Genomic DNA, 266,321 nt, shown 5'->3' on the forward strand with positions numbered 1-266,321 from the left:
GTCACTATTTCTATTCGTTCTTCCAAATTCAGCAGTACTTTTTTACATTTTAATCATCAACTTCCAACAATAGACCTATATAATACTTTATGGTTTTCTTTGATGTAAGTTTCACAGATACCTAACCACCAGCTTTACTAGTTTTGTAGCTGAACTATCAATTTCTATTAGGTCATCAGTTCGTTGTCTTGTATTTCACTAATGCAAATATTTCAACAGAGTTGCTTTTGATTTTTAAATCTCACTATTATGGCGGGATCCACTTAAACCTGAAAGCTAAATCTACGGGGTAAGTGGGACCCCTCCGCTTAAACACTTAATGATAATATTTTATGCAAAAATTCTTGTTGCAATATGTGTTGAAAGTTACACTATACACGAAAGTTTAATGATCATAAAAAATAATAAAAACTAACTTCTTTGAAAAATGTTGCTTGAACTCACAAAAAATATTTATCGGATTTTTTTTTTTTTTTGACTAAGTTCTATGATCGAGGAAAAAATTCCACGAAACCCTAATATATGCAAAACCAATCACTGATGAAAAATGAAATGATCAGTGTAAAAAAGTATAAAAACCGTATCCATATTTCAGTTTTCGAAATTGTGACCCACTTCCCCCAACCAACGCTATAAAAATTTACAGACATTTGCTTCAAGATTTGGAAATGAAATGCAGTCTTTAAGACAGTAATATAACCACCACACGATTTATGTTTTCAAATGAATAGCCAAAGGAGAATTGTAGCATAAGGTAGCCTGTAAGTCAAGTGAGTTGTCTTTGAGCAATTTGAACTTTTAAGAAATCAATGTTGTCTTTGATATCAGTACCTCCATCCAGGTTCGTCATTTCAAACTTTTCCAGGGGGGAAGGGAGGTGTATGCTCAATGTATTTTATAGGAAAAAAACCATTAAGATACATTTAAAAATGTTTTTTAAAATCCTGTGCTATTCTTTTGTTCATCAGTGGGGTCAGTTGACCATGGCTCCTGATCACCCGAATGACGGGCCTGCCTCTATCACATTCTGTACCTCTCCCGTGAGAATATAGGGAATAAAATCGTCCTTTCTACACATAATTTAAACATAATGAAGGGTGTGTTTTGAACTTTAATGCATGGTAATGGAGAAATGTACAGAATATGATTCTTCAATTTTGCCAACGCCTTCAGTGTTATAGAACTACTGCATGAAACTCACCAGAATGTAAATAGTTGATTCATTCATGTTTATAACACCAAACATCTTGTCAAAACAACTGCTAATAAGTAGGTACTATTAATTTGCTATGCTTCGATTAGCAGTGAAACTTCACGAAAGTACTATTGCGTATGCGTGAAAAAACCATTACCCATAGGCGCAGTTTAAGCAAAATCATTATAATAGAATGTAATGATTGGTAATAACCACAGTCGAAATAAAGAGTACATTTCAGAATAGGTGTGATCAGAGGAGAGATAATGATTTATACCCTTAATTACCCGCAGAAGTTAAAGCTTCATGACCACATAATGAACAATAATAACCTGTAAGCTGAGTAAATGCATCCATATAGTGTATCGATATAAATTTATAATTCATGTAATATTTTTCATCAGATGTACGACTTTTTTAGCCATGGTTCTTTTGAATTTGAGAGCAACTGGTTGTTGAATAATTCGCTCAGACCTTTAGTTTTTAGAAACATGCCCTTCAGAAAGTAAATAATATGTTTCAACTTCTTAATTTCTTACTAAATTAGTAGTTTTTATCTGAATAAATGGTTTTCACAGTTGACCGAATAATTTTCAGTTTTATATAGAGTCAGGTGGGGTGGAATGGGTATGTGGGGTGGAATGGGTAGTTTATTAATCTTTCGAATTACCGAAAAAAACCCCAAATAAAAAATAAATAAATAAAAACACTCATGTTATTTACAATAGTTTGGCTTTATTTTATTTCAAGAAAAAAAAACTGAATGGAAACAGTCAGTTTAGTGGCTTTTTGAAAGTTACACTGTAAAAATCAAAACTAACTGATATCTTCGAAACTTCGTTTTCAGGATTTTGTTTGAATTTAGATAGCATTCTATTACTGTTATTTTCATTTAAGGAAGTCTTCTTTGTCAACTGAAAAAATCAGAAAAGAAAAATTCCATTTTGTGAAATATGCTGAAAAAATTTTAGTGGGGTGGAATGGATATAATATTAGTCTTAATGACGTAGGCTGTGGAATCAACATTTTTCTCTCATTAAAAGTTTTTCCCTGAAGTAAGTTGTTCACTTATCGAAAGTTTATATTCTGAAATCCTTATGTTATGGAGTTGCACTAAATCTGGTTGGACGGAAGACACCATCTTTGGAGAATGGTTCAAACTTTTCGTAAGGCATCTGAAAAGACATGCAAACCATCTGACATATGAAACTGTAAAGCATGCTATCGATAATGAAATTATCATTTGCCTAACGCCTAATAGGAGCTATGGCCTGCAACCACTAGACAAAGCCATAAATTGAAATCCAATCTGATCAAACTTCCACGCCTATGTACAAGTACAATATCTGCAGGAGATTGGGTGCTAGTCGAATACATTGCTAAGAAATTTTAAAAGTATTTTATTGCTCAAAATCTAGAATCTTTAGATACTCGTGCTTATGTTCTAAAACTTAAGAAGTCTTTAATGGGAAAGTTTTTACTTTTCCCAATAATGTGAAAATGGAGATTGAAGAACAGATCATCAAAAAACTAAATCAGCAAGTCCTCAATAATCGTGGATATTATACCTTTAATTGCAGTGAAATTACAGACTATTTGTTCAATAGATTTTTACCCTTATGCTATTAATAACTTTTTGTGAAAAAATAATAAATGAATTCATCTTCTCACACTGAAATTTAATTAAAAAAAAACATTACCTATTTCACCCCACCCAATGGAGTGGAATGGGTATAAGAACAGACTTTGAAGTAATAGCTTTTTCACTAAACAATAAAATTATTTCAGCAATAATTACTATGGATATGTGAAGTGTATAGTTGAAATGTAAAAACTCAGTTATGGTTTTTTAATTGTATTATACCAAATTTGAATACTTTGATAATCATTTTAAAAATACCTGTTTTTATACCCATTCCACCTCACCTGATCCTATCTCAATTGTTACAAATTATCATACATCGTGAGACCTGCTACTCCTTTTTACTTCCTTTTCCTTTACTACTTCCTTGCGAAAAAAAATTTCACTCAAAAATCGACCTTAATTTCCATTTTGCTCACCCTCGAATGAATGTTGATTTTTTATTTTTTTCCGACCCGACCACACGTGGATATATGCCTAAGAGCGTATAGACACCTGAAGTATCCATTTTGACGATCCCCGAGTTAATTACAACGAGTTTTCTCGTGGCGTTCGTATGTACGTATGTATGTGCGTATGTGTGTTTTGTACGTATGTATCTTGCATAACTCATAAACGGTATGTCCTAGAAAGTTGAAATTTGGTACGTAGACTCCTAGTGGGGTCTAATCGGGCACCTCCTTTTTTGGTTGCATTCAGATGTTCCAAAGGGGGTCTTTTACACCTTTTTGGGGTAAAACCATTGTTAATTTCAATGCAAACTCAAGTGGTGTTATAATTTGGCAAACACTTGGCAATATATCGTCAAGCTTTTGGTCGCCAAGTTTGTCGCCAACTTGGCGACAAATCTGGTGTTTTTTTTAAATATGGTTTTAATTTGGCCACTGTTAGTGATATTTTGAATCACATTAAACTTGCCAAAAATGGAGAAATAACATTAAATTGGCTTAAAAGGAAGTCATGTGATGCACACACCAGCTCGTTTTTATTTTAAACTGTGGCCGGACTCGGTACATTGAAATTCACATACACACGTACATACTAGCGCATCCAGAACTTTCTCCAGATGGGCGGAGGCATAATGAACTAGAACTTTCCTCTCGGTTTTGTTTTTGATCAAACAGCACATAATTGTATACCATAAAACGAGGTTAATGTAGCAATGGTTTTCAATACTTTGCACAGTATCACTTTTAATAATGTGAATATTTTAAATATTACTTCTCTAAACCAAAGCTTGAAATTCATTTTGGGAAAAGGTGGAACATGTGATCATGGTATGTTTTACTGGTATAATGTCAAGGAAAAAATATTATGAAATTCCCAAGTAATGGCAGTACCAGTACTACTACTTGACCAAACTTCTGGAGCAATGCGCCAGTTTATGTTTCTGTGGTGACAACTTATTTGTTAAGAGGTGCTGCATGAATTTTATCGTTGTCTTTTTCTCGTGAAAACAAATTTTAAACTAACTGATAAGCTTAACAATAATTGCAATCCACTATATAAACATTAAATTAAATTCATGACCATGTATATTTTTTATGAAATTAAACTTTTTTTTTTTCAAGTTAGTTCTAAGGTAGAAAATGGACCACGTGTGAACCCAACATCTAGGAGTAAATGTGAACAGTTCCGATGTCCTCTCCGTAGTATTAATAGCACTGTAAAATATTATAAGTGTTAAAAAATGCGTAAATATTTGTAAGTATGATTTTTCTACACAAAATCAGTTTGTAAATTTATTGTTAATTACGTTTTTTTTTAAAAATATTTATTTATTTATTTATATATATATATATTTTTTTTTTTTTTTGTTTTCTTAAATTTATTTGTTACTGAATAGTTGATTAACAGTTTAGTGTTACATACTACCTACCTTAAACAAAAAGACAAAATAGTTTCATTTAAATAAAAACTAAAGTTTGAAAATAAATTTAAATTTCTGCTTTTACGCAATGTATAATAAAAGAATAATCTTTACGTAATAACATCTTCTTTGTATTATGTAACGTTATAAGTTTTCTCTTGTCTCTACAGGGATCAGAACACGCTACGAAGCTTTCAAATTTCACAGTGAGCTGAGTTACAGGTACCTATATAGTTCGAAAAAAAAATTTCCTTCAATGATGTAGTTACGGCGCAATTTAAACTGGCACAGTATACTGCCGTGGGCAGGTAAACTGCACATTAACTGCAATTTTTTTTTCTTTTCATTTTCCACTTTTCCGCATTTTTACTTCCTTTTACTAAAAAGGAAGTATTGTATTCGCGGGAAAAAATTTCACTGAGAAATCGACCTAAATTTCCATTTTGCTATCCCCCAAATGAATATTGAGCTTTTTTTCGACCCGACCACACGTGGTTATATGCCTAAGAACGTATAGACACCCGAAGTATCCATTTTTACGATCCCCGAGTTAATTACAACGAGTTTTCTCTTGACGTCCGCATGTACGTATGTATGTGCGTATGTGTGTATGTACGTATGTATCTTGCATAACTCAAAAACGGTATGTCCTAGAAAGTTGAAATTTGGTACGTAGACTCCTAGAGGTGTCTAGTTGTGCACCTTCCCTTTTGGTTGCATTCAGATGTTCCAAAGGGGATCTTTTAGACCTTTTTGGGGTAAAATCAATGCTAATTTCAATGCAAACTCATGTGCTGTTATAATTGGGCAAACTATTGGCAATATATCGCCAAGCTTTTGGTCGCCAAGTTTTGTCGCAAACTTGGTGACATTTTTTTTAAAAATCTGGTTTCCATTTGGCTTTTTTTTTTTGGGGGGGGGGGGAGTTAACCGTTGAATCACATTAAAACTGCCAATATTGGGAAGATTGATCTGTATAAAACGTTATCTTTGCTTCGATTCGCAGCAAACTTGGGGTGAAAACATTTAAAATGTTTCTTTGCTTACTCCGAGGCACTATTATCATTAAATTGAAGTAAAAGAAAGTCATGTGATGTTCAGCTCGTTTTCTTCTATTGTACGTTAGCTTTACTATACAAACTAACTTATTTGGTTTTGCTTAATTATTATATTATATTATTAAGCGAGAGTAATTGGTGATCGGCCGTAATTAACCGCTTTGCCTATTCGTATTTTGCCCCGTTAATATTCGGAGAAAATATTTAAAAAATACTTCTCAACATTTTTTTAATTTTTAAGTATTCTTCGGAAAATAAACCAAGATAAATAAATTTACTAACAGAAAATTAATGTACGTTTCTGAAGCATAGGTATAACATGTAGCATGAAAGTGTACTGCCTAAAACATAGACAAACAATACAAAATTTGCTTTAAAAAATATTGAAATTCTTCCTCACAGCTGACGTTCACGTTACACTAATTAAGAATTAAATCCGAGTACTTTTACATTGTAACGCAAAAACTTGAATATTTGAGTATTTCAGGATTTCCAGAACGTAACAATTTCTTGCTGATTCATTATGTACTTCCTCCTGCGTTAAACTGTTTAAAAATATTGAAATTCTTCCTCACAGCTGACGTTCACGTTACACTAATTAAGAATTAAATCCGAGTACTTTTACATTGTAACGCAAAAACTTGAATATTTGAGTATTTCAGGATTTCCAGAACGTAACAATTTCTTGCTGATTCATTATGTACTTCCTCCTGCATTAAACTGTCCTTCACTTTATTTCATTAGTTTACTTATCATTTGATTTTTAAAAGTTTCATGTACATATTTTAAGTTTTTTTTAATAACAAAAATTGATGTTTTGAAAGAATATTACTTTTGTTGATTTAATTTTTATGTTTTGAATAAATATGCGCATTTTCAATGTTGCAGTATGCTTCATGTGTCAATGAATTTATCTACTTTTAATTCCTTGCTGAAGATTAACTTTTTTTCCCATAAAGAATATAAGTTTTGAATAAAGTATTTACAAATAGCACAAAAAGTAGCTACTGTGTTAAAAGCGTCTGCTGAATGTAGGCAACTAACAAAATGTTTGATTTTTCATGTCTAGTTAGTATAATGTAACTTTATTAACAATAATATGAAGATTTTATATATATATTTTATAAAATGTTGAAACATTATTTTGAGAGAAAAAAAACGGTAAGAGAGAAATCGTAGTATTAAAAATCATCACGATGATCAATCGGTCCTGAAGATTATTGACTACTTATTTTTTTTTTAAGTTCAAATTTGAGCAAAGAAAAAAGGTATTCAAACTAAAAAGTGAGATGTCCTGGCCTAGATCTTTTGTACAAATCTTGTTTCGTCAAAATCGGAACGTTTTATCAAATTAAACTTTCTTGGGAACGGGGATGTCTTTTCATGATTCTACTTCCAATTTTTTAATTTTCAAATGTATTGCAATGTTAGCAAGTTTTTCTATGGGGGGGGGGGGAGGAGACCACTGAAGAAAACTCATGCTTTTTGGTCTGGCAAAAAAAATTTTTTTTCCAGTTTTTGCCAAAGTGGCAAAAATGGAATATGCACGGATCACTTATGTAATTTTTTTGTTTTACAATGTTTTCCTCAGCAAATTTATTCGAAACATTAAACATGCTTTGATGAAATTCTTATTTTAGCTTTTTTTGCTTTCTTGCTTTTTTTTAAGCTAGTTAAATGTTAATGTAACATTTAACTTGCTTAAAAGAATAAATATTAAAAAAATTGTTTTCATTTTTTAAACTTTAAAATTAAATTAAAAATTTGTATTTAAGACAGGAAAGTAATTGTTAACTTATAATGTAAAGATGATTGTCTTGATTGTCTTATATAGCTGGAGATAAACAGGTAGTTTTTCTGCGTTTCACAATTACTTTCTTCAGCTATCCATTTACCCAATTAAAGGGAAAAAATATCAAATTTCTTCAGAGGAAAAAAAGTCTTAATAATTTTCTATATTATTCAACCATTTTTTGTTAATCTTAAATAGCTTGAAAATCTAAATGAAAACGGAAAAAATAAATCTTATCAATTAAAATTTTTGACAGGGTTGGTCGTTTTGCCGGCAAGATGTCATTTTTGTAAGGATAGTGTCAAAAACTGGAGAAAACCTACAAAAACTGAGAAACTGGCTGTGAGGTTATAAAAATGTACAAAAGAACAATATGAATTTGTACATAGTGTAATTAAAACTTAAATCAAAACAAACAATCGATATTTAATTAGGTTTTTGACCAATATTAATTTATAATTAAAATGATTTAAATTAATGCTCGTAGAAATAGGCAATATTTTAAAGCTTGCGTATTGCAATGCAATATTTAAAAAGAAACATAAAAATAAGTCCTGATGTTTTGAATTTAATTGAATTCAAATGAACTGGGACTATTGTATGAGTAATTCTCAATTATAAAAATGTAATTTAATATGTCTCATGCTTTCATTTTTCATACTTATAACTCATACCAGTTGTAGTTTACCTCTTCAAATTTTTATTACTCCGATAGCATTACGAAATTCACATTACCTCTCTTCTAAAAATTAACTAAAAAATAAGAATTTATTTGATAGTTATGACAATTTAATAGTTTTCTGTCTGCATACATTTTATTAATTCGAAAAGCATTTTATTCAAACGGTGCAAACCCAACAGGTGGATTACTGTTTTACTGATAGAATCGAATATTTTAAGTACAAAACATTAAAATTGTTAGAATACAGATAAAATTACTATAATATTAAACTAGCTACACACAATGTCCATAAATAAAGCATACTATTTGCCACTTTGGCAAATATTGGCAAAAATATTTTTGCCAGGGTAGTCCCCGCCCCCTCCCTGGGCAAAAACATGCCAACTCTAATTTTTAATAAATTTACTTATCTCAAAAATTTTATTATTAAAATAATTAAACTTTCAAGCATATTTGCTATGTTATATTGCCACATGTTGTAGGGGAGATTTAAAACGATTGCTCTTACTACTATTTACTTATACAAAATTTTTCAATTTATTAAATTAATATAATTCATAATAAAATAATTTACTTTCAGTGTAGTATGCATATCATTCCCATACCTTAATTAACAGAATTCTATTTCAATTTTCTTTGTAATTCCTTACTCCTTTTTTTTTGGAGCAATCACGATTGCTTATTGTTCTCACTTGACTGTTTTGAATTCCTATCATTTTATTTTCCCACCAGCACCCTCTGCCAGCACCACCGTCGCGTCGCGTCGCGTCGGCCGGCCTCACGATGCTGCTCCTCTTGCGAAAACCGTCTCCAGGTTGCGTCCATATTCTACACACACACGCGCATACACACACACGCCTACACCCACTCATGCCTGCGCATAGACACAAACATGCCTGAATGCCTGCACACATATGTCTACATACACACACGAACGCCTACACACACACGCGCGTACACACACGAACTGCATACACAGCACGCACACACATACATACACACACACGCACCCACACACATGCGCCTACACAAACACACAAGCGCATTCATACACACACACGCTCGTGATTGCGAAAAACATAATTTGAATTCAAGATGCCAAAAATTCAAATTATTATTATTTTTTTTTTTTTTCATTTTTCCGTTATTTTTTTCCATTTATGCCATGGTTTTTTCCACTGGCCTGGCAAAAATATCTTTTAGCCTGAAAATTGTCCGACTCTGGTTTATTGTATTAATTTCCTTTTATTACTCTGTTTAGAGCTATTTTGACAAGATATTAAAAGCTCATTTCACTTATTGTTGTTGTTTTAATTGTAAGGGAAACTAGGCTAAAATAAAACCAACGTAAAAAATGTGTCAAAACTAAATTTTAACTATCAATGCATATTTGTGCAATGCTGCAGTTATTCGCATTCAATGAAAATCGTTTTTGGAAAGCTTTTTTATTTATTTTACTTTAATTATAGAGAATTTTGTTCAGAAAGCGTCTTTGTATTCTTATTCCTGACGTTTGTGACTACGATGGCAATTAAGTTTCATCCATTGTCTGCTTATTTTTGTTTAATTCAAAATGTTCTATTTTTTGATACAATACGTATGTAATATCAATTTTTATTGAAACTAGGACTTTTTTTAAAAATAAATTCGAGTCCACCAAACGAAGTTTTGCTGATCTTTGTAGCTTTCAAATTTTTCCAACAATCGGAAAGCTTCGTGAAGATAGCACATTTTAAATAATCTCGCATTGATTATACAGAGTTACTCCACTCAAACCCATAGCAGCAACATTGAAAAGTGAAAACTCAGGACACTTATGAGAAAACTCGGAATACTTTGCATCAATAAACTTAGCGAAAAAAGTTTGAGTAAAATTGATTTTTGAAATTAAAGTAAGGATTTATTAAATTGAGTCAATACAGGATCCGCAGTTTAGAAATTGATGCAACTTTTTAAAATTTTCCTTGCAGCAGGTAAAAGTTGAGGTAATTCAGAGAAAAATCTGTAGTACCAAATTTTGGGGGGAAAAAATCCGAAAAAAAACTATAGTTCTATTGGTAATTTGTCTTAAGACAAAGTACTCATAGAATATTTTACAAATGTACTTTAAGATGTTCAGATTCCAACTTCAACGGTGTGTATAAAAAAATTCATGCACACCTCAGTCACAAAATATAATGTAAGTGTAGGAGACACTCGAGGATCGCCAGTTAATGTTATTTTACACTATTTAAAAAAAAAAAAATTGCCCTTAATTGTCTTTAGATTAAGCACCTAAAGAATTTTTTTTACTACTGTACGTTATAAATTATTAATGTGCCAGCAAAGTTCGAAAGACACTGGCAAAGATTATTGGACGAAGAGCCAAAATGGCCGTGGAGGTTCTTGACAATTTCGGGATATTCATATTCCAATGGCTGGTTGATAAACCTCTAGAGTATGGGTAGTTTAGTCCGGATATGCACTATCAAAAAGCATCAGCAGACAGCTGGTCGCTCGGCGCTTATTTTAGTCACGTGGTGCTGTCTATTAAAACACCTTCTTATCCAAAATAGCCCATTTGTCGTTTGGAAGTCATTTTTATTCCAGCGTAGTCGAGCATTTAAAGAATGCTTACGCTAAAACTCGATTAGATCTTGACAACAGCCTGAGTTTGGACTGCCAAGATTTTGGAAATAAATACCCGAAAGAAGAGAGATCAACTTCTAGAGGAATGTGGTAGTATTCTCTGTGATAGACCGAAAAGTGTTCGGAAAAAAAGCGAGATTCCATGCTTGAGCGACAGTTCCAGGATCTAATCACAAATTCGGAATGCATGGTTAAACAATCTGCTGAAGATCGCACGATTAGATTTGAAAATAATAAATTGAAGTGTGTGGAAGATAGTAAAGATCTAATTTTCGTGTTTGAGGGAACAACTTGTTGAATTTAAACTGCATGACAATTTTTTTCAAATTCTGTTGAAGTTGCATATTATTAAGTGCATTGCATTTCAAATTTGTGCACACTTTTGTGAGATTCAAATCATATTCAATTTTGTCGCGTTGTCTGCTTATCACTTTGCATGTGTTATTCCGTCCCATGTTGACAGAAGTCTGAATTTAATATGTGAGATCGGTGATTTTATCTGAAAAAAAATATAATCAGTGGGTGAAATCGTAATCATTAAGATTATTCAGTTTAAAAGAACAAAAAAAAAGTAAGTTCTGACATTATTTATTTGCATTATTAACTGTGCAATTTGGAAATTTTGAAATGTATTTGCTTTTAAAAACTTCGCGCTTTTAAGTAGGTACATTTTTTGTAATAAAAAAAATAAAGCTAAATCATAAAAATAATCGATTTTTTTATGAGATAATTAGAATTCAAAAGAAAAAAATAATATAGTTAATGTCCTTAATTTTAAAAAAAAGTCTGTTTTTTTTCTAAGACGTTTGCTTTGTTCTTATATTCTTATAATGATATCAATAATAGTCAAATAAAGATGTCACCGTTTTGAACTTCGAAACTTAGCAAAATATTTATTTTACTTGATACTCTTAAAGTTTTATCTTAAAAAAAAGTCGGAAAAAAGACTAATACTTTCACAGAATTAAATATTTAAGTTTACGTTTGCACCGGAATTTTTGACAAGCAAATGTTATAGATTTATTTTAAAAAATTACAAAGCAAAGCATTCTTTAAACATTTTCTTCAAGAATAAAGTACTCTTTTAACTTTGTGTAAGTACAATTATTATTATAACTTGTCTGTTTTTGATACTTCTTGAAGGTAGAACTTAAAATTTTATTCTATGCATTCTAAAATTATGTTCTCTACTTTTGTTATTTTATCTTACATTTTTAATGCTGTAAATAAAGCTTGCTTCATAAATTTAAATTGTAGACGAGATCAGGTGTGAAATAGTTAGATTTGAAGTAAATAAACTAATGTTTTCTCATTTACTTGCAATTTAGCAATCATTGAAAAATTTATTTCTTCTTGTAAATTTTTGCTAGTACTGATTTTTAAACTTACTTTGGTTCAATTAATCGAGTCCACTTAAATTTAGAACTTATACCTCACGGAAGAGCTTGTGTCCAATTAGTATGTATATTATCTATTAAGTAAATTACTGCAGCTATAACTCAAATGGAATGAAATTTAATTATGCGCAAATGAAAGATTTAATTTTAGTTTTATAACAGAAATATGAGTTGTACGACAGAACTAATCCATCAAATATTAAAGTAATTTAATTTATTTCTAGCAAATAATTCTTCAGGAAAAAAAAAAGCAGAAACATCGTAACGTTTTAAAATTTGAAAAATATCGGTATTGATATAATTCATCTGTTTTGGCGTTTCTTAAAGTTGGGAATGCAAATTATTTTCTTTTCGCTCTAAAATTATATACTAATTATTTAAGTGTAAAATAAGGTACTATTAATTATATTTCCTACTGATTTTATTGAATAACAGCCTTTATATGAAAGCGCTCAAAAACAGCTCATGTAATCGACGTATTCTTATAATGGAAAGATAGTCGGGAATTTCAAACGGAAAAATGCAATGGCATTTTAAATCTAAATTTAATACAATGAAATATAAAAATGTGTAATAATGACTGAACTAAGTTATAAAACAAGATCCAAAATTTCATACAATAAAACATAAAATTATGCAATAAAAATTTCAGTTGGTGATTTGTTTCTTGATTTTTTATTGGATTGCTAAACGAAAAAAAAAAAAAAAACATTTTAAGTTGCTTTTCTTTCCACGCACCATTTTTAAAACAAAAAGTTATTTAACCAATTTCCTTATAAGACTGTACTGTACCTCTCCCTTTTACTCTGTGTTGTATTATATAGTAAATTATTTCAATGTCTGAACTGTATTGTCTTAAAAAGAAATTCTCTGCGGATTTTATTGAAAATGCTTACAAGCAATTAAAGTAAAAATTATTCTAAAATAATTAACTTTCTCAAAGGATTTTACAAAGGAAAAAATTATGGAAGTATTAATTTCTACTATATGAAATGTGAAGAAGTTCAAGGTAATTTTCGGAAAATAGTCGATTTTTCAGCTGACTTTGAGTTTAATTTTAAAATTAGAAAAATACACATTAATAAATCAATAAAATCTTATTTTAGTTCAAAAATAAGTATTATTGGTTTAAAAAATATTTTGACTAAAAATTAAAATTATCTAAAGTAAATTGCAAAAACACTGCATAAAAAAATGAAGGGGTAAAGATAAGTATTAAAGTACGTAAATAAATAATGAATATGTTTAATTGAATAAAAATGTAAAATAAAAATGTAAAATTGTTTCTTAGTAATTTTATTAGTTTAAGACAAATTAGTTGAAAAAATTTTTACATTCTATTAAATTTGTATAAAAGAAGTGTATCTGAAAGATTATAAAATCGAGTACTAATACAAAACCGTGTAGTGGTAACTCTGTATGATTCGTTTTATTTTTATTTATTTTTTCAAAATAAACACGCATAAAGGAAGCAAAATGCTTTTTCTCCTCTAGTAGTTAAAAAAAAAAAAACTTGTGTGATTTTTTTCCCACACACCAAAAACAAATATTATAATTAAAATACTGTCGGGAAATAATATGATACGGTCTCATGAAATGAAGTATTGCGTTTCTCAACTTCCTTATTATTCAATAGTGAGAAAACACAAATGTTTATTCTAATGACAAAAGTACGAAGACAAGTTCAGTGCTTAGAACTTTTGCAGAAATGCCGCAAGAATATTTAAGATACCCAAACAATTCATATTCAGCCTTGTGTGAAATGCCAAACGACATTTACATAATTTGTGCACGCAACACTGAGGACGAAAGGAAATTCCTATGAAGAAAAAAAATTGCCTGGAAAAATTAAACGACGATGGACTCAATTCCGGAAATAATAGTTTTAAAAATAGATCTACGAAAGTTCTATACCAAACGATTAAATTCCTCAAAAAAAAATCTGTCTCGTGGATGGAGAAATATTTCCGACTTAATGTCTCCTTCATTTAAGGAGTGTTCTTTCAATTATTTTTTTCACAATTTCCCACTTTTTTCAATGTCGTTCCTTCTCTGTCCCTCACACTTTTTTGTGAGCAGGAAGATTTGCTCACTAGTAGCCACATAAGATAGCAACGGAGGAAACGCGGCGGAATTTCCTGTGACTTGATAAATAAAAAAAGAAATTTGGAGTTGTTCTTATTTTTTGCCTCTCTTCAATTCCCCTTTCGGTCTTTCTCTCGCTTTTTTCTTCTTTGTTATTTTGTCATCGAGAAAATGTCACGTCGTGGGATTCATGTCATTGGCCAAAGCGGAACGTGACGTCAGTGGTCATCGCCCAATGGAAACAGAAGAGCTGCAGTTTGCTCTTGCGAATCCATGATGCTATACAGCAGACAACGTGATAAGCGGCGTTTCGACCTGTTGCATTCTCTACGGCTGTAGAGAGTTATTTATATTTGTTTATAAACTGCTGCATTGAATTGGAATTGCACGAACTTAAATATTCCTCTGAATTTGAAATGATAATATCAAGAAAATTTCTCTGATTAAAAATACTTTGATTGCACAGAAGTGTGTTGAAAATAGAAACAGCATGTGAAATTGTGCGAGAGAAATAATTGTTGCAAAATCAACATTGATTTTTGAAGATGTATGGTAATGTTAAGTGATATTCAGCATTGAAATTTTATTAGTTTGTATCGATGGATTTACCATTGATATCTTGTTAAGTAATTTTGACTGATCATCAAAATAGTCGTATTTAAATAACTTATCAATTCATTTTCATATATTAAAAAAAAAACGTAATCGTGACATAAGATTATGTTTTATGTTACCAAAAAAAAAAGTTAAATACAGACAGCATCTGCGATGCATTCTGGAGTAACTAAACAGTGATCAATAATCCAACCCAAGGTCTTTGGGATGTTCGAAAAATGATAAGCTATTAACCTGTTGTCGCATCCAAACACAAAAGGGACTAATATTGACTGTCCACATTTCGAACAAAAGAACCAGGGCCTCCACCTGTTTGCATTCCTTTCAAAGATGTATGGTCTGATCTTGGAGAACCTTAGTCAATACATCATTAGTGTTTATGGTGAAGAGAAGTGGGAGGAGATTCGGAAGCTGGCGAACGTGACCAAAGGCGGTTTCACGACTCGACAGGTGTACAACGATTCTATGATCCCCAAGCTCACCGGTTCAGCCTGCCAGGTGAGTGGAGTTTCAGTTTCAGTTTCGATTTTCTTTCTTAAACGCATGGGCACATTTTCGCCCTTAACGAAAAAGGAGCAGGGGGTGCTTCCTGTTAAAAAGGCACTTTCTAAAAAGAATTTCGTAATAGCGTAGGTGTTTTTTAACTTTGTTTTTATTTATTTATTTCAATTATTATTATTTATTTACTTTATTTATTTTTTGTGTATATAACGTATACAAAATCAAAGTACTTTTCAATACTCAGTATTTCTTTACGAAATATGTGTTTCGGACTCAGAAAAGGTATTTCCTGATAGAAGGGCACTTAAGTTCAATTAAAAAGACATTTGCGAATACGAAATTCGTAGTAGAAAGGGTGCTTTTCAACATTTTTATTTTATTTATTTATTTTTTTTTAAAATTTGATAAGTATTCTTTATTCATGTTTTTGTATACCCCGTGCATACAAAAATATTTATTTGAATACTTATGAAAGAAAAAAATAAATTTTAACATTTGTATTTATTTATTTATTTATTTATTTGATAAGTATTTATGTTTTTGTATACCCCATGTATACAAAATACAAGTACGTTTTAATGTTCAGTGCTTCAGTAAAAGATAAGTATTTCGTAGTAATCGAAAATGGAGCATGGTGCTTCCTGATAAAAAGCACTTCAGTTCAATTTAAAGGGCACCTGCCAAAAAAAGTTTTGCAGTAGAGAAGGTACTTTTTAACTTACTTTTTATTTATTTATTTATTTTTACTTTATTTATTTTTTAATTTATTTAATTTTATTTTATTTATTTATTTATTATTACTTTTTTTTGCGTTTCAATGCCATGCTTTCGTGTAGTTTAGTCTTTCAAAAAATATTTGCTTTTGTGATCACTTTTTCTTTAAATTTCCAAGGGGCAAGGAGGGGGCATTGAGAAAAAGGGAAAGGCGTATCGAGGGTTGCTTTGAAAGGAGAAGGGCACAGCGCCCTCCTAAAAATTCCTGAGGCACACTACGTTTTCATTACATCTTCTGCGTCATAGCTGATGGAAATGTTTGAAATATTCTGTGATTGTTTTATTTTGTTTGAAACTTAGATTTTTTTTTAAATCAAAACAGTACAAACACATTTTAGAAAATTGCTTTTTTTGTGAAAGCTGATTATATTTCTCACTTGTTACGTCTTGCTCTTTTTTTTTATATTTATTGATGAACAATTAGTTAAATACAATAAAATTATGATGCGATATTGAACGATATTGTTTTATATTGATGCTATAATTACAAGATTTAGAATCTCTAATTATGTCTTTGTGGGTTGGCAAACCTGGAGTTTGATCATAATTGTCACTTATTACGTCTTGCATTTTTTTATTATTGATTTTGATGAATGTATTAATAATTAAAATAAAATTAGAATACAGTTTTACACGATATTGTTTTACGTTGATACTATAAATCCAGAACATAGAATTCCTAACTATATGCATTTGAAGGTTGGCAAAACTTGAGTTTGCTCACATTTGTCACTTATTACGTCTTGAAGGGTTTTTTTCCCTCTTGATTTTGATAAATAAATAAACTAATAAAATAAAATTATGGTTCAATATTACACGATATTGATTTACATTGACGCAATAATTACAGGATTTAGAATCCCTAACTATGTATTTGTATGTTGGAAAAACAGGAGTTTGCCCACATCTGTCTCTCCTTACGTCTTATACTTTTTTCTTTCTCTTTTTTCTAAATCACCGTATTTTTCAGTTATCTTTTTTTGATATTGTGTTTTTCTAAAATTTATACACTTAATACATGCTGCTATAAAGTGTTTTTTTTAATTTAATGGTCATTGTAAATGATAATTTTATGTTATACGTTTTTACTTTTTCTTTTTCTTACAAAAAGGAAGACAAAAATATACAGTGGAAACTACTTTTTTCACCATTTTTACCAGTTCGTGATGATGAAAAAAAGTTTGAGAAAGCTTTGGTCTAGTTCAAAAAGAACCATTTTATTCCTACTTCATTGATTAAAGTGTTCTTAGTGTAGTAAATAATTTTACTTATCTAAGCAATGTTATTTTTCCAGTATAGTTAATTAAGTCCAGTTTTAAATTACTTACAATATTTTAAACAATTTTTTTTACGATCTGTCATTCTTATTAAATATACAGCAATTAAATGACAACAAATATAAAATAGGTTTTGTGATGTAAATTTTGACCATCTATGCTACGCTATTTTAAGTGCCAGTTTAATTTTTGTTTAATTTAAATAACGAAAAACTAACTCTTAAAAAATATTATTTATAATATTATTAGTTAAGAATATTTGTTCATTTTAATCTATGTGCTTTTCAAATCATGCCCAGCTTTTTCTGCTTTGTTTAATAAACGAAAATTATATTATATTATAATAATCAAAAATTTATCATGAATTGATTCCAGAAATGAAATTGATTAATTATTTTAAATACAAGTTTAAAAAGAGTTAAAAACCAATGGATGAAAAATTCCTTTTTTTTTTTCTTTAACATTGCTAAAAATAATTAAAAATATTATTCTTCCTTTTAATTATTGTATGCTTAGATTCAAGTTAATTATTTTTACTAACTGACAATTACAACAATTGCAATTTCTTTGTGAAAAGTAAAATCTACAGTAATTGATTTTTTAATCCTTAATTTGACTATCGCTGCTATAAATTTAAAAACCAAATTAAAAATTTGCAAATAGGACATTTTTCAAGCAAAATAATTAAATTTTTTAATTGATTTTTAGTTTTACGATTTTTTTTACAATAACTACAATAGTAACCAAGGCTGATTTCCAATTCAACATGGCCACTGGAAAATTCGATGATAAAAACTAATGCTAAACTTTGTAAATGTAAATAAATGAAATTAGTTTAATTTAATTACACAAAAATATTTTGATTCGTTAATTATCAGGTTACAGTTTGTCCGCACTCCTGATTTCGTTAACAATAACTGAGGATTCGAGAGAAAAAAGTGATTAAAAAGCCTTCAGAACACTAAAAGGCAAAAAATGTATTATTTAATTTTTTGTAATATTATTGTTATTATCATCATTATCATTATTGTAATTATAGTTATTTTCATTAAATTATTAATACAATCCTTAATAATACTTATTGGTATTGGATTAGTAATAAGAGTAATGAAAATAAAAAAAATATTAGAAATGCAAATAAAACAACCGCTACTACTATTATGATCATCATCATTTTTATGATTATAATGATGATATTTTAATATTGTATCAATTATTATTTATCGCATTTTTTTTTTCCTTTTTGTAAAGTTTTATAAAAGCTGTTTGAATCAAGCAATACTCACGCGTTATACTGTTAATATTACAGACTGTAGTTGTGATTCCTGTTAAAAAATAAAATAGAAACTTGTTTCGCTATTTTAATAAATGAGTTTCTATGAATGATTTGTTAAATAAATTATTGTAAACATTTTAAAAGTGGTTAGTTAATTTGATAACTTTTGTAATAACAACATTAATTGATTTATATAAAAAATGGTTGAAAGAAATACACTACGTAACAAAAAGTATGCCGAGTTGTCGTTAAAAAGAACATTTCAATTGTTTGGTAAAAAGAAGAATAAAATTTAACTTATTGCTTATCAAATCGTTACTGTAACTGATGGTTATTCTTCCGTGCTTAGCACAAAAATCGTATCTGCACTTTTTATCAAAATTGAGTTACGGCCACCAAGTAATTCTTTGTCTCATATTTTAGCTAAATACAATGTTTTTGGGTCATTTGCGAATAGGAAATATGTTTTTAAAAAATCTGAAAAAGTTGCATCTGTATCAAATACATGGATACGCACAACTTTTAACAGCAATTTCACATTTTGAACTCAGATGCAGATACGACTTCTGCGCTTTGCACGGCAATATTTTCTACTCTAAAACAGAATTATAAAAAAAATTTATCTTATATCAGACCTAAACGTTATTAGAAAACAATAGTTTCATTAAATTATATTTTTAAAAAAAAACTGATTTTTCAATAATCATTCTTCATAGAAGTAATGACTTTTATGATGTTAATTTCTATTCAAAATGCATTAGAAAATTTTGATAGCATTTAAATAATTATTTTTTTCTTAAGGTTTAAAATAGCATTTTATTCATTTGTGTACTACAATGATGATAGTAAAAATTTAAGAACCGATTCGAAAACAAAATAACAATCGCAAATAGCAAGCTATTTTTTTTTTTTTTTTTGTTGTCCTTGTTGTCGTGTGCCAGCTAGGCTGGAAATTTGGGGTGCGCTTCTTCACTTCTCCAACTGTACCGGAATTTGTTGTGAAGTCCGACTTCCGCAGTACACACATGCCATAAGGACCCGTTTATAGGGTAGGCAACCATTCACAGCATAACAACACATTCATATAAAACGAGTTGATGTGCGCCTCACATGACTTCCTTTTACTCCAATTAATGCCTTTTTACCATTATTGGTAATTTTAAAGTGATTCAATCATAGACTAATAATAAGAGTAGACCGAGCTATGGCAACCCTTTTGCTGCTCATAAACCAAACCATGTGACTGGTGGATATCCCAGCAACAGCGGGCGTTAATCGTAGCAGACGATCAACGCCACCGCGAAATAAAATAAATAGAATTGATGGAACACGGAAGAATGATCTTTTATGGAGTCCGATTTGTAAATTTGTTATTCCAAGTTGTAAATATTTTGTTAATATAGTGAGTTTTTCGTTTAGATAGTATTGTGCATTTTCTTTAGTCAATTTCAATAACTCTCTAAGCAATAAAAGATGCAAGCGACCAATAGGAATCAGCAAACAATAAGATTTTTACCTACAGTTTCAATTTAAGATACCGATTAGTACATTTTTGCGTTAACGCAAAACGTTTACGCCATTTCGTTCACGCCAACGCTGACAGCTCCAAATGAAATAAAAGTTACCGAAAACTGATCAAAAACTATTACTAATGTCAAAATAATGCATAACTAAAAGAAAAACAGTTCAATCTCTGCACCTGGAAGTTTTTTTTAAATGAAAACACATAGTCTTAAAATACATGTCGAGTGCCAATCTATAGATAATGCTGCCATCTAGCAACCATGGTGCCAAAGTCTTCGCCAAGCCCTTCCACTAGTCACATGATACATCTATGAACCAATTTTCTTTATCAGCAAGAATGAGAAAGCTCGGTCTACTCTTATTATTAGTCTATGGATTCAATAGTTTACTCTCTAAATATCACCAGCAGTGGCCAAATTAAAACCAGATTGAAAAAAAATCCCCAAATTTGTAGCCAAATTGGTGACAAAACTTGGCAACCAAAAGACTTGCGATATATCGCCAAGTGTCCGACAAATTATAACACAACTTGAGTTAACATCGAAATTAACAATGATTCCCCCCCCAAAGGGGCAAAAGACCCCCTTAGAAACACCCGAATGCAACCAAAAGGGGAGGTGCACAACTAACCCCACTAGGAGTCTACGTACCAAATTTCAACTTTCTAGGACATACCGTTCTTGAGTTATGCGTCATACATACGCACATCCGCACATATATGCACATACATATATACGTACATACAGACGTCACGAAAAAACTCGTTGTAACTAACTCGGGAATCGTCAAAATGGATATCTCGCGTGTCTATACGCTCTTAGGCACTTATCCACGTGTAGTCGAGTCTAAAAAAAACTCAACATTCATGGGGGGGTGAGCAAAATGGAAATTAAGGTCGATTTTTGAGTGAAATTTTTTTTCGCGAATACAATACTTCCTTTTTTGTAAAGGAAAGTAAAAGGACAGGAGAGAGAAAGTATGCCTATGCCGGGATTCGAACCAGGACATCCCTGTGGCAGTCAGATTTCTCTGACCAATAGACAAGGCAGGCGGCAGCAAACTCTTTTTATTAACATAGAAAAAAATTAATATTTTTGATGAATTTTAGTTTTTTAGATTTTTTCTTAATTATACAACTAATTACTAGTTTAATAAATATTTTTCATGAAGGTTTAAAACAGCATTTTATATATTAATGTACTACAATGACGATGGTAAAAAATTTGAACACGAAGAATCGATTGAAAAACTAAATAAATCGCAAATAGGAAATTTTTTTTGTTAACATTGAAAAAAAATCACATTTTTGTTGATTTTAGGTTTTAAAGTTTTTTCTAAATTATACAACTAATTAATATTAATTATTACAGTGCAATAGTGCTTAAAAATGATTGTTTTTCAATTGTTGCACAATAAATGTTTTGCAGAATTGTTCGTAGGTAATAAATGCATTCATTCATAAAAATATTTTGATTATTTTTAATTACAAGTTTAAGCAGTGATGATCTCAGCGATGCGGAGTTGATGAGATATTGAAAGAAAGATAAATCTGGATAATAAGGGGAGAAGTATCGTAAAAATATAATTTCGCAGTAAAGATGTCTACTGCTATTATCATTAATTTATAGATTATTTCGGTGGAATCTTTTATGCTATTACGCTGTCAAGCAATTACGATTCATGGGCTAATAATTGCGGAGTTGGGAGGAGGTTAATAAATTTTGCACCAAGACAAAAAAAAAAGTAAATAAACAAATACTTAGTTTGTTAGATTAACGGGCAATTATCCTCGATTTCAAAGTTCTGTTATCGATCATTTCAAACTTATAATGAAGTTTTAATAAATATAAATGATGGTAGCTGTAGACGAAAAAACTTTGTAGCAAGAAATGTTTAACGGTTTTTTAAATAATAATATTACTCATTAATGTGACTATTGACTTTTAAGTAGTAATTTCAATTATACATAATCTGATGTTGACACCATATCAATTCTTTGTACGTCCGTTAAATGATTGATAGTTTTAATGGCTGGAATACGATATCGTTGAAATTAGAAAACTGAAATATTTCGTGACAAAATGTTTTTTAACGGTATACAGCAAAGCAATAAAAAGCTATTGGAAAATCTTTGTCATGATAAAATGTACTACTTTTTTCTTTTCTTTTTCTAAGAAAATCTCGAAAGTAATAATTTTTAGGAATTTCTTACAATTTTCCAAAATATATTTTTTTTTCTTTTTCTTTTTCATTCAAAGGAAATATTTTAAAACTTTTATTATTTATTTTTTCTGAATATGTATTAAAAGTAATTTTACTAACGTGAAATTTTTTCGAATATTTAAGGAATCTATGATTTAATTTTAAATTCTAAGTTTCAATTTAAAAAGGGGTTTTATGTTAAAAATATATTGCTATTCCAAAAAGTGGAAATTAATTCGCTACGATGTCAATAGAGCTCTTTTTAAAACTAAATTCATAACATCACAAGCTTTCTACAATTTATTATATTACTTAGATTTTTACAATGCGGAACGAAAGCTTTTAATGACTTTAAATCATCATCTAGAGTATTTTCCACACAACAATAACATAATTACTGATCTGTACGTTTAGCTGTACACAGCGCTTTCAAATTATTTTGAAAAAAAAAGTAGAAAAAACAGTTTATAACTTTTTCAGTAGAGTGCAGCTTTTAACTTTCTGCAGTTTCTTTTGAATTCAGATATGTTAAACATTTAAAGAGGTTCAAAGTTGTCACGCATGGTACTTAGTTACTATAAATGACTGTATATACAGGGTGTTCCGTTTTAAGCTGCAAGACCTTTATTTTCGCAACCGTTTTTCCTAGATGTATTCATCCGATTGCAAAAATGTTCAAAATCAGATGCAGAGTTAGAATATTGAACGTTTGAAGCAAAATTAAAATGAGTCAAAAATTCAAAATTTAACTTTTTATACCGGCCCTAGGTGCCCTAACTAATACATCGAGAAATAATCTCCATTGAAAAATATTACTCACACAAAAAACTCCACTTTTGTACAAAACTCAAGGAGATATTCCATTTCAAAGTTTTAAGGGGTTATACAGAAGATGAGATTGGAACTTATCGTCCTTTCAGAAGAATGACAGGTCGTCAATGTAAGAAAAACAAGGTATTTATATTTTTCATTGCTATTCAAAAATAAATGCAAATGTTATGCCGTGATACGCAAAAACACACTACAAACCTCGAACAATTTGAAAAACTACACTCCTGCACACATATAATTTTAAACACTTGTTAACCGCTATATTTCCCCCCAAAAGTGTTATTGACGGCGAGTGAAAGGTGGTTTAAGTCACAAAGCGCTGCGCTTCATATCTTGATGAATATTGGTCATACTAATTTCAAACTTTTTTGTGTTGGAATTATTTTTCAATGGAGATTATTTCCCTAAATATAAATTAGGGGCCCTGGGGCCTGTATAAAAATTTTACTAAGATAACTTCAAACAAAAAATCTTGAGCAATTCTCAAGTAATGGTAGTACCAATCCTACCTCTTGGCCAAACTTTCGGAGCAATGAGCCAGTTTGTATTTCTGTAGTGACAACTTTTTGTTTTAGCAGTTGTATTATATAATTTTGTCTTCTTTACGTGGAAACATATTTTAAACTAACTTATATGCTAAACTTAATGATTTTAAACCATAATATGAGTATTTAAGTAAATTTATGTCACTGTTTCCACTCCTTTACTAAAGGAGGAATTTTTATATTTGCAAGTTAGTTTTAAGGTAGATGATGAGACACTTGTGAACACAACATCTAGGGCACATGTGAACGCTTCCCATACCCTCTTCGTAATAATAATACTAGTGTAGGATATTATAAGCGTCAACAAAAATGTGTGAATATTTAAAGTTCTTTTTTTTTCTGTTATAAGTTTGTAAATTGAATCTTAAATACTATCATTGTTATTAAACATCTATTTATTTTTATTATATACTAGTCCCGACCTAGTTCGAGTTAAAAAACTATCTATCTTAAATGAATATTATAAAGGTACTATTTAATTTGAAAATTTATAGTCAGAAATAATTTTTTCTTTCACTTTTATGAGGTTTGAAACAAATTGATCCCTCATTTCCAGATCAAAAGAGACCAACATATTATTCCCACTGAACAATACAATCTTCCCGTATGTAACGTTGGCCTACGTATCGTATAAATGTACGTTTACCGATGGTAATAGCATACGAAATTTTCATTGGATATTGTAATCACTTAAATTCGAAAAGAAAATATACGGGGACCATGGGGATGCAAGGATTATGAGCCAACTGATACGCTGCTGGTGCTGTAAGAGCAATACTCGAAATCCTATTATTCCGTAGTTAATTTCATTGGGATTGAATTCCATTGAACAGAATAGACAAATTAAATTTACGCAATAAAATTATCAGGATATCGCCTTTAATTTTAGAAGCATGAAGAGAAGTCCAGAGGAGTACCCTATTAAAGAAATTCTCCCAATTGCTCGTTTTCTTGTTAAAAATATGGATTCTTTCTGGAGGAGATATTCAAAGTAGTTTAAATGTGAAATGGTCAGTTTTTGTACCTCTAATTAAAGTCCCCGCAGTTCCGTAAAAAAACATCACAGAAGCCTGTTGGTTGATTTTTGATAGTGTTGAATTTATTTATTTATTCCAGTTCCACCGGGTATACCGATCAACATTAATGTACGTTCCTAGTTTTCATGTACCAATCATGTTTTAATACGCAGAATTTTTTTGTTGATTCACTGCGGCGTTGGCAAACAAAAGTCCCCTGTTGAGTGTCCGCTTCATTCACAAATTTTGCGTTTAATTTTTATATCGCTTGACATTGAACGACAATCAACGTACTTCTGCTGACGCTCTCCTTGCAATATGTCGTCGAAGAGATCTTTTTTAAATGTTTGCCATACAGCAATAGTGTTTAAAAGTTGACATAAAAGTTAAAATAGTTGTAAACAAACTAAATGTACTTTTTGAATGCTTGCAAAATTACGACTTTCAAAAACACGGATTATTATCACCTATCTACGCTAATAGAATTCAAAAACTAATTTTCCCGAAGCGAATCGCAGATATATTTCATTTAATTAAATTTGATGCGCAATATTATGTCACTCTAAACGGTTTTCAATATCCTAGGCTAATAGAATGCTACAAACCCGATCTTCTGCAGCCTCAAATACATTAAAAAGTTTTGTGGTTCTTCTGCTGGCATCGTGATATATGCAGAGCAATCGGGTTTTAATTTTACGTGTATAAGAACAAAACAGTACGATACATAAACTGGTAGCGAAGAGAACTTATTAGTTTTAAAAAATAGTATAAAGACATATATGCATAATTTATAGCCTATGTGACTCAGTACGATTGCACCTTTCACACAGTGAAGGAATTTTTCAAATAGGTTCAGTGGTTCCGAAGATTACCTCGAACATATAAACACAGAAAAATCCGCTCGCTCTCTCTCTTTATAATATTAGTATAGATTTATTATTATTATTTTTTGTTATTAAATAGTTGGTCAACAATTTACATTATACTTACAGCATAAAAAGGCTCAAAATATTTTAACTTAATTGGAAACTGAAGTTTAAAATTATTTAAAAATTCATTCCCACTCTCTGTATAAAGCTTTGAAGTAATATATAATAAGATTAATCTTTATATAGCAAAATATTCTTTGTACCATGCAGTCTTATAAGTTCTTTTCGTATCTATTCAGTGATTAGAACAAGATGCGAGACTTTGAAATTTGACAATGAGCAGAGTTATATATTTGTGAAAAAATATTTTCTTGATGGCTACTGTCCAATTTAAACTGACACGATATAGGTTACGAATCCTTCAATGTAAATTTATAGACGTAAATGTTTCTCATTCAAGAGTTTTTCTTTGAAATATGATGCTTTTTTACTCGTGTTCATATGAGGCAGTGAGAAGCAATGGGATGTAAGTGGCAAAATTAAAAATTTGGAGATAACCAGTACACATGGTAGGTGAACCTCCTCTGTCTTGGGGCAAGAGGTGGTACTAGTAGCCCTAGTTGTTGCTACACAGCATGATTTAGAAAAAAAATCAATGAAAGCTTACCTAGGCTGTCATCTTTAAACGCGCTTTACGCAAAACTTGAAAATGTCCACTTACATCTCTCACTGTAAAAAAATTCCGAAACGTTACTGGTTATTTCCGTGGAACGTTTCGTGATTTCAGAGGTTTTCACCTATTTCCCCAAAAAATCAAGTATCTTTGCAAAAAAAATTTCCTGAATTCCTGAAAGATGCACGAATGCAGACCTTGCACTGGTGTGAAAAATATTTTTTGCTACCAGTTTAAATATTGACGGAGCGTGTTTATTAAGTGTATCGGCTTTAGAATGTATATGGCCCGTCCGGATTGACTAAGCTTCCAATGGGAGCAAATAAGTCACTGGATAGCTACAGTTTGCGAGCAGGTATTGCAGGCAAGGAATATGCTTGGTTCTTGCTTGCAATTTTCGCGTAGCTTGGCCGGGGTTGCTCGAATATTTCTGGAGCCTTCTTGGTAAATCAGGAAGGTTCTAATCAATTAAGTTAAACCTATTTAATTTTTCTAGAAAGTTCAGGACTGGTTTTAATAGGGGAGATTTCTTAATATTTCAGAAAGGTTACTGACTTTTATCAGAAAACGTTCCTGGGTTTTGTGAGACATGTTACTGACTGAAATTGGGCACATCAGCTGCCTATTATTTTCCAGGAACGTTTCTGAATCGTTTTTACAGTGCTTTACTTCTCAGTGTCTCATATGTGACCCAGGCTTATTCACATACGCCCACATGTAAGGGCACATGTGAACAATTGAACGCATTTTTTAAAAATAAATTAGATAAAAAATATATATATAACTTAAAAAATCTTTCAAAAAATTGAATGACACAAAGAAAATACTATTCAATCATGGCGACATTTTTGCGCTTTGAAATCGGTACTATTTTTTGCAAAATAAAGAATGAAAAAACATGTTTGTACCGGCAACCGATTTGAATGGGCTGTCCAAATATTCCCTTTTAACCGATTAATTTTTGTGACCGAATGCCTTCTCTTTTTATAGATTTTGAATCCTAAATGAATACAAAATGAAAAACTCTTGAGCATCTGATAAAGATTTCCACTGTCACCAACGAATTTGATAAAACCTCGGCGAACACTTTCCAGAATGTCACGGAACATCACGCTCAGAGAATAATCAGTCGGAAACTGCTGATATGATTAAAGGATGCATTTATTTCTGCGAAGAGATGTTGGTTCACTGCTTTGAAGGATCTTCGATTCATAGATTCGATAATTGCGACTTCTTCTGTTACTTCATTTTATCGTAGCAGACAAATTAAGTTCACGATTAACTGGATGATACTCACGATAACTAACTAACAAGTGGGGCGTACCCCCTCCCCCCCCCCCTTTATTTTCAACTTCATGTTAGCTGTGTTTGAATGTTTACTATGCACCGTTAAAATAAAATCCTGAAATTTTACGGTAAAATTTGATGGCATCCATGTTGCCAATAACTTTTACTGTAAAAACCTATTTTACTGTAAATAAACGAGAGTTGAAAAAATGCAACATGCGGGCAGCAGGTTTGATCTTGGGACCTTCGTATTGACATGCGGCCTTGCTGACCACCATACCAACTGAGAGACATCGAGTTAGGGGAAATACTCGTATGCTGTTATATGGGTCGCATTGTAAGTCACGTGGTGCATCAAGTGGCGCTGCAATCGTTTATTTTTTACGGTACAATTCACTGTAATTTTTTCTGTACTGTAAACACTCACTTTTACAGTAATATTTACCATAAAAATTTCTTGAATTTTAACAGTGTGCACAGTTACTTTGAAGTCTTAAGAGTCACAAACCCCATCCGGCAAAACACCATCTATAACTTAACACAGCTGAATTTTGTGCCATATTCTCACAGATGTTTAGCAGCAAAACATCTCCGAATCCCCGAAACTTCGCCAGAAATTACCTTCTTCGGGGGATTATTTTTTCTTTTTGGAAATATAGATATCCTTATATGCATATAAACTCACCCTTTTTTGGCATATAAACTTTTGTGGAGTTTAGTTGTGAAGCAAGGAGGGAGGTTTTGAAAGTCAGACCCCCCCCCCTCCCTCTTTCAGAACTCTTGGTTTGACACATATTGCAAATCTCACAAAGTAGTTTATATGCATATAAGGGTCGTTTTGGTTTAAAAAAAAACTCCACCCAGAAAGTAATTTCAGGCTGCTCTACACCGTAAAAATGATTCAGAAACGTTCCTGGAAAATAATAGGCAGCTGATGTGCCCAAACTCTGCTAGTAACATAACTCGCAAAAACCAGGAACGTTTTCCGTTAAAATTCAGTAACCTTCCTCAGATTATCCTGAAAAATCCAGAAATCTTCCCGTATAAAGCTAGTCGTGTCCCTGGAATTTCAGAGTAATCTTAGGGAGGGAAAACATAACATCTCCAAAAGCTAAATTGCAAACACGGCCAAAGCTTAGTCAGAATTGCAAGAAGGGGCGTCAAGCATCTCAAAGTCATCATTGCAATTCCAGCAAGCTACGCAGTTCAAAGACTTATTCGCTTCGTTTGGGAGCTTAAATCAGTCTGGACGAGCCGCGATCGAGTTACAGCTTATACACGTTATAAATACTGTCAGTTAATCTTTAAACTGGGAGCTAAAAATATTTTTTATAACAGTAAGAAGTCTCTATTCATGCAACTTGTAGCAATTCAGGAAACCTTTTGACAATGATACTTGATATTTCCAGGAAGTGCATAAAAACTATTGAAATCCCAAGACGTTACATGAAAATACTCAGTAACGTTTCGGAATTTTTTCACAGTGTATTGGTGGAGTTTCGGAGATTTGGACATGTTTTGCGCATAGGGTTGGGGACCCCTGGTGTTATTAAAGAAAGCGAAAATTAATGTATAGCGTAACTAAATACATTATACATTAATACGCACAAGAAAATAAGCGAATTATCAAAAGCCAAACTTGAATAGTATCTATAAAAAAAACCAGTTACAGTTCTCTTTCAGTTATTCGATTTAATGCATAGCGCAACCAAACACATTGTACATTAATGCACACAAGAAAATAAGCGAAATATAGAAAGTCAAAAACTTTAATAGTATACATAAAATAGCTCATTTACAGTTCTCTTTCAGTCATTCGAATTTTTGTGTGACGTAACAAAACACATTGCACATTCATTTGTAAAAGGAAAAAAAATTATAGAAAGCCATAAAAGATCCGCATTATTGTTCAATCTCAGTCATGGAAATTAATGTGCAATAAGATTGGACATTAATTTCCATGTTAAAGAAGTTCCAAATAAGTGTAAAAGGTAACCAAAAACGTTATACATTACGTCGTACAGGTAAATAAATTATAAAGTCAAAGACTTTAATAGCATCTGTCAAAGATTCCAATTACTGTTCAGTCTCAGTTATTAAAATAACATCTAATGTAACCAAATAAACTAAATTGCTAACAATGCGACGACATGCATCATACACTGATTTACATAAGGATATAAATTATAGAAAGTCAAAAGATTTAAATATTACGCATAAAAGATTCTAAGAAATTCCAAACAAATCAATGATTAGCGTTTAACGCTCATGTTTAATAGCGGAAGATGTCAAAACAGTTTAATTAATCTCTGCGTTACGGAAATGAACAGATATAATTAATGCATTAACAGAATATAATTATTGCTTGCTTCCAGTTTCGCTCATTCGCTGTGCATTCAGTCATTTAAATACATGACGCGTAAAGAATGCAAACGCAATAATTTATTGCTACATTTCACTACGTTTTTCTTTTGGCTACATTTTTATAGTTTTTTTTATGCCATACATATGCATTAAATCAAGACCAAGTTGTGAAAACTGAATATGCATATTTTTATTATGAATTATACATTGCAACAGTGATAATTATTATTATTACTAAAAACACCTTCCACCTACTTGAGATCACGTTCGCCAATCCATGAGATTCACGCTTAGATTATTTAGCTAAGCAGTTCGTCAGGTAATTGATTTAGCCCTGTTGACTTTAGTTTTGAAGTGCCATAACATAAATTTGGCATTTAACAACGTGTAATTTGATGCTTATCTATGCAGATTGGAATTGGCAGGATAATGTAGGCTTAGTTTCATTATGTTTGAGATTTTTCTTTTTCTCTTGCCCTTGTCTTTAATAGTTCCCTAAGGAGATTTCGTGTCATTGCTGTTGTTAGCAAAAGAACGAATGGTCTTTAATTGTGTCAGTGTAATTGTGGTTCCATTTTTTGTGCAAACAAAGCGCAGACACATGCAGTGACGCAGCAATAAATATATTTCGGAGGGGACATGATTACATTTCGGAAGCGGTTATGATCAGTTTCAGTCCTTTTCTGTGGTCAAAAAAGTTACATTTCTTAGTTGGGGAGGGGCAAGGGCGTACATAGGGGGGGGGGAGAAGGGAAATCTGTTGGCCCGGGCCCGAGCCTGAAGGGAGTCCGAGTGTTTAAAATGAGGGGTGAAATATATGTAGAGACGTAGGGGGTAAACAATATGGAGGGGGCCATAAAAGTCATTTTTGACTGATAATGCCAATAATACTGATAAATTGCACGAATAATAAGAATAATGAAAATAAAATTATATTAAAAATAAAACAACATCAACGATTATTATGATTATTATTATTGCTATTATTATTTTTATTTTAGTGTTGCATCTATTATTATTCTAAATATTGCTATTATCTGCATTTGGTTTTCTTAATTTATTAGTATTAAGATTAATATTCTTACTCTCATTGTTATATATATTTTTCACCTTTAGTATGATAATAAAAGCGGAAAGAAAGAAAAAAAAATGTGAACCATTTTTTTTTCAAGAGACGCCGTTTATCACCGTGTTTTTTAAAAAACTTTTAGAAAAAAATCTTTTTGTAATCTTTTTCTAAAAACGTCAATTAACAATATTTACAAAACTGGTATTAAGATTATGTACTAATCAAAAAGTTAGGTAGTATTTGTCGCCAAATATTTGAACATAAGATGCAGGACACGTACCCTTAAATCACGCAAACATTCATTAATCAGTTGTAAAAATATCAAAAAACTTCTAACAACTGCAAAATTAAACATTTAATTTAAGCTTTTGAATTTGTTGGATGTCTTTCTTCCACTGCTATTAAAATTTGAGTATTGTATTGTTTTGCTATCAGGCTATTAAACCAAAAGCACGGATTAAAAAAAAACTTTTCCCTCAAAAACAAAAATGCATTTATCATGTTCAAAAGAGGCTAAGAAAGAAAATATCAGTTTAAACACCTTACAAACATGAAAATAAAACTATTTCCGTCCTTGTTGAATTCACTGGATAATGATTTCCCCCCTTTCATCTGTCCTATTGTGGGTTTGAAAAAGTAAATGTTAACAAATGTGTAAAAACATGTTTCAAAACCATTTCCATTCTTTCTTACGAGAACTCTTACCCAACTATTTTGTTATGCGAAAAGCAATGTCACTTTTAAAGCCATGCACAGAATTTTAATCAATTGCTAATATCTTTCAAAAGTCTTCCTTAAAAAAGAAATGTTTCAGCCATCCATGAAGTTACGTTGTCTTTGTCTGTGAAGGAAATAAAATAAAATTAAAAACTTAATTTTGTTCGTGCTTAAATTTATAAAATAAATGAAACATATTAATAAATCAAATAGGAAAGGTACCTACAAAAAATTTAGAAGTAAATATATCATAGAAATGAACACTGAATCTTAGGTGGTTGGTTTACCAAAAAAGTGGGGGGTTAAAAGAGGTATGAAGGGTTCGGGGGTGGAGTCTCGAAGGCTTTTTCTTTCTGTAAATGTAGGATATATTGCTGAATTTTTTCATAACTGACAAAATAATTTCTAAAAAATGTGGAATATGGCCTCTAAATTTGAGACGGAGAGCCACCAATAGACTGTCCCATTCACATTCAAAGTTGAATACTTGTCTGCGAAAACATTGTATTAAAAGTAAAAAAATCTATTACAATAATCCAAGTCGACGCAGAGCCCTGGGCAGCTACCCGGATTGCCCCGACCCTGGAGTCACCCCTGTCTTTCCCTCCGCTCTAAACCCAATTTAAAAGTTTCAAATTTATTTTGGGTAAGTTAATAGAAGCATGCTTTTGATACTTCAATTTAAAAATTTATTAGTTAGAATTATCTTGAAAATTTATTCCATTATTTTGAAATCGTGTAAAATATTCACGAATTTTTCAAACTTAGTCAAATTTTTGAAAAATGAACTTAAGCACTAAATTGACGAAATCATCGTAAACGGTTTAAAAACATTCTCTAAAGCTTGAAAGCATCATTCGAATTCAAAAAAAAAATTTGCTTGAAAAGTTGAAATAGTGTCAGTTTTTACAAAATAGAGTAGTCAAAATCTTCGTCCGACGTCTGAAAAATATCGAAATTGAAAGACACCGTCTGACGTCTTCAAAAATCACTCCAAATTCAATGTATCATTTGGCCTCCTAAGGCAATTTTCATACTGTGAAACTATCATCTGAGATGCAATTGACTTGGTTAAGAAAGTCCATTTCATTGGAGTTTTGAAAAATAAGTACAGACTTTTAATTAACTGTGGAAAATTTTATTATGACTTTCATAAGACATATCCAAACATTCAAATTTTCTTCAAAGTAAAAAAAAAATATTAATTGTCACCAAATTCCAACTTATCCCATTACGAAATCTGATAAAAACTCTCATCCTGATAAAGGAATATGTATCATTCTTGTAAATATGCATCAAAACACATTTGCATGTGCATAATGACTTCTATGATCTTTTAACGCTATTAAAATAATTGCAAAATTTTCTTTTTAACTGCAACCTACGAGAAAGTATGAGGGATTATTTTCGAGAAAACATTAACATATGTTTTAATGGACCTAATAAAGAAATAAAAACTTAATAGTTCGTATAGCTACAAGCAAATGGTGCTGAATGAAAAATGCCAGCGTAACAAAATAGATGAATATCAAAGTAATAATAATAATGTATTAACTAAATTAAATAAATGCAAAAAAATAGCTGCAATAACGAATTATTTGAAATGGCATAGTACATTTTTCATAATCAAATGACACAATTAATACTAACACAGCATAAAAGTCTAGCAATTAGTAACTAAGAAAAGGTACGTAAAGAAGATCTCGAGTGTTATTACAGTAAACTCCCGATTATCCGCGGATTAGGGTGGCACGGTAACCGCGGATAAGCGAAACCGCGGATAATCCGAATAATAGGTAAAAAGCGATACTTAGTGTATGCAATAGATGAAAAATATTAATGACACTCACACATTCATTCAAATTATAACTAAAAACATTGCTACATTGCATCTACTAACATTGAATATAAAAAATACACTGTAAAAACGATTCAGAAACGTTCCTGGAAAATAATAGGCAGCTGATGTGCCCAATTTCTTCCAGTAACATAACTTGGAAAAATCAGGAACGTTTTCCGCTAAAAGTCAGTAACCTTTCTGAAATTAACCTTGAAACTTTCTGAAGAAGTGTGAAATCTCCCCTGTTGAAGCCATTCATGTCCCTAGAAACTTCTAGAACAAATAAGTAGGTTTAGTGTTATTGATTAGAACCTTCCTGATTTACCAAGAAGACTCCATAAAAATCAGAGCGACCACGGCCAAAGCTATGCAAGAAGTAACCAAACATAGGAGCAGGCAGAAGGAACCTCTTGCCTGCAATTCCTGCCGTGCAAAGCTGTTGCTATCCATTGACTTTTTCGCTCTCATTGGGAGCTTAGTCAATCTGGACAAGCCATAAGCAACCTTAGGCCGATACACTTAATAAACACGTTCACTCAATCTTGAAACTGGTTGCTAAAAATATTTTCCACAACAGTGAAAAATCTGCACGCGTGCAACTTGTAGCGATCCAGGAAACTTTTTTGTGAAGATGCTTGTTTTCACGGGGAAATAGGTGAAAACGTGTGAAATCCCGAGACGTTCCACGAAAATAACCAGTAACGTTTCGGATTTTTTTTACAGTGTATATGTAAAATCTAAAAGCGAACAACACAATCACAAGTTTCAAAAAAAAAAAAAAAAAAAAAAAATTGAAAGCACCCGCGGATAGTCCGAGCCGAGAATAATCCGACCGCCGACAATCGAGAGTTATAATAATAGAAGAAATAGCATTGAAGCCATTAATAAACCTACGCGTCGCAACTAATTTCTGAAACTATGATCAATCAATTTCATTTCATTGATCTTGTTTTCTAGACGTCTAAACGTGTCACCGAACATAACAATTACTAGTAAAATTAACTGCTTCTGATAATATTGCGAACAGTTAATGTAATTGTGAGTGATTTTAATTCTTAGCTGCTCTTGTAAGCATTTACGGCGTCAGAAAATGAAATACAGATTTAATTTATTTAGTAGTCGAATAGTCAGACCATTAAATGAGCATTTAAGCATAGTTCCACTTTCAGAAATACGTAATGCCCTTTAGATCTTTAGCATTTGGTACATCAAAATAAAAACGTTTTAATTAATTAATATAATCATTTTGAAAAACTGAGAAATCGTATGATTCTGATCCAATGTTTTTTGGGCTTTTTAAAAAAAGTATTGCAGCAACCCAGAAAATGAACGCGTGTAAATGGTAGTCAAACACAAAGAAATTCTGTTTCAATATAAAATAAATATTTCAAATTTTGCGTTTCATCTCATAACAAAGTTAAGTCTTGAAAGGAAAAAACATTGCTTTTTAATGTATTTTTTTCCCCTTAGTATGTGCAAAAGAAATTGCATAGAACGTATTCTGCGTGCATTAAACGTAATTGCGTGTTAGAAAAAAATTTTTCAATCCGCAGATTAGTTTACAAATCCTATAGAGAACTCCTTAAAAATTATTTAATGGAAATAATTCTGAATATTTCTCTGAGAAGCTCTAATTTGGAAACGTAGTTTGTAAAGACATGCTATTTTAATTGCATTTGATTGAATTGAATATTCAATCATTTACAGTAAATTTTAACCACCATTTTTCTGTTTTTAACTGCCCCACTCGTATTTTTATAGCTTTACTACATCCATTGTGTAAAAGAAAAAAACTACTAGAGTAAAAACACAAAACAATCCTAACTTTAAAAACATTTAAAGGGAATTAATTGACCTGGTTTATAATTATCTTGCCACTTGATGTAAACTATTTTAATAAAAGCAGTACAACTTTGAACCAGAAAAATAAAATTTTTAAATGTTTAAACCATTTTTATTTCTTAACATATGAAATATTTGACGGTAAGATGAGAGATTTCAGTGACTTTAAACCAGCATTCGAGAATAGCTCCTAAATAGTAATAATAGATTTACTTTTAGTATAATTAGCTGCATACAGGAACATTATTTATCCCTCCCCCTGCAATAAGAAATCGGTGTATTTGTTCATATGTGGGAGTGTTTTCTGTTGTTTTTCAATATAGTATGTATTGAGTATACAACGTCTGCCCGTTTACCCGCAAAACCTCTATTTTCGCAACCGTTAATCCTAGGTGCATACTTCCAATTGCAAAAATGCTTCAAAATAAGGTGCAGAGTTAAGATATTGAAAGTTTGAAGCGAAAAAGAAAATTAACAAAAAATAGAAAATCGAACTTTTCTACGGACCCTAGATCCTCTAACTTGGGTTAAGGGAAACAATCTCCGTTGAAAAATAATTCAAATAATTTAAACATTTGCGACCAAAAATCAAGTAGATATTGAAGTTCAAAATTTAAGGGATCGTGCAGAAGATGAGATTGGAACTTATCAGCCTTTCAGAAGCCTGACAGGTTGTCAAAGTTAAAAAACGAAGCATTTTTCTATTTCTTTGCTATTGAAAAATAAATGCAAATGGTATGATATGATATGCAAAAACACACTACAAAAGCTCGAAAATTTTCAAAAAACATCCTGTATACACTCAAATAATTTTAGATCCTTTTTAACCGCTATATTTCTCCCGAAAAGTTTTATTGACTGCTAGTGTAAAATGTTGTAAATCACAAACGAAGTGTTTCATATCTTGGTGAATATTTGTCGTACTAATGTCTCTTTGTGCTTGAATTATTTTTCAATGGATATAATTTTCCCAGAATATTAATTAAAGGACTTAAGTGGAAATATATGCATGAAAGTGTCAAACCCGTGCAAATGAATTGAGCGATACAAATATATATATATATATATATATATATATATATATATATATATATATATATATATATATATATATATATATATATATATATATATATATATATATATATATATATATATATATATATATATATATAAAGTGATGCGAAGTGCGAAGTTACTCTTAATGAATTTGATATTGTTCAATAACAGTTTATATTACGAACCAGACAATAAACAAAAAAAATGTATCTGCTTTGAAAGACTAAATGTTTTTACCAATTATTTAAAGACTACTAAAGATGCTGGAGAAAAATATTTCTTTCTCTGTTTGTTTCGTTCAAAACTTGTAAAATGTTCATGAAATTTCGTTCTTGGTAAAGAGGAAATGGGTAAATAATTTCAACCAAGTGATAGCTGCGTCCATTAGTTCTACTTAAAAGTAAAACTTTTGGTAATCACATCTGATAAAACAAACAGCAAAGTCACGTACTTCGGAGAAGAAAGAAAAAGTCGTTAATTTCATTTTATTACACCTCATTTCATTTGATGCAATTCAGCAGCCAGAAATCATCAAATTCCTAATTAATATTCTGTGGTTGACTTATGTGCAAATCACTTTGGTCGCTTGAGTGCAAAGACGACAGTTTTACACTTCAGCAGCTTTGGGTTCGATACCTGCTTTTCAGTTTTGGGACAACCTCCAGACAAAAATGATGAGCCACACATGAAAAATCAGCATAATACCAAAATCTCAGAAGATCAACTTTAGTGGAGCAAAATCAAAAAGAAATCATGCATGGGTTAATGAAAGTATAGAGGTTGTTTTAATTGAGGAGTTGAGATGCAAATGGATTTGATTTATGTTTTGTATGAAAAATCATACGAAGTTCAATTCTTCGGTAGGCTTTCTTGAAAACATTCCTTAAGTCAGGTTACATGCCATACAGCCAGTGGCGTAGCAGCAGTTTCTGCCGCCCGAGATGGTTCCTCTATTTGCCGCCCTTTCATTGAGACAAATCTAATACATTAAACCGTCGAAAATTATTTAACAAATTGGAAACTTCATTTAAGGAAGACAAGGGAAACTAATTTAATCCGTATTCTTCCTACAAAGAAAAAGGGGGGGGGGGGAGGTGTTAGGCGCCTATCTCGAAGAAATATTCTAAATTTACATTAAAAATCGCAATTAAGAGTAACGTTTAGGGGGATTTAGTTCTCTGCCGAATCTTCATCAAAACTGAAGTCAGCTTTAGCTTTTGGTGACGTTAGGAATTCAGGGTCTTTTCTCGAATATTTTCCGAAATTTACGTTTTAAAAACACAATTTAAGTCTGTCTTAGTGGACGTTAAAGGAATGATGAAGGTTCAGGGGCTCACTACGGAAATATTTCGACTTTGAAAACTGATAATCGCAGTTGTAGTCACCACAAAATCTTACATTTCGAAGAGGGTTTTTTTTCTTTGCCTTCAGTAATAGATTTAAAGTATGATTCCCTTATTTAGATTTTTTCCCACATCAAAGGTGCTGAATCGCCCCTCCCCCTAAAAATATGGCGCCCGGCATACCCCCCCCCCCACCCTAGCTACGCCATGTCCCTCACGTGACACCTCATGTGTTTCGTTAAAAATGATAATTTAAAAGTTAATGAACAAAATTTTGTTGCTTATGAAATCGCAAACGTATGTATTTTTCCCTAAGTAAAACATTTCGTTCATTATCTTACTTCAGCGTTTCTTACATTGTGTTCCGCGGGACCCAAGGGTTCCATGGAGATCACTCTAGGGTTCCACAAAACTTTTTTTTTTTTTCTTTTTCTTTTTTTTTTTTTTTTTACAAAACAGTCAAATTAGTCTCTTAAAAATTAGGTTTGAGCTAAGTGTCTAATGAGTATTTTCCGCTGAGAAAATATCAATTGTGGATTAAAAAGCCATTTTACTTTTTGCAACTAAATTTATGATTTCAACTTATCTGTCAACCAAAAACTAAATATCACCGCAGACATAATGGTGAACCTAATCTGAGAATGCAACTTGTTTCCTTTAAATAAAAACTTTTTCAGAAACAAGTTGTAGATAGTATTCAGAAGAAAATTCGAGTTAATTTTTAAAGTAGTGTTTTAAGTCGAAAAAGATTTTTTTTTAACAAAAAACCCGCAATTATTGAAAATAAACCATTTCTGGATTGCTCTCGCAAACTATTCTATTAAGAATAACACAGGGGTTCCACGAAAAAAGTGGACTCTCAAAAGGATTCCACTTATCAAACAAATTAAGAAACGCTGTCTTACTTTTCATTATTTTTTTTTATTTTATGAAAAATACAAGCTGCCTCGTGCGGGGCAAAATGGCGACTTTTTCGTGGAATGACCTATAATGCAGTACTTGGCAGGACCTATCTCTTGCCCCAAAACATGAATTTCTTCTACCATTTGAACTGATTGTTTATAAATTTTAAATTTTGCCTTTTGCACCCATTTACTTCCAGTTGCCTCAAATAATATCTCTTAAGGTTATCCTAAAAAGCAAAAGTTGAAGGAAAATGATTTCTGAAATTTTTATGTATTATTATTATTATTTTTATTTTTTTTTTTTTTTTGAAAAAGCCGTGTGGCCCGTGATGGCCCTTATAATTCTCTATGTCTCTTAAAAAAACGAAAAGATATTAAAGATCAAAATATTCTCTCTGAGCAATAAGATACATAACATTGCAAATTAACGTAGAATTTAAAGAAGTCAAACGTGATAATTGTTTAGTAATTAGAGTAGACAAATTAGAGACTTTTTTTGTTACTTTATCATCATTTTTTAATTATGAATTACTTATGCCATCATCCACTCAAATCTAGCTTCTAATCTTTAAATAATGAGAAGTGCCTTTAAGCTGACACCCAAAAATCAGTTCCTAAAGCCAACAGCTTAAAAAAAATGTTTAATTTAAAGCCACCAATTTGTAAAATAATTAAGAATTGTCATTTTCTTCTTGATAAAAAGAAAAACTCATTCTCAACTATTTTTAAAATGTAGTAAGACTTTAAAGATTTGTTTTACATAAAGATGCCCGCTTCGGGGGCTGTTTTGGGGGGGTTCAACATTAGGACACTTTACATGCAAACTTTTCAGACTATTTTACACTAAAAAATTAATAACTATATACATAAAAAATCTAATCTTAGACAAAAATCTCAGCCTTTTCCATTACAAAAGTTAAACATTTGAAAAATAAATAAAGATGTAACACGTTGATTTTTCTTGTTGGCTACTAATTTCTTACAAGGATATCATTACAAACAGGAAAGCATAAAAAAGCTAAATAGTTTTAAGTACGTTTCTGGTAGAGTCTGAAGAGCTGGTGCAGCTATCTGCATAACTTCTTATGCAACTTTCATTCGTGTTAAGTTTGGATTTCCAATTCTTTTTTGCGCTTGTGCCTCTGATTTCAGCCAGAAAAATTAATATCTCAACTAAGTGCCAACCCTTTTCATCACTTGGTTGAAGCACAGTTGCCCTAAAGAGTTTTGTTCCTTTTGAAGTTTCTTCGAACAGTTACCGTGTATAAAATACTAATTTTCGGCCAATTTTTCCGATTAAAAATAGTAAAAAGCAATTAAAAGAACTAAACGTTGGCTTTATTTTCCGTTGGGCTAGTTTCTCAAAAGGATATCGCCAAAACTAAGACTATTTGTATGCTTGTTAAACACTTTAATAAACTCTTTATTTACAGCAGCAAAACAAGGCTTCAAGTTCTTAAGCCATTGGAGAAGTCAATAAAATTAAGAAAAACGCATTCCTTTCAGCGTTGATGTCTTCGTTTCTGCTGTCTTGCAACGTAGTAATCACCTCATTCACTACAATGTTGTTTGAATCCATCGGAGGGTCTCTTCAGGGTCAACTTTTGCTACAAATTTACCACTCTTATAAATTACTAAGATTTTATCACAGACCACCAGAGACAGTCATCCTTAATTGGAAGTAATAAAAAACGTCCTTATAAAATGCCATTAAGATGTCTACTAATGGAAACAAAATTATCGAGCATGCAGGTAGCTGTATCTAAATTGAGAATCTAAATTGAGACCCCCAGGGAATAGATAACACTCCGAACGTCACCCAGATATCGTTCTGGAGTGAACTCATAGGAGTAGTACTCGAAGCAGTTATACTGAAAAGAATTTGGCTTGTTATTTGACAGTCATGGTTTGATTTCATAGCAGTGTCTCTGTACTGCAATAACTACGACGAATTTCCCAATACTGTTATTCAGCGAATGTCTTCTCGTGTAGAACTTTACTGCAAAGAAATTGCTGGAAAATTTGACAAGATAGCTGTGATATTTAAATTCTCTCTTTTCGCTCTCTGCTTTCTGGGGTTACATACTCTTTGAAAAAAAAATCACAAACCATGGTTGAGTGGTTAGTACTTTCACCAACAGTGGTGTTTTGATAGTAAACCATATTAGATTTTAACTCTTTAGTGACAGAAGATTTCCGACAGCTTGCTGATGGTCACATTAAGAAATTCTGTTTCAAAAGTGACAATGAAACTTTTCGCCACATGCATCAAAAGAAGAGATCACCAGGCTTACGTTTAAACTCGTTTTGAGTTGCTTAGGCCTCTGCGAGAAGGATATTTAGTGCACTACGCTATTTGAGTTTGTTTTAATTAGAGTCAAAAGTATTTTATATGATACACATATGCCCCATTGAATTCCTCCTCATCCCTCAAAAAGTCCCTCTAAGAAAGAAAGCTGGATACCTTGAAAGGGTAAAAAGTTGATAGCAGAATAAATATTAAAATAAGACTTTCTTTTGTGAAATCGTGGTTTAAGATGTATCCTTTTGGTATGTTTCAGCCGGGCTCATATATCCAAGCGGTATTGAAACAAAGACTGAAAATACAATTAAATGTTAAGTTATTTTTAATCAGATCTCTCCATCGAGTTTTGAAACTACCAGTGGGACATAATGTCTCGGTGGTGGTGAAAAGGTTAAATCGATATGAATTAAGAACAATGTATTTGTGTTTGTATGTTTGTACGTATGTTCCTCATGCAAATCTACAGTAGGAAAACTAATATGGAATAGCAGGAGGTAAAGCTCTAGACTAGGAATTTTGAATAGTAGCTACTGACTTCTAAAGTCACAAAAAATGGTAGTCACTTTTGCACTTTCGGTAGCCATTTTTTAAAAAAAGTATGTACAAAGCGGCGCTGCGGCAGCGTAGAAAGTAAGTAACCTATTAGCTATTAACAACAAATTAACAACAAATTAAAAGATTATGATATTCTACATCAACAACAAACAAAACTTCACTGGATATATTTTTTCCAAATTACGTTGGCTAGGTGGGGTCGACTGATGCGCTTAATGAGAGGGATTAACACCAAGGATAGAATTGGAAGTGTGTTGTCGTAGCGGAATATTATTTTTAACAAATAAAAAAATACATCGTCGCAACTTTTGGCGACTGGTATTAGATGTTATCTGTATGAGGTCGGATCTACGCCAACTTGGATATTGAAGTTCTTTAATGTCCCGGATTTCACATAAACTTTTATTTTTCAACATTTGTTTGGGAAAACACACTAAATCCTTTTTCCAACGCACACTGAATTTAAACTTAGAGTCAAAAAATAATATAAAACTGCTCTTGTTGCGAACAAGTTCCCGTATAGTTTTAAATTTTTAAATCGATAATGTTTGAAAATAAAAAAAGCATTAGGCAAAGTTTCGTGGAAGCCTGAATAATACAAATTCCTAATATATCAAGATCCGACAAAAAAATTTCTACCCGCATCCTTTTCTTTTAAAACAAAACAAAATTTTAATTATGATCAGAAAAATGTTTCTGCGGGGTTACTTAGCAAAATATGGCTACAGGAAGGGGGAGTTAACACCGCCATTTTGTGAATTTAGGTTCGCATTTTCAGATTTCGTTTCTTATCTAAATAATGATTTACTTGCAAGAAAAATCATCAGTTGAAAATTAAGGCACGTAAAATTACCTTCAAAAATGCGTTTTCATTATTATTGTAGCTGTAAAAGGTACGGACATATATTTAATTTCAAAGTTCATAGCTTTCTGAAAAAATGACTTATTTTCTTCTTTTGTTTTATTTTTCGGGTTATGCGAAAGGCATACAATTCACTTTTTAGCTCTGACTCTGGCTTAAAATTTAGAAAGTTTATTACTCGTTGAGTTGTTGCTGCAGACTAGAAACGTGTCGTTCATGAACGAACGGGTGAAAAAAAAAACTCCTTCCTAAAATGAACGGCACAGTACAATCTCCTAAAAAGTGAACTTCCGTTCTTTTGAGCGGAAAACGGTTTTGAACATTGCAATTAAGTACATTTGTTTCAGTTCGTTCTTTTGTTCATTTCACAAGTAAACATATAGTTCTGTTTCTCTTCTCAATAATACTTATACTGAAGCATTTTTATAGCCTACTTTCCAAGTTTTAAAAATATTTATAATTTTAATTAATTTATGAATTAATTAATTTATAATTTAATTAATTTATAATTTGATTAATTTTAATTTGATTGATTTATAATTTAAATAATTTATAATTTGATTAATTTTTAATTTAATTAATTTATAATTTTTAATAATTTATATTTGATAATTTTTGATTAACTTTTTAAAAACTTTGAATAACTTTTTTAAATAAACGAGTTCAATGAACGGGTAAAAGCAATGAACCATTCTCTAACGAACAAATCAGTAAAAAGAGCGACATTGCCCGTGCCAACTGCAGACTCGGAACTACTCCGTCAATTTTTTCCGTCTCATATATCTTCCATGTCAGGAAAAGAAGGATTCGATCCGAAGTTCGTATTTTCACAACCTTAAGATCAATAACAAACCCTTCTCACGAGGTTAAATTTTACTACATGAAACACAAACCGCTAAAACCTTTTTTATCACTCTCGGTTTCTCTCTTTAAGTGTGGTTCATTTTTATTGCTAGTATCAGCCCTGAATTTTATGTGGTGAAGGACTGCTCAGCAATTGGTTTATTTTTCAAACGATTTTCAATTTGTATATTCTATGACTTCTGCTTCGCAGCCTTCGTAGATCAAGTATTTCAATTGATTGGGGGCGTTTTTCTGTTTAACATTTTCCATAAAATTTTTAACGGCGGTCTGAATTAGTTGTGGAGATTATAGGTGTTTGCCTGCTTCACAGCTCTGAAATTATTCTATGGTCTGTATCCTAAACTTGAGAAACTGATGTTAAGACATTTTCTTTTCCACTTTTCTCTGCTTTGTTTCAGCTAGAAGAAGACTAATCGTTTTTTAAAACTTTTAAAGTTAAAATAAAATAATACTAGTTGATGTACGTTGCATTTGTTGCAAAACAATCTATGTAACAAATTATGTAAAATATGGAATAGGAAAACAGCTGCAATATAATTTTTTAGTTTTATCTATGGACATTGGACATGCATCGTTGTACGTATAAACATTCATCAATGATTGCATTAATAAATAATTTTCGTTACTTACAGGTAAAACTCTAAGGTATTATGTTTCCAGCTTTTATTTTCTTAATGATTAGCTCTCCAACGGTTGATATTTCTTTAGTAGTTTCCGTCAATTTTTGTCAGAGAAAAAAAAAACATTTTTCGAGCTTTAAACATTGAAAACCCTCCTCAGTGCTGTTGTACTATTTATTTTCTCAGAAAACAGTTTGCTTGCGATTAAATTCTCTAACTAGTTTCCATTGTGTGTAAAAAAAATAACACTTTTCTCCATTCCACTTTACACCAAAGTCGCCTGCAACAAAGTAGTTTCAAATCCTGAGAAAATAAATATCTCTGCTTCATTTAATGTCTATCTAATAACGGAAAATGGATATAGATTACTGTGCTGCCAGGCAAAGTTTGAAAAAAAAATCCTGTTTATATCAGTGCCGCCATCAACAGAGTAGTTTCGAATCCTGTCGAAATAAATACAACAACTTCATCCAATGTCTATCTTCTCACGGGAAATGGATATAGATTACAGTGCCGATAGACAAAGTTTGAAAAAAAAAAAATCCAGTTTATACCAGTTCCATCTTCAACGAACTAATTTCGAATCCCGGTGAAATAAATACCACAACTTCATCCAATGTCTATCTACTAACGGAAAATGATTATTAATTACAGTGCCTCCCAACAAAGTTTGAAAAAAAATAATAATAATTTTAGGAGTTTATAAATATTAATGCTTAAAACCTTCAAATCATCAACACAAACTTCAACAGAAAAATAACACAAAATATGCATTATATTTGTGTTCATTTTTAAAAACTGATAAATATTTAAATATATTTTTAAAACCAGTGCTTAATTGTCTTGAAAAATTTAAATTACAAATCTGCTGTAGCGTATTAAATGATGTTTTTGACTTTCATTTTATAAAATAGTTTATGTCTCTTAAAAAAAAAAAAAAAAAAAAAAAAAAAAAAACTGGCTGTAATAAATTTAAAGTGGTCATATTTTGAGAAATGCGATATGCTAATTAATTAGGTGTGTCCACTTAAATATTCTACTTATTTAATTTTTTATTTCATATGTTTTTCATTTCAAATTTTTATTGCATGACTAAACTTTAACCTGAATATCTAATGAATTTTGTCTGTGTATAAATGTTTTTTTATGTAAATAGCTGTAATTAGCTATATTATTTTCCCGTTTTACTGAAAGAATTTTCCCTTATTATTCCATTGGATAATTTCAAAATGAATATTTAGGTAATTTAAGTGTTTAACTACCTTTCACACATACTTACATTTTTATATCTTTGCATATTCTTTGTTCTCCGCAAGAATTCGGGAGAACAATTTGACATTGAATTCAAGGTTGTAAAAATTCGAATTCTAGAGTTGAAATAAAAGACAAAATTAGTGGTTGCTCCGGCTTCGGGGCTATTAATACCAAAAGTAGGATTAAAAATTCATTTTTAATCACCAACTCCCAAAATAAATTAATTACCCCTTGAGTTTACGAAAGGCGATGAATATATTGGTAAAATTTTTTCCAATAAAATTAAGATTCACCCTATATTAGGGATGTGCCGATTAATCGGTGGAAAACATATTTATCTAAGTAATTTTTTTAAGCATACCTTCGTCAAAATACTTTTATGAATACATTTGAGTAATTTTCTGCAATAATTACGAAAACATGTACTATGGTGTGAAAGTGTACAAAGTAAAAACAAAACACATAGTTTGGAAAGTGCGTAAAACTGAATGAAATAGTAAGTAAAGGAAAATTTCCTAAGTTTATGTTAAGGATATCTTCACCCTTGCTTTTGATGACACAACATCTGTTTTCAATTATTTTGTTCCTTCTAACTATACGTATGATTACATCATACATTTTATAACTTACTCTTTAAATTATTAATTTTTAATTCAAAAAAAAAAAAAAACTATTTACTATCAAATATCATTTTATTTCATTTTATTTATTTATTTTTTTTTTTTTTGTACATACTGATAGTTGAAATAATGTTGTTTTATTCATTTCTGAATAAGTATACGCATGTATACAACGTTGCAACCTTTTTCAGTGTCGATACTTTTCTCTTTTAACATAGTGCTTTTAGATAACCTTGTAATTTTTGCAAAGAACAAAAGTCATAAATTAAATGGCTACTAATAATCCAAAAATAAATTTAAGTTAAAAGATATCCTAGGTTAGAATGCTGACCAAAGGCTACACCTAATATTTTGAAATTTTCATATCTAGTTAGTTAGCATAATGTAATTTTATCGACAATAATGTGAAAATTGGTTCAAATTAGACGAAATTTTGAAATTATTTAGGGAAAATTAGGAGAGAAAACTAAATTGTCTCTCAGAAATAAACAATAAACTATTTAACTAAATTCTAAATTATTCGAGAAAAAATATGATGGGGAAATAAGTAGAATAAAAACAATTATTATGACTATTAATCGGCTTTGCCGATTAATCAACCGATTAGCAACAGCCGATTAATCGGTAATTGCTCAATTTGTTTATCGGCGCATCCCTACCCTTTATGAACACTTTTTTTACTGTTTGCATAACTAATATATTTAGAATTATTAGTTTCAACAATTTGACCGGTCCTCAGAGATTTTTGCACGTCCACGGAAAAAAAATTTCTTTCTCAATAAAAGAGAAAATACCATGATCGTAAAAAAAAAAAACAAATATCCTTTTTGACGTCCTTAACTTACATTTTGTGATTAATGTTCCTATACTTTTCTATAACTTTTAGAATCTACTATATATTAAAATCTGTTCGCGTCCGTCCGTCCGTCTGTCTGTCTGTCTGTCTGAAGATCGATCATCTCGAGAACCGCTGCGAATCGAGAGTTGAACGAGATACCGATCAATTCGAAATTTTCCAAAGAAAACAATAGGACCAATCTCGTAATTGTGCGACTTTAATTAGCGGAGATATTAATTAAAACGGTAATTAACATAACGCTATTCAGGAATTTTTATTTCTTTATTGTTGCCATTTTGCATATGCGTGAGCAAGTAAAATTCTAATAATTGTTTTAAAAGAGATTTCTTTGGCTGCTGTCCAAATCTTAGAACAACGTTTCCATCTAGAATTTCATTTTAAATTAGTTTAAAATTGGTTGCCCTATTCGGACATAGCCTTCATTTTATCGTCTGTCTTTTTTTTATTTTTTACATTCAACGTTCTTTACTCTTTTCAGCATATGAAAGTTGTTTCTTTAGCTATGTTTATTGATTGTAGTGTAAGTTTATTATTCAACGACCTCATATTTTGGTACACTTCGGATGAGCGACTAATTATGTTTATTTTGTTGGACTTTTTCCCGTCACATGGGTGAGTTTTCAAATTGTAATAACTCTCTTTTTCCTTCCTGTTTCTATTTTTGAAATACAGTTTATATCGTTAAAAGAACATGTTAAATTAAGATTGTTTGGATTTCTTTGTGAAACAGAGTTGAACAAAAAAGATTGTTTTTAAGGATTTTAACTAAAGCTAAATTGGAATGACTTGATATTAAATTAATGCTTATTGGTAGTTATTTAGTCTTGGTGCTTTAGTTTCACGTAATCAACCAAAAAGCATGTGTCATTCTATGTAAAAAGCTGATTGTAATTTTACATACATAGTTCAGATATAGTCTATCAGATGTAATTCATTTTAACGTGAGCACGGATTATAGTTGATAATGCATATATTTTCATCTTTCGTGCTAATTAAAAATACTCATAACTTGTATCATTGATAACTATGATTAACGTTAAAGAGATTTTTGACAAAAATATGCTCTACTGGTGTTTTGCAAACCTTGCATTACGCGTATTTATTTACTCCTTAGTGCTTTAGAAACTGATGTCCAATTGATGTTTTTGTATTACTCTGACATCTCTTTCTTTTTTTAAGTAGCCCGTGCAACGCCGGGCACACAGCTAGTCCACTATAATATTAAAATCTGTTCGCGTCCGTCTGTCTGTCTGTCTGAAGATCGATCTTCTCGAGAACCGCTGCGAATCGAGAGCCAAACGAGATACCGATCGATTCGAAATTTTCCAAAGAAAACAATAGGACCAATCTCGTAATTGTGCGACTTTAATTAGCGGAGATATTAATTAAAACGTTAAATAACATAACGTTATTCAGGAATTTTTATTTCTTTCCTGTTGCCATTTTGCATATGGGTGAGCAAGTAAAATTCTAACAATTGTTTTAAAAGAGATTTTTTGGCTGCTGTCCAAATCTTAAAACAACGTTTCCCTCTAGAATTTCATTTTAAATTAGTTTACAAATTGGTTGCTCTATTCGGACAGCCTTTATCTTATCGTCTGTCCTTTTTTATTTTTTACATTCAACGTTCTTAACTCTTGATTGTAGTGTAAGTTTATCATTCACCGGCCTCATATTTTGGTACATTTAGAATGTGCGACTAATTATGTTTATTTTGTTGGATTTTTCCCGTCATATGGGTGAGTTTTCAAATTGTAATAACTCTCTTTTTCCTTCCTGTTTCTATTTTATAAATACAGTTTGTATCGTTAAAAGCACATGTTAAATTAAGATTGTTTGGATTTCTTTAAGTGAAACTGAGTTGAACAAAAGAGTGTTTTTAAGGATTTTAACTAAAGCTAAATTGGAATCTGATGACTTGGTATTAAATTAATGCTTATTGGTATTTATTAATACTTGGTGCTTTAGTTTCACGTAATCAAATACAGAGTATGTGTCATTTTATGTAAAAAGCTGATTGTAATTGTACATAAATATTTCAGATATAGTCTATCAGATGTAATTCATTTTAACATAAGCACAGATTATAGTTGATAATGCATATATTTTCATCTTTTGTGCTAATTGAAAATACTCATAACTTGTATCATTGATAATTATGATTAACGTTAAAGAGATTTTTGCCAAAAATATGCTCTAGGTGTTTTGCAACCCTTGCATTACGCGTATTTATTTGCTCCTTAGCGCTTTAGAAACTGATGTCAGAGTAATACAAAAACATCAATTGGACATCTCTTTCATTGTTTAGGTAGCCCGTGCAACGCCGGGCACGCAGCTAGTGCTATATCAACATCATACATTTGAATTACTAATTTGTCATGTATACAGTAGCCCTTCGTTATATCACGCCTGTCGAGAGACAATTGAAAAATATCCGAAAACAGGATATCATCGAGATTGTTAAAACTAGATTGAACTAACATTCAATGTGCCTCTACAACAAATACAGTTGGCTCTCTATTTAACGACTTTCGAGGGATCACAAAAAATCATCCTTAAGTAAAATGCGTCCTGAAACAAAATGCTTCTAAAACTACAGTGAAGCATTCAGGACCGTGAAAAGTCGTCTTTAAATAGAGAAAGTCGTTAAATAGAGCGTCGTTAAACATAAAGCCAACTGTATAACTTATTCTTTTTTTTTTTTTTGATAAACTTTTCAACAAAAGTAACAAAATAACATATTGCTTTTTTTAATAGTATAAAAAACAATTTGAAATATTCCAATGGTTTTTCAGTGAAATAAGGATTTGAACCATTAATAACTAAGGATGTAGCGAAGTCAGAAGAATGAAATACATCATTATTTTATTTATACGCGAAAATGATAAGAATGGAATTTCCTGAGAAACACAATGTACACTCACATACTATTTAAGTGATCTCAAATTTAGAGCGAAGGTTGAATTTTTCAGGGGCAGAGGATTCGGTATGTAAACTCGATATATCCGAATGAATGATATAATGAGGCGCGATATAACGAGCAGTTACTGCACTTAAAAAGATAAATAGTATTAACGTATCATTTTAGGAGCGAAACTTATCTTATTTCTCATTCCAACGTTATTGGGCGGTAAATTTCCAAATAAAACTGTTAACAGAGACACTTCGATGTATGAAATATTTTTGTAAGTCGCGAAGACAGACTATTTTACCTTTAAGTAGTCTCAAAGTTTCAGCGATGTGTCCTATACATAATCCACTCATACAAAAGTGGAGACACTATTTCCCAATTTCTGAGAAGGAAACTTCAGCATCCGTAAAAAAGTTCACATGTTTTCCGGTCTGCAGTGCAGGGGGGGGGGGGGGGGGCTGGAGGGGGAGGAAAAAAGAAAGTATAAGAAAAGATGAAGAAAAAAAATCATCTGTCCACGATTTTTTTTTCAAAAGCTCTTACTCGTCCGCGGGTCATAAAAGATTGGGAAACGCTGACATAGGTGACCGCGCCATCTCATTTTGTTTAGTTTCAAAAAATTTTTAAATATCAGCATATTTAAAGCGCTTTTAAAATTCGGAGTTGGTTGCAAGAAATTTAAAAAATATAATTTTCATGTAAGGTAAGAAATTAATTAGTTAGCTATAACTTAGAACGCGCTTTTTTACTTGACCGATTTTTAATCTTAAATTCCTACAGTGTGTCAAACTGAATGGCAGCACCAAAGGAGAGTGACGTAATGTCGCACGTGAGAAAAAGCTGTCTTCTCTACTTGTTCCTTGTTAGGCAAGGACGAAGGTCATCGGACAAGTCAAGAGAATCGAAATCCGATCTTGAACTCATCCTCCCCAAACAGCTGCCGTGTGAACGCCGCGGTGAGATGAGAGGGGAAAAAATTAGCAGACGATCTGCAAAAATAGCGAAGAGATTTTAATAACGAAACAGGGGAAACGTAATGAGCATGTGCTTTTTTTTTTTTTTTTTTTTGCCTTTTTGAGGTTTTATGCATACATACATATATATATATTTTAAATAATTTTTATGTGCTTGAACAAGTATCTCTTAGTCTAATATCTCATATTAAATACTATAAGGACTTCTTTCTCTACAAATTTTTAAAATCCCACCAAAGGCTTAAAGAAAATTATTCGTGTGGTAAAAACCTTAAGGTCTACGTATATACTTGGAGTTTTTTTTTCCTTTTAATTCTGTTGTTCTGAGCCAGTCTAATGTAAGCCAAAAATAGCAATTTTCAGGAAGTGATTGCATTATATATAAAATCTTATTCCGTTTTGAGCCATAACAATGTGATTCTGCAAACAAAAAAATATATTTTACAATTATTCAAGAGTGTTATAAGAGCACAAGTCTCAACATTTGTATGCACCAGACAAGCGTTTTTTACGTTCTTCTGCAGCGTAGTGATTATGTGATTTACGTTTACTTTGTCTTGAACGTACATAGTTTAAAAGTTAAAAATATAATTTTTTCTACATCAGGCTATTATTTGAAAATACGTTTGAGTGTGAAAAAAATCCTTTTGAACTAAAAGTTACTTCAGCTAAAATTTAATGACTTAGTTGCATGATTTTTCAAACATGATATTTCGTATAAAAATATAATTTGTTCAGACGCAGTTCTCGTTCGAAATTATTAACAATATCATTTTTCATGATTCTTGCCTCAATCAAAATACTACAGACAATTGTTTTTCGGTGTACCCTTACTCCGTAATACTTTTCTTTAAAACTAGCATCTTCTGTAAATATCAATAACAATTGAGGGAGTGAGAAGCAAAGACATGTAAGTGGGCATTTTCAAGTTTTGAGTAAAACGCGTTTAAAGATAACACCCTAGATAGGCTTTCATTGAATTTTTTTTTAAATCATGCTGTGTAGCACCTACCAGGGCTACTAGTACCATCTCTTGCCCCAAGACAGAGGAGAGGTTCACCTACCATGTGTACTGGTTATCTCCAAATTTTTAATTTTGCCACTTACATCCCTTTGCCCCTCTCTCTCTCTCACTGCCTCAATTCTCTAGTTCCATCCTGCCACACGAACCAATCTCATCTTCGTTTCTCCTATTCCTTTAAATGTAGCACTTTTCAATTTGATTTACCTATGAGCAAAGCATTCAGTTATGAAATATAAGCATTCTAAAAAACTAATTATTGTCGCGGCAGACGATTTAAAAAAGCTAGAGAGCTTCAAAGCCTTTTATCCTTCTTTTTTTGCGCTCTTATGAAGTCGTTATTTAATAATGATACTTGTATTTGGATGTTCTGAATCGGGAATTTTGAAAATGCAGCGAAATGAAATGGCTAAAATGTGAAACGTATTTTTAAATAATCTGATTACATTTTGAATTGTGTTTCATTTTAATTTTTATATGTTTACTTTTGTTTTTCTCTTTCTTAAATATATTCTTCTGTTTCATGCCTTTTTACCGTTCTGTTTTTAGCCTTCTTTCTCGTAAAAGTAAAAGAGAAAAAAGGGAATGTTTACTTTCGATACAAGATCCATTAAAGGCGACTTAACGTTTTAAAAAAATATTGAAATGAACAAAAATAAATCAAAAATAAATAACATAATTAAATATTGAAATATTAAAAAATGGAAAGTTGGGCTTTGAGATGGGGAAAATATGTGTGTCTCGGTCTGTCTGTGCACATTTAATACTTTTTGAGGGAGTAATCCGATTAGTACAAATTTTTTTTGCTCGAAACATACTGGCGAGAGCACCTCATTCTCGCATTTAACTTTTTAATTTGAACAATTATTCGTTCTAATTTGAGAAATTAAAAAAAAAAAACTTAACATATTAGCACCAACGAGGAAATTTAAAACAAATGCAGATCCCGACTTCAAAGGAGGATTTGCTTGAAGCAAAGTTTGTTTGAAAAAAGTCTTGAGGAAGAACATGTTCAAAAACGAACGTTAAAAATGAACAGTTTTTAAAAATTTAACATAAGCAGTTTTAAAAATTTAGACCAAACGTAGATCTTAAACTTAAAGGCAGATTTGATTACAACAAACTTTGCTGGAAAAAAAAGGTTCATGACGAAGAACATGTTCAAAAATAAACTTTTAAAATGAACAATTCAAAAAATTTTAACGTTAAAACCTACGAGGAAATTTAAGGCAGATCTAGAGCCCGAACCTTAAGACGGATTTGCTTGAAATATACTTTGCTGGGAAAAGCTTTTGACGAAGGATATGTACAAAAACAAACGTTCAAAGTGAACAAATAAATTTTTTTTAAACATTAACACCCTGCGAAGGAATTTATATTCTTATTTTTGGCAAAAGAAAATCAAAGTGCTTTATTATTTATTTGAAAGAACAAGTTGCAGTCGATTTTATTTCTGATAAAAAAAATGGTTTATGTATGTGCACATTTATTAATATCATTTATATTTAAAAAATAATATTTCTAAATAATTTTTTTCTAGTTTCGGCAACAAAAAACAATTCGAGGTGATGAATTTGTTTATCCTAAAAAAAGGGAAGAAAGCGATTTCTCCTTGGATAAAAATTATTTTTTTAAAGCATTTTTATTTTTTCCACATCTAATTTGTAAACGACGGAAAGGTTTTTCAATAGAAATGCTAATGTACTTATTCGTTGCATTTTTATTGCTGCTATTACTTTATTTGTACATTAATTAATTTTTTACATATTCAGATTCTAAGTTATATGTTGGGAGAGATTTTTTTTTTTTTTTTTTGTATTTCTAATCTTATATTTACCTCTCGTAAAATTCTGCGCTTAAATGTTAGACAAAATAGCTTAATGTAAAGCATTTCTATTGGAAAATCCTCACTCTAAAAACAACTATTTCAAAAATGACGAAAAAGTACTCAAATTTGAACATATCGCGAGTCAAAATGGCTCCGACTACGTGCTATTCAAATTTGAAGCATTGAAATACTCATCAAATGCTCAAATCAACATGTGTGCTCATTTTTGAGTTATTTGTGCTCATTTTTGAATATGTAATAATTTCAAAACTGAGTATTATGTACTTATTTTTGAGTATGAAATAATTCAGCACACTATTTGAAAACATGGGTACTCATTTTCGAAACAAAAGGTTTCAAGAAAATTCGAAAGCATGAATGTACTTATTTTTGAAAACTTCATTTTTCTCAGTGCTTTAACAGTTGAAATTTACTGAAGAATGAATCCTAACAGTTGAGAAACTGAATTTGGTACTACATATTATTTATCATTTTTGCATATGAGATGCATATTTTGTTGTTTGAAATTAATTTTCAATGTTAAAAGTGTAAGTTTGAATTTAAATATAGTTTCTATTTATAATTTGGTTTTTCCAACGTCTTGCTAATCCGAAATCTTCCACGCGTTGCTTTGCAATACTTAAACTGGAGATATTTCAAAATTCTTTAAATTTCAATACACAAAGAACAAAGTTCAGCGACATGAGAGAATAGAAAACATGCATTAACTAAGGCTTAAAATCACTTTCAACGAAAAAAAAATTGAAATTTCGAAATAACGAATGTTATAATTTTTGAAAAATCTTATAAAGCTTCGAATTTGCTAAAAATTTGTATCATTTAAATGTATGGTAAAGTGTTCAAATCTGTTTAATAAATTTTTGTTATCTTGTGTTTTGTCAGCATCTTTCATCATGTTTTGCAACAAATACTTCTAAAAAGTTCTTCGTTTTTGTGTTTCAATCTTTCTAATTTTCTTTACCATTTTCAATTTTTTGACGCAAAATCGGAATTAAGGTGGACTTACAAGTAGTTTTTGGACCGTTTGCCATATAAAACTTTATCTTCAATAAACATTCAGTCGCAAATCCCTATTTTTCTCTTTTCTGTCTCTTAAAAATCCGGTATTATTACAATTAAACCAATAAGATTCGGCGTGTTTTTTTTTTTTTTTTTTCATTTTTCAAGGGAGTCATTTGAAGGCTCAAAATTTGTGAGAAGCATAAAAAGAAAACTGGATAGTCCCTCGCTCCTGCCTCCATAAACACTAAAAATCCTTGGTCTTGAAGTTATTTTGAAAAAGCAATCAAATACCAAACAAGTTACCAAGTTCTACCAAAACGAATGCAATATATTCCTTTAGAACGACAAACCAGAAGAAAAATGCAGCCTTATGGTTTTTAAATGTTGAAAAATGGGCATAAATTTACCATCAAAACTGTTTCATAAGAAATAACCGAGTAAAAACTTTTATATGGAAGGCATTATTCATTATCAACGTTTATACGGCATTTATTCAAAAGTTGAAAGCTCTCATTCACATTAAAGCAAAACTTTTGCCCATTCTTCGACGAATTTTGAAGTCGGAATCGCTCCAAGAAATAGAACGAATCGTCAAGCAAGTTTATGATCTTTTTCTAGATGACCCCATTTTAGAGTTTTGAGAATTCATCAATTGCTTTTTTTCAAACTTATTTTACTTACTTGGAAAATGGAGATAACATCTTAAAAAAAAAATTTGTTGCTAAAATGGGGCTGTTATCTTTTACGGATTTGTTTATCAGCATAAATTAATAACCAAAATTTAATCCGAAGTTTTATTAAACAATAGCACGTAAATTTCCTAAATCGCAACTGGTTAAACAGTTATTTTTTCGCGGACTTTATTTTATGTGTAACAGCAGATAAAAATTAGTTGGAGCAAACCTAACCTGGCAACATTTTGAAGGCTTCGCAGATGCTAATTATAGCATTACGACGCTACCAGGTTTGGTTTGTCCTAGCTATGGTCCGTATGAATACTGCCGTGCTAAGCACAAAAGCCGTATCTTCACTTTTTATCAAAATCGAGTTACGGTAACCAGGTAATTCTTTGACACATATTTTACATAAATACACTGTTTTATGGTCATTTGTGAATGGGAAATATTTTTGAAAAAAATTGCATCTGAATAAAATTCATGGAGGCGCAAAACTTTAAACTGTAATTTCGCATTTTGAACTCAGATGCAGATGTACTACTTTCACGCTGAGCACTGCAGAATATAGATGTCACCTCAAAGCAACAGTGGAATATCTTACAGTAATTACTGGGATTAGCTGTCTTACTGTTGCGCTGATGCGACGATATGCAATAAAATAAATAAAAAATAGGCCAATTTATTTCGTCTTAGAAATAAACAATTTGAAAATTTCCCCTTTTTTTCATACTCTTACTCACATGCACAAGTTCAGTTACTTTAAGTTGTGCTTCATAATATGAGCTAAGTTAGTTTTAAAATAATGAAATTGCTTACTAACACACTGAACTTACTACTCGCTGGAATTTTAGGACTTGCAGATTATCCTTGTAGATTTAAAATCATCTCAGAAAATTTGTTGAACTCATACTCATAGAAAGAGCTGTAGAGGTTTTTATAGATTTACAATGCATCAAATGAGGCAGTGAGAAGCAAAGGGATGTAAGTGGCAAAATTAAAAATTTGGAGATAATTAGTACACATGGTAGGGGAACCTGTCCTGTGTCTTAGGGCAAGAGATGGTACAAGTAGCCCTGGTTGTTGCTACACAGCATGATTTAGAAAAAAAAAATCATTTAAAGCCTACCTAGGAGCTAATCTTTAAACGCGTTATACTCAAAACTTGAGAATGTCCACTTGCATCCCTTTGCTTCTCACTGCCTCAAATAAACTTTGAAAACGCCTTAAATTTAGAAACCATCAGGCAGGTATTAATCTAAGTTTCAACATCATTCATTTCTGCGAAAAATATTGATTATGTGTCAGTAAAACGTTTTTATATAATTTTGTGTAATTTTTTAAAATCTGTTCAATGAACCATCAAAAACCAATATGATTAGGCTTTTTCACCTTGTTTTCTATTCAAACACTTGGCCCTTTCTCTCTCTCATATACATTTACAGATGCAGTTGAACTCTCTTAATACGATCACGGCTAAAACGGACATTTTGTGAGGTAAATTTGATTGTTATGTAATTACATTGAAAATATCACGTATAATATTGAAATGTTAGTTTCGGCTAATACGGACGAACATTTGTGTCTTCGCTATTTTCAAGACAACTTTTGAGACATCAGTTCATTTTTTTTTTTTTTTTTTTTTCATTTCTGCTCGAGATTTAACTTTTTGTGAACAGCGGATTACATTTTATAGTGGGTGAGGTGCAGGGCTTATTTTTTTACCCTGGTTAAAAAACAACAGAAAAAATCCGCCCCTGAAAAATATTATTTTGTTCCTTTTGTCCATTTTATCCATTTTTTTCGGAAAATTAAAAGTTCTAGATTAAAAAATCATAACTTAGTAAAAACAAATAAATATATTGACTGACTCTTCGCACTGAAGGAGCCCTATCTAGATCCAATTACATTACATGTAATTGTATATTATGTGAAATATTTTACGAAAAAAAAAATTCGTTTTTTAAAAACGGATTTTTTTTATTGGAGTACGTTTACAAAACTGTTGAATATTAACAGTAAGCTGTAATGCCTTACGTAACAATCATTCAAAAATGTACATTTGTTTTCAAATTAAAAAAAAATAATTTGGATGGGTCTTAAGTATGAAATATCATATAATGAAATGGTGGTGTTAAATAAATTGCTTTTTGGGACAATAATATAAATTGAAAGCTATACTTTCTGGTTTTTGTTCAAGTTTTTGTTCACTTTGTTTTCAAATTTGGTTTAATATCTGATTGGGCTAAAACAAAACTTTTTGTAGCATTATGATGTGTGTTTAAAAATATTCAAATTAATATTTTTTAATTCCGATAATTTTAAATCACATAGTGTCTATTTTCAAAAAAAAAAAATGTGTTAGACTGGAATTTTGCTTCATAGAAAAACTAGGGCTGGCAAACAGAAGGGGCTGCCTAGAAAAATGTGGCTCTCAAATAAATCTGTGGTTTAAAACTTACCAACTTAATTTAAATGAGAGACTTTTTAAAATTGTGTGAATTAGAACTTTAATATTTATTCCGAGGAGAAGAATCAAAATACCAAATTTATCTATGCGTGGTAAATTTTAATGCAGTTACTGTTGCTTACAAAATTCATTAAAAATATCTTCTTAACCTGATGCTATCTTCTGCCGCTGACTAATAAGGGAGTATTTGCTTTAATTAACTAATTATTATTATTGAATTTTTTTCAAGTTCATTTATCATAGTGAAAAACACATATCTTAAAAAATTAAAATGCATGTAATAATGTAAATTATTTCAACAGCTTATTCCTTTTATTAAATTTAATTACTTCAATAGCAAAAAATTGCCTAAATTTGTTTCACTTAAGTGTTAATGATATTTTTAGCGTGTATATTAGACAATAAATAAAATACCATCATACGCTTTGACTGAATAATTAATTTAATCTGATCTCGTTGTTAATGAATAATGTAATTAAAGTAAACAATAATTCTATTCCATCATCAGTTACATTCTGTTACATCAAGCATACGAAAAACCAATGGATTTTTATTTTATCTAGTTCGTCCATTTTGTTCAATTTTGTCCATTTTGACCAATTTCTTCCACCGCCCTCAATTTTTTACAAAAAAGTGGACAAAATAGCAACCCTGTTGAAATAGAAACTGCTTTTCTCCAACTTTTCCAAAAAAAAAAAATGTTTTTCTAAGAGTAAATAAAAATTTGGAAATAAAATTCTTAACTCGGAATTTTTTTATTCTAAAGTTTATTTAATAAAGAAGTAAGTGACAAAAAATTCGTCCGTGGAACATCTGCTAAGGAGATGATAATTACTTATCGACCGGGACGGTGAAATTCGAACCGTCGATTCGCTTCCATGCAACAGCAGGTTTTCTGCTTTCAAATTATTAGTTCCTCATAAAGAACTTCCTTGTTCGACAGAAGTTGTTGCTACAGCTGATAAATTTTTTTACTCGAAGAAAAAACTTTGAATTAACATTTTTGACGCTGCACGAAAATTATTGTTTAAAGTTATTTCTTTGGTATGTTCTTAAGTGGAAAAAAAAGGTCTGATTTGCTGTTCGAGTTTAAGCATTCACTCTTAGAGGAAAAATACTTCTGAACGAAACGATCGAATGTGGTTTTTTAATCAAAGACAAATTAATGTAACACTATCGTAAAGTAAGCTTCAGAAAACTTAAAATGAGTTCAGTACAGCTTATATTACTTTTGCTTGGATGTAGATTTGGATTAACTTTGGGGAAAAAACCAACACCGACCAAAACACACACACAAGATACAAGAAGTTCCGTCTAAAACTAAATGAGCCTACTTTCCTCAGAGAGGAGTGAAAACATTATTTTATGGACAGGGCCAAACAATGGATAACTTCTAACCACAATTTAAAATCTTTAAGGCTAAAAAATTTTCATTATTCGGAAAATTTTGTTTGATGATTCGGCAAACTTGGAGACTTAATTGAAATTTTTGAATGCTCGAGCATCTCTTTTCATTAGGTATACTTACAGGGTGACAAGAAATAACTTAGACACACTTAACACACCATAACCTTAATGCTAATGAAAATATTACGATTAAACTTCAAAATAAATACGAATACAATTTTTCGTCTAATATATTTACAAATTTTCAAAGTGACTACCTTTAGGATTAATACAGAGCTTTAAACGTATCACAAAATTTTCGGCTCTGAGTCGCAAGTTACTTCCTGATATTTTTTTCCCATCCCTTGCATAAGGATTTCTTTTGGGATGCCAAAGTTTTATAAGGTTTAGCTCATCCTTATCTCCACGATGCACAGTGCGGCAGTCTATGGACAAAATTGGAAAATGCGGCTTCTTTTCCAACTTGTTTTATCTTATTAATACATTTATAGTGACCTTAGTGAAATGGAATTTGAGCTTTTTATCCGATATCATAAAAATAAGGGATAGAAATCATGTTTGAAAAAGTGGCAGATCACATTTCTCTATAAGTGAAACAAGTTTAATTTAGTGCGTTCTTCTTTCATGTTGAGGACGCATCGGTAATTTTCATAAATTTTACTATGTGTATATTCCATTTAGTATGTAAGGCATGAAATAAGGTGACTAGGATCCATTTTTTTCGTTTATATCTATGAATAAAACGTTTTCGTTAATATCTTTAAATATCGTTTAAAGAAAACTTCAAATCAATATTTTTCAATTTCGACCCAAAACAGTCTGAGGCTTTGAAATATTTTGATTCAACAACTATCATGCATCATAAATATACAAATATTTTCTGCTTTAAACTGCTTTGAAAAGTTCTGGATGATTTTCAAAAAACCTCACATTTTCCAATCTCAATTTTTTTTTTTTTTAATAAAAATGCTGAAAAAAATTTGAAAAAATTTATACTTACTCTTTATTCAGAAAAATGTGTAGAAAATGTGTAGAATTGCAAAATGTGTGTTTTTTACAAACTGATGGCTGGAGTAATATTTTTTAAATTTATATATTTTTTTATTTTGAATAAATATGCCGATATATACAATGTTGCATCATGTTTCATGAGTCAATACTTTTCACCTTTCGAATAGTGCTTTTAGATAACCTTAAATTTTTTTATAATGAATACTAAACGTGGATTAAATGGCTACTAATAATGTAAAAATAAATTTAAATTAAAAAAGGCTCCTAAATTTGTCTAACTGACCACAGGCTGTTCCCTAATATTTTGAAATTTTCTTGTCTAGTTAACATTTTGTGATTTTATTAACATTAATATGAAAATTGGCTGAAAGAAACTGCACGAAATTTTGAAATTACAATACTTTTGGAAAATTAGGAAAGAAGAGGAAAATTGTGTTTCACAAATAAACTGTTAACTATTTCTAAAGTCAAAAAAAAAAAAAAAAGAAAAAGAAAAAGAAAAGAAAAAAAGTCACGGAGGTATTAGTAGCATTAATAATAATCATTACAATTACAATCATTATTCGGCTAGAACCGATTAATTGGCCGATTATTAACACCCAATTAATCGGCAATCTGCTAATTTGCGTATTGGTGCATCCCTATAATACATATAACAAAATCTCGTTGAGAACGACTTTTGTCCACTTCGATCGTAAAAGCTCCACACTGTGCGATGGATCAAACAGAATAATCTGCTGGATTCAAATCTGGGGAATACGGTGGCCATTCTTGAGTTCCAATGAAGTTCGGAAAATAGGTTTTGCACCAGTCTACCTTTAGCACTGTGTGCAATTGTGGAATCCTGTTGGAAGGTCCATCTTTTGTTTCCAAAAAACTTTTGCTATCAAGGTAAGACAACATCTTCCAAAATACGTTTGCGAAATGTTTCTTGACTTATTTTTATCCCCTGATTAACAAAAACAAGTGATATCTTCCCACTAGCACATATCCCAACCCAAACCATTAGATTGGGGTCGTTGACAGAGTTCAACAGTGCAAGAAGGTCCTGGAGACAAAAATGTGTGCTAAACTTCCTAAAACTTTGGCAGCCCTAAAAAATTCCCTATGCAAGGGATATTATAAAATATCAGTCAGTGAGTTGTGTCCCAGGGCCGAAAATTTTGTGATACGTTAAAAGCTCTGTATTAATCCTAAAGGTAGCCACTTTGAAAATTTGTAAATATATTAGATGAAATAATGTATTCATATTTATTTTTAAGTTTGATCTTAATACTTTCATTAGCATTAAAATTATGGCATATTATGTGTGTCTAAGTTATTTCTTGTCACCCTGTAATGTTTGTACACCCGTATTTTTTCATTCAGCAAAACTTTAAAGTTTCATTCGGCCCGTTAAGAATTTCCGCCCTCCCAAAAAGTTCAAGCACAGAGCGTGACTTTCTCCAACCCCAAAATGAAATAGCAGTAACAGAAACCTCGTCAGAGAATGGTCAGACTTCAGGTTTCACAGAAGCACGTGTAAACAATGTGGAGTTCAGTCGAGGGTGGAAAAGTACCAAAACACGAGTGAATTAAAAAGGGCAATACTCTCCGCGCAGAACCTTCACTGGAGCAGTTGATATTATGGGATTTATGCCGAGTCACATATTCGACGAAATTCGGGAAAAGGTGGCCAAGCTTATTTTGTATGATTGAAGTTTTCTTCTTTTTAAGTTATGTCGTTTTTTTCCTTACTATCTACTTATTTTCATTTTATCAACAGACACATTAATATTATAATCCATTTTCCTAACTATTTGCTTTTGTTTCAGTAATTAAACTGCGTTTTTGTAATTTAACTACGCTTGAATGTAATTGAGATTTTGGTGAGTTTATAAAACTTAGGTTCTGAATTTGCTATTTCTGTAGTTAAAGATGAAATTGGTTAAAAAAAGAATATTTTAACGTATCTAAATTTAGATCAGAAAGGAGGGGGGAGGGACTCGCCAATGGTTTTTTTACGCTTTATACCTATGCACCACTTTTTCATAAAGAAATTGTTTTGCTCCTACCCCCCTTCCAGTTTCGTAATAATCTAACTTCATAAATGCTAAATGCTATCCTAAAGTTAATTTCATGAATTTGAAAAACAAGACCATATTTTACATAAAATAGTTTTTATGCACCGAAGGATATTGATTTACTGTTGAATTGTAACAAGAGTCCTGATAATTTTACTTTATCTCATACAAATTACAGAAAAAAGAGCTGCTTTAAGTTCAACGTTGGTGAAATATTAACTTCAAGTTAATATGATGGATGGACTTCTATAGCGCGAATTTTTTCAAACTGTGATGTTAAAAAATATAGGGTAGACCGGGGCAGTGCCCGTTTATCAAAACGAATTATAACTAGAAAGGCAACAGTCATAACAGATTGATGCTGCTCCCTAGCAAATATTCTCACAAGTTTTTGAACATCAATTGAGCTTCGGTCTAGCATGCAGAAAGAATAATCTGTTTTTTACCAAGTTGAGTAAATTTTGTGTTGAACGTTTAGAAGCTTATTGTGAATAAATAATAATTAATTAAGAAAGAACAAATATATAAAAATTAGCAGAATTTTATCCTCTTTTGAGAATTGTATTTGTATGAACTGAAATGTAATTAAATTTCTTTGCACGTTAAAAATAAGTCCAAACTTGGCGAAGGAGCAAGTTTACGCGTTGACGTCGGAGCACCTTTACGCACGTTCTTACTGCGTCTTACTTAAACGTGCTCCTAACACTTTTTTCGCTCCAAACTGCCTCAAACTTTTTTACCACTTTCCGGCTATTTAGTTTTGAAAATTACCATTTAATTTTTAATTAAGTTTCACATTAGTATCTTATAGCTTACAATATCATGTAGTGCTATCTTCATGCCCCCTCAACTTTAACTTTATACACTATTCATTCTGTAATAAGTTTGCTTTGTTTCAACGATGGTAAGACATTATTATCAAAACACAAACGGAACCACGTTAGGTGTCAAAATAAATGTGCGTAAACGTGCCCCGTGTCTGGGGCAAGTTTAAGCAACCGACTTGGACTTTAAGAATAATTTTTTTTACGGTTAAAAACACAAATTGAGCAACAACTGAATATACCAATTTAGACTCCATTAACTGCTTCATAAAACCGCAATGTCTAAAATATCCTAAGTCAAAACATAAAAATTAGAAAATTCACTGAAACGAGCTGATGTGTGCATCACATGACTTCCTTTTACACCAATTTAATGCTATTTCCCTATTATTGCAATTTTAATGGGATTCTCTCTCTAACTCTTTAAATATCACTAGCAATGGCCACATTGAAAGCAGATTTAAAAAAAAAAAAAAAATCGCCAAATTTTTCGCCAAGTTGGCGACAAAACTTGGCAACCAAAAGACTGGCGATATATCGCCAAGTGACCGCCAAATTATAACACCACTTGAGTTTGCATCGAAATTAACAATGATTTCCCCCCAAAAAGGTGCTTAAGACCCCTTTAGAAACACCCGAATGCAACCAAAATAGGAGGTGCACAACTAGACCCCACTACGAGTCTATGTACCAAATTTCAACTTTCTAGGACGTACCATTTTTGAGTTATGCGAGATACATACGCACATACGCACATACGCACATACACACATACGCACATACATACAGACGTCACGAGAAAAGTCGTTGTAATTACCTCGGTGATGGTCAAAATGGATATTTCGCGTGTCTATACATTCTTAGGCACTTTTCCGCATGTGGTCGAATCGAAAAAAAAACTCAACATTCATTTGGGGGTGAGCAAAATGGAAATTAAGGGCGATTTTTGAGTGAAAATTTTTTCGCGAATACAATACTTCCTTTTTTGTAAAAGGAAGTAAAAAACTGCGTAAACGTGCCCCGGTCTATCCTACTATCACTTTCAGTGCGTGGGGTTCAAATCCAAGAGCCGAAGCAATACGTTTGCTGATTCTTATTTTCCAACTCCTCTTTTATTATTTGCACAATTAAATTGATTTGTTGGCGATGGCCGCATTCTTCTTTTAAAACAATACTATACATCCCTAGAGAGGCGCTACCCCACATATTGGAAACACGAGTTCTAAATATCGCGAGAAACGCGCAAAAAATACATCTTGGAATATTTTTGTATGGCTTATAATCGTGAAAAAATGAAAATAGGTAAGAATTTTCCCATTTATTTTAGTAAAATTATGCGAAAATCAAAATCAAGGCATAGAAGAGAACGACTTTTGTTTTTAAAATGTTATTATCATTGGACAGAAGTTTTTGTACGAAACATTTTAAATTTCTACCTTATGTGGAAAGTAGGTGAAATATTGATTGTAAATGACGTACTAAGTTAATGTTATAAATTTAATGAAAATATGAAAAAATAATGTATGTTATTCCTAAAATTCAAATATCTTTCTACAATTTATTTTCAGGCTAAAAACATTTTTTTTATAAAAATTCAACAGTATTTGTTAAAATTTCATTTTAAATCTGACTGTTTCGGAAACTAGAGAATGCTTTTGACTTTCATAATCTTGGATATCACTGGTGTGCATTTAAAATTTTGCTAGGAATGGCCGGCTTTGGCCGGTAGTTCTCTGTCAATATTAACAGCTTAGGTTCTTGAACCTTACTTCAATCTTTCGATTAAAAAAAAAGTCTAAGCGCAAATAACTTTTTCCAGACACTATGTCCCAATTGCATAAGTAAAATGAAAAATTGGAAATAAAACTGCAGTAGTGTTCAAGATGTTACCGGATTTAAGAATATATCACGTGGGTGAAATTACACGCACTTTTGTTAGCGTCTCGGAAAGAGAAGTTGTCATGGAAACCAAAAAGCCAAATCCCAGTTGGGAGCAAAGTGACAAAAGACTTGCTGAAAGGCATAAAGAAACGAAAATTGTGAGATTTTTATTCGCTGAGCAAGCCGCAATGTCAGGCGACGGCCATTATAATCAGGAAGTTGCCACGCTAATGCATTACGACGAAGATTTGAGGATATATTGCAGGTTGTTAGCGTAAAGGCGGGTCGTTAGCACTGCGGGGAAGCTCTTTTCCAGAGAGGCGTGTTGTGTTCGGGAAAATTGCAGTTATAGATATCGAAAATGAGAGTATAAAAACTGGAGAGATTTAGTGGAGCTGTAATAAGCTCTCATTTATTTCTCATTCTATTTACAGTGTTTCTTTTTTCCCCGGCTTGTTTCCGTGAGTTTTTAAGCTTAGATAAGTAAGAAAGCTCTATTAATTTTTTTTTCTTTCTTTCTTTTCTTAATCTTTTGAAGATTCTTGTTCTTAGTATTTACACCGTTATTTTTGGCATAAAATTATGTTAGCGCACCAAACTCAAACTTTTGAGAGGACGAAATTTCTCAACTTGCCGAATAGAACTCCAAATTTCTCCGAATGATGATAATTTTGCCGAATAGAACTCCAAATTTCACCGAATGATTATAATATTGCTGAATAGAGCTTCCAATTTTGCTGAATTAAGATAATTTTGTCGAATCATCAGATAAAATTTTCCGAATGATGATAATTTTGCCGAATCGTCAGACACAATTTTCCAAATAAGGAAATTTTTGGAAGGTCACATTGACCTCCCGTGACCTAACGATTGGGGCGCGATTGCGTACCCTAGCAAATCAATACTTTTTAACTCTTAGTTATAACAGCTTATGTAACATACTAATAATAAGCTGTTGTGACTTAGTTTCTATTGCTTATGAATGACGATATGAAATATCGTGAAAATCTATATATATAAAAATGGAGTTTGGTAAATTTGTTCAATAAGATCTCAGAAACTACCCGGCAGATTTGGCTGAAACTTTCACCATTTGTTCTTTTTGGTACTGGGGAGGTTTGTAGACCAGTTCGAAAAAAATCCGATTGATAGTTCCTTTTCTATATATATAAAAATGGAGCTTGGTAAATTTGTTCCCTAAGATCTCAGAAACTACCCGGCAGATTTGGCTGAAACTTTCATCATTTGTTCTTTATGGTACTGGGGATTTTTGTAGACCGGTTCAAAAAAAATCCGATTGATAGTTCCTTTTTTATTCTAATTTGTCCAAATTTTCGCATAAATGCCTCAATATGACGGCAAAAAAATACGCGCACATATTAAAATTATGTGTCCATCGAAAGCGCTTATTTTTCTGCTGAAGATGGCATCTGTTAGAAAGTTCTAAGTTGTATGAAAAACGAGTTATGAGCTTTTTTTGTTCCATGTTCGAAGGCTTTCCTCAACCCAATTCATTATTTAGTGTATCATCTCAACTCTCAGTTCATAGAATTGTTGAATGTTTTTGTGTTTCGTCTGACTGTTTGAGGCTTTTCTCAAGTCAAATCTTAAAGTAAAGTTTTTTTCCCCGAGATTGGCTAATTCGCAACTCCAGCGCTCGAATACGCTACCTTGCGGTGATTTACAAAACTGCCGAAAAACTAAAACATTGCCACATTGCGTTCCACGTATGTCTGTTGACTTAAACATAGGCAGTTTGTTCTGAGTATTTATTAACGCATTCGATGTGTCTTGGATTGCTTTCAGCAACAGAAATTGTTCGAGCTCCTCAAAATAATGTTAGTTTTCATTATTTCCCTCTAAAAAGTGATTTGAGAAATTGTGAAAGCGCGTTAACACCAGAAAACTCTGGATTAGCAAACTTGAATAACGTTATACCAGGTAAAAAAATTTATGGTTTTGTGTGAATTTGTAAGAATATGGGGTTTTTTTAAATCTTAAATTAATTTAACAAACCATACTTTACAGCAGCATTTAGTTGGAATAGACAGTATGCAAAATTTTTTCTTGAATATATTATCGTAGAACGAAATGGAAGATGTTTAACCAAAATGAATTTATTTTGTTGCTTTTATTCTCAGCTGAAAGGTTTCGCCAAATTTGTTTAGGGTTATAGTTTTAGTATTGGGCGAGCAAAGTAGCTTTGGCGAGATTCCGCCCATGTTAATTAAACCATTTTTATTTTTTTATCATGAGTGGAATAAAATGGTAGAAAGATTACAGAATTCGATAAGTGAAAAGAAATAATGGTAGATCAAATTGAAAAGAAAACTACCACCATATATCCGTGAGAATTTTGTTGATGATTTGTATAGCATGACATAATTAAAGCATAACTCAGAAATTAGAAACATACCAAACAGAAAAATTTAAAATGAACGGATTCGGCAATTTGAGAGAAATAACTCAGCTACAAATGCAAAACAATTAGTGCTAGCCAAGCAAGGCAAAGAAGTATCATCTTCTTTTGACAATAATTCGTAATGTCTTATAATTAAATTTTCTTGCATTAATTGTTATTCTTGTCAGGCCACAATTATTATTTAGTTTTATCAAGAATTGATAAATATCGAATTCAACATCGTGGAAATGGCTGCTTAGAACTACGAACTGCGTATTTTGCATTAATTTCTAACGTTTAGCAATGCATCTTGAATTCTCATTTCTTTCTACGTGGGCCAAAATATCAACAAGACTTTGAAAATTAATTTAAAAAGAATAAAGCGAAAAAATCATGCATACGAACAAAATTTACTAGACTTATTAGCATTTTCTTCGTTACCACATGCGTTTGTTTTAGTTTTTTCGTTCGCCATTAGACAGTGACTGCAGTGCCCCCTATAGTTCGTTGGAGTTGCGAATAATAACTAGATTTGGTTGAATATTTTCCATTTAAACGGAACTTTAGTGTAATTAATGAGTTTGTTTTTAAATTATTTGTGCTGATTGGATTTTTTAATCATTATCCAATCTAACAGCAGAAACCTCGCCAAAATTTATGCAGAAAGATTTCAGTAGTTGATGCATTTGGCAGTTTTTTCAACTGTCGCGCTTTTTGAAGTCAAAGACTACGTAATAATGTTTGTCAGCTTTCACCATGTAAACAAAATATTGTCAATCAAAGAATCTTTAAAAACTTTTTTTTACTGTAAAATAACCCAGCAACTAAGTTAGGTAAATCCATAAACAGCACAAAAACTTCCATTAATGTGCACAAATTCAAACCATCGCCAAATTTTACTACTTATTTTGGAAACATTTCGGATGAAATTGTTTAGCGCCATTTTATAGTGACCAAAAGTATCTTAGCATATGGCGACAATATCTCCTTAACAAAAATTAGTAACATACCGTTTTACAAAGTAAGGGGGGGGGGAGCATTATCCAAGGTATCCCAAAACGATTCCCGCAAATTCGGTAACATTTTAAATCGCACCAAGAACCCACAATAATTGAAAGTTTCCAAAATAACTAAAGCAAGTTTAAGGGGATCACGGGCGCGCGGCTACATTTTTTTAAACCGTTCGTTCTTCAATAGGCATACAGAAGAAGGTAAGACTCCATATAAAAAAAAATAAGTATTAACTGATAAATCTTTTTAAACATGTGAAGTTTAATTTCATATTTCGGAAATTCTTCAAATTTGTATACGCTTAAATTTCGTGTTTTCGTTTCTAAATGAATACTATTTTGCTCTTTTTACTTACTGCTACTTTAGTTTTACGAGTAAGGAAGAAGCTAGATTTTAAATCACGTCAAAAAAGTGTGTTTTAAGTTCTTTCACTTAAGACAGAAAACAAATGCAAGTAACGATTGTTTCTCATAATTATTGCTAACCCAGGCAACGCCGGGTATTTTTGCTAGTCTCTAATAAAATTCATCTTCATTATTACTTCCTTTTACAAAAAAAGAAGTATTGTATTCGGAAAAAAAATTTTCACTCAAAAATCGACCTTAACTTCGCTTTTGCTCACCCCCGAATAAATGTTGAGTTTTTTTTCGACCCGACCACAAGTGCATATATACCTAAGAACAACGTATAGACGCCCGAAATATCTATTTCAACAATTCCCGAGTTAATTACAACGAGTTTTGTCGTGACGTCTGTATGTACGTATGTGCGTATGTATGTCGCATAACTCAAGAACGGTATGTTCTAGAAAGTTAAAATTTATTACGTAGACTCCTAGTGGGACCTAGTTGTGCACCTTCAATTTTGGTTGCATTCGGATGTTTCTAAAGTGGCCTTTTGCCCCTTTTTGGGGGAAATCATTGTTAATTTCGATGCAAACTCAAGTGGTGGTATAGTTTGGTGGACACTTGGCGATATATCGCCAGTCTTTTGGTCGCCAAGTTTTGTCGACAACTTGGCAAAAAATTTGGTGTGTTTTTTTTTTTTTTATTACTATTTATTCTGGTTTCAATTCGGCCACTGTTGGTGATATTTAGAGAGTTAACTATTGAATCACATTAAAATTGCAATAATACGGAAATAACATTAAATTGGAGTAAAAGGAAGTCATGGATGCACACATAGCTCGTTTATATAGCATTTATAATTGCGTAAAACTGAAAATAGTCAAGTTGTTTTCGTCTATTTTATTGAAATTACGCTAAAATTAAGACATTATGCTAAAACTAAGAAGTAAAAAGCGAAGGACTATTATTTTTAACATGTATTAGCATTGGACATAAGTCTGTGTATGGCTTAAATTTTTTACACATGACATGCATAAAGTATTCTTTTTGAAAATTATTCCTTCGAAATCATATTATACAATTTATCCTTCGAACACTTGTTTCTTTGCTTTATATTGCGTGCTGCTTTTTGAAGAGTTTAGTAAGTAAATAAATAAATAAAATTCACCTTAAGCACACAAAATGAAATTCAAAAAAAAAAAAAAAAAAAACAACATTAATTACAAGTAAATTAATAACGTAATATTAAATACGTATAAAAAATCATTACGAAGACGTCTTATGCAATCGTAAAACATGGGCTCCAGGATTATAAAATAAAAGAAAAAACTGCAATTTCAAAATGCATTAAATATTATAGTCAAAAAAACAACGGGCCAAAAGTGACAGAATCATGGGCCGCACGTGGCCCTCGAGCTGTAAGTTAAACACCACTATATTAGAATGACTTCAAAATATTATGGAACCCTGTCAACACGAAGAGAATCTTTTGAGCATAAATGTCGGCGTACGACACTGAAATGAAGATTAATATGTTTTGCAATGCCACGCTTCCAATCTTCTTTGATCTGCACATCAAGCTTCAATCTCGTAATCCTTTTATTTATTGCGTTATGTCAATCAAGGTAGCATTTTCTCTCATATCTCAAACATTATTTTCTGGAATTGTTTCACTTTTCTATGACTTTATGTACTGATGCTTATTTTTGCCATTTGAAATTAAGCTATTGCATTATATGAATTAAAAAATTAAAGAAATGTTAAAAATGGGTGTATTACACCTCAATTTATTTCTTTGTAATGCAGCGCTTAGGGATGAAATTCTTAAAATTTCTTATGGTGGTTATTTCAAGTAAAACAATAAGTGCAAAAATTTAAAGACGTAACAAATGCATCTTTTGTTGTGTTTGATAACAATTATGACACTTATCATGTCTAAGAGAAATGGGGTCGTTTCCAAAATTTTAAAAGTACTTTTTTTCTGAAAGAGCATGCTTAAAAACATAGGATCTGACCATTTTTGAAAGAATTTGTTTAAGTTTAATATTTAAAAAAAAAAAAAAAAAAAAAAATACTTAAATCGGTGTTTATGCTTCCGCCAATGACATCACAAATGATGAAATGCCAGTGAATGTTGCCATTCACAGAGCAAAATATTTAATTCGCATCTTTACTTTGACAATTTTGTCACATTTTTCGAATGTTTATACGTCGGGTTGAAAACAAAACTCAACATTAATTCGGGGGTGAACAAAATGGAAATTAAGGCCGAATTTTGAGTGAAATTTTTTTGGCGAATACAATACTTCCTTTTTTGTAAAAGGAAGTAAAAAGAACCCTGCGAAACGAAACGCAACTACAAATCAAATTTATTTCCAAGCACTCAAACTCATCTGCCACCCACCCTGAAAGTTGTTACAATTGAATACATTAGAATAAAAGTAGAGCTCGAATAAAATAGGATGATTAAATCTGTCATTTCATTTCTCACGGAAGCTCGCACTCCGAAATGTTTTGGCACAGAATCAAGTTTCGTATCATTAGAGCATTAGCTACTGTGTCTGTATTTTTTAGTTTCAAAACTTCCATTTAAGTATTTATCATAACATCAAGATCTGAAAATTAAATAAATAATAATTACCACACAAGTATCAATATGTATCGGTTAAAATAACCATTTTTCATACTTAAAATTAAAATTGATGTATGCATTTGCATACTTAAAAGCCAAGTTACGAAATATAAGTGCCAGCATTGAAGATGAATTTCTTGTAACCGCACTTGTTGATGTTATAAAAACACACTAATTAGAAAATAAAATGTCCATAGTCAGGCTTGGGTTATCCATTTTTCAATTAAAGCATTCTTTCCATGATATCTTAAGTAGACTCCTGGGAGTAGGGGTGCTCACCCCCCAAGAGTCCCCTAAATATCTCAAAGACCCCCCCTCCCCCCCCGAAGCAAGAGGCCCCTCTCCAAAAAAGGACACATTACCCCTCAAAGCAAGCCATGACCTCCCCCCCCCCCCCAACCACCAAGGTGGGCACTGCTGCACAGGAGAAAACAACAACTCAAGTTCACTAACTAAACAGTGTACGCAAAATATTGTGATACGCTTTCAGTGAACAGAATATTCTTTTTTATCTCGCTTGGTATAAAACTGAATAACTTATGTTAGTTTATTTGTATACTAGTGGCACCCGCACGGCTTTGCACGTAGTATAAAATTAAAAAGTCTTTTGATTTGACTGTATATTTACAAATAATGTATGATGAATTTCTCGCCAATTGGCTTACCCATCTTACGGTTCCACGTTATGATAACTTGTTAATTTACTCTTCCATTTTATGATAATTTTGCTCGAGAAAATGTTCTTAAAATTGGAGTGAAAAAAAACAAAATCGAATTTTCGAAAAATCACTTCGAAGGGCACACCCCATGCTACAAACTAATTTTGTGCCAAATTTCATGAAAATCGGCCGAACGGTCTAGGCGCTATGCGCGTCACAGAGATCCAGACAGAGACTTTCAGCTTTATTAACAAAGTACTGCAGAAGAGCTCTCTCCACAATAAATTAATGGTGACCATTGATTTAAGGTTAGCAAATATAGTTCGGTGACTAAATTGAGTACTTGGAATTTGTTGGTGCTATTTAAATCCATTGATATTTTTTTAGATCTATGTTAGTTGCTTTGAACGTAAAAGAACAGTTGTCTCAAAAAAGTTCTCTGCGAAATAATTTTTTTTTATTCGAGTCCACTGAGTTAAAATGACAAGTTCTAGTTCAGTGAATAAATAAAACAATTTCGGTATTTTTAGTGCACTTTTGTCAGTTTCTTTATACATGACAAAATATTTGTTACGCATTTTGTGCAATAACTTAAAAACGAGTTCGTTTAATGCGGCATTTTATGCTACTTAATATTTTTGCTTGTAAACACAGCCGTTGCACATTTTTCCCGCATTAAACTGTTACATTAACTTACTAGAAATGAAATATTCATATGTTTCCCTCCTAATAGCTAATTTTAAAAAAATGGGAGAAGCATTAAAAGAAGATGTAAAATGTATTATATAGAAATTGAAACTTTTTTGTAATTGCTTTTGTAAAGATATGCAAATAACTTAGTTGTACAAATATTCTTATCAAAGCATTTCTTTGACATTTGTTATTACTCCTGGGCTTTTCAAGAAATCCTCAAAGAAGTCCATAGTGACTAATAAGAAGTGAATAAGACTGCCTTAAGGTTTCCGAAACAACATGTTTTTGTCAACATAGATATAAATGGAATAGCCTCTAGGAGGGTTAATATCATGTGGGATGAATTTGAAACCGTAGGAAATGTTGAAAATGAGTTATGAAAAATATTGAAATGGAAAGGAAGATATTTTGAAGTATATATTTTATAATGGAAAGGAAGTAGAAGAAGTTGACAATTTTATTTACTTTGAGGCAAGTATTTTTACTGGGGGAGGTACAAATATTGATATATTGATAAGAATAAAAAAAGCTTAATGTACCTTCAAATCTCTATATAAAATATGGACAGCTTGCGACATACATACAAAACTCAAAAAACAAAATTTCAATTCAACAGTTAGAGCAGTCTTTTTTTTTTTTTGGTACTTGAGCGCTGGAGAGAACACTTTAAAGACCTCCTTGATGGCAGTGACAACCCAAGACTAAACAATCATTGCACCCATGAATCTGTGAATGCAAATGCTGATGAGACCAACCTTCCCAGTCTTTCTGAGATTGAACTGGCGATCAAAAGATTGAACAATAACCGTTCTGCTGGTCCGGACAGAATTAAAGCAGAGCTTTTGAAGTTCAAGGACCGATAGATCAGCTAGGTGCTATCCATGAAATCATTTGTAGAGCATGGGAATTGGAAGTATTGCCCAATGATTGGGACAATCGATCTCTTTGCCCTATTTTTAAGAAGGGGGACAAATTTGAATGTGCCAACTATAGAGGAATCACTCTACTTAATACTGCTTTTAAAATTTTCTCCAACGTGCTTTACACTAGGCTGCTACCACACGTGGAGAAAGTTATTGGAACATATCAATGTGGTTTCCAAAGAGGAAACTCCACTACCAACCAAATTCATGCCCTAAGAAAAATCATTGAGAAAACAAAAGAATTTAATATCAGTACATCCCACCTTTTTATCGATTACAAGGCTGCATATGACAGCATTAGAAGAGACAGGCTCTTCGCTGCCATGGAAGAGCTCGGGATCCCATTAAAGCTTGTTAACCTTACGAGAGGGACCCTTAGAAGAGTCAAATGCCAGGTGAAGATGCAGAATGAATACTCTGTGCCTTTCTACACCGACAGAGGGTTGAGGCAAGGGGATTCTCTTGCATGTATCCTTTTCAACCTTGCCCTTGAGAAAGTCATTAGATCTTCTGGTATCAACATTCGAGGCCCTATTTTTCAACGAACAGTACAGATTCTTGCATATGCCGATGACATCGACATAATTGGAAGATCCAAAAGAGCTGTCACAGATGCTTCCATCGCTATTGAGGCTGCTTCTAAAGAAATGGGCCTTAGCATTAATGCTGACAAAATCAAATATATGGAAATAAGCCATAAATCATTTGATTCTACCCCATTCCTTGTTAATGGCTACTCATTTGAATCCGTTGAAGAGTTTAAATATCTTGGAAGTGTCATCACTAGAAACAATGATATTAGCGTTGAAATCAATTGCCGCCTAACTATGGCAAACAAATGCTACTTTGGTTTGAAAAGCCCATTAAAAAGTAAACTTCATCGCCAAAGTACAAAAATAAACATATACAAGACCCTGTTAAGACCAGTCCTAACTTATGTAAGTGAGTGTCGGGCTTTAACTAAAGCAGAAGAAGAAAGATTGATGGTTTTTGAAAGGAAAATTTTAAGAAGAATTTTTGGTGCTGCCCAGGAAAACAACAGATGGCGCACTCTCTATAATCTTGAGATATATAAAAAATTTCTATTTCAGCCAGATATTATCCACTTTATTAAAGCTAATCGCATCAGATGGCTGGGGCACCTTTTTAGACTAGGTAGTAGGGACCCAACCCATAAAGTCTCCTTCACAATTCCAGATGGTGCGCGCAAGAGGAATAGAATAGAATAGAAGTTTCTTGTTTCTACAAATAGAATAGAAATAGTCAAGAAATTTGCATTCGTCATTTATGACTGATGATTTCTTAGAGCAGGTAATACGAGGCATATCCATAAAAAAGAAATAATGATTAGGATGTGATTGTAAAGATAAAGATTTTATGCCCGATATCCACCAGTACACTTATCATAAAAATTATTTACAGCATATAACGTTATGTATTTTTTTTAATGATGGGAATTAATAATCCGGAAATTATGTTCTAAAATGAAGTTTTGCTGTGTGTTTTTTCCTGAAAAAACGTAATTTTACACCAAAGCCCTTTTTTTTATGTAAAGTTTTCTTGAGTTAAGCCCTGAAAAAAATATGAACAAAATCAAGCATCAGTCGATTTGTAACTATGACGTAGTCAATTTCGCGCTCTAAATAGGTATTAAAAACAACCGTTGTCACGGTAATATGAAAAATCAGAGCAACCTCAAAATTGGTCAAGTGAAGATAATTAGCAATTCGTGAATGGTCAAAAAAATCACCACAAAAGAGCTTTTGTAATTATCATCAATTATTAACCAATCATGTTTATTGCTTCGCACTTCCAAGCTTTATTATTATTATTATTAATCATATTACTGTTGTATAAACATTTCGGAACGCATTCAAAAAACTATTCATGTTTTTAAATGTGTACTTTTACCTTCCTTCTCGCCACACCATATTGTAGATTGGGTACTTAAGGTGGAACGCAAGACAGAAAAGACATTTTTTTTCATCGTGCTAATCAATAAAATCAATGAACAAATGTAATTTGAGAGTCATGCTCTTCATATGCTTGCAGTAGAGCTATAAACTTAGGTCAGATTCAAGGTATACAGAGAGTTTGATATAACTGAGCTCCTTGCTACTCATTGGCTAACCTAAAATCTGCCGCCCATTATTCGTAAAATGATAACCAAAACTATCTGCTGGGCTTTCAGAAATCCCACGGCTATCCGCTTGACGCAATTCGCATTGCTTCTTTACCAATGCTTTTTCAACTAATTTATCCCTTTTCGCAATTGTTAAATATTTTATTATCTTGGTATGCGTGAAAAAATATGTTATTTAAAGAAAAGATGTCGCCTTAGAAATTTCAAATTTCCTGATATTTTGTTTTTGAGAGTAGTAAAATATGCATAAAAAGTAAAATTGGTCTAGCCTAAGCCTTTACCGCTCTATGCAACTGTTTAATTTGCCTTATTAAAATTTTTACACTTGTGTTATTGACGTTTGGTTAAAGTACTGAACTTAATATTAATCGTGGTGTATGTTTGGAAGAGTTATATTGCGGTTTTCTTGATCAGGCATATGGATAGATTAGAAACAATTAGAGTAACTTTGAACCCCTCACTCTAACATTTCGAGTGTTTTAGTATATTTGACATCCAAAAGAACTGCAGAAAATACCCAACACTGCACTTTAGTAGCGACATTATAATATCAGTTTCTTACTTTTTATTTCACAAAATAACTTGTCTCTCTGTGCGAAGCTAATTCAAAAACTCTGTAGTTACTGTTCAGAGGTTACTCTTGAATGCTGGTTCAAAGATGTTGAAATTTCTTGTCCTTTAACGTAATATTGCACGTAATATAAATTGTAGAAATACTATGGTGCTGTGAAATATATAAGGGTAGTTTTCCAATCATTTAGAAATTTTATTTTTCTGGATCAAACTTGTACTCCTTTTTTTTAAATGGTTTATTTTGCATCACATTTCTTACCTGGTTAGATGTATTCTACATAACTTGAAAACTTTGAGCCGGGTTAATAACTCGCTTAAATTATTATTTCTTAATTTTAGATTGCCATGAACTAATTTAGGATATTTTCTTCAGTTTCACGCCAAAACGTGCAAAACCACTAATGAAATATGAGAGGGCAGCTAAAATAAACCAACTGTGAATCAGAATTATCCTCAGGCACTTTAAGAAAGAATTTACCACTCCCAGTTTTTTAAAATTAACTGAGTGTTTGTCTTCGTCTTCAATTTCTAAGACTTTTACTTAAAATTTTATTTCATTTTAAAATCACTTCATCCAAAAATATCAATGGGAAAATAATTTCTTGTGCAATTTCAGAATTTTTCAAATAAAAATAATGATAGTGAGCTGTGCAACTGTTTCAACAACAGTTCTTATCAAAATCTGCAATCTTCAATGTTATTCATATTAATGACCTCTGGAGTTCATACTTATACTATCCTTTCGCTTTGTTTTTCAAATCGAATTATTGATACTTAGCAAATTGCGACTGGCAACGAGAAAAATGCAGACGATTGTTAAAATAGTAATAAAATAGATTTCAGAACGTGAATTTCAAGTAAAAAGGAAGCTACTTTACTGAGCACGTAAGTTTCGTCTAGGAGAATTTTTCTTGTATTTTTAAGAAAGTTCATCGATTCCATCTACTGATGTGTTTCTATTAACTTTTCGCTTAGATTTCTTATTTTGTAAATAATTCAAATGAACTTCGCCTTTTTTCTCATGAAAGTATTCAGATGAATGTCACTTAAAACAAATCAACACATTATTCAAAATTAAATTTCTTGCAATAAGTAGCTGGAATGCTTCGATTTATTCTACTGAAGTGTTTTCTTATTAAATTTTCACTGATAATTCTTATTTCGTAACTATAAATCCGGATAAACTTTTCCTTTCTTTTTATGAAAATATTTACTTTAATGTCACTTAAAACGAAAAATTATCACCGAAGACTGAGATTTTATATGAACGACATTGGAGGGGGGAGGGGATCAAGAACAAATGCTGAATTGTTCAAAATTAGATACCCTGACGTATTTGTTGCACTGAATTGGAGTGCTCCGATTCATTTATATTAAAGTGCTTCTACTAATTTTTTAACTAGAATTCTTGTTTTGTAATGAAATATGGAGAACGCCTTTTTTTCATGACGGTTTTTATTCACTTGAATGTCACTTGAAACGGATAATTCTTAGCGAATGTCTGAGAAATCTTATCGTCTCCTCAGAGCAACACTAAGACATCGAATCCCACGAATAATACTAAGATATCCTTCTGATGCTCTGAGGCGACGATATTAGCTGCCTTGAGTAAGAATGAACGTAGAATTAGTCAAGATTAAACTCTGTAGTATTTTTAACACTAAATTGAAATGCTTCAATTCATTCTATGAAAGCGTTTCAACTAGTCTTTCAACCAGAATGGGGTTGTTTCCTTCAGTTAAAAGTAGAATTTTTGTCACTGAAATTGATAGAATAAGCAAAAAAAAAAAAAAAAAACATGGACCCAGAAAATACTTTTATTTTCCCAACAGTTATTTTTTAATTGATTTTTTAAAATGACCGATTTTTCAAACCAGGCGTGGTCTTGATGACGTCACAAATGATGCACTTTGACGCATTTTTCTACCGCATTTCCGCGTTATGATAATCAAGAAGCGAATTAAATATTACGCTCTACGCTTGCTATCAACCCAATCGTTGCCAATACACGTGAGTAAAGATGCGAAAAAAATATTTTGCTCTGTGAATGGCAACCGTGAATGGCATTTCATCATTTGTGATGCCATCGACAGAAGACATAAACAATGAAAGCGCACCGATTTAAGTAATTTTTTTAAAAATATTAAACCTTAACAAATTATTTAAAAAATGGTCAGATCCTATGTTTTTAAGCATGCTATTTCAGAAAAAAATACTTTTAAAATTTTGGAAACGACCCCACTCTTATTTTTTAATTAAATTTGGACAAACTTCGTCTTTATTTTCATGAAGGTATTCACTTGACGTCACTTCAGGGCTCCCAACTGGTCTCTTTTCCCCCTGTGAAAGGCCCCGGGTTCGATCCCCGGCACCTCCACTTCTTTCTCCCATCTGGTATGTCACGTCAGTGACAGGAACAGGGGACCCTCGGGGGGTAATGGGTAATGGTCTCTTTTCCCCCTATAAGACCCCTTCTTAGTTCCCTGAAGTTCTTTTTCTCCCCCTTTTTCCGTTAACATTTCAGTTTTATTTCGAACTTTACCTGTAACTCCTTCAATTTAAAAACGTATGCGGACACGATAGCTAAACTGCCGTGCTAAGCACAGATGTGGTATCTGCACATTTTATCAAAATTGAGTTATTGTCACCAGGTGGTCGTTAGTAATTTAATTTACCTAAATGTCAAGTTTTTTGGCGATTTGTGAACGCGAAATATTAAAAAAAGCTTTAAGAAAAAAGTCGTAACTGCACAGTTTGCGGAGTTTGCTAAGGCAATTTGAACGTAAGTGACAAATACTAAGCCCTTAAAGTAGTATCTGCGCAGTTACCACTTTTTTCCTTAGTATTTTTTGTAGATACGACTTTTATACCTTAGTAAAGCAGCATATTTAATAATGTAGCAGTTTATTGTAACACAGAAATAAAAATTAATTTACCGTTGAATAGTTTATACAGGTCGATAATAAAAACTAATACAACTTTACATAATTGTTAAAGTAAATATTCAGCTTTTTCTATTCAAATGTTTATTTAAAATGTAAAATCTAAAAATGAAATGCATGTAAAATATTCATATCTAATTCTTTCATGCGAAAAAAAAAAAAAACTCATTTCATTCTACGGCCAGTAATATTTTCATTTAAGTATCGTCTGCTGTCAAAATTATCTTCATGCTCGGTAAAAATGAATCTAGAAAATAAAACATTATGAAAACACATTCTTTTAATATATAAAACAGAAAATTGTTATGGATTACAGTTTTAACCGTCCGGAGTTTTGAAAATGGTATATTTCAGAAGGTAGATTCTGTTAGATTTGTATTAACAAATAAAGTGAAACAGTCAAGTCCAAAAAAAGCAGATGTTTTCAGTATTATTTAATGATACCTTGATCACGTTTTACTAAGCTATTTTTGCCGTATCTGCGCAGATACCCCTAAAAATGCTTAGTAATTGTCACTTACGGTGAAAATAGCTTAGTATATGAAAAGGTTTTGAAAAGAAAATTTGTCGTAACTACATTTATTAATTTTAAATTAAGATTTTAGCAAAAAAACTCTCTTACGGTTTTTAGATAAGTTATTTACGAAACAATTACCGCAAGTTGAGCATTTAATTAAGTCATAAATCAAAGAAATGAGTTGTAAAACTTTAATCGTCGATTTCTCATTTTGAGCTCTACTGCAGATACCACATCTGTGCTTAGCACGGCAGTATAGCTCAAAATTAATAGTTAGAGTGCAATAAATTCATTTAACTTGGTTTCTTGTTCTAAGCATATTTAATTTCAGTAACAAAATGTTTTTCCACTCATTATAAATGATCGCCAAAGTATTTCAGCGCATTCCTAGTTTTAACCTTTAAAAGTTGTGATAAAGTCTCTGTTTGGTCTCTCTGTCTCTCTCTCTCTCTCTTTTAGGATTTTGGTTCTTTTTCTCCCTGGGAACGAAATAAAATTCTGTTTGGAAGCCCAGCACCTTAAAAGGAATAATTATTAGCAGATGGCTGAATTTTTTCTTTTTCTTTCTTTTTCTTTTTTTTTTTTTTTCATATGAAGGACACTGAGCGAGAAAAAATGTAGAATTAGCGAAAGTTAAAGTCACAGCGGTATTCTTAGGCCTGAATTACGTAAGTAACTGGTATGCTATGTCTGGGCGGGCCGTCATTGTCTGCTTGAATAAAATAACTACCTGTGAAGAAATTTGCTTTCAGCAATGAGTCCCAATTTCTTATCTTATGTTTATATTTATCTTAATAACAAAAACCCTTATTTGTGCATAAATTAAGATAATGCTTTAAAGGAAACGCTATCTATTCATATTTTGTAAAAAATTCACGTGCAGCTCAAACATTGTTTTTGTGGCGAGTGTAGCAGAATAAATGTCTTAATTAAATTATGTAAATGATATACTTGTGAAATTAATCACGATGTGGTTTTTGCCTGGTATATTCAAATTAGACTCAATTAAAATAGGAAATAGAATTTTGAGAATTTCAACGGACAACGTGATGTGTCCACTTGAATTTGAAATTGTAAGCATATGGGCAAAATGTATTCTAACATAAGTCCGCTGACTTCAGTTTTGCTAATCTTATGGTAAATGACAGGACAGACAGTTTTTTCTGAATCCATTTCCAAGGGCAGGGGATTTCTGAACTTACATTTTAGGAGTGGGGAAACTCTAAACAAAATGGTTTTACCAAATAGTAAAATTTCAATGAAAATTGAATTCAAAAAATTGCAATATGGTACGACTGTCTCCAAATGTACCGAATGGTTACATTCGCCTAATAAGAATTTTTTGGGGAGGTCACAGTGATATCCCGTCAGGCCTGACGAGAGGCCATGTCAGCCTAGTCAGAAACTAAGGGCACGGACGTTGAGGGGGGCGACACTGACGCAAAAAAATAAAGGAAAATAGGGAAGAAAGAAAAGGGGTAAAACAACTCCGAATAAGAGAAAACGTAAATATTAAGTAAAATTTACTCTTTTGATCCTTACTGCTGCTGCCGGCCTTGTCTAGTGGTCAGAGGATTCTGACTGCGATGAGGTGTTCCCGGGTTCGACTCCCGGCTCGAGCATGGATGTACTTTCTCTGTCCATGTCCTTCCGTTGTGTGAATGTGTTGTTATGCTGTGAATGGTTGCCCATCCTATAAACGGGTAGCTATGGCATGTGTGTAATGTGGAAGTCGGACTTCACACCAAATTACGGTACAGTCGGAAAAGTGAAGCAGCGCACCCCAAATTTCCTGCCTAGCTGGGAAAAGACAACAACATCTTTACTGTTGTGGCACTTGAAACAGATTTAATTGTTTTCTAGTAAGCAGTTTCGATTTTTTTTCTTTTTTTTCCCCCATTTTTTCGTCTTTTTTCCCTTTTGTTTCTCTTACCTCCCCTTTTTTCTTTTTTTCTTCCCTTTTTTCCGTTCCCCCCTTTTGTTCCTTTTTTTTCTTTTTTTTGGGGGGGGGGGGCGGTAGGGGCCTGGAGACATAACTGACAAGGGGCTCAGCTTGGCTCTCTGCGGCCGTGCCTCCCGTGACTTCTCATCGGGGAGCGGGTGTGACACGTATACGTATATTTTTGTATTTAATTTCCGGAATTTCAAACTATGGCTTTTATTTATTTTTTTGATTTGAATAGAAGAAACCATTATGTACCATAATATAAAGTATCAAATTTCTGAAAAAGATTTTTCGTACATAAAAATAATGATTCAAAGATGTTATATAAATAATGATTTATAGGTTGTGACAGTACGGTCACACCGCAACACTGGCTTTTTAGAGGAGTAAAATCCACCTCTGGCTTTTCAGGGGAATGAAATTCATTTGAGAGGAGGGAAAGGATATTAAAACAGTGAGAACTCTAATAGTGATCAAAGGTAACTTTCTAAGGATGAGGCTAAAGTTGGGAGGGGAAGAAAATATTTGTACTATTTTGATTTCTTAACCTTTGGAACGTTTGATTTGAGCTTAAAAAAACTGGAGAATATCTAAATATATCTTTTTAAAATTCAATTTGTATCTTTTCCTCCATTTTCCACAATGCTAAATTTTTATTCCAGAAACAAGGCGCTAAAATATGCTTCACAAAGTTTTTGAATCGTGTTTTCGGTTTGCAAAAGGTGAAGCACACTTTTAGAGGGTCCGTGACACATTTTGAAATTTTTTTTTATTAAATGCTTTAGAACTTCGAAATTTTTTGCACTGATTCACCATCAAAATAAGCAAAATCACAACATAAATATATATTTTTTAATTTTAATTTAAATTTAATTTGTTTCTTTTATAAAAAATGGGGCTGCTTTGAATTGCTGTAACTCAAAATATTCTTGGTTAATTTTCAAATATTTTTCAAAAAAATATGCACGAATATCAAAGCTTTAATTTTTATTCGGCGATTTTTAAAATATTAATTCAATAAAAAATAAAAAATATTTGAAAAAAAATTTCAAGAAATTCAAAGATACTTTCTTTTAAAAAATCAAATTTTTTGCAGTAAAACGTCTTTTTTTTCAAATTCGCCGAATAAAAATGAAAGTAAACTGTTTGAAAAAGATATGCTCTAAATTTCATTACTTTATTTTTATCGATTCCTGACTTATAAAAGTTTGAATGCAAGAAATCGGGAAAAATTGCATCATGGAGAAAACGCTTTTAAAGTTTTATAAAGTTAAATGCAATATTAGTTAAACCAAGGCTTCACTCGATGCGTTTCTTATCAGGCTCAGTCATTTCTCAAAAGATCAAAGGCGCCGACTTGCCCGCAAGAGTGCGCTATAGTATGACCGGGCGATTCTTTGTTTAAACGTATTATTTCTGCTGTTAAAAGTGATGCTTTTTCAATCTTTAACGTAAAATTTCATTGATATGGTAAACCAATGCGTAGTACAGGGTGAATTGATGCCGGAACGGCATACCAGGTCTGTTTTTCAAGGAAAATAAATTCCCTTTCCAGGTAAAGCTGGTCCCAACTCAGGATTCAACTATTTCTCATTGGCGTTCACTTCTGATAAAATGCGTCCCTGAAGCACAGGGGACTCCAAAGCATTTTGAACCTTGGACCTCACTTTTAGTAATGAGACATTTAATGTGAGTTGATATCGAGAAGGGTTCGAACATTACTCTTCCTCTAAATTTAAAAAAAAAAAAAAAAATGTCTGAGAAGGAAACCTTGCTGTTTATAAATTATTTAGTATTTAACTGCATATTTAAAGGAGGTATTTAATGGCGCAATCGTCAAGATTTCGACAATATTTGTTTTGTTTTCACAATATCGGTAAGACTGTAATACATATTTTCTCTTTTGATATTATTTAGTTATAGGTACGTCGCTTGGCTGGTGAATTTTCTCTTTACCTTTACTTGGCGAAAACTGAAAAATTGCACTTACATCATCGTCGGCGAAAATTGAAAAATAAAGCTTGCATCGTCGTATGTTTGCTTCTTTTTCTAATTTTACAAAATTTACACACTTTCAATTTTTATTTATGACTCGGTTAGTTTATTTTGCTGATTATGTCACATGATAATGCAGAATTGAAATTGATTTAGCGAAATATTTTAATGAGATTTCTCATTATTTTAACAGCTCCTTTTATTTGTCGAATTATTTTACTTTGTTTTGATTAAAAATCCACGAAAAAGACAAAATAACATACTATTTCGACAAATAAATAAAATCGGTAATCGAAAGCATTTAAAGTTTTATCACATATAGTTTCATTACCTATATATTTATTAAAAGTTTCAATAATCCTCTCAGTAGTTAAAACCACCCATGAAACGACATTAAAAGTTTCAGTAAAATATAAGAAAATCTACTGAACAACCTATGTTTAACAACAATAAAAGCTACATTTTATTGAAACCAAAAAACCGAATACGGGGCCAACAAATAAAATGAAAAATAATCGCCAAGAGTTGAAATGCATCGTGACGCACATATATGTAATTCTTTGGCGTCACAAAATTTGACAGCATTATATTTCTTGCCATTTAATATTCGCATTAAAATCATGGGGGAATTATCTCCTCGCGGAACATGTGAAATTGGCGAAAACTTTTTCTATTGCTAAAATTGCTGCCGCCAATGTTTGTTCTTTTAATACTTTGATGGAACTTTTATTGTTTTTTAATTAATACATTTATTTCGCGAATTATTTTATACTTTAATTGATCTTTGGCTGAATACAGTAACATGGTTTCTTCCTAATACTGTTTAGTTTTAGATTTGGCGGATTGCGAAATAGCTTAATTTAATTTTCCATTTTTTTCTTTTTTTCATTTTAATGTATCTTTGTATGCTACTTAATGGCTTTTTTTTTATTTGATCTTTAACAAATAATTTAAAAGTTTGGAACTTTTCATGTTTTTTTGTGGCATAATTTATTTATGTAGCGAAATTTCTCTCCTTTATCTTCACAATGCGTAAACATTGGAATACCGTTTACCTTTTTCACAGGCTTGTTTTTATTTTTTTTAACTGTTATTATTATTTTTATTTATTTATTTTTTCAACAAGCAAAATTTTTGTTCTTTTTTTAACATTTTTATTGGCATGTTTTTCCTGGTAAATTCATTATTGTTTCAATGTACTTTTAAATGATTTAAATTTCTTGTTCTTTAACATACAACGTACTCCTTAATGATATAAATTGTAATGTATAATGATTGATACAAACAATCAGTTTCATGGCAAAATTTTTATTTGATGTGTTTTCTGCTTACTTTTCTTTAGAAATATTGCATCTCTATGCATTTTTTGTGCATTTTAATAGTTCTTATTGTAAAAAAACTAAAGATATCGAATTGAGCTATTCACCATTTTCAGAATATGTTTTTAAAAAATAACTAATTTTGAATTAAACTTAAAAGTATATTAGAAAAAAAATTACTAATAACTTTTTCAATGTTTCCATAAATATATTTATCAACTAACAAAAAATATTCGGCTCGCCTGGGTCAGTAATAATTATGAGAAACAATCGCTACTTTCATTTGTTTTCTGTTTTAACTGATAAATATATTTACAAGTTGTGCTTGATGAAGCATATGTAATTAATTTTTGCATAATGAAAGTAAAAAAATATTTTTTCTTTGTACAAATTATTAAGCATAGTTCATACGTTTGATAGACAGTATGGTTTCGTCCATAAGATGTAATGTTTAATTTTATAATATTGCGCATTATTTCATTCAGAACCAAATTTCCAATATTTGTTTTTTATTTATTGGAAGCAGAAATTACCCACCCCCCTCAAAAAAAATACAGTATTTCCAAAACATTTATTCACATACGTTTTCAAACAGAAAACTTCTTTTTAAGCTCGTTTGAAATTGTTATTTAATGTATAAATTGCAATAAATGCTTACTCCTATTTATATTTATTGAAGGTTTGCAGTTACACTACTCAAATAATTTTGAAAATGCTTGATTGCGAAAAGTTGGAATAATTAATCACAACATTTTTTCATACACGGAATTTACATTGATTCGTCTTCCTCAGCTTATATTCATCTGATTTTGTTTCCAAACTTAACTTTTCTTGAAAACAATGTTTCATATTTTTTCACTTTTTACCTAAAATATCTTTTTAAACACTTTTCTTCGGGAAGAAAAAATCCGCTTTTAAATTAACTCAAATACCTTTGAAATCAATTTTGAATAACTATTCTCTTAAATAATCTTATCTGATGTTTATATAGTTAAAAGTTGCCACAAAATCCTCCAGATGTCGCTGGAGTCTGACCGGGTTTTTTGTTTGATTGATTGGCTTCATACTACAACTTTTATTGAAATGACTGAGTCTGATAAGACGCGTATCAAGTGAAGCCTTGGTTAAACGCATGCAACAAATATAATTCTCTTTCGTTCTAATTAAGATAAAAAACAAAATTCTTTTAAGCAAAAGAAAACGGAGTAGTTTTTAAAATAATAAAAAAAATTGCAAAGTTTGACGATTTTTGTGTCCCGCACCCCCTTTAGGGACACTGATTGTACGAAGTGTACACAGGGCTTAACTTGGATGGGAGCTCACGTGTTCTGAGCTCCTGCACTTCTTTTCAATTTTAGGAGAATTTTAAGTTTTTTAGAAAGTGCAGGCTTTATTATGTGTAAAAATAAGTTCTTGAGATAAAAGGGTTCCTGCACTTCCTGTGTCAGAAATTAAGCCCAAAGTGTACAAAATAGCTTTTTTTTTAATTAAAATGATTACCTAACAAGATCGCTATAAACCCACTTTTTAATCTTCATTTTTTTTTCTTTCACCTCGTATTAATTTCCATCCGTATTAATGTTGCTCCGTAACATTCCATATACATTTTTAATCTATAGTATTAAATAATATTTTGCTTACGCACGTAAAGCAAACAAAGTAGACTTGCATCAAAACTTACTTATTTTGTCGTCTCATTATGAACTTAAAAACATTTAGTTCTAATTAATCTAAATCTTTTTCCGATAATTTTTAAAAAGTTGCCAATAATTCTAAGACCTGCAATGATTTAACTTCAATTTAGGACAAGGTGCTGACTGAATCATATGCATGGGGCTCATCCAAAAATTTTAGCTAGTTTTGTTTTTTTAACCTTTTTTTCTTTATTTTTTCTTTTAGTTTAATTTTTTTTTAATTTATTGACTGTTATTTTCAAAAGCTGGTGTGTGAAAGTATACCTCCACGGCAGCACTCATCGACTTAGACATGAGACTAATATTTTCCATGATGCATTTTGTGATTTTTTAAGTATTTCGTAATTTGTTGTTCTTAAAATAATTTTATTTTATTTTTAAAAGCTACTGAGTGAAAGTGCACCACCCTACCGACACCAAAAGACATAAGCAAAATATTAATATTTTTCGTGCTGCATTTTATAGTTTTTTTTTTTTTAGTTATTTATTTATTTTTTTTTTTTTTTTAGTTTTAATATTTTGTATTTTCTCCATTTTAAACAGTTAAATTTTATGTTTAAAAGCCATATGGAAAGTTCACACCCTTGCGTCTCTGCCGGAAAACTCGTTAAGTTTTAAAAGATAATATTTCTTGTGATGGATTTTGAAGTTCTTTAAGTATTTTGTAGTTTCTCCTTTCTTCAAAATGATTCTACACTGGTTCAAAAAAAAATTTTATGACTTCGTAAAAAAAAGGAAAAAAAGAAAAAAGAAAAAAGTTTAATTATAGGTAATCGCTGTGCCATTATAGTAAGAAAAAAAAACATCATGTGAAGTGCTTAATCATTTTTTTAAACTTAATACTTAATACTTTAACTGTAATACTTTTCATTACCAGAGTTCAATGTGTACACCATAGGTTGCTCAAACCACGCCTGAACGGTACTCAAGTTGATCCCATGTTCACAAACGATACAAACATTGAACATGAACGGTGCATTGTTTTATCTTTATCTTTTTTTTTAATAATAAAGCTGAAAGTCTGGATCTGTGTCTCTCTGGATTTCTGCAGGTGTGTAACGCGCATGGCGCCTAGACCGTTCGGCCGATTTTCATGAAATTTGGCATAAAATTAGTTTGTAGCATAGGAGTGAGCACCTCAAAGTGATTTTTCAAAAATTCGATTTTTTTCTTTTTCTATTCCAATTTTAAGAACATTTTCCGGAGTAAAATTATCATAAGATGGTCGAGTAAATTACGAAATTATCATGACGTGGAATGAGAGGAGCGAATGAACATAGCCAATTGGCGAGAAATTCGTCATCCGAGCAAATTTTCATAACATGGAAGAACAAATTACCATAACGTGGACTAGCAAATTACCATGACGTAGACGAGCAAACTACCATATGCGACAATGGATGAGCAAATTAACATAGCAAATTGGCAAAAAATTCATCATCCGTTATTTGTAAATATACAGGCGAACCAAATGACCTTTTAATTTTCTACTACGGGCAAAACCATGCGAGTACTACTAGTGTTGAAGAAAATCATTAAGCACCTCACATGACGTTTGCTTATTGTACAGTGACGATTAAGCGATTACCCATTATTACTTTTGTCTTTTCCTTTTTTTTCCTTTTTTTAATTTTTATTTTATTTTATTTATTTTTTAAATTTATTTATTTTATTTTATTATATTTATTTTTTTTATTTTATTTATTTATTTATTTTTTTGAGGTGTCACAAAAAAAAAAAAATCTTGATCCTGCGAAGTATTTTGGCGCAAACCGAATATTCATACGACAATTTGTTGCTTTTCTATGATTTTTTAAAATGTTTTAAGGACTGTTCGAACACACTGTATTTTATAATTTTTTTTAATTGCAAGCTTTATTTTTTGTAACGACTGCACATCAATTACTACGCAGATAATTTGAATTTTTGATATTACTTTATGTATTGTGGCATACATTTAAAAGTGTTCCAATTAATAAACGCTCCTTTCGTATGATATTAAGTGTGAATAAAACACATCTGAATATACCGTCTGAAATTTATGCAAAACTTTTTAAAACATGGAGCATCAACTATTCGGAACTCCAGCGCTCGAATACGCTACCTTGCGGTGATTTACAAAACTGCAAATGAAACTAAAACATTGCCACGTTGCGTTCCACGTGTGTCTGTTGACGTAAACACAGGCAGTTTGTTCTGAGTATTTATTAACGCAATCGATGTGTCTTAGTTTGCTTTCAGCTACAGAAATTAATTCGTCCCTTAGTAGTATTCTCGAGCTTCTCAAAATAATGTTAGTTTTCATTATTTCCTTAATAATTGGTGAAAGCGAAAATTCTGGATTAACAAACTTGGATAACGTTATACAAGGTAAAAATTTTTATTGTTTTGTATGAATTTGTAAGAATATGGGGGTTTTTTTTAATCTTAAATTAATTAAACTTACCATACTTTACAGCAGCATTTAGTTGGAATGGACAGTATGCAAAATATTTTCCTGAATATATTATCGTAGAACAAAATGAATAACCGAGAAAGAATTTACTTTATTCCTTTTATTCTCAGCTGAAAGGTTTCGCCAAATTTATTTAGGGTTATAGTTTTAGTATAGTGCGAGCAAAGTAGCCTTGGCGAGATTTCGCGTTTTTAGTTAAACCATTTTTAATTTTTATCATGAGTGGAATAAAATGGTAGTAAGATTACAGAATTCGATAAGTGAAAAGAATGTGTAATGGTCAATCACCTGAAAAGAAAACTACCACCATATATCCGTGAGAATTCTGTAGATGATTTGCATAACTTGACATAATTAAATCGCAACTCAGAAATTAGAAAAATAGAAACAGAAAATTTTTAAATTAACCGATTCGGGAATTCGAGAGAAATAACTCAGCTACAAATGGAAAACAATAAGCGCTAGCCAAGCAAGGCAAAAAAGTATCATCTTCTTTCGATAACAATTTGTAATGTCATATTGAATTTTCTAGCTTTAATTGTTGTTCTTGTCAGGCCACAATTATTATTTAGTTTTATCAAGAATTGATAAATATCGAATTCAACATCGTGGAAATAGCTGCTTAGAACTACGAACTACGTAGTTTGCATTAATCTTTGACGTTTAGTAATGCTTCTTGAATTCTCATTTCTTTCTACGTGGGCCAGAATATCCACAAGGCTTTGAAAATTAATTTAAAAAGAATAAAACGAAAAAATCATACGTACGAATAAAAATCACAACACTTTTAGCATTTTCTTCGTTACCATGTGCGTTTGTTTTAGTTTTTAAATCCGCCATTAGACAGTGATTTCAGTGCCCCCTATAGTTCGTTGGAGTTGCGAATACCACCAACATCATTGTCAACCCTTATCAATTCACTGCAGGAGAAAGAGCTGAAATGCTTCCTGTCTGCTATTTTCTGTAATTCTATTTCATTTTGATCCAAAACAGTTGACAAACTCATACCTCCAACAACGCTGCGGTCCCTTTTTTCTGCCTTTACTTATCTCTCGGTATCAAAAACAGAAATTAGAAGCACGAATTATAAAAACAGAGTGTTTCAAAAAAAAAGAATAATGTTCTAAAAATGCAATCCTGGATTACAAAAACTTGAATTTGTCAGAGGCAACTCCAACTTTTTTGCTCTCTTATTTTATCTCTATTTTTGCTCATTCTACTTCAATACGATCCGTCTTGACACAGATGGCACATGTATTTAATAAATCAGAATGTCTTCTGTCAAAAACATAGTCGTTAAGTGTGAGAACTGATGCGGTTACTAACTTCTTATCTCACTTTTGGCGCGAGACTGTGGTAGGAATTTTGAACGAACAAAATTAATTAATAAAATGTCGTCTGCGGTTTATCTAACTCATTAGAATAACTTCTCTCTTAATTATTTTGCATTTCTTTAATCCGTGCTTCATAAATCAGCTAAAGATATATATTACGTATTCGGATAAACTTTTTGCCGCCTTGATAATGCAACAAGTAATTAAAACTGAAAACATCTTTCCTTAATCAAAAAGATAAGGGTCATTCTCAAAAAAACAGCACAAATCATGCCCGACATTTTTGAATTTTGACTATCAATTTCAATAATTTCCTCTGACTAATCATTTTTTTTCTGAAGAGTACCAATGTTTTAAACGTAAGTAATTTATGACCGGTTTTTGATCATTTTGACCTCTTCGTGTAACAGATTGAACAAATTAGCCTTTAAAAAAATCGCTCTAACCATCAAGAAAAGTTACACCGACCAAACAAGCATAAAATTAACCAATGATTCTAAAACTGTTATTCTACCTGAAATTTCAAGGAAAAACTTGTTATCATTAGGAGAAACGTAACGAAGTGGACTTGCAAGCAAAAAAATCCAAACATGGATTTTTAATGTATGGAGGGTGATGAATCTGATAGTGGGTCTAATTTTTCGCAACTTTCCCGTTTTCGAGATCTTTGCGATTGAAATGTAAGCTTGCCAGCGGTTTGCCTCGACCTTGTTTGGATTGACAAATTACCTATCTTAAATAAATATTATGCATGTACTGCTCATTTTAAAACATCATGGTACACAATATTTTTTTTGTTTCGTTTTCTGAGATTTCATAACAAATTGATCAAATTCACTTCATCTCCTGATCAAGATAGACCAACATTTAACTTTCTCCGAGTAAGACCATCTTCCCGTATATAACATTTGCCCTTCAGATTTGTTGATTGTGATGGCAAAAAAAAATTTCTTGGAAACTGCAATCACTTAAATCGGAAAGGAAAATCTATAGGGGTTACGAAAAGGATTACGGGCCAACTGATCTGCTGATGGGCCTGTAAGAATAGTACTATAAAAGAATAGCACTTTCCACCCCTAGTCGGTATCCACCCCTGATTAGTACGTGGTAAACAAGAAGTTCCGTCTAGAACTAAACGAGCCTACTTTCCCGTATACCCATGCTACCTTCTAGTACCTGATCAATATTCTCAAAAATAGCTAAAATCGCAAATTGTTTCAAACATATTTTTAAAATATTTTAAGCTGATTTCTAGGAATAAAATATTCCTTACTCATCTAAAAAAAATCGAACAAATAAAATAGCAGTACCTTTTAAACAAAGCGGCTGATACATTTTTTCCCATTAAAAAAATATTCTTTAACAGCTTTCAAAACGAAGAACTAATAATTAAAATTAATAAGGTTATTAAAATAAATACATCATATCAAAAAAAAAGAAAAAAAAAATTGTTTCTTTTTCTCCTGTTGCCAAAAATAATTTTTAAATGAATTATTGCACTTACCAAAATAAAAAAGAACAATAAAATGTCAACTTAAAAAAAATATTTTTCACTGTCAATAAAAAAAAAAATCGTCTGCGCATATCTTTATGTAGAAACATAAATGACTTCGAGTTTATTCGCCGAAAACTGAATACCTAAATTAAAACTTGAGCGTGAAAATAAAAAGTCAGATTAACAATAATTATTTCACAATTAAAACCATAGCTGTGGAGTCGGAGTCAATCTCCTTTTGAGCTAAAGGAGTCGGAGTCGAATATCCAAGAATCGGAGTCAGTCATTTGTCCTCCGTGCATAAATTTTTGCCAAAGCTACGAAGTCGAAGTCGGGGAGTCGGAGTCCGATTAATTGTCGGGCACAGGAGTCGGGAGTCGGAGTCAGATGCCCCTAAATTCTCGGAGTCGGAGTCTGGAGTTTGGCGTCAAGAGCTATTTCCAACAAAATTTGTTTGAAGTAAATCCGCCTTCAAGTACGGAATCTACATTGACTTTCAGTTTCCCCGTAGGTGCTAATGTTAAAGGATTTGAACTGTTCAAAATTGAACGGAAAATTGTTCAAATCAAAAAGATATTTTTTATGCAAGTTTTTCATCAAAAGCTTTTTCCTACAAAGTTTGTTTGAAGCAAAGTCGCCTCACAGCTCGGAGTTGCCTTGAATTTCCCCGTAGGCGCTAATGTTAAGTTTTTTTGAGCTGTTCAAAATTGAACAAAAAATAGTTCAAATCAAAAAGTGAAATATGGGAATGAGATGTCCTCGCCGAGATCTTTCGAACAAAAAAAAGTTTGTTCGAATCGGACTATTCATTCAAGAGTTATTAGGGAGGACAGACAGAGAGACCGGCAGACATTTTCCCCCAGCTCAATACCCTACTTTCCAGTTTTTAATTTTTCGATATTTATTTAATTATTTTATTTATTTTTGACTTTTTTTTGTTTTTCGCGATATTTTAAAGATGCATTAAGCCTTCTTTCATGCTTTTTTCTTCTTTTTCTGACTTTTAATGGGAAAGTAGGCTAAAAAAATCAGAAAGCACGTGAATTAATTTGGAATTTGAATGAAAAATTATTTAAAAAAGAAATTTCAAAACCAAATTGTTTTTATCTACAAATAATGAGACAATACTGGTTAGTTTAAAAAATAAAACAAAAATGATATCGTACACCGATTGGTATTTCGACAGGAAAAAATATTTAGAAAAATTAATGTGACAGAGTATGAAATGTTTCCCTTTTTTTCGTTCAACGGATTGAGCTGGCTTAGATTCGAAAGCTTCAAATATGAATCACTAAAAAGAGGTAACGTAGATAACTATTCTATAAAAGCTTCTAACGTAATCCACATGGAGGCACATGACCACAAAATATGTCAGCAAAAGCGCCAGCAACCAAACGTCCCCCATCATTCTCCTCTCGAGACTTAGTAACGCTAATTGTCCTCTTTCAAAGCAATAAATTAATGCTTTTTGATTAGGATTCTTCGTAAAGTAGTTGGAGCGTGATATTATCAAAAGCGCTTTCTCGTATCATTAAGAAATGACAAAAGCGGAATTATCAAGCCGCGGAGATTCCTTTTGATAAATGAAAATGTATCCAAACTTTTCCTTTCGAAAGCTTTTGGTGCCATCAAAGAGCTACAAGGAGTTCTTGTTTCCGCTTGATGCTTAATTTATTTATCGCCACTCCATCGTGCATTAGAAGCATCATTAGGACTTTTATTTATATGGGCTCTCACGCTTTTCGAGTGGTGTTAAATATAGCGTTGAAATTATTCTTGGTCGTTTGTTTGCTGAAACAGTGAAGTAGTCTAGCTTTTAAATAAATTTCAACTTTCGATAGCTCTAAGTCCCAAGGGCCCGGTAATAACCTTCGAGAAATCGGTAGTTCGAGTTATCGGAAGCTCCTTTCCCAGCCTTCTCAAGAATAATTTTTATTTTCTTTTTCTGCAATAATGCACAATAAATAGATTAGAACACTTATAGTTTGATTGAAATTAATTAATGGCATTACGTAAAAATATCTTTAAAAAGAATAAATGTTATTAAGATACCTTGAAAAAATGAAATTATTTTTTGCCAGCAATTAAATTTTGTAGGTCGTCATCTACGACAAAAAGTAGCCCAATCGGATACTTTTGACGCAATCTCGCAACACTCTGAGCATTAAGGAACACTATTGTAAAACAAGCTGATAATCAAAGCAATGTGTTAAAAGGAAAAAAAAAACAATTTCTATTTCTTATTTTGGCTGCATTTTTATGCTTAAAATGAAAACGAAATTTTCGTAAAAACTTATACAAAACATCTCACTAAACTTACTTAAAAACTTACTAAAATAAATCATTGTACGCATTGAAGAGCTATTGTAAGTAAATTATCCATCTCATATAAGCTGATTAGCAAAGCAATGTGTTAAGGGGGGGGGGAGATTTCTTATTTTTTCTGCATAAAATGAAAACGAAAAATTTGTAAAAACTTCGACTTAAATGGAGTATATTCGAGATATAGAGACAGCTTTTTATTCAAAACCCTAAACTATTTTGGGGTTTAAAATGAAAACTTCGAGATACAGGAATATTCAAGGGTTAAGGCTTTGAGTTACCGAGACTCGACTGTATAATGCTTTTCGGAGTGGGTGAGGATATTGACTACTTACAGTATGCTTGTTGCATGTACGTTATATACGCGATTGCGTATTTGTTTACTTTTTCCAAAGCTAGTACAGTAAATTAATGTATGAACAATGCTACTGGGGGATGCTTTTACCCCCAAAATCCTTCCTTCACTGCACCACTGCTTGGAAATAAAACTATATACCTGTTTAGAAATAATGCACTATTTCAAGTGAGCTTTTTCTTTTTTAGGTTTTTTTTTCAGTGACTTGTATTAAGGAAATTTTCTGAAATTAATTCAACTTAATTGTTTTTTTATTAAATAAAATTTAACTATCCAATTTTAATCATTGTTGGAATCAAACCTGCGACTTTTGAAATGGAAAACAGATGTCATATCTTACCTGGCCGCCACTCGGTCACCAAGAAATATCTTATAAAATGAACTATTATTGCTTTATACATCTAAACTTAAAGAAAATATTTTTGATAAAGTTTTTATCAGCATATTTTCTTTTTATTAGATAATTTTACTTGCTTTTCCTTAAAAAACTATTACTGACCCAATGCAGAATTTTTAATTTACGTGAATAACTCTCGGAAAAAGGTCCCCTGCATATTTTTAAATAAACGAAGTCGTTCAAATTAGCGAGTTCAATGTATGAGTTAAAAAATGAACTATTCTCAGGCGAACAAATCGCTTAAGAGAACGACATTACTCATCTTCAGTTATTATCCCGTTGAATAATAGTTGAAGTACTCCGTAAAAAAATGCTGTAATTTTTACAGCAACTTTTGCTGTACTTTTTCAATCACTTCAGCTGTAACCTAATCTGAAAGCACTTCGTTGGGAAATCGGAACTTGTTTACTACGTGAGACATGTAACCAACAGGAAATGCTAAAAAAGGTTTTGAGGATCTAACTTGTTCTCCTGAGTGCCATGAGGCCTGTTCATGGCTTCATTGGCGATTGATAAGTTTCACTAGCCGAGTGGTCTCAGCGCTGGCTACCTCTGGTACTCTTGATGAGGTCTGTTGGGCTCCCACCTGACTCTGGAATAAATTTCCTGCCACACAAAAAAAGGGGTAAGAGCACGGAGACTTATTGTTTTCTGGATACTGTTTTTGTCGGCAGAGCAGTGCGTTAAGTTGAGAGGATCTGGTATAAATAAAGTCGATTTCGGGAGAAAAGAGCCACTTATAGAAACAAGAAACCCAAATAGTAAGGTTCAATAGCAACTCAGGATTGTAAAAAAATCTAATTTGAATTCAAGATAGCAAAATTCATGTTATTATTATTTATTTTTATTTTAAACAATCACGAATTGCTAATTTTGATTTGCTCCACAATTTCAATCTTTTATTTAAGTTCGCATTCCGGGTCACTTTTGATTGAGGTCTTTATGAATGGAACCTCCTCCTGGGCGGTGGTGCCCATGTCCTCTGAAATCGAGTGTATTTATTCTCTCACAATCTTCTTTAGACAAAAGCAACATTTTGCGCACAACAGCCAGCATCCAGCCCCTGGCATAGATTTGAATTACGATGTCTTGAAACTAAATTACGTTTTTTGCAATTATGATTGCGATACGAGCCACTTGTAGAAACAAGAAACCAAACGAGTAGGGTCCTATGACAATACGTAAATGTGAAAAACGTAATTTGCATCCAATGTACTGGAAGATGGATGCTGGGTTTTTTTTTTTTTTTTCTTTCTTTCTTTCTTTCTTGCTATGGCTATATCGTGGATAAAGCATATGTATGGCAAAAAATGTGCTGATGATAGAGCTATTTTTTCCTACATTCTAAGTGCTTTTGGACTTCTTCAGTTATTTTTCCCTCTCGTCATTTAAAAGTTCTTCAGAGTTAAGATTTATATAATCAACGACTTACAGCGATGATTCATGATGTATGTATATAAATCTTATAAGTAATCAGGCAAATTAAGTTGTAAGAGGAAATTTTGGCTGAAATATGATGGTTTTAGAGCTATTTTAAAATGTAAAAGACTAAAAAATAATGAAAACAACGAATAAAGACTACTAATTACACTCTATAACAAAAAAATCAACGCACCAAGAAGGAGTTGTCCGATCTTGGTGCGTCGATTTTTTGTTATAGAGAGTACGAGGATTTACGGGAAAAACTAACAGGTACATAAATACACAAGGTAGACCATCTAAGAAAAGTTCCATTGATTAGAAATGTTACATTGAATAAAATAAAAATTCAATTAAAAAAGTAAGTAATTCTGAGAAAACTTAAGTTACGATAAAAAATAATTTTGCAAATATTTTTTTTATTTATCGCTGAATTCCTTTGCGTAGATTGGGTTTACATTTTCCAATAATAAGTTTTAAAAATAAACAAATTCAGGGAGAAAAGATTTGGCTGATCAAAAAAAAAAAAAAACAGCGTAGTTAAAAATAAATAAAATAATAAAAAAATGGTTTAACTCAAAAACAATGGTCCACACTCACAATTATTTTAATGGTTTCTATCTCAATTGTCTTTGGCTGATTTTCCGGTCGAAACCTTAACGCCGATACTTTTCCCCTCAAACAATCTTTTAGCGTAGTATCAAAAGATTGCCTTTTTGTTTTCACAAAAATATAAATTCCGAATAAAGTAGCTACTAAAAATGAAAGTATAGCTACACAACTAAGTTAAAAGTGTCTTCTGACCGCTTACTACTAAATAAACATTGAATACATACTTAACAATGCTATATACAATAATATATACATACTTAATTTTCTTCATAATGTTATACACTGCAAATAATCTTTATGATGGGTTTACTGGTGGATATCAACCATAAAATCTTAATCTTTGTTCTCGCATTCAAATCACCATTTCTTTTTTTCATGGATGTGCCTCGTATTACCTAAATTCTAGAAATAAACCAGTCATAATATGACGGGTGCAAATTTCTTAGCCTTTTCCATTCCATTTCATTTGCAGAAACAAAAAAACTCAACGAGAAAGGTCTTATCGCAATTCGTAATTGTGAAAAACATAATTTGAATTCAAGACGCCAAAGTTCAAATGAAAGCTGGATGTTCATTCTTTTCTTTTTTTTTTTTCACACCTATAATCTGTAACTGAAGTTGAATCAAATTAATCTTAAGGATTGAGTAATAATGTCTGTCAATGATGATGTAGTTAAAATCAGATAATGTAGTGAAAGAACGTAATAGGCAACAAAAGCAGTGACACACTAAGTAATTGATGTAAATTAATTTACTGATTGCTGATTGCGAGTTTTTTTCTTTCTCCCTTTTAGAGTCAATTCAAATCTAAAACTCACAATGAGCACTATAAATCAAAGCCAATCTAGTTAAACAATCAAAATGAAATCCATCTTATTCACACTCTTATTTATTGCCGTGCTTGTGATGACTACAAACTAGTTGATATAAATTACCATCACGGATTGAGTTTTTTCATTGCCTTTTCAAAAGCTAATCATTAAGGCCCCTTTACCTGTTAACTATCTTTTTTTATCGTCATATTTCTTTTTACCGCAATAATTCATCCCACCAGGAAGAATGTAAGCGATAATTTTCTTACCATAAGGAAATCACGAAGACAAGTGGTTAAAAAAAATAGTTGAAATTTGAAGTATATTAATTGGTGTTGAGTTTCAATGTGATAAAACGCGTTAGACATAACTCCCCCCTCCCTCCCCGGAAGTTCAGCCTGCATAAAAGTAAAACGGCATTGAGAATTATCTACTTACGAACGACTTGCATGTTAATCTGTCTAGGTTAAGAAATCTTTTTTTTATTATTATTATTTATTAAAGGGTCTCCGGACTTAAAATGTTAACGCGACAGGACAAATAACCATCATTTAACAGCTTGCAACCGAATTTCTACACAAGCTATGATGAAAGTTTTAGTTTTCAATGAAAGCTGAAAAGCTGTGGGGTGGGGGGAATGCATGATATAACTTACATTTAAACAGCAAAAAAAAAAAAAGAGACGTAATATTATTTTTACTTCCTTTTACAAAAAAGGAAGTGTTGTATTCGCGCAAAAAATTTCACTCAAAAGTCGACCTTAATTACCATTTTGCTCACCCCCGAATGAATGTTAAGTTTTTTTTCGACTCGACCACACGTGGATAAGTGCCTAAAAACGTATAGACACACGAAATATCCATTTTGACGATTCCCGAGTTAATTACAACGAGTTTTCTCGTGACGTCCGTATGTACCTATGTATGTGCGTACGTGCGTATGTATGTCACATAACTCAAGAACGAAATGTCCTAGAAAGTTGAAATTTGGTACGTAGACTTCTAGTGAGGTCTAGTCGTGCACCTCTCTTTTTGGTTGCATTCGGATGCTCCAAAGGGGTCTTTTGCCCCTTTTTGGGGGGAAATCATTGTTAATTTCGATGTAAACTCAAGTGATGTTATAATTTGGCGGACACTTGGCGGTATATCGCCAGTCTTTTGGTCGCCAAGTTTTATCGCCAACAAAACTTTTAATTTTTTGAAATCCGATTTCAATTTGACCACTGTTGGTGATATTTAGAGAGTAAACTATTGAATCACATTAAAACTGCCAATAATGAGAAAATGACATTAAATTGAAGTAAAAGGAAGTCATGTGATGTTTGGATGATCAGCTCGTTTTTTTTCTGAAGTTCGAAAAATAGCACATAACAGCGCGCACTCTCTCTCTCTCTTACTGTAAAACGCAGGTACAATTCTAATATTATTTTTTAAAGTATTTCCTTGTACTTTCCTCAGAACCTGCTCCTAAATGTAAATCGATTTTTTTTTCCTTTTGAAATTTTAAAAATAAAACCAAATTTTACCAAAAGTAGTTCAGTGACCAAAAGAACTACTTTTGACTGAAGGAAACAACCCGATTGTATAATACAAAGAAGAAAACAGATTTAAAAGAACGAGAAAACTAAACAATACACGAAATACCCTTTTTAATTGTTGCCAAAAGCAATGAAAAATAATTGTAATTATAAAGTTAATTTTTTTTAATAAAAGTAAAGAAACTGAATTTCAAGGCTTTACTTTCTTCTATATCTAATATATAGAAGAAAGTATTGGATTCGTGCAAATTTTCGAATTTCGAATTTTGACGGATTCGAACGTTTTGAGGTGTGCTGAGTCCATTTCGACCATTTTTGGAAAATGTCTGTCTGTCTGTATGTGTGTGTGTATGTGTGTGTGTGTGTATGTGTGTCACGTCTGTGTGTGACCAGTTTTTTGTGGCCGCTCTACAACAAAAACTACCGCATGAAATCGAACGAAATTTGGTACACATATGTGCCCCTATGTGAACTTGTGCCCATTAGTTTTTGGCGCGAATTCCTCCAAGGGGGGTGGAGCAATGGGACGTTTTTCGAGTTACGCGTGCTTGCTATTACTCAGGAAGTAACTGGCGGAATCAAACAAAATTTGGTCCATATGTTGGTATTAACAGGAACAGGTGCTGATTCAATTTTGGTGTCAATAACTCAAACGGGGGTTGAGCTATAGAACGTTTTTTGTCATCAATTGTGACTGCTGTATCTCAAGAAATAATGAACGGAATTTAAGAAAAATTTATCGGCAAGTAGCCCTTAGTGGGTATAAGAACTGATTTTATTTTTGTGTCAACAGCTAAAAAGGGGGTAGCGCAATCATCCGTTCTTTTTTTCCATTTTGAGTGTCCTATCTCAAGAAGTAATGCTACGTTCTGGTTGAAATTTGGAATATATGTGAATCCATGTGTAAACAGGCTTTGGTTCAATTTTGACGCCGATCGCTCCAAGAGGTGTTGATTTTTTTTTTTGCGAATAAAAATATTTTTATTAATGCAACAATAAGAAAGATAAATCGTAATAGATTGTCTTCTGCGTATTTCTCGTGATTTTAATTGTATGGAAATGATAGGAAATATTATCTCAATGATTTAAAATTTTTAACTGTTGCCATCTCATGTTTGTTAACAAATAAAATATTTGTAATTAATTCAAGCAAGGCTTTTAAAATAACTTTCAATTTTCGCTCTTTGCTTTGCTTTTGCAATAATTCAGACATTGGGATAGTCGTCAAGTTTTTGCATGTGTAATTTTGTTTTTGTTGGGAATATTGCTTCCTCGTCAAGCATGGGGAGGGATCAGAAAAAAAAAAGAAAAATATAGAAGAAAGTTTCGTGATGGCCACAACATACTAGTTAAACGCATGTCTTGACTTGAATCAAATAAATCTTCGAAAACTTATTATTTAAAAAGTTTAATATTAACAAAATTCACAAATATAATATGTTTTCTTCTGTTCAACTTTTAAATTAATTTGTTGTAAATTTATTTACATAACTAACTTTATAAATACTGTTATTTTTTTCCTTGTTTTTTGACAACAATTAAAAAATAATTACTGCATTTCCGTCCCACAAAAGGTTGAATTTCCAAATCCTCGAATAAAAAGTTTCACTTTAAAATCTTTTTGAGATATCATCTGAGCAAAAGGAAAAGCAAACTTCCGGGAAAAGAGGTTTTGACAGCTGTTGCTGACAGAAAAATTAATGGGGAGATTTTACGATTTTTACGATAAATCGAAAAGTTTTTCCGTATGGTTATAAATAAGGTATAAAATTGTTCAAAATTAAATTATGCGTATAATCAGAGATAGTGCTTGAAAATGGTTCTACCTTTTTAGCTGTGATTGAACTGCTTTAAAGCGCGTAGATGGATTTCATTTCCATTAAACTGCTCTTTCCTTTAGGTGCACAGGTTTCTTAACAGTTCAGATTACATTTGAGCGAGACCATCCATCAAACTTTTGCTCACTTAATTGCATACTTCTCTGCAATATATGTAAATATTTTTATTTCAGAAAACGTTTCATGTAATGTGAAAAATACGCAGAGTACATTTTTAAGCGCATGAAGAAATCTTTTAAGTTATAAAGGTGGGATTCATTTTTGCTATGTGTAATTTTTGTTCAAATCATTTTTTTTCGTATTGTATGTTGCTATAATCTTAAAGAGACTTAAGTTTGCATTCTGTTTGTGGTTTGAGTGTTACTCAACTCCATGCAGTTTGGGGCAAGCTGCCCTGCCTGGTTATTTATCGTAAAAATGTGAGTCAAAAGTTTTAATATAAATAACTCACTTAATTTAATTTTTTTTTTTTTTAGTTGGGGAGACCGGGTATAGTTGATCCACTTTTTGCATTTTCATTTTGCTATTTTTGCTTCTAATGTTACATACCAAGACGAAATTTTATGTTTTTCTACGACTATTTTCACATTAAATAATGATCTCAAAACCTTTGTTAACATAATTTTTTTTTCGTATAAAATAAGCTTTTTTTTTTTTTTTGAAATGTATCAACTTGAACTAACGTGGGTCAAGTTGCAAATGAATAAACTGTTATGCTGACATAATACTCAATAAAATGGTGTTTTCAAAAGGTTTTTTTATTTATTTATTTATTTTTTAAGAATAATCTCATAAAATGTTTGAAGTATTAATCTAAGTTTTATGATAGATGTAAATTTTTATTAAATTGATTTAAAACTAATCAATTGCATGTATATCTACTGAGAAATACGCTTTTTCAATTATTTGAAGAGGAATTTTCTTCTTTTGAGCTTTATTCATTTATTAATTCATTTGGTTATTTCTCATTATTTCTTGAAAATGAAAAAGCGCCAAAAATTTGGTGATATTTTTTAAAAATAACAAAATTTACATAGAAATGGACATTTAAACAGTCGCTGCAGTTTCGTTAACATTAAAAGTTATGGACAATCTGATCACCGTTTCCAGAACTTTCTATTTCCCGCTAATTTGATGACTTTTTACTTCCTTTTCCAAAAAAAAGGAAGTATTGTATTCGGGAAAAAATTTTCACTCAAAAATCGACCTTAATTTCCATTTTGCTCACCCCCGAATGAATGTTTAGTTTTTTTTTCGACTCTGCCACCAGGGATGTGGAGTCGAAGTCGAAGAATCGGAGTCGGACTGATTTTGGGATAAAGGCGTCGGAGTCGTTAAAAAACATGCCGACTCCGACTTCGGGCTTCTTTTTTTCTTTCCTTTTCACTGACTCTCCTTGCATTTTTTAAAAACTGATTACCAATTGGTTCGATTACATGTATAAAAAGATACTAATGAGAAAATAACTGCCATTATGGCAATCAGCTAGCTTGAATGCTTGCCGAACTTTCTGTAGCCGTCCCCTAGTTTGCTTGCTTTTTAACTTAACGTTGTAACAACGTTATTTCTAACGTTGTATGGCGTCTTGGGTTTACAATAAAAAACAAAATGCGAAATTTTCATAAAAAGGAATTAATATTTCAATCTATGTTAAGAGGTTTTCCCCCTTTCCTTGAATGGAGAGAGGGAGTTGAAAAAATCCAATTAAAAAAATTAAAAAAAATCCGGAGTCGGAGTCGGCCATTTTCCTTCCGACTCCGCAGTCCTGTCTACCACACGTAGTATGTGCGTATGTATGTCGTATAACTTAAGAACGGTATGTCCTAGAAAGTTGAAATTTAGTGCGTAGACTCCTAGTGGGGTCCAGTTATGCACCTCCCCTTTTGGTTGCATTCGGGTGTTTCTAAAGGGGTCTTTTCCCCCTTTTTTGGGTGAAATCATTGTTAATTTCGATGTAAACTCAAGTGGTGTGACAATTTTTCGGACACTTGGCGATTTATCGCCAGTCTTTTGGTCGCAAAGTTTTGTCGCCAAATTTGCGACAAATTCGGCGTTTTTTTTTTATCTGGTTTTATTTTGATCACTATTGGCGATATTTAGAAAGTTAACCATTAAATCACATTAAAATGTGCAGTTCTGAGAAAATTAATCTGTATTAAATGTTTTTTTTTTTTTTTTTTGTGCTTTAGTTCGCAACAAACTTGAGGTAAAAATCTTTAAAATGTTTCTTTGCTTACTCCATGGCCCTGTTATCATTAAATTGGCGTAAAAGGAAGTCATATGATTCACACATCTACTTGTTTTTAAAAGACACCTGAGTTTATGACCTTATATCTCGATAATGGGGGACGAGCACAAATAATGTATACATCAAGAAACATGTTCTACAATGCCATTTTCATTTCTTACGCTATTCGTGTGGTTCCCTGGTTAAGATGCAGTATCTAGAGAGAGAGCAAGTTCCTACATCAGATTAGGGGCTGTGCACAAATGATATCACGGGGAACAGTGACAATTTGTGACAAGGGGAAGGGCAGTCAAAAAATTAAGACATCACTTATGGACAGCCCCTTAAGAGCAATTTTATTCGGATCGCTCCGAACGGATAAATGAGACTGCTTGAAATTCAGGGGCTCGGTGGACAATGGAGCAATGGACGAGCAGAGGGTAGTGGCCAGCTATAAAATTTTATTTAGGGTACACCACACACATAGAGAACACATAAACTGTTTTATGTGTTTTATGGCCTATTAGTATTCTTTCTGAGTGCGTAAAACGTGACAAACTTTTAAATTAATCATTTTTGCCAGACGCTGGGGCTAGTTTGCTCTGCATTTCATTTGACTTGAAATATCAAACGAATAATAATGTGACAAGTAGAGGCTCTTATATTCTTTTCAATTAATGCTTATACACATCGGCATTATTTTCTGTGTGAAATTGAGATTAGTTTATTTTTTATAGTACTGCTTAATTTACATGAGAGCTCAAGGTGTACAGTTCGTTTAGTTTAAATGTATTTTCACGCGTTAGGTGTAAATCAGGATATTAAAGAGAGAAAATAAGACTATGGGGCTCATTGATCTCGATTGTGTTCTATTCGATGGAAATTTTATCTACCATTTGAGCGAAATTTTCTTCTGGGGATAGCAAAGCAAATTTCTTGCTGTGCTATTGGTAGATATAATTGATCTTATTTGATTCGATCGAGTTTTCATCAAGTTGAATGCTCCTCTAAGACCCTGCACTTCTCTTGCTAGAAATTGAGCCCTCGTTACAGTGTTTGGATTGTGCGATAGCACCAGAATAAGGTGAAATTTCTTAATTTTATTGTTTGAACAATAAAACCGAAATTTCACTCTTGGCATTTTTAGTCTCGGAAAAAATAGTTTTCAAAAGAAATTTGGTAACATTTTCTTATTGTTAATTTATGATAAGACTAGCTGTACCCGACGCGCGTTGCTACGCCAACAAAAAAAACATCATTATACTGATTTTCATGACAATGATTTATAAGATGTCGCCAAGTCGCCGATGGTATACGATGCTACCAAAAAAAAAAAAAAAAAACCTGCACAGCAAATACGTTCGGAATGTCAAAAATACGCACAATATTGTAAATATTGAATGTCAAAAATACGCACAATCTATACAAATTCTTCACTCTCGACTCGAAATGGCACATATCGTTCGCTTTTTTTTTTTTTTTTTTTTTGTTTCAAAATTCATGTGACACGTGTCTAAATCGCGTGTCTAAAAGTCCCGATTAGCTTACTATACCAAGGCTTCACTCGATACGCGTCTTATCGCGTCTTATAGAAACATGTATCAAGTGAAGCCGTGACTATACTCAAATTTTGTACTCACGCAGTTTGCAAGATCAATCAATCGCTAAAAATATCAAATAGAAAAAGTTTTAAATCCCCCCGTTGCATGAAAAGCCATAAAACAATAAAGTAAGAATTTATTTGTTCAAACTCAAGAAAAACGGCAACAGCTAACTTCTTATCAATGAGATCTTTCACACGAATTAATTTCTGCAGCTGATAATTTTATTCGTATTTATCCAATGGATTGTGACTTAAATTGGAATAAAAAAGGAACTATCGATCGAATTTTTTTCGAACTGGTCTATAAACATTCCCAGTACCAAAAATAACAAACGGTGAAAGTTTCAGCCAAATCTGCCGGGTAGTTTTTGAGTTCATGGATGACATACAGACAAACATTCATTTATATATATATAGATTATGCCCTGCTGCTAATGGCTAATACAGGTCAAGCAATCTTTTCCTTCCTTCATTTATTTTTTTATTCATTTATTTATTTATTTTATTTATTTATTTGCCTTATATAAATAATATAATATATTTTTTTTGCACCTGTGATCAGTTCTATGTTTCATCAGTAATACCTAAACGTAAAATGTGTCTGCATGGAATCTAAATTGGAGCGTGAAGTAATGCTATTACTACTACTATCAAAGCTTCGGAGCGGTATGTAATTTTCTCTTAATCGACTCCCTTTTTGAAACTTGACTACACCTATATTATTATGTTCCACACCCATGATCAGATGTTTTGCTGCACAATTAAGACCTACATCGGGAACTTTTCTTTAATGATGAATAATATTTGTTAATGACAATAACAATCATGACACTTTCGTCTATCCATACATCTAAATCTTATGAACAAACGTAAGAATTAAACAAAAACGGGGAGGGAGAGGGTAAATATCAACCCGAAAAGATGTTGTTTTGTTTCTAACGTCTTTAACTACAGAGGTTGGTCGAACATTTCGAACGTGTTCCATAATCGAATGTTTTTCTCCCAAAGCGTGACTGCTTTAGGGCCGTTCCACGAAAAAAAAGGGATTTGGTGCCGCACGTGAGAGCTAATATGTTTGAAAAGGTAATGGACCAAAATTTTTTGTTTAAGAAATCACAAACGCATGAGTGATTTCTTGAACAAAACATTTTGTTCATTACCTTTTGAAATAATTATTTTTAGTTAAATATATCTGCCAATTTTAACCCCCAAATAAATCCCCTGGGTTCTTGTTACGGAGACATTTTAACTTATCCTGGAAAGGAGAAGTATTCTTATTTCTTCAGAGCAATAAGAATTTTTACTTGCCGATACATTTATCTCATATACGAGGGTCGATCCAAAAGTACGGTTCCCATCAAGTTTACAAATGTACAGCACTGTCTATTTTCATTGAACTTACATCGTTGGAAAGAAAGAACGTATCTCTATTTTATACATAATCGCCATCTTTTTCTGTGCATTATTGTCAACGGTGCCCTAACTTCTGTATCGAGTGTCACAGAATTCCATCGCCAACCCGTCGAGGAAGCGTTTCAACCCTTTTTTGACTTCGTCGTCGGTAATCAACTGGACTTGAGCGCCGGACTGCAATCAAGAGTGGAGTGGTTTGGTAACTATCATGTCCCACTCTGGAGGTAGAACTATGTGACACTCGATACAGAAGTTAAGGCACCGTCGATAATAATGCACAGAAAAAGATGGCGATTATGTATAAAAATAGAGAAACTTTTTTTTCTTTTTAACGATGTAAATTTTAATGAGAATCGACAGTGCTGAATATTTAAAATTGAAGGGAACCTTACTTTTTGATCGACCCTCGTAAATATAGCACTATTGTGTTTACTTTATGAATTTGTTCTTTCATTTCTGACGGTATTGTGTACCTACAACACATTTTTTTTTTTTTAACTTATCTCAATGTACTAAATCCACGAGCTTTGCTTGCATCCTAGAAAGGACAATCACACCTTTAGGAGATGCCCACTAAGCGAGGTTCACTCAGATATTTTTTTCGTTTTCAAACAGTCACTGCTATTTTGCGATGTTTTACTTATTCTTTTGTGTAAAAAGGAAGTTGTTTCATCTTCAATGACAAGGTACATACAGTTCTAATTATCCGCTAGGCATTTAATAATCAAAAGCATGTAGTTTCGTAGCAAAAAGGAAACACCGAAGACTTTTTTTTTTTTTTCGAAAAATTGCAGATTTAAACTCGGTTCTTTTTGTTTTATTTATATATCTGCTTATTTATTTATTTATTTATTTATTTATTGCGCTTTCTTCATCGTACACACACTTGTTTTTTTATTGATGTTAGTTGAGTAATAACACAAAATATTTTTACTGTACTGTATATATTTTCACTGTTTGTAGAAAGTATTATGCATCAATACAGCCAAGTTTTTAAGGAACAAGAATTTTTCCCTTATTAGTCCCTCATTTTAGCCTTTTTGCGGTCCTTTATCCGCAATTTTTATAATCCGCGACACTTGCGCCTCTCAATTCCGCGGATAATCGAGAGTTTACTGTACCTAATCTTGGGCTTTTTTTTCCAGGTACTGGGCATTCCAGAGAAGGAGTTTCTAGAAGGCATGGGAGTCTACTTCGTTTCCTTTGTCGGCCACTACGGCTACGACCGCGTGCTATCAGTTCTGGGTCGTCACATGCGGGACTTCCTGAACGGCCTGGACAACTTGCACGAATACCTCAAGTTTAGTTACCCCAGAATGAAAGCCCCCTCCTTTTTCTGTGAGAGGGAGACGTCCACAGGCCTGACCTTACACTACAGAAGCACCAGAAGGGGCTTCCTCTGGTATACCATTGGGCAGATCAAGGTAAGATTTTTTTCTTCAGAAACTATTACACTAGAGAACAATGATTTTGCTGATTTGGATCTGTAACTTATTTTTGACTAACTTTTGGTTCATGAGTCCGAAACGACATCAGTTTTTGTCCATTACGTAAAGTTTTTAAGCAACACAGGGCTAAAAAGGACCACAACATAAAATCTAAGACTTTTTTTTTTCTTTTTGGAAATATTAATCCCAAGAAAATATTTTTTGGAAAGTAATAATTACGTACATTGCTTACATAATAGATTTATTTTATTATTATTATTTTTTTTTTTTTTTTTTTGGAAAATAATTTTATGCTCTGAAGAACATGAAATTATTTTACATTCCTTACTGAAAAAATTTTTTTACGTGGCAATATAAAGTGAATTTAAGTTTGTTACCAACAATAATAATAGCAATTTGGACTTAATTGAGAAATTTGGTGAACAGGTTCTAAAGCAACACGTTTGGGAAGCTAGTTTAACAAAAAGAAAAAAGAGACGAATCCTTCAACATAACCAGTTACCAAAAAGTTCTGATGCTGTAAGAAGTTCAAACTGCACAAAATTATTCTTCATCCTTGCAAAATTTGTAGACACAATTTATGGGTATTATTTTGAATCGCATATTGTCCATAAAAATACAGTACGCAGAATATTATTATAAAGTATTCTGTCCATTGAAATACGTAGCATAGATTTTCGTTCATACAAAGTGATAAAATATAAACAAATTTTGTAATGACGCATTATAAAACATCGTATGTTGAAGTGATTTAAGGTACATGGTTTCAGAACGGAAAATTATACATAAAATTATTTGCATTTACAGCAGTCACGTGTTTTAGGTTTTTAGTTATCCTCTTTTACAATCCAAGGAAGTATGAGCTTCATGTCTACTTTACATCCCAAATCTCTCGCTTCATTGCATTGAAAAAGTTATTCCTAGAAGCCCTGAAATACATGTCAGCAATTAATACTTATTGGTGGTGAATTTACGTTGTTTACTACTGTTACACTGTTGCCTCTTTTTATTAACACGCTTTTATTAGCTTCACCTGTATGTATGTATCTTGTAACGTAATCTTGCAGCTCAAATTTTGCTCACTTCCTGCGATCGGATTCTTTTGAAATTCGGCACGCGACCTTAGACTCGATGACAATGCAATATTCTATATTCAATTTATTAATTAACTATTAATTTTTAGTTTATTTCAATTTTAATCAATATTTCGGTCTGAATTCCAACAATGTGAAGAAAAAAATACATTAAAAATTATTTTTAAATATAGCTTGCAAAAATTATTTTAAAATATCAATAAAAACCTTTGATTTTTCTGCATCAGACAAAATTTGCTCCATTGTTCCAAGGTAATTAGAACAAGAGTTATTGTTGTTTTTAACTAATTTCATGCTAAAATTTAGGTGAGTTTTAAATTGGCAATTCATTGTTGATCAGACCATTGTTGAACAATACTTATATTAAAATGTATCTCAAATTTTCAAAGTAATGTAAATATGGTTTCCGCACACATACATCGATGACTGAGATGGATTAGCCGGATTAGACAATTACTCGACAGGCAATTTATCAGCGCAGTTGAATGTTTAAGAGCTCGGCTATATTACACTTTAAAGGGTATAGTTATTCTTTTTGGAGTTCGAAAGACCACGTTTCACATGCTGTTCAAGACCTTTAGTCGCCTTTTTTTGGGCAAATTTCATGAATATAAAAGATTATCTTGAAATGAATATTTTTTCGTAAAACAAGATAAACTAAAAACAAGAAAATAAAAAACCAGTGTAAAAAACTAAAAAAACACATGCTTAAAATGAATTAAAAAGTAAAAAATAATCTTTGGATAATAATAGTAATTGACCAAACACTTAATTTTATTGTAATACAAAAAGCGTGAGGGGGGGGGGTCTTATCAGTTGTCTTAAATTTCTTCCATTTGTTGTTTATGCAAAAATGTAAATAGACAGCACCCCATGGTTTTTTTTTATTGCATTAAAATTAAGTGTTTGGTCAATTACTATCACCCAAAGATTATTTTTTACTTTTAAGTTCATTTTGCTACAAAAGCGTGCTTTTTTTTTTTTTTTTTTAGTTTTCTCAACTATTATTCTATTTTTCGTAAAGTACATTAATCTGATGTTTCATCCTAATCTAAGACTTCTTCCCTCGCCCTTAGGAGGTGGGTAGACATTTCTACGACACCGCCGTCGACGTACACGTTCTAAGTCACGAAAGCTCTGTCGCGGCCATCCACGTCATCATGCAGCTTTCCTTCGACAACAGAGCCTTCCAGCTGGAACAGAATCGGACGGCGAGCCGGGTGGACAGGCTCATGCTGCCCATCAAGGCCTTCCTCTTCCTCGAGATCTTCCCCTTCTGCCTCGTCTTCGATTCAGGCCTCAACATCAAAACCATCGGCAAGAGTCTTCGAGCCATCATGCCGGACATCGCGGGGAGGAAGCTTTCCGAAGTGTTCAGCCTCACCAGGCCGCTCATCGAATGTACGTGGGAAGCGGTAAGTTTACTGAACTGTGATGAGATTCGGAGTTCAAGATGATTAGTAATTGTTCGAAGAAAAATCACACTGTAGAAATACAGGGTGTCCTGAAAATGACTGTTTTCAAAAATTTATAACAGGAAAATGGTTAATGATGAAATAATAATTTTTGCAGAAAATTCATGTGGTGGACCGTAAGTTTCAAATTTTAGTTCAAAATGTTTTCAATAGATGGCGCTGCAGATAGTAAGCCTCTCAAAAAATAATTATTGGAATTCGCCGATTTTTCCACCGATTTCGACATGTGCTTGCAGCCGGCGGCAGGCATTTTGAAAATATTGTTCGTAATTTTGTTTATTAAAAATTTTTTTCAAAAATCAGTGATGTAATTTTCTGTCTTTTTCTAATTTACTTTCTTACAGTCTGCAGCGCCATCTATTGGAAAATTCTTGAACTAAATTTTTAACTTTGGGGGACGAAACCAGAGATGGGCAGATTCGTATTCGTAAATCCGAATCCGAATTTGATTCACAGCACCTTAACGTGTCAATCCGAATACGAATACATTCGTATTTACAAGTGTGAATTCGAATAGATTCATGTTTGCTAATGTGAATCCGAATACGAAATTCGGATTCATACCTATGAATCCGAATCTGAATCTATTCGGATTCAGACCTATGAATCCAAATCATTTCTGATTCACATCTATGAATACGAATCCATTTGGATTCACACTTGGATTCACTGAAAAATTCAATTTAAAAGGCCAATATAAATAAATAAATGTTTCTTTGTACCTCGCTACAGTTCGAGTTTTGGGTGTTAGCGAGGTTTTGGATGTATATTTATTGGCGTCAAACTAAGTAATTGACCCGAAAATGAACTTCCTACTATTTGGAGCCCCAAAGTCGAATACTACTGGACCCAGGTTTTAGAAGTCCATAAAAAGTTAAAAATCATGATTTTATGGTCATGAACACTAAACATTTTCGCTAATTTTTCGTACAGTCAAGTGCCCATACTTGGGACAGTTTTGACCTTTTACCTCTAGTAGCATATTAAACATACGTTTTAAATTCGAACGAAGTATTCTATTTTCAGGATGTGCCTTACTACGTCCCTTCAAGACAAGGTATAAGTGTGTAGATTTGTCCCTTTAAAAATAAAACAAAAAAAAAATGTTCATTCTCCCAAGTTAGGGACTTCCCTAGGGGGTTCGTGATAACGAATTCTTCTCTAGCAGATATAAGACTAGCTTTGAATTCTTCCACAGTATCAGTGTAGTGGTATCGCTGTAAATGGCGTATTAAATTCGAAGTATTCAAAATGTTCACCTGAACTTCTTTAGTTTTTGAGGAAACATTCACATCACATTTTAAACATAAAGCTCGAATAGATTTATGAGAGGCTCTTTCCAGGGAAATAGCATCGGCATTATCACTCACCGGCTTGAAAAAATCACCAGTTAGTGCTGATCTAAGCGAAAATCGCAATTTCTGAAAAGGTTCGCATTCCGAATTCAAAGAATTTTCCTCGGAATAATAAGTAATCTTACAAAAGAAACAAAAAAATTCATATTGTTATTAAATAAATGTAATTGAAACCGAAGAAAAATATTAAAAAATCATAGTAGCAATTAACATTAAAAAAGAAAAAACTTGCAGATTACCTTTCAATGAAATTAAAAATAATAAATTAAATTGGATACGTACCTATTAAGAGTTAAGCTTAGAGTGGTTCAAAAAAACTTTTTTTAGCTAGAATCCATTACACACCCTATTTTTTTTTCAGACTTACTAATAGTATTATACTGTAAAAGTTTTAGTTTCTTACTCAAATTTTAAGAGGGTGCTCAATTTAACATTAGTCGTAGCATGGAAAATGTCACAAATTTGGAATCATTTAATTTCCCCAGCTGTGTTTTTGTAAATAATTTTTTTTGCAATGTATGTGCATATTACTTTTGTATATTAAAATATGTAGCATTGTTATTTCAGTTCAATGTAATTTTTAACGTACCTCCCCATACTTACGATGTTTGGGGGAAGGAGTTGAGCACTCTCTTTCATTTGAAATAAGAAGTCAAAATTCTTTCGGTATATTACTATCCACAAGTCTAAAAATATTGAGGGGTGTCCTGTTACCTACCAGAAACTTTTTTTACATGTATTTTTGAACCACCCTAGTTAAGTTATTTACTTATTCACTAAAAAACAAACATACAATCCTCCTCAACTTACAGTAAGTTAAAACAGTGAGAAAAAAAATATGCATGCGTTTTATAAGATAATAATTCTAAAAAACAGTCTTCTTTTCAGTCCTTGATGAGTTTTATTAAAATATTTAAAATACAAGAAGCATATGGTTTCCTTTTTTTCTTCGTGCATTTTATTTCAGGTATTATTTTTCCAAAAAAAAAAAAAGAAAAATAATTTAATGTTCTACGCTATTTTTATTCTTTCTCAGTTTATGTACTTCCATATTATTTCCTTTTTTTCCTTAGAAAAAAGAAAGGTGTTATTTATTTTGATTGTTAAAAAATTTCTGGGAATACACCCATATGGATATGGGACTTTATATTGTAGCAAGATTTTATTAAGCTCAGATGTGTAATTATTTTTTACTGATTTCTGAATTACTCAAACTTAGATTTTATGAATTTTTAACCATATATAGGAAAAGAATTATCTAATTTAACATCTAACTTGAGCATTTCAACTTGTTGGTATCAAATATTATATTTAAATAAATTTAATTTTCAAAAATTCTATTTAAATCAGAAAAATCCGATTTAAATAAAAAAAATCCGAGTTTATATATATATATATATTTAAAAATCCTGATTTTTATCAACCCTGTTATGAAGTAAGATTCAACAATTTAAACACTATTTTATAGTCTGTTTAATAAAATATGTAGAGATTTTTGCTGTTCTTGAGTACTGATTAAAAATTTCCCAATTTATCTGTTGAAAATCACTGTATTCTGTCAGTGCATTATGTTTTTATACATCATTCATTAAAACTTTTTATACAGTTTAACCTCAAATTATTTGACAAAAATTTCCAGCAGATCCCATCGTTATTTCCATTTAAAATTGCATTTGAGGAAAATTATAAGCAATTTGACGCTAAAAAACATTTATCGCCGCTTGAATTTCATTACGTTTCATAACGAAACTACCGTTCTTGCCACTCTAATCTCTCTCAAATCGGTCTCCGTGCTTGGTCATGGCGGCCAATGGAAGCAGTATACGAGTCGTTGCTCTACCCTATTATAGAACTCATTGGTACAAAAAAGAACGTTTTCGCAGTAGTCAACGATTGCGATAGTTGAAAATAAATGCGAAGTACAAAATACAACCCAGCTTTCTTTTACGCATTTTCTGTTTTTTCGTGAAAAATTTGGTTTGTAGAACTATTAGTAAATAATTATCTTTGTGATCGGTGCTTTCTTCCGGAGATGGAGTGTTGAAATGTATGTTTGTATTATTGAATCAAAAGCCGTTTTCTTCCATCATAATATATTTGTTCTTTTAACGAAACGTTTCAGAGAGAATCTGCATTTTCAACGGTACAAGTATCTGTAACATCAACAAATTTTTACAATCAAGTTTTATCCTTTGTAACATCAATCACTGTATATTCATTATATTTTAAAGTTGTGAAATTGAGATAAATTATCTGTGATAAAATTATAAAAACAAATCAAGTTTCAATTTACATGACTTGGGTAGAATTCCATTTTTAAAATTTTTGGACCCATAACAATATCGTCACTTTTCTTCAGAAATCCACTAACACCAAAAACTCGACCTGTAGCGAGGTGCAGACAGACATTTATTTATTTATATTGGGCTTTTGAATTGAATTTTTTAGTGAATCCAAGTGTGAATCCAAATGGATTCGTATTCACAGATGTAAATCAGAAATGATTTGGATTCATAGGTTTGAATCTGAATAGATTCGGATTCGGATTCATAGGTATGAATCCGAATTTCGTATTCGGATTCACACTTGTGAATACGAATGTATTCATATTCGGATTGACACGTTAAGGTACTGTGAATCAAATTCGGATTTGGATTTACGAATACGAATCTGCCCATCTCTGGACGAAACTCAAGGCCCACCACATGAATTGTCCGCAAAAATTGTTTTATCATTAACTATTTTATTGTTATAAATTTTTGAAAACAGTCTTTTTCAGGACACCCTGTAATAACAAAAATGGACTACTCTTATTTGTAACAGCTTTTATTTGCTCTGTCTTGTTGTAAGTTTGTTTGGGACAAGCTTTCACCATATACGCTGTTAAAACTGCAGGTTGCATGTGGCACATTTTAGGTGAAACGTTGCAGCACTAGTGGTACTCGTATGAGTGCCGTTTGGCTTCCTATGACACCCCAAGTGGTAAGCTTGAAAACGACATTTGAATCCGTAAGGAGGTGCTTCTGGTGCAATAACGTGTCACCCTAAAGGTAACTCGCAGTTTTCACAATGTAGGGTCAGTTGAGGTAAAGGGGAACAGAACTTCGATGTTTCAGTTTTAGGTCCTTCCCATTCTGTTAGATAAATTGAGACATCAAATTTTGCATATTGTGTCCAAGACAGCTTAAGATTCGGAGACTGACCAGTCACTCTCTGAGAGTAACGTAACTGAATATGAACAACTGGACTTTATGACGGCTTGCTAGCAAATGAAATCGCGTTTCCTTTTCCCCACAAGGTAGATGGAAAGACCCCATGCTGAGGTTAATATGGGTAGGTAATCGCGCTATACGCATTCGGTTTAGAAACTTATGAAGGTGTACACCAAGAGTACTTAATGTGTGGTGAGTAGGTCGCATGCGACCCGCTGAATCTTCCAAATTAATCTAAATTCAGTTTAAAAGAAAAATCATGGAAAAATTCATGTTCTGAATTTATGTAAAAGACAAGTATAATGTTCATCAAAATGGAAATTATTTTATTTATTAATTTATTTAGAAGCTAAACAGCTTCACATACATTGAGGACTGCGTGCCAAGAACCTTGCCTACGGACATACACAGGAATGATTTGCTACACAAGAGAAGGAAATAACACCCAGGGCATCGGCGGGAATCGAATCCACGACATCCGGCTTAGAAGAGAAAGCTTTACCACAGAGCCACAGAGACCCCAAATGGAAGTTATACTTATCTAATTCTACGTGCCAAATAAAAGTAGTTGAAACCAGTTGCTCCACTTTTGATGACTTTCTGGAGAGGAAAATGTAAGATTAGTTAACTTTAAAAAAAAAAAAAAAAAAAAACATTTTTCACATTGTAATCTTTCAACAATGATGACGCATGCATATTTTTTTGGATGCACATGAATCTCTGAGAATGTCTTCTATATGTTACCTAGTCTTCACTCACCAACAGTTTATTTTCAAAAATTCCCGCTAGTGTGGTAACATAGTTCGTTTCCCTTTTTCCTATGTTTCCCTTCACCCCAACTGAACTTACTTATTCTAACTTTATAAACTAATGAGCAAAATTAAGAGAATTTTTAAGATTTGGTCAATTATCTCCAGAATTACTGGGCCGATTTTAATGAAATTTGGTGTGTGCATTCATTGATACAATAGAAAGCAAATATTCATCCAACATTTAAAATACATACTCATGATCATGAACAATACTCGTTGGAGTCGGAAGTTTAATGGTGTTATTTAGTTTCAAAAATTCCCACAAATGTGGTAATAGAGTTCGTTTCCCTTTTCCCTATGTTTCCCTTCACCCCAACTGAAACTACTTATTCTAACTTTATAAACTAATGTGCAAAATTAAGAGAATTTTAAGATTTGGTCAATTATCTCCAGCACTATTGGGCCCATTTTAATGAAATTTGGTATGTACATTCATTGATACAATTCAAAACAAATATTCATCCATCATTTAAAATACACATGCATGATCATGAACAACACTCGTTAAAGTCGAAAGGCATGAAATAGCGGTTGCAAAACCAAACAAAATATAGTGTAATAGGTGTTATGGTTCTCTCTCCTCCCCCTACCCGAGGGTCTCTTTTCCTATCACAGTAGTGACTCCCTACTCTGGACAAGCCACTACTGTGATAGAAAAAGGGATCCTCGGGTATGAGGTCCCCTCTAACCGATATATAGGCTTCGCAGCGTGATTCCATTCTTGAAATGAGGTAGATTATGAGTTGCTCCGAAACTGATCTAGAACGATATTTAGCGGATGTTACACTGTAAAAACGATTCAGAAACGTTCCTGGAAAATAATGGGCAGCTGATGTGCCCAATTTCTGCCAGCAACATAACTTTCAAAAACCAGGAACGTTTTCCATTAATATTCAGTAACCTTACTGAAATTATTTCGGAAGCTTCCTGAAAAATTCAGAAATCTTCCCGTTAAAAGCCAGGCCTGTCTCCGGAAAATTAGAGTTAACTTAGTAAGACATAATATCATAGCTTTGCACCTTCCTGATTTATCAAGGATGTTTGCAAACAGCAGTATTGCAAACATGGCCAAAGCTAAGCCAGAATTGCAAACAGGTATGGAAAATTTTACTCGCCTGCAATTCTTGCAAAGCAGCGTAGTCCGTACTTATTCGCTCCCTCTGGAAGCTTATAATCAGCATGGACGGGCCTAAGTAACCTGAAGCAGATTCACTTCATAAATACGCTAAGTTAATCTTTAAACTGGGAGCTAAAAATATTTTTTACACCAGTGAGAAGTGTGCATTCGTGCAACTTGTAGCTATTCAGGAAACTTTTTGGCAATGACACTTGATTTTTCCAGGAAGTGGATAAAAACCATTAAAGTCCCGACACGTTACACTGAAGTTCTCAGTAACGTTTCGGAATTTTTTTACAGTGTAGAACAGAAAATCGACAATGGTTAACTTAGACTCGTCTAGCTCAAGAAAAACTTCATGTTTTCTTTGTATAACATACGATGCCAGATTCCAGAGATTAAGCTTTTTTTTTTTTTTTCATCCTTGTCTCAAGGCTCCTCTTACTCGGATCATTTTCTTTAATCAATCCACGTGCTCTCCCCATGGCATTGAATAATTTAACAAGATTGTTCAAGGTAAAGACTTTTCTTTTTCAAATTCGCAGTGAGGTTATCATGCAAATTGATACAAATTGAAGGCAAGTTATTTCTATGAATATTGCGTCTGCTACGAGCGCACTCTATTGTTGATAGAGTTTGTACATATGCACGAGCACTACTCTGATTGGTCATCGCGCTTAACCAATCAGATCCGTAGATTTTGACAGTGTTATTTTAGTTAGAAATTTTTTGGAACGAAGTCTTTCTAAACCCCGCGTAACAGTAAATACATGATTACAAATTGATTTTTGTTTTTTTTTTTTTTGCTCAAATTAATAACGATATCAGTACTGAGTGAAGCAGTAAGTTTGGCATTCCTCCATTGACTTCCTATTGGCTTTACGTTTACTTAACTGTCATATTTATTCACTTTTTGCTACATTTTTCTTCAACTTCTAAAAAATTAAATGCTTAATTAATAACTAAATGCTTGTCACTTATGTACAAAGAAATTTTTTGCTATGGTCAAAATTTGATTAAAATTTAAGTTACTGGTTAGTTGCAAAGATGTGCAATCTAAGAGTGAAAAATGTGTTTAGTAATGTATTTTGCCGAATTTGGTTCTAAAAAAACTTTTTTTTTTTTGCTTAACAAATTGCAAACTTATGTGATTTCTCCAGCAAAAATTTCGTCATTACCCTTTAATAGAATTACTTTTTAATGAAATATATAAATCGTCATGTGCGGAACAAAGTAATCTATTTTTTTGTGGAGTGGCCCTATAAATAATTTTTTCAACGTTCTAAGTTATTATTCCTTAACAAATGAGATATGTGTTCTTTACTTTGGAACGTTAGCTTTCAAAATCTGCAGCTTGTTTCGTCATTGCTATACAAATAGAGCAGAAATATTAACTAATTCATGTAGCATATTACAAGAGGTTGACTCTGGATGACCCGTACGTGACGCATAGATTAAAAAGTTTGCCCCCCCCCCCTTTGCTTATCTACAATATTAAGATTTAGAAAAAAATGTTGGTGAAGTTAAGGAGTCTGATTGTTCTGCACGTGAGGGTAGAATGGTCCTTTCGTGTCATCAAACATAGGTAATATACGAAATTAAAAAATAGTACATTCAAATTTGCTAGATACGTAACTGTTCTACTTTTCTTGTTAAATTCTATAGGAAAACAACCACAATATACTTTTACAGACAAGTAAAACATTTGAATAAATTTTAAAGTCAGTCCTTATAATGTCTTGAATAACTTCAACTATTTCCCAAATACTAGCTGACATCGTAACATAGTGTTTTCTTGCTAGGTTGAATTTGATTTGGATGTTCCTGAAAAAGGGAAAGATTTAGTTTATACTGAGGTTTATTTTTATTATTATTTTTATTTATATTTTTATTTTTATTTTATTTATTTATTTTATTTTATTTATTTATTTTTTTTTTTTGTATTGTATTTAGCATTAAGCAACTAAAATGTTAAAATTTCATAGAATTCTTGGAGATAAATACAAAATAATCTGTAACATTTGAAATTGTTACTCTGCAATCAACTTCGAAAGCTTTCATCGAAACGTTTTTTTTTTTACATATCATCCAATATCGAGCTCAGTCAAATCAATAGGTTCCCTAAACTCTCAACAATTATGTCACATTTCCACTACATTCTACTTGAGTAGTTTTTTCGATTCAACAAGAACTCCTAAATTATAATACTTATTGAAAGGTGCGGCAAAGAGGAAATTTTATTAATGCTTCTTTCGAGTCTCAATACACCTAATTATAATCTCTGATTCTCCACACGGTGAGCAATTTTCCACTTTGCAAGGGAGTTAGTTCTCCACAGATGAGTAACAGTTTATGTGATTAACACTCCAGAACTCGCGTCAAAATGAGTGACCTGAGAATCCTCATGTGAGAATTTTTCTCACACTGTCTATTTCGCTCAAAAAATATTAGTAAATGAAACATTTCGACTATTTTTTTTTAAATCCCAACACCAAACGTTGCACAAAGTAATATTACTTAATGAAACAAATAGTACAGGATGTTCAAAACAATCTTGACGCATTTTAAAAATTCATAGAAAAGCAACAAATTGTCGTATGAATATGCGGTTCGCACCGTAACACTTCAAAGGTTCCAGAATTGTTTGGGACATCGTAAAAAAAAGAAAGAAAGAATAAGAAGTAATTATACATAATCACTGTATCATCACAGTGAGAAAAACAAGCCTCTTGTGAGGTATTTAATCATTTTACTAAATAGAAATCAATATCTTTTATCAGCAGAGTTCAATGCGTGCACCGTATCTTGCTCGAACCACATATAAACGGTACTCAAGTTCATCCCATGTCCACAAACGGTGCACACATTAAACTATGGTAATGAAAGGTCTTACTCTCTCTTTAATAAAATGATTAAACACCTCCCATGGCGTTTGCTTTCCTTACTGTGACAATACAGCGAATACTTATAATGGGGTGGTTTCCTTCAGTCAAAAATAATACTTTTTGTCACTGAAATTGATAGAATAAGCAAAAAAATAACATTGACCCAGAAAATACTTTTATTTTCCCAACAGTTATTTTTTAATTAATTTTTTTAAATGTTCGATTTTTGAAACAAGGCGTGGTCTTGATGACGTCACAAATGTTGCACTTTGCCGCATCTTTCTACCGCGCTTCCACATTATGATAATCAAAAAGAGAATTAAATATTGCGCTCTACGCTTGCTATCAACCATATCGTTGCCAATGCATGTGAGTAAAGATGCGAATTAAATATTTTGCTCTGTGAATGGCAACACTGAATGGCATTTCATCATTTGTGATGTCATCGGACAGAAGCATAAACATTGAAAGCGCGCCGATTTAAGTATTTTTTAAAAATATTAAACTTAAACAAATTATTTAAAAATGTTCAGATCCTATGTTTCTAAGCATGCTCTTTCAGAAAAAAAATACTTTTAAAATTTTGGAAGCGACCCCATTACACTTTTTTTTATTTCCGAATATTCATACGACAATTTGTTGCTCTTCTTTGATTTTTTAAAATATGTCAGGGACTTTTCAGACATTCTATATGCTTGATTAAACAAAATTTTTTTTTTAAAAAATTTCTTTCTGGTGTGAGTATTTAGCTCACGGCGCGAGTTCTGGAGGATCAAGTGTTCCTAGTTGGTACAGCATAGATTTCAGTCGCTGTTTAAGGCTGTGCACATTTCACTTGTCCATTTCTTGCTGATGGACAAGCTGAACATAAAGCAACGTGACGTCAGTTAAAAAATTTTAAATTTTAAAATACCTCTACAGAATTGAATCTTTTGGAAAGAAATTTAATTGTTCAAACTAAATTTGTAACTGACTCACCAAGCGTTGGGGAAATAAAAAAATTAGTTCATACCATTTCCATTTAAAAATTCTTCGAAATTTTGCAATTTAAAAATTGTTGCATTATTACTAACTAATAACTAATATTTCAGGATATAGAACTAGTACTGCATGAACATAGCGTATTGTAACTAGAATAGGAAAGGTTTTTTTCAAAGAAAATTTCTGGTCGTTTCTGTTCTTTTTTTTTTTTCAATTGCTACAATGAAGCAATGTTCCATGTGAAGGGACGCGTGTAGCAAATATCTGTGACTGAAAGAAAAAGGGCATTGTATGGATGCCCCAATTGCCAAATCGGTTAACTCCACTTTAAAAGAAAAAATCATCATTTCGACTTTAATAGTGCTTTATCAAGGTTGAGCAAGAGCATTTATATTAAAGTTTTGGTTCTGTACATTTCTGACCATGTAATGGCAGAAAATAAAACGAGGGCCGATTTACTCCTATGGATAACATCTTCTTCATAACTATTCTCTAATTTTTGTTTTATGGTGTTAGTCGATTTGGCAAGTGAGGCATCCATATTGCAAAAAGAAAAATTTTCAGGCATAGTGTTTAAAGTGCTTTTACTCCAAAACCAGTATGAGAAATTGTGGTACGGAGAGAAGGAGAATGAACTGGAACCAGAAACAAAACACTTCATTTTGTATTAAGTAGAATCAACAAGAACGCACGAGCAGTAAAAACTTCACTGCTCGCTCATTTTTGCCAATCCTACCTATTGAAAAATGTAGCGTTCTATTTCCACTTCCACTTCCACTTCATCCGCCATCTTTTCATAAGATGTCCAGAAAACTAATTTAACATATTTTACTTTGAAATTTTCACCATTTTATTTATACGTTCATAATTTAAGTGAAGTGAAATTTTTGCTTCAAAACTCACACTTTTATACTTTAAATGCTGTTCTAATGGTCTAAAACGGTCTTTTTTTATTTAAAAAGTTACTACAGTGAAACCTGTGCCACTCGCGGTGCACTACTTTAGTGGTCAATTAAAACAGGTGGTCAACTTACAGGGGTTGATTTATATGATAAGGGCTAGATCCGTGCCTGAAAAAAGCGGTCAACTTAGACAGGTGGTCAACTTACAAGGGTGGTCAACTTCACAGGTTTTACTGTATTGGTTAATATTTAATAAAATATGAAATTATAAACAGAATTGCCTTAAAATGTCGCTTCACTAAACTCTTAGAAATTTTTTTAAAACACTGAAAATTATAAGTTTCTGTCGCTGAAACTTTTTAGAAAAAATGTACATAAAATTTAGCAATTTAACTTACGCGAGTACAGGGTATCAACTCCCCTTTAAGTTCTTGCAGATATTGAATGCAAGTACAGTTGAACTCGCTTATAGCGTGCGTAAATGGACCGCGATATTTTCTCGTTATAACCGAGTGCTCGTAAAAGATGAGTGCGTAAAAAAACTCAAAAAAATTCACCATTGTTACTTTCTTTCGTCTTCTTTTTAATCACTATACAGTACCAAAGAAGTTTTTTTTTGCTTTGAACTGTTTGCTTATTTCTTGTGTCACTGTTTTTGAGGAACACACATACTCACATACACATAGAATTTTTCAATACAGTAGACTCTCGTTTTACGCGGGGGTTACGTTCCACGGAAATGCCGCGTAAATCGAACCGCGTAAATTGAGACCTAATACTATTTTTAAAATAGGGTTTTGGTTCCGTAGATAAAAAAAATACTTCATTATAGTGATAACTAATTGTATAATAAATTTAATGTGTACTTATATCAACTTTTATGCACAACATGCATAAAGAAAACATAAATTAATTTCATGTTCTGTTTATAAAGTGGAGCTGGCTATGATAGTATTTGGCAGTCATTAAGAATTTTTCTCTGTAATTCTTTGCAGATCATTAGCGCATCCATGATCACTTGCGTCATTCCCATGATAGAATTTTCCTTCACTAACAAATCAGAAAGATCATTTCTATTGCCAAGGAATGGATCAAAATTTTCAATGTGAACGTTTTTGGTTGTGTGTCACCGATGTCGGTTTCCTCGATGGTTTTGTCCTCTTTTGTCACTCCTTAGAGCTCTTCTACCAGTGAGTTCTGAGTTGTGTGAGTTTAATAACTTTACGTCTGGAAATAGCTCTGGAACCAATCGCATAAAATGTCTTTAGTGGCCTAAGCTCGATTATTAGCACGCCAAAATGCAGTTGATTACGCGTAATCTGCAATCTTTAGGAGTTTGGATTTTGACAGAGGGGAAAATTTTATCTGTTTGCATTGCCGCATCCTCGCAAAACCGAAACTCATCCGCGTAAAATAAAATAAAGGTGTCAAATCTTAAACCGCGTATAATCGAAACCGCGTAAAATAAACCCACGTAAAACTAGGGTCTACTATATATCTTTACTGCACAAATTAAGAAAAGTGCTGTCATCTCTTTCTCAGGATTTATGATTTTATCACTCACTTTGTTTGACTTTGAAATGTTAAAGAAAAGTTACCAAAAAAGTTTAATCTGAGCTGGAAGTGATTAGAAACTTTATAAATCACAAAAATATTGCTCGTTTTAGGCGGGGTTTGCTCCTTAAAAGCGAGATCTGCCCCCAAAAACTTTCCATTGTTGCAACCAAGTATATCTGGTTTCTTCGTTAAACCTGGGTTCTCGTTAAATCAATTAGTGAAGCACCGTTTATACGTTTTTGAAGGGACTGTCCGAAAAAAAGCGTACAAACGAAAAAACGTATAATAGGTATAGATTAAAGTGTATTAGACGTTGCAGGGACCAATTTTAAAAACGTATAATTGATAAAAACGTAAAAAAGAGAAACGTATAAACGGTGCTTCACTATAAGCAAATTCGACTGTACATACTAGAATGCATCATATATTCTTGCATTCTATGCGCTTATTCATGTACGCGCGTAGAAACTTAAACCAAAATACACATTTTTGTGGAATGATGTTTTAAGCTAAGATCTACATTGTTTTTCTTCTACAGAAGAAAGACGAGAAAGAATTTTTTTTTCATTCCCGTCTTTAGGAGACGCCGTAAATCTCCATACCTTTGAAAATGATTCTATTAAGAAGCAACGGGGGTACCTAAGTTCAGAAATATTTGATGAGATATCTGGTATCTATTTTGGCTAATCAAAAACTTTCGTGTTCGTAAATCCTATCTTCTGAGCTTCATTGTTTTTCCTGCTGCACTATTCTTAATTAAATATAAGAGGATTATTGGAATTATAAGATGAAACAATGTAAACAAGCTTATTACATTTCAATCAGTTTCATTTTGAAAACATTCTTATTTCGAAAGAAATCTGATCTTTTCTTCTTTTCATTCCATCTTACAAGTCATTGTGCAATCGGTCTCAATAAGGAAAATTCTTTGAAAATGGTGGTAAAAAATGAATTCGGTAGAGAATTTATTAAAACTTGGATTAATTCAGTATGTTTGCAATTTTATAGTTAACGTATATTCAAAGTTCATAATTTTGATAGTAATAATTTCGTCACGATATAGCTTTAAAAAGAGTAATATCTTGATGAATAACTTTCATATTCTAGAGTTCGATGTTGAAGGTATTTTCGGAAATTGAAATTTAAATTTGTTTTTTGCATGGTTATCTCAAATTTCCATTAGCAAATAATACGAATGATTTTTTTTTTTTTTTGAACAGAAGTAATAAACACCTTTAATCCTATACATGGATAGGTCTGAAAGAAAATTTGAAAGACCACTTAATTAATCTAAAAATTACCAAGCAAATTGACAACATTTTACAATAGTTTACTGACCAACATCAAAAACTTTTTAAAAAGCTCTTTGAGAAGAGCCTTATAAAAAAAAACCGTGATCTCTCTCTCTCTCTCTCTATATATATATATATATATATATATATATATATATATATATATATATATATATATATATACGGCGGACTGGCTGACTTTGGCCCAGTCGGCAAAAGAGTATTTTGGCCCACCTCTGTAAATTAAAAAAATTTAATTAACCAGTACCGGATCTCGATTATTCCGACCCGAGCAAAGACCTTAAACTACCGCTATAGTTACTATTTCCCTTTAAGTTTCTAAATCAAGTTCTAAAGTTCTAAAAAAAAGAAATTGTGAAACGTAAAATAAAGCTAACACTGACATATTTTTTATATGCCTTCAAAGGATACTAATGGTATAAGTCTGAAAAGGCATAACTTTAGGCTTCTATACTGACAACATAGGAAGGACACGAGGAAAGGGAGGAATCAGGTAATTTCCCCCGGAAATTTTTTCGAAATTGCTTGATCTGTATAGGCATAAGGAGAAAAGAATTGGGAGAAGGGGTTTTAGTTCCCTTCCAAGCGATATTTTCAAAGTTGATGTCAAAAAGCGTAATTTTACGATATTTGGTACGTTGAAGACAGGAAAAAGAAAGGGTTCCCCCACAATTTTGTTTTCTTAACTTTTTTATTTTTTCAAAATTTAAAAATTTAAGTCTACTTTTGGCTATCTTTATTTACAAATAGAATGTCGAGGGCTCTTCCCAAAAATTCTTCAAAATGGGAAGTTTCAGAAATACAATTTTAGGTTACCCTTGGTAAAATTAATGGAACAGGGAAGCATCGGGAGCTCTCTACGAAAATGTTTCGATTTTCAACTATTAAAAAACGAAAAACTATCATTGGTCACGCTTGAAAGAGGAGGAGGCTCAGAAATCTCATTTGGAAGCATTTAAAAATTGAAGTATACTCTACCCAATTTTAAACTGCATTTAGTTACTATAAGGAATCCAATGGCTCTCCTTCTTAATTTTTCGACATTGGAATTTTATAAAACAATCTTATAATGTGTTTGAAAACATTAAAAGGAAAGGGGACAGGTTTCTCGAGTGTTTTCCCCAGAGTTTTTAGGAGGACAATGTGTCTTTCCGCTTTTAAGCTAACTTTTGAGTCTTAACTTGATCATCCCTCCTTGCCCCTTAAGAGTTTAGACAAAAAAAAAAAAAAAAATTTCAAAAGGTAAAGATTCATATAAGCCTGTCCTTGAAACGTCACTCTTTCGTTTCAATAACTTATCTACAAGATTCTGATTAGAATATATTTGAATATTTTTTGCATTACCTTTAAAACTAAACATCAAAAAGCTTTTCAATATTTTAATAATAATTACTTTGGAAAACACTTGAACATTGCTAGAAAACCAAAAGGTAAAAGAAGCACTTTTAGTATTTTACAAAAATTCTCTAAACAGTACCCTTTTATCTGAAAGCGCACTGCCCCTTTTTTGGTCTGGGGAAAACACAGGTTCCCTCAGGGCATTTTTTTCTGAAACTGAAATCAATTTTTGGCTATAGTGCTTATAAAAGGGTTACGGAGCTCTCCCACGAAAATTTCAAAATGTGAAATTTTAGCTATCCTTAGTGACTTCAAGGGAACGGCGAATGTTCGAAGACTTTGGCATTTTTTCGACATTTAAATCTGAAAAACACAATTGAGGACCTTAATGCAAGAACCAAGAACTAAGTAAGTCCAGACTCACTCATTTTTGGTAAGACCAACAAATAACATCAGTGATCGGTAAAAAGGCTAATATCTTTCCCACATTATTTACTAGAAAGCAGAGATCTGATCTTATATTTGGTTCCCGTTAGCACCAATCGAAACTTCTATATTATCGGTCACACGCAAAAATGAATTAAAAAAAAAAGTTTGGACTGAACTGGTTCTTGCATCAAAGTCCTCAATTGTAGACTTAAGGCTAGTATCGTAGGTGACTTTTAGACTACAGAGGGGCCTCATATCTGAAATACCGAAAATTTATCAAAAGGGAACATGTCCATTTTCCAAAACCGTTCAGGAGGTGAGAAAAACGAATTAAGGTAAGAGCAAAATAGTTTTATCAACTTCTCTGGGTACGGAACTGAGCATAAAAGCATAGCAAATCAAAGGGCCAGAGTAAGATGTTTTTGTAAAAAAAAAAAGAGATATCGCTATCTTAATTTTGGATATGTGCTGCCCTTTTGAACGAAACCTGAATGTTGAAAATTCCAATTTCAATAAAACTAATATTTCACCTTTTCATATTCTCTTATCGAAGTACTACACGAAGCTAAAAGTAGTGGATTAAAATTTGAGGATTGTGGACATGTGTTCCTTTGGATCTAAAAGTCTTCGTACTACGGATTCTTTCGGGATGTGTCTTGTTCAAAATAAAACGGGCAGAGAACGGATTTGTTCTCTTTTGATCAAAAAGCCACACTTTACTCTTAATTAAAATAGGATTTTGCACGTTCGGACTTCTTGAGAGTAAGTGATTTGATAAAGGTCGTCTGAAAGATTTAGAAAATATAAAATGAATTTTTCTAAAAATGGGGGGGACATGTCCCCTTTTGATAAATTACTCCTCAACTAATGTAGCTCAAAGAAAGAAAAGAAACCTTGCCCTCCCCAGCACCCCAGAGCTTAGTCCTGAATCCACCACCACACTGTGTTTAGGAGCTCTCTGGAAGTCGAAATTTTGTTCTGTTTCAGATCCAGTTTATCGTAGTCCAGACTTGCTTTAGCTTTCTCGTATGCGATTTGGAGATGAAAATACTCGTATAGCGATAATTTACAATAGATCAATGAAATATCTTGCCAACTGACAGCATTTAGTTGAATCTGTCACAACCAGTGAATACCAGGGGCGTGCACAGAAATTTTGGAGCATGTCACAAATGACTTTTACGGACCCCCCTCTATATTGTTAACCCCCCTACGTCCCTACTTATGTTTCACCACTCATTTAAAAAATCTCGGGCCTTCTTCAGGATCGGAACCGGGTCAACAGCTGTCCCTTCTCCCCCCTCCCCCGTGTATGTCCCTGCTCGTGTTCATACATCAACACCCCAAAGCATGATCCACACAATTATAGCAGGGCTGGGACCGCTTTGTCTAATGGTGCAGCTCCGTTCAATTTTTGTTAACAGACGTACAAATACGAGTTTTTAAACCCGCTTTTTTCGTCCCGAACGCTTTTCCAGGCCGCGTCGGACCCCAATTTCTCCCCCTCTTGGCCCCCTCCCGTTTCTTCAATGTGGGAACCATGACCCCAGAGCTCTAAAAACTAGGGAGAAAGTGGATAAAAGAGAGGAAAGCATTCGTACGTAGTGAACTTCGACTATTTACTTTGATCTCTGCTTAGGGTGTAAAAAAAATAAACCTGTTTCCAAACGCTTTTTTTACATAGATTAAACGAATTACATGTTTTTTTTAATTTATTTTTTAATGACACTTTAAAAATGTTAGGTGTGAATTTAAATGTATTAAGTTTAATTTAAAAAAATGCTTGAAGTGGCCCACCGGGCGGTTATTTTGGCCCAACTCTGTATATTAAAACAATTTCAATTAAACAGTGCCGGAACTCGATTCTTCCGAAGTCGAGCAAAAACATTAAACTACCGCTAGTTCCTATTTTTCTTAAGTTTTAAAATCAGGGTTTAAAGATCTAAAAAAAGAAAACTGAAACGTAAAAGGAAGCTAACATTGACACACATTTTTTATATGTCTTGGAAGAAGGATACTAATGATTATAAATCTAAAAGACACATCTTTAGGCTTCTATACTGGAAAGGACACGAGAAACGGGAGGAATCTGGTAAATTCACTCAGAAATTTTTCGAAATTGGTTGATTTATATCGGCTTAAGGAAGGGAGGGGTCTAGTTCCCTTCCAAGTGATATTTTCAAAATTGATGTCAAAAACCGCAATTTTACAGTTTTCCGTAACGTTAGAGAAGAGTGGAAAGAAAGAGTTCCCCCACACGATTTTTTTTTCTTTTTTCTTTTTTTTTTTCAAAATTGAAGGGGATCTATCGACTCACCTTTGGAATTTTTCGACATTGAAATTTTTAAAACGTAATCTTATAATATGTTTAGAAACGTTAAAAGGAAAGGTGTCAGGCTTCCTTAGTATTCCCCCAAGATTTTTTAGGAGGGCATCGTGATCTTCCGTCTAAAGCTAACATTTGACCCTTAACTTAATCAACCCTCCTTGCCCCTTAAAAGTTTCAACAAAACTTCACAAAAGCAAAAGTTTTTTCAAGCCTATCCTTGAAACATCACTTCCTCATTTCAATCATTTAAAGAATCTGATTAGGATATCTCTGAATATTTTTAGCATTAATTTTAAAAGCTGAACCTTTATCTGAAAGTGAACTGCCCCTCATTTGGCCTGTGGCATTTTTTTTTCTTGAAACTGAAGTCAATTTTAGGCTGTTGTGCAGATAAAAGGGGTACGGAGCTCTTCCACGGAAATTTCTATAAGTGAAATTTTAAATTATCTTTAATGACTTTAAAGGCATGGGAAAGGTTCGAAGACTTAGTCTGAGAATTTTTCGACATTTAAGTCTGAAAAGCACAATTGAGAGCCTTGATGCAAGAACCAGGAAAGTCCAGGCTCACTTATTTTCAGTAAGACCCACAAATAACATCAATGTCCAATATAAACTCTATTATCTTTCTCATATTATTTACTACAAAGCAGAGGTCTGATCTTACATTTGTGTCCCGTTGTTGCACCAATCAGAACATCTACATTGTCTACACGCAAAAATAAATTTAAAAAAAAAAAGAAAAATTTAGACCCTTCCTGATTTTTGCATCAAAGCCCTCAATTGTAGACTATCGTTGGTGACTTAAGGAGAAAGCTTTAACGTTACCTAAAGTAGAGTCAGGAGACTCTTCTCCGAAGTTTTTCGAGCTTGACATTATGGAAACGTGACTTTAGGCTTTGTTTCGAAACGATGTAGGAGAAATGAGGGGTGCGAGGTTCAGGCTTCTCGAATTTTTAATCATAAAATAGTTCTTGAATTTAAGTCAATTTCAAATCTTTTAGGTTTTTAGAGGGTTTAAGGGTGCTTTTTTTTGAGATTGAAAGCCTTGTTTAAGCTGTCTTTGAAAGCGCAGAAGAGTCAAGATATCCCAAAGCTTTTTTGTCATTGAAGATTAAAAAATGCAATTTTTGGCTGCATAGGGAAACGTTACGAGTGTGTGTACGTTAAAGTATTTACAGTCTTAAGTTACGTACGTGTAATTTCCCTAGGAAAATTTTCAAAATTGAAGGCCAAAGAACGAATTTCTACGCTGTGTTTTTGCTGACGTAAGAGGGACAATTTCGAGGTTTTCCTAGGAAGTTTTTCGACATTGCGGTTTCAAAATATAGGGGTAGTGATGAGAGATTTAAGAGCTCTCCCTTCTAAGCCGAAATTTTCTCCTGCTTCAGATACAGTTTATCGGAGTCCAGACTTGCTTTCCCGTATGCGATTCTGAGATGAAAGTATTTGTAGCGATAATTTACAATAGAACACGGAAATCTCTTGCCAATTTACAGCATTTAGGTTGAATCTGTCTCAACCAGCTGAGTACATAGTGAATGTTACAGTTGTCTTTATCCAATTGAGCCAGCAATCCAGGATATTATCCTCTCATATTTTTTGCCCGAATTCTAAATGGGCAGTCAGCAATTTTCGAGGCTGCAGGGAACAAATTTTCGATTTATCTCAAAATTTGTTCTCTTATCCCAAGTGCTTCTATCGTTCTCTTCTTGGCTATTAGCCTTTTTAATAGCCTTAATTTTATTTCCCTATGGAATGGATGCATAAAGATAGCTGGTCTACGACTGAAATATCAAGTATAGCAGTGGTGTCCAGCCTACGGCCTGCGGACCTCATGGGGCCCGCGAAGCTGATCTATATGTGGCCCTTTGTTTTGTTCAATTTTGTGAAACCCAAAATATATTCTGAAGTATTTCAAACCTGCTGATCATCTTTATTTGGTCTTATAAATGATAGTTGCAAAATTTGAAGCCAAGTAGTCTTGCATTGGTTTCTAAAAAACAGAGCCAAAGTTCGTATCATTAAAATCAGCATGCAGTAATAATGTAAGCAAGATTTGGCTTGTAATTGTCTTGCCTTTTCCTTGTTTTCCCAAGAAAAAAAATGAATTTAATATTTGTTCTGGCCCGTGATATTCCTCCTTATATGCGGGGTGCCCCGAGTTAAAAATAAACGAGCTGATGTGTGCATCACATGACTTCCTTTTACTCCAATTTAATGTCATTTCCCCATTATTCGCTATTTTAATGTGATTCAATATTTATTCTCTAAATATCACCAACAATGGCCAAATTGAAACCAAAAAAAAAAAAAAAACTCCGCCAAATTTGTCGCCAAGTTGGCGACAAAACTTGGCGACCAAAAGACTGGCGATATATCGCCAAGTGTCCGACAAATTATAACGCCACTTGAGTTTACATCGAAATTAACAATGATTTCCCCCCAAAAAGGTGCAAAAGACCCCCTTAGGAACATCCGAAAGCAACCAAAAGGGGAGGTGCACAAGTAGACCCCACTACGAGTCTATGTACCAAATTTCAACTTTCTAGGACATACCATTTTTGAGTTATGCGAGATACATACGCACATACGCACATACGCACATACACACATACGCACATACATACAGACGTCACGAGAAAAGTCGTTGTAATTACCTCGGTGATGGTCAAAATGGATATTTCGCGTGTCTATACATTCTTAGGCACTTTTCCGCATGTGGTCGAATCGAAAAAAAAACTCAACATTCATTTGGGGGTGAGCAAAATGGAAATTAAGGGCGATTTTTGAGTGAAAATTTTTTCGCGAATACAATACTTCCTTTTTTGTAAAAGGAAGTAAAAAGGCATGATTACATTATTATATATTACAGTAGTAGAAATTAAATTTAATAGAAAAGTCAAAAGAAATGCTTGGAGACATACTTACAAAACGAAGATTTACAGACTAAAAACATTTTACTGTAATATTTTTCGAGTTTTTATTGATGTCACCCCGTAGCAAGATATTTATGTTTTTATGGATATGTTAATGTTATACAAATTACTACTTTTGTAGGGTTGTGGGTACTTAGAACAGTGTACCGAAAGAGGCTACAATGAGGAAAGGGGCAGATAGCTTTAAAATGGCCATTAATCTTCATTGGGGACTAATAAATTGACTAGGAACAGCCTAGCTGGGTTCAGAGCCTGTTGTAGATCATCATATTTGTATTACAAAAACAGATTTCACTTCATGTCAACATTTCCTTCATTAATATCAAATAGTTTTTCTTTTCTTTTTTTTTAAACTATGATTTTAATAAGATAAATAAATACCTTTGTGCTGAATAGTAAAGTCAAAACAAACAACGTAAGTAGAAGCACAAATTTGTAAATTACAGCAGACACGTGTTTCGGCGTTACAGGGAACGCCTTTTTCAATGCAAAAAATAATGAGCTTATTGTCGGATGTCTTTTCATCCATAAGCTCATTATTTTTTGCATTGAAAAAGGCGTTCCCTGTAACGCCGAAACACGTGTCTGCTGTAATTTACAAATTTGTGCTTCTACTTACGTTGTTTGTTTTGACTTTATGATTTTAATGTTTTGAGAAACTCCAACCTTTAAAAACTTTTTATTTCTATTTTTTAATTTTATAAATGCATTTATAATGGGCAATAAACCTCCACATCACAGATAAACATCTTAAAATGCACAGCTGATGTGTTTGTTTCTATAAATGCTATTACATGCATTTTAACTTATTAACTTTCATTTGATTTGTCTACACATTTACATAAACTTCAACTGATCTTAATTTTTTCATTTTCACTTTAAAATATTTTTCAATCAATTTTTATATACATATTTATGTATGCTATTTTTATATTAAAATAGTACTTGAATAGGAAGAATCCATATAACTATCTATTATTTTCAAACTTCAAATTTTTAACTAAAAGCTTTCAGTTTACCGAAAAAGTGGACAAAATGACATTTTGTCCAGGACGGTTTTTTCCAGCGGCTTTTTCCGGGGAGGACAAAACAGGACAACCATGGCTCTATTGAAACAGATTCCAAAATTAATCTACATTAAATTTTAAAAATATTTAAAAAAAAATTTCAAAAGAAGTCTCTGTGACCAACACAAGTATAAAATAGTTTTGAAGCTTAATTACTAAATTTGATTTGTTTCATAAATGCATCAATACATGCAGAAACAAAGCATCTATGAGTTTTTATTTATTTATTTTTCTTTAAATTCAAAATATATGGGCACATTAGCATTTAAATTTTTGTTTGACTTTGCATTTCCTTCCTTCGCGTTTAACACTTATTATACAAATGAACTGCTTCTGAAAAAACAATAACTGTAATTAGTTACAATCTATCCAATTGAATAAATAATTAAGTGATGATTTATTCACTAGATCAAACCACGACTCAAAAAACTCAAAAAAAAAAAAAAAAGCTCCTTTAATGATAATGTGCTCTAAGTGTTTGAAAAACGCTCCATTTAATGACAGTTAGTTAGACCTGAGATTCTAATCACGTACCGCTAAACCTCGCAAATCTTCAATCATTAGTATTAGAGCAATCAATAAAATTAGGTGATCAAAATAGTTTTCTAATTCCCTTGATTGCGTAGTAAGTCTTGTTTGTCAATCATAACTGATAAATTGTAACTCGATTGATACATTATATGTTTTCAAGCATATGAATTCGTGCCAAAGAATGACTTTTTTTTTTTTTTTTTTGAAAAAAATTGGTGAATAAATGTTTTGGCTACTAAATTTAAAAAAACATTTCACAGAGCTTTTACAAATAGAAATTTGAATGGTTTGTGTGACAGATGTTTTCTCAGATGAGAAATGCAGTATAACCCCGATTTAACGATTGTCAAGGGACTGGAAAAAGTTATCGCTAAATCAAGCATATCGTTAAATCGAGGAGCGTAGACATTGAATGCAGTCAAATATGGATCAGCGAAATGTATCATTTCATTGAGGAAATCGTTAAATCGGGTATCGTTAAGTCGAAGTTATTCTACAATGGAAAGAGATTCAGTTTCGGAATAGAAATAGTTATAAAAAGATTTTTTCAAAACAGTAGAGTCTCGAAAATTCGAGTCTCATAAGTTCAAGGTTCCGCTTATGGCCCCGCATCGGGGAAGTCAAGGGTACAACAGCAGTGGGGACCAGACTTAAAATGGACTTATTGTTTTTAAAAAATTGAATCAAGCGTATTTTTGTATACCGATTGGCAAAACTGGGAAGAACCCGTGGCACGATTGAACAATGGGGCCCTGCAATAAATGTGGGACCTACGATTCCGCTTAATATGAGATATCGTAAACGACAATTTCTTCTTTAGTAAAAATCTAGCTATTTTCTATTCTTCATAGACAATCATTACTTTTTGGAACCACACATATGTTCTCTTTTTAGATATCTAACAAGGAATTCCGTCCAAAAGTGAACGAGTCCACTTTTCCGTACATCAAAATCAATTTCCAGTACTTAATCAATATTCTCTTCACGAGATAAGACTGCAGTATATGTCAAACATAACTTTGTAAAATTTTAAGCTGATTTCTAGAAACAAAATATGCCTCGCTCATCTGATAAAATAGATACATAAAAATAACAAATAGAATAATGGTACCTTTTAAACAATTCGGCCAATATATTTTCCATAACAAAATTTTTTGATCGCTTTCAAAAAAAAGAAAAATATATATATAAATAAAAATCTCATCAAAATAAACACTTTTTATCAAAAAAGCGAAATAAATATCGTTTGCTTAGCTATTTCTTCCGGGTAAAAATAAAGGGGGGAAATTTATTTTTTCCCGTTGCCAAAAATGAAAAGAAAAATTAAGAAGTATACTTCAGAAAATAATTAAAAAATATAAATGTCCACTTAAACAAATGCATTTAATAGTCAAAAAAAAAAAAAAAAATCTTCTGCGCAGCTCTTTCTGTTAAAACATAAAGTACTGAATTTCCGTTCATTTCCCGTTGCTGAAAATAGAATAAATAAATTAAAACTTTAAATGGAAAATAAATAATCATATCAACAAACATTATATCATAGTAAAAACCAGGACTGCGGAGTTGGAGTCGTTGAGTGGGAGCCGTACCGGATTCGGGAAAAGGAGTAGGAGTCAGTCATCCTCCCTCTAAATCTGCAACTCTGCCAGTGCTTAATGGAGTCCGAGTCAGTCTGATTTTGGGGCAAAGGAGTAGGAGTCGAAGGCTCTAAATTCCCAGAGTCGGAGTCAAAGCCGAAGTCAGTCATTTCACCTCCGACTCCGCCGCCCTGATAAAAACCGTGACATTTTGGAAAAAAGAAGTTGGAATCGGTCATTCTCCCTCTAAGTCTGCAACCCTGCCAGTGCTTATGGAGTCCGAGCCAATCTGATTTTGGGGTAAAGGAGTAGGAATCGAAGACTCTAAAATTTCCGGAGTTGAAGTCAAAGCCGAAGTCTGTCATTTTACCTCCGACTCTGCCGCCCTGATAAAAACCATGACATTTTAGAAAAAAGGAGTCGGGAGCTAAAGACTTCAAAACTCCAAGAGTCAAAGTCGCATTTTTCCTCCGAGTCTGCATTACTGCCAAGGCTGCGGAGACTGAGTTGGAGTCTGAGTGATTTTGGGGGCACAGGAGTTGAAGTTGGAATCGATGGCCCTAAAATTGTCAGGTTCGGGAGTTGGTCATTTTCCCTCGACTCCGTAGCCCTGGTAAAAACATTTGCGTTTTGGGTTCATTTTATTTGAATTCAGTCATATTTATCTCTGACTTGCGTCAATGTTAAGCGTAGGAGGTATGGTATTTCGATTTTTGTAATAACTTTTTTCGCTTTCTTGAAGCCCAAAATTCTTTTGATGACGAAATCGTTTCAATGGACATTAGAAAATTTTGGCCAGTAAATCTTCATGCTGTTTGATTACATAATAATTTCTATCAATTCTTATCAGTCTTTCAGAATTGCTGAAGTGCGACTGCTAGCAATCATCACTTAGCACCAATTACGCTCATGCGCGTATGTATGCGCCTCGATGATACTGACTAGGAAACTAAGGGTGATCCATAAATGGAGTCACGCTTTTTTTCAACGTATTTGACCCCACCTCTTGTCACTAAGTATCTCATTTTACAATACCCCTACCCTGTCACATGTCACGCTCGATTTTACAAGTATCTCATTACATAAAAGGGACTATCATTTTAAACAAATCGTGTGATGTCACACTTCTGTTTCCCCCTCCCTTGTCACAAACTCACAATTTTATGACACCACCCTCAAAGCGTGACATTTATAGGCGACTGCATATAAATGCGCTCATGACGCAAATGCAAGCTCGCCCCGAACTTAAATTTTTGAGAGGACGAAAATGAGGTTGTTTCCTTCAGTCAAAAGTAGTACTTTTTGTCACTGAAATTGATAGAATAAGCAAAAAAAATAACATAGACTCAGAAAATACTTTCATTTTCCCAACAGTTATTTTTTAATTAATTTTTTTAAATGTCCGATTTTTCAAACAAGGCATGGTCTTGATGACGTCACAAATGATGCCTTTTTGGCGCATCTTTCCTCTGCGTTTCCATGTAATGTTAATCAAGGAACGAATTGAAATTGCGCTCAACGCTTGCTATCAACCATATCGTTGCCAATACACGTGAGTAAAGATGCGAATTAAATATTTTGCTCTGTGAATGGCAAAACAGAATGGCATTTCATCATTTGTGACGTCATCAGACATACGCATTAACAATGAAAGCACTCCGATTTAAGTAATTTTTTAAAAATATTAAACTTAAACGAATTATTAAAAAAAATGGAAAGATCCTGTATTTCTAAGCATGCTCTTTCAGAAAAAATACTTTCAAAATTTTGGAAACGACCCCATTCTGAATTTGCCAAATAAAACTCAAAATTTTGCCGAAAGAAAATTATTTTACCTTATATGACTCCAAATTTCACCGAATTATGATAATTTTGCCCAATAGAACACCAAATTTTCTCAATGTGGATAATTTTGCCGAATTATCAGACAAAATTTGCCGAATAAGGAAATTTCACAGTGACCTCCAGCGACCTCCCATTAGGGTTAAAATGGCGAAAATGGGTTAATTTTGGATTCACTACTTGATCCTTTTAAACAGGAGTGCCCATCCCTCCAAGTTTGGTGGCGCAAGTCCCCCCCCCCCATGCACACAAAAATTCTCAACCCTCTTTCCCTTTTTTTTTACATCTTTTAGCTTTCTTTTTTATTTAATTAATTTTTTTAAAAATATGTTTTAAAAATATTTTTTATTTATTTATTTATTTATTTTTAATCATTATTATTTTATTAGAAAAGTTATGATCTACGTCAATGACACACATGCACACACATAAACTAAATAAATAAATGAAATGAAATATAAAAAAAATGAAATAAAATAAAATAAATAATTTAAATTAAAAATAAATCAATAAATAAATTGAAGTAAACAAGTTAAAACTTCTCAAAAATCCCCTCCCCCTCCCCCAAAAAAAACTTTAATGGCGCAACTTGCGCCATAATCACCCCCTGTGAGCACCCCTGCTTTTAATCATAATATTGGTAAGAGTTCTTCATAATTGATAAGAGTTAAATGTTCATATTTCTATTCTTTTTTTCGTTTCAGATTCTCGTACATTCCAATAACATCTTCGAGCTCAGCTCAGTGGATCCAATTCGCAACAACAGCAACGGAAATTTGTGTCTGAAGAGTGAAGACTCGGAAGATGAGGACAACGACGATGACGTCAGTGAGTACGTCTCCGCATTTCGTGCCACTCCTTTTTGTTTTCATCTTGAAATTATTAATCTGAAAATTCGTATCGTATCAGTATTCTGTACTTCTATTTGCGATGAGATGCTATCGGAGGAATGATTTATTGATTATCTGTCTGTTATGTGCTAGATGATGAATAGTTGGCGTCATAAATTGAGCAATCTCATCTTGCCTGTTTTAATTTTTATGACATCACATCAGATATGCATCAGCAACATGAACGATTCATTATGAGGTAGAACCAACTGAATCTAATATCGAAATTAAATGGTTTAATAAACTAGGAAAAAAGTTGCTAATGAAGATGAATGGTGTCCAGCTCGCTATATGTGTACAGCTGCTACTCTAATAAGTTCACAGAGTTCAGCATATGCAGAGCTAGCCCGAACGTAATCAACGTTTCAATCATTGCAGCATACTTTGTATTTCCTGTTTCTTATTTATTTTTTTGCTAGAAATCGCCCATCAAGATATGACGGGTGAAAATTGCCTCTACATTTGAACGAAGCCATTGCCTGTTTGGTGATATTTTGATAGTTGAAATTGTAACCCTAACTCCAGTGGATGAACCCTAAACTCCAGTAGGTAGCGTTCATTGTTGACCAGTTTCTTCATTCCCCTGAAATGACAGTCTTACCAGTGAGACAGTTAAGTACCGGATCGAGTTCAGCCTTGTCACGATAAAGCCTTTTCCTGCTAGTTAAACATTATCAAAACATATCATCAAATTATCATGTCGTGGCACGAGTTTCATTGTTGAAACACGCGCGTTACTCGATCATCGGCTATTATATATATAAGAGGATTACTTTTTTTTTAATGCATATTGAAACACTGTACTTTAACAATGCAATTTTTCTGTTAAAATTCTTCGCATTTGTAATTTACAGAAACATCAGGCCTTCTAAATTGATAGGAAAACGATGTAAGCGTCATAAGTAGGGCAACCTCGCCTTGTCTTTTTTAGCAGTTGATAACATCACATCAGATATACATCAACAACATACATTTACGGGGTGGAATCTTCTGAATGTAAAATTAAAATTGAATGGTTTTAAACTATCAAAAAAAGTTGCTGGTAAAGATAAATGGGGTTTATCTCGTTGTACAGCTGCTGCTCTGATCACGTAAGTTCATAGAGTTCGGAACACGCAGAGCTAGTCCAAAGGTAATCAACGTTTCAATCATCGCCACATATTTATTTATTTATTTATTTATTTATTTATTTATTTATTTATTTATTTATTTATTTATTTATTTATTTATTTATTTATTTATTTATTTATTTATTTATTTATTTATTTATTTATTTATTTATTTATTTATTTATTTATTTATTTATTTATTTATTTATTTATTTATTTATTTATTTATTTATTTATTTATTTATTTATTTATTTATTTATTTATTTATTTATTTATTTATTTATTTATTTATTTATTTATTTATTTATTTATTTATTTATTTATTTATTTATTTATTTATTTATTTATTTATTTATTTATTTATTTATTTATTTATTTATTTATTTATTTATTTATTTATTTATTTATTTATTTATTTATTTATTTATTTATTTATTTATTTATTTATTTATTTATTTATTTATTTATTTATTTATTTATTTATTTATTTATTTATTTATTTATTTATTTATTTATTTATTTATTTATTTATTTATTTATTTATTTATTTATTTATTTATTTATTTATTTATTTATTTATTTATTTATTTATTTATTTATTTATTTATTTATTTATTTATTTATTTATTTATTTATTTATTTATTTATTTATTTATTTATTTATTTATTTATTTATTTATTTATTTATTTATTTATTTATTTATTTATTTATTTATTTATTTATTTATTTATTTATTTATTTATTTATTTATTTATTTATTTATTTATTTATTTATTTATTTATTTATTTATTTATTTATTTATTTATTTATTTATTCATTCATTCATTCATTCATTCATTCATTCATTCATTCATTCATTCATTCATTCATTCATTCATTCATTCATTCATTCATTCATTCATTTATTTATTTATTTATTTATTTATTTATTTATTTATTTATTTATTTATTTATTTATTTATTTATTTATTTATTTATTTATTTATTTATTTATTTATTTATTTATTTATTTATTTATTTATTTATTTATTTATTTATTTATTTATTTATTTATTTATTTATTTATTTATTTATTTATTTATTTATTTATTTATTTATTTATTTATTTATTTATTTATTTATTTATTTATTTATTTTGAATGCGCATTTACAAATGCATTGTTCTTCGAATGAGAAAACTTTGTTTTGTTCTGATGCATAATTTTAACCATGAGGAGTGTCATTGAAAGTAACACGGATTTCGACATTTCGTGGGACGAGTTACTACAACTGGGTAACTACTAATTTGACAAAATATGGATGATTGCAAAGAAAAATTCCATTAGGGCTACTCCACAACTGGGGAACTGTCGTAGACTTTTCACATTCGCTAAATAATAGAATTTTCAGAACTAGATAAGTTGATCATCTGAAGAAAAAAATAATTAGAGCAAGACAAGCTCACATACCTAGTTGTTCAGCACATCAGGATTGTAAAATTAGAGCAAAAATTAGGCAAGTCAGTATGTCTACTTTCATTGCTACTCGTCTTCAGATTCTCCAAAAATCGCGAAAAAACATTAGAGCTTTTTTTCGAAACAGCTTAATTGTATTTGCCTAGTTGTAGTGCTCCACCTCACAAATTGTAACAGCTAGTGTTAAAAAATATATATTGTCATCAGGGGATCCCTGAAGTTATTTTTGGGGGAGGACGAAAACTCTCAACTTGTCGAATGGAACTCCAAATTCTGGCGAATGATGATAATTTTTCCGAATCGTCAGACGAAATTTGCGGAATAAGGAAATTTTTGGGAGGTCGCAGTGATGTCCCATGACTTCCCACTGGGGTGCCATTGTCTGTAATTTCAGAAAGTACGCTTCTTTAGCTCAGGACGATATTCTTGTCACTCCATTATTTATTCATTTTGCATTTTATATCGTCTGCTACTCAGCTCATTCTTGAACATGATGAGGAAAATATTTTCTTTCAAGGTAAACGTAATACTTTGTAGAGTTTTTGTAACTTTATGTTTTTTTTTCCTGATTACTCTCATCATTTCACTTTATATATTCTGCAATGTTAAATCAAAAGGGTGCGCAGTTTCTGTTTTTAGCTCTTCTCATTTATTTATTCCATCTTGTGATCCTTTCCTTTTCATTTAGTGGGATCTGATCCCCTGATTATATCTCGCCATCGTTGCAGCAGCGCAGACGTAATAAAGCGATAAACATTCTCTGACCAGTAAATTAATAAATATAGCTTTCGCCGTCTATTGAGAAATATTCTTCGATGCGTTTCTGGATTCATGTATTGGTAACATCATTTCATTGTACATGAAACTGAAGATCGTCATAATGTGGTTCCTGTTTTGTTTTGTTTTTGTTTTGTTTTTTATCTTAAAAATATTAATATCTCGTGTGCTTAAAAATGCTCACTCAAACACACGCCTACACATACACACACACTCACACACCCACCTACACACACACACACATACGCCTACACACGCACTCACACTTCCGTCTACACACGCACTCACACATCCGTTTACACACACGCACTCACACATACGCCTACACACACACACACTCACACATACGCCTACACACAGACACACACTCGCATACGCCTACCCAACACACACTTACTCACATACGCCTACACACACACACTCACTTACATACGCCTGCACACACTCACATATACGCCTACAACACGCCTGCACACACACACTCACACGCCTACACACACACACACACACTCATTCACATACGCCTACACACACACACTCACATACGCCTACATTGTACATACACATTCACACACATGCCTACACACACGTACATACGCACGCACGCACCTACACAATAAAGGACATGTTCATGGAGGTTTATTGTGTGCAAGTTGCTGTTTTTGTCTAAAGAGAATTGTGTGAAGTCGAGAGGGTCGGGTACAAAAAAAGTCAATTTCGAGGAACAGGAGCTGAAAAAGAAATCCAACAAGTAGGGTCTTATCATAACCCGTGATTGTGAAAAACATAATTTCAATTCAAGATGTCAAAATTCAAATTATTATTATTTTGTTTATTTGTCTCTCCCAATGCAATCTTTCCACATAGTAACAGCTTGTGAATGAAAAGGAACCTCCATTTCGAATTGCTTGACTAATGAGTATTTTAGTGAACATTTTATATTTTATAGTCCAAATATTTAATAAATGTATCGTCTTCATCAACAAAGCTCGAAACCCAAGAATTTCAAGCAAACTTCTGAGAACCAAAGATCTATATTTAAAATCCAAAAGCTTGGGGGGAGGGGGGGGCGCAAACCCTGGCAGTCCTGCTTAACACGCGTTCTGCTCAAAACTTTAAGTTATCCAATTTACACTCCTTTGGTTCTCTCTGCCGTCTACCCAAATTAATTTTTGAACCGAGTCTCTTGAAATATTTTATAGAGAGTCCCCAAACTGCAAATACCGCCATCGTCCACCTGCACTTAAAAGGGGTTTGCTTCAAGCACAATAATAACGGGTAGTGCTTCATTGTGCTAATAAATTAATTGTCCAAGTTATGAATAAATATTCCCTTGGGAAAAAAAATTATTCTCTCAACTTCCAGAACAAGTTTGGCCCATCTTGCGATAGAAAAAAAACCGTTGCACTACTTAATAATTAATAGCTGCAAATCAAAATTGTCTTATTGTCAAAGATAGGAATGGCATATATATTTATCCGACTATTTATGATGATTTACTTCTATCCCATTAGACATAACAGCACGTGGAAAGGCGATTCCAGGCAAAACGGTTATTATTATTGTTGTTTTAATTATTTTTTTTCTTTTCGCTCTTTCATTTTGAAGTAACATTTTACTTACATAAAAAAGTGCATTAGAATTGAAGATAAGACATTGCTTTAATTTCCCCCCAAAAAAAACAGAAACACTCTTTCGAAATCCTTTGCAACATTTATTTCAATCCCATTATTAAACATAGCAGCGCGAGGAAACGCGATTCCAATCAAAATGTTTTTTTTTTCTTTTAGCTCCTTCCTTTTGAAGTTACACGTATTCTATTTTTTAGTGCATTAGAATTGAAAATAAGATGTTGCTTTAATTCTCACTATAAACAGAAACTCTTAACTCTTTCTACAACCTTTGCAATGGATCTCTTTCCTGATGTATAGCCGGCTACGTCCTTTCATAGTTTTTATTTCTTTTTCACAGAGTACCAAAGTAATCTTTCTGGAACTTCCAGTGAAAACAGAAAAAAGCACCTTTTTTTGAAGACAAGAACATATTTTTTTCACTGCAAGACGATTAATAACCATCTTTCGTTTCTAAACTTCATTTTATTTGTGAAACAAACTGCAAAAAATATCTATGCCAACATTTCTAGAAATAATTTCTCTCATTTCAAGCAGACGTAGCAACACTTATTTTCTTTCTGCAGCGAAACAATGTTTGACTTTTCAGAACTTTCATTTTTCAGTGGAACTTCGTTTTTAAGTGGTTATTTGCGCAAAGTAAAGATGAAAAATACTCTAATATTTTTAGTTTTTTTTTCCATCCTAAGAAAGATGAGCAGTACTTGAAATTCAGTTGCAAAAAGCAGAGTTAAACTACATAAAAGATTGTAGCCAAGTTTTTATTTCTTGTTACAGTTTGTACTTACGAAGTGAAGTCATTCTAACTAGACTTTTCCTCGTTTTTCAATGGAAAAGCAATACTTCTTTATGAAGCGGTAAAAGTCCACATTTGATTAAAGATTACTAGCTGCTCCCTTTTACTGCCAAGCAATATTTAACTGCCCGAAAAAATTGTCTCCGTCTTTCTTCTTGTGATACTTTATTTGCAAAACGTAAAGTTAAAAGAATATACTCATACATACCAAACGTTATCCTTACAGTCTAAAAAAGCCAGGGGTGCCCACCTGGGGGGGGGGGGTCATGCAGACTGTGCCACTGAAAATTTTAGGGGGGTGTTTTCAGTAGTATTTTTTTCCTTTTGGAGGGGGCTCCCGATTTGGGGGGGCTTCGTTGTATTAGGGGGGCTCTTGCTCTTGTGGGAGATAGGCACCTCTGAAAAAGCAAAGCAATGCTTGTAATCCTCTAACAAAAAAGTGTTTAACTACTAAACGGATTCTAAATTTCTTTTTCTTCGTTACGATTTCTATTTGCTTAGTAAAACCACTTAAACGGGATGCTTCTTCGCTCTTCAATGCAAAAGCAACACTTCTTTATAAAGCCCATAAAACATACACTATAGGCGACTGCTTCCTTGGGCAACCAGGCATTATTTAAGAACGTGAGATCTTATTTCATTTTTCATTTTTTATTCATATTTCATTTGCAAGAAGAAAATACAAAAAAAATAAATTATATCCGTTGAGTTTTTCTTACATTCCAAGAATGTTAAGCAATGGCAGTAGTACTTTTGTAAAACACCGCGTTTAACTACATAACGAATACTAACCATCTAAAAGTTTATTTCTTAACTACGATTCATATATCCAAAGTAAAACCCTGATTTTAAATTATTGGGAGGGTGGAAATTCAACATTTTGCCGAATGGAGCTCCGAATTTTTCTGAATGAAGATAATTTTGACGAATGGTGATAATTCTGCTGAATAGAACTCCAAATTTTGCCGAATGATGATAATTTTCCCTAATGGTAGTAAAAAATTCGCCGAACGATGATAACTTTGCCGAATGTAACTCAAAATTTTGACGAATGAACTCCTTTCTTCACCGGATGATGATAATTTTGCAGAATGGAACTACAAATTTAATGATGATAACTTTTCCGAATGAAACTCCAAATTCCTCCAAATGATGATAATTTTGCCGAATCGTCAGATAAAATTTGCCGAATAAGGAAATACACAGTGACCTCTCGTGGTAAAACCATTTCAACGAAATGTTACTTCGTTCTTCAGTACAAAAGCAGCACTTCTTTGTGCAGCATAAAAAGTATCTCAGACAGAGATAGAAAACAAGATGCTTTTAATTCTCATTAATAGAGCTTAGAATAATAGTAATCATTGCCCTACCTTGTACATTCCTTTTTATCTTAGAATGTTAATTGAAATTAAAGGTAACGAAACAAACTTTTGATACATAATTTTCGGTCGGATCAAGATATTTTATTTCTCATCGACAACGCTAGCAGCGTTTCATACGAAATCTGAAGGCCATCTGCGAAACATGATCTCGTCATTTGCGTGGCTGCTAGACGTGAAGTCTCTCTCGCAGTGAGTCTCAGTGAATCCCCAAACTGTGAGATTCGCATTATCATCGCTGTCATCGCTTTCTAGAAATTCGACCCTCATTTTTTTTTCTACTCGGACTCCTGCTTAATTGTTACATTAACGATCTGTCGGAACGCTTTGACGCTGCAAGCTTGATCGCGAATGTTAACTGTTTTCGAGCAAATGAGAAAAAAGAAAATCTGTTTAAAAAAATTTCAAGAAATTTCGGATCTCTGTAGTTAACAATTTACTTGCATAATAGTTTCTCAGATTCGGAAGTTATCTTGATACTGTCACAGGAAGCAGATTTTTTTTTCTTCTCTCATGCGCATGCTTCTCTTGCGTAATCTGTGAGAAAACTTAAAACCTCTCATTCATTAGAATATGCTTCGTTGCTTGAGGTTCTGTAGGATTCCTTCAGAATTTGTGTTCTTGAACTTGTCGATTTCTGCTTCAACCTTATTAATTTACCTTTATTGAAGCTTCTGCTGCGCAAGTTTTGAATTCGTAAAAAACGTGATCCAGCCTCAGCCTGTTGAAGAACAGTATAATTTATGGATAAATTTCTAGACTGTGATTCAGGAAGCATGCTGTTATGAATATCCCTATTTTTTCGAAGTTTTTGGAATTTCGGAGCACAACTAATCAGTTTTAAGGATTCAATTTGCATCAAAATATCCTGAACATGTTAATAACTCAATACCAAGGTAAGATGTGTACAAATATAAATTTTTGTTTGATTTAAATATCTTTGATTATTTAAAATGAAGAAATGGATAGATGTCCAAATCGCAAAAACAAAGCATGTCTAAAAAAGGGTTTTAAGATCAATAATTGTTGAGAGTTTAAACAAAATTAAACTGAATTGACTAATATGGGGAGATAACATTTCCAGGCTTATTGGCCGTGGTCTAATTGGAGTAAAAATTCCAGACGTTTCGGCTTGCTTTGCTGCAGCCATCATCAGTGGTTTGAGTTTGGTGAGACGTCTCACCAAACTCAAACCACTGATGATGGCTGCAGCAAAGCAAGCCGAAACGTCTGGAATTTTTACTCCAATTAGACCACGGTCAATAAGCCCGGAAATGTTATCTCCTCATATTGACGCCGGCCGTGAAAGCCTTAAACAGTATTGAATTGACTAATGTATTGGCATTTAAAAACAAAAAAAGTATTTCTTGCATTTCTATTCTTTTTATATCTTCAGTATTTTTTACTATGTTTCAAGTAGAGTGGTACCCAACCTACGGCCCGCGGGCCGTATCTGGCCCGCGAAGCTTATTCATGTGACTCGTCGTTGCATTCAATGTTATGAAGTTGAGAATATATCTTTCCTCTAGGCAAAAGGCAGTTGCCCCTTCTTGCTCCATTCTTGTTAAGATCATGCTTAGGAGTGGTTTTTGAGATTTTCTTAGCTAAGTTTTCCTCTAAAATGCTTAAAAAGAAATATATTATCCAATAAAACTTTTTTTTCAATTTGTAAACTTCTCGCAGGCTGGGAAAAATATGCTCGCGGGTCGGATTTGGCGCGCGGATCGGAGAGCCCTGTTTTAAGGTATGCTGCTCCCACCCACTGACGAAGAAGCAGCTTAATTGCACTTGTCTAAATGTTCTACATCTGACTCCAAATATAATATTTTTTGATTAATTTTTCATAGACATCTTTTCTTGCTTTTAGATGGTTTAAGTTATTTTTCGTCCAAAGAATATTACTGATCTAATGAAACATTTCGAATGTCCGTGAGTATTTCGCGCAGAGAGATCACCTGTAACTATTTTTAAATGTACGAAGTCATTCAAATGAACGAGTTGAATGAACGGATCAAAAGAATGAACGATTCTCTGATGAACGGATCATTAAAAAGAATGACATTGCCCACCTCTAGCTTTAATCAATTGCCCCACAGCGTTGTCATACCCGCTGTCTTTGATAACAAATTTATTATTCATGCATTTCCTATGGTGTGGTCCCTGTGGTCGCCCAATATTTCACCTTGTGACGTTTGGCCATGGGGATTTCTTTACGGTGTTGTGGATCTCTACACTGTAAAAACGATTCAGAAACGTTCCTGAAAAATAATAGGCAGCTGATGTGCCTATTTTCTTCCAGTAACAAATCTTGGAAAAACCAGGAACGTTTTTCGCGAAAACTCAGTAACCTTTCTGAAGAAGTGCGAAATCTCCCCTGTTAAAGCCAGTCATGTCTCTAGAACCTTCTAAAATAATTAAGTAGGTTTAGTGTAATTGATTAGAACCATAAAAATCAGAACGACCACAGCTATGTAAGGAGGAACCAAGCCTATCTCTTGCCTGCACTTCCTGCCTTGCAAAGCTGTAGCTATCCGTTGACTTTTTCGCTCTCATTGGGAGCTTAGTCAATCTGGACAGACCGTAAGCAATCTTAGACCGATACACATAATAAACACGCTCATTCAATTCTTAAACTGGTTGCTAAAAATATTTTCCACAACAGTGAAAAGTCTGCACGCGTGCAACTTATAGCGATTCAGGAAACTTTTTTGTGAAGATACTTGTTTTTACGGGGAAGTAGGTGAAAACGTGTGAAATCCCGACACGTTCCACGGAAATAACCAGTAATGTTTCGGAATTTTTTTACAGTGTACGACATGTTTCCGATATCTCAATTTTGAAAACTCGAATAACATAACGTTACAGGGAGGAGAAATTAATCCTCCTCCCCCACCCCCGGATGTGTGGAAAATATTGTGCATTGTATGCAGTACCTGGAAAATCTCGATGTTGGACGTATTGAACATCATTTGTTAGTCAAAATCATATTTTGTGAACAAAATTGATGCATATTTTGTCAGTTAGCATTTAATATCTCAATGTTCACAGTAATACACATTTTCTAAGCCAAAATTTCCCCTGGTAGCGATTTTTGGAACTTTTTTTTAGGGCTCGACCGATGGCATTTTTTGGCCGATGGGCCGATGCCGATTGTTGGCCGATTGTTCAAAGATGGCCGATGGCCGATGGCCGATTGTTTCCCTCAAATGGCCGATTGCCGATGGCCGATGGCCGATGGCAAAAAAAAAAGTAAAAAAAAAATAATTTGAATTCTGATATTTTTAATTATGTTTTTCGCAATCACCAGTTGCGACAGGACCCTACTCATTGGAGTTATTGTTTCTAGAAACTGCTCCTGTCCCCCAAACCTGCCATTCTCCTGGGCGGTTACGTGTGTATAGTTGTGTGTGTGTGTGTAGGCGCGCATGCATGTAAAGGCTTATGTGTGCGTTGACCTGTGCATGCACGTAGGCGTGTGTGTTTCTCTGCGTGTGTAAGTTCTTGTGCATGTGTAGACTTGTGTGTGCATAGACTTGTGTATGCACATAAGCGTGTGTGTGTGTGTGTATATGAGCGTGTGTAGGACATGGACACCACCGACCAGGAGAAGCGGATTTCGGGGGACATTGCTCAGGATCGGAGGAGTCGCGCTTGCGGAGGACGGTGGGCGGGAGTGCTGCAGAGTCGGGGGGAGGGAATAAAATCAGCGTAACGTCAAGGACAGTCAAATGAGAACAATAAGCAATCGTGATTGCTCAAAAAAAATCTAACAGAAATAAATTTATAAGTTTGTCAGGGATTTAAAGGATCATTGTGTCAGGCTAGGACTAGGTCGGCACGACATACGTGACCTAGAAGGTGTGTACGTGACAGGGCGAAGGGGCTACGAGACCCAAAAACTGCATACGTGCGTCCCCTAGCCCTCCGTGTTGACCGAAGGTCAGGCACCCCCTATAAATAGAACCCACCGGAGAGAAGGGGGAGAAGACCGAAGAGAGAACGACACAGTTGCGGTCGCGGAGGCTGCCGGTTTTTCTACGGGACCAAGCGAGGTCCGAACTGAACTTTAGGAGCGGGAGAGTTGCGCCCGTGATCCTGAAAGAGAACTGTAGAGACGGGAGAGATTGTGCCCGTCGTAAAGGTGGACTGTTACGAACGGGAGAGTAGTGCCCGGGTCCCCAAGGTGGATTTAGAAAAACCGTGAAAGACTGAGCACCGTATATGGTATCAACGTGTACATATGTGAATAGTTGTTGTGTACATAGATATAACTAAATAAATCGATATTTAACCCAGAATCTGTGTGTCTGGGAACCTAACTCATTGATTCAATTCTTCTTACTTCCTTTCTACGAATAATGAATTGTAATCACAAAAAAAAAAAAAAAAAAATCAGATTTCGACCTAAATTTCTATTTTATGAGTACATTCATATGTACCTAAAAAAATATTACCCTGAATTGTTCACATTACCGAAGTAGATCTATCAACAAAATGGTCATCTTAAACGACTATGTACTTCTGCCAACGTTCGTATAACTTTTAGAAGGAGTCCTGGAAGAAATTTATCGCAACCTCCTGTAAGGCCTCTAGCGCTGCTGCTTTAATTTCATCGTGGGGAAGAAGGCGACTTTCATGTTGAGGATGCACGGTTCGATTGGTCAATACTCTGATATGACAAACAAATAACATAACGTTTCGTCAAACTTAGCTCCGTGTGTCTTTTACCTGTTCCCAGCAAAAAAAAAAAAAAAAAAAATCAATGACGCCGCTTTCTTCTGCATCACAGAACTTAGCAAAAATGGCTTCCAGGAGTGTTTCCAAAAGTTATATGAACACTGACAGAAGAAGTACATACTCCCTCAAGGTGACCTTTTGAAGGTGGATGTGCTTCGGTAATGTGAACTATTCTGGGTAAGATATTATACAGCTTGTCCCCCGAACTTTTGGATCGTAATACGTACAATCTGTATAGGGTGTAGTTATGCTTCTCCTTTTTTGACTGCTGTACGATGGAAAACAAAGAACAAGAGAGAGAAAAAAAAAGAAGAAAAACAAAGAGACTGTTTGATAACCAATTGATTTGTTTTTGTTTTTGTTTTTTTTTTTAAATTGAACATATATATTGAACACTAAGATTTCATTAATATTGTAATAATGTATGGATTTAAGTACATTAAACATAGTTAAAAAACATTAAATTATGTTGTTTAATCATTCAAAAAAAATTAAGAATAAAACTATGAAACCGTCAACAAATTACACAATTAAAGTGGAAAGATTGCACGCAGACTTTTTTTAGTCATCAAATTAAACAAAAAAGGTAACAGATAAATTACAATGTTAAATCATAATAGGAATATTTTTATACTTATTTAAAATTTATGAATAGAAAAGTTTGCATTTTTTATAAAAGCAAAACAGTGACATAAATTATGCGGAAAAAAGAAATAGTCATGAAAAGAGCGAGGTTCTTAAAACGCAGCTACAATAAACAAACTCAATATTTACACCAAGTTAATAACTGAATACATATACTACTTGATCTGATGTTTGCACACGTAATATTGAACGCCTGTGATGCAGGGAGTGTTATTGCTGCTAATTTGATAAGTGTTTTCTTACTATAATTTTTCATTATTACTGTCTAGTTTTAGGTTTTTTTACTTCACTTTATCATGTAATTTAGTTTTATTGTGTTTTGGGGGCTCATTTTTGCTGTTATTGTATTCTTGAAGTGTTTTTGCATTTTTTGGAGCTAAGCCTAACATGTGGTGATCTCCTGGTTTTTGATCTTGTGTGCTTTATTGGGTGTAGCAACTCTGTTTATTTACTGCTGTTTTTAGTATTTATTCTGTGTTTTTTTGCATTTTTATCTTTCTGTTTTGCCCTTTGGAACATATTCACTGAGTAGAAATGGGTGTTATATGCATTATGAAAAAGGTAAAGAGTGGGAAGGGGGACAGGTGGATCTCTTGTGATTTATGTCATATGTTCTGCCTGTATAAGGGGGAAAATGAGTCTGTTTTTGAGGAGGATTATATTTGCACTAAATGTGCTGAACTCTCAGACTTAAGACTTAAGATGCTAGTTTTGGAAGCCCAGTTAGCATTAGGGTGTAAGCCAGTTGTAGAGGGTATAAATGTTCCAGAGATTCAGGGGGAAGTTTCAAGTGAGGAGTTAGATTGGGAAACTAAGGGTGTAATTTTGGGGGACTCTATGGTAAGGGAGGTGGGTAACACAGTTGGGAGAGTAAAGCGTAAGGTGGCTAGGTGTTGTTTACCAGGGGCTCGGGTAAAAGACGTTAATATGGTTGCTGAAAAGAAGGGAGTATTGAATAAGGAAGATATGGTTACTTTGTGGGTGGGAACAAATGATGTAGGCCACAGTAAAAATGAGGAGTTTTCTAGGGAATGGGAATCCCTGTTGGATAAAGCAACCAGCTTTTCGACGAATGTCCAAGTGGTTGGTTTGCTTCCCAGGTATGGAGTGCATAGGAGCTGGCTAAATCAACGTGCGAGGTGTATGAACTTGCTACTGAAGTCAATTTGCGAAAAGCGCAGTATCAGGTTCATTGATGTATGGAGTCATTGTAAACGGGATTGGATTGCTAGGGATGGCCTGCATCTGAGCTCTACAGGGGTCAAAATGGTTAGTGGATTAATTTTAAGGGCTTCGGAGTCAAAAAACTAAGTTGGAATGGGGGGCATGGTTCAAGCATCAGGTATCGAGAAAATGAAATTTTTTGGGGTATTGCTAGAAATGGAAATAAAGTGATGAACAAGAGTAGTAATGTTAACAATTGTAATTTAGGAAATTTCAGGGTGTTAAATAAAAGCAACTTAGGCATGCTTAAAGTTTTCTATACCAATGCTCGCAGTATTAGGAACAAGATGGATGAATTGAAAAGCATAGTTATGGATGAGAAGTTGGATGTTATTGGAATTACAGAGACATGGGCTACCGAATCTGATGCAGAGTTATTACATATTGCTGGGTATAATTTGTTCAGACAGGATAGAGTAGGTAAAAGAGGTGGTGGGGTTTTATTTTATGTTAGAGACAATTTTATTTGCAATGAATTGGTCATAAATGATAAGCCTACTGATATTGATATGGTTTGGCTGGAGTTGATGAGCAGTAAGGGCAAAAAGCTACGGTTTGGAAACATTTATAGGCCACCTAATTCAAACCAGGGACAAGATGAACAGATGTACCGTATTATTAGTGACATGTCCAGTAAGGGATCCGTTATCATAATGGGGGATTTCAATTTTCCGGGTATTGATTGGAATAATTTTTATTCTGGTAATGGCAAAGAAGAGGAATTTTTAAAAGTAATTGGTGACTGTTTCTTAGATCAAGTTGTAACTCAGGGAACTCGAGAGGAGGCAATTTTGGATCTAGTTTTTTGTGACATAGGTAGTTTTGTTCAGGGGTTGAGTGTAGGGGAGCATATTGGAGATAGTGATCATAACAGCATTAGGTTCCGGGTTAAATTTGAAGAGTGCAAAGATGATAATTTTAGGTTTGTGCCCAATTTCAGAAACACTGATTTTGTTGCACTTAGGCAGAGCTTGAAAGAGGTTATTTCGTCAGGGTTGGAAAATAGCGACGTAGATCAGCAATGGACGGAATTTAAGGATAAACTTGCTAAAACCGTTGGGGACTATGTTCCATTTAGGAGAAAAGGTGTTAGTACCAAAATTTGGCCCATGTGGTTCTCCAGGGAGACTAAAGAAGCTCTTAATTATAAGCAAGCCACTTTTCGTAAGTTTAAAGAAACTGGTCAGAGTGCGGAGAGACTCCAGTATAGTAAGGCAAGGCGAAATTTTAAGTATTTGGTACGGATTCAGAAAAGAGAATTGGAGCAAAGGCTGGCAGATGACATTGATGGGAATCCTAAGAGGTTTTTTGCTTACGCTAATTCTGGGAAAGCTCGAAACAGTCAAATTGGGCCTTTGGTTGATGAGTATGGAAATTTAATCCAAAACGATAGGGATATTGCAAATGTTCTAAATAACTTTTTTTTCCAGTGTGTTTAACGATAACTGTATCTCAACAGTTGACACTAACAAGACACAAGCTATTATACAGCTTGAGGATTTTGTATTTTCCAGGGAGGAGGTTTTATTTCATTTGAAAAAGATTAAAGCAACTAAAGCTCCGGGACCAGATAATATTTATCCAAAAATTTTAGTAGAATGTGCAGAGGAATTAGTGGATGTTATTTTGAATATTTTCAATGCTTCTTATAACTCGGGGACGGTGCCAGAGGACTGGAAGCTGGCTAACATAACGCCACTCTTCAAGAAGGGGTCTAAAGGTATTGTTGGGAATTATAGAACTGTAAGTTTGACTTCGGTGATTTGTAAGATTTTCGAAACTTTGATCAAAATTAAGATCATGATGTTCGTAGAGACTAATAGTCTGTTGACTAGTTTGCAGTATGGTTTCAGGAAAGGTAAATCCTGTACTACTAATTTATTGCATTTCTACGACAAGGTTACCTCAGCTTTAGATAACAAAAAATGTGTGAATGTTGTTTATATTGATTTTCAAAAAGCTTTTGACAAGGTACCGCATGTTGCTCTTCTCAGCAAGTTAGCTGACATTGGAATAGGAGGAAAAACTTTACTTTGGGTAAGAAATTGGCTTACTGGTAGGAAGCAAAGAGTAGTTGTGAGAGGAAATCATTCTAATTGGAGTGATGTTTTAAGTGGGGTTCCTCAGGGATCAGTTTTAGGGCCTCTTTTGTTTATTATATTTATGAATGACATCAATGAAAATATTTCTGGAAGCATGAATTGTTTTGCTGACGATGTAAAAGTTATGGGGATTGTCGAAAATGAAGAACAAGTAAAACAGCTGCAAGAGGATTTAGATCATATTACTAAGTGGGCAGATAAATGGGGTATGGCAGTTAATGTAGGGAAATGTCAAGTGCTACACTTAGGTCATGGAAATAAGCGTATGAGATATCGTTTACAGGGTTCAGTCATAAATCAGGCAGAAAATGTTATGGATCTGGGTGTCTTTATAAATCAGGACTTCAAGTTTAGTCAACAGTGCAGTATTGCTAGTAACAAAGCCAACAAAATGCTTGGGTTCATCAATAGATCTATTTCAAACAAATCTAAGAAAGTTCTTCTGCCTTTATATAGGAGTTTAGTAAGACCTCATTTGGAGTATGCTGTGCAGTTCTGGTCGCCTTATCTGAAGAAAGATATTTTTGTATTGGAAAGGGTTCAAAGAAGGGTAACTAAATTAGTAAGGGGACTCTCAGATTTAGATTATGATACCAGACTTAATAGGCTTAACATGTATAGCCTAGAGCAAAGGAGAGTCAGAGGGGACATGATTCAGTTATTTAAATTTATCAAAATGAAAGATGTAAATGGATTAAATTTTTGCGGGGAAAGCAGGACAAGGGGTCATTGTTTTAAGCTATTTAAATCTCAGGCTAACTTGGAAATCAGGAAAAACTACTACTTTAGCAGGGTCGTGGGCACTTGGAATAGCTTACCGGAAGAGGCGGTAATGAGCAAGGGAGTAGATAGCTTTAAGAGGGCCATTGATCTTCATTGGGGACTAATTAATTGACTAGGACCAGCCTAGCTGGGCCCAGAGCCTGTTGCTGGTCGTCACATTTGTATTTGTATTTGTATAAATTGATTGTTTAATCTTTCATGAAGCACTACAAACAAGTTCAAATTAAACTTTTCAAAGTAACAATAATTTTCTGAAATTTAAAAAATTGCATAATAGAAAATCCTTGAAACTTTTCTATAACATATTATTAAAAATATGATGAAAACGAAAATAACTCATTCATTGATTTTATATAAATACATAAAAATAGTTACTTACAACAGAAAAAAAATCGATCGCTATTATTGATGCAAAGAAGATGGCGCATTACGAAATATAGGTAAAACAAGTTTAAGAAATACGCAAAATGATATTTCTCGACCAAAATAAATAATCGCTAATTATTTAAGAAATACTTGAAACGACGAGGGTGGGTTAGGAGGGTCACCCTCTGATTTTGGAGTAACTCACAACATTAAACTTCGGTCACAAGTTCGGCCTCATTCTTTTAGTACAGAAACGCTACCACCAACGCTTCGAGAGATTCTGAATCTACTTCAGCACTATTGAAGAAAAAATTCAAAACTCCCTTTGACTTCCGAATTACGTCACCATTCAAAACGTCTTTAATCAATTTCTTACATTAATGCTCTAAATTCTTCCTAAACAATAGATAAAGCTTGAAAAAAATATCTCTAATTTTATGAATAGTGTTAGTTTTAAGCAACTAAGAAGTACAACTAGAGTTTAATTTCAGAAATTGAGGGAGCGGGATGAGGGGCACGCAAGCGTTCTCGGAAATACAAAAAAATAGTCGTAAAAAATAGAGTTCAAAACAATCATAAACATTGAGCTGAAAAACCCTTTTAAAACTTGCACCCGAGTTTGTTTTGACGTGCAGTGGCGAATTTTAAACATAGCAAATGTTGCAATTGCGCGAGAAGCCCCATAACCATAGGAGCACCGTAAGAGTTACAAAAACGCTTATGATAAATGTTTCACAACTTCTGTGATAGAGAAATAGGGCCTCAAAATGCATTTCGACGGGCCCCAAACTTTTAATTCAGCCGAAGCGATACAGAAAAGAATGCATTACTGTGATTCATATTACAAATATCGAAAAATTAAAAATTACCGTCGGTTCAACGGGAATCTAACAAAATGAAACAGAATCGGTTTCGCCATCTCAAATTTTTTTTCCATAATCTCCAATTCGGCAATATATCACCAAATGATCGTCAGTCTGAGACGCTATATTAGTTTTCCATTGAAATAAGTAATAAATAGCCACAAAAGATGAGTAAATAGGCTTTTTAGAACACCCGATCGAAAACAAAAAAGGGAAGTGCACAACTGGAACGTACGCACACCCCACATGCAAAATTTTAGCCTTCTACAGCTTACCATTTTTGGGTTATGACTTATGAGAGATACACACGTACATCCAACCGCAAAAAACAACGCAATAATTAACTTGTTTGGTACCTGAATGCAGTATTAAAAACTCTTTGAGGTGTGACTAAATAAGAAATTCATATTGAAATTTAAGTAAACAACTTTATATGAAAACAATAACTCCCTTTACTTTGTATTAAAAAGTAAAACAACAAAGGTCCTTTTTTTTCAAAAACAACGGCCAATTCCATCGGCTTTTCGATGTATTTTAAGGCCGATGGGCCGATGTTTCCTGCAAGTTAGCATCGGCGGCCGATGCCGATGCCGATGGCAAAATTGTTGAACCATCGGCGCCGATGCGTCGGCCAAGCCGATGCATCGGTCGAGTCCTACTTTTTTTTTCTTTTAATTATTTCAGAAATTGAAATCCCATGGTCGACTGTGTACGCCCATAAAGTTTGGCAATGTTTCGTTCAATACTTCACTTGCTACAGGGCTCTCAACACCTCACGTTATTTTATAACCACCCTGTACATTTACCAACACCTTAACATGGTTATGATTCATTTGGAAAATATCATTTTTTCTAGAACTTGTAAATATATTTTTTTTGTTTCATAATAATTTGCAGCCTTATGTACTAGTTACCTGTTATAATGACTTTATTCGTGTAATTGCTAATCGTTCACTTCTTGTAACTTCGAATGAGGGGAGATTGGATGGGGCTGTCTTGATATTAACCAAGGATATTATCGGGCGGGCCGCGTATGGAAATGTCTAAATTCCTTCCGATATGACAGCGATTGAAAGTGCAAGATAGTTAACTGTATAGTATTAGATTTCTTACTATTACTAGTTTATATCCAAATTATGAAAATTAATCACTGTGTTGAAACTAATTGTGCTTATATAGCTGTTTATTCTTTATTTTTAATTATCTATATACACTGCTTGACAATTGCTAAGGAACAATTACGTTTTTAGGAATAGTTCAGAATAGATAAAGATTAAAGAAACAGAACGAAATATATAGTTAGTAGGGAGGATGTGCCTTTATTATAAGTACAAAATAATACAGATATTACTGCATCAATGAAGTAAAAACTTAAAAATAAAAAAATAATCCTACTTAGATGATTTTCATACAACCACAAAAAATGATCTAGGTCAGAATGATGGAGACATGAGTACCTTAATATGATGTATGATTACCAGGGACACAGATGCACAATTCAAATCTGTTTTCCATACTCCCCACTAATTATTGAGGAGTGCTTGGGGGATGTTTTCTCACTCCTCTCTCAATGCGGATTTGAGTTCTTGTACTGTTCTGGGAGGGACGGTTCTTCGCGCAACACGTCTGCCAAGAGCCTCCTAGGCAAGTTCAATTGGATTTAAGTCGGGAAAGTAAGCAGGCCACTGCATACGGAGAATGTTTTTACTTTTTCATGTGTCTGACACTTCAATGCTCCAGTGTGGCCGTGTATAGTCGCCCGTAAAGAGAAAGTCTGGACCTACAGCCCCCCCTAAAAAGACGAACATGGTCCAGCATAACATATCTGCAATACATTTGAGAGGTATCGCTTTCTTATTCAAAAATGTGAAGCGGTGTTCTGCCATTGTGCATGATGCCTGCCCACACCATGACGCCTGGGCCGTACCGATCACGTTCGCAAACAAATTTTTGTGCATAACTTGTTCCACGCTCTCTCCACAGTAGTTGGTGACCAGAATCACTTGTCACACTGAAACGAGATTCGTCAGAGAACATCACTGTTGACCAATTTTGATGATCCCACCAACATGTTCCTTACACCGGCGTAATATCTCTCGACGATGGCGTGGTTGAACTTGGATGCAACGCACGGGCTTTCTTGCATACAAACCGACATTATTTATTCGCCGTGAGATGGTTCTTGCAGAAACATGCGTACCGGTAGCGTTTGTTGGATTTGCAGCTATCTGTCCAAGAGTGAAATTTCTGTTCCTTTTTGCCACGAGGGCTACATAGCGATGCTCTGAAAGTGTGGTGTTCCTACCACGACCCCCGACATGCTTTTGCGAAAGATTTCCACCTTCAGCGGTCGTCTTTAATCGTTAGATGGCACTTTTTATACACCCATTGCAGCAGCCACAGTGGTGACACTTTGACCTGCTTCCAGTCGTCCAACCGCTCGTCCACGATCATAGATACTCAAATGATGTCTTGCTGACATTTTACTCTTAAGTATTTCAAGAACCAAACAGAATTTCAGAGAAAAATCTTTTTTAACATCCAGCACTATTTTTGTTAAAAACCAAACAGTGTGAATTTTCGTACGAATCTTGAGCGTGTATGCACTGTCTTTTATACAGATAACGAGTCTTGGTCTACCACGCCATCTGAACTTGAATTTATTTCCATTGGCCAGTTGGTTGAGGTACAAATTTGCATAAATCACTTGTTCCTTGGCAATTGTCAAGCAGTGTACGTAAACGGCTACTTCTGTATGTAAGGATGTAAAGGGTAAACTTCAAAACTACTGGATCGATTTCAACCATTTTTTCACCACAGATAGCTACATTATCAGGAAGCAACATAGGCTATAATTTATTTCTAAAAAACTTAGTTTCAAAAAGTTATAATGGAAAACAGTAAATTTCATGTAATTTCCCCATTAAAGGATTAAATATAAAACCCATAGCTACAAATATTCGTTGCCTTACAGAAGCAATATTAATAGTAATTCATAATGAAAATTTTTAATCAAGACTTTTCCGGAGCAAACATGAATTCAAAGCCATTTAAATGTTTGGAAACTCTATCTTTTGCACATTGAAACATAGTAGAGAGCTTTTTTTTAAAATTTAATTAAATAAATAAAGCTCCCAGTTTTTTTTTAGTGACCTTTGTTTTAGTTAATTCATTTTTTGGAAATTCTTCAAATTTTTATATGCTCAAATGTCGTCTTTTCGGTTCTAACTGAATACTATTTCTTTCTCTATACTTATTGCTATTTTACTTTTATGGGTAAGGAAGAAGTTTGATTTTTAACCACGCCAAAGCGGTGTCTTCCGAGTTCTTTCAGTTAAAACAGTAAACGAATGAAAGCAGCGATTGTTTCTCACAATTATTACTGACCCAGGCAACTCCGGATGTTTTTGCTAGTTTTAAATAAATGTGGTGAATTTAGATGGTACGCTTCTGCTGGACATTAACTGAGAAGGTCTTGTTATCATTCAGGACCCGTGGGAAGGAGTATACTCTACTATATACTCGAGATCGCAATCATTTTGCATCATTAGAGCAAATCAGAAAAATCTTGAAAATATTTATCTACTACATGTAATTGGAAAATAATTCATCTTAATGTCACCCAAATGATTTATATCAAGGCTATTCAATCGCAACGGTCCAATCTGAATTCAAGAAAAAGCTATTAAGGTTTTTCATGATTAGTCTAATGAGCCAAGGCTTAACACTACAAAGAAATGATTGGTCTTCGAAGTATGGTGTATTTAGGGGAAAATAAGCTTTTCGGCTTGCCATTTGTTGAGATTTTTACACGATTTTTTTATGTAAATAACGCGGAAAAAGAATAAAATTTATGAGATATTTCGATAACGTGTTCGTTAGAACTTGAAAAATCTTTTTGAACATTAGTAAGGCCATTTCATGTCCTAATATCACTAAATTTATTGAATGTGTAATTAGCTCTTAGTGTGTTTAGCATAATTTATTTTGCTTTATTTGTGTTTTCCCTCTTCTTACCCCTAGGGAGAAAATTTATACAAACCCTCCTGGTTTTTAATTCATCAGCTGACTATGTGTTGATCGTATGCTCAAAACATGTAAGATTGCAAGAAAGTTAACAAAGAAGGGAATCAGCATAGGTGTTGAGAGCTTGTGTTTTGTTGAAATGTTTTCTCGCAAAAGACGCGTAAATTTTCTTTTGTTCAAAGTTGAAGATGAAAGGTAAAACAAACTTGGAGTTTAAATTTATTTTTACTTCTTTATGTTTCATTTGGTTTATTAATTTTTACATTTAAAATTATACTACAGTTATTTAGGTGAGTTTTTAAATATATGGATTAACTTTGAACCCATTTAATAGTGTTTAGTATATTTCTCTATCTGTTTGAACGGGTCTGACATTTTCACGTATATATTCTTACATTATTCCTGGTATTTTAAACTTTGACTTTATGCATTTTAATGTAAGGAACCATTATGTATTATATTATTATGTATCGCATTCTAAAGATTTTTTTTGTACTTAAAATGTAATCATTTGTACGTGCGGTTAGTGTAACAGTACTGTCACACCCGCAACGTGTACATATTATTTTTGCATGATTTTTGGAAACAGCAAGAGAAGAAACACTTTTCTAGTACACTGTTAAAACTACAGAGTGAATATGGCATATTTTTGATGAAACGTTGTAGCACCAGTGACATCCTTTTATGGGTGCCAAAGGGTGCCACATGGAACTAAAAGCCCGTTTAGGGGATCAGTAGAAAACCAAATGACGCCCCTTAAAGTGTGCCGGTGGTGATGCAACGTTTCACCTTAATAGGTGACATATGCAACTTTTAGTTTCAACAGTGTAAGAGTTATAACAATGTTTTCACTTTTCATTTTACAAAAAAAAAGTTGGCAGCACGGTACACAGCTAATTGTATAATCCAATAATTCCTAAGCTATTCTTTCGAAGTTTCTCTTAAACGTTGGTTTGAAGTTGTTGAAAACTCTTGCTCTATTTTGTAGTGTTCTATGCAATAAAATAAATTTTAAAGTCTTGTGATGCTGCCAAAGAAAAATAGTTTTTAAGTGTTGGTAAACTATATTTTTTTTCTCAACGTTGCACTACTTTTTTAAAAAAATAATTAATTTAATATCACATTTTTCACATGGTTTAAAATTACTCAAAGTGCCAGAATAACTATTAACCAGGTTAATTACTCCTTGACCTCCTACTTCTGTAATTATTATTTGATAATCCATCAAAATGTGTATGGGACAGTCAAAAATTGAAAAATTGTGAACATATTTACCCCAAATGACTGCACTATTTTACCTGAACTTTTCGTAACAAGTAATTTTTGCTTCAGATACAACTGTAGTGTATACATTAATTCGTGATTAGAAATCATTCTGAAGCATACTGATTCACCGTCTAATGATTCTTCTCTAATGTCTTACAGGCAGAATTGCACAAAAAAATGTGAACTTTTATTGCGTTTTTTTTTTTTTTTTTTTGGTTTTTTTTTCTTTATTGGTGTAGACTTTGGGGGGGGGGGGGGCAAAAAAAAAAAAAAAAAGAAAGAAAAGTCGATGCGCTCTTCTCCTTTTACTCCTCTGGTCCAAAAATCTATACGATATTAGGATATCTTTACTAATAATAAAGCTCAAAGTTTGGACCGGACAAAGATCTCTGTCGGGATATTTGTCCGGATATCTGTCGGGATGTCTGTCTGTAACGCGCATAGCACCTAAACCGTTCGGCCGATTTTCACGAAATTCGGCACAGAATTAGTTTGTAGCATGGGGGTGTGAGAGATTTTTCAAAAATTCGATTTTGTTCTTTTTCTATTCCAATTTTAAAAACGTTTTACCGAGCAAACTATCATAATAACGACGAGTAAATTACCAAATTATCATAAAATGAAACCGTAACATGGGCTAGCAAATTAACATAAAAAATTGACGTGAATTTCATCGTCCATTTTTTGTAAACTAGTGGTACCCGCACGGTTTTGCCCGTAGTAGAAAATTCAAAGGTCTTTTGGTTCGCCTGTATATTTACAAATAATGTATGGTGAATTTCTCGCCAATTGGTTTGTCCATGGGACGATTCCACGTTATGATAACCTGTTTACTCGTCCATCTTATGATAATTTTGCTCGGGAAAGTGTTCTTAAAATTGGAATAGAAAAAGAACAAAATCGAACTTTCGAAAAATCGCTTCGAGGTGCCAACTCACAAGCTACAAACTAATTTTGTGCCAAATTTCATGAAAATCGGTCGAACCGTCTAGATGCTATGCGCGTCACCGAGATCCAGACATCTTGACAGAGAGAGATACAGACAGAGAGAGATCCAAACAGAGAGACTTTCAGCTTTATTGCTAGTAAAGATATTTAGGCGAACCAAATAACCTTTTAATTTTCTACTACGGGTGAAGCTGTGCGGGTAACGTTAGTGATGAAATAATTGAAATTTCATTTTTCGCTTTATTTAGTTTGGTGTTAACTGCTTTTATTGTGCTTTCACTCTGAGTTACTATAAGGTATGTATGATTTTAATTGCTAAAATGTGTCACCTTCTTTCTATTTTGAGAGATATTTGCTGTGCGAAAAAAAAAAAGGCTGCGCTAGTTATTATAACACTTAAACTACCTATAAGCCAGGGTGCTTCAGAAATACATAAAGGATTACTTTTAAGGCAAGGATGTTTCTGTTTCCGCAATAAGCAATAATTGAAACTTACAACGACTGAAAATTCTGAAAGAATGCTTCCGAAATACTGCATTAAGTACTCTAACAAGGGGGGAATCATTTAAAGAAGTCGATGAAAGAAAATTTAGAATCCTTGGTGCTAACTTTTTTCTTCTTTAATAACCTTCAACAACTTTTTATCAGCTGCATCTGATTAAACAGAAAGATGTCTGAACTATGTTATGATCTGAACCCCACACAAAAATGCTGTTCCTGAAACAAAAGTTTTATTAGTTTATGGGAAAAAAAAACAGTATCGTAGAAGTTTTGTGTCAGAACCAGGGTTGCGGAGTCGGAGGGAAATGACCCAGTCCGACTTCAGAAATTTTAGAGCCTTCGATTCCGACTCCTTTACCCCAAAATCAGTGTGACTAATTGAGAAGAAATAAATTGGAAGACTTTCATTCATGAAACCAAGACCCCAAGTCACGTGATCGATTTTAAAGCAAAGTATTGGAAGAAATCAGGTTTCTTTCGCTTTTTTCAAGCAAAACGTACCAACCATTCGTCGTTGTTGAGTCACATGACTTGGGATCTTTGGGTGAGCTTTTGCTAAGCCAAAGATTGGACTTGCTCCCTCCATTTTAATTCCTGCTCTAAAGTCTGACTCCGACTTTACAAGCATTTTCAGAATTACGGACTTTGAGGGAAGATGCTTGACTCTGACTCTGTCAAAAACTACACAATAATCTATTTCTTTAAATTAATAAACGCTTTAAATCTCCGCACCAAAAATAAGTTCTTCACGGAGAAAAATCTTTATGGCACGAAAAAAGGTGGTATTGTAGAGATTTTTGTCACAACCCTACTGGGCTACATCCAGAACTATATCAATTACCTACTTTTTCAGATTAATAAATTGGTTCTAGATTGATTTTTTTTATATTGAGATTTGAATCTTTGCGCCTGAGAAACTGTCTTCGAGAACAAGATTTCTCAACGCGAGCCACATGTCCCTTTTGGGTGCCACAAAGGAAATCTAGGGGGCCACAGGAATAATTATAAGACTTGGAAAAACCATGAGCTTCGACAAAAGAGCCGCGGGCCAGTCATTCCAAATTGGGGACTCACTCCATTTATCACCATTTTATGTCCCAAAGACATTCCTTCTAGTAATGCATTGCGCACGAAAAGAAGGGATTCTGAACTCTTCCAAAGTTGGATCAGCAATTATTACTGCAGATCTGTAACTGAAATGGCATGTTTTTACTGGTGGAAAAAAGTGCAGCCTAATTGCGTGAAACAGGGGTGGCCAATCTTAATGACAATCTTTGTTTGTCATTAAGATTTCAGCCTTCTTTATTGGAAGGTCTTTTTGTGGAGTATGTCGAATCTGCCCAGAATGAGCGATGTCTGTTCTAGGTAAGTATTTATACGCACTAGATATTTATGGGTAAGAAAATGGTCAAGAGTTCAATGCGCGATAAGGTAGTTGTTGGATATCTTCCGCTGATGATCTAGGAATCGTTGTGAGATTGACCTGTAGGTTTATAATAGTGTTTCTTTAAAAAAAATGATTTTAATTACTATTAAACTTTATTATTCCGATTGTTGTACAGTCTAATATTGAAAATTTATCAAATACCTTATTGCAATGCAGCTTAAAATTTTAAACAACACCATTTGTTTTCCCATTTTATGCCAAGCAAAAGTCTTTTTGTTTTGACAATCAGTATAGCAGTTGACGTGAATTCCTGAATTAAAAATTTTTCTTGAGAAACTAAATCGATTACGTATTATTTCTGTTTTTTTACATTATTGTGTTCCTGATAACTACTATTAAACTATTTTCCCTGTTATTCTTTCTTACTGTCTAAGAAAACCACCAGAATCTTAAAATATCACAATTTTTAAAGTGTTGTACACCTCTTTCTCTCTCTCTCTCTCTCTTTTTTTTTTTTTTTTTTTGATAAATATATTTTGATGAATATTACTAATCTTTATTCGAAACTTTTATTGCCAATGAGTTGGTTTTAAATATTTTTTGTGCACTCACATTTAAGATTTTCATAAAAAATTTATCTTTCAATGGAATAAACACTATTTTTATTAAGTAAAATTTATTTTTCCTGTGTTACAACTCCCTAAAGATTTTGAAAGGTGAAATCTTTTTTCTCCCCCACTCTAGTCAAAAAAAGTTTTTATTTTTATTTTTTTTAAGTGAACTATTAGTACATCTAAAACGAAGCAGTATTTTGACGAATTTTTTTAATGAAATAAAAGCAGATTTGTTTTTTATAATATGCTGTTTTATATTTACTTTGAAATGGTATTAGCATTTAATTTGTTAATGAGTATCTTAATAATAAGACACGTAATGTTTGTCCTTGGTTAAAAAAAAAAAAAAAACTATTGTGATTTTTCTTGAAGCTATGAAGAAATCACAGTGACACGAAAATTGCGGTTTATCATATCTCTAAAAGAATGAGTTGAGCATCAAATATAGAAGTTTATGAAAACCAAATCCAAAAAATGGTAACAGACTTAATTTCAAAATTCAAGATATCTTTATTGTAATCATTAGAAAAATACGGCACGAAAATCTAATAAAAGGGGAAATGTTTTCTTAATTTCATCTCCTTCTATTATGAACCTCTCATGTCATATGTATCACCCTCAAACCAGTGATCTGTAAGATGAATAAACAAATCTTACTTCTTCTTTATAAATATACAACAGCCCCTTTCTTAAGTAGACCAAATCTGAACAACGTACTCCAAATGGGGTCTACCAAATTTCTGTATCAAGGTCGAAGAACTTCTTAGAATGCTGTGAAACAGACCTATTGAGGAAACCCAACATTATGTTGACTTCGCTACTTGCTACACTACACTGCTGATTAATTTTAAAGTTTTAACTGATTAAGACACCCAGATCAACAAAAGTTTCTTCTTTGCTACAGATAAATCCCTGTAAATAACAGTTTTTAACAATGTAAGCAATTATTTGCAGGGATCTGTCTTAAGCTTTCATGACCTTAATGAAGAACTTAACTCCAACATTGAACCCCAGACTACAGACCACACTTAACTTTCCACTCAACAATTGTTGACCCATGGGGACTTGAACTCACTGCCTTCGTGCATTATCAGCACGACACAGTAACCAGTTAAAACAAATGGGCCTCTGCAAAGGAGCAGTTGATAGCATAGCACCTTGAAATCTCTAAAAAAAAAACCTTCAAGCAAAGTCATAAACTCATCACTATTAATAACCAGTGCAAAGTTATCAAATGTAACAACGGAAGTGGAGGGAGTTACATATCCTCTTACATATAATAGCCGATGATCGAGTAACGCGCGAGTTTCAACACTGAAACTCGCGCCACGGCATGATAATTTGAAAATATGTTTTGGTAATGTTTAACATGCAGAGAAAGGCTTTATCATGACAAGGCTGAACTCGATCCGGTAACTTAACTGTTTTACTGGTAAGACTGTGTCATTTCAGGGGAATGAAGAAACGAGAAAATGGTCAACAACGAACGCTACCTACTGGAGTTTAGGGTTCATCCACTGGGAGTTACGGTTACAATTTTAACTATCAAAATATCACCAAATAAGCAATGACTTCGTGCGAATGTAGAAGCAATTTTCACCCGTCATACCTTGACGGACAGTTTTCTAGTTACAAATAAATTGTTTAATTAAAAGATAAAGGCATGTTCTATATTCTCGTAACCTACTTACAGTTCACCGAAAATGACTTCTAAAAATTTAAAAGGCATTGGAACTAAGAGTAATTAATTACGCGGATGGTTGAGAATCTGCATTGAAATTTTAACCTGTTTGAAACTTTGCTGAGAATTTCACTGTGATGTTTTTTAATTGCATTGGAATGCAACCTGTCGTCCTCGGTTTACTATGCTTCGTGTTCTTGCAAAGAGAAAATTCCATTTTCTTACTATTCTGTCTTTTCGATGACAGAACACAAACTTTTACGATCGAATGCAGTCGAACTCGCTTATAACGAAAGCAAAGGGACCGCGATGTTTGTTCGTTGTAACCGAGTGCTCGTAAAAACGAGTTCGTTAAAATAATCCTAAAAATTCATCATGGTTGTTTTTTTTTTCTTCTTTTTAATCTCTAACAGAATAAAAGAAGTTGGTTAATTTGTCTGAATGTATGTTTCTTGTGTCATTGTTTATAAGAAATACAAATATACCCACATATATAGTTTTAAATGCTTGTTTACTCCGCAAATTAAAAAAATTGGTGTCATCGCTTGATCTAGAGATTTATGATTTTGAAAATTAACAAAAAAAAAAGTATAAGCTGAGCTGGAAGTCAATAGAAGTTTTATGAGTCAAAAAAAAATGTTGCTCGTTTTAAGAGAGGTTTTCTCGTTACAAGCGAGTTTTGCTCCCGTAGACTTAGCATTCTCCCAACCAAGTACTTTGGCTTTCCTCGTTAAAACCGTGTTCTCGTTAAATCAGGGAGCGCTATAAGCGAGTTTGACTGTTGGAATGAAAAATGATGTCTTTAAGCAATTACCTTCCTTCCTCAGTGGCAAGACAGCCTTGGATAAGCCCTGGCATTCCCAAGAATTTTCTTCCAGACCTTTTTTTTTTTTGACCATGGCTTGCCAATTTGTTTACTCTTATGGTAGAAAAATCGCTATCAAGGCAATCAACTCATCTGAGGTTAGGCCGATCCCTTGTTCTAACTCCCGTAGGTTTAGTTAAAAATTTTTTACTTGTTGATCGTTCTTTATCTAATCGTCAGCCCATTTGAAATCTTTGAATTTTTATGAATTTGGCCTCATCAGGTTCTTTAAAAGCACGATACAGCTCTAAATTAGATTATGGAGTACATCAGATTAAAATTAATTTAAGGAGCTATTTTTGGTATAAGTCCTGCATCAACGACTTGCGCTCTCTGTGCGTTGATTTATTCCCGTAAAAAGAAGACGCAGCGACTCAATGGGCTAACAGATGTTTCCATGAAAGTCTACACACAAAGATTGCAAAAATTAAATGTGAATCATGTACCATGTAAATATTTTATGTCTCAAGCAATTACATAACTTATTTAAGTACTTATCGTTGTTTTGCAGATATGGAAGACAGGCTTCTTCATTTAAAAGGTCAAATGCTCTACATGGAAGAATGGAAAAGCATGGCTTATCTGGGCACCCCGGTGTAAGTGTTCTTTTTCTACGTGAAAGAATTTAATGTTAACAACTTGTCACAATCTAGAGGGTTAATGTTTCAAGAAATGCCCTTTTTACGACAGAAAAACCTCACCTTAATCAGAAGGAGTATCATCTGTCGTAAATAAAAATGACAGTTTCACGGCCTCAATGGTGCCGACGCATCGAAATTTTGCAGAAAATACACATCTACCAGCTTTTTTAATTTTCATAAGTAAGCATAAAAAACAGATGGTTCATTATGTAGGATAAAAATGACGTAAATATTAAATTATTTGTTAAAATCTAGTTTTATGAAAGCACATTTGATATCTTATTGCAACTCTACCTTTTTCTCTCATGATTTAATACACTTTTATGACTTTGTTTTGGAGAAAAAAATTATAGCTTTAGCATTTATTCAAGTACACCGTTGAGCTGTATTACGTGACATAACTGAAAAAAAAGCGTGACAAAAAACGTCTAATTCCAACATTTCCCAATGTTAGTATTGAACCTGAAGCGCGTTTCTTCAACTACCTCGAAATCTTATTTATGCAGATACTGTCGTTTACCTGCCCACGGCAGAATTAACCTCACATCGTTTGGATCGGTGCTTAGAAGTCCATATTTTTTTAGTTTAAAGAATCAAACATTAACAGTATACATTTTACTGTCGTAATTCCTGTTTAGACGTTTTTTTCTCAATGTTCCAGCATGCGTGATTTGGATGCAATGCTGCACACTGGTCTATACATCAACGATTTGAGTATGCACGATTTCAGCAGAGACATGGTTCTAGCAGGTCAACAGCAATCGGCAGAATTAAAACTCGCTTTGGACCAGGTAAGTAGTTTTTAGGATCAATAAAAATTTTTGAAATTCATCTCAAAAGTAAAATAACCCCGTTTTTCTCAGTGGTCACGGATTCAGTGAAACACGATGTGTGGTGTCTTCTATTAAGTGTCGTTCGCATTTTATCATTATATTATCTGTTCTAGAATGAATGACTGTTGTTACCGATTTAAAATTGAGGCGGTGAAAAGCAAAGAGATGTAAGCGAAAAAATTTAAAATTTGGAGACACGTGGTAAGTATGCCTCTCCCCTGTCTTGGAGCAAGAGGTAGTGTACTGGTAGCCCTAGTAGGTGCTGCTGTACAGCATGCTTTAGAAAAAAAAATTTCAATGAAAGACTACCTAAGGTTTGAACTTTAAACGCGGGTTTTTTTTTTTTTTTTTTTTCGAAACTTTAAATAATTCACTTACATCCCTTTGCTTCTCACTGCCTCAATTATTAACGGTGGTATTTAAAAAGGAATTCGAGTCTCCGTCAAACACCTGATTCCTCAATCACACACAAAACCTTTTTTAATCAATAAAAAAGCTTCAATCGATAGTTCGAGTGTCTGACGAAGGTTTGAATCGACTGGTAAAGACAGCATTGCAATTAAATTGATTATGGTCGTGTTCACCAACCTATTCAAATCTCATCCATAATGTTCCATCATGTACAAATCTCTGTCTGAGACTTGTACCGCTTAGGAGGATAAAGCTATCAGTTAGCCATTGGAACCTTCCTGCAAATCTTCTGCAATCAATCAGTAAGACTTTAAGCAGTGGTTCAGATGCCTTAAAAAGGCTGAATTAAGGCTTTTAAATGTTGCACTGTAGCTAATAAAAACTGTCAGTGAAACTTTTACTCAAAACTCACAGTAAATAATGATAAACAGACACAGAATGCAGCGCTTCCGCAAAAGAGCTACGTGGTTTTAAAAACTGAAGAAATCCGTAGCTCATCAAATTTTATGCACATCGGTTTCAATTTATTTTTCAATACTATGTAGAAACGAAGTAGGGGGACGAAATCACCGATAAAATCTGCATTTTTACGAAAATGAGCGCTTTTAGAGTGTTCGATTCGATTCCAAGTGTGTTGGAAGGTTATGAGCATATTTTTCCATAAAGCTCTTATTTGACTCCATGAGACTTTTTTCTGTTCATTAGTCAAGGATAATGTTTGCAATGATTAAGTTCAGGATATAAACCACCTCATGCAAAGGGTAACCTCTTGAATGGCAAACTACACTCCAGGCATGCGGGCAATGACGTGGGAAAGGATTTAGAACCTGTTAAATCTAAACATATTTAACTTTCGGTTGCAGGTACGGATATTCAACCAAAGTGTCAAAAATTCTCCCTTCAACATACTTAAATTGAACTTAAGGACGAGAGACGGCGCAAGATTGAAACAAGAACTATATTTATTAAAAACAGTTTAAAACATTGTTACGGTTAAACGCGCGTGTCAAGAAAAAACAAGCAAGCCCTAACCGCCACAACATTGGCAGTTTTATACATTGAAAACCCACTGTGGCCACAAAAAGTAAAAGTATTAGAAAAAGGTTAATTTGCATAAACAACATTAATCCATAAACAACGTGAGTAATTCAAGAGGAACACAAAACATTGAGAATAATATATTCTGCAATTGAAATTCTCTAATTCCAGTTCCAACAGTACCAATGGAATGTGTGCCGCAATTCTCCTCAAACGGATCACGCATTGAACCCTACGAAATCTTTAAAATCTTGATATATTAACACATTTAAGTACATATATATTTTACATTGACCTAATTTCACGATAGCATCAAAAAAATGTTGCTTCAGAGCCCCGTAGTTATTTTATTAACCTCATGTATTTCTGAGGGAGGTCATCGATCGATTCAAATTGATATTCTTTTGAACATTATCAGTGAAATCTTCTTTTCCCCGCACTGCAGGAACTTCAGAAAAGTCGTCAGCTGGAAGAATCCATGAAGAGGCTGGACACTGAAATGAAACGCACGGATGAGCTCCTATACCAGATGATTCCGAAGCAAGTGGCCGACAGGCTCAGGAGGGGGGAGGCTGCAGTCGAGACCTGTCAGGTACAGTTCTTCCACTCCATCTGAAGCTTTCACATAAAATGAATGTTTTGAGTTCACAAATATGAGAGAGAATGGGGTCGTTTCCGAAATTTTGAAAGTATTTTTTTTCTGAAACAGCATGTTTAAAAACATAGGATTTGACCATTTTTTGAATAATTTGACCAAGTTTATTATTTTTAATTAATCGGTGCATTTTTATTGTTTACGCTTCTGCCAATGACATCACAAATGATGAAATGCCATTCACTGTTGCCGTTCACAGAACAAAATATTTAATTCGCTTCTTTACTCACATGTACTGGCAACGATATGTTTGATAGCAAGCGTTGAGCGCAATATTTAATGCGCTTCTTGATGATCATAACGTTGAAACGCGGTAGACAGATGCGCCAAAGTACATCATTTATGACGTCATGCAGACCACGCCTTATTTTTAAAATCAGACATTTTAAAAAAATGATTAAAAAATAAGCGTTGGGAAAAAAGGAAAGTTTTTCCTCGCTCCATGGTTTTTTTTTTTTTTTTTTTTTTTCTTATTCTATCAATTTCAGTGATTAAAAGTACGTAGTACTTTTGACTGAGGGAAACAACTCCATCATAGCGATAATAAATGTTTTTCAGTATCGTTCAATACTGGTAAATCTTCTGAAAGTTGTACGCTTATTGAAATTTTAATTTCTATTGCCCCTTAATATTCGCTTCAAACTAACAACACAAGTCACCGTTGAATGCTATTTCTTCCATAAAGTTTGCTGCTTTTTTTCTCACTTAAGTTCTCCCACTTTAAAATTTGTATAAAACCAGTTGTCGTAACTGTTTCAAAAAATGATATTTTTCAAAATGCTGCTATCAGTTTTATAGCTATAAAGAAAAAAATACAATAAACTTTCAAAAAAAATTTTGGAATCGTGAAGCCCCAAACTTGAAATTATATTATTTCAGTTTTCTTTTTTTTACATGTGAAATAGTGCTTTAGTTTTAATGTGTACGAGTATAGATGATTTTTTAAATAATCTTCTACTACCCACCGTGGCTCTGAGGGCACATCAAGTTTCTTATAAATTTCCCTATAACAGTTCCTTTGTTTAACAGTGTGACTTGAGTTATGCAATATAGATTATTTAAAGTTAAAATCAAAAGTTAATACTTCAGTCTTACAGTCACAAATCGCTTTTGAAAATATAAAAAGAGATCCACTTTATATGTGTTGTTAGATACATTATTATTTACCATTCTGTGCATATAAATATTTTTTCCGCAGGAAAAATTATTTTTTGTAGTAGAGTTAGTAATAAAAATGTTTAAACGCCAAAAAGAAGAAAAATTCGTTAGAATATCTAAAAATATATGTTATATTTTTAGTTATTTTAGGAATTATTACTGTATAGTAATTCCTTTTTCATTACTTTGGAGAGTTTCTTCAAACAACGATTCTCCAAAATTAATGTTGAACAATTTGACTGATATTTAATTACTTTTTTTTATTTTACAAGGGGGCTCCGCCTCCTGCTCGATTGCTGTCACCAACCCCAAGATTGCTTCGCAATCCTATTTGATTCACAAAGATATATAATCACAATAAATCATGTATGAGAAAGAATCAGAAGAAGAAAAAAACGCATTACGAGTTCCGCACTCAAACTGGGCGCTGCGGCACTCTGGGGTGTCGTAGGAAGAGGCGAGGAGTGCCCCGAAGTGTCCATGTTATTAATATATATGTTAGGTGGATTTGCAAAAAAGTTCACACAGACAAATATGGCTTCATCGTCATCAGAAAACCTAACTGTTGATAAAGCATTATCAACAAGCAGGTTTTAATAACCAGGCAATAGTGTAGCAAAAGCTATTACAGAAGAGTGATGTAAAAACTTCTGATCTTATTTTCTGTAAGTCTCGCTTCTACATGGTTCACTGTAGGTTACTAAAAAAAGTAGTTTGTGGGTCGTTAAGGTCATGGATCTTAGCACTCCGGTGTTCTTTTGGTCCACTTGGTTTTTTTCCCTCAGTTTTATGAGTCATCTGATGATATGCAAAAGCCGCAGCAATTCATTCATAAAGGAGCGAGATATTAACTTTTAAACCTTACGGTATCCTTATTTGGCACACTTAAGTCCTTATCTCAAAAAAAAGAAAAGAAAGGGGCTAGGGTGCCGTTCCTCAAAAGGTGCAGCTAGTCGGAAAAGTTTAAGAAACCCTTCCCTAATCTATATGGATTATATTATTCATGTTAATACCGTTGATACTACGCGGCACTTCTCGCCTCTCCTTGCAGGACTCCAGGGTGCCAGAGCAACCACTTTGGAAATCCCGGTTATACTATTACTACTACTATATCTCATGCTGAAATGCGAGGATTTAAAAAAAAAAAGTTAATACATCTTTAGCTGGGATTCAGTTGCGTACCTTTAGTTGCGATATCATAAAATTTTGCAAAGACAATAAATCCCGTGAATCTGGTAGAGTATATGTTTGAACTGTCGCCTAGTTTTTAAATCTTGTTTTCTTTGAACTGCTGCCAAGAGGTACTAAATCCCACCAACTTGGCTACGACAACATATGTAGTAGAGATTCCGCAAAGATTAAATTTTACCAACTTGGTTGCTGTAGTGCTTAAATATAACATGTCACAACGACGCCAAACCTTAGTAGTTGGGATAACATGTAAATACCGGGCATTCATAAATCATTACAAAGATGTAAAAGAAAGTTTCGTGATGTCCACATCACACCAGTTAATTAATCTAGATCAATCCTCCCGTAAATCCTTGCCAATTACGTGCGGTTAAATATATTATCATCAATAACGGGAGCAATTTGAGCTAAAAAAATCATCATGATCATTTTTCGATTACCTATTGCTTTTCAACACAGTCGAAGTAATAAGAGAAAAGCAATCTGAATTATAGATTCTATTTGTGAGTTATTATGTCTTCGAGCTGAGTGCAGCGGTGGATGTAGCCGCTGGGCAACCGGGCAGTTGCCTGATGAACTAGTCATGTTTTGGGCCGATCAGTTATCAAGTCCGCTGACCGCAAGCTTCAAAAACTGTACGCATGTGGATTCTTAAAACATAGCCTCAACAGTATTTACACATGGGCTTACCAGGTCAAAGCACGAAGTTTTTGACATAGAGGACCCATGTCACAATAAAATACTAAAATTTTCGCATGAAAGTGTTATGAAAAGGCATGAAGAATTTCGCTGTCAGGGGTTATCCCGTAGTCCCCCCCCCTTTTTTATTTAGGAATGTGTGCTGTCAGGGGTTATCCCATAAACATAGGTTCATCCCGTAGACCCGCAGTCGGCCCCAAGTTCTCAATAATGGACATCGCACAGGATCTTTGTTAAGGGGTTGTCCCCCCCCCCTTATTAAGCAAAGTGAGCACCCATTTCAATTTAATGATTTTAAAAAAATTAGAAAGAACAGGAACAAAGGTTAAAAGTTTTTTTAAAAACTTCTAACCTGGGAAAGGTTAAGAGTTTTTTTTTTTAAAAGAAGAAATCCGAATAAAAGTGAAAGAAAATAGTTTTTTGTGTAAAATCAAAACCAAATGCTACCTTCAAATATTATTTAGGAATGTGTGAGAACCCTGGGACTGAGACCAGGGCCGGTTTCTTTAGCTGATACGCCACTACTTGAGTGGCGGCAAGTGATTTTGGCCTTCGGAAAAAGGTACTTCGTCACCAATCGAATAAATTTAAATACTACTCTCATTCTCATCGCGTAATTTAACGGCATTTATTTCACAATAAGTAGTTCAATTAAAATGTACTGTTTTTCTCAACACATGTATTTATTACCGTTGCAAATTAATTACGTTACATGAATTAATTACCGTTTTGTTTACATATTGAGCGTCTAATGGTTTTAACCTGTACAGGCTCAAATTTCAACGAGTTATTATATTTTCCACAACGTAAGTTTTGGCATCAATTACACAGTTAATTTTTTTATGTGTGAGTGTGAGGGAGAAAGCGTGTGTGTAAATCAGAGATTCTCAACCTGGTTTCCGCAGAACCGCAGGATTCCTTGTTGTCCTCACGGGGCTCAGCGATAGGTTTATTATCAAAGCACTATTTTTTCTTAAAAGATCAAACTCTTGAAGGTGGTTTGCTTGTAAAAAAAATAAGTAAAAATTAATATTTTATTTTTTTTTAAACATTTTATTTATCTCATCTGACAAAAAAAAAAAAAAGGCCCTGTTTGCTATCTTACCATTCCATTTTTTTATGAAGATGTGTGTATTGAAAGACAATACCGAAATAGTTTTGCAAATTTAAGTAGGGTAAACCCTTGATATCTTTTTTTTAAACTTTTTGTCAGGAAGTTCCTTCAAAAAAGCGTTAAGGTCTATAGGTTCCCTAAAACGTTGCTGTTGTTAATGGGCTTAACGTTGCACAACTTCTGGAGTAAGCCGTGCCGATTTAAAGAAAACTCTAATTGTTGGAGTAAATTTTAACAATGGATTATGTCAGGTTTCACCTAGTCAAAATTACTTTAAAAACAGAGGCAGAATTCAAAGCGAAAGATCAGCATCAACGCAGAGCTCGAAAAAATTTGTAAAATGAAATCAACAAGGGCCTACGAGTGATGTGTCTTCTCTTTGTGCTGCAAAAATCATACGTTACAACGAAGTCCAATTATTATGGTGTAACCTATAGTCCTGGCCCCACAATGTAGTCCCGTAAAAATTTTTAGGTCCAGAGATTTTCTCTTTAGAATCTTGATCTGTAGGTGTTCTATTGTGAGAATATCTTGGGTAGACATGTTGAATCCTGCGCGAAATAATTTTACAGGCCATCAAAGGTAGCAGCCATTTTGGTTCACTTGTTCATTACGTTTTTCGCAACGGGCGTAGCTTCAAATTTACCTTTAGTTTTTAACTACAGTTTTTGGAGTCTAGGAAGTCAGTTAATGTATTAACTATGTCATGAAAGCCGCTCTTGCTGTTTCCACAATTTTACGTGGAGATATCTCTGACATTTGTTGTTGAATATTCCAGTTACTAAAAAGTGTACAAAAATTAATAAATAATCCTGAATGCTCATTTTAAACTCGCGTTTATCACATACATGTTTCTTTATCAACACAATAATCGAAAACTACAAGATTAGTTACTTTTAAAAAAGGTTACGATCTGTTTTTGCATTGCATGTTATTGCACTACGACGTCTGTATCATTTGATGCGCAACCGCTCTTTTTGAACTATTTTTATCAGCTCAGTCTAAGTGTGGAACAACTCGTAGATCCGCTTCTTCTAATGAGTCATTCTAATTAAGTTCTTGAAAGATCTGTCTCATATCTCCTTTGAGAAGTTTTGCAGATTGCTTCTTCATTAACTGTTAAACCGCCAGCCGCCGCTGAAAATGTAGCATTTTTGGAGATTTCTTCTATTGCCTTACATGTTAGGTACTGTAAATTTTCCTTATTTGATACTAAAGACCAGAATTTTTCGACCTGCACAGGTACTAGTGATATTTTGTCAATTACAGCAAGGTTTCTTGCCCCCTTGGGTGATTCTCTTCTCATCCTTTTAGATTATTTCACTGAATGCTGCAAATAACTATCGAACACAACATGAAGTTCATGAAAAGAGCATACAGAAATGAATCCGTACAGAACATTGCTGATCACTTCTCCAAAAGTTTTTAAGTAGCGGACTTGTGACATGAAATAGATAACGAGGGCAGTTTTCATCGGGGATACTTTGCTAAATAGAAAATCGTTTGACAACAGATAATTCTGCTACTGTGCAACGATAATATCTAGCTTGGTAGGTGAATCACCATCACGTAATGTGTTCGTTGGAAACAAGTCATGAGCTAAAATATTTTTAATGAATTTTCCCCTTTCATTTACTATTTCCATGTCTCAGTACCCTTGTTAAAGTTAATTCTTTCCCATTAGCTTAGAAGTGATATTTTTTATGAAGAACTGTGTGCATCAAACCGTAGGTTGACTTTCGAAAGTAAATCAGACAATTTTTAAAACAAATGTATCTTGTTTAAACTGGCGGTACTGTTCTGATCAATGATTCATGGTACTTAGAAGGCGAATCTTGACACTACCATTCACAAGTTGTTTAGTGAGAAAGCTGTCAAGTTGCACTGTTTCAGAAATCTCATACGGATTTATATGTTGATACATAAAGTCAACAAGTCTTTTGACATTTTTATCATAATACTGGCTACGATTACCTGTAAAGATAGTGATGCGGGACCCTCTCACGGTGATCCATTAAAGGAGAATTAGTAAGACCACGAAACACATTGCATATCATTAAAATTTCAATATACACTAAATGCCACTCGGCAACATACTTTTTCTCGTCTGCTCTGAAATTCCTCTGGCAGTTTTCTGTGACCGTTGAATCGTTTGTTCCAACTTCATCTCAGGCTTCACAGCATTGAATTTACCATTCTTTTTTTTAACAACAAATTTACCTTGAAGGAATTTTTCCTACAGGAAGCCTCTCTATGTATCATGTTGCATAGATAATTGATGCAGTCAAATTCACGAAAGACTGGGAACAGTAACTCAACAGTTTGCACGCATAATTCGTAATTTTCTTCGCGATCAGCAATAATCTAGTGTTTTCCAAGTGATACCAGTGAACGAAAAACTTCCCAATACCTGCACGTTTCCGATTTGTCACTACATCCCTTAACAAAATCTTCAAACTCTGTTTTCAAGCTTTCAATATTTGTGCGTAGCGATTGAATCATTATTTGACTTTTTTCCTCATCCTTGAGCCAAGATCATCCTGAACCATCTTTACCTTCATCTTTAGATCCTTCTCTTGTAGTCTAAAATTAACATCTTATAATGATTTTCTCAAGATGCATTCTTCAGTCTTGAAATCCCGCGATCTACCCCCATTCGATGAATATTACAGCTTCTTGTCAACGAATAGCAGCAGCAAGTACTTTTGAAGATAAATGACTAGAAAAAACCAACAAAGGTTCATTCTATCTTTAGAAAGCACAGAAAATAACCCTTTCATTATACGTTGTTACGAGAAATGGTTTTATTTCATTAATATAAACCAATGCATTTTCATCTACATTGAGCATTGAGCATCAATTCTTTTATTTACGAAAGAATAAATCCATGCCCAGCATCTAAAAAGAGGCTTTAATATTTCATTTGCCTTTTAAACAGTTCAATTTTTGAGGATATATGTTGTGCAGACTGTGTATTGGTTTCTCCCTCATGCTTTCGAATATAAGAACTTATATAGTTTAGATGTGCATATAAATTCGCAGCAGAAACATTCAAATCGCTGTTAAGATTTGATACTCTGTCAAAAACTTCGTCTTGATTTGGACCTCCTTCAGTACTCTCTGATTTTCTAAAACTTTGTTTTCACTTTCAAAATAATTTGTCTGTGCATTTTTTTCTACCATTTTTTTTAGAGTTTTTTCTCGCGTGTATTTCTTGTAGCACTGGTTGATGCAATGACACACTATATTTTCTTGCAGCGTTTTTCAATATTGCGTCTTTGAGTATTTCAGCAACTTCACGAACTCGTTTTTGTCCAGAAAACATATTTTTTCTCTTGATTCCTTTTGATATATAATGCATTTCCGTTTGTCAAAACTGTCTTCAGATGTCTTCAATTGCACACCAAAACTTTCTAAACTATTTTTAGAAATATCACCCATTGCTTAAATAGTTAGTCACAGAAAAGCATGAAACAAAAAGTTTGTGTAACTGTGGAATATTTTTACTCGAAAACAATTACTTTGCTAGCAGACGATAAGTACCCTTGAACATTGGCGCAGCGAACGGGGGGGGGGGGTGAAAAATCCCCAGAATCATTGGTTTTAACACGAATGCAAATTCGAATACAGTAGCTTATGCATATGAAAGGGCTGTTTTGATCAAAAAAAACACTCCATTAAGTATTTTTGATCAAAAAAACCCTTTAGAAGGTATTTTTGATCCAAAAACCCCCTCCAGAAGGTATTGCTGGCTGCGCTAGTGACCTTGAAAAATATTGATTTACACAAAAGATTTCGCACTTTAAAATCGTTTGGTTTCATTAAGAGTTATTAATTTTTGTTCACTTTTCTAGTAACCAGAATGTTAAACAGAAAACGTCAGAGATATCTCACGAAAAAATGTGGAAATAGCCAGAGTGACTTTAATGACGTAACTATTACATTAATTGACTTTCTAAGCCCCAAAAATCTCAGTTCAAAACTAAAATTAAATTTATAGGCATGCACGCTGCGAAAAACGTAATGAGCAAGTGAACCAAAATGGCCGCTATCTTTGATAACCTGTAAAATTATTTTGCGCAGGATCCAACATGTCTACCCAAAATATTCTCACATTAGAACACCTACAGATCAAGATTCTAAAGAGAAAATCTCTGGACCTAAAAATTTTTACGGGCATACATTGTGGGGCCTGGAATACTAAGGCCCCTATATACGAGCCGACACATCAGCTTATTATTTAAGCTAAGCCATTTCGGATCGGAGCGCGTTTGAGTCGTTGTCTTTTCGAGCAAGTTATCGCGTTTGGTGATTTCTCACTGCAAGCAATTATTTGCTGCGCGTGAATTGTTAATTAAATAAAATATCATTGTGGGCCGATTTGGCGAAACCCGAAATTTTGCTCTGGTAACCCTAGCTTCAAAACAATGAAAAATCCGATCCAAAATGGCTAAACTTAAGCTAATGCGTCGGCCTGTATATATAACGGCTCTAGTGTAACCTTCTCAAAGCAATGCGTTACTTTACACCATTTATATCAGTTAAATTACTCTAGAGCATTGGAGGCAGCAATTTTGCCACCAATTTTATGGAGTGAGGTCACAACAATTTTTTAAGGTGAATTCAAAAACTAATAGCTGTTTTCTTCATTACTGATTCCGGATAGAGCAATTTTATCCAAGAATCAAAAAACACAATCAAATTTTTCATTCAATGATTCTATAAATACAAAGAAATGTACTTCTCTGCGTCTCATTTTGCATTATCTCAATATAGTTCAAAATAAAAATTGATTTCTAAATTCTTGATGAACTTTGAACTAGATTTTGATTATGTGTCCAGAGTATTTGTAACATGCACGTCCATTTGTATTAAATTTTCAGCTGTTAATAGCTTTTTGAACACAACAAAACATTTTATGGCCAAAAGAGTTAAAAGAAAAGCATTCAAAGTTAAATAATTATTTCTATTACCCGTATGTAGTGTGCACAAAAGATGAGGTTGGAATTTCTTTCTTTTTTTTTTTTTTTTTTTTGATTATCTGATTCATTAATGGACCTTGAAACTTGTATTTTTATTTGAAGTATCAAATTGTTTTTTTACGTTCTAGCAGTTCCTTAAATTTCAAACTTTTCTATCAATGGATTTAATTATCTCATTGGTTGTGAATCTATGTATAGCCTGCAATGTATTACCAAAAGTATACAGATACTTACTTTCATCTACATTTTTTCAAATTTCCAGAGAAATACTGAAGAATTGTTCTGTAATTTTTTTCATATAAAGAGTATACTTGACCTCATACTTACCAATAAAGTTTCTACCATAAGTGCATTTATAGGACTGAGAACACGTTAAGAATATTTTTTTAATCACTACCTCAAACTGAAAAAAATGATTCACATGCTAAGTTCATTTGCTATGTATTATACTAGTTCATACATTTCCGTAAAAATGCGACTTATATTCACAAAGATAAAAATATTTCTATCAATAATGAGAATTTACTTCTGTTTTTAGTTTATAACGCTCTGAGTTATCTGCTAAGTTTACCAGCAGCACACGAGGGAAATATTAGACTAAAATTAGTAGCAGATACTTTGAAAATTTGATGGAATATGGATATTTAAACGAATTAATTTCTCACTGTGCATCCATAAAAGATCGTAAAATAGCGATGTATCGATCAGCAATTCGACGGATTGTGAAATGCGCACAGTTATTCGGTTTTAAGCGGGAAAAAAAAAAGTTCGTTCTGCTGAAATTCACCAGTTCGTTTTTTGAAATTTATTGTGAGGGTGTAAATTAATCATGGAAATATGCGTAAATAGTTTAGGTTTTGTAATTAAGAATAAAATCGCAGCAGGACAGTTTTCATTATGAGACGCACAGTGCCATTCACCATACCATTTTGAACTGGCACAATCATACTTCTACCTTTTTCCAAAACTTACGGAATATCTAGGAGGAAAGCGGTTTCAAAATGGTGCCATAGTAAGAGAATCTGATGCTAACTGGCTAAACGGTCTGACACCGGTGTTCCTCGTTGTAAGGATCCAAAATCTGGTGTTACGACTTTGCAAATGCTTCGATGTTCGTGGTGATTAGATTGAAAAGTAATAAAACATCATACTTTAGTTTGTGATATCATTTTCATTCATCAATAAAAAAATTTTTTCTACGTTGCAAAGCACTACTTTATTAAAAACTGATTGAAGCGTACTACTTCTTAACAGTCAAAAATATAATGTGTGCGTAATAATATATCATTCTAATCTTTTTTATTAAAACTCTTAAACGATGACCATTTTGTGTGAAAGATTTAAAAAATGGGTAAATCTCCGTAAATATTATATAGTTCCCTTTATGAAGGCGTTGTGATGGAAAGGAAAAGAAAAAACGAACTAAGAATACAAAAAAATTGTTGATATTTCAACCTTGGAATAGAGAAAGTGCTTTTTGCCAAATATTGATTTATAAGAAGGATTCTGTCAATTTCACGAAATCTATACAATTGTCTGTGCCAGTATGAGCATTATGCCGCCTTAATATTTTCTCAACCCTAAATATATACAGCAAAAAAAAAAAAAAAAAATTTGGTATGACTCCTCGCTTTAAGTTTCAGTAAGAAAATATGCAACCTTAATATATGAGTTTTGAAAACTTTTTTTTTTTTTTTTTTTGCAGGATTTTGATTGTGTGACTGTTCTGTTCAGTGACGTAGTCTCCTTTACTGAAATTTGTAGTCGAATAGCACCTATGCAAGTAGTATCCATGTTGAATCATATGTACAGTTTATTTGATCAGTTGACCGAAGAACATGATGTGTACAAGGTAAGCACCAGTTTTCAGAGTTGTTTTGATACATTTAACTTTAAGTGTTCTCTTTAAAAACAATAGTCTGTGAAACAGTAAGTCAATGACCCCCTTAATGTGACAAAAAGCTTTAAACTGGATGATTCTTTATTTTTACAGGTGGAAACTATCGGAGATGCTTATATGGTGGTATCCGGCGCTCCGGATAGGGTGGCCTGCCATGCGGAAAAAGTCTGTCGCATGGCGTTGGACATGGTCGACGTCATCGGTGGATTGGAAGACCCATCTACAGGGGAAAGTCTCAAAATTAGAGTTGGTAAGCAATCCTTCTTCAGAATAATCTCAACTCATTTTATTATCATCACTGTTGCTTCAAATGTGTGCATGGCTATAAATCGAACGAACGATTTGAATCTAGTTGAATAAATACGAGGATCGATCCAAAAGTAAGGTTCTCATCAGTTTTACAAATATACAGCACTGTATATTCTCATTAAAATTTACGTCGTCGGAAAGAAAAAACGTTTCTTTTTATACATAATCACGATCTTTTTCTGTGCATTATTGTCGACAGTGCTTTAACTTCTGTATCGAGTGTCACAGAATTCCACCGCCAGAGTGGGACATGACGAACTACAAACCATTTGGTTCTTGATTGCAGTTTAGAGCTCGAGTCTAATTATTACCACTTATTTAGTAGGCTTAAGGAAGACTTTGATGGCCAACGTTTCCGGAGCGACGACGAAGTCATAAAAGGGGTGAAACGCTTCCTCAACGGGTTGGCGGTAGAATTCTGGACACTCGATACAGAAGTTAGGGCACCGTCGACAATAATGTACAGGAAAAATGGCGATTCTGGATAAAAATAGAGAAACTTTTTTTAACCGACTTCAAAAATGGAGGTTATGATTTCGTCATGCGGCTTTTTATGTATGTTTTCGGATTATTCGAAGACTACTGGACCAATTTGAAAAAAAAAATTTTTTTTGTTTGGAAGGGTATACTTCCCAGACGGTCCCATGGTAATTTGGTTTGGATCTGATAAGGGGTCTCGGAGAAATCCAAAAAACTTTGGATTTCACACGTTGTGGATACGTAATCCAGCTTACGTCAGCGGGTGGAATACGTCACAGGTCACGTGGTTTTTCCGTGACCGGTATATTTTCAGAAACAAAGGTTTTGTCTTCGTCTTGAACGAGAACTTTCGCGGCATATGGATTATTAATTTTCGCCGCCTGTTAATTTTTACTTATAGGTGTTACCAATGTTTTACTACGTAGCAAAGCAGTAAATTAAATATATTTTGCTATTTTAATAGCTGAATCAGTTACCTTAATATTATTTTTAACTAGAATAACTAAATTTATTCACTAAAATGTTTTTTTTTTTTTCAGTTTTTAAGCATATTTAGTGTTTAATCCAAGGGGTATTGAATACAGAACTCCCCTCCCCCGATGATTTAACTTGTATTCTTTAATAATATGTTGTAACTGGTGTCTGATTTCTCAAGTTTGACCAGTATTTAGATTTACTATTTCACAATGCCGCCAGTTTAATTTGAAATTAGGGGTATACTAATTAGCAGGTTTCAAAAAAAAAGGAGGAGATTCTGAACTCGTCGGATTAGTTTTTTCTTTGTACAATGTTCTGCAAAACTCGAAGATATCTGTACGCAAAGGCGTGCACAGTGGGGGGGGGGGGATGAGAAAGAACACCTGTTGGCCTGGGCCTGAGAATGAAGGAGGCCCAATATTTTTAAAACTAAAGGTGAACTGTAGGGGTAACAACGGATAGGGGTCCGGAAAAGTAATTTGTGACGGACCTCAAAATTTATGTGCACGCCCCTGCCTGTACCGATTAGGAAAATTCTTTATTTTTGTTTGAAACGGTATACTTCCTCGGCGGTCTAATAGTAATCAAGCTCGGGTTTGATGAAATTGAAAGAACTTTTCAAATATCATAATCAGATTTAAAGTGATTTGTACTTGATTAACTTTGTATATCGTCTCACTTAGTGAACCGGTTTTTATGATTTTTTTTTAGTGGACACGGGGTTTTCTAACTTTACTCTATGGTTCCAAATCTCTGATTTACCCTATTTGTTCTTTAGAGAAAAGTTATGGGTAAAAAACAATAAATTTCATGTAATTTGCCTCACGAACAATTAAATATAAAACCCATTATTTAAAAAAATGCCATAAAACAAAGGTATGGGTTTTCTTTACCCATAGTTAAAGAAAGTACTTAAGATTAATCATAATGAAAATTTTGAATCAAGACTTCTCGGAAGCAAACATAAAATTCATTCTAATGCAATTTTTTATCTTCATCTATAATGAGGGTATTGCGACTTTTATCAGGAGTTACATCACACGTATTCTTCTGAAACATAAATTATAATTTAAAATGTTACAATTTATAATTTACAGTTTTACGACTTGCAATTTACAGTTATTTATAGTTTGAAAAACCGTAAACATTTAAATGGTTCTAACTAAATACTGAACCCAGTCTATACTTTTCATTAGAAATGAGATGTATCAATTGTTGCATTTCTGCTCGTTTATTGTGAGTTTTAGTTAAAAGTTTAAAGGGTTCTAAATCAGATCGAACTATTGCTTCAAGTCTTGACTATGCTGAGAGCAACGTATATACTCGTCCTTTCGCAAAGTTCTATTTTCCTAAATCGTTGACAGCTTTATCGAGGGTTGTGTGATATGTATTGTTGTGAAATATAATTTACAATGTTACAATTTTAAAATGTACAACTTACAATTTTAAACTTATAGCGATTTCTGTTATTTTTAGTGACTCGAGCATTTGTCTTCGGAAAGCAAACTTTGATAAAGTCGAACTAATAATGAAGACAATATTTTTTTGTACATAGTTGTGCATTTGAAAAAGCCTTTCTTCACAGTCGTCGGAAATCTTCGAGACGCTGTGATCTATTTCTTTTTCTATCGTGCTCATCTTAGTTGTTTTCAGACTCATGTGCTCGACGTTTTCGTACTCGACATGCGCGTAAGAAAGGCCTCAACGTGATGTACACATACTCTATCCTACAAACTTATTTTAAATATACACCACTAAAAAGCAAAAAATAAATTACTTTTAAATATAAAAAAAAAACACTTTCAAAAACCACCAAGAAACTAAAAAGCAAAAAATAACCGATTACACTTACAAACTATTTCCTACCCAAAACTAGAAATGAAATTTATTTTACAATTCCAGTACAAAAATCAACTAAACACCCAATTATAAAATAAACACTGATTTTATTTACTATACGATGAATTATTTTAAATACCTTACTAATTATATACGATCTCTTAATTTTTAATCACCTTTTGAAGTTGGGGCCTCCTATAAACAACTACCTAACGTAACTAAGTAGGTTTAGTTTTAAAGACTAATTTCGTGTTTAGTTAAATTAGTGTTTAATTCAGGATTCGGTGGGAATTTTGATGGGAAATAATTAAACTGTAGAAAATAGTTAAATATAATTTGCTAATGGCTGTATGGAAACAACAAGATGTAAATGATTCATTTCTTGGTTTTGCCACTGCTCAGAAATGTTAAAAGTTACAGAAGACCCTCGTTTTACGCGGGGGTTACGTACCACGGAAATGCCGCGTAAATTGAGACCTAATACTATTGTTAAAATAGGGGTTTGGTTCTGTAGATAACAAAATACTTCATTCTAGTGATGACTAGTTGTGTAATAAGTTTAATGTGTACTTATATCGATTTTTACGCACAACATGTATAAAGAAAGCATAAACTAATTTCGTATCCTGTTTATAAAGAAGAGCTGGCTATGATAGTCTTTTGGCAGTCATAAAGAATTTTTCTCCGTAATTCTTTCAGAGCATTAACGCATCCGTGATCATTTGCGTAATTTGCATGATAGAATCTTCCTTCAATAACAAATCAGAAAGATCATTTCTATTGTCTAGGAATGGCTCAAAATTTTCAATGTGAACGTTTTTGGTTGTGTGTCACCGATGTCGGCTTCCTCGATGGTTTTGTCCTCTTTTGTCACTCCTTAGAGCTCTTCTACCAGTGAGTTCTGAGTTGTGTGAGTTTAATAACTTAACTTCTGGAAAGAGCTCTGGAACCAATCGCATTAAATGTTTCCAGTGGCACAAGCTCGATTATTAGCACGCCAAAATGCAGCTGATTACGCGTAATTTGCAATCTTTAGGAGCTTGGATTTTGAAAGAGGGTAAAATGTTATCTGTTTGCATTGCTGCATCCGCGTAAAATCGAAATTCATCCGCGTAAAATAAAGGTGTCAAATCTTAAACCGCGTAAAATAAACCCGCGTGAAACGAAGGTCTACTGTACTTTTTAAAAAAGAAACACATTATGGAACATAAGTTTTCACTATATGTTAAGATACAAATTATAACTATTAGTTGTATGACTGATGTTGCGAGCAAGCAATTAAAAGATTCCCTATTCTAAACAGTTTTTTCTTCTTTTACAAGGTATTCATTCTGGAGCAGTGGTTGCTGGTGTAGTGGGATTGAAGATGCCCAGGTACTGCCTGTTTGGCGACACCGTCAACACGGCTTCGAGAATGGAGAGCACGAGTGAAGTAAGATTTCCACTTGCCATACAATTGGACAGTAAAGATTTCCTTCGAACTCAGTATAATCTGATAATCCGGACTTTGATATTCCGGGAATTCAACTAATCCGAAGTTAAAGTATATTTTCGGAGGCAAAAAGTACTAAGGCAGTCTGCAATAAAATCAGTGATACTAATTAATGTATTTCTGAAAATACGGCAAAACTCAAAGTTAAACTATGTACTGAAATCAAATTTTGATAGTGGCTCAGAAAAAATGGCGTCTTCTGGGATTGCTATGAACTGTTGCTGTTCAAAATGTACAATTGCTCTTTTTTTCCAAACGGTAAACGTCGAATTCCACGCTTCATGTTCAACTGCAAGTTTTTTTTCGCGCGATTGTCTGCATCACAGAGGTCGGCAAGTAATTTTAGTTGGAGTCCGGACACTTGTGAAAATTTTTATTGATTTCCAGAAAAACTCATATTCTACATTAACCATTACAATTTAAATCAGTCTAGCAGCTAATTCCAAAATACTAGAAAAAGTAGTGAAAGTTGCTCCCAAAGATATTATTGCCTTCATAAAATTGTTTTTAAATAATTTATTTGTATAATTTAGACATTAAAAACATTTATGGCGGCCCAGTTTTTGACCTTCTGCTGTATAGATCGGTACCGCGGTCCGCCAGTTGCTGACAGCTGGTCTACGAGTTTTGAGACTTTAAGTTTTTTTCAATGCGCAGTAAGTGTTTACTCTTTGAAACCATTTAATATTCGACTCTGATACGATTACTTCCATTAGCAAGGTTTTAAACGATTTCATTTGGTAAAATAGGGGTGAGAAAAATCGGTTTGCTTTGCCAATAACGGTTTTTGGCTATGTGCTATTATAAGAATTTTTTCTGTATCAGCCATAACATAAATGAAATCATCCAACTTCAAGTATCTTGTTATAAGATCCATACCTGAATTATTCTCACGGAATATAATTAAGTCGTGGAATAACGTACGAAACGCGTTTTAATTGCTAAGGCCTAATTTATACGAGAGAAAACGCCAATATCAATTAAATTGTACACATGAGTTGTGTCTTAACAACGCTTATAGAGTAAACTGTGTGATACAACGAAATAATATTTATGTAATCACACATTACTATTGACTTACTCTTATTTTAAAAAAAAAATCGCTTAGCCCAAAAAATACGTTATTCCTCAAAATGGTCTGGTCCCTTTTTTCTTTTTTTTCTTTTTTTTTCGGATTTTTTGGGACTTTACTGCTTTATACACAGGAATGGTATCTCGTAGCATCAAGTTGTGTTGGAATTCTTTCACACTCAAAACTGTCTAGCAAACTATTGAACTCTGGAGCCAACTGGAAATTAAATGCAGCGTGTGGTAGTGTTTGAGAAAGGATAAACAGATCCTTCATTCAATTGCTGAATTAAAATGGTAATAATTACTAAAAATTGGCATTGTTCCGATTTTTGAAAATCAAACTACTGCCAAGATATCGAATAAGGTATAAAATTTAGCTTTATCAAGTTTTCTTCAAAAAATATTTACCTTTCAAAGATCTCTACAATCAAAATTTTCACCAACAATAATAATTGCTAAAATCTTAAAGTCGGTAGAAATGAAAATAATGCTTAATTAACTATCTTGTAAAATTGATTGAAATAAATTGATTCATTCACTGAAAATTCCTAAATGAGTTATTTACTATCATCTCCTATCAACCATTTATCCTTTTTTTTCACAAATTATTTACTCTTTTCCATGTTACAACTAGGAATTCTCCTTTTTTCCAGATAAAACGTTCGAAAACCCAACCAAACAGTTGATTTTTGTCACAAAAAAAAAAACAGTATTCTTATATAATTTTTTAACTGGAGGAATTTGTTCATTTCAGGCACTAAAAATACATATCAGTGAAGAAACGGCAGAACGACTACCATCAGACCAATGGGACATATCCGAAAGGGGCACTATCAGCGTTAAAGTAAGCTCTGTTCTTTATCTGTCTCTTCGGACGTTACTATCTTCCTAATTATGTTCAGAAACGTTTATTTCTTCGTTTCAGGGAAAAGGTTTAATGAAAACATATTGGCTTAATGGATATAAAGGCACTCCACGGAAAAGAGCGTCCCTCGACATCGTTCCAACCATTCCAGAGCCATCCCAGTTCGGGGATTCTCACCAAACCTACTCTCCAGTGACATTGGGTGCCAACAGAGGTCGAGCTTTCTCCATAAATCCAGCCCTGCTGTACACCACCAGTTCTCAGCCTGGAACTTCCCAGCATGTTGGAATACAAACATCGCACGAACCCAAAACTGCCAGCAGAGTTCGATTTGCCAGCAGTGCTTCCTTGTTCTCCAACCAGAACGTCACGATACAGCCCTCCACAGCATGGGATGACAACGGACAAGTGTCAAATAGTTTTGGTTGCTCCTGCTGTCAACACCAATGTCAGGCAAGGGCGCCTGTAAAACCCCTGAAGATCGTTAAGACAAGGCGATCTTTAAAGAACGCTGTTAAAAAAATCCTCGTCATGCCAAAAAATAATGATGAACGTACCAACAGTGAACATGTTCTACCACCACCTAAAACATACTCCTGCTGTATTCTGTAGACCTATTTAAAATTCAAGCACCCAATCATTCGCGACCACAGAAATTCCACTGGATGAAACTGTTTTGGAAAATCCTCAACAGCGTACTGGACGCCAAAAAGTGGTTTATTTTGTGAAATATTTATTTTTATGTGCTTGGCTTAAGACTTCTGAAACAGTATTTGCACGTCATGCTTTTCAGGCTTACGTGTTACGAGCTTTTATATAATTTATAGCAGGACTGACTTAGCAGACATGACCGAAAAGTCAAATCACCGTGTTGTATACTCATCATTTATATTCACATATCATTCATACAGCTTCTACGGTTTCAATTTGTATTAGCTACTGTAAAAGGAAAAGCTTTTTTTTTTTTTTTTGTTACTAAGTATGTTAGCTGTTTAGTACTTCATACGCTCAGAAATTTTACAGAGGAATATTTTTTTGGAAAATTTAGTTGTAAATAGCATATACAGCACTAAATACAACTTATCTTTTAAAACACTATCGCGTGATTAAATGGTGATTTCCCGTGTAGCAATACCCAAACTAAAGCAACTGCACTATTTGCTAAGATAATCTGAATTAATTTATCTTTTAGTAATGACTGTAGTTTCGATGGCAGAGCTAAGGTTTTCGCTACTTTAAACATATGAATCGTTCTCTCCAAGAAAAATGTTAGTCCATTTTTATATCATTAGTATTAATGATAAATATCTGTGCAGAAAGATTTTTTCTGACAATCTAAGTGAATTGAAAAAGTGTGCAAAGATTTATTTTCATATGATTCGTCGCAATGTTTCGATTTAGGACTTTTGCTACTAAAATTAGAATTTTTTCCGGAAATTAATGAAAAAAAAAGGTTGATTTCCTGCGTAAACCGTATGTAGCTTATTCTTTCAAACTGAAACAAAAATGAATTAAGTGTTTCAATCTTTTTAAAAGTCAGAATACTGACGCTCGTACTCACCGGACGATTCTGCCCTTGGTCATCCTAATTCCACTAACGGAACTGGTCATTCAGACACTTTGACTCCTAAACTGTACTTGTCATAACAGTTGGGGAAAATCTAACTTGGCTGCAGTATGAAGCTTTCGCAGATTCTTTACAGCACTGAGGCTCTGCTAGGTCAGATTTTATGGAACTATAGTATCTGTACTAAAACTGCGTGAAAGAAAACTGGTGGGTAAATTTTAAATATGTTGACTGATGTTTGACTATTTCAATATATAAATTGAGAAGATTTCATTAGTTAAGAAATAAAACAAGTGAGTTACCAAAATAGAGTTTGTCACATAAAGCGTCACGTAAAATGAGTTATTCAGGGGTACCCCGAAGTTAAATTTTTGGGAGGGTGTCGAATGATGATAATTTTGTCCAACTGCCAGTCTAAATTTACCGAATGATGATAATTTTGTCGAATCGTGATACAAAATTTGCCGAATCGTCAGACAAAATTCGCCGAATGATGATATTTTTGCCGAATGGAACTCCAAAACTTGCTGAATGAGGATAATTTTGTCGAATCGTGACACAAAATTTGCCAAATGATGGTAATTTTGCCGAAACGTCAGACGAAATTTTCCGAATAAGGAAATGGTTTGAAGGTCGCAGTGACCTCCAATCGGGGACTCCCCTGAAGCTATTAATTAATTTTAGAATTCAGTTATCTTAATAGATTGACTTAAAGTGGTGTTTTACTTACTTTCTCATTAGTTATTTTTGTTATTTAGTGATGTAGTAACTAGCGACAATATTAACGCATTTCCAAATACTTGAAACAAGCCTACATCTAAACTCTCTTGGAACCAAAATATCGGATTATACAGCCTGTTGGCCAAACCGTCGGTCGAAGCCTTAAGCCAATGAGAAAGCTTGAATTTGAGGTTCAGGTATCTGACCGAGAGTCTAATCGTCTGGTGAAAACTCGTGTAAGAAACTGCAGGATCAGGAATCTCTAACGCTGCCACCGAAATCTCTCGATGACCTCTCGAACTGACCACCGTCACTTTATAGTCTGGTTGCTGTACCATAAATGATATTATCTACCTGAGGTATGTTAATATAATAATGGTTTAAGTCATTTCCCCAAAACTTGTTTGAGTCTAGATAGCTAAATATTCGTCTCGTAGATTATCGACATTTAATAAGTGTATTTTTAACGCATGCCAAGGCTGCAAATGCTAATCTTGAATCATTGTCCGCTTGTTAATTCAAAAAGCTTGAAATTTCTGTTGACGCTAATTAGTTTGAAATGAAAATGAAAATTAGAAAATATACTTGTTTTTAGTTTGCAATCTATGACTCAAATGTTTTTCTTCTAACAGAGTAACACTGATTCCGGTTTACTTATCTAAGAATAAATTCCTAGTAGTTATGTCTTAACTGCAGGTAATTGCATCATTTAGTTGTAACTTGTTACATTGAAACCTGTGTATAACAATACTGTCTATAACAATAAACCTGTCTATAACGATATTTTCCTTGGTCCCAGCAAAATTTTAGCATAAATAATCAAACTGTCTATAACAATAACCTGTCTATAACAACATATTTTTTATGTCCCAACAGTATCGTTGTAGACAGGTTTTACTGTACAGAGTATCACTGATTTTAATGTAGTTACCTAAGGTGACCAGTGGTGTTCAAATAGGGTACACTCCATAATCGCCATATACTCTCAAAAAATTTTTTAGACACATAGCGTATACACTCAAGCGTCGAAAATTTTCATATTTTATGTATATGATCGCATGCACATATTGTGCATAACTGATTACTGGGATTATACCCTCAGAAAATTTGATGGGAACGTCACTGAAGGTGACTACACAAAAATCAGACTAAAGTACCTTTGAGGCACTGTGACCTCGTTTAAGACCACCAAACCTCTTCTTTTTTTCAACGAACTGAACAATGTGACTTGAAAAAGTAAAAAGACAAGATTTCCTTAAACAAAACTGCCATGCCTCAAAGGGTTAAAACCAAACTGGCATCGAAATTACTCAAGCTTGTTTTCATTTTTTACGTGTTTTTGTTTTAATTATGAATGCATAAATTTTTTGATGCATTCAAAATAATGCAATTTATTGTTACTTGTTTTTGTAAGCAATGTTTGAAAGAACTGCGTTCTCTCCAGGAAAATAAGTCTGAGTGTGTTGCTAAATTTCTACGAAATCTTATTCGAATACCGTAATTTCACAAATTCAACAATGACAATTAAATTTTCGTGACCTATGCTTAAAAGTATGCAGCTAAGAATATAACAACAAACAAAACTTTTAGAATAAAGAATTTTAGACTTGAACCACTGTTTCCCTATCCCATATGAGTCGTGTTTTCTCTAACTAAAGTTTAAAAAATCTGTACACATACCGTTGAAAATTTGTGTTTTTCGGTGACTGCACTCATCCTTGTGAGTAAAAATATGAATATGATTGAAGTTGTTATAATGTATATATTTGACTTACGCAAAGCCACAACAGTGTTCTGCGCATAATTGTTTCTAGTCTTCACAATTTTATGTTTCAATGTATTTACTTTGTCAGTGTCCTTTGACAGTTTTTAACATTTTTTGACGATGTATATAAAAATTTGACTGATTCTGATTTGTAAAACTTTTCAATATTTCGGTCTTGTCATTCAAAAATCATGGTTCGTGTTTTACGTTTCGTGTCCCATTTTGCTTGATCCCTTGTCGGCTAGACCGAATACACTAGGGATGGTCTAAGTTGTATACAATTAAGTGAACAAGATCGTTGCGGCAAGATTGTTCGACAAAGTCAGCTAATCATGTGTGATCTATCGATTTGTGAAGGAAGAAAAGAGACTGTTTTATCCAACCCATTCTCCACGTTTTAACTAATACTTTTCAACCCTGTTCTCTCAACAAAACAATGGGGTTGTTTCCTTCAGTCAAAAGTATTATTTTTAGTCTTTGAAATTGATAGATTAAGCAAAAAATAAAAATAATAACATGGAGCGAGAAAAATCTTTCATTTTCCCAACAGTTATTTTTTACTTAATTTTTTAAAATGTACAATTTTTCAAACAAGATGTCACAAATGATGCACTTTAGTGCATCTTTCAACCGCGTTTCCGCGTTCTGATAATCAAGAAGCGAATTAAATATTGCGCTCCACGCTTGCTATAAACCATATCGTTGCCAATACGCGTGAGTAAAGATGCGAAATAATGATTTTGCTTTGTGAATGGCAATAGTGAATGGCATTTCATCATTTGTGATGTTATCGGCAGAAGCATAAACAATGAAAGCGCACCGATTAAAGTTTTTTTTTTTTAATATTAAACTTAAACAAGTTATTTTAAAAAATGGTCAGATCTTATGTTTTTAACCATGCACTTTCAGAAAAAAAATACTTTTAAAATTTTGGAAACGACCCCATTCTCTCAACTTGCACTTGTTTAAAAGTACGACAAAATTTTGCACCATAAGAAATTCGCGCAAGAGTTATTTTCTTTATAACTTGGTTGATGTGCTGGGGGGTTCAAAAGTGGGCATACCCCCTTTTTTTATTTCTAACATTAGGTCAGTTATAGATAAATGTTTGTTATGCGCAGTTACCTTTAAGTATTACAAGGGCGGATTAAGGGGAGGGTCAAAGGGTCAGCTGACTCTCCTGTGACAAGAATTTTATTATGATTATTATCGACCTTTTTAGACTCGAAAAAATAGTGCATGGAATTAATGTAAATATTTTTTTGTTTCATTCTGCAGGGTATTTCTATTCAGTTCGTCAAAATTCAAGGGATATGACTGGGTTCGTTTACTGGGTCTTGCTATTTTGAGTGTTTAGTTCGTTTTCAACTGAACAAACACTTCTAATTAACGATTTTTCAGAGCACTCTTCTATTTCCAACCGCATGTTGTGTGTGTTATAAAATGTGTATGTATAGGTTTTGTGTCTCATACATTCAAAGCTGATGGTAACGTGACCAGCCTGTCGGCCTTAGGATATGATTCATGGCACAGATAGCGTCGTTGAAAACATTAGGGGAGAGGGGAGTAATTCTCAAGGGATTTGATCTCATTCGGGGGGTCCGAAGGGGGACGCTGAGGGGATGAGCACCCCTGCATAACTGACACTTTTATCATAAACTTGACTCCCTTTGCAAAAATTTCTGAACCCGCTCCTGAAGAGTCAAAAACAGCGGGAAAACCGCATCCATGTCGTAACACAGCTAAACTCTGTTCCATGTTCTCGCAGATATTTTTGGAGTACCTGAGGTTTTGAGATGTTTCGCTGCAATGCGCATCTGCATTTGCGAGAACATGGCGCAGAATTCAGCTGTGTTACGACATGGGTGGTGTGCTACCGATGCTTATGGCTCTTAAAAGTTCAAGGTAACTGGGTATAACAAACATTCAGTCGTTATTAACAAAATGTCGTCATCTGTGCAGGAAATAGACCCATTTTTTGAAGTTTACAAAAGAATGCCGTTTTTTGCGTGGGGTGGGGGGAGGGTAGAGAACCACTTTAAAGAGACTTGAAAGCTTTTAACCAGTTTGTATCTCTCAAAAGAAATTTAAAATTAATGAAGAGGATGGTTATTACTTACTGTAATTTAAAAAAATCTTCAACATCGTAAATTTTAAGACACCTAAAACATGACCTAAAGCTAGATTACTGAATACGACATAGTAGTCTGGCTCCTGGCTGTAATAGTACTCAATTGCTAAAAAGCAGTTCTATTTGTATAAATTGTAACAGTGATGACTTTGTTGCGCTGTGTGATTGGTTAGTGAAGTCTTCAAGAATAAAATCCATAAATTATTTGTGTACAAGTACCAATGACGAACCAAAAGGGAAATAAAAAGTATTTATGACAACTTGACCTCGTTTTCATTTTTTATTTTGTTCTGATAAAACATAATAGTAAAGACTCCTTCATTATTTGGGATGTGGAAAATCGTGATTTTCTTGTCGTTGAAATTGCTGTTATTGTTTCTTGTCGTTGAAATTGCTGTCATTGTTCCATCACTGGGATATTTGTGACGAATTAAATCACGATTTTTTTAACTGATTGTATAAAAATATTGTAGGTGCACCAAATAAGGCCAACTTAAGGTTCAGTGCGTAATATCTCGCTCGTTTATAATTGAATTGACTCGTTTATAAATAAAATGTATTGAACCTAAACCCTTTGAAATGATGGACTTGGTTCTGGGTTATTCTTGCTGGTTTTGAACGCAAAGCACACAGAAAGTTGCACCACGTTTCTAATAGCATGTTTCAAAATTTAAAATTTGCAAACATTAAGTAGTTAATTTATAACACAACAAGCATCTAAAAATGCATCATATTCAGAGTTTGATTACTCAATAGAGAAACAAGGCTGTGACCTAGGGGCCCCCCACCGTTTAAGAGCCCACGAAATGGCTAAAATTGTAAGGTTTGCTACAAGGAACCCCGAAAAAGTGTTTGCCATGGACCTCCCGATATCTTAACCGGGCCCTGACCATATGTGACGAACTAAAACTTGCTTCAGATAAATATGGCGAAGGCTGTATTTTAACGGCCCAACAACATTTATTTAAAAAAGCATTAAAAATCGAAAAACTGCGAACACTTCTACACCTTTCCGGGCAAAGGACGGAATTATACCACACATCGACATATCTTAAATTTTTATGGGAATTTAAAGAGCAACTTGTCCTCACTACCCATTACTAATAGAAGAAAAATACTTTTTTTTTTTTACTAATTTTGCTAAAATGATCAAAAAGCAGCATTTGGTTGAAGCCTCAACCCAATTGTGGCAGATCAAGAAATTGTCTAAAAAATGCCAAATTTCATACGTGTACTTTGCTCCACTAATGGCACCTTTTCCACTTTACCCGCATCATCGAAATTGAAAAAACAGAATATTTTTCAAAAATACCAAGCACTTTTCATAATGCACTCAAAAGGATTAAATAATTTTTCTGGGTCAGAAAGGACAATTTAAGAATTCCTGTAGTTTTCGAAAATTCCAAGAAAATGACACCACAAACGAAGAAAAGTGGGGCTCAAAGTCATGAAGAGAATTTATTATCACTATCTAGCTTTCAATCATAATTTTGAGTGTTGAAACATGCATATTTTTCTTATTGGAAAAGTTTGGTATGAAATGACTAGAACCGCACTTTTCTTCGTTTGTTTTTTGGTGCCATTTTCTTGAGAATTTTCGAAAACTACAGGAATTCTTAAATAATCCTTTCTGACCCAGAAAAGTTATTTTGTCCTTTTGAGTGCATTATGAAAAGTGCTTGGTATTTTTAAAAAAAAATCTGTTATTTTATTCTTTTTAGTGTAAATGTATTTCAGAACTAGAATAATTTTACCCTCACGAAACTTCACCTTATTTTTTCATACTATAAATGCTCGGTACTAAAAGGGAAAAAACCTATATACGTATCTAAAACTTTTACGCAGTTGGCGCTAAAATTTAATCCTTGTTCCTCTCTAGGATTTATGCTTGCTAATTTCATGCTTGCTTCAGAGAAGCCTTGATTCATAATTTCCATTATGATTGCTTTTAACGTTACTGTTGCAAGGCAACAAAATTTGTAACAATGGGTTTTAAATTTAAACATTTATAGGGAAATTACATGAAATTTGCTGTTTTCCATCCTAACTGAAATAATAATTTTATTTTAGAATTTTAATTTTTCAGCGCTAAGTTGCTCCATAAGATTTAGCAAATCATTTAGTGAAATCCTGAAGTCTCTAAGTGGTCTAGTTGCAGAGATATAAGCAAAACCAGGCCTCAGATTTCTCCGTGACAATCAGGCCAAGTATTATAAAAGTGCTTTTAAAAAAAAAGGTTTTTTTTTCGGTTCATCTAATTGTAAATTTCCTGAACCTGACTCGAGACGTTTTTTTAATTACGGAATCCCCTAGAACAATGGGGCCTCAAACTTTTTCGACTAGCGGCACTCCTTGAAGAACTAGTATTTTCTCACTGCACCCTAGTCAATTTCCCTTATATGAAGTAAGTGCGTAAGTGCAAGGCTACCCTATCGTTCAAAACCTATTATCACGTTCTTTTATGATTGAATTTCTGCAGCTCTTGCATATTCATAAGACAATTTATAGAACTAAAAAAAATAAAACCAAGGAAAATTTTAAGTTTCAAGTATATTTTTCAGCAGTTTAAGCAGCGAAAAACGATTTGATCTCATTAGGAACATTGGCCATAGTAAGAAAAACTCTGGGCAAAGATAACTTCACACAAAGTAAAGACAAATAGACAAAAACGCCAAAAATTATTATGAAACTAAAACGAATTAAAATAGTCTTTAAATATATTAAACCACATTTTATGACCTTAAAAACAATATCAAAAAATCCATGTTTACTTCCATGGAAAAGGGAAAGGTCAATCATATTTGGTGCCACTGATGACACGTTTTTGTTTTGTTTTTTTGTCACTCATACGCACAACGCGTGCATATATGTGTAGCATATGCAGCACATGATCATATCCAACACCCGATACTCCGGTGTCATATTATAAAGACACTGGAGTGCTAAGAAAGCTAACCACGGCCTTAAGAGCCAATAATCTACTTTTATAGGTTATTAAATAACAGAAGAAAAAACAATTACGGTACACAACTACATTTATCTTTGTGAATTTGCCGACTACACGAATTAGGCTACAAGAACAATATGCAACTTTTTCGTACTAATTAACCTGCACTGAACCATGTTGAAGTCAAACTTACAGAAAAATAAGATCAAGTACTTTTTCTTTTTATATCTATCTTCTACAAGTATAATAACTTTTGCTCGGCATCCTCATTCAGCAATGTTTGTATGACGATTTAGTAAAATTATCAACATTTGGTGAAGTTTGGAGAGTTCGAGGTGCTTTGAGAAAGATATTCTGAATCTGGCATTTCGCAAAAATAGAAGAATGTTGCTTCTATAAAAATGCGTAGTAATAGTCTTTGAGAAGTATGACTTACAGCTTTGGTAAACTACTTCCTGTATAGTTTATTGAATATTAGACTTTTCACTGCCTACTAACTAGAATTCATCGCCCGGCTTAGCGCGATCTACCTCCAAAGTAAAAGTTATGTCAAGTGACGCGTGTTTAACAATCAGGCTTGAACAAAGAATAAAATCTGTAACATTTCTCGACAGATTGTTGAAAAATAACCAAAAAGGAAAATTTTTAATTTGGGGGAACCTCTTTTTATATGTAAACGGGGAATTTTTGAACCGGTTTTTTCTTTGGAGCCGGAGCGGTTATTTACGAGGTAGAAAATGTTGTCAACGCGGCTAATGAGGAAAGAATGAGTTCGGAGGTTCTCCTCGGTAAATCTTTTGGATCCGATAAGCCCTAAAACGTCAATTTTAGACTTCCTTCGGTGACTACAAAGGAAAATGCGGAGGACTACTCCGACTTTGTTTTTAATTAGAGGTTTAAAAACGCATTTTTACATTTTTTTACTGATGTTTGGGAGAAACGGGTTCACTTCCTAGAAAAAAAATTCCGAAGTCGGAACCTTATAATAACACAAAGTTAGGCCCTCTTATTAGGCGTTAGGTTTGAAGATTGTACAAAAGGAGCGAGCGTGTTCTCCTCCGGAAATTTTTCGAAACCGAAGTCTAAAACATGCAGTCTTAAGCTATCGCTGGGTGATCTCCCCACCAAGGAAAAGGGGGGCTGCCCCCTCCCCAGTTTTTTAGAAGTGGGGCCGCCAATTTCCTTTTTGCGATGCAACAAACGAAGAAAAAGGAAAACTTTTCTTTGTTTTAAAAAATTAAAATAGTAAATTTAAATGAACAATTGAAATAATAGTGACAAATAGTATTTTTTCTGTAAAACTTGAATGGAAAATGTAATCTTAAAATACAATTCAGGAATATTCATGATTCTCATTTTTTAAAGCAAAAAAAAAAAGTATTCAGTAGACTATTTACTAAGCCGCATAGTGGGTATGTCTGTCTAGTCGGAAACTACGGGCCCTGCTCAAATTAAGGTACTGTGCATAAAGTAAAATTAGCATTATGGGAAGGAGGACCGGCGACAAAACTTGCACGCCTTTTCTCTCGGCAGCCCTGGTTATACAAAATCATGCTTCATGGTTCTTTGGTTAAAAAAAAAAATTTTTATACATAAAGGTCTAATCCAGGGAGGTTAAAGGGGAGGAGATAAATCTTTACTATGTAGAAGTGGCAACGTTCGTTCACTTTTTCCAGAGGGCGCTGTATGTGCACCGCTCCCGACAATCGCAGCAGATCAATGTAAATGATGCTAAGTTTCTCATTTTTTTAGAAGCAGCTATTAAAGCAAAAAAAGAAAAAAACTACTGGAAATTGGTTGTAAAAAGGGGCCAATATAGTGGACGATGTACGGCTTTCGTCCACAGGAAGTTAGCGCAGTATTTGATGGAAAAATTTATTTTATTTTTCATCACCAACTTGCCGAATTCGTCTGCTATTAATATTGCGCTGTGCGATGTTTTATTTTTTACGAGTTGGAATGTTCCGTGGTCTAATCTCTGTCCGGATGTCCGGGGTAAACGTCAAAACTACTGGAGGGATTTCAACCATTTTTTCACCATAGATAGCTACAGAATCGGGGAACATTTCAGGCTATAATTTGTTCCTTAAAAACTTAGTTTTAAAAAGTTATGGTGGAAAACAGCAAATTTCATGTATATCCCCATTCAATGATTAAATATAAAATCCATTGTTAGGAAAATTCGTTGCCTAACAACTGCAATATTAAAAGTAATCATAATGTAAATGTTGAATCAAGGCCTCTCTGGAGCAAGCATGACATTTATAGCTTTCTTAGGAGTTGCATCCTTATCTTCTTTAAAGGTCTACGCTCTGTCCGGATGTCCGGGGTAAACTTCAAAACTACTGGAGGGATTTTAACCATTTTTTCACCATAGATAGCTACATAATCGGGGAACAACTTAGGCTATAATTTGTTCCTTAAAAACTTAGTTTTCAAAAGTTATGGTGGAAAGCAGCAAATTTCTGTAATTTCCCCATTGAATGATTAAATATAAAATCCATTGTTAGGTAAATTCGTTCCCTAACAACAGGAATGTTAAAAGTAATCACAATGTAAAATTTGAATCAAGGCCTCTCTGGAGCAAGCATGACATTTATTGCTTTCTTAGGAGTTGCATCCTCATCTTTATACATAAAGGTCTAAGCTCTGTCCGGCTGTCCGGGGTAAACGTCAAAACTACTGGACGGATTTCAACCATTTTTTCACCATAGATAGCTACATAATCGGGGAACAACTTAGGCTATAATTTGTTCCTTAAAACTTAGTTTTCAAAATTTATGGTGGAAAGCAGCAAATTTCATGTAATTTCCCCATTGAATGATTAAATATAAAATCCATAGTTGGGTAAATTCGTTGCCTAACAACAGGAATGTTAAAAGTAATCACAATGTAAAATTTGAATCAAGGCCTCTCTGGAGCAAGCATGACATTTATTGCTTTCTTAGGAGTTGCATCCTTATCTTTATACATAAAGGTCTAATCTCTGTCCGGATGTCCGGGGTAAACTTCAAAACTACTGGAGGGATTTCAACCATTTTTTCACCATAGATAGCTACATAGTCGGGGAACAACTTAGGCTATAATTTGTTCCTTAAAAACTTAGTTTTCAAAAGTTATGGTGGAAAACAGCAAATTTCTGTAATTTCCCCATTGAATGATTAAATATAAAATCCATTGTTGGGAAAATTCGTTGCCTAACAACAGCAATATTAAAAGTAATCGTAATGTTAATTTTGAATCAAGGCTTCTCTGGAGCAAGCATGACATTTATAGCTTTCTGGGGAGTTGCATCCTTATCTTTATACATAAAGGTCTAAGCTCTGTCCGGATGTCCGGGGTAAACGTCAAAACTACTGGACGGATTTCAACCATTTTTTCACCATAGATAGCTACATAATCGGGGAACAACTTAGGCTATAATTTGTTCCTTAAAAACTTAGATTTCAAAAGTTATGGTGGAAAACAGCAAATTTCATGTAATTTCCCCATTGAATGATTAAATATAAAATCCATTGTTAGGTAAATTCGTTGCCTAACAACAGGAATGTTAAAAGTAATCACAATGTAAAATTTGAATCAAGGCCTCTCTGGAGCAAGCATGACATTTATTGTTTTCTTAGGAGTTGCATCCTCATCTTTATACATAAAGGTCTAAGCTCTGTCCGGATGTCCGGGGTAAACTTCAAAACTACTGGAGGGATTTTAACCATTTTTTTAACCATAGATATCTACAGAATCGGGGAACAACTTAGGCTATAATTTGTTCCTTAAAAACTTAGTTTTAAAAAGTTATGGTGGAAAACAGCAAATTTCATGTAATATCCCCATTCAATGATTAAATATAAAATCCATTGTTAGGAAAATTCGTTTCCTAACAACTGCAATATTAAAAGTAATCATAATGTAAATTTTGAATCAAGGCCTCTCTGGAGCAAGCATGACATTTATAGCTTTCTTAGGAGTTGCATCCTTATCTTTATACATAAAGGGCTAATCTCTGTCCGGATGTCCGGGGTAAACTTCAAAACTACTGGAGGGATTTTAACCATTTTTTCACCATAGAAAGCTACATAATCGGGGAACAACTTAGGCTATAATTTATGGCTAAAAAACTTAGTTTAAGAACGTCGTGATCGAAAATAGTAAATGTCATGTAATTTCCACATTAAAGTTTAAACCCATTGTTTCGAAAATTCGTTGCCTAACAACAGCAATATTAAAAGTAATCATTACGTAAATTTTGAATCAAGGCCAAATATTGCCAGCTACTTCTGTATGAATGTCCGGGGTAAACGTCAAAACTACTGGACGGATTTTAACTATTTTTTCACCATTGATAGCTAGATTATCAGGAACAACTTAGGCTACAATTTATTCCTTAAATTCTTAGTTTTGAAAAGTTATGGTGGAAAACAGTAAATTTCATATAATTTTTTCCATTAAATGATTAAATTCGCAACTCCAATAAACTATAGGGGGCGCAGCAGCCACGGTCTAATAGTGGATGAAAAAGGTAAAACAAACAAATGCCGTAACTTATAACTTGCTTTGACGCTTATTGAATGACAATAATTTTTCACTGTGTTGGTGAGAAGCTTTCTTTTCCATTCTTCTGAAATTACATTACACCATAAACTGCTTGAAACCTGTAATTTAGCCCCAAAGAAAACACGTGGAATGGAATGCTTTACCTTTTTCTTTAGTAATGGTAACTTCCGCAAGGTAGCGTATTCGAGCTCTGTAGTTGCGAATATAAAACCCATTGTTGCAAAAATTCGTTGCCTAACAACAGCAATATTAAAAGTAATCATAATGAAAATTTTGAATCAAGGCTTCTCCGGAGCAAACATGAGTTTAAAGTCATTTCAACATTTACTTTTTGCACCCTTAAAGAAACATAGTAGAGACCTTTTTTTTTTCTTTTGTGTGTGTACTATTTAATTAAATAAAGCGCACGGTTTTTTTAGTGATCTTTGTTTTTGTTAGTTCATATTTTGGAAATTCTTCAAATTTTGATATGCTTAAATTCGTGCTTTCGTTTCTAAATGAATATTCGTTCGTTGTTTATACTTATTGCTATGTTACTTTTATGGGTAAGGAAGAAGCTCGATTTTTAATCACGTTAAAACGATGTGTTTTGAGTTCTTTCAGTTAAAACAGAAAACGAAAGACAGTAACGATTGTTTCTTGCAATTATTACTGACCCAGGCAACGCCGGGTATTTTTGCTAGTAGATAAATAAATAGGATGGCTTCATAGGAACCGCCGAAACATTCCCATATATAATTTTTTTGATGAAAAATATTGTCCTGAAAATCGTTTCTAGGTGGAGAAAAATGCATGGGTCGCCGAAATATATTTGAAAGAGAGAGAGAGGAGGGACAGTTTAATGCTAAGAGAGAGTCAAAGTATTGTGATAAATACTTACACCAGAAGTTCTAAATGTTTGGTCGTAAAAATCGTTAGTAAGTCGAAGCTTGATCAAGAAATACAGGAGACACATTTAAAATAAAATTACGTGGAATAAATAAGACCTAAGGTATCACAGAAAATTACTACATCCGTTCAAAATGTTAAACGTTCTTTTTCTGGAACCGCAGACACTTGTATTTCAAGAAAACAAAAATATTAGGCTGGAAATTGAGAATTTTACTATGGTAAATCCAAGCAAATAATCGTGTTTGGCAAAAAAAATTGGAGGAAAGTATTACCACAACGTGTTTATCAGTAACTAGCAGTACCCGCACAGCGATGCCCGTGCTAAAAATGTAATGGAAGTCCGTTGAATTAAAAAACTTTCCGTCCCTCCCCCTCTGATGTGAAATGATCATTTTTCTTTGTATAAAATGCGTACGCACCTTTTCCAAAAAAAAAAAAACTAAAGTTTCTTTGGAATTTAAAACTTTTCGTCAAATTATTAAATTAGATTTAAAACTCTATTTAGCGAGTGAAGCGGTTTTTACCTTAATTTAAAATATTTCGCCAAATAAATAAAAAAAGACATCAAATAATATCTTTCAAATGTAAAAATAATTCCGCAACTCTATGGTTTATCGCCAAACTCGCCCAGAAACCACGCTATCATAATCCATTCGTCTAACGAAAAAAAAAAAAAAAAACATCCCGTGGAACATTCAAAAATCATCGTCAGAAAAAAGAAGAGAATGTCTTACATTTCACTCGGATAAAAACAAATCAAAAGTTTCTTTTCTTTCAAAACAAATCGCCAAAACAATGAATTGCATTTACGGTTGCTTTAAAACAATAATCCTAGACTGAACTGCTCAGCGCCTATCGCGCCAAGCGACCACGCTACCGGAACTCAGCTCTTTTGTGAGTGAAGCGGATGTTTTTTCTATGGCAATAATAAGTGTTTCGCCAAACAAACAAAAAAGTATAAAATCACATTAGCAGTAGCTTTCAAATGTTTATATATTAAGAGCTGCGCTGCCCGACTTTGCCCGGTCTATCTTGAGAATAAAAATTGTGTCAAGTGACATATATTCAACAATCAGGCTTAAATAAAAGAAAAAAAAAAAAAAATATGCAAAATTACCCTTTCAAACAATGACGACATAAATTGTTGTTGTTGTCGTGTCTGATGACGTGCAGAGTGCGAAAGGTTTAGATATCTCCAAAAGTCTTGATAACAAGATCTGCTAATTCTGAAGCCCGATGGCTGTACAGGATTTCAATTGGTGGTGCTCCAAGTTGGAGGAGGGAGCGAATAATGGCCTGACAATTAAAAACATGATCCGGGGTGAGTTGTAAATGGGGGCAGTGCTTGCAGATGGGATAGAATTTATTATTAGTTGGTAATATCTTCATGTCCTTGAAATGTCCAGTGCGTAGCCTATAGCTATTGTGGAGGAGAAGTTTCTTGGACAGTGAAGGTCGGGGATTGTTGCCTTGCTGAAAAGCTGATCGTAAATCCTTCGCATGGCAACAGCATTCACGTCTGTGAAGGTGGCTGTTAGAGGTTGATCTAGGTCAAGTGCTTTCTTTGCTAGGGCATCTGCACACTCCTTTCCCTCGATTCAGACATGAGCGGGGATCCACTGGAAAACACAATTTATGTTGAGTGAGTGGAGAAGAAAATTAATTTCTTGCGTCAGTCTTATCACACCGTTACGTATGGCTTCGAGTGCTGATTGTGAGTCGGAAAAGATCACAATTTCTTCCATTTGCTTTTTAGGAGTAGGGGAAGAGAGACAATAAGAAAGAGCCGCTTTAATAGCAATGAGTTCACTGGTTAAGTTTGAGGCGATCTGGCCAGTGGGTATTTTAAGTTTGACGTTATTTCCTGAGGGATAAATGATGGAGATGCCCACGCCACCTCTATTACAGTCAGTGTCAGAGGAACCATCTATGTAGATTAATACACTGCTTTCTTTGGCAAGTGAACGAACAGTGTCTTCGCCTTTCTGTAATAAGATTTCAGTAGGTTCTTTTTTAGAACACGGTTCAAGTAGGTAAGTAGTGATTTTAGTGCTCTTAGGAGGACGACATATATTAAAATACTTTTAAGAAATTAAAATGCGAAAAGATGGATTTTAAAAGTGTAACCATGGAAACACGAAATAAAATAAGTTTAAGAAATTAAATGCAAAATAAAGAAAGAAACAATGGATTCAAAAAGCGTAACCGTGTAAACGCGAAAATAAAATGGTTGACAACCTGAATCAAAATAACACTTTTTGAACTTGATTTAAAAACGCTTGTAACTTTTTTTCCTTTGAAGATAGAAGCTAAGTTTTTCGACCACAGGTCGAGAGAGATCAGGAGTAAAAAATTTTGTTTTTTTCCAATGAAGTCAAAGAGAAAACTATAGGATGATGCCTTTACTTTTTATTGATAGATTTAATGAAGAAAGTAGTGCCTAATTTCAGCTAAGCCTAAAAAATTTCGAGCTAAAAACGCAAATTACTCCCACCGTAATTAGGTTAGAGCATTTTGAAACAAATTGTTTAGAAGGTGGAAAATTCTACCCTTTTCAACGATATCTAATATTAATAAGTGCAAGTAATTTTTCACTCCCATATTCGAGAATTTATGTGAAATTTAGGACTAAATTGGAATACAAAAAAGAACTATTTATCGGATTCTTTCGAATTATAGCCTATGTCACTCAGTAAGAAAGTACCTTTCGTATAGTGAAGGAATTTTTCAACTATATAGATGCAGTGGTTCTGGAGATTACCTCGAACATATAAACACACAAAAATCCGCACTTTCTCTCTTTATAATATTAGTATAGGCAGTGGTTGGAAAAACTACTTTTTTTTTTGTAGCGAACTACAAATACAACTACTTTATTACAAATGTAGTTAACTAGAACTACAACTACTTTTTCAAAATGTAGCAACTACAAACTACTTTTGAAAAGTAGTCGCTACTTCGCTACTTTTTAAAAAATAAATAAATGAAAAGCATTGGATTTAAAATGTGAAAGAATTCAACCTTCAAATTTTTAATTATTTCCTGACAGTGAATTTTTAATTCAAGAAGTACAACTGGGCTACTTGAAATGTAAATGCAGGTGTAATTTGATTTAAATTTTACATAGGCATACATATACATAAAATTTAGGTGAAGAAAAACATATTTTGAACAAAAGAGAAAAATTTTACTTTCCACTATAGGAGTTGATTTTATAGGAACTTATATTTTGTAGGAGCTAAGTTACTGATTTTGAGCTTCAAGTTATGGTTCTGGACATGGACACCATCTCCTTTCTTACGCCACTGATAAAATGAATAAAAACATTATTCAATTTTACCGAATAACCTCAAAAACAAACAATATTTAATAATTGACTTTTATTATGTTAACATGTCAAAACTCAATCAGTAAAAAAGAAAAAAATTAAGAAAGGAAAAATATCCCAAACGGTCCTAGTATTAAAAATCAAATAGTAATAAATATCCGAAATATGGAACAGAACTAAGAATGTTTACTTTACTTCTATGTGTAATTTTAAATTGCAGTGTATTCGCAGTGCAACGCAGTTCGAAAAGCCGCGAAACGGCTATATAGTGAGTTCTTCTCGAAGAACGAGTTTTGGAGCTGGCGCGAATTCTCACCCGCAACACGAAAATTTTCGGAACTGAATCGATGGGCTTAAGTATTGCTTTTTTTTATTGGTACTAAATTTTTTTTGTGCGTTGAATGGACTTTTTCTTTAGCATCACTGAAAGCGGTAGTTCTCACACCGTACTAGTCGAAACATCGCTCTGTTGACGTACTAATCACCATTCCGTATATTTTTCGTTCTAACTATGACGTTGATGAAACACAATTTCTCATAAGTGGGCTGTTTAGCTAAAGTTTGAAAATGAACGGAAAAATAGAAAAGTTTCTGACAACTAAAAAAATTTAAAGATTTTTGAAATGCTTGAACAACTAAAAATGCGTCGAATATAATTGCGGCATCTATTGTACAGTACTATTGTAGTGCTGCACTTAATTATTGCTACATACTATACGAACCGTACTGTTTTATTTTATGCCATTCTCTCCAATTGATTATGTACATCCAAACAATATTTTCATTCAATATCAAACAGTTTTTTCATTAAAAAATTTCGGAGGGATAGCCCTCGCATCTCTCTTTAATATCACCATAGATCGCCTAAAACTGCACTTTTCGAACTACAGTTTTCATATTTTACCGGGGGAGAGCCCCGCAGACCACCCTTTAACTGTCACAATCAGAAATAATTCGCAATTGCGAGCTTGGAGTTTGAAGTTTTAAAATTTATCGGGGGATGACCCTGAGTCTCCCTTAACATCACCATAGATCGTTTAAAACCGCGCTTTTCAAATAATAATCTTGAAAATTTCCCGGGGGAGAGCCTCCGAACCCTCTCTCAATACCTAATTAAATATAAAACGTACGATTGTGTTTTGGGAATTTATATTTGGAGGGGATTATCAGGAGAGGCTATCGCACCTCTTCTCCTTTTCCTCCTCAACTTAAAACATAGTGTAAAACTACGTTTTTATATCTTCAATTTCGAAAAAATACCAGAAGAAAGCCCTCCGACACCCCTATTTCTGACTGAGCATAGGGGGTAATAAAATAGAGGGAAATATAGGGGCGGTCGCCCCCCCCCCCTCCGACTTCGAATCGTCGCCACGACTATTCGAGAATAAAAAATGGCTATCCGGCTTAACGAAGCTTCTTCCTCAGAGCCACGGAGGGCTTAGCAAGTTTTTGGGACACTATGCTTCTCCATATATGTAGCGAAGAGGAGAGACCTAGCATCTACACCTCATATAATTTTCCCACACTAATACAACAAATGTAACTCCAGAAAGTTTGAAAACAACGTGAATATTCAGCGGTCAGAAAATGTCCTTCACACGAATTGTAGTAAATAAATTGCATTGCGTAAAAAATAGGTAAGAAATGAAATTAAATTTCATTTTCTTGAACCGTTAACTAATTTCACAAATTGTCTTTCTGCTCTATAAACAATTATTTGTAATGATGCAATACTTAGCTATCACAAGTGAAGAAAAATGTGGGGATTTATTTTCAGCTAATATTTCATAACGCATTGTCTCGTTCAGCCAGTTGGCCTTCCTAACTACTGGGTAGTTTTTTAACGGGGTTTTGTATTTTTGATGTAAAATCATCAGTGAGAGTCTCAGTAAAGAACTGAAATTCATTGACGGATACCAATAAACAAATGAACTCCGAAACGTATTAACACTATCTACTGCTACGCATCCATGTCCATTTGCTTCTGCCTTAGGTTTTTTTTTTCTTTTTATTTTCAAAACAGCATTCTTAATGTAATATATTTTTATTTGCGTTTATTCATTTTTCACATTTTTAAGTATTTTTTCTTACATTGTAATGATCATTAAACTGAGTTTAAACTGTATTAAATAATATAATGAAATCCTAAAAATTTGCTTTGAAAAATGAATAATAGGTGATGTATTTTTAACCTTCGATTTGTTGTACTAATTTATTCATTTGCATTTTGAAGTCAAATAAAAAATGTTTTTGTGTTCCTAGTAACTGCATGCACAAATTACACTGTTGATCGTGTTGGTATGCAGTTATTTTAATTATATACTTAGAAACTGAGTGTTTCTTTCTTTACTTATCTTATTATAGAGATGCACCAAATATTCGGTTGGTGTTCAGTGCATATTCTGCAGACAAACCGAATATTTGGTTTTGCTAAATACAGTAAAGCACCGTTTGTACGTTTTTGAACAGACTGTATGAAAAAGCGTATAATAAGTATTACTTTAACATGTATTAGACTCTGCAGGAACCAATATAAAAATACTTATTAAAGAGAAACGTATAAACAGTGTTTTAATATTCGGAAACCAAATAGTTAACAAATTTAAATGTTTGATAATTTATTAAAAAGCAGGGTTTTTTTTTACTCATTGTTAATTCATTCAATGAGTAAAAAAAATGAGTGAAATGTTACAGTAAGTTAAGTACCATAGTACAAAATTAATTCAAATTGTTACTTACTAGTTTTATCACATTCAAACTGATTTTAATGTAAAAGAAAACTCTAAGATGTTAAATTTTGTTGCAAATCTTATGGCATATTCCATCAACCTTACTTATAAACTCATTTAAATATGTTACAGTAACGAAAAAAAAAGTTTTTGTTAAGTAATCTTAACTATATGACGACTATCTATTACCCACTTAACATTAACTGCTATTTTTTGTGTACAACACAGAACTAAAATAATGAAAACACCTGGATATTAAATTTTACAATATTTAAATGCTAAAGTTTTACATTATGCATAACTTAGTATTGGTTAAAAGCCTAATTAAAATTAATTATTGTAATCAAAGTTTCTCCTTTGCACTTAAACATAGAAAATAAAAATATCTGGCAATGTTTGAATTTAATTCCTTAGTTTTAGTGATAAAATTATCTATCAGTAAGGTTACTCAAGAGACTAAGACAGCAGAAAATCACTTGAAGAAATTGTGTAATTTGTAATAATGTTTCAGTCAGCTTGGATTATTTATATGTGTGTCTCTAATCTGCATATTAAAAAAGCAATATTTATGTATGAATGATACTTACTATCATTTGAAATGTGATAATTTAGTGTTTTAAAAATAAAATATAACGTAACTTACACACTTAACTTTGCCCAGTCGCTCTTTTGACTATTATATGCCTGTGTGCTATAAAACTAATTATTTATGCATTTGTTGATTATTTTATAAATATAAAATTAAAATGTACTATATATCATGTTATATTGTATTAAATGATAGAATAAATCTTACTATAAATAAATGAGGAATTTATTTTTTTCTTTTTTAATTTTTTTATAATAAATCAATAAGATTGATAAATTTTTTAGACTGGAAATATTGCATGTTCCAAAAATATCAAGTGTCATAATATTCCCAAAATAAATATCAGATATATCGGTAAAACCATAGACATGGAAACCGGTTCGCTCGGGCTCTCTTAACTAGATGGATCATCCTGTGGTGGAAAAGTGATTCCTTTTCAACCAACGATCATCCGCCATTTGTAGGGCAAGAACTTTCCACCGCGCATCACATAAGCTTACTATCAGTTCGTTTTTCCGCAATTTTCTGGGATTTTTCTGTTTTAAAGTAGTATTTTCAGTGAAAGATTTTTTTTTTAATTTGAAAAAAAAATCCTCAAAATCATTTTTTTGTTCGAAATTAACTACTGGAGGTAATTTCAAAACAGAAAATAGATTTCGCATCTTCTTAATTTGTAACTCATTCGTCATTTGGAATTATGCAAAACATTAAAGTATACTTTTATCTTTAACGAAAAATTAATTTTTTGGTAACGGTTAAGTCAGTTTTAATCACTACGAGGATTTTTTATGCTGCATCTCGTATCTTGTGTGAATTCTTGCATATTTTCAAATAAAGGGATTTTAAATTAACTCGAATATATCTGTGAAGTTTACTGCATAAAATTTGCAATTCATGGGTAAATTTATATGTACTTTTGGTTAGTAATAAATTATAAATTTAAGAAATCAAAATTGATGTTGAATGGCTTTTAAAGTCATGATAACATGTTTAATTACTCGTGATCAGAATATGTACTTTAAATTGCAAGAAGTAAAATTTACAAAATATTTTTATTGAACAAAAATGGCATAAGGTACATAGATTTGTAAATCTCACATCCACTTTCGGATCAGAATCAATAACAAATATTATGAAATAAAATAATATGTTACACTTGCAACTAAATTGCTGATAAAATACGAAACTTTGCTATTAATTCTCTATTATGTGCAGTTTTTAATGGTGGCAACTTTTCAAAGCTAATTTTTGATTGATCTAAAAGTTTTATGTCCTTAAAAATACAAAAGACTTTAGTTTTCGAGCGGTATCTGCCTGCATGCGTGTGAAAAATGTTATCCATTTCTCACTGAAACTTGCTAAATTTAAACTTTTCTTAAAATTACGAGAGACCTACAAACTTCATATTTTGGTTACGGAGACACGGAGGCAAAAAATTTACGAATCTAGACACATGCTGTACTTAGCTCTTTCCATTGCTACTAAATCATCAATATTTTTTCGTTATTACACTATCGTATGGTTTCCTAGTATCTTTGAAACTTAAGGTTGAAGCATTAGTTATCGTTATATTGTTCTAAAAGCTAGAAAATTGCATAAAACTATACGTAATCAGCTTATTTGTTAACTTGTAAATTGTTCATGTTTTTCTTAAAGCTAAATTAAAATAAAATGCTGCTTGGTATAAGTTTATTTATGCTAGTTTATACTTGACGGATAATTTAATCGTTATTGAAGAGTATGGTTTTTGTTAATTTTTGTCTGATTCAACTACGCTTACAATTGAGATTCTTAGAAATATGGTGACATCTAGTTTTAACATATTGGTTTGCAAGTAATTTTATTAGTTGAAGTGTATGCTCCCTATCTTTATCATTATTGCCATGATTGATCTCTTTAAATAAAGAAATGCAAGTAAAATTGTCTAGCACTAAATTGACAATTTTAGTTCTTATTTTGACCATTTTTGGTAAACCTTTGTTAATATACTTACGGATACACTTTTCTGTTTCTGAGCAAACTTTAACACTATTCGTAGTCGGTTTCGTCAACGCTCCTTTATTTTTCATATCAAATAGAGCAGTATGCGTTACAATATTTTTACTCCTGTTGATTATTTAACATTATAGTAGCTCAAACTAAATTCTACGCTTCTAAATACAAACTCACTCTTACCTGTAGAAAGATACATTGCTTCCTTTCTTTTCTCTATTCGTACACTTAAGAGCCACTGTCTGTAAGAAGCAGGCAGTTTATGGCATTTGTGATTGTTGACATTTTTAATTTTTCTTATTTTCACATATGTTGTTCCTTATCATGAATGTAATGTTTGTGCAAAATGTGAGCTTTGTCTGCCTTACCGTTTTTGGGAAATTAAATTTTTAAATTTAGGGGGCGTGGCACATTTTTGCGTGTTTTTCAAATTTGCAGATTTTAAAGTTCTTGTTGCTTTAAGTGCCCCGATAATGACATGGATTTTTAAATTCTGTACTATTATATGGTCTTCTTAGATACTATTACAGCTGTCAAATCGGTGTCACTACGAGGGCGACGGCCACAAACTCTGTTTAAAAATGACTGAAAATGAATTTTTTTACTACATTCAATGCCAATTTTCTGAAAGCGCCTTCATGATGACACCAACGTTTTTGCATAAATTCCTAGCTACACTTGCATACATCAAAAATATGTAATAAAATTGGTGTCACTATAAGGGCGCCAGAAGATATTGGAACTTTTATGTGATAAATTTCACAAAAATGCAAATGTTTAAAATCTAACTACTACTCTCGCCCTCATAGCAGAGATCTGAAACTAATTAAGTTTGATAACCAACATGTTCGTCTAACATATGAACTAAAAAAATCGGTGTCTCCTATTACTTTCGGAAATATAATCATTCGAAACTAGTATGTTATGGAGTTATTTAAAAAAAGACTTTTTAAATTCGAATGGCTTTTCGCACGGTTTGTTTTAAACTTTAATATAAAATTACAGTAGTGACGCCTAAAATAATATGTTTCTAATGCTTTTTATAAAAAAAGCTTTATAAAAGTCATTAGAAACACAGTAAATCGATATAGGTACAGATGGACGTATTGTGTAATGTGCATTATAGGCTAAAATAGTCGTACTAATATTCCTATTTTTTCAACCATACTAATTTTTTATCTGTTAATTATATTAAAAATGCAACTGTTTATAACATAATGTCTTGTCAACATTTGCAAAAATAAAGAAAATTAAAAATGTCAACAATCACAACCTGGCTGATCCTTACAGACAATGGCTCTTAAATGCTGAACACGAAGTCGGCATGATTAAGTTTCATCCACCTGAAAAAAGCTGAGAAACGAAGCAAATGCTGTTCAACCACCAATATATTTGCCCTCACAATGGCGGCCGAGTCTACTCCTAGGGAGAATTATTTTCCCCTCCGAACTTCGGTAGGGTGATCCATCTAGTTAAGTGAGCGAGAGCGAACCGGTTCCCATGTCTATGGGTAAAACCCTGTGTATACTATATATATTAAAATATGATTTTAATATAAATGGAACTATTTTAATTATACTGCCTTTTCATGGGGGGGGGGCGCTCAGATCACTCTTTCAGGTGTCTAAAATTAGAATTGGTGTTGTTGAGGAGAAACGGTATGTCCATCCCCCTCCCCGATTTTAAATCAACATCTTTGATTTCAGTGAACCTCATGTTTGATTCTGCAAGTGTCATTTCTCTATCTTTTTTTTCTCCCTTTTTTCTAGGACAGTGGTGTTAGTATGTATTTCTACTCTGAATTTCTTTGTTGCTACACTGTTTTTGTATGGCAAATATAAAAATATCTAATTTAGACTAAATTGATTATTTAGTAATTATTCTTTTAAAACCTGATTAGTCACAAAAAAATTATGGGCTTATAAAATTTACTGAATTGTAACATCTATCAACTTTAAATTGTGGTTCATGCATTTGTGATTTCTGAAGTAACAAACTTTTGTGCATTACCTTTTAAATTATTATTTTTAAAGAAATATACGAGCTGTCATGTGCAGGGACAAATTGTCCGTTTTTTTGCAAATGGCCGTTTATAGTCTTGAAATTTATCTTGTTTATGTTTAATGTGTGTTGTACATAAATTTAACTTCACATTTCTTCAAATAAGATGTTTCAAAAAGGGTTCAAAATTTAGACGGTAGATTTTGAAATGGAAATTCTTCGTTGAATTTATGTATTGGAGGTTAGCACTTTTGTTCTCATATTTTCTCTTACACTATGTGCAAGCTATAATTATTCAGATTTTTTTTTCTTCTTTTTCAGCTGGAAATTAAATCGAAGATATGCATACTGTTCTCAATCACTTTTTAGTCAAGATGTCAAATATTCTCCGGGTAGCACTATATTAGGTTATTCAGTACAAAAGGTATAGTAGCACTTTATGTTGTGTTGTAAACTTAATTATTGAAATAGCAAAGTTTTTTTGTTAATTCATTTATCCACATTATAAGACTATTATAATTTTTTAAAAAGGGGAAAAATCTTTACATTGAACAATAATTTAGAAAAGCAGTAATATATTTTAAAAACTGCTTGAACTAAACTCTAAAACAAAATAAACTGTGTGCAAAATTTTAAAATTATTTTAGTTGATAGATTTTTTTGCATTTTAGATTTTAATCTGTCATGCATGTAGGGGAATGTTTACTACTCCATCTAAATATATGTGCAGAGTGTTTCAGTTTACTGTTTCAGAACTCCTGAGAGGGGTAGGATGCATAATGAAGATTCATTGTAACCTTCTCTGCTTACAAAGATAAATGACAGAGATGAAGCCAGTACTCTTCAGCAGTGGGACCTTCATCCTATGGTCAAAAGACCAAAAAATTATGCTAAAACTTTTTTATTCTTTTTGATTGGTTTTGTTTTAATTTTATTTTTATCGATTGACACTTAAATTGAATAGATGATTATGGATTGGAACCTGCACCTGGACACAGAGTCAGACAAAAATATAAAGTATCTGCGCACGCAACTCAAAAGTATCTGCAAGCTAATCATTGTTTATCACGTAAATTAAAAAAAAAAGGAAAAAAAACTGGGGGGAGGGGGGATTGTCGGGATTTAAAAAAAAAGAAAAAAAAGAAAAAAACATTTTAAATCATAAGTATATAAGTGTAATCATAAGTATCTTGCATATATACTATCTATTTATAACTTTTACAAATTAATTAAATAATATCAGTTTAAAACAAATTAAAAGTAAGCAGTAAGAATTTGAACGATTATCGCCTGATGTGCCTGCAGCGAATGTATCCACACAGCAGCGAATACATTCACCGAACGCGCGAGTGTATATACTATCTTGTAATATTTTTTACAATCTAAATAAATAAGATCAATATCAATTTAAAACGAATTAGAAGTAAAGATATTATCTTTACTTCTTATTCGTTTGAAATTGATCTTCAATTGATCTATATTTTTTATTTAAGAACTTTTACGATTATCGGATGACGTGCAACTTCGCGGCGTACTTATCCGCACGTCAGCAGATATGTAGGCGTGCGTGCGTCTACATTATCTAGCTCTGCCTGGACATAGTTAAGACTTTCCATCTAATTATATATACATGATGTTTCAGTTTACTGTTTCATAACTCCTGAGAGGGGTAGGGTGCATCATGATGATTTGAAATCATACAGCAATGTGGGGTCAGAAATGGTTTCCCAAAGCAAGAAATATGAGATATGCCTTGTGTGTTCCAAACTGCTCATAGTTTCATGCGCCGAAGATGTGAGGTGTGCATTGTAGCTGGTTGGAAAAACTTCAAACTCTTACTTAGACCCATATACCTTTTGCTTTTTTACATATGTACGAGTATTATTGAAAAGGTTTTTCACTTATGATCTGTTTTCTTTATGATGCTTCTTTGTACATCACTGCAGAGTTCGAAATTACTGCTGGTTCACTGGTCCCAGACCAGTGGAACTTGCCTCAGACCACCATAAAAAATAATCAGCTGTCCATGGGACCACCAATCGCTAGCTATTTTTAATCACAATAAGCAAGAAAAATTCAAAAGCATTAGCCTATCCGATGTTTGCTATTTTATAGCCAAACCGTTGGTTGATTTTTTACTTCCTTTTACAAAAAAGGAAGTGTATTCGCAAAAAAATTTTCACTCAAAAATCTGCCTTAATTGCCATTTTTCTCAACCTTGAATGAATATTGAGGTTTTTTTTCGACCCGACCACACATGGATATATGCCTAGGAACGTACAGACACCTGAAATATCCATATTGACGACACCCAAGTTAATTACAACGAATTTTCTCGTGACGTCCGTATGTATGTGTGTATGTATCTCGCATAACTCAAAAACGGTCTGTCCTAGAAAGTTAAAATTTGGTACGTTGACTCCTAGTGGGGTCTAGTTGTGCACCTTCCCTTTTAGTTGCATTCGGATGTTCCTAAGGGGGTCTTTTGCCCCTTTTTGGGGAGAAATCATTGTTAATTTCAATATAAACTCAAGTGGTGTTATAATTTGTCGGACACTTGGCGATATATCGCCAGCCGTTTGGTTTTAAATTTGGCGATTTAAAATTTTTTTTTTCATTTGGTTTCAATTTGGCCACTGTTGGTGATATTTAGAGAGTAAACAATTGAATCACATTATAAGTGCCAATGATAGGGAAATAACATTAAAATGGAGTAAAAGGAAGTCATGTGATGCACACATCAGCTCGTTTTATTTGTTGTAATTTTAGCTTCATTACGCTACTTTAAAAAAATTGTTAGTTTTATTCATAAAATATAGTATTGTTCACAACTGTATTGAATAATAAGTAACTGATCAAAAGCATCATAAGTTCATGAAAGTTGTGTACACTTTTTTTACAAATGTCTAGTGAAATTTGAAACTATGTTATTTTGTATTCACATTATTATAATCTAATAAAGAAAATTAGAAATGGTGTTATTTTTTAGAAACATTATGTAGAAAACTAAAATCCATAAATAAATTGCAGATCTAATGAAAAGTCTTTGTATTTTCTCAGTGGGATCAAGTATACCCCATGAAGGGATCATGTATCCTTGATGTGGGGATACATAATCCCTTTATGAATTAAAAAAAAATTATATATATTTTACGGAAACTATTTGTTTAATTTCAACTAAAAAAATGCTGTCAGATAGAGGAAAAAATTACCTTTGTTCATGTACTTAAAAAAAAATTTAAAAAAAAAAGGATAATTTGCGGCAGAGAAAAAAGTTGAAAACTAAAGTGGAAATTAAGTATCCTCAGTCTCTCCCGTAGAGAGTTAACCATTGAATCACATTAAAATGTCTAATATTTTGAAAATTAATTTGTATAAAACTTTTTTTTTTTTTGCTTCAGTTCGCTACAAACTTGGGGCAAAAATATTTAAAGTGTTTCTTTGCTTACTCCAAGGCACTACTATTATCATTAAATTGGCGTAAAAGGAAGTCATGTGATGCACACATCTGCTCGTTTTTTTTTTACAATTATTTTTATTTTCAAATGGCTTTATGCAATTTTACATTGCACATCCTCACTTTATTCTATACTAGTGGTACCCGCACGGCTTTGCCCGTGATAGAAAAATCAAAAGGTCTTTTGGTTAGCCTGTATATTTACAAATAATATATAGTGAATTTTCTCGCCAGTTGGCTTGTACCTATGTTACGGTTCCACGTTATGATAATTTCGTATCTCGCCAATTGGCTTGTGCCCATGTTACGGTTCCACGTTATGATAATTTCGTAATTTACTCGTCCATCTTATGATATTTTTTTTTCTTAAAATTGGAATAGAAAAAGAACCACATCGAATTTTCGAAAAATCGCTTCGAGGTGCACACCCCCATGCTACATACTAACTTTGTGCCAAATTTCATGAAAATCGGCCGAACGGTTTAGACGCTATGCGCGTCACAGACATCCTACAGACATCCTACAGACATCCAGACATCCTCCGGACAGAGAGACTTTCAGCTTTATTATTAGTAAAGATTAATACACTTGAAGTAGGGAGGGGGGGCTGTAATTTTTAGTAGTCTATTTTAAGGGTTGCTTAATGAAGTTGGTTTTCAAACTGTAGGCTTCACTGTTTAAGATAACAGATTTAAATGTTTTATTGCCAAACTTTACCAAACAAAAAAATTTAAATTTTGAAACCTTAAGTATATTAAAAAAATCCTCATCAATAAAAAATGTTATACTTTTTGCATATTTGTTTCACATTGTTAGTTTACCATTTTGACCTTTATTTGCAGTACATAATTTTGAACATTCGAGTATATATATTTATACATCTATATTTATAGTTACAATTTATTAATTTAATATTTAATAAATTAGCTGAAAATGAAACAGTTATATTTAAAATAATAAATGTAATCATAAAGTGCAAATAATTTTAGTACAAACATACTTAGTGTTAAATTTAAAGCGGACCAGTACATATTCATGTTGACCTTGACCGGTGCGAAGGACAAGTGAGATTTTTTGATTTTTTACTGATTTCTAACGCTGTCACTGCTTTAGGAAAGCATTCCAGCTACTCATTGCTATAAGATTTCGAGTTGCCATGGTGCACCCTACCTCTCTTAGGAGTTCTGAAACAGTTAAAACAAAAACACCCTTGTATATATATATTTAACAAACTTGTTGATTATTGAGAGATGTTAAGTTTATATTAAAATAAAATAATGATGAATGTTAAAAATAAAATCATGCTTTTTATTTTAAGTTTGTAGCTTCTACTAGTGGGAATAAATGAATAAATAAAGCACTTATGCCGATAACTGGAGTGTTTGATCTGAATTACCTTTCATGTTGAAACAAAAGGCTTGTGCATGAAATAATTGTATCACATATGCTCAGCTCTTCATGAACCGTACTTTCTTTTTAGATCAAACATTTGACTGCAGTTTCATATATTTTTTGTCTTTAATTCTGTTAAAGAAACCCAGTAATATTATTTTTCTTCGACCATTTGGGATGTATAAAATAAAATTAAGTTGTGAATAATAATTCAGCCTGAATATACTATTTCAGTTGAATTGTTTTACTCCTTACCATTTTCATTTGCTCCACAGGTAGAAAGTATACCTGAGCTGTGCCTCACAGCCACATTACTTGAGCATAAAGCTACTGGTGTGAGTCATTTACATTTAGGTTGTGATGATACAAATAATTTATTTGGGTATGTATTTTATGTTTAATTCATCTGTAACTCTTTATTGGTGATCAAAACAAAAAAGATTATTAAACAAAGTGTTATTTTTTGTTAAGATTTAGACTAAATTTATGAAACTTTCCACTGCATAATTTCATTTAGATTGAAAGAATGTTGCATATAATACATTTTTGTTTTCTTTTTGAATCATGCACAAAATACAAATTGTATGAATAAAAAATTCATTCATTTTTTTTAAATAAACTTTTTAATATGTATTTACTTAATAACTAGTTGATTAACTTTCAAAAAAATTTGCATTGATTCAATAAAAGAATTTTGCTTCAACCTTTTTTCCTGTGTAGTGTTTCTTTGAAAACCATTCCTCGTGACAGCACTGGGGTTCCCCACATTCTGGAGCATCTAGCATTATGTGGCTCTCAAAAATTCCCTTGCCGAGATCCATTTTTCAACATGCTGAATCGATCTTTGGCTACATTTATGAATGCCTTTACAGGTTCGTAATTGATATTGAAAACTGCTATGATGAAAGTTAAATTTGTTTGATTGTTAATTTTGCCTTTTACGTTTTGCATTTTCCTCTTTCTTACAAATTTTTGTAATGATTATAGATGTTTTGTATTTATGCTTAAAGTATAGAGGATGACTATTATTTCTTTAATACTTTATTCATTTTCAAACCAATGTGGTATCTATTTATTATTTTCTGCATTGATAACAAGAGAAATTGACACTGCACCAACTAGTTATTGTAAGTTTACCGTGTTTGTGAATGGTTATGAACGGTGCCGAGTTTGTGAATCAAGATGAATTTAATGATTGAGTATAGCATATTATTTTCTTCAATGTTCCAAATCATAAATCAACAAGACCCCAGTGATGATATTTGAAGAAGTAAATAAAGTTTCTGAAAATTTTCTTTTGGCTTCACTTAGCAAAAAATATTGTCAGGGGTAAACAAGGGTGAGCAAACCGTAGTTCCCAAACAAAATGCCAAGACATGTTGTGATGCCCTTTAAATTTTAGAAATGCTTTGAGGAACAGATGCATGCAAAAATTATCACTTGATAAACGCATGTAAGAACACTTTTAAGATCAAAAAAAATTTGCAGCCTACAAACCTGGGTGAAAACAATTTAAAACTGGCAAAAATCACTTGTTTCTGTAAAATAGCTTCAAAAACGCAGTGATAAGGGGTTTTAAGAGTTACATCCCACTTTCCAAGCCCTTAGTTTTAAGCTGTATAGGCATTCCTAATATGGTATTTTATGCATATGTGACAACTACTAGGGCCCACCTCTCCCTGAAAGTAAATGCTGTCTCCCCGAGTAAGTGGTTTACCTTTCACAAATGTAGACGTAGTTCTTTGGGGTTTAGAAGCAAGACAACTGCTGTGTTTTTCTTTTTGTTGTTGTTGCTACATTAGTATATGTATAAATGCATATACAGCAAAACCCCTCTAATGTGGACACTAACGGGACAATTCTTTTTGTCCGCATAGAGGGGTGTCCACAGGACAGGGGTTTGGTAATGTTATTTGCCTTGGAATCGGGAAATTAAAAATTGTGCGAGAGGCACAAGGTGTGCATAGGAGGGGTGTCCGTTAGCCAGGCGCGGATCCACGGGAGGGGAACTGGGGGAACGTTCCCCTCCCAAAATCTCAAGTGTACCTAAAAATTTTCAGAACAAAATACAGTACAGTTCTTCCGTTTTTTAAAACTTGAACTTCAAGAAAGGCGCCAGGAAAAGCGAGAAGAGAATTGCAAAAACAGATTCAAATAGGAGAACTATGATAGTGTCCCCCCCCCCCTCCCTCGAAAAAATCCCAAGTGTACTTAAAACAGTTCAGAAAACAGGAGTACAGAATTCTGTTTTCCGTATTTTAGAACGTGAACTAAGGCATCAGAAAAAGCAATGAGACAACAGCAGAAGCAGATTCACGGAGGGGAACTGAAAGAATTCCCCTCCTCCCTAACTCCCATATATACCTAAAAATTTTCACAACAGAGTGCCGAAAAACTCTTCTATTTTATAGAACTTGAACTTGAAGAAAAACTCTAGGAAAAGCGATTAGAAAATAGCAGAATCGGATCTACGGAAGGGAACTGCAGGAATGTTCAAATCCTCCCAACATATCATGCGCACCTAAAACGTTTTAGAACAGAGAGCAGGAAGATATTGTTTTATAGAACTTCAATTTGAAAATAGGCTACAGGAAAAACGATCAGACAATATCAGTGGCAGATCCATGGGGTAACTGGGGGATTGCACCCCCCCCCCTCCAAAAATCTCACTGTACCTAAACATTTTCACAGCAGAGTACAGCAAAATTCTTCTGTTTTATAGAACTTGAACTTGAAGAAAAGCGCAAGGAAAAGCGAAGAGAGAATTGCAAAAGCGGATCCAAGGAGGGCAACTGGGGAATGTTCCCCTCTCCTCTCAAAAAAAAAAAAAAAAATCCCAAGTGATCCTAAAACTGTTCAGAATACAAAGTACAGGATTTTTTTGTTTTTCGTTTATTAGAGCTTAACGGAAGGCTCCAGGGAAAGCGATTAGACAATAGCGGAAGCGAATCTACGGAGGGGAACTGGAGAAATGTTCTCCGCCCCCCCCCCACCCCAAATCTCATGTGTACCTTTCTAAAAAGGTTTAGAACAGAGAGCAGGAAAATTCTGTTTTATAGAACTTGAACTTGAAGAAAGGCGCGAGGAAAAGCGAAGGGAGAATTGCAAAAGCGGATCCAAGGAGGGGAACTAGGAAATGTTCTCCTCTCCAATCAAAAAAAAAAAAAAATTCCCAAGTGATCTTAAAACTGTTCAGAAAATAACATACAGGAATTTTTTTTTACTGTTTTTTAGAACTTGACGAAAGGCTCTGGGAAAAGCGATTAGACAATAGCAGAAGCGGATCCACGATCCACGCAGGGGAAATGGATTAATTATTCCCCTCCCCCCAAAATCTCACGTGTACCTAAAAACTTTTAGAACAGAGTGCAGGAAAATTCTTCTGTTTTATAGAAATTGAACTTGGAGAAAGGCGCGATGAAAAGCGAGGAGAGAATTGCGAAAGCGAATCCAAAGAGGGAACTGGGAAATGTAATTCAAAACACAAAATCCCAAGTAAACCAAAAACTGTTCAGAAAACAGGATAAGTTAAAACCACCAGTAGTTGACACTTTAAAGATTACTTTTTTCTGTTTGTTAACATAGCTTGGAGGAACTAGGAGAAACCTAGGAGAAACTTTAATAAGGGATAACTGTAAACTGTAGCAACTAGTCCCCTATTATAATGCAGCAATATTAGATTAATGAAACGAATGCACATTTTTTTAAGTAAAAAAAGACATAAGTTTGGAGTTGACACTAAACTAAAACGAGAACATCTAATTGTTGACACACTTTGTTTTCAGTAGTTGATACATGCTTTAATACAGAAAAATAGGAAACGCTTAATAAATGAATTCGTGCCTACTTGTGTGAATATAGAAATCGCACTGCCGGATGTAGGCAGCAGCAAGCCAATAAATACCTTTGGCTTACCTTTTATACCCTTTGACCCCCCCCCCCCCAGTTGCCGGGTATCAACTTCTAGGAGGATGCAAATTTACGCAATTTCTGTTGTTTTTTCGTTGAACCTCGATATAAAATTTCAACGAAGATGGGTAAAGGATGGCAGGATTTAGGTTTTGCTCCGGTTCTGAAAAATCGAAGATCCGGTCGTGCAGGAATGTAAAGACTGTTATAGAAAAATATAAAAATTAAATGTTTCCGTCATAGGTTATAAGACTATGAGAAGTTTACATAAAAATTCGAGTTCGGGGACTGAGTAAATATTTTTCATCGTACTAAAAGGCTCATCGATATAGCACAATACAGCTTCCTAGTAGTAGTTCAATTTATCCACTTTAGGGCCATTTCCAGTCTTCCAAATCTTCGTACTTGCTTTTTCATCTGTTTTCCAGTAATCTTTCAAAATAAGTCTTTTTGAACACAAACCTGTTTAAACTGTCTTTTGTATTCATTTGGTGTAAAGTTGATCAAAAAATTTAAAGCTTCTACAAGTCAGTTGTGCAACCACAGGGGGTGAGGGACCACCCCAAAATGCTGATTAGAATGTTTCTTAAAAACATTTCTCACAATTAAAGAGAATAATAGAACGGACCTTCGAAAAACGAAGCTATTTTAATAAGTTGAAAAAAAGAATGTCGCAAAAAAAATCTAAATTTCTTTTCAAAAGAACCTTGAAATAAAAATATTCAATTGTGGCGGTTTATTGATCAATTAATTACATCCCCTCCATTTTTTATTTATTTTTTATTTTTCCTAGTCGGTCTAAAAATAAGAAAGTCTTCATAATTGGGAAGCCCCCTTTTCCCCACCGAAACCTTTAAAGAGTGTCTCAAATCTCGTTTTCAGGGCTTGAATTTCTAAAAAATTCCAGGGGAGAACTACCTAACACCTCGCATTCAAAAAACATCGAGAATCATTTAATATTGCTTTTTTGGAGCTTCAAATTGAAAAATTGCCGAAACCCTAACTTTACCAAATATAGTCACGCTTTAAGACGTCAATTACGAAAAATTTCCGGACAAGGGTCCGAATGTTCTCGTGAGAAATCTAAAAAGGGAAAAATTACAATTTCGAAAAATTTTAAGGGGGAGAGCATTTTAATCCTTCGTCACTGAACATCGCTTAAAAACTTCGTTTCCTAGGATTTCAATTTTGAAACATATTTTGGTAAGAGCCCAAGAACCCCACTGCTCGTAACCTAATCAAAGTTAGTCTGTACCTGCGTTTTAGGAACTTCAACTTTGAAAGATTGGGCGGAGGGATGATCGATTTAGATTTGTTCTACAAAAAAATAAAAAAAATAAATAAATCGATCTAGGGCAACCCCAAAAACCCCGTCTCTTACCTTACCGTCAACAAATATCGCCTATAATCGCGTTTTTTAAACTTCAATTTCTAAAAATTTCCGCAGAAAGCCCCTCGAACCTTTCCTCCTCGTAACGCCCTCAGAGGCCCTCTAAAACTGCGTTCTTAGGGCTATAATTTCACAAAATTTTTCCGGGTGAGAATCCCCGGACCCCCCATATCAGTTGCGAAAATTTTAGGATGAAAATATAAATATAACAATGGAAATAACTGTTTTTAAAAATTATTTTCTGAAAATTATACTTGTAAAATTTGTAAAGTAAAAATTTTTTTATAAGAAGCTTTGAGCTGTAGAGGATAAGAATTGTAAAACTCAATTTTTACGGTTATTTTCTTAATGAGTAATTTCATATACCGCCCCTCCCCATAAACATAAACTGCTAAAAAAGTTCCCCTCCCAAATCCATCGTCTGGATCCGCCCCTGCCGTTAGCAGAGGTTTTACTGTATGCAGGTGTGGGTGTAAATAAAACCAAAGAAGTTATGCCATGATTTTTTTACTTCCTTTTACCAAAAACGAAGTATTGTATTCGCAAAAAAAATTTCACCCTAAAATCGGCCTTAATTTCCATTTTGTTCACCCCCAAATGAATGTTGTGTTTTTTTTTTCAACCCGACCACACATGGATATATGCCTAGGAACGAAATATACATTTTGGTGATCCCTGAGTTAATTACAACGAGTTTTCTCGTGACATATGTATGTTGCATAACTCAAGAACGGAATGTCCTAGAAAGTTGAAATTTGGTACGTAGACTCCCAGTGGGGTCTAGTTGTGCACCTTCCTTTTTGGTTGCATTTGGATGCTCCAAAGGGGGTCTTTTGCCCCTTTTTGGGGGGAAATCATTGTTAATTTCGATGTAAACTCAAGTAGTGTTATAATTTGGCGGACACTTGGCGATATATCGCCAGTCTTTTTCGTCACCAACTTGGCGACAAATTTGGCGATTTTTTTTTTAAAATCTGGTTTCAATTTGGCCACTGTTGGTGATATTTAGAGAGTAAACTGTTGAATCATATTAAAACTGCCAATAATGGGTAAATGACATTAAATTGGAGTAAAAGGAAGTCATGTGATGCACACATCAGCTCGTTTTTCATTTCCATCTGCATGTTTTTTTTTGGGGGGGGAGGGGGGGAGTGAAAAAGTTACATTCCAATTCCTATCAAAATGCAGTTAAATTACTTGTAAGTAATTTGTCAAGTTTATTGCACATTCTAACTTTTTTTTTTTTTTCCAGGATCTGATTCAACAATGTATGTTTTCTCTACTCAAAATGCTAAAGATTTTCAGAATCTTCTTTCAGTTTATTTAGATGCTGTTTTTTATCCTTCACTGCATGAGAAAGATTTCAGGTACTTCATTATCAATTTATATTTAAACATCTCAACAAAAAAAAAAGTCAATTGCAATTTTACAAAAATTAGGAATACATATGTATCTTTTAAATTACTTGTTTTAGACTTTCTAAATATGTTGCACTTTTTTAAAGCAAAATATTGAACTACTTAGAAATTATAAAATAGAGTTGAAAACTGCTACAGGCAAACTTTACACTTTTCTCCACCTTACCCCAACTTTTAGCAATGCATCTCAAGTTGTACCTCATTAGCGGCCGACTTAGAGAGCTCTCCATATGACTGTGCTCAGAGGCAAACGTTCAAAAGTGGTCCATAGACATGGTGGTGCATTGCGCTGCGGAAGGTCCCGTACTGGGTACCAGCCCAGCTTGGATTTTGCCCCTTAATATGTGAATCTGGTACACCAATTCTTGCTACACTGGAAATTGCTTGGAACCTGTTAGGGGTTGTAACCCAAAAATTGAAAAATTGTGCTTTATAATGCTACATAGCTACCAACTCTCCTTACTCATTCAGGAGGCTCCTAAATTTCAATACCTTCTCCTGAAATCCCTTTAAAGTGCAGTAGAACCTTGTTTATCCAGATCAGATCTGTCCCCTTTCTTCCTCAGTGGCACAACAGCCCTGGGTGGGCCATGGCCTTCTCAAGAATCTTCTTCCTGGCCTCTCTTTTTTTGGCCGTGGCTTGCCAATTTTTCACTCTCATGGTGGAGAAAGCCTTATCAAGGAAATCAACCTATCTGAGGGTAGGTCAAAACCTTGTTTTAACTCCCATAGAATAATTTAAAACTGTATGCTTTTGAAGAACTTGATGTGGTCAAATTCATAAAAATTCAAGCATTCAAATGGGTTGGCAACTTTATAAGATTACATTAAGAATATTCAAAAAAAAAAAATTTTTTTTTGGCTAATCCTATGGGATATCAGATTTGTAGCTTTAAAAAAAATGTGTTAACATAAATAGTTTTAAATTATAATAGCAAGAATGTCTATAATAACAAGAAAAGCAAAGTCTGCCAAACATTTGCTTTTTATTTTGATTAAATACATAGCCTGTACAATAAGTTTTGGTAATATAACAAACACCACTGCAGCTGAACTATAATTATAATCCGTTAAAATTGACCCTGCTTTATTCAAATGAAACAAGTTTTAAAACCTGAGGACAGTAAACCAATTCTTTGTTAAAAATTATGAAAAATTGTTTTGATATTTTTTTAATGTATTTTTGACAATTCCATGTAATTTTGCTAAAGAATATGGTTTTTCATTGTAATGAACAGTAATTCTTCTTATTTAAGATTTGTTTTGCTTATTAGCCATGCTACCAGGAGACATGCACAGAAATTTTTGGGCTTATCACAAATGACTTTTATTGGCCCCCTCCATATTATCTACTCTTACGTCCTTTCACCCCTCATTTTAAAAATCTCGGGCCCCTTCAGGCTCAGGCCCAGGCCAACAGGTATATCCCTTCTCCCTCCCTGTGCACGCTCTTGATACTATCTGTATTATCTGGATTTTCAGTTATTTGGATTGTCTTTGGTCCCAGTTAAAATCCCAGTCTGGATAAACAAGGTTGTAGTGTAAATATCTCCTGAATTTTCATCAAAATGGCAAAATTCCCCAAAAGGGGAATTTTCAGTAAATTTTAAGAAAAATTCCTACAAAAAAGCACAAATACAATCATATAAACTGAAATCTTTTTATGCACGAGTGCAAAAACCCAATCATTTTTGAAACATGTTTATTTTTATTTCCTTTTAAAGCTTTTTTTCCCCGAAAATGCTGTAAAATCTTAACCAATTTTTCTTTGAACTGTCTAAATGTTTACCTGCTGTTTATAATTACTTATTTAATAAGAGAAAATCACTTATACTATTTATTTATAAGAAAAAAAAAGCTAAGGCCCCTTTTAAAACTTCTTTTCAACTTCAAAAAGTAAAAATAGTAGTTTCATTTTTGGAATTTCAGGTCTTATACAGTGTAACCTCGATTTAACAATTGTCAAGGGTCCGGAAAAAGTTATCTTTAAATTGTTATATCAGGGATATCGTTAAATTGAGGAACATAGACATTCAATGCAATCAAATGCGGACCAGTGAAATGTATCATTAAATTGAGGAAATCATTAAATTGGGTATCTTTAACGTTATAATGTGCTTGTAAAATTTAAGAAATCCTTACTTACATTTTAAACTAGTGGTAACCTCACGCTTCGCCCATAGTAGAAAATTAAAAGGTCATTTGGTTCCCCTGTATATTTACAAATCATGGATGGTGAATTTCTGACCAATTTGCTCGCCCTTGTTACCGTTCCATGTTATGAGAATTTGGTAGTTTGTTTGTCCACAATATGATAATTTGCTCGGGAAAATGTTCTTAAAATTTGAATAAAAAGAGAACAAAATCGAATTTTTAAAAAATCCCTTTGAGGTTCACACCCTCATGCTACAAATTTTGTGTCAAATTTCATGAAAATCGGCCAAACGGTCTAGGCGCTATGCACGTCACAATGATCCTGAAAGAGAGAAATCTGGACATCCAGACAGAGAGACTTTCAGCTTTATAATTAGTAAAGAAGTCCCTTCTGCACTCCATCTTTTGTAGCTAAATTTATTCATACTAAGTCTGCCTGATTTTCAACTTTCAATGTTGGCAGCTGTGATGTTAGAAAAAAATGTAAATTTTCTGTTTCTGTAAACATTATAATTGTCAGTATCACTTACTTTACTATCTTTACATTTTTTAATCTTATTTTCTCTCATTACAACTATCAAAATGGTTGGTTTTTCCTTCGGAGTAATGTTAATTTTCTGTTTAATTGTTAACTTATGTTACATTGTGTTTTTATTGGCATATTATAACAACTAAATTTCTTACATTGTTTCTTTTTAAAGGCAGGAAGGATGGAGATTGGAGCATAAAGATGTTCATGATAAAAACTCACCCATCATTTTTAAAGGTGTTGTTTTTAATGAGATGAAAGGTGTTTTTGTAAGTAAAAATGAATGTACGATTAAATAATGTGTGAAACGTATTTGAAACATAAATATGATATTCTAATAAAATTTTAAAAATTTTAGTCTATATTTTAAGTGCATAATTTGTAAAATATTTCAAAATCCAAAGGTGTTATTGTTTTTCGAAATAATATACAGAAATCATCGCTTAATGTGATGTTATCAGTTGCTTATTGCTATCAAAATCACTCGGGCCTGATTTTCTCTATTCATTTGTGTGTTAAACTTATCTCTTAATGTGATCATTGAATCCTTTAATGTTATCAGTTTTCTAATCAGGAATGGTTGCTGTTGAAATGATCAAAAACCGTTTTGCCCACTGAATGAGGGCAGTGTCCTTTGTATGAGCTGTCTGTGGTTTGTACAGTAAAAAAAAGTTAGATAAATGACAAAAATACAAAAGAAAAAAATGAAAAAGAACAAACTTGTAGATACTACCATTTACCTGTCCTGGATAGTATACTAACATTCCTTTTCTTTCACTCTTAGAAATTGTCACTTATATAAATTGGTTAACTTTTACTTAATACTCTAATATTAATTTCTTTAAAAGTTTTTTGATATTGAACAAGATTTACAGTACATTGATTGCTGTGTTTGTTTCCCTCTACCATGTAAAGTAATACCTCAACATAACAAAAACACTTGAACCAGTTTCCTTTTTCTTTATTCTTTTTTGTATTAATGTCATATTTGTGTTTATCACTTCAAATTTCATACATATTTTATCACTCATATTTAAAAGAGAATTTCATTGTTGTTTAGTACTTTGTATGTGCTTCTTAACATGTTTGATTCCTGCAGCTCGAAATCTTTGTTCTTGAATTTCAGTCTGATCCAAACCAGTTTTACATTCGTCATCTTCTAAATGCATTGTTTCCAAGTAATACATATTCCTATGAAAGTGGAGGTGATCCTCTAGTCATTCCATCGTTAAAATGGGAAGACCTTAAGAAATTCCATGCCGATCATTATCATCCAAGCAATAGTAGGCAAGTATTTGGTACCTTCTTTTCCAAAATCTTTGTCTACATTTCTTGCATCAAGTTTAGTGCTCCTCACCATTATTGGTCCATGGTGGAAGAATCAAAAAAATTGAATTCATAAGATGTGAGAAGGGCAACAGACAAATCAGGGCTCCAACAATGTATACTTTAACCTGAAGTTTGTTTTAAGTTTTGAATTGAAATTTATTTTTTATTGTAGTCAAACAACAAAGCTGCAAGTAAAAACTTGTTTTGCAAACACTTGATCATCGTTCTCTTGTTTTCAACTGGTTTTTAAGTGGACTTGTCCTAGGACAAGCGCCAACAATCCTGAGCTGCACTATAATCATTCTTTCCTTACAATTTCAAAAGTGTATTATGTACATTTCATACGTGTTTGGCATAAAATCAATCCCAATGTATCAATTCTAGCTAATGGATTCTTATTGAATGCAGGTTTTTAACTTATGGAAATATGCCCTTACATGTTCATTTAGAGCAGATTGAATCAAATGTTCTTCAAAACTTCAGCAAACTTAAAGTTGACACAGAAGTTCCTGATGAAATCCTTTGGTCTAGTCCGGTAAGTGAAAAAAGTATAAATGTCATGCTATATTTTATTTCAATAATGATCCTTACATTAAATGTTGCTCTGTTTTGACTGATGGATGAAATTACATTCATATTATTATCTTAAAATTTGAATTTTTCTTATAATTATTATTTTTAATTAAAATTTCTGAAAAGTTATATTTTTAAAAAAAATTAAACAATTGAAAAAAAATTAAGATACAGGGTCTGTATAAAAAGTAATGAGACTAAGCTGTGTTCTAAGAATTTATTGCAGATATTAATACTCACACCTAAAATTCTTTAAAAAAAGACCCTTGACTTAACACACACTTACCCCAGCAAGTCTTCTAAGCTTTGAAGGTTACTTTGTAGCCTGCTTCCAGAATGTCCTTTAAAAGTCTTGCACTAGCCCTTTCACGGCATCCAGAGTTCCATAGTGATGCCCTTTTTTGTGATGTTTTCATCTTCGGGAATAGAAAGAAGTCTGCTGGAGTTAAATAATGTCTGTTGGCAGGCTGCGGAAGCATAGGGATACCATTATGGACCAGGAAGTCTTGGATGATGAAGAAGGTGTTTATAGCATTTAGCGATGATGCTGTAAACTGTCATTTTACCTAGTACAATTTCATCTGCATTTATACTCACACTTAACCAGTGATCCGAATTTAGCACAACATGCGCACGTTCCATTTGTGTATGTTCTGCTGGTTGAGGGACACCCTGTTTGAGATTCATCCTCGACGCCATGCGGGCCATCTTTGAAATACTTGTGCCATGGAAACACATGTGCCTTTAACAGGATATTATCTGGGAACACCTTCTAGCACATCTCTAAAGTCTCTGAGAACGATTTACGAAGTTCCACGCAAAAAATAATCGTGTAACGCTGCTCAAATATTCTCTGCATTTTGGAGCTGGAACTGACGTTTGCAACCGATGTACACTATAATCATGATGGGCCTGAGCAAAGACTCCCAGGCAACTGCGAAGCGGAGTGAGTCCCACTAGTAACCCCCACCACCAACCAAACCAGTTTCTGTGCACTTGTGAGGTACAATCACATCAGGAAAAAATTAATCTCATTACTTATTATACAGGCCCTGTATTTTTTAAAGAAGTAAAATATTAATTATTTTCAAAGAATAAAACCAAAACGGTGTTAGGGACTGAAGTGAATTGATGAGAAAATGTTAAGATGCAGTGTAATATGGAATTGAAAGGCAATAGGTTGTACACAATAGGATGAACCTATGTGAAAACAGAGTACGCCCCTTTACGAGATGCCCCAATGCCACAACAATCCTCAATGAAACTGTTCAAAGCCACTTACAACTCTAGACACCATAGATTCAGTTACAAGATCTGGTCCAGGGACACCTATTGTCTGCTTAATTTACCAGCCCCAAGCCCCTGACCAGATACATGCCCTTCTCAAGTAATAATATTCACAAGGAACTCAACCTCCTTGTTGATGTCTGGTTAAACACACATAGAGGGTGAAAAGTGGGGATTTAATGTGATCCAGGCCGCACCACATGGAGACTTTGTTAGGTTTCCAAGAAAATAAGTGGTGCGTTTTTGTCTCTGTAGTTTTCATGTTGTATTTTGTCTTAATTTCTGTATTTTGATGTAGAAATGGCCATCTTATTATTTCTAGCATCATATCATAGGCGAAAGAGGAATTTTATGCTTTGTAATTTAACTCAACAATAGTCGAAATGTAATACGTAAAAGTAATTTTTTTTAATTTTAGCTTTTGTTCTTGTGCATATTAATTGCTATTGTTTATTAATTCTATAAATATTCAACTAATTAAAAAGCAGTTTTAAAAATAAATTATCTTTATGAATGACTTTGTAACAAAAAAAATTATTTTTGATGAAATAATCACATTTTACAAAACTATTTAAACATTTACATGAACTCGATATTTAGTGTTTGGTATGTGATTATTTGAATCAACTTTTCGTTTTATTTCATTAGAGGGAATTACATATACACAACAGGTTTGATCCAATGGCAGCTGTTCCCGAAAAACAGACTATTATCAGTAATAGTTATCTACTAAATAGGTATGTAAAGTGTTTTCCTGCTTTATGTGAGTTTTTTTTTTTTAAGTTGACTTATGTGTTGTAATCGATACAGTTTCAATACTTTAGTATTGTGAAATTGCCTTACAAGAAAAAATGAGCTTCTTGTTATATCTTAAAGAAATTCGATTAAAATATAACTCTTATCTTTTTTTTTTTTTAAATCTTGTTTTAATATGAAACACAAATTATAGCTGGCTTGACATGTTAATGACATAATGCTAATAATATCCTTTCTAATATTATAAATGTGAAAGTGACTTTGTTTGTTTGTTACCTTTTCTCGTCTTAACTGCTCAACAAAAAATAAATCTTTAGAAGATTTTTTTCTCCTGAACTTGAAACCTCCAAGGCCCTAAAATCACCGAAAGAAAAGTTATAAGTATTTTTATGTAAGGTAAAATCAATTTTAAATTCAAAATTTATAGTCTGCCACAAGCTCAGTTTTATTTAGGCAATAAAACCAATGAGAAGAAAATTCTGTTGCCATTTTTTTCTCGACTTTGAGCGAATAAAAATCTTGCTTTTGATTTGACACCTTTCCTGTTATCGGGAGTCTTAAAATTTTTTCCTCTTTTAGTTATTTTTCTGCGATATACTAATTTTTTTGTTCTATTCAGTAGAAAATGATTAGAGATTTTGATAGTACTGAAGACTTTTACTATTCACGTGCATCCAATAGGGACTTTTAAATTTGCCTTTAACTTTGTTTAAGAATTGATTCATGCTGATGTAGATTTTGTGGAACTGACGTCGTTATTCTAATGGAGACTTTTAGAGAATTTATTCATAAAAAATTTTTTGAAACTGACCAAATTTTAACGGGATTTTAGGAACTCGCCATTATTCTGGCGGGAATTTTGAACTATGTTTTTTTCTCTTATTTAACAGGTGTCGCTTGACACATGTTAAATAAGAAAAAAAAAAGCATAGTTGAAAACACATCACTTGGCATAACTTTTATTTTTGAATGGGCTGTGCAATGCCTATTTGACGCTGCTATTTTTTAAAATAAAGGTTAAATTATTGAATGTATAGTTAAAACGTACAAATTCTTACAAAGGTTTTTTTTTTTTTTAAATACAGGCTTTTTCTAATAATACTTGAAAAACTTTCTTATTGAAGGAAATTGATGATTTTTTAATATTAACTTCTTAATGTGCGTAGATTATTCTAAAGTTAAAAAGAAAATCGTCATTTGTGGGTTAAAGCCCTGAAAAAAATGTTAGAAAATACTTTACAGAACTAAGAGCTTCATCAACTGTGAATCAAGAGTATAATGAATTTTGTGTCTTCATTATCATCTTCCTTTTAAAAAGAGCAAACAAATAAGCAAAAGGGCACATAAACAATAAAAGTATAGAATTGTGGAAAGGGATCGTGAATAACGAGAACTGACAGCATCAAAAGGCTTGAGATATTAGAAGCACTACTTGAATGGAGAACATATGGCGTCACAGGGAACACAAAAAGAAAGTAGTGTTCTACCCCATGACAAAAAGTAAACAATCGGTGTGAAAAAAGAAAGTCTGCAAGAACATAAAACATATTTTATTGGATAAAAATATGAATGACATATATACAGGATGCTCAAAATGGCTGCCGTCCCCGATTATATTATTATAACACCATTTCAGAAACTTTCTATAACTTATTGGAGTGCGTTAGGACAAAAATGACATCAATCTCCCTTCTGATTGTTAATTTCAAGTTTCACAGTGACTCGAGGGATTTTCTGAAGGTTCTGCTGTTGATGTGATCCCATAAGAAGAAATCACTCAGATATAGGTCCAAACTGTGCAAGAGGCCACGCTATCTCATGCCCCATGAATTTTGCTGTATCTACTGTGTTCAAGTTCTCGCCAAACTTTATGTTGCTGTTTACAACAAATTATAAATTTTTTAATATGCTTTATTTTTATTTTTATGTTTCTAGCATTACAGATACATATGAAAATTTCACTCTTAGTATACTTGGAAATCTACTGACTGATGGACCAAATTCGCCATTTTATCAGCAACTACTAGAGTCAGGGATTGGACCTGATTACAGCCCTTGTACTGGGTAAAAAGTCTTGTAATGAATTCTTCCATGTATGTACATATACATCAGAGGCGGCAATTGGGACTGAAAAATGAGGGGGGAGGGGAAGCACAAAATTTTGTTAAGGCTGGTTTTGAGTGGTAATTGATGCAAATCTAACAGCTTAACTCACGTTTTTCTTAAGGTATTGATGAATTATGTACACAATAACTTTCCCCTAAGAAATACTTCAACATAAATTAGACTTACAATACTTACCCCAAAGTATTTTTTAAGATGTTACAAACAGTTGGTAATAATTTCACTAAACAAGTATGACTAAATAAGTGTGGCTTATTCAGTAAATTACTGCTCAATAGCCATTCCTGGTTTAAGTAAAACCATTGATTTACTAATATCTAAACAATGAATATATAAACTAAAAGTTACTGCTTGTGCTAAATAATTTTTCCTAAGCAAAAATACAAAGTCAAACAAATAGTTACGATCTGAAAATTTCGACATTTCTGTTTTTTTTTTTTTTAAATATAATTTCTAGTTTGGGCTTTTAAATCGAAAAATAAATAAATGAACTATAAAAAGTGGGGCGTTTGCCCCCCCCCCCCCCCACCCCTTGCTCCCCAGAATCGCCGTCACTGGTATGCATGTATTCCATTTTATTTTACCAGTTCATTGCTACACTGTATATTTCCTGTGTTTCCAAAGGTTCAGTTTTTTTTTTTTTTTTTAAGCTAATTTTAAGATTTAAAAAAAAAATTGCATCTAGATGTCAATATTTTGCTTACTATGAAATATAATTTTTGGGAATAAGTTTAAAATGTTATGAGCTAATTTTCTAATAGAATTTCTTTTTAGCATGCGTTTTCTGCAATTCTTTAATGGTTCTGCAGTTTGCATTCCGCATTCAAATACAAAATTTAAGCTTTGCCCAATTTTTTTTCTTGGTATAATACATCACCTGTAAATACTACAATTAAACTTAGTTATTGTGACATCATGGTGACTTCTCTTATAACGTCAAGAAATGTTTGTCCCTTCATTCATTCATAAACAGCAATTATGTCTCTCATAACGTTACAACGTGTCTTAAATATTCTAGGCCTACGTAAGATGTTATTGCACAGTTTAACTGTACTACGCACATCATTGTGGAACTAAACTCGAATTCTACTTTTCCTTTAAGTATTTAAAAGCATTTTGCCGTTATTTGAACACAATATGTTACTTTATTTTACCACATTGAGTTTCTTTTTTTTTTATTTTTATTTATTTATTCAGTCAGTCTCTTTTAGAGATGGATTAATTTATTTCATTTCGAGATGCAAAAAAAAAAAAAAATGCGCTATGTTTTTACTTTTGTTTATGTATGCATGTATTTGAATACAATATTTGTTATTTTAAAAAGTAAAGAAAATTTCAAAAAATTACGCTTGTACTTGTATGTTACCATCTTGAAATGAAAAATGAAAGGAAAGGAGAATAATTGTCCAAGAATATTATGCAAAATTATTGAAATGCGATGTAATGAATATCCAATAACTTTTTTTCAGTAAGTTACCGCTCTATAGCCAGGGCTAAGGCAGAAATACATAAGCACAAAACTGCAGTCCTCGGATGGAATGACTGAGCTGGTTGGTGTATTTCATCCAATAACTTATTTGACCTCTTTGGAAGCTTATGTTCAAATAGGGGCAAATATTCAATTTCTGCCTGCTCAAAAAAGTGGAGTTTTTAAGCTTAAATAAAGCAGAAATGAATGACTTTGGAATTAGTAAATATTTGTCCTGAAGTAAATAGAAATTTTGTCAAAAATATGAAAAAATCCCAATTTTATCTATTGTACAAAGTAAAACACATGAAAAGATTAATGCATTGTAGTTGCTAAGAAGAAAAATTAATTTAAAATGCTTTTATTGACACATTTTATGATTACTTTTCTTTCAAATGTCTAATAATCTAACTCATCTTAATATAGTTTTGACGGCTCAATAAAGCAAAGCTTCTTTTCTGTTGGTGTGAGAGAAATTGCTGAAAAAGATATCAACATGGTAAAAGAAGTTATTGATTCTACCTTTGACAATGTGGTTAAGTAAGTGAGTATTTTTTCCCCCTTTGATTATGTATTCAGTGTTTCACAATTTTACTAATCTAGCATTCCTGTGACATAACGATTGCTGAAAAAATCACACAAATAACATTTTCACTAAAGATTTTCAAAAACAAAACAATATTATGTATGTGTTCATTTTGTTTGAGCAATCGCATTGCTTATTGTTCTCATTTGATTGTTTTTGGCGTCCTATGATTTTATTTTCCCCCCACCTTCCTCTGTAGCACCGCCGTCGACCGCCCCCCCCCCCTGATTCTGCTGATCTAGCTAAGCGAAAACTGTCTCCAGGTTGCGTCTCTATCCTACACACACACATGCATTCATACCCACACACTCATGCTTGCACACAGACACACACACACACACGTGATTGCGAAAAACATAATTTGAATTCAAGATGTCAAAATTCAAATTAATTTTTTTTAACTAAGTTGTTTTAAGTTGTGTTATGAAAAAAATATGTAAATGATTCCATATTACATGTTCAACAATAAAGAAAAATCCTTTAAAAAAGAGGAAATCTTTCAAAGCTAAGAAATGTACAGTCAAACCTTGTTGTCATAACACTCTGGATCTTAAGCCGTTTTCCTCATCATAAGTCCCGAAACTCTGGTAACAACGACACTTTGTGCAGTTTAGACAGCATGGAATTTTTCTTACAGCTAAAATATTTTCAGTAAAATAGTGAAAATATATGGAAAAGATTATTTGTTGGAATTTCTAGCAAGGGATAAGAGACTTATGCTATAATAATCAATACATGCCATCTCAAGAACGATAAAGTGTACTTAAGCTCTGAAAGCAACAGATTTTAGACATGAGGGACAATAGAAAGGAATGCAAAGTAGGTGAATTTAATAATGGGTCTAGGAAAGAAACTAGATGAGAGGATGACCAGCAACCCTCAGCTGTGGTTGGTCATTACAAGTTACTGCCATGAGAGAAAAGGACAACATTGGGCTCCTTTGATTAACGAGGAACACAGAACATAAAACAATAGAAAAGAATTAGTAAGTGTTCTTCCATGGTCAAAAGGAGAGCTGTTAAAATTTTATCAGATTGTGGTCAAAAGTGATGAATTAGTTAAAAATAACTTCCTAGAAGGTAGGGTTGTTTAAATTGTTTTTAAAAAAGTACGCAAATCCTTATAGGAAAACATTTTACAGTGAAGTTTTTTTCCACTAATGATTTTAGCCTTGTGTGCCAATAATTCAAACTATGTTAATGGAATCAAATCAATAACATCAATTTTTTAATAGCCTTATTAAATGGAATTTATTATTAAATATTGCTTAATTATATATTTTGGTTAAGATGTTGCTTTGGTCATGTCCAAACACTGTAGACAGTCCCAAGGGTAACATGATAACGAGGTTCGACTGTATATTAATACATTTCTCTTTCTGAGCTTCCATTCCAATTCAATCCTTTAAATACAAAACACTTAGAATGGTACTTAATTTGAATAAATCGAAATTGAAATAAAACATAAACAAATTGCAAATGAATTTTAAGTTATAATGTATATTATGTGCAAAATTATAAACTATATGACTGTTTGTGCGTTTATACATGTTTATGTACATTTAGTTATTTATATTTTTCTATTCTTTAGAACAGGATTTCCGGAAGAAAGAATAAAAGGTGTTCTTCATAATGTAGAAATTGCTACTAAGCATAGAACTTCGAATTTTGGCCTCAATTGTGCTATGGTAAAATTTTATCTTACTACAAAGCTCTGATATTATTAAACAAATGCACATCAAAATTACATTATTAAAAATTCCCATTCAATGAAAGATTAATGTCAAATCAATCTCCTTTGTTGTATGTTACTTGTACACAGGGCAAAGTTACAGGGACATCTCAGTGAGTCACAATGGTCACAGTCACAATGTGGCAGAATGCTTGCTGTGAGACACTTGTTTCCTGTAGCTGTACTGCGGCGTGTCTTCAACAATTTCGTGACCAGTCACTTTGTAGTGTTGTAAAGAGGTCACTGAAATGTCACTTTGTGATGTTGCCAAGGGCTAATATTTTTAAGTTGCCACAGCCTGTTGATGACTTTTAAGTGACATTTCATGACTGTCACACAATAAAGACCTCTTTGATGTTGTTGCCCGATTTTTGCACAAGGATCTCATTTTAGTGAGATCCTGAGATCCTTGCGGGTCTTAATCCTATTAATCATGTGGAACTCTTAGTGACTAAAAGAAGAATAAGCACAATTTCGAAGAAAACTGCCGACGCTCGATTCAGGTATACATAGAGTTCTTAATGCTTAATGAAAAAAAAGATTTAATTTGTGTATTTATTTTATTTATTTACATTTTATTTTATTCTGAATTTATACAAGACATTCTCTTTAACTCTGTTGAATTTATTTTCAATGTATCATATAAAATTTGACGTAATTTTCTTTTACTTTTCTTTAGGGATTAAATGCACTGTGGAATCATAATGGTCATCCCATATCAGGCTTTAAGGTTAATGATCATGTAAAGTGGTTTATGAAGCAGTTGAGTGATAACCCCCATTACCTTCAAGATAAAGTTGCTCAGTATTTTAAAGTAAATCAATTTATTTTGATTTTCAGTTTTGTAAATGAAATTAAAGTAAAAGTACAGTGAAGCACCATTTATACATTTTTGAAGGGACTGTTTAAAAAGAGTGTATAAATGAAAAAAACGTATAATAGGTAAACGTTAATGTGTATTAGACTCTGCAAGGACCAATTTGAAAAACGAGTAATTTATATATGCGGTGCTCCACTGTATATCACTCTGTCAGACCATCAACATTATGTTGTATATTCAATAAAAGAAATGAAATTAAAGTTATTTGTAACTTACAATAATTTTTTATCACTTTTTCCCCTTCTTCAAAAGAAAAAACATGTCATTTGAATCATTTGACTTATTTTAAGATCTGGAGAAGGTCCCCCACCCTCCACCCCACAACCGATCACATTAGTTTGTGTTTATTTTGAACTCATAAAATTACCCTTAAACTATTAAGAGACCTTTCTAAAGTAGAATGATCCACCATAAAACATAAAATATTTTAAGGACATATGTAAAAAAAAAGTAGTCAAACTTACTTAGGTCAATCTAGACATGCTCTCAAATTCCATATAAAAGAGCATGAAAATTATGTCAAAGAACAGGATTTTAAATGTTCCTCCATCGGCCAACATTGTTGGTCCTGGGACCATACCTTCAATTTTTTCTTCTGCCAAAATTATCCATGATTTTTCTTTTACGTACAATTTAGATTTTTGGGAATCTTACTGCATCTGAAAAAAATCCACAAAATTGGTGAATGATTTGTCCCCCTACTGTTTGGAAATCTTTCCTTTAATAAAAAAATTTCAGTTTATGACGTTTTTCTTATGTACAGATGTCCTTGCTGTTTTCTGCTGACGTAACATTTCCAGTTCCGGCCGCTTTCACTATATGTCGTATTTTTTCCATCCATGTCTTATTTTTTCTGGTTTACTTGTTCGTTGTTGTACTTTGTGTTCCATTGTTCTTTTTTTGCACTGAAGAAGAAGTTTGATTTTGTGACCCCGAAACAGCTGTTTGCAGAGTTTTAAAACTCTTTTTAGATGCTTTTATTTGTAAACGTATACACGTTGTCATATTTTTACTCATTTTAAGGGCATTTGCAGTGAGTGCTATTAGTGAAGAAAAACTGATGTTTGCTTTGATGGTCAGCATTTAGATTTACTTTCTATAATAACATGTAACACTTTTCTAGTTAAAATATGTACTTTTTGAGTTTGTTTTCTCATTTGCTTATGTCTATTAATATTTAGGTATTTTTCTTTATTTATTTATTTCTTCCTTTCTTATTAAAAAAATATTATTTCAAAATGTTTTTAATCAGTGCATTAAACTAAAATATTTAAAATCATTGCAATCAAACCTTGTTAATGCAAACTCAATGGAGAGGTCAAATTTTTTCATACAGTTGGCTCTGTTTAACGACTTTCAAGGGACCACAAAAAATCGTCCTTAAGTAGAAAACGTCTTTAAATATAATGCTTTTAACACTACAGTGGACCATCTGGGACCGTGACTAGCTGTCGTTAAATAGAGAAAGTCGTTAAATAGAGTGTTGTTAAACAGAGAGCCAACTGTATTTACTGAATTTCAAGTCAAACCGATTTAAACGTTTACCCGATTTTGAGTTAGCGTTCAAAAAATTTGTTTATGTAATACAATAAGTATAGGGACAAAAGTATATTTAAGAAGAAATGCATGTACAAGCGTATATATTTGTATTTTAAGTTTGAAACTTATATTAGGTCTAATAAACCACAGCACTAAACAAAATTTATGAGAATTGAAAAATAAATTTCCTGCATCACGTTTGATGAGCAGAAACTAACAGAGCATAACTTGTCACTTGTTTGCGTTGAAGTGCAGAACTTTCAGCCTTCCGAAGTTCATAAAGATATATTTTTTTTCTATTCTTTATTTCCTTTCTTTTTATTTTATAAATTTATTCATTTGTTTGACCTAGAAAAAATGTGTTAAGCGGAATTTCGGCCAAATCATCTTCATCTTAACCATTTGTTTTTTCACTAATTTTTAGCTTTATCTGACTGAGAAAGGCATTTATTTTGTGTAAAGCGAAACTTTGTGTTGAGAGAGATAGCATTAACAAGGTTTGTCTGTAGCATGTTTTTGTCTTCAAGTGTAGATAATAAGACCAATAATGTTAGTGCTGCCAATTATTTTTCAAGTCTGTTATCATCCCTTTCTTTAAAACTTTTTTAGACTTCTTCTTTTTCTCTTTATTATTATTATTATTTTTTTTTTTGCTTCAGATGCTTGCTGTAAAATATGTTTCTTGCACTTTTATTGTGAATTATACTGAGTTTTAACTTTTCAGAGTAACAATCACAAGTTAACACTCATCATGACACCAAAAGACAATTTTGAAATAGAAATTCAAAAACAAGAAAAAGATTTATTAGAACAGAAATTGGCCACTTTATCTGATGCTGAAAAAGAGCAGATTTATAAAAATGGTAATTTAAAATGTATTGTCTCTTATTGTACCTTCAATATGTAGCTTCTAAATTTCTAATAATAATTAAACATGATGCCACCCGTAATTAATGTTAGTAAAAGCATTTTCAGTGCGTTAATAAAAAATAAAAATTTTAAAATATTATAGTTTATATTGTACAATGACAATTTCAAAATGTTAAACATACTGATTTGATTGAAATGCAAGTAAAATTTGAAAGTAATGTACCAGTAGCATGATAATTGGTATAATTTGTCTGAACTATGAAATAATTACATTATCTTTTGCTAAATGCAGTTTCATATCTTCAAATTGTCAAATATATCAAAATTTTAACTTTAAAATTTCGTAAAAATCTATTATTTGTTATCATCTGATTTGCAAACTTTTTAATATATACTTATACTTTTCAAGCTTATTTTCTGAAACAACTGGAATCACCAAATCAGTTTTCACAAATAGTTACTATTTTATAAAAATAAATAGCAATAACGTTTTGCATAAAAGTTTCTAATTGTAATTTTTTTGTTTTGGCTTAATTTATGTCCAAAGTTTAATCATTTATTTCAAAAAGTATTCATTTAATATCATGCTCCATTTTAAGCATGTTTTTAATGAATAAGTTTTTCATGTGAATCTGAAAGCTCATACTTAGATTTCTTATTAGTTTAAAATATAAATGTTCAACTGGAGAAAGAAAAGGTCTCATCTCCCAAATCTCTATCTTTATAATCTCTATTCTTATAGGGGTCTAGTATATCTCTATCTCTTTATCTTTGTAGGTTTGTTGGTCTTTTTAAACTAAATATTATTTAGTATTTCTCAGGTTCAAAGATATAGCATGTAAGCTCATGTCTATTTTTAGGGTTAGAACTTGAAGAACATCAAAAGATCTCGGATGCTTCGTGTTTGCCTACTCTCCATATTAATGACGTCAAAAGAACATCAGAGAAAACACCTCTGCAATTTATAAAAATGAGTAAGACTTTTCCGTACTTTAATCTGGATGTGTTTTGTTGTATTTAAAGGTGAAGAAGTAAAATTGAGAAAGTGACAAGCAAATGAATGAAAGTGGACTTTTTAAAGTTTTGAATGGAACACGCTCAAAGCTTGTACCATAGGTTCAAACATAGGAAGATTTTAATTGTGAAAAAAAAAATTAGTTATCTATGTTTCCCAGCATCTGCCATGGCTACTAGTACTATCTCTTGTCCCAAAACAGGGGAAAGTTTCTCCTACAACTGGTACTAGTTATCTCTCTAGTTAATTTTCAATTTTGGCACCTACATCCCTTTGCTTGCAAGTGTTTCCATTGTATTAGTCTATATCTTTCGAAATATTTTATTTTCCTCATTTGATTTTGCTAATATTCATAGTATATTGCAATAAGTTCTGATTTATTGAAAAATATTAGCAGCCTTGTTTGCATGACCAATTGCTGTTATCATTAGATGCCTGGAATGTAAGACTTGCCTTCCGTCAAATGAAATAAAATCTCTTTCTATGTGAGAACAGAATCAATTTATTTGTATTTAAATTTGGGGTAAATCATTTTATACTAAATAAGTGGAATTCTCAGGTCTCAAATAACTTTTGTTCCCAGCTACCTGTATTTTAGCATGAAACCTTAGGATTACTCTGATGCCATATAGTACTGGGGATGTGGTTTGGCTCATGCAGGGGATTGAGTCAGAGTCATTAGAGAGAAAAATTTAGTTGTGAAAAATAATTTCGTTATTATGAAGATAGTTTCGACTTTTTTTGTTTCAGGAAATAGAAAACAAGTTATTTGCAAAAATGAAAATGCATTTCTCAATAAACTTAACATTGAATGATGGATTGATTAAGTGAATCAAAGTGGAGTAAATTCAATATGAAAATTATTTTATTGATGTTAATCAATGATTATTTAGATTTAAAATTCTTATTTTCAACCTGAATTTTGATGTATACCTGTACTACCGGAACATGAATGTAGCATCTAAAAATGAATGTTTTTGTTGATTACATTAATGTTAATTTTTAAAGAAAGTTATATTTTAAATATTCTTTTGAATGCCATGAGACTAAAAAATTTAGTATTGTCATTTCAAAAATACTGTTTGATTATTGGAAGTAAACTTGATTATTTCTTTAGAGGATATAAGCGTCCAAACATGTGAACAACCAACTAATGAAGTCGTTTATTTTAATGCATTTGTGGATGCTCCTGTATCAAATGATGATATTATGCTTTTACCATTATTTTCTTCAATAATAACTCAGTAAGTTTTTATTCTGATTTTTGTATATTGAATATTTTCCATGATTGTTGTACTAGTATTGTATTTATGTATTTTCATAATTTTTATTGCTGATTTTTTTTATGATTGAGAAGATAATGCAAACATTAGTCAATTCTTTAAATAAATTTATTGTAGTATGTGTACCAATCTGCTAGATTTGTGGAATGCTTAATGTTTTTTTATAAAACTTACTTTTAATTATGAACAGAAAATTGCTCAGATGTTTCAAATCAATTCTCTTTTTAACTGCACATCCCAAAGAGTTTAAGAAAAGCAGAAATAATCATGGAAAAGTATGCTTTTGAACCAAAATGTAACAGCTCATTGAAAAGAGGTTGTTATAAGTGTCATTAAATGTGTAACAAAAAGTGAAGTATTTTTGCACTTAAATTTTATTTTTGGTTATACTGTAAAATCCCGATTATCGGCGGTCGGATTATCCCCAGCTCCTTTCACATGTTTTTTTTTTTTTTTTTTTGAAACTTGTGATTGTGTGTTGTTGTTCGCTTTTAGATTTTACATATATTTTTTATATTCAATGTTAGTAAATGCAATGTAGCAATGGTTTTTTAGTTATAATTTGAATGAGTGTGTGAGTGTCATTAATATTTTTTATCTATTGCATACACTAAGTATATATTTTACCTATTATTTGAATTATCCGCAGTTTCACTTATCAGCCTTTAGCGTGCCACCCTAATCCGCGGATAATCGGGAGTTTACTGTAATTATCTTATGTATTACTGTCCCACATGGGTAAGAGTTTCTTTAAGAAAGATTTAAGTAAAATGAGACTACAGCTGATGTTCTTATAAGAGCAGAACTACATGACCTTAACAAGAAACATAATGCAGGCATGTAAAAATAGTTAAATGCTGCTGTTATCCTTGGGGAGCAAAAAATAAGGAACTGAAATTATGTTGAACTTGAAAAATTGAGAATGCATAAACATTTTTTCTTAATATATATATTGCCTCAAAAATTATCTAGCTAATATTGACATGGCAACTAATAAAAAAGAAACAACCAATTGTTTGCTGCATATTTTGCCAAATCAGTTATTGTCAAAATTCATTTTATTATTGAAATTAATGTTACAGTCCATTTATCCATGGTTGGATTAATAGTTTTGGGCTGACTACACATTCTAAAATTGAAAAATTATTTTTAAAAAAATTTAAATGATTTTTATCAATGATTTCAGAAAATTTTGTATGAGCCCACTTGCCCCCCTGCCACTATCCCTGCTGTACATACTCATCAAACCTTCTACTGACATCGTGCATTGCCTATTGCAGTATTGCTGCAGGAATTCATTGACTTTCTTCCTGAATTTGACACACAATTGAGCTGTTGTAAAACAATTGAGCTGTCTACTATAAATAAAAAAATGTAGTCAAAACAAAATAAATAGAATAATTTCATTTATATTATTTTATATTTTGTTTCGTTGTTGTTGCTCAGACAAACTTTATTGCTATAGAAATGCTTAGATTGTTTTTCTGATAGAATACCGTTTGTTCTTAGTCAAGAAATTTGATGATGTTTTTTCTTGTTGTTCATAATAGTTTTAATTTGAGATATGTAAAATAATTAAGTTGTATCATTTATACCAACTTTAATTTTGGATCAGTGGGCCGTTGTATGTTTTGGTTTCCAGTTTTTGTTTGTATGTTCTATTGAGCTGAAATTTAAGAGATTATAAAATTTGCTCCTTACACTTGGTTTCAACATAACATGGTACACATGCCTTAATCCACATTATTTCTAAGTCTTGTTTAACACAGTTTCGATTCAACACGATACATATTGACATGATTTTTATGATGTAGATGATTAATTAGCTTAAAAAATAAGTAAAAGAGTTATTTATATAAAGTCTTGTAACCCATGGTTTCAATACTGCATGGAAAAAATTACCGTGTTGGGGACGCCCACCCCTGTATATCATTTACAATGCAGGAAATTAAGTAAATTATTATTTCAGAATTATGTTCATTGTTCAATTTTTAAAAAACCTGTCATGACTAATCATTGTGTTTCTGTACTACATAGTTTTCTCATCTTTATAAAAGTGATATTTCTTTATATTTAAATTTTATGCATCCCATTATTTGAGGAGCTTTTGATTTTGATATTAGCTCCAATGTATGTCAGTTGAAGTTTTCATCATGCACATAAATACCTAGTTTTTCATAAAATTTCTGTCCCTCCAAATGAGTTAAATCATTTTTACTTTAACAGAATGGGAGCCGGGAAAAGAAATTACAAAGAACTGGATCAAGAAATTACACTGAAAACTGGTTCATTTGGTGTGTCTGTGCATATATCTGAAGATCCTGAAGATAGTTTTCAATTTGATAAAGTATGTTTTCTCTTTCTTAGGTAAAAATGAGTGATTTTTTGAGACTGTCACTGACAACTGATACTTTTGTGTTCCATACATTTGGCATAATAACCTGGTATGGATTATTCATCATCAGAGAAACAATTTCAAAAAAATGATTGTTTAAATCTGGCTTTGAAAAGTTTGACATGGGCTATTGTATACATTTGTTCAAGCATTTGTTTATAGTGCACATGAATTCTCTGTCATTTATTGTATCTTGATCTTTAAAAAAAAAATTTTTTTTTTTCATGCACTCTGTATATAGTACTATGAAAAAATCTGTGGGCTGTAAGCTTTCAAGTTTTTCTGCAAGTTCTCACATTAGTTTTATGGCATCCATTTGCAAAATTTTAAAGAATAATTGTTTTGGGGATGGGAGAAAAAAAAATTCATGCTTTGTCACCTCAGATCAATAGCAGGATACTTTAATTGTTCTGTTGCTCTGAGTTGGCAAGATGATGAATTGACACATTAAAAAAAAGACAAAAAAAAAAAAAAAATTATGCTTACAGTATAACAGAATTGTAATGTTGAGTTAAAATTGAAAAATTATTCCATTTTTGTATGCATTATTGGTTATGTCTAAATAACTTTTTTTTAAGTTTATTTAGAATAACTGAAGTAAAGAAGCATTTTAAATATAGGGAGGGAACATATCCCATTCATTATCATGATGTGGTCCATCCAACTAAAACAATGCATTTAAGAGATGATTAATTATATTTGTGATAGCATTAAAACATGTTCCAAATGAAAGTAAATAAGTAAATAAATAAATTATGCATAAAATTCAAAATAAAATTAAGTAGCGACTGCTACTTTATAAAAAGCTGTTTTATTTAAAAAAATGAATAGTTACTTTTCAAATACAGGTTTTGCTCGCGGATTGCTTGCTGAAGAAAAAACAAATGTTTACTTGAATGATGATTAAGTCTATCTAGTGTTCGGTTAAAAAAAAAAAAAAAAAAAAAAAAAACCTTGTGTGTTTATAGAAACTATTAATGGTCCATTTTGTCCCATTTTTAATTCTTATCTGTTCTGTATAACCACCTGCTCAAAAAGTTCTTACATTTGTAAAACTCTTGTCTTGAAACCTCAGCAACTTACTGCATCACTACCTTTTATAGCTTCAAGTTTTTTTGACCACTGTTCTCTGAAACTTAAAAATGTCCAGATTTTTTTTTTATTTTTTTTTTTACTTCCTACCGAAAATATTTTTCATGGACTATTATTATGGTCAGTTATACATTTTTCTCATATTTTTAATGCTGCTTCTTTACACTTAGTCTGATAATTATTAGTATTTTAGTTATTAGATCTACAGTTTAGATTATTGATTATTTGAGCATTTGATAGACCATTGATAAATTATGCTGAGAAATCTATCAAATATCATTGACTCATGATATTTTTTTCCTCACTTTTCTGGCTTATTTCAAGCTGCAATAAATTATGTAAGCATTAATTTTTTGTTCTTATTTATTTATTTATTTATTTTGCAAAATGATTTTACTAAGAATTTTATTCTGGGATTTCTCAATTTTCATTCTGGTTGATTGAGAATGTTTACATATTCAACAAAACTACATAAGTTAAGGGGAGTTATAGTGTGTGTGTAGTACAGTAGATGCTTTAAGAATCGAATTCTTTTGGAACAACTGAACCCTATTTTGATTATTTATTTCTAACATTTAGATTTTCTGTTATAGGAAAGCAAAAAGTGAAAAAAAATTTAACTATGAAACTATTGTTCTTACTTTATAAGAAAAGAAACATTCATTTATATTTTTATCCAAGAAAGTTACTAAGTATCTTTAAAAAATTTTGCTATTGACTGCATTTTAAGTTATAAAACTTAAAGTTTGTTCTATATTCTTAATAAAAAAAATATAAAGAATTAAAAATCTTACTTTTTTCAGGGTTTGATGTTTTCATCCTATTGTCTTGAAAGGAATGTTACTGATATGTTCTCATTGTGGGAAGACATTTTTACACAGTAAGTTTTCCCTCATGTTCAATTTTTGCTAAAATGTTAAAACTAGCTGAACTCATATTGAACATTTGCACATAAGTGTTTCTCTTTAGAATAGTAATGCAAAACAATATAAAATGTTTACACTGTGTAAGAGGTTTCCGTCAGAATTGTAAAATGAACCTAACTTACCTGACTTTATTTTAAAAAGTTTTATTTTGAGTTCATTTCCTTTTTCCAATACTTAGGAAAAAAAAATTACAGCTCAGTAATAATGCCATAACTACATTTGAAAAAAATTCAGTTGCTGAAAAAATTGACTTTTTTTTTTTTTTTTGCTGCAAAAGTAAAATCTAACCTTTTATGTTTTGCTGATGTGAAGAAGAAAGAAAGAAACAGAGAAGCTCAAAAAAATAGTGAAAATTATTTGTTTTAAGAACCATGAAACCAGCTTTCCCACATTTAAAAATGATACTTGGTACATCTTCAAGAATTTAAAGAAACATTTTCAAAAAAAAAAAAAAAAAAAAAAAAAAAAAAAAAAAAAAAACTAAAATGTCCCTCCAAAAGCAAAGAACACCTGTAAACCTAACTTTTTTTTTATTTTTATGCATTTAATTAAAAACTTTCTGATTGACTTAGAAAGTTTGAATAAAATTCATCTGACATTTTAAAAAACTAGACATTTTTATTGGTAGGAAATTAAAAGCCTGTAAGAAAATTTGGCCCTTAGAATCAGAACTTAGTGTAAGAATTATTCTAAAAATTAGAATAAAAAAGAACAACATTCTCTTGTTATTTATTTATTTATTTTGTGAGTGTGCAAATCTAAGTTCAGTACAATTTGAATAATGAGTTTAGTTAGCACCAAACCTCTTAATTTTAGTACCAAAATAGGATAGGTCAGTTTTCAATGTCAAAGTATATATAAGGATTGTTTTTGTAGAAAAAAACTGCTTATACAAATTACAATTTTGTGTATAATGTTTATTTTTGTTCAAACCTAGGTTACATTTAGAAGACCATGATCGACTTTCCCAGTTGATACGTCTGTCTGCTACAGATCTTGCTCAAAGTATTGCTCATAGAGGGCATATGTATGCAATGCGCAAAGCTAGTAGCATTATCAGCTTGCCTGCAGCAATAAGAGAAAAAACATCTGGCTTGACACAAGTAAGACCTTATTTTTAACTAGATTTTTCTTTGCATTGCACTCGGTTATAAATACATCAATATTGTTCTTTGTTCAATATGTGTAACATTAATAAGCTGAAACTATTTGCTGATGCTACTTGATGCTGCTTTAGATATTTCTGAGATAACATTTTTTTTTCTTTTCAGATATCTTACATGAAGAAATTAGCTGAAATGGAGGACCATGGTGAAATTATGAACAAATTAAGAAATCTTTCAAAAGTTTTACTGCAGAAACAATCTTTGAAGTAGGTATTTTCAGTATTATTTGCTAATCTTTAAGTGATTTAAAATTTTATGGATACTTTTTTTTTTTTTCAAAGATGGGGTTAAAATATATTTGCAATGTATGTAATTAAATAATTAAAGTTTTTAACTTTTTAAACTTATGTGAAACTTTATTTTCCCCCTTAAATCCTATGCCCTTTTACCTTTTCCGAAATGAAATTCTGATGTTCTAACTGCAATTTGATTTATTAGATTTCCCAGTTGATATTTCTTTAATTTTTGGCAGTAATTTCAAATAGTTTCATTGGTTATGTGTGTATATAACACAGGTTTAAAATGTCCAGATATTAGAGATTCAAATATATTTGACTTCAATATAAAATGCTTGAAATTTAAATATCTTAATTATTCTAATTTATATGGCTTGAAAAATATATTTTTTTTTAATTATAATTTTTTTTATTTATTATTATTTTTTTAATAATAAATGAATGATTTTTTTTCCCATAAAATTTCCAAAAGTTTCAGTATTTTTTTCATTAGTTTGCTAAATAATTAAGTTTTTTTTTTTTAAACTATTTTAGAATGACGATCAACTTTGGATCATAATTGTATTGCAATGTTTTACTTGTATTAAGTATAGCTGGAAGAATATTCATTCATTCCAAACTGAGATCTTTATCTCTATTACTTTTTTTCTTCTACTCTCATTCTACCTTTCAACTTAAAAGCTTGTGATTGCCCTCTAACTCAAGCAGTAGAGATTATTTGTATTAGTGTTATTTGATTTCTAATGTCATGCTTTTTTAAATTATTTTTTAAACAGATGTTCTATTAATTCAACATCAAATGGCATGTCTAAAGCTCTAAAGGGGCTTGAATCATTTTTAGATACCCTTCCTAAAAGCGTTATACCAAGTGGTACTGAAGAAGTAAGTGATTTGTGGTTTTTGTTTTTCTTTTTATTTTGCTAGTAATTGCAAATACTATTAGCCATGATAATTTTTTGTCAAGCAAATTCTAGTGACAGTGCCAAAGAAATTATAAAGGAGAGAGCACTCTTTCATTGCACTTTATTTGTTTTCAGAACAAAAGGCTCACAAAAAATACCTCTTAAATTAACAAAAAGAAAAAAGGAGCTATTTTGGAAGATTAATGTAACTTGCTCTATTCTTATGTGTTAAAAATTTAAATTTAAATCATTACTGTAGTAAATATTTAGTTGATGCTTTTATTTTTGACACATACAGAACACTGATTTTTATGGATTCTTGCTTGTGAACGGAAGATTTGTTACAAGATGCGTTTTATCACAATGGTGATATTTTTTTCACTAGCAATTTTACATTTCTAAGTGTATGATGTATCAACAAGGATGTTGATCATGATGTTAAAAAAAATCGCAAAAGTATCTTGTAGTATGAATGACTGACTGCAATATGTTTCATTCAGGCAGTAGTGAGTTTGAATCATTAAAAGAACATATCATCTTGGCATAAAAAAGTTTGCAAAGTGGTAAAAAGAGTGAAAAAAAGAGTTAAGACAGAGTTTTGAATGAAATAAAAGTTTGCAAAGCAAATGAAGTATTTTTTTGCACAACACAACTGCACGAATGAAAAAAAAAGAGATATTGTTTGGAAATTGATGATTTTTCAAAGCATTTGTAAAATCCTATAACATTTACTAAGTAATCAATGCAATTAAATTTTAAGTTTGCTGCAACTTAACTCAAATTGTTATAACAACTACAGTCTGATCCCAAAAAACGTGTAATCTAGCAAGCAGCCTAATTAGGACAATTCCATCTGAAGGAATCTAACTGGGCAGAAGGGAAAATGGCAATGGGATTTTGATTCAGGTGTTTTATAATGTTCCTTGGGCCTTATTAATTTATTACATTCTATGTTGTTGAAAATGAGGGGGAGAAAAAATAATTCTATGGAAACAACAAAAAAGAAAATTAAATGTTTTCATTTTGCCCAGAAATATAAAAGCAAAATGGCAAGCTCAAAATTATGTTGTGGAAAAATAAATTAATTTTTGTGTTGAGAATATAGATCAAATTTAGTTTAGATTAAAAAAAAATATTACTGTGCACAATTGTCATTTTTAGAAAACTGTGTCTAAATAATTAAGAGGCAAAAGCGCACATCTTTAATAAACAATGTACCACCACTGAGCACAGAAAAATGCATCCATTTTCACCTTTAAACCAGATGTTTGCCTTTCCATATCATTGGTGGTCAGACTGTATTTCTGATTTTTAGAATAACTTTTTGGTTGATGAAGTAGTTTTTTTACAGTAAAAATATACTGTATTAATATTAAATAATGGATGTCAACTTCCGTTAACATGGATTTTTTTTAAAAAATCTGGAAAACTTGAAAAGATTGGGCAATTTCATTCTTGAATTTTTGTGACAACCATAAGTAATGAAAGGTTTATTAATATTAATAAACTGGAATCATATTTCTTTCAGAATATTGCATTGAGAAAAAAAGTCATAAAATTAATGCAAGTATACCCTGAAAAGTCAGAGCAAAATGGAAGAAAATTGTTAAATTAAAAAGATTTTTTTAAAAACATATTTGAGCATGCATATATTTTTCTTTTGGAGGGAGGAGTTGTCATTTAACATTTTATGAAATTAGCTCTCTAAGAGATGAATTGCATTGAAAGTTCCAACGGGGAAGATGTGTTTCAATATAAATTTATTGATTTAATCATTTTTTTTAAAACTTTATATGGTGCCCATTACATCAGTATTTTACTGCAGGGGTGCCCACCTGGGGGGGGGGGGATGTCATGGCACAGACTGCATCATTGAAATTTTTAGGGAGGTTGTTGAGGGGTATTTTTCTCATTTGGAGGGGGGTTTTCTGCAATAGAGAGGGGGGCACCACTGCTTATTGTACATGTATTAAATTTTTTATTTGTAATCCTTATTGATTATAACTGATAACTTTTTGGTGGTAAGAATCATTAATGGACATCCTCAAACAATTTATTATTTTCATTTTTTTTTCCCCAACTTAGGTCGCATTTCAAGCATGTGACTCACCAAAATGTCACTTCGTTCTTCCACTCTCAGTTAATTATATTGGACAGAGTGTTTCAACTATTCCATATAACAGCACAGAATATGCCAAGTAAGAATTTAATGAACTCATTTTCTTTGAAAATGTTTTTAATCTAAATCAACAAATGTGTCTGAAAACTAAAGGGTAACAAAAACTCTTGCAAAATAAACATTAATGGTGGCCATGTGGGCCTCTGCTTTATCCTTCCGCCCTTAAAAAAAGTTTTAAGTAAAATTTAAAATGTATCCCTTCTTTAGGAAAATTTTCGTGAATTAGGACCAAGAAGCTTTTCAGTTTGTGTGTGTATGTTGCTTTTCTTACTCTTGACAATTAATAAATGATCCTCATTTAGACACTTAAGGTGTTCGGAAAAGTGAGTTCTTGTCAATTTGGTGGTTTAGTGATAGATTCAGATTTATTACGACTCTAAGAAAACTTAACATTTTTATTGAAGGCTATGTATATATTTACATATTGGTGATGAAAACCGAACCATTTATTCTAAACAGCAAATTACTCGCTTCCACTGAGCTTGTGCTCGTGTTCCGAATTCTATTCCATCTTTAAAACTCTCTCAGTGTTGCCACTAAATTTTTCCATAATCTACTTACTTAATTCAATAAGCGCTTGCAGCGCTCTCTATTAGAACAATAGGTGGGAAGGAGCATAGAGCTTAGGTTTCTCTACATAAGGATGTAAATTGTAATGATTTTTTGAATGCTTGGCAGAAGAAAACTTAGTTTTTCAATCTTCTGTCATGTGTAAAATAAATCAAACTAAAAAACTATTATTTTGACTAAGCATTTCATACTGTAATATATAATAAATCTTTGAGACCTCAAATGTCATTAATCAAAACAAAGAGAAGAAAAAGCCTTAAAAAAATCACACTAATGTTGAAAAGAATTGTTTTCATTTTTTTCTACATATCGTTATCTCAAAGCGAGGACGGACATTATTTATTTGTAGGACATCTTTCTGTTATTCCTGAAATTAGATGTCTTATTATTGCTCTGAGGCGACAATATGTGTATCACTTTTTCTGTTTAACCAATCAGCGTTAAAACTTAAAATTTTCCTATTTTGAAAGTTGTTTATTTGTTGTACCAATTAATGATCTTTCACATTTTCTTTTATCACTTGCTGTAAAGTGTTGCAATGTTTGATGATTTTTTTTAATTATAAAATTTGATGTTGGTTGACGCTGCATTGATTTGCAATCATGTCATTAATGTAAAGCCTTTCAGTTGAATGGGGTAAGAATAATAGACTACTTGCAAAAGATCTTCATTACAAAAAAAAAAATTCTTTGCAAGGTTATTAGTGCTTATTAGCATAAAAATAGTTTTTATAAAGGGGTGTTACTTTTCATTCTTTTCTCACATTCATGTAGTCGACTTCATTCTGATTACATTTATTTATGTTTAATTATTCATTTATTTTTATTTATTTTATTTTATTTATTCACTAGTGGCACCTGCACAACTTTGCCCATAGTAGAAAATTAAGAGATCTTTTGCTTCGCCTGTATATTTACAAATAATGGTTGATAAATTTCTCGCCAATTGGCTTGTCCATGTTAAGGTTCCACGTTATGACAACTTGGTAATTTACTCGTCCATCTTATGATAATTTTGCTGGGGAAAATGTTCTTAAAATTGGAATAGAAAAAGAACAAAATCAGATTTTCGAAAAATTGCTTCGAGGTGCACACCTCCATGCTGCAAACTAATTTTGTGCCAAATCTCATGAAAATTGGCCGAACAGTCTAGGCGCGTCACAGAGATCCGGACAGAAATACAGACAGAAAGACTTTCAGCTTTATTATTAGTAAAGATTTTATGGTTTTTATTTATTTTGTGTGTGTATTTGAAACTGAAAATTTACATTGTCAGAAATACTATGAAAATTTAAAACACAGTTCTTGAACTGTACTGCATTAAATGTGCAGAAAAATCGCCTTATTTCCCTAGTTGAAATTTTAAAATCTGCATATGCTTACTGTTTTGAAATTTAATTCTATTATTGATTGTGCTCTGTTTTTTCTTTGATAATCTTACAGAATAGTTATCTTGGAGAGATGAAAAGACAATAATTCCTTTAAAATTAATTAAAGCTCTTTAGTTGCTTGATAGTTACAGAATTTCCTCTTTATTTTAGTTTGAAAGTAGCTGCTAAAATGGTATCAGCAAAGTTTCTTCACCGTGAAATAAGGTATATTGCTTTTCTAAAATTTTATTTGTACATTCTTAAATTATTATTTTAAATTTTAGGTTATGAAATATTAGTTGAACAGATAATTAAGTATGTAGCAGATCTTTGTTTGAGCTGACTGATAGATTCATAGTTGTTAAGAATGTAGGTAAATGGCTGCTAGCTCATGCAGAATCTTTATGGATGAAATAAATATTCTCTTCTAGTATAAATAAAGCTCTGTTAAAATATAGCAAACAAAAAACTTCCATATTGCTACCGTAAATGCATTTATCTCATCATATGTTGTTTTTCAAATATAATTAATCCTTAGAAGTGTTATGGCTCTCAGTGAATTTTAAAAAATCTTCTGAAAAATAAACAGAGATAAAGAATGATATTAAAAAAATTTTAGTCATAGGATTTTTTTTCTTTTAAATTGAAATGTTCTCTTTTTTTAGATGACCCAATTTGCTACAGTTTGCTCTCTATTTTAACAACTTTCAAGGGACCACAAAAAATAGTTCTTAAGTAGAATGTTTCCTTAAATAAAATAGTTTTAAAACTACAGTTTAGTATCTGGGACCATGAAAAGTTGTCTTTAAATAGAGAAAGTCTTTAAAGCTAACTAGAAGCTTAGGGAGAGCTGACTAGTTAGCATTTCTGTAAGTTTTTTCAGTTGAGATAAAGAATTCTCACTTGTATGAGAATTGCATGTCATGTCCATATTGCAGCCATAGAAACAAGTTCGAGTCTGCCAAATTTCATGCACCCTCCTAATTTTTAAGCTCTAGCTGATTTGAGTCTTTAAACTTTTTAAAACTAGAATGTAACAATGTATAGTTCTTAAAGTAAATAGATATGATTCTTTTTCTTTCCCTTTTTTTTCTTTTAGCTTGTTGCTTAAATTAATAAATAATTTTACATTTACCTCAAATTGAAAAAGGAGTGGAAAAGTTTAAACAAAAAATGTGTTAGTATTAATTTTTTTGTTAGCTCATTGCATAAATTGCTGACTCCATTGGTTCTTTCAGTGTTTTTTTTTTTTCTTACTGTGCTCTATTTCAATATTTCTACTGAAAACATGCTGCATTTGTATCATATTTTATGCTCAGAAAATGGGCTGAAAATCAGCCTCGTAGATTGCTTTTTGGAATTGACAATTTTTCACGATGAACTGTGAAATAAACTCTTGAGAAATCCAGAATTTCAAGGACCAGTGTTAACATTGTGAATCTAAGAACAAAATGCTTCTGAAACAGAAATGAATCATCATGGTCTTAAAAGAAAATAGTTGAATTAAGAAAAGAGTGTTTCAAAAGAAAATTGTTGAATGTCATTTGCAGATGCATTTACCTCTTTATAATAATAGTGATTGACCCCCCCCCCCCCCTCAGTAAATTTTGAATGGTTGAGAACAGCTGGCAATTCTCAACTCTCTTTAGCATTTTCATAAATTTCCCTCCTATCTATTTCCACTTGCTCCACTGTAGCCCCCCCCCCCCCCCCCAGAAGATTTTTTTTTTTTTGAGCAATCACGATTGCTTATTGTTCTCACTTGACTGTTTTGATGTCGTATGATCTTATTTTCCCACCACCTCCCTCTGCAGCATTCTGTCGGCCGACCGCCTCACGATGCTGCTCCTCTAGTGAAAGCCGTCTCCAGATTGCGTCACTTACTTGCCTACACTTACACATACACCTACACACACATACGCTTGCACATACACCTGCACACACAAACACATACACACATGCATACATACAGACACACAAACACACACATACACATACACACAACTATCCTCACATACACATACCCCCCACACAAACACACATACCCATACCCTCACACACAAACAAACATTCCCCCCCCCCTACACACACAAACACACACGCCTACATACACACAAACGATCGTGATTGCGAAAAACATAAATTGAATTCAAGATGTCAAAGTTCAATTTTTTTTTTAATTAAAAAAATTTTGAGTCGATAATTTAGTTATTGAAACTTATGGTTATTATCCTCAAAACATGAAAATAGGGAGCATTGTTACAATCCAGGTGTACAAATTTTTGTTAGTCACCTTTTTACTTTGACTCTGAAGGAAAATGTATCTCTCCCACCCCTCACCCTCCCTCTGCTTAACTATTCTATCTCTGGGAGATCAATCTCTAGTATAGTAAAATTTCCTTATAGGAAATGCCAAAAAGAAAAAAAGAAAAGAAAAACAAATATCTCTTTCACTAAAATAAATACTCAGTCCCATTTTAGTTGCCATTCCATTGCTTGAATTCCATTACAATGAAACCCCTGCTGAAAATAAAATTTGTGATCCCTTTAAGTTTGTTGTAATGCAATTTACCGATATCACTTCCACATAATCTATATTACACAAGAAAGTATTGTTGTGATGTCCTAAATAAAATTTTATTTTAATTTAGAGAGAAAGGTGGTGCTTATGGTGGAGGAGCATCTTTAACAAAAGGAGGGCAATTTAATTTCTATTCATACAGGTATTGTATATTTATCTTTTATTAATGAAATAAATCACAAAGCACAGAGTGAGATCATTACATTAAACTTCTCAGTTTCAGAAATTTCATTACTTCCATGTGGTGAGCAGAATTGTTCTCTTATACTTAAATGTAAATTTTATCACCTCATTAACAAGTTTCTGCAAGAACCCTCATGTGTGTTGTTCATCAGCAAGCTACAGAATATTTTGATGGCTTTATTGTCTCAACTTCATCATTATATGGGCAATATGAGGTTATTAAATTAATAATCCCTATGAGTAAAACCAACTGTGCAAGCCTTTAAGACCTGCTCTAGAGCAAGTTAATACTAAAACCAACTAATGGAGTAAATTTTCTGTGTTATTTTTTACCTCAGGTGTAACAAAAAAAGTTTCTTTTATGCTTAAGCTCTAAGAAAACTTAAGAGGCTTAATGCGTGATAAAGTTGCACAAGTCACCCTTGTCTATGGCCAACTATGTACACACATATGCATTTATATATTGTACGTGTATGATCAAACCTTGTTAAAGTGGATCAAAATACTTGTGGTAAAAAGAAATTATATGTAAACTTTTTTATGAAAACTGCTTTAGACAAACTTTTGCTATTATCATATTAGACCAAAATTCAGTTTTTTTTTTTTTAAACTTTCCATCAAAAACAAGTCCTATACAAAAAATTGACAAACAACATAATTTTTTTCTGGGATCAGAACATAACAGTGCTGTAAATTTTGGTTATTTTTACACCCCTTCTCCACAAACAGAGAAAATCATGTTTGCATTTGTTGTAAAAAAAAAAAAAAAGGCAGCTGTTGCTGTTATATTATATAGAAAGTCTATGAGCTCTATAAGCAACAGTGTTTTGGATTTCCCTTCAGCCACTTGAAGCTCTGGGAAGCCATACCTGCAATTAGCTATTTTGGTTGCCATTTTATTGGCGGATACCGGATACAGACTTGCATTTTAGGGGGGTGTCCGCCACCCACCCCCCTTATGCTGAAGACGAGGACAGATACAAGGGACCTTGCACTGGCAATTTTTCAGGATTAAAGTCTTTAAACACAAGTTTAGGCCACTTTTGAGGACAATAACGAAAAGAAGGTGGTTTGAACCTCCCTACCCGAAAAAAATTCGGAATTGAAGTTTCATAAAGCAAATATTAGACTAACTTCAATGATATTAAGGGGATAGGGGGCCAAGTCGGGCCGAAATAAGGCATAAACGTCACAAATTATTCTCATAAACAATGAAAAGAAGTAGCATTTCTAATATTTACTTCCAAAAATAATAAAATAATTGAAAAGACTGCTGGATTCATTTACATTTTATTCATTAAGTGTTTGAACACAATGTGAACGGATATAGTTGTCGATGGTAAAAGGGAAGCCATGACCCCCTTGCCCCTCCCCTTTTGTCCGTAGTTGTATCATTTATGTAATAAAAATGTTACAGATTGAATGAGTCAAACATGAAAGTAAAACTTGAAACTCATTAATGGCTGAGAAATTTCAGATTACTTTCATTTTAGTTTCATCTTGTTCTATCACTACCTAGAAATATGCTGTGGCGTAGTGGTGTGGTTTGTTGATTGTGTTACGCGTCGCCCAGTAACAAGTTTTCTAGGACTAAAAACTTATTTATACTTTCTGGGTTATATGCATACCCAAGTATATACACTATTTACAGTCTTCTTCAAGAAAACAAACATATGTGCTTTCTCAATAACCTTTAGGCCTCAAACGGAGGACTTTAAGAAATGGTATACAGTTGACACTTTACAGCTGAAGCGGCACGACAACAGAGTCGTGCCTCTGGAACACAGTTCCCAACTCTTTTAAAAAGTTGCCCCGTACACCAGGTACGCCAGATCACAGGTATTTCTCCCTGACTCCTTACCACGGAGTCATGACGTCATCTCTTCGATCCACCAAAAAATCTTCTTGGCACCGAACCTACCAAGAGGCGTCCCCTTACCAATTTTAATTTTTTTTAATTGGTGAACTTCTTGGCGCTGCAATCGTAGCTAAGTCAGGAAGAGATTTGATTTGCTTGACCACAGGCACCAAAAAGTCTACACCAGCCCACTGCACTCGACATCACGACAAAAGTCACACGTGACCGTGAATATTGACCTTCAAAAGGTGTGACGCTGCCAAAGGACCTAACTGTGTCCTAGCCTATTCACTACACAGACTGGATGGCGCTGACTGTCAATCTTGGTGACCTAGCAAGGTCGCCCAGCAGTACGGACAAGTGGAAAGGAGCATGTCACAATGCACTTATTTTGTAGAAAATATTAATCCATGATTTTTACTAAATATGTTTGAAATTTTTAAAAATTTATGTAAAGTGGTCTTGTTTAGAATTAGAATGGTTTTGAAATGTAAGTAAAGTTTTCGCAAATTGAATCTGGCAGGGTCGAAAGGTTGTTATTAGGATCTTCATAGCCTTCACAATGCTTCCAGGTTTGGTTGCCACAAATATAGTTTTACATTTCTGTAAATTGTGCTAATTTCTGTATTAATCTATTCATTTGTTTGATGTAAATGTATATGACATCCCTTTTACTTTCATTAAACATAGGGATCCAAATGTTTCAAAAACTTTGAATAGTTTTGCTGCTGGAGTTGAATGGTTACAGCATGGACATTTCTCTGACCAAGACTTTAATGAAGCCAAGCTTGGGGTTTTTAGTGAGGTATACTAATGAATAAAGCTGACTCAATTTGCATCTTTTACAAAATGATGTTGATTTAAAACTTTATAAAACATCTAGCACTCATAATATGAATACATTATCTAACAGGAATATAATTCCAAAAATATCAAACAAAATAATTTAATAACTTATATTTTTTAAGTTTTATCTTTTTCTGGGGCTATTAAGCAAAGATTCAAATTTAATACTTGATTTATTTGATGTAGCAATAAAAGAGGAAAAAATGCAATATTTTGGGAGGGAAAATAAAAGTTTTTTAAACTGGAAAAGTTCATGGCTTTTCCACAATGTAAACTACATTTGAGGTGTTCAGAGCAGTGGATAAATTCTATGAATGAATTGATTCATTTTTCTCTGAATGCCTTATGCAATAAAAGCCCAAAGTGCTTTGTAATAAACAAGGGGTTCAGAGCTAAAGGGGATTTAGTAGTTTATAGACTAGCTCGAAGCACCAAATAAAGTCATATGAATAATAATAAAAAGAGCAGCCAAGAAAAAGAAGGTTTGAGTGCTTAGAACAGAACAGACTGCCTGACACTTTTAGGGGCATGAAAAATCTAGTAATGTCTTAGTTTTAAAAGATTTCCAAAACATTTTTTATGAGCATTAATTTGCGTTAAAACAAATGAAAGAAATAGACTAACAAATGAAGTCAGTGGCATTTGTTTGTTTGAAGTGCCCCTATTATGAACTTGTGTATTAGTTTCCTTTTTATACATATGTTTGGTCGCTTTTTTTCCCCATTTTTTCCTTAAATGGTAGTTAAATAGGTATGACCTTCAAATTGTCAGCCTCGCGAAATATTTCAACTATGTATACCTTGTTGCAGAAACTGTGACTTAAATCTCAGATTTTTGAACAAGTTGCAAACTACTACTTAGTTGGGGGAGAAAAAAACCTAAATTGTTTAAGGAAAACAAAATCTTTAACTTCAGAGAATGAAGATTTGTTTCTGGCATATAATCCACAGTTTAACACATACTTGTAATTTTTAAATTTAGCAAATTATTTTTAAGTATTTCTCAGAGCCAATTTAGAATTTACTATTAATGTAATGTTGGATTATCTCACAAACTTTTTTTGTATTTTTAATGTTGCATCACAGACTGCTGAGGAAAATTCTGTTGCCGAGTGTGGTTATGTTTAAACTTCTTGTTTTGTTCATATAAAATTCATTAAATTTTCAGCATTGGAAATTAAGGATATCTTTCTTTTCGCGAAAATTGCAGCTTGCTAAACAAAGTGCTTTCGCAGTGCATAAAATAAATGTCGGAAATGTTAATATATGTATTTAACCTGTATCAAAAATTATGAACACTTCTGCATGTGACATGGCACCAAATGGTACGTACTTCGTGCATTTTCTGGGGAAAGACAACAGAATCCCCTCTTCTTGTTGCCCAAATGACAGATCTGGTCTCTTCTAATTGGAGCTGGATGTGCCCTTGACTGCTCATCTTGCCTCAAAAAACTGCCTGTTCTAATCCCCAGATATTGTATGCTTCTTATATTTAAAAGCTGAATTTAAAATGACAAAAAATCTTATTCTGTTTGAAAGAATAAGTTAAATGCAATTTGAACAATGGAAATTTTTAAAAGTGTTTATTCTTTTACCTCAATTAGATTGATGCGCCGGTACCTCCAGGATCAAAGGGACAGCTTTTTTTCAGGGAGAAAATATCTTATGAAATGAAGCAGCAGTTAAGAGAAAACATCTTTGACTGTACCAAAGAAGATATAATTACTACTTGTAAAAAGTATGCTGTTTATATATATATATCGACAGTTTTTTATTATTTTTTTTATTGCAGGATAAACACAATGTGTAGGGAACTTTTGGAGTACATATTCAGTACAGAAAATATACTTGTTGGTTTGTAAAAGTATCACTAGTAATTTCAGGTGTTTTTTTTTTCTTTTGCAATTTTTGATTATCAAATTATCATTTTAAAAAAATAATTATCCATATTGAGTTATTTTCTAAGGTTGTTGGCTATAATATCAAAAGGTATTACCGGTATAATATTTCGATAAATTTTATGTTCAGATCTACTGATATCCCCCTTTCCCCTACCACGATCATAACTCCACTGTCATTATAAGATGTGATTGTGTGTAAATAGATTTAAAAAAACAAAAACATTAATTTAATTCTAATCTTACCTGTAGTTCTTTGGTGAAAATGATTGACAGAAACATTATCATGTTTCTGTAAGCACAAAATCGCAAAACTATTTCATTCACATATTTTAAGGTTAGAAGAATAGGGATAGTTCTTCAATAGGTATTAAAGTTTTTATTTAAAAAATGTGCTAAGTTTGCAAAAAAAATTCACAGATTTTAACTGATATACAGATCAAAAGGGATTTTTACTAAATAACAGTCACAAATCGGGGGCTTAGGGTCACACATACGAAACTACCCCCACTCTCAGTTTGAGTTACATTTGTGGGACCCTAACCCCCAAAATGAGGCTACTGTCAGACAGGGCATAGTTTAATGGGATTTTTTTGGGCAATTGCCCACACAGTCAAATAAAATTGCATACCTGCATACCACCCCAGTAAACGTTGGTAGAAAGTTAATTCTAAATGTCTCAACATTTTCAAGGCGTTTTGAATCAATAAAACAAGAAATTGTCCTATCATCAATAAATCTTCTTAATGATAGAGTTAATGACAAACAGACTGAAACTTTAAAAATTGCCAAAGCCTTAAATTGCGTTGCAGGATTAGCGGCAGAAATAATCTCCGTCGGAGAAAATTTACTTTCCAAACTGTTTCCGAATGAAGTTTCTGAATTTGCGGATTTGGTATGTGAAAGCTGGCCACTCATTGATCAAATTCCAACTCTCCCAGCAAATTCGGACATTGGTTCTTGCACTTCCACAAGACTAAAGAAAATGTTCGTCGTATCCAAAGTGCCACTCAAAAAGTTGCTTGTAACACCTATTGTGGAAACTCCTCATTCCATGCAGGTGGAGCGGGTAGTTTCCAGTTATAATATAGTCAAATCGGACCATCGTGCCGGAACGACAATTGAAACAATAAACAAAAGATTGAATATTGCTCTAAATGGCTGTGGGACGATCTATTTCAACCCGCGGCCATCCGTCATAAAATTTCTGCAAATTAAAAACTGAAGAGAAGGAAAACCAGAAGCTGAACTTTACAAAGAGAGGTTTTATAATAAATCTTTTTTTGAAAAAGAGACAATGTTATTTGAATTTGGTTGTATTAAAATGAAAATGAATGGTTGCATTGTGAATATAATGAATGAAATTTTAAAAAATTTAAAAATTCAGTGACTGTTTGAACTATTTTAAACGCTGAGTCACAGCGTTTATGTTCTTTACACTCTTTTCCTATCGAACAAAAATGACCATTAGCAATAATTTCCCTAATTCCAATTTTCACACCCCAACTCTTTTTTGACGATTATTCAACTAACATAAACTGCACATTTACTACCCCCCCCCCCCTTCCAAAGAAGTTGGAGTTGCCCACACAGTCAAATTTCCTTAAAATATGCCCTGCTGTCAGATACCAACAAAAACTCAGAGGCTTTTCTGTATTAAAAAAGAGATTGTTTGATACTTAAAACTAGTGATGTGCCGGATCGTTAAAAAAGTAGATCCGCAGATACGGATACGGATCCACATCATACGTGTGAAGACCCGTGGATACGGATACGGATCTCAAAATTTTTTTTACCCAGTTCAACTATCCAAGTGTAAAATTTGTTTCGGAAGGTATTCCCGTCAGAACAATACCAGTTTCTTCAAAAAATGTAAACTGTGGCAAAAATATAATCAAAACTATGATTTACTCTTTAAAGAAATCTCCGTTAAAATTGAGGGAGAGTTTGAAGGGATGGGTCAGCGCTGCCTTAATGCTAAGACGGAATGTGAAAAATTATTTCTAGCTTACTTGGTAGATGTAGGATACAGGAGCAAGAGTGTAAAGCTGCTACTGGACAGGCTAGAAATAATTTTTTCCATTTTATTCCAGCATAAATGCAGCGCTGACTCATTCCACCGAACTTCTCCGACCGACAAAATACAGTGCCGGGAACACCTTTACAAACAGTAAATAGACAATTTAGTCTCACTTTTTTTAAAGGATGCCGAGAAAAACAAAACTGAAGAATAACAGAAACCCCAACTCAATAACAAAAACTAATATTAAATTAAAAATTAAAAAAAACAAAACATGTCCCAGAGAGCCGACAAAATATTAAGATGAATTTTACGAGTCAGAACACACATTTGTTAACAAATATGAACTGACAGTAGGTAAAAATTTTAAATCATTGAGCTTTTTCTCCGACTGTGAAATCGCTACCAATCACGCATATAAAGGCTTAGAATTGCATTTAAAATTGACTTAACAAGATTATAGCTCCTTCTGTATATAAGTTGGAAATTTCAAATAAATATCAAATGCAGAAAATTAGGGCAACATTTTTAACGTATTGGTAAATTTTTACTATCATAATTGTGAAAAGCGTTAAATCGGTTTTTAATTAATATCTCCGGTAATTAAAGTTCTACAAAAAGGAGGCCAAGGTAAGAACACTTTCAATCAAGTCACCTTTTGAACAAAAAATGAACTATCAAAATCGGTTCATCTGTTTAGGAGCTACGATGCCACAAAAAGACACACTGATACACACTTTTAAAACTTATTTTTCCTTCCTTTTTGCAGGGGGGGGGGGTTAAAATTGGCTTTTGCAATGATACCTTATAATTTAAATAGGGAATAAAACCTAATTAAATCGATATTTAAGAGTCTTTTATTCAAATATTTAAAAAATTTTAGAATAGAAATGATCCGTTTAAGATCCGTCAAAAAAGTAACGGATACAGATACAGATCTTTATTTTCTCTCGGATATCCGCAGATACGGATACGGATATCCGGAACATTACTACTTAAAACATGTGCCTGCAATATTTTTGAATTTTGTACTTCTATAAAGTTGCTTTCAAGATTTATTTTTATGCGCAACAATGATTATTTTACTTCATACTGTATTACCCCACATTGTCCGGCATGCCACAAAATTTGAGGGTGACCAGATTTTCAATAACACTTGCCTGGCCCTTTCCGGCATACCAGAAAAATCGAGGTTTGGGGGAAAAAATCATTCTATAAAAAATATATGTTCAACTTAAAAATGAATATAAGTTCTATACATATCCTATTAGTATTAATAAACAGTTTAATTTTGTAAAAATATTTACAAAATTAAACTGTTGTGTCATTTGTTATTTTAACAAGAAAACTATTGTTTAATAACGAATAGTTATATAAAAATTAAATTAAAATTAAGTAAGCAAACATTTAAGCAGTAAGTTACCGTCCCTAAACCAGTGCTAAAGAATTTACCACAGCTTTTCAATAAATAAAAATTAAACTCACCTCTCTAAAATGAACCTAAAATAATTTATTTAAAAAAAAAATCTCAACAAATCGCAGTAACAGTGATTGCTTCTGAATGGATTACTTTATTGGCATATAATTAAATCCATTAATAATGACCTACCATAAATAACCAGCACATATTATATGCAATACACTTTTTTTTTTTAAAATAAAGGTTACTTTTGGTATTTATTTTTTTCCCCCTCTTATAGTGGTTTGCTTTCTGATTCGAACTGAATATGGAAATTTACTTTTGCTTTGTTGAAAAATAAACCTCGCATCATCCGGCCTGCAGGAAAATTCGAATTTTCCGGCTTGCTGGTCAATTTTGCTTTTTTCCGGCATGCCAGATAATGCGAAGTAATACAGTAATTCTTTGCTGATTTTAGTATTAATAATTCTTGATATTTTAACAGTATTTGGTACTTTCTTATTGAGGTATTAGAACTAATTTTATTAAAAATTTCCTAAAATATTTTACAGCTATCTTAAACAAGATAAGACTTTTGGAACTGCGGTAATAGGACCAGAGAATGAAGAAACTAAATCAAGTTCTGATGGTTGGAGTTTTATAACGGAGTGATTCATACTTTAGCGACTTGTGTATGAAGAAAAATTGTATCATAAATCCATGTTTCAAACTAAATATCAGATTTTTTCATCCATTTATGTAATTCTTGCAATAAACTTATTTATTTCAGAAATATGAGATACATTCTCTTATTACTATTATTTATACTTTATTATTACTATTTATTTATTTGTTTATTTTGTCATATGAGAGTATAAATACACTATGCAGTAAAGTTTCGATTATCCACAAGTGACTCATTTATGGTGCAAATTAACCACTCTCCTTTCTCAACTTTCATTTCTTAAAAAGAATTTATCTGCGATGATTAAACAAATATAGTGTATCAATAGCTATTTGCAAAAGCTAGTCTACTTACAAAACTGTATTTGATTTGGAAAATTTGAGCTATAAAATTCTGCACTTTTAATGCCATGCTAATTTGCTGTATCATAGCAATTTTTAAAATTTTAAGCTGCTGTCCCAATAAAGTAAATTCTGGGCTCATGAATTTTATACATTGTTGACTATCTTTTTTGCCTGTAACCTGACGTCAGGTCTACTCATGATCACAGGTCTAGCAAAAACAAACTATTTTATACCGGACTCATGGTAAAATAGTGAAATAACGGGGAAGTGAAGATAAAATTGTAAGAGAAGCAAAAAGAACTAGAACTGGAAAGAAATGCCCCTAGCTTAAGTGTATAAAAACAAGTGGCACTGTTTCCATAGAGATGGTGCAAGAAACATATCCTTGAATGCTCCTAGTTTAAAGATGCAGGCTATAAATAAAGCACTCAACATACCCAAATGTTTAACCACATAACCCTAGGCACAATTGCCTATGATAGCGCTCTGAACTTAAATTATTGGGAGAGGAAGTTCTCAATGTACAGCAGGATAAAATATGGGCATGCTCATATGCCTTCATCTAATGAGAAGATACTTAAGGCATTGTTCACGTCTCCATAAGCTCTACGGGCAATTTACAAATAAGGCTATTTCAATCAGCTTACCACATCTTGATCTATTTGACTCAAGTACTCCCATCTCCTTACACAAAGGTTCTTTAGATGCTTTTCTACATTGTACAACCCTCTTTTATGCTGAAGCGAATTTCCCGTATCGCAACTTAGAGGGGCCCCATAGGAGTTAAAAATACGAATGATAAATGTTTAACACATGGTTTCCCAATAGACAAGGCAGCCTCAAAACGTTAAAT

General features: G+C 32.7%; 2 protein-coding genes across 2 annotated transcripts; both read left to right on the forward strand.

The window, feature by feature from the left end:
• The first annotated feature begins 15,294 nt into the window (after positions 1-15,294).
• On the forward strand, positions 15,295-188,531 carry LOC129228351 (soluble guanylate cyclase 88E-like). Its single transcript, XM_054863030.1, has 12 exons — positions 15,295-15,462; positions 107,663-107,941; positions 110,136-110,474; positions 137,422-137,545; positions 167,276-167,360; positions 168,067-168,196; positions 170,133-170,279; positions 181,192-181,338; positions 181,480-181,636; positions 185,814-185,923; positions 187,809-187,898; positions 187,980-188,531. The coding sequence occupies exons 1-12, from the start codon at positions 15,295-15,297 to the stop codon at positions 188,529-188,531; spliced, it is 2,328 nt and encodes a 775-aa protein (XP_054719005.1).
• Positions 188,532-207,357: 18,826 nt separating this feature from the next.
• LOC129227295 (presequence protease, mitochondrial-like) lies at positions 207,358-265,220 on the forward strand. Its single transcript, XM_054861833.1, has 27 exons — positions 207,358-207,456; positions 213,452-213,554; positions 218,255-218,361; positions 218,700-218,851; positions 224,531-224,645; positions 227,552-227,648; positions 228,506-228,666; positions 229,117-229,243; positions 231,217-231,305; positions 233,260-233,388; positions 235,343-235,456; positions 237,093-237,189; positions 237,913-238,047; positions 240,377-240,515; positions 241,383-241,496; positions 242,655-242,781; positions 245,047-245,167; positions 247,111-247,187; positions 248,171-248,336; positions 248,505-248,605; positions 249,412-249,517; positions 251,623-251,735; positions 253,827-253,880; positions 256,307-256,378; positions 258,968-259,082; positions 260,727-260,860; positions 265,012-265,220. The coding sequence occupies exons 1-27, from the start codon at positions 207,407-207,409 to the stop codon at positions 265,109-265,111; spliced, it is 3,015 nt and encodes a 1,004-aa protein (XP_054717808.1). The 5' UTR covers positions 207,358-207,406; the 3' UTR covers positions 265,112-265,220.
• Positions 265,221-266,321: the final 1,101 nt, after the last annotated feature.

The sequence above is a fragment of the Uloborus diversus genome, chromosome 8 (assembly GCF_026930045.1).
Source record: "Uloborus diversus isolate 005 chromosome 8, Udiv.v.3.1, whole genome shotgun sequence".
In the NCBI taxonomy this organism is placed as follows: domain Eukaryota; kingdom Metazoa; phylum Arthropoda; class Arachnida; order Araneae; family Uloboridae; genus Uloborus; species Uloborus diversus.

Coding starts and splice junctions, on each gene's coding strand:
- LOC129227295 (XM_054861833.1), top strand. CDS start 207,407: ATGTCCTTCACACGAATTGTAGTAAATAAATTGCATTGCGTAAAAAAT. Junction 207,457..213,451: donor TTGCATTGCGTAAAAAATAG/GTAAGAAATGAA, acceptor CTTCTTTTTCAG/CTGGAAATTAAATCGAAGAT. Junction 218,362..218,699: donor GATACAAATAATTTATTTGG/GTATGTATTTTA, acceptor TTTCCTGTGTAG/TGTTTCTTTGAAAACCATTC.
- LOC129228351 (XM_054863030.1), top strand. CDS start 15,295: ATGTATGGTCTGATCTTGGAGAACCTTAGTCAATACATCATTAGTGTT. Junction 168,197..170,132: donor TAAAACTCGCTTTGGACCAG/GTAAGTAGTTTT, acceptor CCCGCACTGCAG/GAACTTCAGAAAAGTCGTCA. Junction 170,280..181,191: donor CTGCAGTCGAGACCTGTCAG/GTACAGTTCTTC, acceptor TTTTTTTTGCAG/GATTTTGATTGTGTGACTGT.